This window comes from Perognathus longimembris, chromosome 1, assembly GCF_023159225.1.
Source record: "Perognathus longimembris pacificus isolate PPM17 chromosome 1, ASM2315922v1, whole genome shotgun sequence".
Classification (NCBI taxonomy): Eukaryota; Metazoa; Chordata; class Mammalia; order Rodentia; family Heteromyidae; genus Perognathus; species Perognathus longimembris.
Genome location: NC_063161.1, coordinates 157,429,104 through 157,708,636, shown reverse-complemented (window position 1 = coordinate 157,708,636; position 279,533 = coordinate 157,429,104). Strand labels below are relative to the sequence as shown.

General features: G+C 52.0%; 9 protein-coding genes and 1 long non-coding RNA gene across 21 annotated transcripts in view; 5 read left to right on the top strand and 5 right to left on the bottom strand.

The window, feature by feature from the left end:
• Nucleotides 1-3,545, bottom strand: part of Ncs1 (neuronal calcium sensor 1) — a 34,752-nt gene extending 31,207 nt beyond the window's left edge. Inside the window, exon 1 of one of the 2 annotated variants that reach the window (XM_048344987.1) lies at nt 3,218-3,545. In XM_048344987.1, the coding sequence (XP_048200944.1) occupies nt 3,218-3,281 (64 nt within the window). In that variant the 5' untranslated portion in view covers nt 3,282-3,545. The remainder of the gene's footprint in view (nt 1-3,217) is intronic. The other variant, XM_048344977.1, reaches the window with a different exon arrangement.
• A 13,478-nt stretch (nt 3,546-17,023) lies between these two features.
• Nucleotides 17,024-68,807, bottom strand: Gpr107 (G protein-coupled receptor 107). 2 transcript variants are annotated; one of them, XM_048344959.1, is made up of 18 exons: nt 68,633-68,807; nt 58,723-58,845; nt 58,022-58,075; nt 57,731-57,810; nt 55,261-55,388; nt 53,016-53,053; nt 51,296-51,352; nt 47,332-47,442; nt 46,358-46,491; nt 42,387-42,462; nt 39,918-39,991; nt 39,704-39,821; nt 39,235-39,365; nt 38,208-38,251; nt 23,764-23,813; nt 22,123-22,206; nt 21,016-21,137; nt 17,024-17,181 (listed from the first exon to the last, which is right to left on the bottom strand). In XM_048344959.1, exons 1-18 carry the CDS (start codon nt 68,771-68,773, stop codon nt 17,085-17,087), a joined length of 1,662 nt encoding a protein of 553 aa, XP_048200916.1. In that variant the 5' UTR covers nt 68,774-68,807; the 3' UTR covers nt 17,024-17,084. The 2 variants fall into 2 exon arrangements, with proteins under 2 accessions (XP_048200916.1, XP_048200924.1); XM_048344967.1 differs by lacking the exons at nt 58,022-58,075; nt 58,723-58,845; nt 68,633-68,807 and having other exon boundaries at nt 57,735-57,805.
• Nucleotides 68,808-76,809: 8,002 nt separating this feature from the next.
• Nucleotides 76,810-184,167, top strand: Fnbp1 (formin binding protein 1). 9 transcript variants are annotated; one of them, XM_048344823.1, is made up of 17 exons: nt 76,874-77,031; nt 127,081-127,196; nt 138,086-138,142; nt 139,314-139,461; nt 149,160-149,222; nt 150,212-150,316; nt 161,887-162,015; nt 162,699-162,845; nt 164,814-165,011; nt 165,946-166,128; nt 173,437-173,451; nt 176,959-177,068; nt 178,859-178,991; nt 179,167-179,288; nt 179,968-180,107; nt 180,924-181,082; nt 183,914-184,167. In XM_048344823.1, exons 1-17 carry the CDS (start codon nt 77,008-77,010, stop codon nt 183,919-183,921), a joined length of 1,857 nt encoding a protein of 618 aa, XP_048200780.1. In that variant the 5' UTR covers nt 76,874-77,007; the 3' UTR covers nt 183,922-184,167. The 9 variants fall into 9 exon arrangements, with proteins under 9 accessions (XP_048200851.1, XP_048200841.1, XP_048200780.1 ...); XM_048344894.1 differs by lacking the exon at nt 183,914-184,167 and having other exon boundaries at nt 76,810-77,031; nt 179,971-180,107; nt 180,924-181,128; XM_048344884.1 differs by lacking the exon at nt 183,914-184,167 and having other exon boundaries at nt 76,810-77,031; nt 180,924-181,128.
• Nucleotides 114,589-125,753, bottom strand: LOC125350391. The gene is made up of 3 exons (XR_007210735.1): nt 125,487-125,753; nt 121,135-121,145; nt 114,589-114,600 (listed from the first exon to the last, which is right to left on the bottom strand). It is a non-coding gene; the product is annotated as an uncharacterized LOC125350391 (long non-coding RNA).
• On the top strand, nt 145,965-146,537 carry LOC125350378 (dual specificity protein phosphatase 12-like). The gene has a single exon (XM_048344928.1). It carries the CDS (start codon nt 145,965-145,967, stop codon nt 146,520-146,522), a length of 558 nt encoding a protein of 185 aa, XP_048200885.1. The 3' UTR covers nt 146,523-146,537.
• Nucleotides 184,168-188,764: 4,597 nt separating the features above from the next.
• On the bottom strand, nt 188,765-214,592 carry Usp20 (ubiquitin specific peptidase 20). The gene is given in 28 exon segments (XM_048344941.1): nt 188,765-189,015; nt 189,118-189,294; nt 189,782-189,853; nt 190,469-190,571; nt 190,947-191,055; nt 191,509-191,590; nt 191,678-191,783; nt 191,785-191,848; nt 192,485-192,522; nt 192,524-192,614; nt 192,687-192,871; nt 193,441-193,486; nt 193,619-193,652; nt 194,563-194,657; nt 194,823-194,989; nt 195,102-195,217; nt 195,508-195,648; nt 195,744-196,191; nt 198,495-198,573; nt 200,295-200,408; nt 201,959-202,028; nt 202,398-202,494; nt 203,662-203,811; nt 204,088-204,150; nt 206,983-207,036; nt 208,432-208,565; nt 211,002-211,108; nt 214,201-214,592. Coding segments are annotated over 25 exon segments (2,766 nt in total). The 5' UTR covers nt 208,513-208,565; nt 211,002-211,108; nt 214,201-214,592; the 3' UTR covers nt 188,765-189,015; nt 189,118-189,133.
• A 6,264-nt stretch (nt 214,593-220,856) lies between these two features.
• C1H9orf78 (chromosome 1 C9orf78 homolog) lies at nt 220,857-228,270 on the top strand. 2 transcript variants are annotated; one of them, XM_048344914.1, is made up of 10 exons: nt 220,857-220,995; nt 221,294-221,353; nt 222,825-222,876; nt 222,984-223,054; nt 224,805-224,882; nt 225,707-225,904; nt 226,919-227,055; nt 227,149-227,247; nt 227,622-227,748; nt 227,799-228,270. In XM_048344914.1, exons 1-9 carry the CDS (start codon nt 220,913-220,915, stop codon nt 227,711-227,713), a joined length of 870 nt encoding a protein of 289 aa, XP_048200871.1. In that variant the 5' UTR covers nt 220,857-220,912; the 3' UTR covers nt 227,714-227,748; nt 227,799-228,270. The 2 variants fall into 2 exon arrangements, with proteins under 2 accessions (XP_048200871.1, XP_048200861.1); XM_048344904.1 differs by having other exon boundaries at nt 227,622-228,270.
• Nucleotides 228,271-229,969: 1,699 nt separating this feature from the next.
• Nucleotides 229,970-235,657, top strand: Tor1a (torsin family 1 member A). Its single transcript, XM_048344808.1, has 5 exons — nt 229,970-230,192; nt 230,565-230,830; nt 233,784-233,959; nt 234,084-234,211; nt 235,282-235,657. Exons 1-5 carry the CDS (start codon nt 230,012-230,014, stop codon nt 235,530-235,532), a joined length of 1,002 nt encoding a protein of 333 aa, XP_048200765.1. The 5' UTR covers nt 229,970-230,011; the 3' UTR covers nt 235,533-235,657.
• A 3,935-nt stretch (nt 235,658-239,592) lies between these two features.
• Tor1b (torsin family 1 member B) lies at nt 239,593-248,565 on the bottom strand. The gene is made up of 5 exons (XM_048344795.1): nt 248,313-248,565; nt 247,221-247,486; nt 244,777-244,952; nt 241,449-241,576; nt 239,593-240,993 (listed from the first exon to the last, which is right to left on the bottom strand). Exons 1-5 carry the CDS (start codon nt 248,527-248,529, stop codon nt 240,752-240,754), a joined length of 1,029 nt encoding a protein of 342 aa, XP_048200752.1. The 5' UTR covers nt 248,530-248,565; the 3' UTR covers nt 239,593-240,751.
• Nucleotides 248,566-265,545: 16,980 nt separating this feature from the next.
• Nucleotides 265,546-275,757, top strand: Ptges (prostaglandin E synthase). Its single transcript, XM_048344784.1, has 3 exons — nt 265,546-265,745; nt 267,915-267,997; nt 274,967-275,757. Exons 1-3 carry the CDS (start codon nt 265,635-265,637, stop codon nt 275,214-275,216), a joined length of 444 nt encoding a protein of 147 aa, XP_048200741.1. The 5' UTR covers nt 265,546-265,634; the 3' UTR covers nt 275,217-275,757.
• The last annotated feature ends 3,776 nt before the right edge of the window (nt 275,758-279,533 follow it).

Sequence of the window (279,533 nt, the reverse complement as noted above, 5' to 3'; positions counted from 1 at the left end):
GGCCCTGAGTTCAAGCCCAAGGACTGACACATACGAAAAGACGGACTCAAGTGGAAGGGCTGGGGTGAGGCTCAGCAGCAGAGCGCTTCCCAGGTGCCACGTTCTGTGTGTGTTTGAGTGTATATCTCAAAGCATGGATATCCACGGTGCCCAAGCGGGAGGCGAGGTCCGGCTGGGCGGGGAGCTGGCCTGTCTGCAGCCTGGCCTCGCCCACAAGCGGGAAGAGCCTGAGCCAGAACTCAAAGACCCTGGCGAGGAGCTGGGCGCCTCCTACCTACCAGGGGGCTGAGAGCTGAGGATCATGGTTTGAAGCCAGCCTAGGAAGACCAATTTGAGACACTCTTAATCTCCAATTAACCACCAAACAACAACAACAACAAAAACCACACCCCAAAAACCAAAAAGCTGGAAGTGTGTGTGTATCTCGATGGATAGTTTTTTCACTCAAGGGTGATGCTCTAAGAGACAGGGCATAGGCCCTGAGTTCAAGCCCCAGCACACACACACACACACACACACACACACACACACACACACACACACGCCTGTCCATGTTGAGCACTGCTCTGGAAATCCTGGCTGGCTGGGAGCACGGTTCTTGCTAAGCTGCTGCTGCTGGACGGACTGAAGCACGGGGCAGCTCTGGGCAGCAATCCCTAAACACGCTCATCTGCAGAGGAGGGGAAACGCTCCGGACTACGAAGCCCTGACACGGCAGGGACTGAGCCAGGCTGAGTTCAGGTGTTTCTCGTGTGGCCCACAGCGGTGGCCTGAAGACATGTCCTGTTTACACACATGCGTGTACAAATGCACACGTACACCAACGTGTGCGTACAGACACATGGACACACAGGCAGCAGAATCACCACCAAGAAACAGAGCCTGCCCAGGTGTTGGTGGCTCACTTCTAGAATCCCCTAGCTACTCAGGCGGCTGAGGTCTGAGGATTGCCGTTTGAAGCCAGTCCAGGCAGGAAAATCTGTTAGACTGTTATTCCCAATCACCGCCCCAAAAAGCCAGAAGTGAAGCAGTGGCTCAAGTGGCAGAGAACCCAGACCCTAAATTTAAGCCCCGGGATTGGCACAAAAACAAAAAAGAACCATAGCCAGCCGTGCGGGACCTCCTCTGGGCCTGTCGCTCTTGCGGTCAGCTGACAAGAAGCATGGAACCCCACCATCTGCTACAACCGCAGCCCTTCAACCGGGGCTCCCCAGAACCAAGTTCTGCATGGCCCGTGCTCGTCAAAGACGCAAACCCCTGGGCTCAAGCCCAGACCTAAAGATCAAGAAGCCGAGGGAGGCCCAAGTGCCTTGGGACTTCACAAGATCTCCAGGAAGGACATGGTGACACTTGAGGGTGTTTCTGAGTGTTCTTCTCTTGACCCCTTACACCGAGTTCCTGCAGAACGAAGAGAAGACGACTCCACATCCCAGCAGGGGGAGGGAAGCCCAGCCGGGGCCTGACAGGCTACTATTCTCTTTGCTTTCCCCGGGGGGACATTTTTTTTCATTCAATGAACATCTGTGGGCACTACGGGCCTACAGCAAAAGAGAGAGCTGGTAGCCACACAGACAGACGGGCCCCGCTTCCAGGAGGCTGGCATCGCAGAGCGACAGACCCAAGAGGGGTAAGAGAGCCCTCCTCTCTCCCCACCCCTAAGAAAAGCTGCCACAGAGAAAAGCCCCCAGCCTAACTGTCCGCAGACCAGAACAGTTCTGTGTCCCCAAGGCCTTCAGAAATCGCCCAGCCTCAGCGCCAAGGGCCAGTTCCTAATGGCGCTGGGGGGGGGGGTGCGAGGGCTCAACTTCTCCCAAAGTGCTCAGGTCAGCCCCAGAGAGCCACTGCTGGATCAAAGGACGGGCCACCCCATCCCCACCCTCAGCCCGAGCTAAGGAAAGGACCACAGCTCCCCGTGTGAGCTCCCAGCTCCGTCTCTGTCTTTCTCTCTCTCTCTCTCTGGGCATGGCTTTACAGCAATGGACCTGGGTCCACTCGCAGCAGTTCTGCCTGGAGATCAGCCATGGCACCCTGGGCAAACCACCTCAGTTTCCTCATCTCAAAGTGGGGCTGGTGCCAGGCTGCTAGTGTGGAGCCCGTGTGTTAATGAGGCAAAGCGCATGACCCTCCATTACCAGAGCACCTGGCCTCCCTCAGCCCCACCAGGAGGCTCCCTCCCCTTCCAGGACTCATGGGGTGGGGTGGGGTGGGGGGCCGGGGCAGCCCATGCCCCCCTCCCTGGAGAAGCCCCGGAGGTCCCACCCCGCAGGCAGCTGCTGCGGTCACCCGACCACATCTGGACTGAGCTTCCAAGAGCCCAGCGAATCTCCCGAAATAATGGCCAGATTGGAAAGGGCACCGAGCCGGCAGGCAGCTTCTGGACAATTCCCCAGGACGAGGGCCAGCACCGGGGCGCCGGCAGGGCAGGAAAGCCCCCTCTGCCCCAACCACGCAGGCGGAGAGGGTAATAGAGGCAGATGGACTTGACCAGCCCTGCAAAGGTGCCCCAAAAGATGGAGTGGGGGGTGGCGGACTGCAGAGCCGCCGCGCACAGCGGCTCCGAGCTGCTTTCCCGGCCAGAGTCGACTGAGCCCGCGGGCGCCCGTGTCCAGCCTGGACTTCCAGCCCCAACCCGGGCCCTGGCCCGCCACCAGGCCACGCCACGCGGCCAGGCCGGGGCGCCCCATCCGCTGCCCTTCACCCCGGGGGTGCTGGGGTGGGGGGGACCCCGCCGGGGGAGAGCCGGCCGCAGGGGAGGAGTTGCGAAGTTGGGCCATCATGGAAACCGGAAGTGGTCCTCCTTCCAGGGGGGCCCCCCCAACGCCCGGCCGGTGCGCCCCTGCGGACGGGCGCCTCCCGCTGCGCCCAGAGGCGAGCAGGGGCCACGGAGCCGCGAATCCTGCCCGCCCCGGGGCCCCGGGCCCTGCGGTCCCGGCTGGGCCTCTCCCCCCCCCCCCCCCCGCCGCCCAGCAGGGCCCCCCACGCGCCCCGGGGCTGCGGACCTCGGGCGGGCGGGCGGGGGCGGGGAGGGAGGGGAGAACAATAGGGCCAGGTGTGGGGTCGGGGCGCCGCCCGGAGCCGCCGAGGGCCCGGGGAGGGATGCCGGGGCGCGGGGCGCCGGCGGTGGGGGAGGGGAGGGGCGCCGGGGTCGCGGGGCGCCCGGCCGTGGGGGAGGGGAGGGACCCCGGGGTCGCGGGGTGCCGCCCCGGCGCGCACTCACAGTAGGTTTTCCGGGTCAGCTCCTCCACCACCTCGGGCTTCAGCTTGCTGTTGGATTTCCCCATCCTCGGTGCCCGCGGCCCCCGCCCCGGGCCGGACCCGGCTGGGGCGCCCGGCGGGAGCGGCTGGGCCGGGGCTGGGCCGGGGCGGGGGGCGGAGGCCGGCGGGAGCCGAGCGGGCCGGGCGCGGGGCCCCGGGCCGCGCCTTTGTCTCGTGCGCCCGCACGGGCCCGGGCGCTGCGGGGCTCGGGGGGAGGGGGGGCGGGGGGAACCCGGGGCGCGGCTCCGGCCCGGGGCGCTGCGGGGCCGCCGCCGCCGCCGCTCGGTAGCCGCGGTCGTCCCTGGTTACCGGGCTGCGCGGCACACGCTCGCTGCCGCTGCGCCGCCGCCGCCCTGCGCTCCCCGCCTCCCGCCTCCCGCCCGCACCCGGCGCCAGGGGTGGACCCGGAGCCGCCGCTCAGCGCCACCCCCCCCCGCCCCCCCCCCGCACTCCGCCCGCGCCCCGCGCCCCTCTCCTCCGTGCGCCCCCGGCGGGGACCGCCCGTCCCCTCCAACCCACCCCTGGCCTCGGGGCGGGTCGGACCTGCATCAGGCCAAGGCCCCTCTAGCGAAATTCCTTCCCTCCTTCCCTCACCCATTCACGCATTCATTCATTCATTCATTCGTTCGTTCCCCACGGATTTGCCGGGCACTGTGGTGCCAAGCTGGGGCCGGCCCTGAGTGCTGACCGGCACAGTTGCCCTGGGCGCCAACCCACGGGGGAGGGAGGGGGGGTCAGGCCCCGGACCCCAGGGGGGTGGCCCTCCGTATCCAGGACTCCAGGCGGGGGTGCTCAATGATCTGAGGTCAGAGGCCGGGGGTGACGGCTGTGCAAGGGGCCTGGGGCCCAGGTCCCCTCCCCGGGAGCCAGTCTCGCTCCCCAGGGCACAGGCCAGGCCAGGCGGCTGAGGCCTGCTGTCCCCGTTCCCTGGGCCCGGTGGCAGTGCCTGCCCGGGCTGGAGCTGCAGACCCTGATACCTGTGAGTGGCTGGGGAGGGAAGCCCAAGAAAGGAAGCCCAACCTGGCCTTCCCTGGCCACCCCTGCAGAAATGCCAGCACGTTCTTCCAGCTAGGAACAGGCCACGGGCAGGGCCTTGCTCCCTACCTTTTCATTGTGGGACTTCAGGGGCTAGAGGAAGGCCAAGGGAGGCCCCAGCAGGGTACCAGTGCCCTTTAGCCCTCCAAATGCACGCCCCGGTGCCCGTGCTTCCCCACACCCTGCCCAGGCCAGGCCCAGAGGCTGGCAGGGACAGGAGGAAACAGGGCTGGGCCCTTGGCTGGAGGGAGCCGCTTTACACTTGGCCCAGGAGGTCCCCATGTGAGGACCAGTGCGGAAAGGCATGGCTCAGCGCTGCAGCCTAGCCCAGCATGTAGGACCTGGTGGCATGGTAGACCCCGGGGGCCAGAACCAGAGCCCTGCAGAAAACCAGGTGCTGAGCCCAGCGCTGGCTGGCGGCTACTCAGAAGGCTGGGATCTGAGGATTCAGGTTCAAAGCCAGCCTGGGCAGAAATGTCCGAGTCCCCTATCTCCAATGAGCCACTGTGGTTCAAGGGTCAGAGTTCCAGCCTTGAGCAGAAAAAGCCAAGGGACAGCACCCAGGCCCTGAGTTCAAGCCCCGGTACTGGCACCAAAGACAAGACAGGAATGAAGAAACCCAGGTGCTGACCCACAAGCCTTTGTGTGCCAGGCACTGGGCAGGCCCCCTGGGGGCTCTGGTGAGGACGGGAGAGGTCACAGGCAGGCAGAGGACCCCGTGTCCTCCTCACCCCCCTGGTAACAGACTATGCTGAGGATGGCTGTGTGAGCAACATCCTGAGGCAGGGAGGAAGGGAGGGGAAGGAAGATGGGCCAGGCCGGGTCGCACACAGCCCAGAAGGAACCAGGCCAGGCCACATACTGTGTGTGTGTGTGTGTGTGTGTGTGTGTGTGTGCATGAGTGATAGAGAAGAGGTTTAAGCTGGTGGCTCACGCCTGCGATCCTAGCTACTCAGGAGGCTGAGATCCGAGGATCGCAATTTGAAGCCAGTCAGCCAGACAAATCCATGAACCATCAACCGGCACAAAGCCAGAGGCAGAGGTGTGACGCAAGTGGTAGAGCACAAGCCTTGAGCAAAAAAGCCAAGTGACAGCAGGAGGCTGAGTTCAAGCTCTGTGGTGGCACTAATACTATTACTAATAATATGCTGGGAAGGTGGCTTAGCAGTAGAGCACTTGCCTACCATGTATGAAGCTCTGGGTTCGATTCCTCAGCACCACATACACAGAAAAAGCCAGAAGTGGCGCTGTGGCTCAAGTGGTAGAGTGCTAGCCTTGAGCAAAAGCAGCTCAGGGACAGAGCTTAGGCCCTGAGTTCAAGCCCCAGGACTGGCAAAATAATAATATTTATTCGAAGTCCGGTTTCCTAATCGTGAAGACCTCCCCCAGGCCCTGCCTCTGAACAGCTGGATTAAGTTCCTCCTCTTAACCTCTCCCAGGGGATTAATTTTAATGCAGGAACCCCGGGGACACTGGAGCCACAGGACTGGGGGAGGGAGGCGGAGGCAGGAGGGGAGGGGAGGGGGAGCCCAGGGCTCTGCCCCTTGGCTGCTGAGTGACAGGCCCAGCACCTGTTCCAAGTGGCTGTGGAAAAGGGGGAGGGGGAGGGAGGGACTGGCAGGGCCAGCTCAGCATGGCAGGGATGGGGGACAGGCAGAGCACTGGGTAGACCGCCACATCCCCTGTGGGGTCCCCAGCGCTCCCCAGCTGTCCCTCCCAACATCTCAGTCTATGAACCCCATGCCTTATGGAGGTACCTCAAACTCACCAGGCCCCAAAGGTAATGGGCCACTGTGGCCTCACTCCCACAATATCATCTCCTCTCGACTCTTTCTTCCTCTGGGCAAACGGGCCTTCTCATACCCAAAGCCCCCAGATTGTTCTAGCAATCTAAAACCCTGCTCCTTTAGTTTTACAGTATTTCATGTGATTTTTGGGAAGGCTCACCTATTCTCCAAGCCACTCAGGAAGCAGACATTGGGAGGCTCAAAGTTCGAGGTCAGCCTAGGCAAAAAAGTTTGTGAGACTCCATTCGCACCAACAAGCCCAGTGTGGCCGTGCAACTGTCGCCCTAGATACAGGGGAGGTGGAGGTATGACATCAGCCCTGGGCAAAAACGGAGGTCCAGCCAGGCACCAGCGGCTCACATCTGTAATCCTAGTTGTGCAGGAGGCTGAGATCTGAGGATCACAATCCAAAGCCAGATAGGGCAGAGAAGTCCCCGAGACTCTTTTTTTTTTTTTGCCAGTCCTGGGCCTTGGACTCAGGGCCTGAGCACTGTCCCTGGCTTCTTTTTGCTCAAGGCTAGCACTCTGCCACTTGAGCCACAGCGCCACTTCTGGCCGTTTTCTGTATATGTGGTGCTGGGGAATCGAACCCAGGGCCTCATGTATACGAGGCAAGCACTCTTGCCACTAGGCCATATCCCCAGCCCACTCCCCGAGACTCTTATCACCAGTGAACCACCAGAAAACCAGAAGTGGTGCTGTGGCTCAAGTGGTAGAGCGCTAGGCTTAAGCTGAAGAACTCAGGGACGGTGCCCAGGCCTAGAGTTCAAGCCCCACGACCAACCAAAAAAAAAAAAAAAAAAGCACAAAAAGCTCAGGAACGGAGTTCAAACCCTAGGACCAGCAAAAGAAGGAGGAGGAGGAAAGAAAGAAAAAGTGCTGTCTATACACAATGAACTATTACACAGCCAGAAAGAAAGAAAGAAACCTTACCATTTGCAGCAACATGGCTAGAACTAGAACGAACGTGAAGTGGGGCACAGAAAGGTGTGACACGCACCTATGACAACTAAAAACAGCTGATCTCAGCTGAGTGCTGCAATCTTAACTACTCAGGCATCTGAGAGCCAGAGGATTGAGGTTCAGAGCTTGGCCAGGCAGAAAAGTCCACCAGATTCCATCTCCAATTAACTAGCAAAAAGCCAGGCTTGGAGGTGTGGTTCAGCAATAGAACACCAGCTGGGCATGCTTGAGGCCCCGGGTTCCAACCCAGGTGTTATTTGGCAGAAGAGAGTGCAAATGTGGCCACCAGAAGTCGTGGAGAAGGCTGGATACCGGTATTAGAAGCCAGGAGTGCGGCTCAGGGGTAGAGCACCTGCCTAGCACACTAAGCCCGTGAGCTCCCTCCCAATCGTGTGTGTGGTGGGGGAGGGGATCTGAAGAATTACTTCTACGTAATTTACATTATTTGTGTGCGCGTGCCAGTTTTGGAGCTTGAACTCGGGCCTGGGTGCTGTCCCTGAGCTTTTATCTTTTAACTCAAGGCAAGAGCTCTGCCACGTGAGTCACAGCCTCACTTCTGGCTCTTTGGTGGTTAGCTGAAGATAAGAGCCTCGTGGACTTTCCTTCCCTGGGCTGGCTTCAAACCACGATCCTCAGCTCTCAGCCTCCTGAGTAGCTAGGATGACAGGTGCGAGCCACGGAGCCCCGCTATTCATGTTAATATACCTTCCAAAGAGCTAGAGGGAATGCTCTAAGGTGTCCAAGCACAAGAATCAAATGCTTAACCTTGGGGAGCTGATTAGCACACATTGTAACTCTGCAATGATCACATTGTATCTCACAGATTAACTTCGAAAGTCTGGGGCCCTGACAAAGAGTTACTATCGGGGCAGGGGGGAATGAGGGAGGAGGTAACAAACAGTACAAGAAATGTATCCAATGCCTAACCTATGAAACTGTAACCTCTCTGTACATCAGTTTGACAATAAAAATTAAAAAAAAGTTACTAGCCTTAGTGCTGGGGTGGGGGTGCGGCTCTGTGGGGAGTCTTCCTGGCAAGTGTGTGGCCTGGAAGGGGGTCCCCTCCCTTGTCAGAGGGGCTGTGGTGGGCGTGGCTTGGCTGACCGGCTGAGTCTGCTCCATGTGACCCCACAGTTCCAGGCTAGGAATTTACTGACGGGCACAAATGCAGACCTCAAAGACATCACGGAAGCCTGGGCACCCATGGGCTCAGGCCTGTCATCCTAGCTATTCAGGAGGCTGAGATCTGAGCCTCTTTGTTTGGTAATCCAGTCTGTGAGACTCTTATCTCCAGTTAGTCACCAAAAAGATGCAAGTGGACCTGTGGCTCCAGTGGCAAAGCGCCAGCTAGCCCTGGACACAAAAGCTCAGGGACAGATTCCAGGGACAGTGCTCAGGCCCTGAGTTCAAGCCCCAGTACTGGCACACAGATACACAGGCACACATGGACACACAAAGGCAGGAATCTGTGGGGGACTTGGCTGGCAGGGCTAGGGGGGGGAGGGGTAGGGGGGAGGGGATCCGCAGGTGGTCATTACAGGACAGCAGGCAGGACACAGCTCTGGCTTGCTGCCTCCGGCCCACTCTTCCCCGCTAGGGAGCAAAGGCAGCGGTGGTGAGAACTGGCAGGCAGCTGTGGACGTGTGCAGAGGCTGGAGAGTGGCCGGGGAGGGACAGGGCCCAGAAAGCCTGGGAACATGGGGGGAGTGTCCGCAGGCTGCCTTTGTGGGGCCTGGAGCTGTGTCTTCTGCCCTTCACTTTCTTTTTTTTTTTTTTGCCAGTCCTGGGGCTTGGACTCAGGGCCTGAGCACTGTCCCTGGCTTCTTTTTGCTCAAGGCTAGCACTCTGCCACTTGAGTCACAGCGCCACTTCTGGCCGTTTTCTGTATATGTGGTGCTGGGGAATCGAACCTGGGGCTTTATGCATGCGAGGCGAGCACTCTTCCACTAGGCCATATTCCCAGCAACCCCCCCCCCCCCCCCGGGGCTGGCTTTGAACGACGGTCCTCAGATCTCGGTCTCCTGAGTAGCTACATTCCTCTGTGCAGCTCCTGACAGACGGTGGTGTGAGTTGGCAACTGGAGGTCAGGCCCAGAGAGGAGGCTAAGGACACCTGTCACCAACTTGTCCCCGCCCACCCACCAGCCAGAGGTTGAGCTTTGGCTTCTACCCAGCCGACCGAGGCGGGCAGGATCATGGATGCCCAGAAGGGCCAAGGCCAGGGCAACCAGGACCTCCCCTCCCCGCCCCCCCCATCCCCAGCCTTCTTCACAATTCTAAGTCACCAGGGTGTGGGACGCTCGGAAGTGCCTCCCCAGGGCCGGAGAGAGCCATCACACGGAGGAAAGCATGGCTAGAACTCAGCATGGCCACCGGCCGGTGGGCTTTCTAGGGTCTGGAGGCCGAGGGCAGGCAGAGGACGGCTTTGGCCCCCTTGTGCTCTGTGCTGGGATGGGGGTCAGGGCCCCTTTGGGACAGGCTTTCTAAGTCCCATGGGGCTGCCTACCCAGATTTTTTTTTTTTTTTTCTGTGCTGATGTCACATTTGTACTCAGGGCTTCTCGGCTTGCTTGCTCAGCTGGTGCTCTACCACTTGAGCCATGTCTCCAGCCTGGCTTTTAGCTGGCAAATTTTGGAGATGGCGTCTCTTCTGCCTAGGCTGGCCTCAGATCAAGATCCTCTGGTTCTCATCCCTCTAAGTGGCTAGGAGCTCGAGTTACTAGGCACCGGGCTTTGCTTCAGCATTGTATGGGGAGCCCTCCACGGGTGATGTTAGGCCCTGGGAAAGTCCCTCAGCCTCCCCAGTGCAGTCACATTATCTGCTGAAACACTCCACCGGCACAGAAGCCTGACCCACTGGCTAAAGGGAATGTATTGACTGCCTCTGCCTCCAGGCAAGATTAGATCCAGGACTCACCGACAATCGGCTGGGCTGTTCTCTCTCCGCTTCTGCTTCCGTGGTGTTGAGACCATTCCCATTAAGGTCCTCAACCTGGCTACAAGCAGCTGCTGAGCGTCCTGCTTGGTGTTCAAGTCCTGCTGAGAGTGACCACTGCCTCCTAGCTAAGACCCGAGGGCCAAGCTCATTGGTTCAGATTGGCTTGAATGGAATTGTTCTTGTGCTGGTACCAGAGTTGAACTCAGGGCCTGGACACTGTCCCTGAGCTTTTTTGTTCAAGGTTGGCACTGTACCACTTGAGCCACAGATCCACTTTGGGCTTTTTGGTGGTTCATTGGACATAAGTCTCATACACTTTCCTGTCGGGGCTGGATTTGAACACGATCCTCAACTCTCAGCCCCCTGAGTAGCTAGGATGACAGGCGTGAGTCAGTGGTGTCTGGCCTGTCTCTTATTTTTAAACATATACCGCATACTCCATACCCTTCCACTTCTTGGGGGGTCGGGTGTCCTGGGGACCAAAGCCATGACCTGTACAGGCCAGGCAAACATCCCACCACTGGGCTACACCCAGGTCCGTCCCCCCCCCGTCCTACTCCCGGTTTCAGGATATCCAGAGTGGTGCAATAGTCACAAATTCTGCATTTTAATCACACAACCTAAGATGCTCAAACTCCTGAGCTTTCATCCCTCCCCCAGCCCAGACATCATTGAATCCACTTTCTGTCTCTCTAGAGCTGTCTACTGGGAACTTCCATGCACGCAACAGGGCTGGTGAAGAGTGGGGAACAAGGCTCGGGCCACTGGACGGAGATGGAGGAGGTGGAACTTGACCCTTCTTTCCTCAGTGCAAGGTGCCATGCATGCGGCAGCACTGTCTATTTTATCCCTTCATTGGTGAGTATTATCTCAGGGTATGACACACCCAACTTTACTTATCCGTCTTCAATTAGATGTTATGGTTTGGATAAAAAGAAAACAAAACCCTCAAACTAGGTGCCAGTGGCTCACACCTGTAATACTAAGAGGCTGAGTCTTGAAGATCTCAGTTCAAAACACACCAAGGAACGAAAATCCGTAAGACTTATCTCCAACTAACCAGCCCAAAGCTGCAAGTGGAACAGTGGCTCAGGTGCCAGAGCACTGGCCTTGAACAAAAAAAAAAGTTCAAGGAGCTTGCCTAGGCCCTGAGTTCAAGCTTCAGTTCTGGCACAGACAGACAGACAAAAAAACAAGGGCCTCAGAATTTCACATGTTGAAGGCTTGGTCCCCAGTTGGGGGTGTTAAGGGAGAGGTGACTGTATCCTAAGGGTGCTAACCTAACCCCATCAGTGGATTAATCCACTGAGGAGCTCATAGGTAATGATGGGAGGACTACTGGGTGAGCTTTCAAAGCATATGGTCTCCTCTCTTCTTCCCTCCTTCCTTCTTTCTCTCCATTTGGTTCCTGGTTGCCAGGAGGTGAGCATCTCACCACAGGCCCAGAAACAACAAGAGTCAAAATTAATTCTCCTCGTCCTCTCAGCTGTCTTGCCACAGCAATAAAAAGTGGACTAGAAACCACACATTTGGGCGGTTTCCAGTTTTTATTTTTTGCCAGTCCTGGGGCTTGGACTCGGGGCCTGAGCACTGTCCCTGGCTTCTTCTTGCTCGAGGCGAGCACTCTGCCACTTGAGCCACAGCGCCACTTGTGGCTTTTTCTATGTGTGTGGGGTGCTGAGGAATCGAACCCAGGGCTTCATGTACACACAGCAAGCACTTTACCACTGGGCCATATTCCCAGCCCCCCAGTTTTGTTTTGTTTTTAAATAGGAAAAAGGTCCCTTAAAAAATGCTAAGGCGTGTTAGACTGAGGTTGCGTCGCCGTGGAGGCTGTTAGACCGAGATGTCATGGCCATTTCTGCGTACATGTGCTTGTGTAGTGCTTTCCTTCCCCGAGGCTGCGTGCCAAGAGAGCTCCACTCCCCACAGAAACTGCTAGACCGCATTTCCAACCAGCACTGTTCCAGCCTTCCCATCTCTGCAGGTGCCGCCGCCCTCCCGGTGGGTGTGAAGCGGTCTCTCACTGGGGTCTCGCTTACATTCTCTGCCCACAAGGCTGGTGAGCATCCTGCCTGCACTCGCTGGCCATCTGTATCTAGTAGAGATGCCTACTCAAGTGCACGGGGGGGGGGGGGGGGGGGGGAAAGGGCGGTCTGGGAAATGCAGGCATCTACGTGCAAAAGGATAAAGGTGGGCTTTAATCACATGGTATATCAAGAACAGCTCAAGCTGGGCTCCGGCGGTTCACACCTGTGAGCCAAACTACTCAGGAGGCTGAGGTTTGAGGACCCAAGTTGGAAGCCAGCCTTTTCTCCAATTAACCACACACACACACACACACACACACACACACACACACACACACACAAAGCTGGAAGTGGCGCTGTGGCTGAAGTGGTAGGGTGCTAGCCTTCAGCACAAGGAGCTCAGGGACAGCGCCGAGGCCCTGACTTCCAAGCCCAGAAATGGCCAAAAAACAAACTACAAAAAAAAAAAAGCAAAACAAAACCCCAAACTCAAAGGACTTAAGTGAAACATAAAGACACAAAACTCTTAAAAACAGAAAACAAAGTTGCATAATCTCAGGTTTGACAATCGTCCGGGAGCATGGTGATGTACATCTCTAATCTCAGCGTCCGGAAGGCTGAGAGGCAGGAGGACTGAAGGCTCGTGATGCCAGCCTCCTGGGTAGCTGGGACTACAGAAACCAGAGCCCGGCTCTCGTTCTTGAAATACTTGAATTCTTACCAAATCCAGTTTATTTTCCCTTTGGCTGCTTGTGTTAGGCATCATGTCAAGAGGGCTTCAAGACGATTCTGCTTTCTGCTAAGAGTCTGACATTTGAGCACTTACATTTAGGCAATCATTATTTTCGATCTATATGTTTACACTTAGGCAGGTACCATGCCCTCTCGACTTCTGTAGTTTTGTAATACGTTTGGAAATTGGGAAGCGTTCAACACCCCTCACTCCCCCAGAGGATCTTGCTATGTAGCCCGGGCCAGCCCCAAACTCTTGGTCCTCCTGCCTGTTTCCCTTGGAGCTGAGTACACTTGTCATTTTTCAACAGTTTTTGCTATGTGGGATTCCTTAAATTAATATCTGAATTTTGTTTTTACAAAACCTGCAGGTTTTAGGAAGGAGATGCTTAAATAAAGGCTGGTATTTACAAGAAATGTCACTGCCAACAGTACAAAAGCAGCTCCCACAGGCAAAGGGGAAAGAAGGGAAAGGGACGGCTGCAGAGGGCAGCCAGGCTGGGCAGAAAAGCCCATGAGACGCCATCTCCACCGCAAGGAGCAAAAGGCAGGACTGGAGGCACGGTTGAGATGGTTGGCTTTTTTTTTGGTGCTGTGACAAGGCAACTGAGAAAACCAGAATCTATACTGGCTTCTACCGTGATCCTCCAGGTCTCAGGCTCCTGTGAGCTGGACGAGAGGTGAGCCGCGGGCACACAGCCCTTCTCACTTGCACGGTTCTCTCCAGTGACCAGGTGCTTCGGAAGTCACCCTGGCTGCCGTGACGCCGTGAGCGGGGGATGAGGGAGGGGGAGGGGGGGACTCGAACATCGCGGGCCAGGAGGGGGAGGGGAAAAGGGAAGCATCAAGCACCAGAGCCCATCGTGTGGTGCGGCTTATGTTTCCAGGGTTGGGGAGTCGACTTCGTTTGGTGTGCCTCTGAAACACAACAGCGGGAGGCTGAGCAGCAATCCGGAGGGCTGGGAAGCAGGAGTGGAGGGTCCAGCCTGGGGAGCAGCGCGCGAGGTGGTCGGGGGCCCTCTGGTCCGGCAGCGGTGGCGGGTCCGGGTCCCAGGCCCCGGGGATGGAGGGAAGGGGGTAGCTGTGGGGCTCAGCAGGCACCCCTGCAGCTGGGGGAGTGGTGCGAGCACTAGTAAATTCAAGGACCCAAGTCCCACAGGACTGCGGAGGGAGGGGGAGAGACGGGCGGGAGGCCACAGCCGGGGCTCAATCTCCGGCTCTCGCACGCGCTCCTGGCACAGAATCTTTATTGTACACGTTTGCGGCACAGCAAGAGCTCGCCCACCCATGGCACCCGTGTCCATAAATACTCAATGACCATTTGTGTTAAAAATACTGAGCCCGCTCCCGCCTCCCCCATGGCGAGGCCTACTTCTGCGTTCCAGGCTGGCTTCTAGCAAAGTCATGTGACTCCAAACGGCAATCCTCATCTTCCAGAGCTGCCTGAGGAGGTGGCTGGCTGCTCCCCTCGGCCCTTCGCTTCTTGGCTGACTCCCCGCCCCCACCGGCTCCCAGGCAACTCCAGCAAGGCCTCCCGGCCCTGCTTGCGCTCCGCCGCCCGAGGGCGCGGTCTCTCAAGAGATGTGGAGCCTGCTGTCCAGGAGAACTCCCCTGGGAGACAGGATGTGGAGTCATCCCTCAGAACTTGCAGCGTGTTCTAAATATACACCGTGTCAGAAACCAAGAGGTACCAGTCAACGTCCACGCGTCATGGAAGCATGAGCGTGCTGAACCCTGCGGGGAGAGGCGAGGGCCACGGCTGGATGTCACCCACTGGGGGGATGTCCCGTGCAGAGAGTGCAGGGAGCGGCTGAAACGGGGCTGCAGAAAGCACTGACATCTCCCCTGAAATGCAGCAGCTTGGGGTGTGAAGCTCAACGGCCGGCGGCACGGCCGGGGCTCCACGAGCCTTCAACGCCAGGTGCAAGTGGAAGGGGCGCCTTCCCGCCTTCCCTGGTCTGCACGACTAGCAAGCACTAACGCAAGACAGGATTTAGGGCGAGGGAGGCTCCAGAGGGGCCCTGAGCAGCGGCGGGGCGCACCCTCTCCTCGGGGTCCTGCGCACACAGCCAGGGGCCTGGAGAGCTGCAATGCAGCAAGCCTTCAGGCCGCCGGGAGAGCCGGCGGAGCGGCGTGCAATCAATAGGTGCAGGGGGAGGGGAGGAAGGGAAGGACAGGGGGAGAAGGGGAGGAGGAGTGCAGGGAGGAAGAAGGGGGAAGAGGGAGAGGGGAGAAGGGGAGAAGCGGGAGGAGAAAGGAGAGGAGAAAAAGGAAGGGGAGTGCAGAGGGAGCAGGGGGGAGGGGGGAGGAGGGCTTGTGAAACAGCACAGAGACTTCTGATGGGCTGCGGATCTACTCACACACGTCACCACCCCGAGGGGCAGCGGGCAGGAGGCTGGACACATACGGGGGTGGAGAAAGCACCTGCGGGGCCGGAGTCCTGGTGACCATTAGGAAACGCGCTGCTGCAGAAAGTGGGGCCCTGGGCGCCTGCCGGTCCTCGCGTCTCGCCGTCGTTTCAGCCGGTGCGCAGCGCCCGCAGCGCGGGGAGAGGGAGGACACCGCAGCGGCTCCGGTGCGCACCCCGGCTTTGCCGCCGGCCCCATGCTCGATGAGCCCAGGGCTGAGGCCGGCCAGGAAGGCGCAGGAAGACGCGGCGGTCAGTCGCCTTCGCTCAAGGGCAGAGCCGAGCACGGGTGACCGCTAGCCAGCGATGGCGGGGAGGAAGACGACGCGCAGCAGAATGTCGAGTGGGGGCCGGCTTTCCCATGGGGCTTCCTCACCAGCCTCGTCTCCGCTCTGCTCCGCAAGGCTGGGACTACAAGCGGACCACGCAGCCATCCCGGCAGCGAGGGCGGAGGCATGCGGGCGCGCAGGCGCGGGGGGAAGAGGCTCCCACGCGAGGCCTCAGGCTGAAGCTGTCTGGGGATGGGCCCTTGCTCTGCGCTCCCTAGCTCCCATGCCTCTGCCTCCCGGAAGCGAGGCGTCCCCGCTGGGTGCTCCTGCTGGCTGTCTAGGCCTCGTCAAGAACCCGCTGGCAGGGAGCAGCGCGCGTCGGGGCGACAGAGGTGCCCTCCTCCTGCTGCGGAGCCCCAAGCCAATGTGGACTCGCGTGCATCAGGGCCTCTAGATGTGCCTCACCCACCACACAGGACGTGACGTAGGCCAGCATGGGGTGGGAGAGGGTTCTCAGGGCCACCCATAAACCCTAGGGCTTCTGACTGCACCCCAGGGGGCCCAGCCCTGTCATAGGTGCAGCTCGCTAGCAAGCCAAGCAGGCTGCGTGGAGTTCTGGAAGCTTTACCATCACACTGGAGCCGGGAGCTCCTGCTGTGTCCAGAGGGACAGAGCTCGGCGCTCCCTCGGGGACGCTGCCACCGCGTCCTCGACTCCCTAAGCTGAAGCCCGGATGAGACCCTCTGCTTCCGGTGAGGTCCACACCCCTGATCTGAGAGCCAATAGCTGTGATGCACCTGGCTGCTGGGGCGTGGGGACCGTTCTCTGTGGCGCCCCTCCTCCTGCGTCCTGCCCGGCTGCTCAGCACCGACGGGCCTGTGCTCAGTGTTGAAGCGTGGGCTGGCACTGCCTTTCCTGCCCCCACTGCTCCGGAAGGAGGCTGCCACCTGGTTCGCCGGGCTCTGATCGTAGAAGGACATGGGCTGCGGAGGTGGCGGTGGCCATTGCAGGCCTCCAGGGAAAGCCCGCGGGACACTGTTTGGCTTAGAGATGCATGTATTCCCCGTATCGAGAGGTACTGGTGAGGGGACCCCGGGCTGTGTCCCAGGGTCATGGCGCTGAGCGACCTGCTAGCGTTGGCCCCGCGGCCAGCTCCCTGTCACTGTCACAACCGGGAACAGGGGCTGGGGCAGCTCAGGGTCAGGAGCCTGCCAGGTGCTGCCTGCTACACGGGGTGTGCACTTTGCTTTCTAAAAGGATTGCATTGATGTCCCCCCTCCCCAATTCAATGACACGGTGTCCTCCAGGGACAGCCGATGTCCCCCGGGGGATGCTGGGTGCTGCGCAGACACGCCGCCGCCCCTCCGCCCTGGGCCTCTGTGCTGCCCGCGGCCGCCATGCCCAAGTCAGGCTGCCGACAGAGAAAGGTAAGCTCAAGACAAGCACCCTCCTCCTCGCCCTCCCCTGAAGGACGGTCCTGGCTGTGTGTAACCAGCCGCAGATGGCTCCCCAAACGAGCCCGAGGAGGGGTCCACACGCCGCTTCTGGCCACGAGCTCTGCGGGTCACCGTCCAGAGGAGCCCAGAGTTCACGGTCGGGACCGGCTCTTGCTCACCAACGGGACTAAGAAGGATTAGAAGTTTACTCTGACAGCGCCTGGGCGCCGGCTGTCACGCGGTGCCTTCCCAGTCCCCCGGGGCCTCCACGCTGCCGTTGGTCACCTTCTTGACCTTCTTCACATTCTCCATCGCTCCTGACGAGGTCACCCTGGAACAGGGAAGAAACCAATTAGGGGCCCTGTGGGTCTTCTGGCAAAGGCGGCCTCCACCAGAGTGCCTCGGGGCAGTCGGGCAGGCCGGGCGCCCGTGACTCATGCGGGAAGTCTAGCCACTCAGGAGGCTGAGACCTGACGTTCCGAGCTGGCACGAGCACAAACACCTGCGAGACTCCCTCTCCAATTACTCAGCAAAGCTGAGCTGGGGGTGTGGCTCAAGTGGTAGAGTACCAACCATAAGCAAGCAAGCAGCCCCCAAATCACAGTGCCAGTTTGAGTTTGTTTGTTTTTTTTTAAAGAGAGAAGAAAAAGGTGGGAATGTAGCTTAGCGGTATAGTGCTTGCTTGCCTTGCATGCATGAAGCTCTGGGTTCAATTCCTCAGCACCAAATTAGCAGAAAAAGCCAGAAGTGGCGCTGTGGCTCAAGTGGTAGAGTGCTAGCCTTGAGCAAAAAGAAGCCAGGGACAGTGCTCACGCCCTGAGTTCAAGGCCCAAGACTGGCAAAAAAATAAATAAAACAAATAAAAATAAAAATAAAAAATAAAGAGAGAAGCAATGTCAGAGTTAGCAGACCCGGGTAAGTCTTTCTCCTGGGTGGCCAGGTCACTTGACCTCCTTGGGCTTAATAAGGAACTTTCCAGAATGTTCGTGAGAGAGGAGAAACGAGCCCTGTCGATAGTGGAACCAATAATCCTGGGTTCTATGTAGTGTGTAAACCACATGGAGGCACGGCACCAGACACTAACATGGCCTCCAGTTTGTAAGTGGCACTCATGGCAGACAGGTGGACTGTCACACGCAATTCCCAGTCAGAAAGGACAGCGCCAGCCAGCCACAGTGGCTCACGCCACGTCCTGACCGCTCCCCAGCTCTGGAGGAAGGTGCCAGTACTTTTTGGGCACCTGGGCACTGGCTTCTTTGGGCCAATACCCTGTGAGCTCCAGCGAGGGGCCTCGGGCTGTCAGTGTGGGTGCTGAGGAGTCCCATGGGAACCATGAAGGGGAGGCCTGACGACACAGCGCAGGCCTCCTGTGGCCTGAGGAGCAGCCAGGCCAACAGACAGCGCCCGCCCTGCCTGCGCTCCCCATCAGCAAAACCAGCTCGTGCCATCAAACTGCACACCAGCCACCCCACTGCCATCCCCACTGCACCTGCCGGGGGACCCTATGGCACCTTAATGAGGCCAAGGAAGAAACGTGCCCAGGGTTAGGCCCTCTCCATGCAGGGGACCCAGAGGAGACAGGACCTGGCTGCCCTGCACTCTCCTCCCCCAAGCGGGTTCCTTGTGCCCGCCTGTGCCATGACAGCCCCGGGCTGCTGCTCTAGCGCATTCTCTACTGGGCGATGGCAGCAGCAGGCAGGGATCTGCATGTCACAGGCTCTCTACAGCGCACAGGGGCGTCTGCCAGCTGAGAGAAGGCTGACTGGCTGGACACAGCTCAGAACACAGCCATCGGAGGGGAGGGTGCTGTCCCAGAGTGAAGGGGGGCACGGTGGGGGCTGGGTCGATGCACGGCGCAAGGCAGGAGAGGGAAGCTTGGCAAGATGGAGAAGAGCACAGCTTCAAGAGGACATGGGCAGACAGAGAATGGGTCCTGAAATGGGGCAAGGTGTGGGGACTGCAGCTGGAGACTAGGGGAGGATGGAAATATGGGTTGAGGGAACTCCAGGGGACATGTTAGGTGGGGTACAGTGGGGTTCCAGCAGCCTCACAGGCCCCTCCCTGGGGTGCTGGATTCCATCCAAATCCCGAAGGGGATAGGTGTCAGTACCCAACATAGGACCAGTGGCCTATGCCAAGACCACCATTCGCATGCAGCACAGTGGAGGCCGTGAGCATGGAGTGAGGGTGGGGGGTGGGGGGAGTTAGGCTGGCACCCCACACTGTGGTGGGAAGTGAGCTCTACCCTTCTTGCTCCACAGCTCACTTCCTCGCTGCCTGCCCGGTGCAGACTCCAGCACTGTGCCTACCTGCCGCGCTACCTGGGGCTCACTGTGGGGATGGGGGTGAGCCGACCTCTCGGCCGCCCGTCCTACCAAAGCTGGCTTCCGCCCTAGCTCATGGGAGCGCGTGTGAGGCTTCAGCCCCGTGACTCCTTGAAGGTCGGGGCAGGGACTGGAGTAGCTAGCCCGTTGGGAACAGGACAGTCTGCAAGGCCGGAGGAACACGGAGCAGAGGTGTGGAGGAGAGCCGGGCAGGCCCAGGCTGCCTCCCCGTCCCTCTGCACCCGAGTGGCACCCCTCACGGCACAGCCTGAGCCCCTGCGCCACGTGCGCACAGCTCTCTCGGCCCGTCAGGCTGCAGTCAGATGGCTCGGGCTGAAGCAGCCCTGGGCACGTCGACGTTCAGAGCTGAAATGTGGAAGGACCCGGCTGAGAGACGACCCTCATCTCAGCTCTCCTGCTCCCACCCGCAGAATGCCATGTGGGGCGTAGCGGAGGGCTGATACCCATCCCAAGGGTGACATTCTGGATCGGAGCCCAGGGAGGCAACGTTCTGGCCCTGGGCTCATCCCGACATTTCTCCCCGCACTTCTCCGAGGCACAGAAATAACGAGATCATCGAAGCTGTGTGGAGCACAGGAGGTGCTACCGGATCTGCTCATTACAATCTCATCGAATACTTCTCAGGTTGCTGAATCTTTTACATGCGTCTCAGCCAAATGGGCAGGCCCAAGGAGGGACGAAGCCTGTCCTGCCCCTCTGTGCCCAGTAGCACCCTTGGCTAAAGGGAAACACCAAACCAATATCCCGATTCAATTTCCTCGCTGAGTTAAGGCACTCTGCCTCCCACCATGGGCCAGACTGCAAGCATGGCCCCTGGCCACGCCCCCACCCTGCAGGCAACCTGCTCCATGCGACAACACTGCTCAAGAGGAGTGCTCTTCTCCTTGTCCCAGGAGGGTAAACTGATGGCCCACAAAGGTTCTGAGCCTGAGTCTCTTCCCTCTAGTTCCCAAGTCTGTTGGCCTGGGCACCCTCCCTCCTCCCCGCCCTTAATCTTTCCCCATGACGTCTGGGGTTAGCCACAGAGCCTGATCACCAGCCAGCGGGGGCCAGGCCGATGCTCAGATCTGGCTCCCTGTGGCAAGGGCTCCTGCTGGCCCCACTGTGAGTAGAGACGCGGCTTCTTACTCTGCACGGAGACACGCTCCCAGGGCCCACCCGCGGAACCCACTTCGCTCCCGCGCCACTGGAGAGCCAGCACGAAGAGCTGCCGAACGCCAGCTGCCCTGGCAGCCAGGCAGGACCCGGCGAGTGCTGATCCATGACAAGGCAGAAGGCTGCAGGCCAGAGCAGCGCCGTGGCCCCCCGGGAGCACGAGGGACCTCAGCCTAGAACTGACCATCCAACAGCAATGGCGGGCCACCACACAAAGACACTCCTTGCCACTCATCTTTGGGAAGAGACCACCCTTTCCCGGGACACGGGACCCGAGAGCCCCGCATGGAAGCCAGGAGTCAGAGGTGCCGTGGCGGCTGTGAGCGGCCAGGCCCCCGCCACAGGGTCTTTGGGAGAGTGGCAGACTCACAGGAGCCGAATGACTTCCAGACGGGAGCCACCGACGGTGGGCCTGGCAGCCTGCGGTCAGCGGGCTCCCCGCGCTCTGGCCTCTGCAGCACGGAGCAGAGCAGTGATGACCCCTACAGTGGCGAGTCCCGCCATTCGGTCCTAACAAGGCAGGGCAGGGGCTGGCTAGGGCTCGTGCCCCTGTCGCCTCCCCAGGAGCTGGGGAGTGTGGAAGGGCTGCGTCCACCCCGCCCCGGGGCTGCTTCCCTACATAAAGGGAGCAGGTGAAGGAAGAAAGGGAGGAAGAGGTGTCTTACACAGATTCCATTTCCAAGTCATCTTCCTCCTGAGACAGCTGCAGGTAGGGGTTATCGGAAGCCGGACGGAATTTACACCCAGTCAGGACAAAGAACACCAGTGTGGCAGTTTCATCCAGGAGCTGTGAGTTTAGAAATCACCCCAGGTCATCAGAAAGCAGCAGAAACAATCTGCCATGTCCCCAGCATCTCTGCCTGCCAATTACCAACTCAGCGGTCCCCACTCTAAGTCGACACTGAGGAGGCACTACGTAAACAGTCTCCCCGGGAACCCCACTTTCTTTCTTGAGAAGAAGTCTCAATATATAACCAGGCTGGTCTTGAACTCACAGTCCTCCTGCCTCACCTTTCTGGGTGCCAGGGTTCCAAGTGGGGACCACCATACCCACCTACCCTGGTGCCTTTAGGAGACTGTTTTAACCCTTACTGACCTATAGTGGTTAAAGCTCTGAGTTGAATTCTTCAAGAAAAAAGGATTTGGGGCTGGGGGCACGGCTCAAATGTGAGGCCCTGAGTTCAAACCTCAGCACTACTGCCTCCCCTGAAAAAAAGACAGAAAACAACAACAAGGGCCTCTAAATCATATGGTGAGCCCCGTGGAAGTTAGTCAATTCTACAATTTTGTAAAGAAATACTGTGACACTGTGGCTCAAGTGGTAGAGTGCTAGCCTTGAGCACTGAGAGGCTCAGGGGCAGAGCCCAGGCCTTGCCCTAAGTTCAAGCCCCAGGATGGGCAAAAAAAGAGAAGTCTAGAATAATATTATTGCTATAATAATAATAATAATTGCACAGAAAGGAGCCCTGTATTCTAAGCTACTTTAAGCTTTGCAACTGAAGGAAAAGGCAACATCTCATCTAAGTTCTAATTACACTGGGCAAATCTTACTCTCTCTGCTTGGGGCTTTCTTTTTTCCCCAAAGATTTTTAAAAGCGAAAAGTAGGACCAGGATTGTAATTGTTTCCAGATTTCTCATGCACTCCAGCAGCTTTCCCGGAGGAACAACTAATCTAGAGGAAAAGTGATGGGAGGTCCTCAGGGTTGTTTCCAGAGAGCAGAAGCAAGCCTGCGACTCAGCTCCCGCCCTACCTCAAGAGCACGCGACCTACCTGATAGAGCCACTTCCACTGGAACGGCACAGCGAACTTGAGGAGGAACGCGATGATCCTGGTGAAGTATATGTAACACACAATCTATGGTGACGAAAGCAACGAGGAGAAAAATCAACAGTAACCACAGTACACGTCTTTTCCCCAGCAATTAGCTCTTACAAATGAACTAGGAAACAGAAAACAGAATGACCCAAAGAAAATTGTCTGACATGGGGCCAATTCAAAAATGCCTCAGCCCCAAAGAGCCCCTGTGAGTCACTGTCTGACTACAGTCACCACCAGGGCAGGGCAACCCCTGTATGCGGCTGCCCCACCCCCTCCCCGGCTACCCGCAAGTGCGCCCTCAGCTTCCTATCGGCAGAGGCTGGGAGGAAGCACTGGCAGTCACAATAGAGGAATCAATGCCCCACAGGCCAACACAGCCTTCTGGTGCCATCGCCTACAGGTGCAAACACTGAGGATCTAGGACGGGCTGAAATCACGCACTGCCGGGGGGAGGCCTCCACCTCTCCTCACTGGGATGGGGACTCCATGTCTGTCCTTGAGTGCAGGATATGCAGCGGGCCAGACGCATGCAGGCGGCCGAGGCAGGCCCGTCATCTGGCCAGGCATGGAGGCTGTCACCACATTACTACAAGTGTCAAGAAAGGCTCTGGTGACACCTGGTCTGGAGGATGGCAAAACTCATGGGTGGGGGGGCTGGGAAGGTGGCTTAGCAGTAGAGTGCTTGCTGAGCCTGCATGAAGCCCTGGGTTCGATTCCTCAGCACCACAGACACAGAAAAAGCCAGAAGTGGCGCTGTGGCTCAAGTGGCAGAGTGCTCGCCTTGAGCAAAGTGAAGCCAAGAATAGTGCTCAGACCCTGAGTCCAACACCCAGGACTGACCAAAAAATAAAAAGTAAAACCTGGGGTGGGTGGACTGTCTGCCTCTATTTTCCTACTCAAGTTTCTGGACAGAACTGTTCAGGGATCGTCAGTGCTACAAGCACAGATGGGAGACCTGGAAACTTCTTTTAGGAGCCAGGAAGTGAACACTGAAAGACGCATGTCAGACACACTGCAGAGAGTGACAGCCCTAACACGTGAGAGCACGTCTGGTGTGGTGGAATGCTGCGGAGTCACCACGTCCCTCACTGTCCCATGTCTGATTTTCACAAAATCGGCAGGCTTTGTAAGGGAGACGCTTATTAATTAAAACTACTAGAAATGTTATCCAAACGGCATGGAAGCAGCTTCCTGCTTGGGAATGGGAAGGAAGGGAGAAGAAAGGCTGTGGGGAGCACACGGGGCACCCTGCTTTCCTAAGGGAGTCAGGGGAGCAGGTGGCAGGTGCTGGGTGAGCTGAGCGGGCCAGTGGGGGGCGCCAGCCAGCAGGCAGCGCCTTGGCGGGGGGCGGCAGGCAGCCTCCCCGAGCGAGGGGCTGCCCGGGGTCTTTACTCCTGATGGTTCTGTTTGCACACTGAACACGCAGTGCTCTTTTAAGTAGTTACAGCACCTCACAAATATCCTGGGCTTCTGCTTCCCACGAGAAGACAGGCGAGGAGTGAGCGGAGCCCACCCGGGGGCCAGCGGACTGGGCTCCTCCCACCACATCTCTGCCTGTCTCCTTTATAAACACAGGGTTCTTGGTTTACTCACCAAGACGTAGTAGTGTCTGAAAAGTTTCAGCTTTGCTAAGTTAATAGCAGCTAGAGAGAAAAAAGAAAAGGAGAAGTCCATTAGCTTCTTTTCTCATATACTCCCTCACTCGTTTTGAGGCGGGACCTTACTAAGGGACCCAGGGGTGGTCTTAAACTCCTGGGCCCAAGTGAACCTCCAGCCTCAGTTCTGAGTGGCTGGGACTACAGGCATATACCATGGCACCTGGCTTTTCTCATTTTCAAAACCTTGTCCTGCTCAGACCTCGTCTCAGTCCATAGGCTGAGTCCACACTGAAAAGGAAACCTTGGGTAGTTCTCCCCACAATCAGGAAGGAAAGGGGTACACATCAGCCCCCTGCCACTGGACGTGAGAGCTGCCCCCTGCAGGCTGCCCAGGGCACCATCTGGGCGACCTCCCACCAACCAAGGCGGCAAGTTCAATTGACCCTCAGGTGCATTTGGCAAATTCTACTTCGGCTTTCATTAAGTGCCTCCTAATATGCTGTTTAAATGCAGCCTGCCAGGAGTGCTCAAGGTCAGCCCGGCCAGGATATCCAACTTCCGGACACAGCCACGGCTCTGCAATATTGATGAGCAGAGGGCAGCCGGGCTCCCTCCCCATTAGCCAGCCTCCCATTCATCACACCCTCTTGCAGGAGGCAAATTAATTTTGCTTAACAGCATTCAATTACTGATTCCGTTTAAGAATGGGACTGTGGGTGGCAAAGGTTCGGATTTCCTCCCCCTATCATTGGGGGGGGGGGGGAAGCAATCAAGCTTAGGATTCGGAGAGAAATTCTGGGAATCATAAATTATCTTCCAGGTGATGACCAGCTGTGCAAGGACCACAGCGGGGCCAGGAAGGCTTTCTGGGGAATCAGCCATGTCCACCAGAGCTCGAAGGGGCTGGCAGGTGCACACACACAGCGTGGGAAGAAGGGGGTCCCAGTCAACAGATCACCAAATGGCTCATCTTGAAACTGCTCTGGGAGACTTTTTTTTAGGTCTGAGACCTGAACTCAAAACTCGGTACCTGGGGCTTTTGCTCACTGGCTAGCACTCTACCAACTGAGCCACACCTCCAACCCCACTGGCAGACTTTTTTTGCCAGTCCTGGGGCTTGAACTCAGGGCCTGAGCACTGACCCTGAGCTTTTTTTTGCTCAAGGCTAGAACTCTGCCACTTGAGCCACAGCACCACTTCTGGCCGTTTTCTATATAGGTGGTGCTGGGGAATTGAATCCAGGGCTTCATGCCTGCTAGGCAAGCACTCTACCACTAAGCCACATTCCTAGATCCTTGGGGAGAGGGAGAGGGAGAGGGAGAGAGGGAGAGGGAGAGGGAGAGAGGGAGAGGGAGAGGGGAGGGGGAGAGGGGAGAGGGAGAGGGGGAGAGGGGAGAGAGGGAGAGGGAGAGAGAGAGAGACAGAGAGAGAGAGAGAGAGAGAGAGAGAGAGAGAGAGAGAGAGAGAGAGAGAGAGAGAGAGAGAGAGAGAGGTTGTGGGGCTTGAATACTGGGCCTGGGTTACTGCCCTGGAGCTCTTCAGCTCAAGGTTAGCACTCTACCACTTGAGCCACAGTACCACTTCCCGTTTTCTGGTGGTTAACTGGAGCTAAGAGTCTCATGGACTTTCCTGCCTGGACTGGCCCGGACACGATCTTCCAATCTCAGACTCTGAGTAGTTAGGATTACAGGCGTGAGCCACCAGTACCTGGCTCCCTGGGAGACTTTTTTTTTTTTTTTTTTTTGGCCAGTCCGGGGCCTTGGACTCAGGGCCTGAGCACTGTCCCTGGCTTCTTCCCGCTCAAGGCTAGCACTCCGCCACTTGAGCCACAGCGCTGCTTCTGGCCGTTTTCTGTATATGTGGTGCTGGGGAATCGAACCTAGGGCCTCGTATATCCGAGGCAGGCACTCTTGCCACTAGGCTATATCCCCAGCCCCCCTGGGAGACTTTTTAAAGAAGTAAATCTCTCTGGTTCTCATCTTTCCTTCAGTTAAGTTACTACAAAGTAACTGCTCCTGACTTGTGCCGAGCCTGGGGTATAAGCAGTGTCCTGGCAGTCATGGCTACCATCCTGCCAGTCAGATGCTCAGCAGATGGTGCCGATGGGGAAAGGCTGAAGGATGACTCCTATCTGGGGGTGAGGGAAGTGTCACAGGTAAGAAGCTGAGACACACTGGACAAGTCAGAGCACCGAGGGTCGGAGCACTTCGCCCACTGATAGGAACCATCTGTGTCTTCTGCTCACACTGCATGTTCAATGAGAGGACTGGCTAGGACCACCCTCTGCCATATGGCCAGCTACCAGATGAGAAGTACAGCCTCTGACACAGCAGCCCTGCACTAGTGAGTGGTTCATGCCTGTAATTCTAACACCTCAGGAGGAAGAGATCTAGAGGACTGTAGTTCAAAGTCACCTTGAGCAGGAAAGTCTGAGAAACTATCTCCAAAAGTGCCAGCAGAAACCTGGGGTGGAGATGTGGCAAGTGGAACAGTATCAGCCTGGCAAACCTAAAGCCCCCAGTGCAAACAAACCCCAGTTCTGCAAAATCAAACAAATTTGAACATAAACACCAATTCTTTCCTTTGTGAATGATGCAAATGCTTGTTTTCCTTGACAGTCCTGGGGCTCTAACTCAGGGCCTGGGCAGTCCCTGAGCTTGTTTTGCTCAAGGCTAGCACTCGACCAGTTAAGCCAGAGCACCATTTCCAGCCTTTTCTGTTTATGTGGTGTGGAGGAATCGAATCTAGGGCTTCATGAATGCTAGGCAAGCACTCTCCTACTAAGCCGCATTCCCAGCCCATGATGCAAATGCTTTAAAGGTGACTTCTGAGCTTTGCTTGGTGACAAATCCTGACTAATGAGACTCCCGGTGTGCCTGAGAGCCATCAACCATGCAGAGCAGTGTCGAGGCTCCATTCCCCATCTCAGCACCAGGTTCGGGAGGAGGAAGAGAGGAGCTGAGAGAGGCTCCTTGGGCAGGGACAGTGGCAGGGTGAGTTAGCAGAACAGGGTCTCCCAAACATGTGAAGGCCAGGTGAGTAGAGCCAAGATGAACCTGAACTTGTCCTCCTCATTGGTTTTAGGGGCCCAGTAAGCTTTAACAGAAAGAACCAAGAGCAAGAGCCCAATGGTGCCCAAGGCTTGAGTGCCTAGCAGCCCTCTCAAAGGCGAGCTGTTCCACCAATGCACACCAAGCCGGGTGTGGACAGGGAAGTGCAGTCTCACCAGGCCGGCACGTGGCTGGGAAAAGGCAGGGCAATGGAAAACATCTTAAGGTGGAGTCTGGTGGTCCCTTTCCTTTCCAGGGGAAGGAATCAAGGGTGCTGGCAGGATCTGACAGGAAGGGGGATGGGCAGGCCCTGAGGTCCCAATGGTTGAGTACAGGAATGTACACAGAATGCACCTCTTGATGTCGTGTGCCACTGCCGTACCCCTTGGGCTGAATGCTCTCCGGAGGAGGCAGACTGTGGATCTCCACAGATGAGCTTGCACGCCATGAGATGCCACCATGCTCAGATGCCGTGCCATCTGCAGGGACCTTGACAACAAATAGCCAGTGCTGTCACTACATGCAGGGCTCTGGTGGCTTCCAGCAGGTGTGACACCTGCTTAGGGCTGCTGCTGGCAAGGGTCAGGCCCTGCACCTCAAGCATGGGAGCAGGCACCCACCTACCACAGCGAGCTTCCTGATGGAGCAGACAGGTGGGCAGAGTGGCCGGGAGCGCAGGTCCTGCCCACCTGAGTGTCTGGAGCTCATATTCCAACCCGCCCTCAGGGTGGCTGGGAATTACCCAGCTTGCACCCAGACAGCTCCTGGTCAGCACCGAAGGCTGGATGTGACAGTATTAGAATCATGTCAGGATTATACAGGATTAGTCAACACCAAAGGTGCCATTTACTATGTCATGACAGCTACCACAAATGGCAGGAACCCAGGCTCTAGGAAGCAAAACTGGAACTAGTGGGAAGCGAGAGTGGGGTGAGCCAGGTTCTCTGAAAGCAGCCCCACTGCATGCACCTGGTGGGGCCGGGGCGGGGCCGCCAGCCCAGAGGCCGGCGGCCAACAGGGGGGATGGAGCCCGGAACCCCATGTCTCCCTGGATGGCAGAGGCTGACTGCTTTCTGGCCACAAGGGGAGCTGGCCTCCCTTGAGAGCTGGCCTGGCTATTTCTGACCCTGCCTCGGAGCAGCAGCAAATATGGTAAAAGAATGAACATGGAGAGGAGCTGGAGGCCTGCACTCAGCCCCTGCGCCAGCATGGCCCGCTGCCTCCTCCTCGCGAGGGGAAGGAGCCCAGCTACCTGGAGAGCAGATCTAGGAACAGGCAGTTCCCACTGCTATTAAGACTTAGAAGACCTGGGGCTGGGGATATGGCTTAGCGGCAAGAGTGCCTGCCTCATATACATGAGGCCCTGGGTTCGATTCCCCAGCACCACATATACAGAAAATGGCCAGAAGTGGCACTGTGGCTCAAGTGGTAGAGTGCTAGCCTTGAGCAAAAAGAAGCCAGGAACAGTGCTCAGGCCCTGAGTCCAAGGCCCAGGACTGGCCAAAAAAAAAACAAAACAAAACAAGACTTAGAAGACCTGATGGTGGGGAGGACCAGCACCCAACCCCTGCTCCAGGAGCTTCTGCCAGCTCTTATACCTCTCAACCGAACAGGAAAACAGTCCCGAGGCAGGCAGAGGACAACCTGGGAATGCTCGACACAGGCCTGAAGCAAAGCAGCCAGTGTGCATGGGCCATGGGAGGGCTGGGCCTCTTCAGGTCACCAGATCGTCTGCCCCTGCACCTCCCCCCCTCAGCTGGCTTTCTTAGGTGGTCTTAGGATGACCACAGACACAGCATCTACTGAGCAATCACCATGTGCCTGGCACTGTGTGGGCACCTTGCGGGCCTCTGCAGGGAAGCGGAATTACCGCTGTCTCCCAGACCAATGCCCCAGGCCTGGTGAAAGTTAGTGAATTAATTACTCCAGAGAAGCCAGTATTCAAGCCCAGGGCCACCTCTCTGGGAGATGCAAACTTTTAACACCCACCGTCCACACGGAGAAAGGCAATCAGAGCTCTGAATCCACTGGCAGTTCAGGCAATGCCGTCATGATTCAAAATGCTGGCAGTGCCCAGGAGCTGCAGGCAATCCACTCTTGGGAGCTAAGGCTACATGATTTACGGGGTGTGCAGAAGCAAGGCCCCTGACAGCCTCTTAGCAGGAGAAAAATTCCCCAGCAGTCCTTCCCCAGGCAGGCGTGGAGAATGGCTTAAAAACATCCCAGCATCCCAGCTCGCCTCTCTCTGTCTCGCCCCTGCTGTGCACCAAGGGAACAGGAAGAAGTCAACACAAAAGCTGAGGAAGGAGGAGATGGCAGAGCCTGGCTGGCAATGGGCCTCCCACTCCTCCTGGGACTGCAGTTAAGAGCTGGCTCAGCCGGCCCTGCAGGGGGATGAGGTGCCCTCTGTGCTCTCGCACAGGCTGCTACAAGGCAAGGTGCAGACCACACAAGTCCGGGGCCACACTGACCGGAAAGCCTCCAACAGGAGGAGATCTCCTGACAAATCCACACTGTGCCGGGGGCAGCCATGGAAAAGACTGAGAATAACGAAGTAAAGAACGAAATTCCCTGCTTTCCAAGCAACTGAGGGTCATGTGAAAAATGATTCAAAACAAGTTCCAACATACATATAAATCAAGAGCCCAAGTGACACTGAAATGTACCAAACTGAACAGTTCAGGGTTGTGCAACTTGTTCTAAGCAAAAATCTATCTTAAATGATAAAGGCCAAGTGCTGGCAGCTCATGTCCTAGCTACTCGGGAGGCTGAGATCTGAGGATCACGGTTCAAAGCCAGCCTGGGCAGGAAAGTCCCCATGAGACTATCTTTAATTAACCACTCATAAACTGGAAATGGAGCAGAGACTCAAAGTGGTAGAGCCCTAGCATTGAACAAAAGAGTTCAGGGATAGTACCTAGGCCCTAAGTTTAAGGCAGTATTAGTTTCTGTTTTTTTTTTTTTAAAGGTGAATAAAAAGCATCAGAGAAAGAATCAATAGCTCACAGACGAGAACTAGCCAGGTGTGGTGGTACATTCCTGCAGTCCTAGCTACACTAGGAAGGCCGAGGAGCTGGGGGAGCCTAGGAGTCGGAGGCCAGTCTGAACAACATACTAAGACTCCCATCTTAAAAAAAATGAAAAAGGGGGCTTTATCTCAGTGGAAGAGCACTTGCGTGGCAGATGCAAGGCCCTGAGTTCAGTTTTGAGCTCTGATTACTGAACTCAGTCAAGATTTCCGCTGTGAAGCCCCCTTTTCTCGCGCTTGCTTGGCTTGGCCTCTAGCCCCACAGCGGCAGTGCTGAGCCTGGCGGCGCAGCACCTCAGGCGTACCTTTGGAGCCGGCGCGGCTCTGCACTGCAGTGGCGCTGGCCTTGCGCCGCTGAGGAAGGGCACGCTGGGGCTTGAGGACGCAGGCTGCTTAATGGCAGGCAAAGCTCTCCCCGGAATGCTGCAGTAATCCACTGGCAAGGGCCGGCTTCACAGTCTCAAGAGCCATGGAGACCCCCCAATGCACCAGAATACACACACACACACACACACACACACACACACACACACACACACACACCCCAGGAGACCTGGGCCCAGGCACTCTGGGAGGGCATTGCAGCATAGCGCTCACACTGGGCCACCAATGGTGAAGGGGCACTCAGCACTCAGGCTGCCCATACTTCATCAAAACTGGGCAGCACATCCACGCCAAGGCTCCATGAGAAGCCCCTCTACTTTTGGCTGTGGTGGGAAGTGGCGGTCACATGATGCTGGTTAGAAGCTGTGACACTAGGCTGGTCACACTGCAGGACTCCAGGGTGACAGCTCTGATGGGCAGGGCCATGTACCAAAGGGCCTGAGAGGACAGCAGTGCATGTAACAGCTTTAGATCTTTCTAGGGTCACATTTGAGAGATCCCAAACCCTGTGGTGTGCAGCTGCGATACAGTGAGCCTGGCCACCCACTACCACAGCCAGGGCTGCAACCGAGCGGAGCCCATGTCCCTCGGCCTGCACAAAACCACACCTACAGTCCCCGTGTGCAACACAGGCCCACAGTCAGCAGGCGACGTCCCAAGTGCAAGACAAAATCCCCTGAGGCCTTACAGGCGCCACCTCCAGTCACAGAGATGCTGGTGTGCTCCAGATGCTCCCACCAGTGTCCAGACAGAAAGCGCTCTCTGCCTGTGGCACCACCGGGCTGGGGGTGCAGATTTCCACCTCTTCTCTTCCATCTGAAACACCCCTCCAGAGCATGGGGTCCCCAGACAATGGCACGGCACGCTGTAGTGCAGGGAGGTCACCCCTAGCCAGGCTGCGCCCTGCTCCAGGAGCGTCCCCACATACAAAGGAGGCAAAATACAGCCAGGTGTGCTGGGAGGGGATGCACCCCTCTCTCCTGCTCCTCTTCTCCCCGAACCCTTCCATGCCAGCCTCTCCAGACTCAGCTGGATCGCGAGCCTCTCTCGGCCGGCAGCACTGGGGACTCGGGGCTGACACGGCTGGAAGTGGGGGGAGGCGTGAGAGGCTCGAGAAAAGAGCTGCTGACAAACCTCTGCCGGTGAGCTGAGCTCTCATGTCAAAGGCTGCCTTGTCAGAAGGGCAGGAGCCCAGCAGAGCGACAGCGGGGGCAGCCATGCAGACAAGGCGGGAAGAACACAGCTCGGGACACGCAGTTATACATCAGCAGCTACTGACAGAGCAGTCGGCCTGTATCAGGTGAGCTCCACGGAGGGACAGTCAACAGCCATGAGCTCTGTGTGATGTGCGCGCGCGCGTGTGGTGTGTGCATGTGTGGTGGCACTAGGAACAGCACTTGGGTCTTCATGATTACAAGGCCATTTGCTAACCTGTGGGGGGGGCCTGAGTGTCACCACAGTGGACCTAACAACTAATATGGGGTTCTGCTTCTACCTGTCCCCAAATCACACTGTACTTTCCCTTAGCATAAAAACGTCAGACGCCCTGCTCTCCAGGCAGCCAGCCGTTGCCACAGAACGCAGTCTCCATGCCGTAAGAGCCCCGCAGCCACGACCACCCCCAAACAGGACCCTGCTGCAGCTGTGCTGCCCCAAGACCAGGAACTTCAGAAGGAAAAGGTCTCTCCGGCTCACGGCTCTGGGCTTCCCGGAGCCTGGCGCTGGCACCCGTGTGGCGGCAGGCAGATGGCATCTCAACAGAGGAAGCACTGCCGGCGAGGGGAGCGGTGTGTGGGCATGGGTGCTAGGAGAGCGTCTAACCTGCTTCCGTGAGAGCGAGACGCGCCCCCTTTGGAATAGCACCAACTGCTCTTCCGGCCCGCAGCGCCACTAGGCTCCTCTCCCTAAGCTTCCACCACGCGCAGGCCCGGCGGACACAGGCACCGCCCACCACAGCGCAGTCCAACCAAACCCAGGGCAAAGGACTTGAACCGACAACGTGTGTGTGTGTGTGTGTGTGTGTGTGTGTGTGTGTGTGGCCACTAAGCACCTGACAAGGTCTTGCTCAGGTACAAATCTAAGCCACAATGAAATTCTACTCCATACTTATTAGGATGAAAGTTAGGAGACAAAAAACCAAGGGCCAGGCACTGCTGGTTCACGTCTGTAGTCCCAGCTATTGAGGAGGCTGACTTCTGAGGAGAGAGGTTTCAAGCCAGTGTGAGCAGACAAACCTAAGAGATTCTGTCTCCAAGCAACCAGCAAAAAGGCTGTGCTAGAGGCGTGGGTCTGAGTGAGAGTATGAGGTCCTGAGTTCAAGCCCTAGTACTGCAAAACCAACAAAATGGGCCGGTAGATAGCGTGTGCCTTACACATTTGGAGCCTTAGGTGCGTGCGCGTGCATACATAAACACACACACACGAAGAAAATGAGCACTGGTTGATGACGTGGGTGGGGATATGAGAGTCAGTGGGAAATGATGGAATAGCTATTCACAGTAATGGAAAAGCAAAAGCATCTTGTGTCCACTGACACAGAATGGATAATCAAAACGTGCTCTAGACATATGGTGGAATGTTCTTCAGCTCTGAGAGGTGAAGAAATTCTGACAATGTGCTACAACTCTGTGAAACTCTGGACCACTGCACTAAGTGAACGGGGTTGATGCCGTAGGATTCCCGCAGTTCAGAACCACAAGCAGAGCGTGGCCGTGGAGCCAGGGAGAGCAGAGCGGGGCTTACCGCTCAATGGCACAGCTTTAGTCTGGGGAAGTTACAAAGCCTGGAGATGGGCGGTACTGATGACTATTCAACATGAATGCTTATCACTTAAGTTGATGTATATCTTATCACAATATTAAAAAAAAATGGAGGACGACAAGCAGAGAGAGGAATCATGCGGTTCCCCCCCCCCCCCCCAAGGCTGGTGGTGAACCTGTGTCCTGGGGTCTCCCTGGAATCGGCTCAATGGGGGTCTCCCAACACAACCAGGCTGTTTCTTCCCACATCACTGCAAAATGACTTCAGTTAATCTAAACAAGGCTGTTAAATCTCAAGTCTATGAATCCTTCTTCAGAACGCTTTATTTCCTCTTCAGAAATTCTCAAATCCATCTACCGCCCTAAAAAGAGCTGAGATGCACAAGCCTGAGAAAAGCAAAAGGAAAACCAAGAATGCAAAACAGAAGAAGTTGCAGCCACAAAGCTCTTCTCACCACAGCATTCTTCATCGGTCTGTTTATATAAACACGCCCCAAAGACAGTTTTTCAGGAGGAGTGGCCCTGGCTAGGCCAACAGACATCTCAAAGAGCCCCAAGCACTGGCTAAGTACATGGGAGAGAAGCTCAACAGGAAATGGAAGAGAACCATACCAGCTTTTGCTCATGTGCACCATCACCAGGATTATGAGACTCAGATTCATCTCCAACTCAAGCCTGTACCTAAGCACCTCGTATACTTTTAAATATCATTGAGGCCCGTAGAGGGCTTTTGTTTATGTCCATCGCCATTCACCATATCAGAAAATGAAACAGATGGTGCCAATGTCCTACCATTGGCACCAAATACTGTTGGCCATTTTTCTTAAGGGACATGCTTACTTCATTTTCAAGAAACATCTTGGGGCTGGGGATATGGCCTAGTGGCAAGTGCTTGCCTCGTATTCATGAAGCCCTGGGTTCGATTCCCCAGCATCACATATATAGAAAACGGCCAGAAGTGGCGCTGTGGCTCAAGTGGCAGAGTGCTAGCCTTGAGCAAAAGGAAGCCAGGGACAGTGCTCAGGCCCTGAGTCCAAGGCCCAGGACTGGAAAAAAAAAAAAAAAAAGAAAAGAAACATCTTCCCCAAACCCAAGTATGAATGACCACAGCAGCCACTGATCTTTTGGAAGAAAATGGCGTTGAGGGAGCCAATCGGTGGCAAGCATAAATGATGGCACACACCCATCTCCTGGAGGCCTCGGCACTGGATTTCAGGCCACTGAACGCTGCATGCACACAGCCTGCCTGGCATACACAGAATTAAAAACACACGCTCAGCGTTGAGACTCCATAGCCCACAGTATTTCCCACTGACCGTCAGGGTCATTGTGAAGGAACCAGAGCCCTTTTCACCCCCATAGTCCAGAATCATCCAAAGGTGCGGCTGTTTACACATGAATGTGAACAGCCACAATGAGAAAGCTGGTACTGTACCATTATGAGTGTGACCCCAGAGAGATTGCGGCTCTAACCAATGCCTCTCAAGGGCATGCTCCTTTTGGAACACCGCAGAGGCTCTCACAAAAGGGGAGGCTCTTGAGAATTCCTCTGACTTTTCTTCAGAAGCTCAAGTGCACATCTATCTCCAGGCCATTCCTGTAGGGCAATGACACTGGAGAGAGAGAAGAATCGGAATGCAGGCTGCGGGCAAAATAGACAGTGAATCTGGACAAGCAAGGCCCAAGGTGTCTGGGCAAGACCCAGCTGAAGTCTTCTTGGGGGCTACAGCAGGCAGAGTCACAGTGACAAAAGACCTGAGAGGCCATGCTAGAAGAGTGTGCTGATCAGATGAGCGCCACCCTCCTTCACGTTTTCCTTGACACCACCCAGAAAATGAACGCAGAGACAAGGAAACAAACTCTGAACGCAGCTCTACAAAACCCAAGACTAATGACGGGAGCATTCTTCTTATTTGCAAATACTCAGTCTAGGCTGCATTGAGCCAAAACCAGGTTCCAAAGCCCAAGTCACCATCAAGACGATGCAATGAGTCACATAAAGAGCTGAAAAATCAGCTCGAGAGCCAGTGGCTCATGCCTGGAATCCTAGCTACTCAGGACGCTGAAATGTGAGGATCACGGTTTGAAGCAAACCTGTGAAATTTTGTCTCCAATTAACCAGCAGAAAACTGGAAGTGATGCTGTGGCTAAAAGTGGTAGAACACTACTTGAGCAGAAAAGCTCAGGACTAGTGCCCAGGCTCCAAGTTTAAGCCCCAGGACGGACCACCATAACAACTACAAAAAGAACCAGAACCAGTTTCAGCTCCACACAGCAAACTGTTCCCTAATCCACTGCCTGCGGGCCTCACATGCCAGGGCCTCCCGGACAACCCCAGACAGCAAGGTGGGTAAGTCAGCTGCAATGTCTCGTGCTTCAGGGCGGGTGAACTGAGGCACGCAGAGGGTAATAACTGCATGGGAACCAGCAACTGGCCCTGTGCTTCACCGTCTTTCCTGAGGGAGCACCTCACCCCTCCCCAGCATGGCCACACTGCTGGCACCCTGAAACTGCTGCAGGAGCCCTTCTCCGACGGTGCTTCTACAGGGAGACATGGCCATGACTCTGGAAGTACCATCAACACAACCATTTCAAGGGCAGTGACATGAGCATTTGTGGATCAGCTCAACATCATTCCACTGTAATTCGCTCTTCTTCTCTCAAAGGGCTGGGGCGCCTGCAGAGGAGAAATGGCGCCTTCTTTACAGAAAGGGGAGGTGAGCCCCAACTTGCCTGCCACGCCATCTGTTCTCAGGCGTCCCATACTGCCACCTGCTGGAAAACTTGAGCAACGACCTCACATACTCCCAGGAAGGAACATCTGGGCTTACGGATTTTCACTACACAGGTATTGGAGGACAATGGCAACTATCTGGAGCCGGCTGCGCCTCTACCCCAGGCAGATCTTAAGACTGCCACAGGAATCAAATGAGGAAAGCCCAGAAGAATTCACACACACAGCTTGCCAACTGGGAATTTAAAGCATTTTAAGGGGCTGGGAATGTGGCTTTGCAGTAGAGCGCTTGCCTAGCATGCATGAAGCCCTGGGTTCAATTCCTCAGCACCACATATATAGAAAAGGCCAGAAGTGGCGCTGTGGCTCAAGTGGCAGAGTGCTGGCCTTGAGCAAAAAGCAGCCAGGGACAGTGCTCAGGCCCTGAGTCCAAGCCCCAGGACTGGCAAAAACAAAACAACAACAAAAACTTACTCATTAAGTTACAAAAATGACTGTTTTCTTATATAATGTGCAGACAGGGAAAATAAAAGTTCAAGAATGTCTCCAAGGTCCCTTCTCTAGGTCCCTTCTCTAGGAAGGCTGGGACTCTGGTCCATCTCGGGGAACCATCAGCACACCGCGCAGCTATGGTCACTGCAGACAGTGCAGCTTCTAAAAGGTGGCACCAAGGGGCTGCAGAAGGGGAGAGACCCCCACAGCCCTGGAGTGAAAGAGGAGAAAGCCAACGAGGGAAGGGCTAGAGACAAAGCCCAGAGGCAGAGGACACCAGAGGCGGCTTGTTGGGCATCAGGAGCCTGGACTTGACACACCATTCAGCTCTCAGCCTGGGCAAGGCCCTCACCGGGGAGGCTGCCCAGAAGAGTGGCAGGAGCCTGGGAGATGGAGCGCACAGTAACTGACTGTTCTGACAAACCAGCGAGAGCCTAATAAACACATTTCAGCAAGCGCACTGGATCTGGGGGCGGAGGCTCAGAGTCAGGGGAAATTCAATGTCAAGAAACGGTGCGTTATCCCCAAGAGGCAACAAAGGACCTCAACAGCCATGTTTAAGCAACACTATTCAGTCCAGTTATGGAGACAGCCCAGAGGCCTTACCATGATAAATGGGTGAAGAAAATATGGTATACACACACACACACACACATGAGTCTTATTCATCCCCAAGGAGCAATACATCATTTGCATATGCCTAACATGATAAAGTGCTGGGTTCAATCTTTTTTTTTTTTTGGCCAGTCCTGGGCCTTGGACTCAGGGCCTGAGCACTGTCCCTGGCTTCTTCCCGCTCAAGGCTAGCACTCTGCCACTTGAGCCACAGCGCCGCTTCTGGCCGTTTTCTGTATATGTGGTGCTGGGGAATCGAACCTAAGGCCTCGTGTATCCGAGGCAGGCACTCTTGCCACTAGGCTATCTCCCCAGCCCTGGGTTCAATCTTAATTTGTTTCTAAATAGAAAAAATTTTTAAAAAGGAAATAATATATACCATGGCTGTTGGAAGTAATTGTACAGCCATCCTTTCTTTCCTTTTTTCCTTCTCTGGCTGTAGGGCTTGAATTCAGGGCCTAGGCGCTGTCCTTGAACTCTTTTGCTCAAGGCTAGTGCTCTCCTACTTTGAGCCACAGCTCCACTTCCAGTTTTTGAGCAGTTAATTGGAGAGAAGAGTCTCATGAAGATTTTTTTTGCCCAGGCTGACTTTGACCGTGATCCTTGGATCTCAGTCTCCTGAGTAGTTAGGATTACGGACATGAGCCATCCATTTTTAAAAAAGAACCCACAGTGCTTTTGTAACCAGCAACAAGAGCTTGCTTCTTTTTGAGTGGTGATGAGCAGTATACCTTACAGAACGCTGCCATCAGCAGAGACCTGGAGAGAGCAGACGGCTCCTCCAGCCCTCAAGGCTCAGGTTCCCAGCCTGCCTCACAGCCTGGGCCCAGGGAATGACACAAAGACAGCCCCACAGAGGAAGCTCACAGTGCTGCTTTGTGGCCTGCTTTCCAACTTAGGAGGCAGGCTGAAAACAGAGACGTGCAGGGAGATGACAGGTAGTTCTGAAGGTGGGGTCGGGCCTCAGTCCCACCTCCCTGAACCTGGACACAGCTCTCTGGAAAGCATGTTGGTTAAGTGGGCTGGAAGGCCAGCTTTCTCAGAGCCACCTCATCCGTAGACCTGCTTCCCCAGGGAAGTGTGATGAGCTTTGCTTTTTAACTCTGCTTTGAGAAGGTGAAAATCACAGTCACGAGTGGGAATGAGTCACCAGCTCTACAGTCATCACCCCACCCCCCACCAAGCCTCTTCCTGCAGCTGGTCTTTGGAGCACCCCCCCACCTGCCCTTAACACCTCCCCCACTCCTACAAGATGAGCCCCCAGCTGCCCCGCCCACCTCCTGGGAAGCCGGCCCTGGAGCCAGTGGCCCTGCCAGCTCAGGAGTGCTCTGCACAGAGTCAGAGAGCAGGCAGCACAACGGGCGCGGGAGAACTTGCCTTTTCCATCTGTGGCCGAGGCTTCTTGTAAATGTCTGATGGACCTAAAAATAAGCATTGAGAGAGGTGAGCTGACAAATCTGCATTCTTCTCTAGTTTTGGCTCCAGTAAAATTCCCCAATTATAAACTAAAAGGATTGTACCAGATGACTTCAGAGCAATCTTCCTTAAAAAAAAAAAAAAAAAAAAAAAAAGAATGAAAGAAGCAATCTTTGCTAACCCACATTTGGCCATTTATGGTGCTTAAGTCTGTAAGTCTGGGGGTTGAAGACGCCCTCTGCTGGCAAAATCCAATCATGACAAACCTGGCTAGGCCAGAGTGAGAAGCTTTCATTTAACCCTCCTGATGGCTCCCGCTCAATTGCATGCCCACTCTGGCCAAGCTCAGGACAACAGCACGCCACTGAACTTCGGTGGGAGAACGGACCCTAGAACAAGGTCACTGCCAAATACTTTTTTGTTGCTGTTGTTGGTTGTGGGGCTTGAACTCAGGGATGGGGCGCTGTTCCTGAGCCTCTTTGTGCTCAAGGCTAGTGTTCTATCACTTGAGCCAGAGCCATTTCCAGCTTGTGAGTGGTTGATTGGGGATAAGAGTCTCATGGGGACTTTTCTGCCCGGGGTGGACAGCCTCCCGAGTAGCTAGGGTTACAGGTGTGTGCCACTGGCACCCATCTCACTGCCAACTTCTAAGTCTAGGCCTGGGAGCTGGACACGTACGTGGCTTCACAAACTCCACTGAGATTGCTAAGTGCAGAGAACAGCCTCTAGGGAGTCACTTTCTGGGCTGTAGCATGCTGGTAAATCGCCATCACTACTGCTCAGGAGGGGATAGCAGCATCATGCTCATCTGCTAAGCTCTCATCTCCAGTCTTTGCTACTAAGCACTGCGCTGCACGGCCTCGCAAGCTGACCTGATAGAAGACACAGGTCCCCGGGATTTCCTTGTGGCGTCCTGTGATTCGGTCGGCTGCTGCCCAGGGGGCAGCGAGCCGCAGTGTGCCCCCACACCCTCCTGCAGGCTACGCACCACACCACGGGGAAGAGGATGGCCCCACAGCACAGCAGGTCAACCAGGAACAGAGAGTCCTTCCACAAGCCGTACTCTGTCGTGCCCTCCTCGGTGGACTCGATGATGATGTAGGCCACGTTCGCCAGGACCTAGGGACAGGGGAGGTTGTGGAGGCCCCAAAGCCTGAGGCCACAGCGCTATGTCTAGTCCCACCAGCTCTTCTAGAACTCTGACAGTCTGCTACAAGAAGTGCAGTTTCTACATCTCACAAGCCAGAGCAGCAGGACTGGCATTCGGAAAAGTGACTGTCAAGTGATTCCCAAGAGTGTTCAAGGACCTGGGGTTTTGGAATTCAGAAAGCAAAGCTCACTCTTGCACTCCCAAAGGCAGACACGAGTTTCTGGGTGAGCTGCCGCCTCCTGACTGGACCTGGGGCTCAGCCCTGCTAGAAACAAAGAGGGGAACAGCAGCAGATGGGCTCCCTCACCTGAAGCGGGATGACGATCATGAAGATCTTCTTGTCCTTATCAGACAGGATGTGCTTAATGAAAGCCCAGCCAGTGCCAATGAGCGCGATGGTGATGAACAGCAGGGCGCCTTTCAGGCTGGAAGAGAAGCCAGATCACAGAGCCCAGTGGGTCTCCTCACACTCAGTGACAACACAGCCCCCTGTGCTTTAGCGGCGCACACTGCGTACTTACAGGTGCGTGATGTAGTACACGACAGCCCAGCCCTCAATGGGAAAGCCCTGCGATGAGATGTAGTGGTAGTCGATCTGAAAGCGAACAAGCACAGCTCAGGAAGGTCCACCTGTCAGCCACCCAGGCTGCATGACACACAGGACCCCAGGGGAACTTAGATGGGGGTCCCCCACCCCACCTGCCAATTCACTAGAAACCATTTAGCCCAGGTCCCACTCTTAAGGACGACACTTCACTCTGGCAAATGGCTGCCTATTTTCTTAAAAAAAAAAAAAAAAAAAAAAGAAAAATCCAAATGCTATAAGCATTCTCCATACTCTAGTCAAGAACTTGTCCTTTCATACAGCGGCTGCTGCTACATAGGATGCCAGCAAGCCAGCCAGCCTGTCAGTGGAAACATCTAGGCATAATGAACTTCATTCTTTAAAAAGAAAAAGGAGGGCTGGGAATGTGGCTTAGCGGTACATTGCTTGCCTAGTGTGCATGAATCACTGGGTTCAATTCCTCAGCACCACAGAGACAGAAAAAGCCAAAAGTGGCTCTGTGGCTCAAGAGGTAGAGTGCTAGCCTTGAGCAAAAAGAAGCCAGGGACAGTGACCAGGCCCTGAGTCCCAAGCCCCAGGACTGGCAAAAAAGGAACAAAGAGTTGGGCATCAGTGGCTCATGCCTATAATCCTGAGGATTGTGGTTTCGATAGGATTTTTTTTTTTGGCCAGTCCTGGGCCTTGAACTCAGGGCCTGAGCACTGTCCCTGGCTTCCTTTTGCCCAAGGCTAGCACTCTGCCACTGGTGCTGGGGAATTGAACCCAGGGCCTCAAGTATACAAGGCAAGCTCTCTTGCCACTAGGCCATATCCCCAGCCCAGGATTGTGGTTTCAAGCCAGCCCAGGAAGAAAGTCTTGTGAGACTCTTACCTCCAATTAGCCACTCAAAAACTGGAAGTAGCGATGTGGCTCAAAGTGGTAGAGTTCTATGCTAACCCTTGAGCAAAAGAGCTCAGGGTCAGGGCTCAGGCCCTGAATTCAAGACTCATAACTGACAGAAAAAAGAAAAGTCTGGCCAGGTGCCAGTGGCTCACATACCTGTAATCCTAGCTACTCAGGAGGCTGAGATCTGAGGATTGCAGTTCAAAGCCACCCCAGGCAGGAATGTTATGGGATTCTTATCTCCAATTACCCACCAAAAAGCTGGAAGTAGAGCTGTGGTTCAAGTGGCAGAGCACTAGCCTTGAGCAAAAGAAGCTCAGGGACAGTGCCCAGGCCAAGTTCAAACCCTACGACTGGCAAAATAAAAAAAGTCTATAAATGTAGAGATGCTTAAAGCTACCAATGCACTTTAACTGAAGTGGCAAGATTTAGCAGAGTACCCCCAAATGAATCCCAGAAGACCCCACAAATGGCAGTGACACATGTAACTTTCATTCTAAGTGGTGTCTAGGTACTAACATGATTCCACAAGAATGTCCTAGCTGATGTCACTTCCCGACAGTGTAACTAGATATTTTTTCCCCCTAAGGACAAAGTGTGGCTTGCACACACCTCACTGGCTCACAGCTGGGATCCTGCCCTATAGGCACACACTTAGTTCCATCTGTATCAGTTCTCAATATGTAAAGTTAAAACTCAATCATTATGCCTAAGCCTTTTAAAAATTTTTGGTGGTGGTATTGGAGTTTGAACTTAAGCCCTTGTACTACCTAGGAAAGCGCTCTACTACTAAGCTATGCTTCTAGCCCTTCCCTTTTTTCAAACTAGTTATTTTTACGATTAGAGTCTTGCTTCCTACTTGGGCCACACCTATCTATTTTAGGCTTCCCAAACTATTTACTGAGATGACAGGCATGCAATCATGCCTACCTCTTCTGTAGCAAGTCTCACAGACTTTAATGCCTAGGGCTAACCTGGAACCATGATTCTCCCAATCTCAGCCTCCTGGAGCTTAGGATGACAGACATGTGCCCCTATATTCAGTAATGGGCTCTGAAGGGGCCTCATGAGCTTTCTGCCCAGGTTGACCTTGAACCGTTATCCTTCCATCTCAGCCTCCAAGACGCTGCTGGGATTATGGGCATAAACTACTGGTGCCTGGCTTATGATCCAATCTCTATAACATCAACTTTTCTGTCAAGTATGCTAACACTGACCTTCACATCCAGTAAGAACATGAGAGATTTGGAAAAATATAGGAAGTTGCAGATCCAATCCAGAAGATGGCACTGTCATCTCGAGAGATGACAGAAACACAGGGATGACAACAAGTGCTGCGGGAGCATTCTGCGGCTGTCCCAAGCCTGGTCCTGGGGGAGGGTGCAATCACTGACCCCATGCCAGGTCCCCCAGACAGAACGGGGCCTTATGAACCTCCTCCTCTGCCTCTCACCAACCTGTCCCTTCCTTCTACTTCACTTTTTCTCTGCTCCTACAGGCACACGTATCATTGTGTAAATGATTCCCATGTACAGATACGTACTGCATGGAACACCAGAGAGAGAGACTTAGTGAATGGAAGGGCCGCCATCAGCCAGTGGATTTTAAATACATCATTCCTACAAAAAGCAAAGAGAAAAGAATTAAAAAGAGGTGCTTTCCTTCTCCCAAAGGACAATCATCAGATCTACTGAAAACCAGGCAGTAAATAGTATCTCAGCAAACTACAAATGTAACCTTTTTTTTTTTTTTGCCAGTCCTGGGGCTTGGACTCAGGGTCTGAGCACTGGTTCTGGCTTCTTTTTGCTCAAGGCTAGCACTCTACCACAGCACCACTTCTGGCTTTTTCTGTGTATGTGGTGCTAGGAATCGAACCCAGGACTTCATGCATGCAATGCAAGCATTCCACCTCTAAGCCACATTCCCAGCCCCATGACCTTTTCTTCTTATTTTGTTTTGTTTTTGCTACTCTTGGGGCTTGAACTCAGGGGCCTGGGTACTGTCCTTGAGCTCTTTTTGCTCAAGGCTAGCACTCTGCCACTTGAACCATAGCGCCACTTCTGGCTTTTTCTGTGTATGTGGTGCTGAGGAATAGAACCCAAGGCTTCATGCATGCTAGGCAAGCACTCTACCACTAGGCCAAACTCCTAAGACAGTAGTTTTTGTCACCAGAAAAGGCCTGGGGCTAGGGTCCCAAAGGCCTCTCCAGTATACAATGTAATGCTGTGAATACAGAAACATGCACTGAAGCTCTAGTCCTGACAAGACAGAGATGTTCCTCACGGAATGCGCCCTGGAAGGCCACACAAGCCACATGAGCAAGAGCAAGGTGACTGGTCTACGGAAACAGCAGACTCCAGTCTGCAGGCCAGTGTAGGAGGGCAAAGAGGTGGTATGGGGCCAGGTGGCAGGAAGCCATGGGCTCCTGACCCCCACCCCCAACTTTCTCTGAAGCAACCACCCCCCCTCCCCAGGTACCAGAATCAACTGCTGGGCTATCGGGCAGGGAATTCCTCTTCCCATCCCACCTCCTCCTTGGATGAACCCAAGGGACACACAAGGCCACTGAGAATGTGGATACTTAGAAGACTTGAGGGACAGCCCTAAGCGCCCGGAGCATGTGCTCTCAGATCCTGGGATCCTGGCAAACCACATCAGTGAGACAAACAAATCTATGGAACAGACTCATTCCACCCTCCTAGCTTAATATGAGAGCCAGCAGCTGAATTGGTAGGAAAGGATACACTGTTTAGTATCTGCCCTGAGGAAGTGTCTACTTGAACATTTAAAGCAAATAAAGGGGGTTTCTACTTCCTACACATACAAAGGGGGACTCCAGGGCATCTCCAATCCAGATATGAAGTGCACATTCTGTGATCCTGGAGGAGCAAGGGCGATCAAGAAAGGACTAAATTCAGATAGCTCTGACTCCATTACAATAGAAAACTTTCATTCAGCACATTAACAACTGGGGGTGGGGGGAAGAACTGCAATGCTCAAGACAGACAAGGGATTGAGGCCCAGAATATGAAAGAGACTTGTGCAAAGCAACTAGGAAAAAAGACTGAGAACTCAACAAGAAAATACACAAAGAATATGAAGAAGCCCAAAAGGTTGGCAAGTCCCTGATATGAAACCCACATCACTAACGTGCAGAGGGACAAGGTGCTGGCTTCACCCACCCAACTGGCCGACACTGAGACATCAGTACTGGTGTGTGACACTTCTACACGCTGGGGAGCAGCCACACAGCCCATCAGCAGCACTTCTGAAACAGTGACAGCAGGCCATGAGCAGCGTGCCTCCTCCTGTTCCTCAGAGGACAGAGGCCTCGGGGATCTCAGAGGCAGGAGAGGGGGGTGTGTACGTAGCGTCACCAAAGAATCACAAGTGATGCATGGGGGGGGGCAGACCATGACATGCTGGGGAACAGTTAGAAATGAGTCCGCTGGACTCATTGGTACACAGCCATGTGGCTGGCTGGCAAAAGGAATCCTGCTGTGAATAATGTACAAATCTAGCTAACCAATGTCCTAGAAATGTATGCAACTTACCAACAAATATTCCCCACACCAATACACAAATAACTATACATCACATTTGAGTGGCTGGTAGGAGTAGGAGAGGGACAAGAAGTGAAGTGCTTGCACAGCAGGAACACATAATGAGAGCACACCCCAAACTGACACATGGGGGCTTCCGGGCCACTTCCCCGGCATTTTCTTGTTCTAGCGACCACCCACTTGAGGGTTGAAATGGAAGTGCAAGCCAGGGCAGCCTGTCAAGACTGGATAGGATGAGATTCATGCAGAGTGCAGAACCTTCACTTGTGAGTCCACAATTACAACATCGACAGGGACAGCGCTCGATGGAGGGGCTGGAATACTGCTCCCACAGGAAGACTGCAGTCTGTCTTAACCTCAGGACCCTCTTGTGAAACTGGGAACACCCCGCTCAGCAAACTGCTGGAACACTAGCCAGCCTAACCAGCACGGTGTGCCTGACGGCACAGACTGTCTCCACAATGTATGTTGGCAAAGCTTTTGCCCTTCTTCCTGGTCATGAGCAGCTCTATGTCTGAAATGTGGCCAGCAGCGTGGAGTCGCGTGCTTTTATGTCACTTCCATTTCCAACCTCACAGAACGGGCTATAAGACTAGAAAAGCATAGGGAGGGTGTCAATCTCTGAGGGTGTCTCTCTGTAGGTAAACGATACATTAACAGGGTGAAATCTGACTTACACAAAGCAAGTCAGCCTCGCTTAATCAGAGATGTAAGCCTTCTCGCAATTTTAGACTCGTGAACCAGTGGTGATGACTTCGGCCTCCACGAGTGTGCGCGTGGCTGGGGAGCTATGTGAGAGGCATCTCGGGTTTGCATAGCACCCTCACTCAAAGCCTTTTCCTAAGGGGTCGCATACCTAAGGACTTGAGACACTGGAGGAAAGGAAGGCAGAGCAATGACTGTCCCAGGTGTGAGGCTGAGGAACAAGAGGCACAGGAAGCTGCGAGGAGATGGCAAGTCACAAAATTCACACTTGTGACTTCTCTAATAAAGGCAAAAGGAACATTTTATTTAAAACTTGGCAACCTTCCTGGCCTGCCTTTGGATGACTCTTTCTTGCATGGTAATAGGAGTCTGATGACCCAGCTCAAATGGGGTGATGTGGAGCTTGACCCTTCTTCTGGTGGTGTCAAGGTGACGACCACAGAGTACTGGCTAGATCCAGATTCTAGCCCAAGGCATGTCCTTTAGGCGACAGAGGTCGCCATTCTCCCCACTCCAGAGAGAGATGAATGTGGGTGGGCTTCATTACTGTGTGGCTCCAATTGGTACATACTCTAAAACCACACTCAAACACCATCACTATGCGGCCCGTGGACCTTCCACTACAACAGATATTTGATATGATTTTCATGTTGTCAGTCACTGGGGAGGGGACAGAACTTGAGCCTATACAGCTGCTTTTCTCAAGAACCAAGCACAGGAAGTCAAAGGCTCAAGGGTTTTGGAACAAAGACCCAGAGCCGGGCAGATGGGCTTTGAAGAGGTTTTCTGAAGAGCTAAACATCTGGAGGCCAACAGAGAAAAGACCCAGGCAGGCTGTGAGCCCACGCCTACAGTGCCAGGTGGCTCCCTATGTTTGTACTCAGCCAGTGGGCATCATCACTGAGCTTGTCGGGACACGCAGCCCTGAAAGGTACCAAGAGCTGACTCTGAGACCTGGATGATGGGGGTGTCTGCCATGGAAGCACTTTGCTTATGTATCCGATTGCTCGCAAACAACCGAAGCATTCAGAGTTGCTTCTTAACACAAAACATAGGAATGAACAACATCAAGCAGGCAAAGCCAATCTCCCTGGACCACTCCTGCACTGGACAGCTGCCCTGGTGTCTCAGGAAAGATGCCTTCAAAGACAGCAAAGCCACTTACTGCTACCTCCTCCCAGGGGCAGAGTCCAGCACAAGGTCAGTCACACAAATCTGAATACATGCTCAGAGAAGTCACTGTTACCTTTGTTTCCGAAGGATGTGAATCCAGATGATCCCGGAAAGGAAGAAGAAAAAGGCCATAGAGATGTATAATTTGGGGAGAGGGATTTCCCCTGCTGAGAGGTAGCTGTCAGGATTCTTCTCCGTGATCTCGATCTGAAACCAACACAAAATTAACTTCTACTTTTGAGGAACAGGTCTCTTAGCCACTTCTCCAAAGGTTAGGAGAGTGAGGAGGAGCAGAGAATACCACACTTGATTGCAAGGGTTGACATGGAAACATGCCCCAAATGTCTCCAGTTTCTTATTTATAAATCCTCTGCTTAAGTACCCTGCCCCCATTTTCTCCTAATGAAGTGTAATAAATGAAACACTCCATGGTAAAGTACTCACTTATTTTGTGCAAAGCCCTGGGTTTGAGCCTCAGCAAAAAAACCCCACAAAAAAACAAACAAACAAAAACAACCAACAGGGCTGGGAATATGGCCTAGTGGTAAAGTGCTCGCCTCGTATATATGAAGCCCTGGGTTCAATTCCTCAGCACCACATAAACAGAAAAAGCCAGAACTGGCACTGTGGCTCAAGTGGTAGAGTGCTAGCCTTGAGCAAAAAGAAGCCAGGGGCAGTGCTCAGGCCCTGAGTTCAAGCCCCAGGACTGGCAAAAAAAAAAAAAAAAACAACCCAAAAAACAACCAACAAGGAGAGACAAACAATTACTTCTTGTGTATATGTGCCAGTCCTGGGGCTTGAACTCAGGGCCTGGGCACTGTCCCTGAGCTTTTTTGCTAGCCAGGCTAGCATTCTACCATTTAAGCCATAGCTCCACTGTTTTTTTTTAGTTTATTGGAGATTAGTCATAGACTTTCCTGCTCGTGCTGGCTTTGAACCAGGATCTTCAGATCTCAGCCAGACACTGGTGTCCAGCTCAGAACTACTCTTATAGAGAAAGAGATGTGCTGTATTTTGCAGGGCCTGTCCCCAGGTGAAGGTACTCACATCCAAGCTGAATGAAAACATGTCACTCGCGTGCGAGTCACTGCTTGCGCACTTATGGAAGTAAAGACTGTAGAGGCCTTCTTGCTCATCAGTGCTGATGTTAAAGAAAAACTGAAAGTGAAAAAGAAAACATTATGGACGTCAATGGGTAGCAGAAAATAGACCACTTAGTCAAATTCTCCCAAAGAAGAGCCGAGTGGCGTCTTCTTTCCTGGTACTTTGTAAGGCTGGAGGAGCTCAGTCTACAGTCCCACTTGCACCCCTGCTTTCCCACGTCTGCTGAAGGGGAGGATTTCTGCACCAGTCTTCAAGGGCAACCCAGACACATTTACCTCTTCCTCCCAGCTCACACGGTATTTTGCTTTTTGGGTAAAGAACATTCTTTTAAAAAGAAAAGAGGCTTGTCTTATTTTTGAAAGGAATCGGTATATCCGCATCAAAACCTATGACTTAGGGTTGGGGATATGGCCTAGTGGCAAGAGCGCTTGCCTCGTATACTTGAAGCCCTGGGTTCGATTCCCCAGCACCACATATACAGAAAATGGCCAGAAGTGGAGCTGTGACTCAAGTGGTAGAGTGCTAGCCTTGAGCAAAAAGAAGGGACAGTGCTCAGGCCCTGAGTCCAAGGCCCAGGACTGGCAAAAAAAAAAAAAAAAAAACAAAAAAAACAAAAAACAAAAAACCTATGACTTAGCCAAGTGCCACTGGCTCATCCTAGCTACTCAAGAGGCTGAGATCTGAGGATCACAGTTCGAAGCCAACCTAGACAGAAAAGGCCGTGAGACTCATCTCCAATATACCACTCAGAAAAAGCCTTAAGTGGTGCTGTGGCTCCAGTGGTAGAACGTTATTAGTCTTGAGCACAAAGAGGCTCAGGGACAGAGCCCAGGTCCTGAGTTCAAGGCCCACAACTGGTCAAAAACAAAAACAAAAAAAACTCCACAAAATTTGTAACTTAATAAAAAAAGTTGTATTTTCTATATTTTTTTCTTCTTTGGCCTGGAGTTGGGAGTGGGTATTCATGCTTTCATTTTTTAAAATTTATTTTATTTTATTTTTTGGCCATTCCTGGGCCTCGGACTCAGGGCCTGAGCACTGTCCCTGGCTTCTCTTTGCTCAAGGCTAGCACTCTGCCACTTGAGCCACAGCGCCACTTCTGGCCGTTTTCCATATATGTGGAACTGGGGAATCGAACCCAGGGCCTCATGTATACAAGGCAAGCACTCTTGCCACTAGGCCATATCCCCAGCCCCATGCTTTTATTTTTTTGACAGTAGATATGAATTATATAAAGGGGTTTCACTGTGATGTCTACACACACTTACCTCCCCATTTATATCATCCTGCCCTCAAATGAAATTCAATGCAAGACAAAATGTGCACCCTGGGGCTGGGAATGAGTCCAAGGCCCAGGACTGGCCAAAAACAAACAAACAAACAAATAAATAAATAAATAAGGTCAAAATGTGTACCCTTCCCCAAGAATATGACTCATCCCTTGGTCTTCTGTGTGGGGGTGGGGTTGCCAGTACTGGGACTTGAACTCTGGCCCGGGTGCTGACCCTTAGCTTTTCACTCAAAGCTGGTGCTCTTCCACTTGAGCCAGATCTCTACCTTGGGCTTGGCTGGTTAAGAGATTCATGAACTTTCCTGCCCAGGTAGGCTTCAAACCATAATCCTCAATAGCTAGGATCCTGAGTAGCTATGATGGTAGGAATGAGCTACCGGCACCCAGCTTGCCTTTGGTCAATTCTACAAACGTATTACTATCACAAACAAAAAGCAATCTGCCCTAAGTATACTGCTTGGGGTTACAGGCTTATACTTAATTCACTGGAACAGAAGCAAGGCAACGGTTATAATAGCATTTTTCATGGGAGGGCACTAGAGGACCTATGAGTCTCTGAGCTGCTTAGCCCTGCTGTTTCTTGTACCAGATGATTATAAAGGTGATTATTTACAATTAAATTCAGTATAAGTATTATACATTCTGTTCTCCAAGTTAAGAATGAAAAAAAGAGACTTCAAGGTAAGAAAATTAAAGAAACAAAAAATAAGAAACACCCAGTCAAGACCATTAACCTGTTAGGCCATGTCACAAACTCATGACAGTAAATGTTTGCGCATGCCCTTCGTCCACTCAGGCAGGCAGAAAAAGCAGCTTTCAGAAAACACGAATTTGGGGGCTAAGCCTGTGGACCACACCTGTAAGCAATCCCCCCAGGAGGATCTTGAGTTAAAGGGCAGCCTGCGCTACATGAGACCCTACCCCAAAAAATCAAGAGAAGAAAAAGAACAAGTCTTTCCCACAGCACACTGGGAGGAGAAAGCACTAAGAAGGCACGGAACCGAGAGAAGTGAGCTGAATTTAAAACAGGGCACTCAAGGGAGGAGGCTCTGTTGACAAGATGCCATCTGGCAACGTCTGAAGGATTCTGAGAGACCAGCACAGAGCCAGAGCTGAGCAAGACCCAATCTTTTCAGGAGGCTAAAGTGGTGCTTGTGGCGCTGGAGTGAGCAAGCCGGGGCCAGGCCATGTGGGCCCCGGAGGACAGTGTCTGTGCTGGCTCAGACAGGAAGCCACTCACAAATCAGAAGCAAATATGCGCCCTGCTAGCACTCAGCCGCCATCAGCTGCTCCACCAGCCGAGAGAGGAGTGGTGCTCACTGAACCGGGAGGACACAAAAACAATGTCCAGTGCAAGGAATTAAGACTTGGTTGTGCAAGACATCGTGGGATGTGCAGTGGGGGGAGGTGGGGAGGGCGAAGAGCATCTCAACAAAGTGAGTTCTGTGGGTCATGCATTTATTACAACTGACCAAGTTCCACATACATTAAGATCTGTGCATTCCTCTGTAAGCAAATCATACTTCCAGTAATGAGACTGCTAAGAGGCAGTTGTTCTTATGAGCTGAGAGTAAAATGTAATTTATATGTATTTGTATACATGTTACAAAGCACTTTTACTTAAAAACTGAGTCATAGCACGTGATCAGACAGGGCTCCTCCTTTCATTATTGAGTTTTAGGTCATCAGTGAGGTGCAGAAACTGAAGTGTCCAAAGTCCGGGCTCAGGCTGGAGTGTGGCCTAGTGGTAGAGTGCTTGCTTAGCATGCATGAAGCCCTGGGTTCAATTCCTTAGTACCACATAAACAGAAAAGGCCAGAAGTAGCACTGTGGCTCAAGTTGTTCTAGTCTTGAGCAAAAGAAGCTCAGGGACAGTGCCCAAGTCCTGAGTTCAAGCCCCAGGACTGGCAAAAAAACAAAGTCCCGGCTCCTGAGCATCTCTGAGGCCAGTCCAAAACCCAGCCTGGATACAGCCGTGGCCAGACCGTGGGCACATTAGTGACCATGCCAGCAGGGCCTGGAGGCCACTTCTCAGTCTCAGAGAACTCTCCAACATGTGGCACTGCCCTCAGCCCACCAACTGCCCTTTCCGTGCACAATCCCACGCTTCCATTCACACTAAATGGAGGCTGCATGGACGGGAGAGGCACAAAGAGCCACCGGAGTCTGGAACTCTTCACTTATGCTCACTGTAGTCAGTCCGAGACTTCTGATTGGGTACATGTGTGGTAATAATGTCCACTGCATTCGTTTGTTACAAAGAGCACTACTGTCTTCAAATGAGCAACATGCAATGTGTCTACGCTATTACTCCTATGCTCAAAATGCCTTTAAAAATCCTATTGTAACTGAGTGCTGGTGGCTTACGCCCGTGATCCTAGCTACTCAGAAGGATGAGATCTGAAGACTGCAGTTCATAGCCAGCCCAGAAAGGAAAATTCCCATGTTATCTCCAGTTAACCACTCAAAAACCAGAAGTGGACCTGTGGCTCAAAATGGTAGAGTGCTAGCCTTGAGCAAAAGAGCTCAGGGACCGTGCCCAGGACATGAGTTCAAGCCCTACAATCCACAAAAAAGCAACCACAAAATCCTATGGTACTTTGAGGAAAGACATACCTGAAATGAAACTGCTCCATTGCTGTTATGAATTGGAAAGGATTTCTCTCCTGGTGGCTAAAAAGACACAACAATCAGTTTCAAGACGGTAGTGGCAGAAAAAAGCAAACTTATCAAAATAAGACCATTTCAAAAGGCTTATTTTCCTATTTGAGGATTATTTAATAGCACTGTGTCCAGCCCACTTATCTATGTAATCTACACTGACCACACTCATCCCCGCTGTCACTCTCCCATCCTGCCTTTCCCTGAACTTAAATATTTCAACACATCTCCCTGCTCTGTTTTCACAGATGCACATCAAATGCTGGACCAAATTCACCCTCATTCACTCTCTCCACCAACCCTTCTCCCTGCTTATAGCCCCACACAGAGCCTTTTACTCTTTTTTAAAAAAATTATACCAAGGGATTTATTTCACCACGGTATTTCACATGTGCACATTTTAATCGGAACAGCCTCTCTGTTGTTCTCTTTCCTGCTCCCCCATCCCTTCTTCATTTCAATTTCAGCAAAGCAATGTCTTTTTTATTTTTTTTTGCCAGTCCTGGGCCTTGGACTCAGGGCCTGAGTACTGTCCCTGGCTTCTTTTGGCTCAAGGCCAGCACTCTACCACTTGAGCCACAGCGCCACTTCTGGCCATTTTCTGTATATGTGGGGAATTGAACCCAGGGCCACTAGGCCATATCCCGAGCCCATCTCTATCTTTATATACTTGGGTTTGAACATGTGCTTGCTAAGCAGTGCTTGCTCTACAACTCGAGCCATGCTTCTAGCCTAGCTTTTTGCTAGTTAATTGGAAACAGAATTTCACAGACTTTTCTTTCCAAGCTGGTTCAAACCAGATCCTCAGATCTGTCTCCTGAGTAACTAAGATTGCAAGTGTGAGCCAGCAACACCAGGCCATCTCTGCTATTTCTAGCACCACTTCTCTGTACAAGCTTTTCTCTTCTTTTCCCTTCCACTCCCCCGCATGGCCTCTGCTAGTCCAGATCCTCACACGTCACCCACGGCGGTCTTTCCCAGTCCCTGACATGCTCTTCTCCAAGTTCACCTGCACAAGATGGACACCTTGTTTCCTGCATGTCCATGCCGTTGTCTGACCCTATATCATCTAAGGGCGCCCCCCCCCCCCCAACAGGCCTGCACATCATGCATTTCCCTCATCTAATCTTTATTTAGGCCCATTTTTCTTCTCCTCCCTTGTCTTCCTCGTCCCCAGTCTCCAAGCTTGGCCCTGATGACAGCTCCTCCAGAGGCTCCCCTCGCTGGCATGGCTTCCCTTCCCTCGCTACCTGACCTCTAGCATGTATGGGCTGTGCAATCTAGCACTCTTTATTTGTGTGTGAAAACACGGCCTTTAGTCATCAAAAGTTAACAACAAGTACATATTAAAAAAAGCAAGGCAAGACCTTTTGCAAGCTTCCCAAAAGAATGTCTGTTGCAACAAACTGGAAATAAAAGAAGTATTTCACAGTAACAAATACAAAAGGACTACAAGAAAGCATCAGATTCTCTTAGAACTAGAGTATATGTGTCTGGCATTCAGGATGTCAATGGTGTCTCCTTAGGCAGAGGACAACAACTTGTAGATCAGGCAGGTAAGTACATGCATGCACACACGTACATGCACGTATAAAGACATGTATACACATATGTATATACGTAAATACATGTGCACACACAGAAGAGCTGAACACAGTAGTGACTAAGTTCCTACCTTTGAATCCACTGTACTTCTTTCAGACTTTATACCATCTACAAACAAGAGATTGAAAAAGTATTATTGTAGGGTTTGCTCATATATACAGTATCATTTTATGAGGTTCCCACTCAGCTACCAAATAAATGAATACCAAATAACTGAAACAAGTCTTGTGGACTGCCACCTCCTCAGGTCCAATTGTAATTTTTGAGCTGTAGAAGCCGCAAAGTGATGTGTTAGGTGACAAATGTTATCAAAGCAGTGATAACAGTCAGATGGGGAGCTTGCTGCTGAATAATCCAGTATAAGTTATTACAGGAGATGTCACATGGAACACACTCCTTATTTTCTAAGAAATCATGGTTGAAGACAGTAAGGTTTGCCAGAAAGGAAACCCACCACATGGTTCAGGCAGAAAGGAATTTATTGGGGGGAAAGCAAACTGCCAGCCCACACAAGACGGAGGCATGGGGAGACATAGGGGAAGGAAGAAGGGAAAAAGAGAGCAAAGAGATAGAGAGAGTAAGAGAGAAAAGGAAAGAGAGCAGGGACTCGTGTTGAGCCAGATTATATAGGGAAAGGTGGGAGACACGGCCAGGTGGATTGGATGTGACCTCAGAGAAGGAGATAACTGCCTCCAGGTGTGCCAGTTACCTAAGTAATATGGGTACTGGGCGCAAAAAGGTGGGGGGCATCTGCATGGAGCCCTCCTGGGGGTGGACCTTACAAAGACTTGCTTACACACATGGAAAAATAAACAAGTTATATTAACGTAGTGTGGGGATTTACTTTGGGTGGTACTGGGGTTTAAATTCAAGGCTTCCTGCTTGCTATGCAGGCTCTCTACCACTAAGCCATACCCCAACCCATAATGTACGCTTTTTCCCAGTCAATAACTACTTTTAACTCAGGGCCCCCAACTTGCTAGGCTGATGCTCTTATCACTTCAGTCATCACTAGCCATACTTTTGCTATTTTCTGTTTGTTGTACTAGTATTGGGGCTTGAACTTAGGGCTTCACACTCTTGCTTAGCTTTTTTTTTTTTTGCCCAGGGTCTTGGACTCAGGGCCCGAGCACTGTCCCTGGCTTCACTCTGCCACTTGAGCCACAGCGCCCCTTCTGGCCGTTTTTTCTGTATATGTGGTGCTGGGGAATTGAACCCAGGACCTCATGTATACGAGGCAGGCACTCTTGCCACTAGGCCATATCCCCAGCCTCCTTGCTTAGCTTTTTTTTTTTTTTTTTTTTTTTTGCTCAAGGCTAAAAGTGCTCTACTAATCAAGCCACAGCCCCATTTCAGCTTTTTGGGTGGTTAATTGGAGATCACAGTCTCATGGACTCTTCTGCCTGGGCTGATTTTTTCCAATCTCAGTTCTGAGCCTCCTGAGTAGCTAGGATCAAAGGCCTGAACCATTGGAACTGAGCTTGATGGTTATTTTTGAGATAAATTCTCACAAACTTTCCTGACTGGGATAGCCTTAAATAATTTTTATCGACCTTATATAACTCTATCTATCTATCTATCTATCTATCTATCTATCTATCTATCTGTCTGTCTATCTTGGTGGTACTAAGGTTTGAACTCAGGGCGTTAAGGTTGTTAGGTATGCCCTCTACCACTTGAGGCATATCCCCAGTCATAAAACTTTAAGAAAATACGCAGAATTGGCTAGGCTATAAGAAAATGAATAGCACTTTGTGTTTTTGATAGGAGAAGGGAATTCCAGGAAGGAATTTCAGAATCGGTGTCAATATTTTCAAAAGTATTCATACCCTGTGAACCAGAAATTCCAATTCTGGTGACCCATCCTATGGGAAGTTTCACACACGCAAATATTTCCACACCTCAAGAACAGTGTGGACAGCAAACGTGTTTCCTTAGGGGAAAGAGTGAGCAAGTGACAGAATCTACTTAACAGGACTTTCAATAGGTATGAGGTATAGCAAATCAACAGGCAAGCACAAAAAATTATAGGCCTAATTATGAATCTTAAAAAGCAAATGTTCTAAACGCAAGAAACAAGTTTAGTAAGGAATCATAAATGACCCCATTCTAACAATGGAAATAAGGACAGATGACTGTTCTTTTTCCACGTCTTCAGATTTTCCCCTTTTCCTCTGGTGGCTTTGTATTTATGCTAAGCTCTACAATGAGACAGTGCTAAGACAATACTAGGTCATGTTTGTTCTTGCTGCGAAGCAAACCTTCGACAGAGCGGCTTGGTGAGAATTAAATGCTAGTTTGCCCTTAAGTTTTACCTGGTCCTTTCTGAGTTTGGCCGCCTGCTGTAACAGGTTTGACGTGAGGCTCCTGGACTTTCTTATCATTTCTGAGGATAATCTTTGGAAACTGGGTTCCAGCTTCGGGTGGAGATTTGACTTTTACTCTGTATGCAAACAAAATGGAAGGGTGAGCGTTCAAGCAGGGCTTCTGGTCGTTTGGTAAGTGCAGCAGGCTGGGGATCGTGTGAAGCTCGAACTTGCCCCCTGGGCTGTTCTCCTGACACCCTACAGTAGAGGTTCTGCTAGCCACATTGTATAGATGCTGAGATGGGGCACAGAAGGCTAAGAACTAGCCCGCGTGCTGGCAATGCAGCTCAGTGGTACAGCACTCACCTAGCATGCATGAGACCCTGAGTTCAATCCCCAGTTCTCCATCCTGCTCCCTCAATAAAAGAACTTGCCTGAGGACTTCCAGCTAGGAAGCAGCTGCATGAAGGTGCTGATTTCTTCTAAAGCCTTAGTATCCCTAATGTGCTCAACTGGTGCAAAGGGAAGGGGAACAAGAAGCAGAAACCACGAAGACATTAAAGTTAGGTTAGGAGTTGTGAGGGGCTAATATCCATTCTTTTTTTTTGCCAGTCCTGGGGCTTGAACTCAAGGCCTGAACACTGTCCCTGAGCTTCTTGTGCTCAAGGCTAGCACTCTGCCACTTGAGCCACAGTGCTACTTCTGGCTGTTTTCTATATATGTGGTGCTGGGGAATTGAACACAGGCTTCATGTATACGAGGCAAGCACTCTTGCCACTAGGCCATATGTCCAGCCCACTAATATCCATTCTATCTCCCCTTTTGTTAACTCCTTCCACCCCAGCAGGTCCTGGGGTAGTTTGTATGCCTGAGTACACACACAGTGTCAGTGCCACCTGACTGGGAGACATGTTCCCTCTCATTTCTCCCACAGTGCTGATAGGGGACACCTGTGAGGAAGGAGCAGCTGCTTGAAGACAGTAGAGCAGAGGTGGAAAGCACTGGATTCCTAACCTCAGCAAGCCGGGGCAGGTCTGCCCCTCAGCCAGTCACATCTGGAGTCTTGAGGTGTGAGGACAGCAGAACAGAGGTGAAAGCACTAGACTCCTAATGTCAGCAAGCTGCGGCAGGCCTGCCCCTCACCCCAGAGGTCACATCTGGAATCTCGAGGGGAGGCCTCCTCTGTCCTCACTACTTCAGCCCGGCTAGCTCAAGTCCTAATGGATGGAGGAGCCATCAGACTCATGTTCTTAGATGAGAACACAAGCAATCATGGAGAATGTTTGTCCTATTAGGCCTATGACTTTTGTTGTTTTGTTTTCAAAGAAGCTTCCTCGTTATTTTTCCAATCTCCGATCAGGCTCCTCTTAATTTTGCCTGCTCTGGGCTGTGAGTGATTGACCTTGGAAGCAACTCTGAGCATACTGTTTCTAGCTTGAAACTGTTTGAAGGCATCCTCAGAAACTATATGTGAGGGACCACACGCACTGCTAGTGCCAGGTGGAAATGAGCCGAACTCAAGAACACAAAGTCCCATAATTCATCTCATTTCAAAAGTTTGTGGTTTCTTTTTAGTTCAAAAGTTTAAAAAAGACCAAAATGCCAGAAATCCTTACAATCCTTTTCTTTTTTTTTTGGCTGGGGATCTTACAAAGTGCCCCATGCATGCTAAGCAGGTATCTACCACTGAGCCCCACCCTCAGGCCTCCCCAACATGATAGATACCATGGCTATGAGGTAGGTAAGACAGAGTCCTCAGATCTCATGCAGACATGAAAGGAAGAAATTATTATCTGGATCCAAGCCTGTCTTACCTGTCTCTGTCAACGTTAGAGTTTTACTAGTATTGGGCTTGTATTCAAGGCCTTTTCACTCAAGGCTGACACATTACCACTTAAGCCATAACTCCACTTCTGGCTTTTTGCTGGTTAATTGGAGATAAGAGTTTCTAGAATTTATCTGCCCAAGTGAGCTTTGAACTTCAACCCTCAGATCCCAATCTCCTGAGTAGCCAGGACTACAGGCATGAGTCACTGGTACCCAGCTTCTGTTGATATATTCTCTGTCAATAACGAACATAGCTTCCTGAATGCAGTGTGCTCTTCTACATCACTCTGCCTTTGAACAGACCACGCCCTCTGCTGGCAATGCCCTTTCCTTCTTCCTCCATCTGGTAAAAGCCGAGCCGCCAGAAGCTGCTTGGGCCAACAAGGACCTGGAGTCTTCCCTTCCCCAGCACAGTTATAGGGTCTCTTCCCTTCCATCCCTCTCCTTTGCTGTGACCATTTTCACTGCTCCTCTGTCTCCCACTAACTTGCAAACTCCCAGAGGCCTTGTCTCTCTCCTGGTGTGTCACCACCAGTACTGAGTTCCAGCAGACACAGTAGTGCACTGGCAGACACCCAGAGAATGTGAGTGGGAGACTAAATGCTCCCTAGCTGTACTCTAGGGTGGAAGGAAGGAATTTGGAATTACTTACTCACTTCTGGAGATGTCTAGGATTACAAGGGCAACAGAAACAGATTGTTTCCTTAAAATACAGTAGTCCGCATCTTCATCCTGAGGAGGAAGAGTCAATTGTATTTCACCCTGTTCATTTGTACAAGAACAAGGCAGAAATTTTGGGGAACAAAGCATACAGAGGGACTGGAAAATGCCTGCATCAAAGCAGACACCACCCGGAGGAAGTGGACCTTCAGGCAAGCGAGGGCTCTTCCCAGTGTCCTGGGCTTTCATAAAGTTGGTGGGCAGGCTGCCACTAAACACTTACCAAATAAGAAGAAAAGCCGTCATTCTTTGTCCGGTCAAGGCTGAAGCCAATTCCCTAAGGGAGAGGGTTACAGAGAAGTAAGCACCACACCTGTGCAGCCTTTCTTATTCTTTGGGCCTGGTTTCTTCCCAGTTTCCTTAGCCTTTATTTTGTAAGAATGCAATAGCTATTCAACTTAGGGCTGGGGGAAATGGTTCAGTCTTGGAGCACTAGGTTTGGTCCCTAGTACTGCAAGAAAACAAAGAATTGCAACTGTTAAAACGAACAGATGCTTACTGTGCATTTTGGTCCTCACAAGTTTTAACTCTCCATATTCTGATACTTCACATTTAATCCTGGAGAGGGCGAATGTCGTGGCCCATGCCTATAATCTTTCCTATTCTGGTGGCTGAGACAGCCTAGGCAGGAAAACCCTTGAGACTCTTACCTCCAAATTAACTAAAAATAGCCAGTAATAGAGCTGTGGCTCACACGGTAGAGTGCCAGCCTTGAGAAAAAAAAAAAAAAGCTTAGGGACAGCATCCAGGCTATGAGTTCAAGCCTCTGGACTAGCGCCAAAATAAATAAATAAATAAATAAACAAACAAATAAATAAATAAATAAGATGTAGGGTATACCTTTGCCCTCAACTACAATAGCTACAATAGTAACCACTTCCATCCCACCACCCCAGCCCCCAGATGGGGACTTAGGCTACATACATCAGTATCCTTGTCTGTGGCTTTTTCAGGCTCATTCACGGAGAGGCTGCTGATGTTAACCACCATGTACCCATCTTTGAAGAATCCAAAGGTGTTCAGATGAACTTTATGCCTCACATCGTCCTACAGAGATTTGTTGTGGTAGAATTAGCAACATGGAAAAGTAAATTTTGGATGATTTTAACCTAATCATTCATTTGCCTGGAAAACTAGTCACCAGTTTCCATGCGCTCATGGTATACATATGGCTGCAGCACCTTATCTTTCTTCTTCAGGAAGTCCTAAAACGTAGATATTGTGCAGAAGACAATACCCAGGGGATGCAAAGCCCTCCAGCACAGGTGTATGGGAATGGGGCAGACTGCTGCCCAGCTAGCATGTGAACTACAAGCAGAATGAAGCACATTTTAGTCACCAGTGTGTCCTCCCTCACAGTACAATGCCTACTATGCTCCTGGGTAGGGAGAAAATGAAGAGACCAATGTCACTTCAAGAACACAGATTTCTTCAGTGTGTACATGCCTGCTCCTTCCCCTACAGAAGGAAGGGGAGTCCACTTTCTAACCTATAATTCCATTTTTTTTCTAAAGTTCATTTGTACCTAAAAATGACATGATGTATGATGGGTTACACAGACCAAATCTCATAAAGAAAGAATGACAGGAACTACGGGGGCCAGCTGTTGGGGATTATTATGGCCTTGGGAAGGCTGCCCTTCCACCAGCTTTGGGACAATGGAAGTCCCTCCCACCTTCTGGCCTCCACCTCTTGGGAGGTGAACACGTGCGTGCCACCATGATGGGGTTGTCCCGCCCACAAAGGGAAGTTTCGTGATGTCACTTGATGAACGTGATCCTTAGCCTATGACTGGCCCTTTGGCCAGCCCCCTTTCTTTCCCGCCATTACTTCTATATAAGTGCCCTTCCATATTAAAGTCTTTGAGACGCTTCCCACCACCGCAGCGTGTCCCTGATGCATTCCTTTTCGCCTCCGCCCTTGGTAACATGTGAGGGGACTGGGGGGAGGGGAGGCTTCAGCAACCTTTCCTCAACTTAGCGCTTGCCCATGTGAGCACGCCTTTGGCCTTCCGCTGGCGGAGGGCCAGGCTGAGTGCTCTTTCATAGAGTTTGTGGTTACCATTCTCCCCGTGGGGGGAGAAAGGGGTTGTCCAGACCCCAACACCAGCGGCTCACCAAGGGGGTGAATCTAGGAGAGGAATCTGAGGATTGCAGTTCAAAGCCAGTTTGAGCAAGAAAGTCTGTGAGATTCTTATCTCCAATTAACCACCACCAAAAACAATAACAGTAACAACAACAAACCAGAAGTGGAGCAGTAGCTCAAGTGGTAGAGTAACAACCTTAAGAAAGGTCAGGGAGGGGCTGGGAATATGGCCTAGTGGCAAGAGTGCTTGCCTCGTATACATGAGGCCCTGGGTTCGATTCCTCAGCACCACATATACAGAAAATGGCCAGAAGTGGTGCTGTGGCTCAAGTGGCAGAGTGTTAGCCTTGAGCAAAAAAGAAGCCAGGGACAGTGCACTAGCAAGTCCTAAGTCCTGCTGGAACTGCAGCCGTGGGCACATACCCACCCTGCCTGACTCCTCAGTGCGGGACCAAGTCAACACACTCCAGCCCAGGACAGTGAGGGAACAGCAAACACTTCGAAACCCGCCCTCCTTAGTGTGACAGCACAGGTTGAGGTATCTGCCTAAATTGCGCCACCCTTAATAAGTGTGCAGCCTCACCATGTTAGGAGTAATTATTTCTACATCTGGAATCTGGAATCTCCTGGTGTCAGAGGTCGTCTAACGCAAACGTGAAAGGCCTGTGAAGTGAGGCTGTCCATCATCTTTAGCTGTAAGGACAGCCACATAGCCCACCTCCCAGGCAGAGCTGCAGTGCACTTCATGGCCTCTGGGGTGGCCTTTCCAGCCCCTCCCCCACGCCAGCAGCACAACCTCCCAGGGTGAGCTGGAGCGCCAGGCTCCAATCCCCCTCCCTGCCTGGGTCTGAGTCCTTTGTCCATTTGTCCTCCACAACTGCTGAAAATCCGAGGCTCTGGGCCCAAGTTCCTGCATGGCTTCAGGGAGGCCTTAGCTGGCCCTAGCTTACTTCACTTCAACCCTCATTCCTTGTGCTGACCCCTGGGAGCTTCCCTTCTTTTCTAAGGGATGCTAGATTTGAACTTCTCAGAGGATGAAGGCCCCAGAAGGAAGCCCACACTCCCGCAGAGAACAAGGACATAAGAGTCATCTGCTAGACAGAGATGGAGCAGCAAAATGGAAAAGACTAGAGCAGGAAGGCTCCTACCCTGCCTTTTTTTTCCCCTGACAATTTCCCCAGTGCAAGGAAAGGAATTCAACTACACAGCGCCGGCACGGTTGGCACACTCCAGACCACTCTGGCAGAGCCCCCGGCTGAGCAGAACAGGGTGACGGAGAGGGAAGGAAGGCGACCAGACATGACCCCTGGCGCCTGCGACCACATGCACGAGCCGCAGGCAGGATGCACTCGCCTGCACTGATGCAATGCCGGGCTGGGAGGCAGGATGGCGGGGTCGGGACAAGTCCTTAGACTAAGAGGCTTTGCAGGCTCCGGAAGAAGGCTGAGCTCAGGCTTCTGGAGGCTCTGGATGACCTTCCCAGTGGGGCACGGTGTGTTCACATCGTGGAAAGACATGGAGTTGTACACTCACAATGAATGATTTTCAACCAAATGGAAGTTTTAAGAGTATGCTCCTAACTTGCGGAGCACACAGGTACTTTGTAGTAGAATGGAGACCTGGCAAGCGCTTTTTGGACTCAGTGTGGTGCAATGTGTGTTTTGGAGTGACTCTGCTGTTTGTGGTTTTGCGGTGGTGGATGCCACCGGGTCCCACCACTGAGCCATACCCCATCTCAGTGTTACCTTGCAGTTGCTTTTTCACAGAAACATTCAGCCCTCTATTTCTGATGGCTTCTTAGGGCCTCTATTTCTTATGTCACTTCATCTGATGACACTGTGCTATTAAAAACAAGGTTTTGCTAATTTTAGAGTCTAGTTTTCTGCACTTTCCAAGCATTGTGCTATGTACCATGGGTTTTCCCGGTGGTTTCTAATCCTCACTTAGCCCGGCTGAGATGAGAGTCAGGAGCAGAGGAAATGATGACCCAAGGCCAAAGCATGTAATAGGGAAGTGGGATCCCAACAGTCAGGCAACAGTTCCGTACTGCTATCTCCTAAAGTACCCCCTGAGGCTTACACAGTGACACCTGTTTCAAAAACAAAACCAAGCCAGGTGCTGGAATCCTAGCTACTCAGGAGGTTGAGGTCTGAGAATCACAGTTCAAAGCCATTCTATAGTTTTACAGACTAGGAACCCGGTTCAGGGAGGCAAAATGAGCTTAAAAACCACCACAGGTAGCAGAATTGGTACTCACACTCAGGTGCAAAATCCTGCTTTGAAAAACTTCTCAAGCTTTCTACAACCAAATCAGTAGCATGTCTTGCTTTGAACTTGAAGCGGAAGCCATCAACTCCTGGCATATTTTTTTCTCTCTGTACTTCCCCCTGAACCCACACTCAGCTACCAGACATCCTGTCACTTCCTCTATCAAGGCTTCAGCATATATGTCTGATAAGGGCTTAAAAAATCACAACAGCACAGTAAGCTGCTTATCAAGTAGAATGAGCCCGCCAGCTCACTCAGGAGAAATCAAGGTCAAACAAACAAGAGCTAGAGTACAGGACTGAAAAGAATCAGCCTGAAACTCTCTAATGGCCAGTCTTCACTGGCATGTTTGACTGAGGCCCTGGATTCAATTCTTGGCACTGAAACTCAACAAACAAAACAATTAAATACAGTACAGACCCTAGAAACATATTCACAGGGTTGAAAGTAGAAACATTGGACTGGGAATGTGGCTTAGCAGTAGAGTGCTTGCCTAGCATGCATGAAACCCTGGGTTTGATTCCTCAGCATCACAGTAACAGAAAAAACCAGAAGTGACGCTATGGTTCAAGTGGTACAGTGCTAGCCTTGAGCAAAAGGAAGCTCTGAGTTCAAGTCCCAGGGCTGGCAACAAAAAAAGAAAGAAAGAAGAAACATTGATTTTTCCGGGCTTTCCTTACAGACATGTTATCTGAAAGCAGTGGGAAAACTGTTGGCCCTAACACAATCAAAATCTTGTAAGATTTAACTGAAACAAATGAGCACACATTATTAGTCTGATTATGATGAAGCACTGTCAATTATAATGAGAGAAAATTAACCACCAGGATATTCTGCGCTACTTCAAATTATTCTTAAGTTTGCACTTATTTTCTGTTAGGTCCTCTCCCTGAGGGCTACATGCAGATGCCCCCACCTCATTAAGTCTCCACCCAGTTACCTGGGTAACCAGCAGACCTGGAGGCAGTTACCTCCTCTTTCCCTGAGGTCACCTCCTAATCCACCTGGCCACACCCCTTGCCCCTGCCCTAAATAAAGCAGGGCTGGGTGGGGGTCGCACTCTCTCTCTCTCTCCCTCTTCTCTCCGGCCATGGATCACCTTGGCCACAGGCCAGCAGTTCGGTAATAAACGTTCTCTCCTGCCTGAATACCGCGTGGCGTTCTCCTTTACCGGCTACCTACTTTAAAAACCTAACATATTCAACAAACTATTTTTAAAGTTAGAACACATTTCAAAAGCTAGGCATGAGGGGCTGGGGATATAGCCTAGTGGCAAGAGTGCCTGCCTCGGATACACGAGGCCCTAGGTTCGGTTCCCCAGCACCACATACACAGAAAACGGCCAGAAGCGGCGCTGTGGCTCAAGTGGCGGAGTGCTAGCCTTGAGCAAAAGGAAGCCAGGGACAGTGCTCAGGCCCTGAGTCCAAGGCCCAGGACTGGCCAAAAAAAAAAAAAAAGAAAAAAAAAAAAAAAGCTAGGCATGATATTAACCCTCTTATTGTCCCAGCACTCAGGAGGCTGAGTCTAGGGGAGCATGAATTTAATACCAGCCTGAGCTACATGTCAAGATCTTATTTGAAAAATAAGAACAACAAAAATAAAGCTGAATGTCCTAGCTCATACCTGTGAACTTAGATACTCAGAAGGATCTTGGTCTGAGGCTAGCCTGGACAAAATCTTGAGACCCTATTCAAAAAATAACTAAAGCACAAAAGGGCTTTGGGATGTAGCTGAGGGGGAAGAGCAGCTGCCTAGCAGGCTTGAGGCCATGAATTCAAACCTCAGTACCACCAAAAAAAAAATCATTTTTCAGACTACCAAAATTCTTTTTTTGTTTTGTTTTGCTGGTCCTAGGGCATGAACTCAGGGCGCCTCTTTGTGCTCAAGGCTAGTGCTCTACCACCTGAGCTACAGTGCCACTTCTCCAGCCCAAACTCGTAACAACAATGTATAATATACTTTAAAAAATGCTTAGAAGGTATCCTCTACTGTATCTCAGGTGTCCTATTATCTCCAATAAAATTCCAAACAGTCGGATGTAGAGTTCTTACTCAAGAGGTAGAGCATCAGCCTGGGGAAAAAAAGCCAGCCTGGGCAGGAAATGCCATGAGATTCTTACCTCCAATAAACTACTCAGAAGAAGCCCCAAGTAGTACTATGGCTCAAGTGGTAGAATGCTAACTTTGGGCAAAAAGAAGCTCAGGGACAATGCCCAGGCCCAGAGGTCTAGCACCAGGACTGGCCAAAATAAATAAATAATAAAATAAAATATAGACACGTGTAACTATATGTATATATGTATGCATGTATGTATTTAGTCTATATATATTCTAGGTGTATGTATGTGTATATATATGTGCATATTTGTACACACACACACACACAGATGCATAGATGGCTAGAAATAGGTGGGTAGACTGAACCCAGGACCTCATATATGCTAGACAGGTGCTCTGCCACAAAACTACTTCAACACAAAAGTTTTTTTGTGTGTGTGCCAGTCTTAGGGCTCGAACTCAACACCAGGCACTGTCCCTGAGCTGTGTTACGCTGCGTTTCAGTCATGGGGAGAGAGGAAGGCAAAATGCTGGTGATGAAGTGAACCTAGGTGAGAGGATGGCACATCCAAGGCCAGAGAAAATGAATAAAAGATACTGTTACTACTATACTGTACAAAAACATCACACTGTATCATATGTGCTTCTAAACTTGACAGAATTGTGTCATAGTACACTGACACCTGCCTCCTGCATTTCCAGCAACAGTGTATTCTTTGAAGACTCAGTCTGTATTGATACATCACATGCTCATACAACTATATAGCAAATCACAAATGGAAAGGGGTCATATAACAATAACCCACCTGGGCACGATGGTGCATGCCTGTAATCCCAGTACTCAGGAGGCTGAGACAGGAAGACCAGCCTAGGATTCCTAAGAGGACCTTATCTCAAAGACCCCAAACACTACTGAATCTAACAGCAAAGCTAGAGGGGAAAGGAAAACACGTAGAATGTATCTGAATGTGTAAGAAAATGTGTAAGAAGAAAAAAAAACATTAAAAATCACTCAACTGCTAAAGATGTTTTCTAAAAACTATTACTCAGAAACACAGTCATAACTAGGCATTGGTGGCTCAAGCCTGTAATCCTAGCTACTCAGGAGGCTGAAATTTGAGGACTGAGGTTTAAAGCCAGACCAGACAGGAAAGTCCACAAGACTATTCTCTCCAATAAACTACTCAGAAAACTGGGCACTGTAGCTCAAGTAGCAGTAGAGTGCTAGCCTTGGGCAAAAGAAGCTCAGGGACAGAGTTCAAGCCCAGAGTTCAAGCCCCACAACCAACCAAATTTTACTTAATTACTTACTTATTTATTTTTGCCAGTCCTGATGGACTCAGGGCCTGAGCACTGTCCCTGGCTTCTTTTTGCTCAAGGCTAGCACTCTGCCACTTGAGCCACAGCGCCACTTCTGACCGTTTTCTATATATATGGTGCTGAGGAATCGAACCTAGGACTTCATGTATATGAGGCAAGCACTCATGCCACTAGGCCATATTCCCAGCCCCCCAAACTTTTTTAAAGCAAAAAACAAAAACAAACCACTTAGAGACTGCAATAAGAAATAGCATAATTAGCTGGCTCACACCTGTAATCTAAGCTATTGAGGAGGCTGAGAACTGAAAATCATGGTTTGAAGATAGTCGAGGTAGCAAAGTCCATGAGACTCTTACCTCTAATTAACCACCAGAAAATCAGAAGTTATGCTGTGGCGCAAAGTGGTATAGTGCTAGTCTTGAGTGGAAGAGCTCTGGGACAGCACCCAGGCCCTGAGTTCAAGCCCCATGGCCAACAAAAAAGAAATAACATGATTAGAGCTCAGTATACTTAATGAAAAAAAGTATTCAACAACTGGGCATCAACAGAAGCCAATCAGGGCACCGGTGGCTCATGCCTGTAATCCTAGCTACTAAGGAGGCTGAGATCTGAGAATCGTGGTTCAAAGCCAGCCCAGGCAGGAAAATCTGTGAGACTCTTATCTCTAACCACCAGAAAACAGCAAGTGGCACTGTGGCTCAAGTGGTAGAGTGCTAGCCTTGAGCTGAAGAGCTCAGGGGCAGCGCCCAGGCCCAGAGTTCAAGCCCTAGGACCGACACCCCTTCCCCCCCCCCCAAAAAAAAATCCCGTATCACCAAACAGAAAGACACTAGGCTCATATTGTGGCCTGAATCATGAAGAACCTGCCTAATAGGTGTGCTGTCCAAACCTCAATACCACCAGACCAGAAAAAAAAAGTAATAAAAAGACATATACCACAACCTAGAAATAGCTGTGTTGAAAGAATCAACTATGAACATGATCAATTGGAACTGAGTCCAATTACCAACTTACAGAGTAAGTGAAAGAAATGAACATATTAAATGACAACACTAGATACAGAATGTGTAGCCTGGCAATGGATTAGGATGACATTTAGATCCTAGTTTTCTTTAATTAAATCCATTTATGATTAATGAACATTTGAACCTGATTTGACATTAAAAGATATTCAGGACTTTTTGCTATAATGGTTTTTGACCCTATTTTTAAAAAACGACCTGTGTGTGTGTGTGTGTACACGTGCTCACACATGCACATACATGTGTGCACTGGTATTGGGTCTTAAACTCAAGGCTGGAGCAGAGCACTTTTTGCTCAAGAATGGCACTCTAACACGAGTCACACCTCCACTTCAGGTTTTTTGGTAGTTATTTGGAGATAAGAGTCTCACAGACTTACTTGCCCAGGCTGGCTCCACACAGAAATCCTCAGAACTCAGCCTTTTGAGTAGCTAAGATTACAGATAGGTATGAGCCAGTGGTGGCCAGCATCAGTTCCTGGCATGTACTGAAATATTTACAGATGAAATGATATGATGCCCTTGATTTGCTCTAAAATAATATGGGAAGGCAATGACAAATACTGCCAACACTTTGCGGAATAGTGAACTCTTCTTAGTTGCTAGTGAATATAAAATGGTAAGCACTTCAGGAAATAAGTTAAATTTTCTTTAAAAAGTTATATAGAGGGGCTGGGAACATGGCCTAGTGGTAGAGTGCTCGCCTAGCATGCATGATGCCCTGGGTTCGACTCCTCAGCACCACATACACAGAAAAGGCCAGAAGGGGCACTGTGGCTCAAGTAGTAGAGGACTGGCAAAAAAAAAAAAAAAAAAAAAAGCTGTGCTGGAGGCATGACTCATATGGTAGAGCAAGCAAAAGGTTATATAAAGTTATATAGAGGCCAGGCATGGTACCCACTTGCAATACAAGCTACATGGGAAACAGAAGTACAAGGATTTGTTTCAAGACAGGCCTGGGCAAAAGTGCAAGACTGTGAGAAAGAAATTAAAGCAAAAATGTGGCTTAAGCCTAGCAGAATTGTGGCTCAAACTACCAAAGAAGAAGTTAAATGTAAGTCTACAATATGGCCCAGGAATTCCAAGCCACTCCTAGGTATAATCCAAAAGAAATGAAAACACCTATCTCCTGTAAGATTTGCTTAAAGTGGGTAATGCTGGCTCACCCCTGTAATCCTAGTTACTCAGGAGGTTGAGACCTGAGGATCGACGTTTGATGCCAGCCTAGGCAGAAGTGAATGATTGTTATCTCCAATTAACCACCAAAAAAAACAGACGTGGAGCTGTGCCTCAAGTGGTTGAGTACTATTCTTGAGCAGAAAAAGCTAAGAGGAAGCACTCAGATCCTGAGTTCAAGCCCCAGTCACCGCCACCCCCCCCCCCCCGCCACAAGTTATATGTAAATCTAGATTCTACATTCTTTAAACTCTAACAAAATACAGTGTTTCATGGTTGAAGCAATATGTTTTTACAAGACAAATTTTGCAAAGTCCTACAAACTTCTGGAGAGAAAAAAAGGCATATTATGAATAGGTGTGTTATATGATGCATTTTCTACTTCCTACATACACATTGACCTGTTCTAGTAACCTGAACTAACGACGGTACTTGTCAGCTTTAGAGGACTTTAAAATGAACTATAAAGGTAGACGTATATGATTATTCTAGGCCTAGTAGGCATTTCAGACTTCCAGTGCCAGCGCATGGTGGGGCGGGGAGCAAAGCTGGTAACGGGGGGGGGGGTGGGAGCTGGGAGAGCAGGGGAGGGTCGGCGGCGAGGAACCTAGGGAAGGCGTCGCATCTGCGCGCGGCGCGCCCAGTCCCGGCACCCCACAAGGCTGACCCGACCCCCGGGAGAGCTACGGCGGCCAGGGGCTAGAGACTGTTCCCACGCTGAGCGGCCTCGCGGGACCCAAGCGGCCGTCGACTAGGGGAGGACCAAGTCTCGGTATCCGCCCCTCGGCCGGGCCTCCGCCCCCCCACCCCGCCCCCACCCCGGCCGGGCCTCCGCCCTCCCAGCCTCCGATCCCCGGCCGGGCCCTGCACGGCCTTCACCGCGGGGCCTGGCCCTGCCTGGCCTTACCTTGAGTGCCAGGTGATGGACGCGGCCCAGACCGGGCTCGGTCAGCAACTGGAATAGTCCCAGCATCGGCAGCAGTCGGAAACCTGCGACCAGCCGAAGACAGCGAGAGCCCCAAGGGCCCAGAAGCGCCGGGGCGGCCATGTTTGTTCCAGCATCGCCAGCTGCTTCCTCTCCCGCCCACTTCCGGGGTTACAGGGCAGCATCCGCCGGAAGCGCCCTGTAGGGGCGGGGCCGCCCGCCGGGCAGACGCCGCGCGGTTTTCCTAAGGCGCGTTGTGGTCCTGTGACCGCGGGGTCCGGGCCGGGTACCCCGCCCCCCCGAAGCCTCACCGCCGGGCCTTTCGGCTGCCCGCTCGACTCGAGCGGACTCTGGTTGATCCAGGCGGGGGGGCCGCCCAGTGGAAAGCCCATGTCAGTTTCCGCCACCACGGTGGCCGAGCGGGACCATCCGGAGCCTCAGCCCCAGCGCGCCGAGCCCCGTGAGAGGCCCTGGCCCCGGGGGGGAAGGGGGGAGGAGGGGCAGGGGCCTGGCCGGTTGGCTGGGTGCGCTGTGACTTGTCGTAGGTTCCCTTGGTGTTTTTGTTTTGCTTTGTTTTCATTTTTATCCCCCAGGCCCTTCTCGCTCAAATCTCAGGCGAAAGAGTTACAGTAGTAGGAGTTTTTGAGGCCTTTTGTAGCATTCGGTTCCGGGAACAAACTGGTGTGGGAGGTAGGTGTCACTCTCCCCATTTCGCAGGTAAGCCGACCGAGGCCACGAGAAAGTCAAGCGTGTGTATCCAGGCTTAATGGAAACTTTTAAACCACGGTATTACATTGCCTCCTGCTAATGATCCCACCAGTACAGACCCGAGTCTTAATATTTATTCTATGTTTTGTTTTGTTCTGTTCCAATAATGGGGCTTGAACTCAGGGCCTTACACTCTTGCTTGGCTTTTTCACCCACGGCCGGCACTCTGCTACTTGAGCCACACCTCCACTTTCAGCTTTTTGCTGGTTAATTGGAGATGTGAGTCTCATGGAATTGGTATGCTCAGGGGGCTTTGAACCTCTATCCTCAGAGATCTGAGGTCCTAGGATTACAGTCACGAGCTACTAAATGTTTCTGATTTTTCTTTTTTTTTTTTTTTTTTGGTCTTCATTCACTGTGGAACTTTTCCTACTAGTCATTAGAACTCACTATGACCTCTTGGATGGAAAAATTCAGTAGTAGACACATTCTCTCCCTCCATTCTTTATTAAAGAGTCATAGAAGAACAGGGCTATTAAAATTGCCAAGTAGATCAGCCTGGCTTGTTTAGTTTTTAGACTCCTGGTTTTGGTTTTCCACACAAATAATTTGTATTTTTAAGCAAAAGAAGAGAAAGTAAAAACCACCAGGAATCCCAGTACCAAATGATTACCAGTGTACTAAAATGATTCTTGACCGTCAGACTCAGCTTTTTTTTTTTTTTCATTAGAACCTGGAACTGAAATTAACATGATTTGTTTTAATGGCACAAAACTTTTTGCTCAGGTTAAAAAATTTCATTGGGAAAGTACAGAATGGGATGGGGACCCCCTATGGAGAGTCCTGGGTGTTTTTAGTGGCATGCCACCTTAGTAGTAAGCCACCTTGATAGTGCTGTTAAGTTTATGATAAAAAACCAGTAAGAGTACTCTCACACCCTCTGCAGAGCCAAAGTAGGACACTGAGGTGGGGCCAGGAAGATTGTAGTTTATCTTAAAATATCTTTCATGATCAGCACTGATTACTACTTGGCAACTAACCTCTTTCTTCCCTAACCTCCTATCTTGGGACATCTGTTTTGAATATGTAGTCTTACATGTTTGAACAGAACATTTTCATCTGATACTTCGTACCCCTTTTACAGGTGGAGAAACTGAAAGTGGGCAACTCTAGAATTACTATCCTAGGAAGATAATAGTTTTATTTACTAAGCAATTAAATTTGCCCAGCATCCTGTGAAGTATACATGATCTCATTTAAGTTAACCTTTAGAAATAAGACCTATTTTATACAACATTGTGTGATTATTGTTTTCAAAGACCTTTTTCTGTGTGGGTTCTTGCTGGGGACTGAGCCTACTTCTTCCAGATTTGCTGATCTAGGTGTCTAAACAGTCTCCCAGTGGTATGCCCCTTGGTGATGTCCGCAACAGAAGACCAAGGATGGGTCTTCTTTATTCTAAGCATTGAGTGTCTTATTTTTTCTTTTGACCTCAGCCTTCTGTGTACACACCTACCTTACATTCCTCTTTTTTCTTCCCTTTACCATCTTTACTTTGTGTCTGTATGTGTGTACCAGTACTGAGGCTTGAACTCAGGGCCTTGGCACTGTCCTTTCGCTTTCTCAGGGCTAGTGCTCTACCACTTGAGCTACCATTCTACTTTGGGTGGGTTTTTTGTTTTTGTTTTTGTTGTGTGTGTGTGTGTGTGTGTGTGTGTGGTTATTTGGAGATAAGTGTCTGATGGACTTTCCTGCCTGGGCTGGCTTTGACCATTGATCCTCAGATCTTTGCCTCCTGAGTAGCTAGGATTACAGGTGTGAGCCACGTGCGCCTAGCTAATATGGAATATTTTAAAGCAGTTATTGCTCTTTTGGCAATTGTACTTAGGCTTGTGATCTCAGAATTTAAGAAAAGGCTTTGTATAATCATGATATTGTACAGTAACTGACACAGACGGTTTGATGGCAACCTTTAATTTCAAGGTCTCCCAGGGAAAATGTCCTGCTCCTGCCTTTGAAATTTTTCTCCTGTCAAGGGCATTATATTTTTCTATTTTCTCCATTTGTAGCAGGATGTGGCAATGGAAGATAGCACTATTGATAATTTGAAAAAGTTTTTTAAGCAACAAATAGGTTGGTATTCTCTAGTCCCATCCCCCCCCCCCAGTTTTTGTTGTTGTTACAAAGGTGATCTACAGAGGGATTACAGTTACATAAGTAAGGTAAAGAGTACCTTTTTATTTTTTTATTTTGTCAGTTATGGGGCTTGAACTCAGGGCCTGGCACTGTCCCTTAGCTTTTGCATTCACATTTAGTGCTCTACTACGTTGAGTCACAACACCACTTCTCGTTTTCTGGTGGTTAACTGGAGGTAAGAGTCTGTCACAGACTTTGCTGCCCAGGCTGGCTTCAAACCATAATTCTCAGATCTCAGCCTCCTGAGTAGCTAGGATTCCAGATGTGAGCCACTGGTGCCCTGCAAGAGTACATTTCTTTTTGGATAATGTCATTCCTTTCGTTGCTCTCAATTTTTGCCTCCCATCCCTATCCACAAGTTGTATAGATCATTTTCAACAGTTTGGGTTTATTTTGTTTTTGTTTTTGTTTTCCCTAAGGAAGGCCATTTGGCCTCACACTTGCAGTGTGGGCATTCTACCTCTCTAGCCTTTTTTTTTTTTTTTTTTTTGAGATAGGGACTCACTTCCTGCCAGGGCATACTTAGGCTGGGATTTTTTTTTTTTTCATAGTTAGGATGACAGGATCCTGCCTAACTCTCAGTTGAGAAGGGGTCTCTTGAATTTTTCTGCCTGTGCTGGCCTAGAACCACAATCTTCCCCATTTCAGTCTCCCAAATAGCTAGGAATACAGGCCTGAACCATTGTTGCCTGGCCTGTAACTGACATCTGTTTTTCTTGCCAAGAGAGCAAATCCCTATAAACACAGTAAAGGGAACTAGAGGCAAAGTGGATTATGACAGTACACTCCTAAGTCACTATTATTTTCATTCTTGACTTGAAACACCTCTTCCAGGAGGGTAGGTAGGTTTTTAAGCATATCTTGGGGTCAGGAAGAAGTCTGGGTGTGGGGGGGACCTGTTGCAAAATGCCATCTTCCCAGAAAAGTCCAGTCCAGAATGATGCTAAACCCTTCAATCCCTCCTTGGGCTTCAGAGTCCTCTTCTGCTTGGTGGCACTGTGTGGGAGCTTCTCAGTCACAGGCTGTGCAGATTTTTATGATTTTAAGATATCCTTACAAACCTTCAGGGGAACTGCACAATCAGGTATAAAAATTAGTTACAGCCAGGCCCTGGGGGCCCATGCCTGTAATCCTAGCTACTCAGGAGAGTGAGATCTGAGGATTGAGGTTCAAAACTAGCCTGGGCAGTAAAGTCCATAAGATACTTATCTCCAATTAACCACCAGAAAACTGGAAGTGGCACTGTGGCCCAAGTGGTAGAGTGCTAGCCTTGAGCTAAAGAGCTCAGGACAGCGCCCAGGCCCAGAGTTCAAGCCCCATGACTGACAAAATTAAAATAAAAAAATTAGTTGCAGTAAGCTGGGCACTGGTGGCTCACACCTGTAATCCTCATTACTCAGGAGGCTGAGATCTGAGGATCACAGTTCAAAGCCAGCCAGGGCAGAAAAGTCCCGTGAGACCCTTAATTCCAATTAACCACTCAAAAGCCAGAAGTGGCGCTGTGGCTCAAGTGGTGGAGCACTAGCCTTGAGCACAAAGAGGCTCAGGGACGGTGCTCAGGCCCTGAGTTTAAGTCTCACAACTGACAAAAAAAAAATAGTTGGAGGAGTAAGATGTGTTCACCACCAAGTCCCAGCCTGCATCCCAGCCTGACTTCCTCTTCTTGACTGCCTTCTGTGTCCAGTACCTTGAGACACCAGCTTTTCAGAGTGTATCTGTAGGTTGAGGGCTACAGAAATGGGAAACTTTAAGCTAAAAATAGTTGAAAGCTGTTTTTAAAAATCCAAAGATATGGGCTGGGGATATAGCCTAGTGGCAAGAGTGCCTGCCTCGGATACAGGAGGCCCTAGGTTCGATTCCCCAGCACCACATATACAGAAAACGGCCAGAAGCGGCGCTGTGGCTCAAGTGGCAGAGTGCTAGCCTTGAGCGGGAAGAAGCCAGGGACAGTGCTCAGGCCCTGAGTCCAAGGCCCAGGACTGGCCAAAAAAAAAAAAAAATCCAAAGATATGCCTTACTATAGGCAACCAGTCAAGTGTAATTTAGGCATGGTGGCTCACATCTGTAATTGGAGGATCATCATTTGAGGCTAACCTGGGCAAAAACATTAAAAAGACCCTATGTCATATCTGTAACCCCTGCTATGCAGGATGTGGAGATTGCAGTCCGAGGCGAGCTGCTGGACAAAGTGCAGGCCCCACCTGAAAAATAAATGCAAGCCAGTCAGGCACCAGTGGGTGGCTCACGAGGTTCGAAACCAGCCCAGTGGAAAAGTCCACTGGACTTGGTATAAAAGTAAGTAAATGCAGAAAGAGATGAGAGCATAGCTGGAGTTGGAAAGGATCTACCTAGCCAGCACAAGGCCCTAAACCCAAACCTCCCCTCCCATCAGACATCCCCAAACAACAAAGCTGTTTGCTTTAAAAGTCTATCAAGGGGCTGGGGATATAGCCTAGTGGCAAGAGTGCCTGCCTCGGATACACGAGGCCCTAGGTTCGATTCCCCAGCACCACATATACAGAAAATGGCCAGAAGTGGCGCTGTGGCTCAAGTGGCAGAGTGCTAGCCTTGAGCAAAAAGAAGCCAGGGACAATGCTCAGGCCCTGAGTCCAAGGCCCAGGACTGGCCAAAAAAAAAAAATAAATAAAAGTCTATCAAGCTGGGCGACAGTGGCTCACACCTGTTAATCCTCCCCAGAAGGCTGAGATCTGAGGATCACAGTTCAAAGCAGCCCAGACATGAAAGCCCCAGACTCTTACCTCCAATTAACCACCAGAAAACTGGAAGTAGCACTGTGGTTCAAAGTAATAGAGTGCTAACCTTGAGCTGAAGAGCTCAGGGACAGAGCCCAAGCCCAGAGTTCAAGCCCCACAACCAGCCCCCCCCCCCACAAAAAAGTCTCCTTTTTGCAGCTATAATGTTTATGTTGAGCCCTAGGGCTACATGTTTGCTAATTGCAAGCAAAACAGTTACTTGCTTCTAATTACACAGAAACCTATACAGGGTCTCTGTCCTGTTTGTCCAGATAGCATATTTCAATGCTAATTTTTGCATGTGATCAGATTATTCAGTGGCAATATATGTCAGTCACTCACCTAGATCCTACCTTTGTAAATCAGTATTTCTCAAATATTACTGAGCCGTCAAACGTCCACAACCAAGACCAATCCAGAGTTAAGTCCTCTTCATTTGCACAGGGTAGAGAGTTTGGTAGGGAAACTGATTGCTAAGTACGTCATGCAGTTTACTGGTGGGAATCCCTCTGTTACCATCACACCTTTCTCTAAGGGAAATGGAAATTATTTAGTTCTTCCTAAGATTGTCTGTGTTGAACTTTGTTATTCTTTCTGCAGACTTTGCTCTCTTTATCCCGAACCTTGTTCTGGCCATCATTTCAATAGGTGTGTACTTTTTCCTGGCCATATCTCTTTTTGTCATTTCTAGTACTTGAACTCCGGGGTCTTGTACTTGCTAAGGAGACATTATACTACTGAGCCATGTATCCAGCTCTATTTTGTGAATATCCTGATTCAAAGTATTCCAGTTGTCACCAGAACTTAATTGAGTTACCCATGTTTTCAGTGAGGTATGATTAACTTAGTTCCATAGAGTTCTGGCAAAACTCTTCTAATGGGTTCCTGTAACTAACAATTTCCTGCTTACTCATCTTAAAAGTTTCATCTTCGTGTGGCTTTTTTTTTTTTTTTTTTGGTGTCTCTTCCTCTTCCTCCTCTCTCTTTAAAGCAGCAGGTTCTTTTACCTCCTAATTAGCCAGCCATTCGTTTTTGAGAAGTCTCCAAGAACTCGGTCAAGATTTAATCCTGGTATTTGACTAAAAAACACTTCAAGCTTGGCATGGGGGAAAATTGAAATAAACTGCATTTCACTGACCATTTCCAAATTGTGCAATCTTGTTTAAATTCCCAACCCTCCAACTCAACTCTGGCAATGAATCTGTTGTCAAGGAGGAACCACTCAGATTGTTAAATATCTAGCAATCTGGCCTAAAGAGTCTGGAGACATTGGTAACTGTAAGAACAAAGTATTTTTATTTTTAAATTATTATAAAGATGATACACAGGATTATAGTTACATAGGTCCGGTAAAGAGTAGCTTTTTTTTGGACAGTGTCACCCCTTGCACTATCCCAGTTTTTCCCTCCCAACTTCACCCACAAGTTGTATAGTCCTTTCTAGAGTACCACTGCTGCATTTGTTCACTCTTTGTCCGTCCATTTCTGTGCCTGTCCTTCCCCTCCCAAAGTCAGATAAACTAACAAACACAAAAAGAAAAACAGCAACAAAGAAAAAAAAAACCTCTTGTTTCCATTTCCTGGAGTTTATTTCGACAAATACTTTATATGATCATATGCACATAGACATTGCACCATTGTAAGAACAAAGTATTTAAACACAAAAACAGCTTGGACAGTTTAATGTATTGTCACTGCCCTACAAAGGAAGGAAGTAGATGTGGAGTTTATCTGCAAGGGATTTTAGCCTCACCCCTTCTTGGAGTTGCATGATAAGCAGGTTGAGAGGTGGGGGGTGGGACTGGAGGTTTTGTTTCTTCACCATCTACTCAGGATAAGTTCCAGGACTGGCATTTTATTAACTGAAAGAACGGAAAACTGTGGAGAAATGACTCAGAGCAGAGTCGAACTCCAGAAATTCCCCATGGCTGGTCAGGAATGACATTCTTGTGGACCTCTGGGGCACACACCCCTCTCCTAGCCCCACATCACCCACGGGGAGACCTGCCGTGGTTGCCCCAGTTGGCGGCCGGGTCCCCTCCTCGAGGCGGCGCACCTCCAAGGGCGCCCAGCTGCGGACGCTGGATTTGAACCGAGCCAGTTCTCCATGGTCCCACCAGCTCCCCCGCTTTCTCCCGGGGGTGTAGGAAAGCCCAGGTCTCAGGTGAGAGACTAGGGGCGCGCGCCCTGATTTCCTTCACCGGCCTCGCCGAAGGGTGCCTCGACCTCCCTGTGCGCTCGGGGCGCGCGGGCTGGGCGGAGGGACACGCACGCCCGGGCGAGTGCGGCCGGCGGGAACGCCCTCCTGGGACGGGCCCGCGCGGTCCCAAGGTGCGGGCTGGGCCCGAGCGCCAGAGCGGAGGGCGGGGCAGGGGGCGGAGCCCGGGCGGGGCGTGCGCGTGCGTGCGCGAGCTGTCAGGCCGGCCCCGCCCCCTCGCGGCCCCGCCCCTCCCCTCCCCCGCTCTCCTGTGAGGGGCGGGAGCGCTGCGGCGGCCGCGGCTTCCTCGGGCCATTTTGCTGTGCGGCGACCGGGAGGAAGAACCTCCACCGAGACCCAGGGCCGGGAGTCGGAGGAGGCGGCGGTCGCGCGGGCAGCGGGCTGTCCGCGGTTGCGGGGCCTCGAGCGGCGAAGCGATCGCCGGTGACGGGCACTGGAGAGCTGCGCCCGCTGCGCGGGGCGCCCCTTCCCGCCCCCTGCACCATGAGCTGGGGCACCGAGCTCTGGGTGAGTGAGGGGCCGCGGCGGCCGGGGGGGCGTGCGGGGCGCCGGGCTGCGTCTCGCCGCGGTCCGGGGAGGGGGCGCTGCCCGGGCTCCGGGCGGAGACGAGGGGGCGCGCGGGTCCGGTTTCGGCGGCCTGGGAGCGGGCGCTGCTCCCGGCGCCCCCTCACTGGCCTTGGCGGGGCGGAAGGGGAGAGCCCGGTCAGCCCTGGAGTCTGGGGGATTGGCGTGGGTCCCGCTGGCCGGGGAGGGACTCGAGTCCGGTCTCCGTGCCGCCAGGCACCCCAGGCTGGCTGGCGGGCGGGCGGGCAGAGCCTTAATTCCCCCCCGGCGGTGCCCGGGGCCGCGGCGGGGCCGGGGGCGTGAGGCGGGGGTGGGGGGCGCTGCGCCTCGCTGCGCATTCCCGCGGGCGCGGGCCGGCTTCCCGGCTTCCCGGCTCCGTGCTCTGCGCTCTGCGCTCTGCGCTCTGCGCTCTCCGCCGGGCGCTGGCGCTCCTTCCTGGGGATGGGTGGCCTCGGCGGGCGCCCGGTCCCGGGCCTTGGGATTTGGGGTGCCAAGGTCGGGGAGGTGGATTCTCTCTGGAAGCGTGGACTCGAGACCGGGGGCGATCCGGGGTGCACTTGTTCGTGGCGGTAACTCAGGTCCCGAACTTGAGGGGGCTGCGGCGCCTCCCCAGTGAGGAAACAGAGTTAGGGGGCATCGCGGGGTGCGGGATTCCGTGAGGGCGCCCGGAGGAAACGATCTCCAAAGGAGGAAAGCTGGCAGCGCGGGGTCCTCCGTCCGGGTGCAGGTCAGACAGCAGCCTGGAGTCCAGAAGCTGCCGCTGGCACCGGCGGCGACCTGGGCTGCCGGGCCGCGCACACCCGCCCTCCTCCGGGACGGAGGCTGCCCCCGGCCTCCTCGGGGCTCGGGGCTGGGAAGGTGGGGACGCAGTCTCCATCTCTGCGCCGCCGAAGGGCGCTCACTTGGGCCAAAGGATGAGCCCGATGCGCGCTGACTGCGTTCGTGAAGGGTGTGGAAGGAGACCGTGCGGGGTGGGTGGTGCTGGGGCTGCCCCGGAGGAGGCCGCCGTGCCTCACTCACGTCAAAATAAAACAAGGTTAGGGCGATTTACGGAATTATGCATCCTCTCTGTTTTTTTTTTTTCTCTAATTGTTTTTACATAACCATTTCTTAGGGCTGAAGCAGCTACTGTTATTAATGCTACTAATGCCATACTGTTGTTAATGCTAAAATCCTGAGGGAGGTGGCTTCCTGAAATGAAGGTATTTTATAAACATCTGTGTAATGGGATCCTCATTCATCCAGCTCAGATCTCCCACTGATGTGTACACATAATTATCCTAGAAGTTTGAAATGTTTGCATACACCTCAGTGAGGCAGAAATCTACCCTTGTAAGTGCTGTTTCTTTTCCCTTCTGTTCTACTTCTTTGCATTCTTTTTAGGTTTCCTGAGATGGGAGGACAAAAAGTTTGGCATTTTTCTCCAATTTTTAATTTATTTTTTCTCCACTTGTTAAAATAGGAGGTTGGAATATGGTTTTTTGTTTGTTGTTTTTTTTTTGTGTGTGTGTGTGTACCAGTCTTAGGGCTTCGATTCAGGGCTGGGTCATTGGCCCTGAGCTTAAAACTAGCCCTCTACCTCTTGAACTACAGCCCTACTCTCAGCTTTTTGTCCATTAATTGGAGATAGGAGTCTCCTAGACCTTTCTGCCTGGGCTGGCTTTGAACCACAATCCTCAGATGTCAGTCTCCGGAGTAGTTAGGATTACAGGTGTGAGCCACCGGCAACCAGCTTTGAAGGTTGGAATTATGGGGAGAAAAACATCCCACAATATTTCTCTGACTTACTTAGCTAGGGGCTGAACACGGACTGACATTTCATAATGATGCAGGAGGTTGTGTAGGTAGTCTGGAAGAGGGTGGCCAGGGGAAAGAGTGACAAGATAGCTCCAGTCCCTGACATCGTTCTCTACATACTTCCTTTGGGAGTGGAGGGATGGGAAGGGAGGCAAAGATGAGAGTTGTTGAAAATAAGTAGGAACTGGAATTGATGATATGAAACCATAGCTGTCTCAGAATTATTTGCAGAGGTAGTAGGTAGAGGAAAGTGAAAGGGAGTTGGACCTGAATTGGAAATTATGGAAGCTGGGTGAGTGCTACAAGAGGGTTCATGATGCTAGTCCTTCTACTGTATAGGTGTGAAATTGTCTATAGTAAGAGTAAAGTGGCTGGGTGGTGCTGGTGGCTCACTCCTGTAGTTGCAGCTACTCTGGAGGCTGAGATCTGAGGATCATTGTTCAAAGCCAGCTGGGGCAGGGAAGTCCTTGAGACATATCTCCAATTAACTACCAGAAAACTGGAAGTAGAGTGGTGGCTCAAAGTGGTAGAGTGCTAGCCTTGGGCAAAAAAAGAGCTCAGGGACAGTTCCCAGACCCCTGAGTTCAAGCCCCACAACAAACCAAGAGGAAAAAAAAAAGAGTAAAATAGGGGTTTGGAGGCATGGCTTAGTTGGTAGAGTGAAAAGTCAATGAGCAAGTGTCAAGTCCCAAGTTTGAGGCCTGGTCTCTGACAGAATAATATATAAAAATAAGGAGTAATGGGAAGACATTAGGAGAAAGCTGTAAAGTATTTGAATTTTTTTTCCTTCTTGGTACTCTCTCCCCCCCCCCCCCCCCCCAGCTCCTCTTTGCTCCAGGCTATCCCTCTACCACTTGAGCCCCTGGCCATTTCCTGCTTTTTCTGTGATTAATTGGAGATAAGAATCTCAGGGACTTTCCTGTCTGGGCTGACTTCAAACTGAGATCCTCACATCTCAGCCCTTGGAGTAGCTAGGGTTATAGGTGTGAGCCACCAGTGCCCAGAGCCTGACTTTGAATTTTTTAATTTTTTTTAGTGGGTTTTGTTGCTTAAACTCTGAGCCTGGGCTCTGCCCCTGAGCTCTTCAGCTCAAGGCTAGTACTCTGCCACTTGAGCCACAGCATCACTTCCTGTTTTCTGGTGGTTAATTGGAGATACGAATCTCATGGACTTTCCTGCCCAGGCTGGCTTTGAACTGCTATCCTCAGATCTCATCCTCCTGAGTAGCTCCAATTACAGGCGTGAGGGTCCCCCCCCCAGCTGAATTTTTTTTGTGCTTGGTAAATTTATGAGGATGTATCAGTAGTTGTATATGTGTAAGTGAAGAGGGTTTTTTTTTTTGTTTGTTTGTTTTTGTGGGGTTTTTTGGTGATTATTTTGGAAATGGAGTCTAGTAAACTATTCTACCCTGGATGAATCACAACCTTTCAGGTCTCAGCCTCCTCCTGACTATCTAGGATTACAGGCCATCAGCCACCGGTGCCAGTTTATTTTATGTTTTTAGGCATTCCTCAGAGTGGACTTTTGCTTTTCAGTAGCTTATAGTTTCATAGAAGGAAAGAAGTGAGCACACTATATTCTACTACTAAAGAAAGTGCAGGGCTGGGAATGTGGCTTAGTGGTAGAGTGCTTGCCTAGCATGCATGAGGCCCTGGGTTCGATTCCTTAGTAGCACATAAATAAAATACGTGAAATTAAAAAACAAAAGTGTAAAGCTTGAGATTGAAGGTGAAATGCAAAGCCAGATGTCTGTTTTCAGTTGCCTATTTATCTTATTAGTAGTCTTCAAGACTGTAAAATCGGGGCTGGGGATATGGCCTAGTGGCAAGAGTGCTTGCCTCCTATACATGAAGCCTTGGGTTCGATTCCCCAGCACCACATATACAGAAAACGGCCAGAAGTGGCGCTGTGGCTCAAGTGGCAGAGTGCTAGCCTTGAGCAAAAAGAAGCCAGGGACAGTGCTCAGGCCCTGAGTTCAAGGCCCAGGACTGGCAAAAAAAAAAAAAAAACTGTAAAATCCTCACACATCTAGAGCCATGAAGGATATGAAGCTGAAGAACAAATACCCATTTCTCTCGTGGTCAGAGGCTTGGACGTGTGCAGCACTGGGAAGCCCTGCGGACAGCTGTGATTGAAGGTTTCTGCAGCATGGCTTTGGGATTGGGCACATGTGTAATGAGGTAATGATGGTGCCCTAAACCTCACTTGGCAGCGAGGTGCTTGTAAATGGACAGACTGCTATGGTTTGGGTAGCCGAGAGAGAGCTTTGTGTAACAGGTGGACCTTCACAGATACAATCAGAATTTACACAGTTTCAGACTTGAGTATAACTACCAAGAGTTAACAAAACCGCCGGTTTTAAACTTGTATTAAAGACCTGATGTCCTGCCACATCCTGCTTTGTGGAGGGAGTGAAACCTACTTCCTCCCCCTCGTCCTAGTCCTTCTCCTCCTTTGAAAATCTCCTTTGTAGGAATACCTGTTTAGACTCTAGGACATTTTTGAGAAATTGTAAAATGTCAGGAAGATATCATGAAAGTATAACAAATGAACTCAAGGGCCATAATTTGTATTAACTTGATTGAATCTGTTTATGTTTTCCTTGGAATTGCTATTTTTGTAGCAGAGGATTGTAACTGAATAAATAGCTACTTTTAAGTGATTAGATTATAACATTATATCTCCATGACTGTCCATAACCTTGCCTTTAATCAATTTTAAAAATTTTGCCTGAATGGTAACTATGTATAAGACTCCAGTCTGAGTTGTGTTAAGAAACATTATAAGTACAGAAGAACACCTCCTTATTTCTGAGACAGCATATTAAGTAGGTTTTTGGTTCTTGTTGGACTTTTTGTTTGTTTTATCTTTCTTTTTTGGTAGCCATACTAGGGCTTGAACTCAGGCCCTCAGTGCTGTCCCTTAGCTTTTTCTGCTTAACACTGGTTCTCTACTTGTTGAGCCACACCTCTACTTCTGGACTTTTCATGGTTAATTGGAGAGTCTCACGGACTTCCTGCCTGGGCTGGTTTGGAACCTTGATCCTCAGAGCTCAGCCTCTTGAGTAGCTAGGATTACAGGCCTGTAACTTCAGAGTCAAAGAAACATTTATATTCTATATAAGATTAACCAAAGTAGGGATAGGAGTATAGCCTCACTGGTACAGAATATTTGAGGCCCTGGATTTGATTCCCAACATAGAAACAACAACAGTCACCTAACCAATATGCATTTAGGTAGTGGGTTTCTTGTTTGTTTTGTTTTTTAAAGGTAACGTCAAGCCAGGCACTGCTGGCTCACGCCCGTTCTTCTAGTTACTCAGGAGGCTGAGATCTGAGGATCATGGTTGGAAGCAAAGCCAGCCCAGGCCAGAAAGTTCATGAGACTCTTATCTCCAATAAACTTACTCAGAAAAAAAGCCAGAAGTGGTGCTGTGGCTCAAGTGGTGGAGCACTAGCCTTGAGCACAAAGAGACTCAGGGACAGTGCCCGGGACCAGCAAAAAGTAAAAAATTTTTAAAAAGTAATGTCTTTAAGAGTCAAGGTAGGGCTGGGGATATGGTCCAGTGGCAAGAGTGCTTGCCTTGTATACGTGAGCCCTGGGTTCAATTCCCCAGCACCACATATACAGAAGATGGCCAGAAGTGGCATTGTGGCTCAAGTGGTAGAGTGCTAGCCTTGAGCAAAAGGAAGCCAGGGACAGCGCTCAGGCCCTGAGTCCAAGGCCCAGAACTGGTAAAAAAAAAAAAAAAAAAAGAGTCCAGGTAGTCACAGTTGAAATTTTGACTGACATCTGAAGAAATGACAAATCAAGGGTTTATTCCGTGGATTTTTTTTTTTTTTTTTTTACCGTTGACTTTTTTTTTTTAACCTGCTTGAAGATGAGAGGTGATTAGATGCCATCACCGCTTTTTATTAGCTTGCTTGTTAGTGGGAAGTCTGGATAGCTCCACTGAAGATTTCGCTTTCGTCAGGACTCCAGGCTTTGCCACTCACAGCTCATTCAGTGATAGAACCTGGCTCTGCTGTCCCCCGGAGACCCCTCTGCCATCTTTTATTTCCCTGCTTGGTGCTGATGTGAAATGAAGTAACCCACCCAGCATGAAGAACAGAACAGCCCTGACTCAATCATTCCTTAGCACAGTGAGAGACTGCGGATCCTGTGTGACGCTTTTTGTTTTTAATTGTGCCTTATTTTTTTTTGGTTGGTCCCAGGGCTTGAACGGAGGGCCTGTCCTGTCCCTGAGCTTTCTTGCTCAAGGCCTAGTGCTCTACCACTTGAGCCACAGCTCCTCCTCCAGCTTTTTGACGGTGAAGATAGAAGTGTCTGGGCCGGCCTCAGATCACCCTGCTTAGGTCTCAGGCTGCATCCGGCTTAGCTGTGCTGTGGGGAAAATGGCAGCTGAGGATGCTCAGTGAGCCTTGTGGCACGTGTGACTCTGTGCACTTCAAGGGGCAGCAGAGGCCTAGCCCTGCACCGGCCTTCCGAGAACCACAGTGGCTTCAAGAAACAACACATATTTAAATTAAGGAATATTTATTAAACAAGCCAACAGGTCTTTTTGTTTTCTCCTTTTGTACTAACACTTGCTTTTTTAAAAAAAATGTGATGGTAATAATAACCCCTTTAAAAAGGACAGATTATTTATTTTGGTGCCAGTACTGTGGTTTGAACTCAGGGCCTTTCTCTCTCCCTTGGCTTTTTTTTTGCTCAAGGCTAGGTCTCTAACCACGTGATCCCCCACTTCCTAGACTTTATTTTTTAGTTCAGTTTTAGGCTCACTATAAGATTGAATAGAAGGTATATGGACATCTCATTTCCTTCACACACTGTTGCCCCCAAATACACACTGTCTAGGTGTCTTGCTTTGCTTTATTTTCTGATGCTGGAGATGGAACCCAGGGCCTTACTCATGCTAGGCAAGTGCTCCACCACTGATCTTTATGCCTTTAAAGAAGGGTTTGAAAAAATGATTTCTTCTGTGTCGTTCATGGTACTTACTCCTGGCAGGAATGCCTATATTTAGATGAGCGTACTAGACGGTGTTTAAATTTGAAACTAGGTAACACTGATGCATGTTTGTTTGTTTATTTAACTCAAGGCTGACACTCTACTACTTGAGCCACAGCTCCACTTCTAGCTTTTGGCTGATTAACTGCAGATAAAAATCTCAGATCCTCAGATAATCAGTTTCCAGAGTAGCTATGATTAAAGGCCATAGCCTCTGGTGATGGTTGCACCAAAGCTTTTCTCAGCTTGAAGTAATTGACTATCAATAGTTTCAGGTTATTACTAGGAGAATGATTACCTTTTGTCCCTCTCCATGACCAACAGGTCATAGCTCTCCGACTCTTCTGACTCTTCACCCTTCAGAGATCTCTGCTTATGATAAACACAGCAAGAACAGCAGGAAGCTAGTCCTCCCCACACTGGCTGGCTGGCGGGCAGGGGAGGACCTCCGTAGAGGGCCTGAACTCAACTTCATTTTGCCACTCTGTTTCTGCAAGCTTCACACCCAGTGTCTTTGACTAGCAGCTCTTAAGCAAAACAGAACCTGGGTAGCCCGGTGGTTTTGTGGTTCATGTTTGCATATCAACATTTTGCCTTCACTTCATACATTACCTGTGATGCTGGATATAAATGGTGCTTTGATGGGTAGAAGAGGGTTTTTAAGTACCACACCAGGAGCCCTGTAAGAGCCATTGCTGAATGGAGACCCTGTAGTTCATGATTTACACCGTGACACATGGAAGGTGCCTCTGTGAAGGGCCTTCCGAGCGTCAGCCACTTCCTTACTGAGCTAATGCTGTGTTTCCTGTGAGCCCCCCTTCCACCCCCTTCATTACCACCACCCACATTTCAAAATAAGGCTTTATTTTGACACTTAAAAATTGCATGCTACCAAGAATCCCTGCATCCCTGGGGAATTAATCTAATAAGATTTTAGAAGGTGGGTGTGAATTCTTCTGGAAGTAGTGTTTATAAGGAAATATTTCTTTCCTGTTTCTGTAATATGCACTCTTACTAGCTTGTAGTAGTGTCTAGTCAAAAAAAAAAAAAAGTTACGACTGCTCACCGGTTGGTGGCTCATATCTGTAATCCTAGTTACCCAGGAAACTGAGACGTGAGACTCAAGGTTCAGAGCCAGCCCAGACAGGAAAGTCTGTAGGACTTTTATCTCCAGTTAACCAGCAAAAAACCGGAAGTAGAGGTGTGATTCAAGTGGGAGCCCACCAACTTTGACAACTTTGAGTAAAAAAAAAAAAAAATGCTAAGGGACAGTGCTCAAGCCCTGAGTTCAAGCCCTCATAATAGAACAAGAAAAAGATTAAGCCCAGTGCTGATGGCTCACACCTGTAATCCTAGCTTTGTGGAGCCTGAGATCTGAAGATCATAGTTTGAAGACTCTTACCTCCAGTAAACCACCAGAAAACCGGAAGTGGGGCTGTGGCTCAAGGTAGTGAAGCACTAGCCTTGAGCAGAAAAACTCAGAGATAGCACCCAGGCCCTGAGTTCAGACAAAAGAAAAAAAAATAGATCATAAGAGAACAAATATGTAGATTATGTTAGAGTGTTATTTGGCGTAAATGATGTCTTCAAAATATCATTGTTATTGTTGCCTGAGGTTCTGGTCTTACAATATTGTGCAGGCTGATCTTAAATTATGAAGCTCAAGTGGTCCTCCAACCTCAGCCTTCTTTGTTTTGTTTTGTTTTGTTTTTGGCCAGTCCTGAGGGCTTGGAACTCAGGGCCTGAGCACTGTCCCTGGCTTTTTTTTTTTTTTTTGCTCAAGGCTAGCACTCTACCACTCTACCTCTTGAGCCACAGAGCCTCTTCTGGCCTTTTCTGTTTATGTGGTGCTGAGGAATCAAACCCAGGGCTTCATGCATGCTAGGCAAGCACTCTACCCCTAAGCCACATTCCCAGTCCCATCCTCAGCCTTCTGAATAACTAGGATTATGCGGTTAATTTTTTCTTTTTCAGTATCATGTCTGTCTTTTCTTTTTTTTTGGCCAGTCCTGGGCCTTGGACTCAGGGCCTGAGCACTGTCCCTGGCCTCTTCTTGCTCAAGGCTAGTACTCTGCCATTTGAGCCACAGCGCCACTTCTGGCTATTTTCTGTATATGTGGTGCTGGGGAATCAAACCTAGGGCCTCATGTATACGAGGCAAGCACTCTTGCCACTAGGCCATATCCCCAGCCCCTCATGTCTGTCTTTTCAAAAACAAAATTCAGGGCTGGGAATGTGGCCTGGTGGTAGAGCGCTTGCCTAGCATGTATGAAGCCTGGGTTCAATTCCTCAGCACCACATAAACAGAAAAAGCCGGAAGTGGCGCTGTGGCTCAAGGGGCAGAGTACTAGCCTTGAGCACAAAGAAGCTCAGGGACAGTGCTCAGGCCCTGAGTTCAAGCCCCAGGACTGGCAAAAAAAAGAAAAAAAGTAAAATTCATCTTTTTTTTTTTAATTTAGAAAAACAAACTTGGCTAAGGCTTGGTTCAAATTTGTACCCAGGCTACAAGTAAATAGTGACAAGTATCAAGCTGTGTTAGGAGTCAAGATCACCATTTTATATGTAACTTTTCATTTACCTAAACATTGTCCAAGCAAAGTCGTTTTCCTTTTTTTTGTTGTTGTTGGTTTTGGGGCTTGAACTCATGGCCTGCTTGCCATCTCTGAACTTTTTCCACTCAAGGCTGGTGCTCTACCACCTTGAGCCACAGCACCACTTTCAGTTTTTCTTAGCTCCAACTAAGAGTCTCATGGATTTTTCTGCCCAGGCTGGCTTTGAACCACGATCCTCAGATCTCAGCCTCCTGAGTAGCTTGGATTATAGGCATGAGCCACCAGTACCTAGCTAAGTTGTTTTTCTTTTTAAAAAAATTAATCATAATCTAGGACCAACTATTATCTCGTAAGTTTCATTCTGCTTGAAAAATTATATGGCAAATTTCTATAAAGTGTTAACAACCTCAATTGTTTAATTTAACCCTGCCTCCCCCAATAACAAAAACCTTTTGTTTTCATATTGCAAAAGATATACTTTCACAGTTAAACTGCAGGATCATATAAATCATATGGTGTGTATGTATGTGATGAATTGGATGTGTGTGTGGGTGTTGTAGGTACTGGGGCTTGAACTCAGGGCCTGGTATTCTTAGGGTCTGGCTTTTTCACTCAAGGCTGGCATTCTACCACTGAGGTTACTTCTTCATCTCCAGCTTTCTGCTGGTTAATTGGAGATTAAGAGTCTCAGGGACTTTCCTGCCTGGTTCTCAAATTCATCCTCCTGAGTAGCCAGGGATTACAGGTGTGAGCTACCAGCATCCAGCTTATGTTCTGTTTCATAAGGAATAAGAAAATCTGTCTATAGCAAAAAGAAAACTTGCCAACTTTAGAGGCAGTTCTTCCCCTGGTACAGCCAGTAGTGAGAGTGGATTCCTGAAAGGCATTGGTGGAGAAGTGTGGGTGCATGGCTTGCTTACCTCATCATTCACTAGCGTCAGGCAAGTCCTTGCTCTCCCAACTTGCAAATAAACATGAGGCGCTGATCTTGTCTTCCTCATCACAAGGAGTTTGAGGCGGATGAGAGGTGATGGATAAATACAAACTATTATAATCGTGGGAGGACGATGGGAAAGCCCGGTTCCTTGGGAACACACTGTCCAGATCTTTTGCAAACTGAGTGATTTGCTGTGCTAGCCCTCTCGTTTTCCCACAAAGCTATTGTCCTGGGCTCTCGAGTGCTGTGTGCATGTCCCCAGTAAAGTAAAACAGGCTGCTACTAGGAAAAGGCCTGGTGGGCATCACTTGGTGAAGGATCCTGGATTTCAGGAGACTATCAACGATTGTGTGTGTGTGTGTGTGTGTGTGTGTGTGTGTAAAAAATCCTGTGTTTGGGCAAAGTCAGTGGATCTAGCATGTGTGTATAATGTAAAACCTATTTCTGATCATGATTGAAAATTTCAATTTATTTGGAGTTTCTTTTTTTCTTTTTATGCCAGTCCTGAGGCTTGAAGTCGGGGCCTGGGCACTGTCCCTGAGCTTCCTTTTGCTCAAGGCTGAATTTTTCAATTTAAGTTTTATTTATACTGGGGCTGGGAATATGGCCCAGTGTCAAGAGTGCTTGCCACATATACATGAAGCCCTGGGTTTGATTCCTCAGCACCACATATATAGAAAATGGCCAGAAGTGGCACTGTGGCTCAAGTGGCAGAGTGCTAGCCTTGAGCAAAAGGAAGCCAGAGACAGTGCTCAGGCCCCGAGTTCAAGCCCCAGGACTGGAAAAAAAATTTTTTTTTTTACTTATACTTAAAAATAAGTTACCTATTTATGGTTTTCAAAAGACACTCAGGTATACACAAAAAGTTGCCCTGTCATCCTGAAATAGAGTCAGTGTGTATTTCTTGTGTATGGTTTGTTGTGCTTTGTTTTCTGTGGCCCTGGGGAGTTACCTAAGGTGGTGCATGCTAGGCAAGCGCTCTGCCACTGCGCTGAACCCCAGCCTGAGTTAATTCTTAACTGTCACTACCATTTTAGTGGCAAATAATTATGACTTACTGTGTCAAATAAATCACATGAAATTCTACGAATAACATTATACCTGATAAGAGACACTGACGTGATGAAGTCTTTTGTTGTTGTTTTGCCAGTCCTGGAGCTTGAACTCAGGGCTTGGGCTCTGTCCCTGAGCTTCTTTTGCTCAAGGCTAGCACTCTCCCACTTGAGTCACAGCACCACTTCCGGCTTTTTCTGTTTATGTGGTTCTGAGGAATCGAACCCAGGACTTCATGCATGCTAGGCAAGCTCTCTACCACTGAGCCACATTCCCAGCCCCTGGGGAGAATTCTTTTTTTTTTTTTGGTTTTGTTTTGTTTTTGCCAGTCCTGGGCCTTGGACTCAGGGCCTGCGCACTGTTCCTGGCTTCTTTTTGCTCAAGGCTAGCACTCTGCCACTTGAGCCACAGCGCCACTTCGGACTTTTTCTGTGTATGTGGTGCTGAGGAATCGAACCCAGGGCTTCAAGTATTCGAGGCAAGCACTCTACCAGTAGGCCATATTCCCAGCCCTGGGGAAGATTCTCGATACTCCTTTTTTCCATCCCTTACTGTGTAGTTTGGGACTATCTGTTGAGTACTTGGTTCTGTTTGTCAAGGAGCTTACAGTGTGGCAGAGCTGCATGCAGAAACAAACAAGAAACGCCAGTTCCAGCTGCCAAGGAATAGGGATGGTAACTATGGAGACAGAGTGCACAGGATGGACCGCAGTGGGGGAGCAGGAAGTTACACAGGCGAAGAAGGAGGGTCGAGTGAGGCTGGGGGAGTGGTGGGATCTTGACAGCCTTGCAGGAAGAGGGAGGAGGACACATTGTGTCCAAAGGCTTCACAGAATGGGGTCACAGTTCCCAATGAGCAGGGACTGTGTTAGGGTTGTAAGAGGAAATCTCAACGTGTCAGCTCCAGCTAGGAGCCATCAGTCAGAGGGCTCTGCTTCACCCTGACCGCAAGGCGAGGTCGCTTCAGTGCCAGTCTCCATCCCCATTGTCTTCAGGTCATAACCTGCCCCTTCCCCACCAATCTGACTACATCAGCCTTACATCATTTCTTTCTTGTCCTGTTTCTTCTCCTCTGGCCCCACTTGCTAGAATGTTTTTGTTTTGTGTTGGTACTTGAGCTTGAACTCATGGCCTCATACTTGTTCTGCTGGTGTCCTGCCACCTCACCAGTCCCGTGCTCCTCCACTCTTTTAATATAATAGATTTAGTATTTTCAGTATGCCTCGAGGTGACTCACACTCACTAAATTCCCAAGACTGATGAAGAAACCAGAATGTAGATTTGAAGTGTAAGTGTGAGACGTATATTCATAGGAGACTGAATATCCACGTTTGCTGAGCTGTACATTCCTTCCCTGTAGGCTAAGCTGCAGGGAAAGCTAAGTTCTATATCGAGTTTCTTGGAGAGCATGAAATCCAAATCGGGTTGGATGAATAATGGGTGGTGACAGGAAGCTCTGGGTGCCTCAGGCAATGTCTCTAGAGGGACAGGGGAAGGATAGTCGCTTTTATACATGCTGTACTATGTAGATTTTTATTTTAACCCATTCTTTCTCCACCACAAGTGGGGGACTTCTAGCCTTCGGGTGGCCATAGAAAGCCTGTGAAATCACTTAGTACTTGACAGGGCAGACTATTCTTTTCATTGGCTGGCCCCGGCTACCCGCCTGTATTGATCATTTTATATGGCCTACAATGATTTTTGTAAATATCCACATGGCCCTTGGCAGAAAGAAAGACTCAGACTCTTCCCGCCCTGGTAGGCTAGGCAGATGGCAGCCTATTTGGTTATGTTCAGATAGTCTTCATTTTCATTTCTAATCCTATATCCCTGAGATTACATCTAGTTACTCAGATTGGATGTTGACTACTGTTCATCTGTCATTAGTTTTGCAATTGGTGATTATATCATGAAATGATTTTATTCATTCTACAGCTGCTATTGGGTTTTTTCTTTTGTTGTTGTTGTTCTATAAATTATCCCATTGCTTGTAGGATCCCTCAAATGGTAGAGCTTGTCCTTCAGTCTTCTAATGGCAGACTTGACTGTCACAGCAGAAGTGGCATTGTAGGTCCAGGCGCCACCAGCCACCTTTCTCAATGTGGGAGCCACAGTGCCAGACCCCCACCTCGTGTTCTGCCACAGAAGGAGCAGACATCGTTGGGGATTTCAGTTGTCTTCATCTTGTGGAGGGAGGCACTATAGCAGGTCCCGTATTTACCGACAGGGCTGACCTTGGTGTGTTTTGGCCATAGTTGAAACTTGGGTCCAGGCCCAGAGAAGAAGAGTCATTGTGTACAGGAAACCATCACTTTAAAAGCTCTTCTAAGTAATTCTTTGTCCATACTGGGGTTTGAACTCAGGGCTCACACTCTGCTCAGCCAGCCGACATTCTGGCACTTGAAATACACCTCCAACCTAGCCAGGCTTGGTGCTTGTTATTTGGAGATTGAGACTCTTGGACTTTGAGCCTGGGCTGGCTTCAGGCCTCCATCCTCCAAGATCTCAGACTCCAGAGTAGTTTTACAGGGGTGAGCCCTTGGTACCTGGCTTCTGGATAATTTTGGTGTGACTTAGGTAGCACTGCATAATACTTTGATTTCTGATGACTTTTATGCATCTTCAGATTTTGCTTATTATCGGTTGACTTATTTCCAATCAACCAGCAAAAAGCCAGAAGTGGACTGTGGTTCAAGTGGTAGAGCATCAGCCTCAAGCAAAAAAGCTAAGCGAGAGCACAAGGCCCTAAGTTCAAGCCCCGGTGTTGGCACACAAAACGTTGTACTTCTAGCCGGTGCCAGTGATTCATGCCTGTAATCCTAGCTACTCAGGAGGCTGAGAGCTAAGGATGGTGTGGGCCAAAGCCAACCTGGGCAGAACAGTCCCCATGAGACTCTTGTCTCCAGCTAACCACTCAAAATCCATAAGTGGCTCCGTGGCTCAAGGGGTAGAGCACCGTCCTTGAGCACAAAGAGGCTTCAGGACAGCACCCAGGCCCTGAGTTCAAGCCCTACAACTGACAAAAAAAGTTTCTTTTTGCTTTAGCCAGTAGCTATCTATGTGCTTCTGGAGGTCAGGAAGTAGGTCAGCAATCTTGGATGAAGATGGTGGATTCTAGGCCCTGGTGTGTCGTCCTCCAAGGGGGCTGCCCTGTGTGAGAACCTTGCTGCTGCACACATTTGCGGTTGCCCTTTTGGACAGCAGCTGAAGCCTCTGTTTGCTAACGTGTTTACTTTACTGAGAATCATTAGGTGAAATTTGTTTTAGATGGAGGGGTAGATGATTGAGGTTGATTGGTTTCACAGATTGTTACAAGAGCAGAAGTGGAGCTGGGAGCTTGGATACACTTAGAAGTAACAGTCCTGTGCCAAGGCACAAATGAGAAAAACAAAACAAGTACTCATTGGTGGCAACTCAGTTGTGAGTGGTAACCCAGCCATCGGTTTTGCAGACAGTATACAGGTATAAACTATTCATCTGAAAGCTGCCCATGTGCTTATTCTGACAAGTCACCAAGTAAATCAGATTTGGGAAAAAAGTCTAGATTACATATGTAATTGATTCTGTCTCACAAAGATGTCCACAGCAGTAGCTCATCTCACATGCTCCTCCTACAATTGGTGCTCCAGGATCCTCCCATTGGTTGGTGGGAGGGGTTTATATCCCTCCCCTGGGACAGGTAGTTCAGCTGATTTACAAGGAAGGATTGTGGGTATGCTGTACACTTTTACCTTGCCCTTAGAACCCAGCTTCCAGATTGTTAGGAAGCTAAACACAGATAGAATGCAGGGAGGAAACTACTGCAGAGGTTCCTGTGATGGCCTCCCTGAAGCTTGCTGGGTCCTCATAATCAGCTGAAAGCCATAGGAATGTAGGGCTTCCAGATGATTCTAGCCTAAGGTTTTTGAGCCTTCAAGCCTTCCCATTCCAGGCTCAAGCCATCAGTTCCTGTCCAAATTCTTGACTCATAATAAAGTAATTCTTTCTCACAAAGTTTTGAGTAATTTGTTATACAATAATAGCCCCTGTTGTGTAACAACAATATATCTATTGTTAGTCAACAATTATACAACAGTACTACAATACTAGTACAGAATGGTAACACTATAGCCCCCCTCCCCCCATTTGTGATTCTACTGGAGCTTGAACTCAGGGCCTAGTTCTCTTGCTTGGCTTTTTCACTGAGGGCTGCACTCTTATCACCTGAGCCACAGCTTCATTTCCAGCTTTTTGCTGGTTAATTGGAGATAAGACTTTCTCAGATTTGTCTGTCTGACTGGCTTTGAACTGGGATCCTCAGAGCTCAGCCTCCTGAATTGCTAAGAATACAGGTGTGAGCCACCAGCACACAGACGCCGTCCTTCCTTTTTTATAATCAGTTTTGTTGCTAGGGATAGACCCCAGAGCCGGGGACATGCCACGTATGTGCTGTACCCCTGAGCTCCGCCTCCTCCTGCCTCTCTTCTCTGTTTGTCTAAGGTTATACCATGTTTTCTTTCATTCTGGTTTAAAGACAAAACACAGCTATTGCTTTTGAAGTACTGGAATTTGAACTCAGGACCTTGTGCTTGCTAGGCAGTTGTCTACAATTTTTTTTTTTGCCAGTCCTGGGCCTTGGACTCAGGGCCCGAGCACTGTCCCTGGCTTCTTCTTGCTCAAGGCTAGCACTCTGCCACTTGAGCCACAGCGCCCCTTCTGGCCATTTTCCGTATACGTGGTGCTGGGGAATCGAACCTAGGGCTTCATGTATGGGAGGCAAGCTCTCTTGCCACTAAGCCATATCCCCAGCCCCAGTTGTCTACAACTTAAGCCACATCCCAGCCCTAAGATTATTTTCTTTTTTGAAGTAATTCCCTAACATATGAAATTAGAAACATTTTAGGGGTTTGTGTATTATCTCCGAAGATGACAGATTAAGTGAGGAAGAAGTGATGGCATGAAGACATTGAATCTTAGAGAAAGAACAGGGCACCCGTGGCTCACGCCTGTCATCCTCGCTTATTAGAAGGCTGAGATCTGAGGAGCAGGGTTTAAAGCCAGCCTGGGTAGGAAAATTTGAGAGTTTTTTTTTTTTTGGCCAGTCCTGGGGCTTGAACTCAGGGCCTGAGCACTGTCCCTGGCTTCTTTTTGCTCAAGGCTAACACTCTACCACTTGAGTCACAGCGCCAGTTCCAGTTTTTTCTGTGTATGTGGTGCTGAGGAATTGAACCCAGGGCTTTGTGCATGCTAGGCAAGCACTCTACAGCTAAGCCACATTCCCAGCCCGTGAAATCCTTATATCTAATAAATTACCAGAAAAAAACCAGAAGTGGAGGTGTGGCTCAAGTGGTAGACACTATCCTTGAGCCTAAAAACTAAGGGACAGTGCCTAGTCCCTGAGTTCAAGCCCCAGGACTAGTACATGTATGTATGCACGCACACACGCGCGCACACACACACACAGAGATTTATAGAAAGAAAGCAAACTCCTTGAGCTAAGCAAGGTTCTTGGCACATGACTGTACACTTTGGATACGGGCATTCTGTTTCCTTCTTTGTAAACCCTCAGGCATTTCGTATGCTGTCCTAATTACTGGTGCCTGCCCGGGAAGGGCACTCCACCGCAGTGCCCTTTTGTAGTGAGTGGTTTTGCTGTTTTCCCCACCCCCATGTGTTTCATTTCCTCATTGTTCAGATATAAGCCATGCTGACCTCCTTTAGAAACCTTCTTGAGAAATATCAAATAAAATGCAAAACTCGATTCTTCGGGAAGTACTGGGGCTTGAACTCAGTCAGGGCTTTGAGCCCCAGGCACACCTCCAGTTCTTTGACTGTTTTTAGTTAGCTTTTCAGATAGGGTCTCACACTTTTGCCCAAGCATGGCCTCAGATTTCAGTTCTCTTACATCTACCTCCCAAGTAGTTGGGATTACAGGTATGCACTACTACACCAGGCTCAAATGTAAAACCTCTGACTTTTCACTGTGAAAGACTTACTGTTCTGGAGGCAGTAGATCTGCAGTATTAAAGTCAGGCTAATGGATCTAGTTCTGACTGCTCTTACTCATTCTCCATCCCCTTCACTGAGTGAAAGTCTTGGGCTGTTTAATATCATTTGATTTCATACTTAGAAGACGTCCACAGTTTAATGTGTATCATCTCAGTATAGGTCTGGAGCCATGCACTGATGGCTCACACTGTAATCCTAGCTACTCAGGAGGCTGAGATCTGAGGACTGAGGTTGGAAGACAAATTAACCAGTAAAATGTTGGAAGCAAGCTATGGCTCAAGTGGTAGAGTGCTAGCCTTGAGCAAAATAGCCAAGCAAGAGCACCAAGTCCTGGGTTCAAACCCTACTACTCTCACCCAAAAAAAAAGAATTGTATTTGGAGACAGACTGCTTGGTTCCTATCCAGTTACTCAGTGGCTGAGTAATTCTGGACAGGTCATTGAAGCTCATCTCTCCCTGTGAAATGATAACAGGGTGTGGTTTATTGATAGGGACTAGTAGGTTAATGAATGCTTTGTGTCTGATGTCCTGAGCTGTGTTCATGTGGGCTGACAGTGGTCAGCTATGCCTATTGCTGACTGTGATGTGGGACTCAACTCGAATTCCACATCAGGAAGGACTTGAGATAGCACTTCCAGGTCAGAACTGGAAAAGGAAATGATGGATGAACTTGCCTGTGACTCCAGAGCACATGACCTTCAGCTGTGTAGCCTCATAACGTGGCCCAGGTTCCAGTGACCCTGAGATTGCCCCAAGTGTCCTGATTCTTTATGAATGAAGACATCAATGACAGGTGGGACAGAATAATGCTTCTAAGGCGGGAAGCAGGTATCCCATTTAGAAACTGTATGTTTAGATCCCACAGGGCTGCCCAAAGCAAAGTAGTGCTCATAATGCTAACGGGAGGTTTGGAAATGGCTCAGGGATTTAAAAAGTGACCCAGAAGTAGAGTCATTACACACATTCCTCACGTTGTTGGGGAATCAGTACATAGATTGAATGTCTTGGGTGTGGCTCCATTGGCAAAAATACTCAGGACAGTTTGACTGAACCAAAACTTTTTGGCTAAGGAACCTGAAAGGCTTACGGTTTACTTTGTCACTTTGGTAGATCAGCATGTCAACAAGGCAGGTGAAAAAGATTCTTCTAGAAAAACTCCAGGCAGTCATGTGCTTTCTTTTTAAAAAAAAAAAAAAAAAAGCATCACACCACTGAGGGGAAAGGAAAAGGAGGTGATGGCATTTTTTTCTCTTCTTGGGTTTCTTTGCATGATAAAATGTGAGTATTGACTGAGAAACTGGAAGGAACAGCCAGTTAGAGGATGAGGAAAATCCTAGAGAGAGATTGGAAGCAGTTCGCTAGGACAGAGTCCCATTTTTGGTAAATTTAAGCAGACTGATCATTGATCATTTGGTTATTAAAGTTTAAAAAAAAATCATGTCAGTTGCACCATCAGGCAAAGGGTAGTTTCCATTAACAGTGCTCTGTAGGTCTCACCAATCTATAAAAAGATATGTTTATTTAAAAGTCAATAATATTTATGTGATGTTTGGACCCCACCCAGCTCCCATGTTTAGAGACAGGGGGTTGGCTGTTAGAAGATTGCAGTTGTAAATGCTAAAGGTTATATTAATTTTCAGCCAGGTGTGGAGAGGAGTATCTTGTGATTCCAGCTACTTGGGAAGCTGAAGTAAGAATCATTCGAGCCCAGGAGTTCAGAGCCATTTTGGGCAACATAACAAGACCTATCTCAGAATAAAAGACTAGATGTATTTTTATTCTTCAGTATGACAGATCTTGGTGATTGGTATAGGCAGATTAAAGAATATGGTTTTATTCACTAGATACTTTTAATATCTTAGTAATATTTGCATTATGGGCTCATCCTAAGATATAGACAAAAGTAAAAATGGAGCTGGGTACCAGTGATTCATGCCTATAATCCTAATTGCTCAGGAGGCTTAAGATCTGAGGATCACAGTTCAAAGCCAGCCTGAGCAAACACATTCGTGAAACTCATCTCCAAAAAAAGCCAGAAGTGGAGCTGTGGCTCAAATGATAGAATGCTAGCCTTGAGAAGAAAAAGCTAAGGCACAGCACCCAGGCCCTGAGTTCAAGCCCAACTACACTCTGTCTGTGTCTGTCTGTCTGTCTCTCTCTCTCTCTCACACACACACACATACACACACACACACACACACACACACACAGAGTAAAAATGGGGGGTTAGAGGCATGGATCAGTTGAGTAGAGCTCCAGCCAATGAGTAAAAACATAAGGTACAGATTTCGAATCCTGGTCTCAGACAAAAGAGAAGAGAAAAAAATAAAAATGGTAAAGGATGGAGAAAAGGAATCTAGGATATGTGTGTACACAGGAGGCCGAGGTCAGGGAAAGTAATAAAAGACTAAATGCTTAGAATAAAGAAGACTCACTTATGGCCTCCTATAGCAGCCATGAGCAGAGAGAGCCACGAGAGACCATTTAGACATCTAGGTTACCAGGTGTGGGAGAGGTGGCACAGACCCGAGCAGAAGCCCAGCCAGGATCCGCACTGATGGGAGCGTGTAAGCGATCTCCTTACCGTACTCGTGGTTCTCATAATAATTAAAGGAAGACATTCCTCCGGTGTTATTTTTAGTTTTTGGTAGTATTGGAATTTGGTCTTAAGGTTTTGTTCTTTGTGGGCAGGTACTCTACCACTGGAGCCACACCTACATCTCTTTTTGCTTTAGTTATTTTTGAGATAGGGTCTTGTGTTTTGCCTGAGCTGGCCTCAATCAAGATCCATTTACAATTTTTTTTTTTCTAACCATAGCTGGAATGGCAGGTGTCCATTACCACACCTGCCTTTTCTGTTGAGAGAGGATGTCAAGAGCACTTGTCTGGGATGGTCTCAAAACAGCGGTCCTTCTCATCTCAGCCTCCCGAGTATGCCCAGCTCAGAGTTATTTAGTATCTGCGAACAAGAACCCTACATGGCCTGTTCATGGGTTCTATATCTTAAATTTCACCACTTTTACTCTGTGACTTTTCCAGGCTAATAACTTTGGAACTGACCACGCTCTATAAGTACAAGGATTTTTATTTGCTTCCTTGGATGCTAGGCACTGGTCCCTAAAGTGGCACCTGTGCATGGTGGATGCTAGGAAGGTAGACATTTCTCAAATGTTAAACAGGCTTGGATTTCACTCTTGGACAACACACAGTTCAGACTCTTAGTTAAATTTAATTCATTAAACTTCTAGAAATAGATTTTTTTTTTAAATGGGCACAAGAGGGCCAGGTTACTTTTATTTGTTGTCATGAAAATGAAGAGTAAAAGCATATTGGAGCCTGGTACAGGCGGCTCATGCCTATAGTCCTAGCTATTTGGGAGGTTGAGATCAATAGGATTGTGGTTCGAGGCCAGCCCAGGCATACAGGGGAAACCTTTATCAACCAATACCTGCATATGGTGGTGTGTGCCTGTCATCCTAGCAAGACTCCAAAGGAAGAAAGCCGGTCGTGGCGGCAGATGCCTGTCACCCCAGCTGTCCTGGGAAGCATATAGTAGGCAGATCAGGGTGGGGGCTGAAAGGGAGACCCTATACCCAAGAACTTAAGCAAAAAAAGTGTTGGGAGGTATAGCTGGCCAGTAGTGTACCTACCAGACAAGCTCAAGGCCCTGGTCCTGAGTTCAAAACCTCAGTCCTACACCATTACAACAAAAAAAAAAAGAAGAGAAGTAGATTGGATTTCCAAAGAAGATATACAAATGGCTATCAAACACAAGTAAAGATGCTGAACATCATTTCTCATTTGGGAAATGCAAATGAGAACCACAGGAGACACTGCCTTGCACCCAGTGGAAAGGCTATGAACAGAAAAATGAGACAAACAAGGGCTGGATGTAGCTCATGGCAAAGTGGTAGCCTAGTAAGTGCAACATCTTGGGTTCACGCCACAGTACCAAAAAGGTAAAGACAAAAAACGAAGCCAGGTACCAGTGGCTTATACCTGTAATCCTAGCTCCTCAGGAGGCTGAGATCTGAGGATCGTGGTTCAGAGCCAGCCCTGGCAGGAAAGCCTATGAGATTCTTAGCTCCAGTTAACCACCAGAAAAACGGAAGTAGCTCAAGTAGTGGAGCAGTAGCCTTGAACTGAAAAGCTCCGGGATAGCACCAAGCCTAGAGTTCAAGCACCATGACCACAAAGGAAGGAAGGAAGGGAGGGAGAGAGGGAGGGAGGGAGGGAGGGAGGAAGGGAGGAAGGAAGGGGGAGAAAAGAGAAGAGAAAGAAAGGAAGAAAGAGGTTTGCCAGAAAGGAAACCTGCCACATGGTTCAGGCAGAAAGGAGTTGATTTGGGGGAAAGCAAACTGCCAAACCACACAAAATGGAGACATGGGGAGACAGAGAGGAAGGAAGAAGGGAGAGAGAGAGAAAAGAGCAAGAGCGAGTAAAAGAGAAAAGGAAAGAGCGGGGACTCGTGTGAGCCAGATTATATAGGGAAAGGTGGGAGACATAGCCAGGTAGATTGGATGTGACCTCAGAGAAGGAGGAGGTAACTGTCTCCAGGTGCAACAGTTACCTAGGTAACTCAGGTACTGGGTGCAGACTTAAATAGGCATCTGCATTGAGCCCTCTGGTTGGGCGGGGTGGAAGAGAGAGAGGAGAGGGAGAGAGAGAGAGAGGAGAGAGAGAAACAAGTGTGGAGGATGTGTGAAAAGCAGGACCTGTGTGCACTGCCATGGGCAAGTGGTGAAGAGGCTCAGTTGTGTGGGGGAACTATTCCAGTCATTCTTCAAGGCTTAGATCCAGTGGGCTGGGGAGTGGCTTAAGTGTAAGCACCTGCCAAGCAAGCTTTGAGAGAGCACTTAAAGGCAATACTGCTTTAAAAAAAAAGTGGGGGGAAGGGAAGGGGAATATCAAAATCCAGAGACAAAGGATAGAAGACAAACCAATGCAACAGCAATACATACTTACAAAACTATATGCTATAAACCAACTGTTCAACTCATGGGGGTGGGGAGGGTGGAAGGCGGGGGCGGGGGGGGATGAGGGAAGAGGTAACAAGTTGGATAAGAAATGTACACACTGCCTTACAGATGAAATGTAACCCATCTGTACATCACATTGACAATAAAGAAATGAATACATTTAAATAAAAAGTTAAGTGGCTCTGTAATCCTAAGTACTCAGCAGGCTGAGATCTGAAGATCTTGTTTGGAAGACAGATCTATGAGACTCTCATCTCCAGTTAACCAGTAAGAAGCCAGAGGTGGCGCTGTGGCTCAAGTAGTGTTGTGTAGTCTTAAGTGAAAAAGACAAACAAAAGCCTAAGGCCATGAGTTTAAGCTCTAGGACTGACCCCCCCCCCCACACACCACCAAAAAAAGTCTTGGGTTTGTCTGCTGGATCTGAACAGCAGATCCTCAGATCTCAGCCTCGTAAGCCGCTAGGATTACAGGCGTGAGCCACTAGTTCTTGGCTGAATCAATCATTTTTAAATGGGTTGTTTTATGTTGAGCAGAGGCGAATCAGTACTGGCTTCTTCTTTAGTCAGAGGTGATAAAGGCTAATTGGAGAAACTTCTTGGTCTTGTGAAATCGCAACTGCTGTGTAGGGCTAGTCTTCAGCCTCAGGAGGACTCTAGAAAGTTCCTCCAGAGTACCCATGGCTGCTAGGCTGTCTTTGAAGTCTTTTTAATGACCGACTTCACATTGCTGTTGCTAAACAGGTTAGAAGGGCAAGCCCCATGGCATTTAAAAAATATACTCACAACATTAAACCAGACTCAGAGAATTAGGAATTGTTCTCCCACAGATTTCTACCAAATCAGTTATTAAGCTATCTACTTAAACCAGTGCTTAGTGGCTTTTGCATTTCTCATTACACGTGGACTGACGAAGCAATAGGAGCTGTGTGTTCACCAAGTGTTCAAGGCCGACCTCATACCTTCCTGTAATTACAGTGTGCGGCTGAAAATAACTCTGGTTCCTTTTTTAAAACCACTGTAGTTAGGCTTTAAACATTCAGGTTGCCTGTGTTATAATTCACTTCTGCACATATGTATTGTGCAAGGCAACTGAGTTAGGTGCCAGAAGTAGGTAGGAAACAGTTTGACTCCTGTCCTTTAGATCATTGTGGGAGTTAGATTTCTAGAAAATTGCTCAGATTTTTCATAACCTGAACCTAATTTTTCTGGATAGATTTGTTGTATCAGAAGTTCTTTGGAGGGGGCTGGGAGTATGACCTAGTGGCAAGAGTGCTCGCCTCGTATACATGAAGCCCTGGGTTCGATTCCTCAGCACCACATATATAGAAAAGAGCCAGAAGTGGCGCTGTGGCTCAAGTGGCAGAGTGCTAGCCTTGAGCAAAGAGAAGCCAGGGACAGTGCTCAGGCCCTGAGTCCAAGCCCCAGGACTGGCCAAAAAAAAAAAAAGTTCTTTGGAAAAGTAATTGGTAGTTTGACATGAATTTGCTTGGAAACATTTTCTGTTTGTGCCTATACTGGGTCTTGAACTCAGGGTCTAGACATTCAGTGTTCTTTAGCCTTTTTGCTCACTCTACTACTTGAGCTCAGCTCCACTTCCAGCTTTTTGATTGGTTAATTGGAGATAAGAGTCTCGTGAGGTTTCCTGCCCTGGCTGGCTTCAAACTGAGATCCTTAGATCTCAGCCTGGTGGAGTAGCTAGAACTACAGGCTTAAGCACCAGCACCCAGCTACCAGCACCACTTAGATCATGGCTCCTCTTGTAAGGTTTGCCAGAAAGGAAACCCACCACATGGTTCAGGCAGACAGGAGTTTATTTGTGGGAAGGCAAACTGCCAACCTATACAAGATAGAGACTTGGGGAAGGAAGAAGTGGAAAAGAGCAAGAGCGAGTAAGAGAGAAAAGGAAAGAGCAGGGACTCGTGTTGAGCCAGATTATATAGAGAAAGGTGAGAGACATGGCCAGGTGGATTGGATGTGACCTCAGACAAGGAGGTAACTGCCTCCAGGTGTGCCAGTTACCTAGGTAATATGGGTACTGGGCGCAGACTTAAAGCAGGTGGGGGGCATCTGCATGGAGCCCTCCCGGGGGTGGACCTTCCATTCTGGCCTTTTACTAATTATGAAAAAGGGTGCCAACTCTCTGGCTACTTCCTGCTGGCAAAGGACATCAACATTAGGAGTAAATGGCGGAGATGTGGCCCCTCTGGGAGGAGATAGCAAGCAGTCCCTTGGTGATAGATGCCCGTCCTTGAATGAAGCCTGAAACAAGTCTCGTGAGGCAGAGTTATTTCTCCAAAACTGCCTGCTTTTTCCTTCAGCTTGTGGAGATCAAACCCAGAATGGCTAGCCTTTGAGAGGGAACCTGGTGGTGGGGGGGCGGAGGGGTGGTCCTTGGAACCCAGCCTGCATTGCACTCTCCAGGGCACAAGCCAGAAGGTTGGGCCATTGAGGCTGATTTTGTAGCCTATGGGGCATTTTGACTTTATGGAGTAGTCTGGTGAGGACACACGAGTCCAGTAAGGATGGGGGGAGGGGGAGCGGTCCATAAGGAAGTACACGGGGTCCACAAGGATGTAGAGTCAAATTCTCGATTCAGGCATCCTTGAAACGAGAACAGACTGGCCAAAAAGGCATCCAGGGTCCCTTTGGCATGGTCGAACAAACAGAGGACCTGTAGACGGGGGTCACTCACCAGACATACAGAGAGGAGATGGTGTGGTGGACTCCTAGCCAGCAATGGTAAAGGCGAGAAGTCCGAAGTGAATTTCCTCCAGCTTTCAGCAGTTTGGCCCGAGGTGGGGCGGGGCTGGGGATATGGCCTAGTGGCAAGAGAGCTTGCCTCGTATACATGAGGGTTCGATTCCCCAGCACCACATATACAGATTTGTTGTATCCGAAGTTCTTTGGAGGGGGCTAGGAGTATGGCCTAGTGGCAAGAGTGCTTGCCTCGTATACATGAAGCCCAGGGTTCGATTCCTCAGCACCACATATATAGAAAAGAGCCAGAAGTGGCGCTGTGGCTCAAGTGGCAGAGTGCTAGCCTTGAGCAAAAGGAAGCCAGGGACAGTGCTCAGGCCCTGAGTCCAAGGCCCAGGACTGGCAAAAAAAAAAAAAAAGAAAGAAAGAAAAAGAAACTGGGGCAGTCAAGGAGTCAGGTTAACACTCAGAAGGGCAGAGGTGGGGGAGGGGGTCCAGGGACTCCTGACTGTCCCCTCTAGAGTCATGGCACCAGATGTAAGTTTCGCCAGGAAGGAAACCTGCCACATGGTTCAGGCAGAAAGGAGTTTATTGGGGGGAAAGCAAACTGCCAGCCCACACAAGATGGTGACATGGGGAGGCAGAGGGGAAGGAAGAAGGGAAAAAGAGAGAAAAGAGTAAGAGAGTGGGGACTCGGGTTGAGTCGGATTTTATAGGGAAAGGCAGGAGATATGGCCAGCTGGATTGGATGTGACCTCAGAGAAGGGGGAGATAACTGCCTCCAGGTGCAACAGTTAACCTAGGTAATGCGGGTACTGAGTGCAGACTTAAACAGGTGGGGGGCATCTGCATGGAGCCCTCCCAGGGGGTGGCTCTTACGCCTCTCTCTTTGTTTTGCTTTGAATTTCTTGAGGGCCTGAGAACCTGATTCCACATGTGTGGAGATCAAACCAGCACCGTGCCTTTGAGCATTTGTGTAGAACCTGGAGGCTCCCTCTCTGCCAGGCTGGCTGTCCTTCCCAAGAACAATATAAACAACAGAAGGGGCAGGGTGGGAGCTGTTGTTCTTTCCAGTTGATCATTGCCAAGTTGGAATTTATGAGACAGATTTTGGTTCCAGATGGATCAGCCATGATGATCTGTTTGGGAACTTTTATTCACTGAATTTTGCTAAACATCAGAGCCATTTACAAAATTAATCTTCTAAAATATTTTCTTAACTCATTCCATGAATGTATCTCTCGTTCAGTATCACCATCAAACCCATGAAGACTTGGTATTCAATCAGCCAGCCTGGGCAGAAACACCCATGAGACTCGTGGCTCCAGTTAACCAGCTAAAAGCTGCAAGTGGAGCTGTGGCTCAAGATCATTACTGGCACACCCACACACAAATCATAATCCTCTATGTGTGTAGGGATGTACGTATATGTTGGTCCTGGGCACTGAACCGGGGGCATTGTACTGGGCAAGCACTCTACCTTAAGCCACGTCCCAGCCCCAGATTATTCATAATTCTTAAACAAAAGCTATGCAGCATTCTTGTTTATGAACATTTCTTACAAACGATGAGAAATCCAGCCAGGAAAGTTTTATTTGAGGAAATCCTAAGCTTTTTCAACAGTTTTCAAACAATTGCTTTGTTATCGGACTTCCTTTTTAAAAATAAAGAGTGAGAAGAATCCCAGAAATAATAAAGAATTTTATTTTTTCAAAGTAAAATTCTGGCAAGTGTCCAAATGGAGAGGCAACCAAGTGTGGTACCTCTGGACGGTGGAATATTACTCAGCAGTGAAATGAGTGTGTGGGCCAAGCTGTATGGAGACGTGGAAGAAACTTCATGCTGCTAAGGAAAAGAGCCAGGCATATATATAGCAGATGAGGCTTTAATTGTGCAGCCTTCTGGAAAGAGAGATTCTCACTATTCCATTCATGAGTTGAAGTTCTTTGCATGTTTTCTTCTGTTGTTGTTGAGTGGGGAGTGTAAGATCAGCGGGGGGAGGCGGCACTCTGAGTGGGGGTGTAGGTGGAGTCCAGGGGACTCAGGAGATGATGAGATGATTCCTATGGTACCGGGCCAGCATCACCTGTCAGGACTCAGAACTGATCCTAACTTAGGGAGTGATCATGTATCCACGTGTCTTGTATATATGCATTATATAATAATGTATCTTATGAAATAAGGAATATAACACGACGCAAATTAGTATGTGGGACTCTCACTATTCCATTCATGAGCTTAAGTTCTTTGCATGTTTTCTGTTGTTGTTGCTTTTGAGACAGGGTCTTGCCATCTTTGTATTCCAGACTGACCTCAAGCTTGAGATCTTCCTTCCTTAGCCTCCCGAGTAGCTGAGATTATAGGCATGGACCCACCACAACACTTGATTAAGTTTTTTGTTTTGTGTTGTTTTTACAACAGAAAGTATATTTGTATTTTCAGGAAAAGTAGAAAGTTCAAATTCCATAATGCTGTTAGCTATAATATACTCGTATGCATTTTTAACGTTAAGAAAACAAATCTCACAAGATTCTGTGTGTGTGTGTGTTGTGTCACTGAAGTGAGAGCTAGCTATTTGGCTAATTATTATCTGCTTTAAGCCTTTCCTGAAGGAAACCTTAGACTTGACCCTTGTTTTAGTTGCTGTCCATGTATCATTTACTGGGATCATTATAATGTAATGGGATTTATTTTCTCTACCTGGAATAGCATCAGATAACTATAATGGGCATTTAACATTTCATGTTTTAGTATTTTCACTAAACCTTCATTTTACTTATCCTTATAATTGGGTTATCTTCATTCTCTTTTTTTTTTTTTTTTAAATTCTCCAATATACTCACTCAGCTTCTAGTACACTTTTTTAACTACTCAGAGAAGCTGATACTTGAGGATCACGATTAAAAGCCAGCCTGGGAAGGAAAATCTAAGACTATTATGTCCAGTTAACCAGTAAAAGCCATAAGTGGAGCTGCTACTCAAGTGGCGGAATGCCAGCCTGGAGTGAAAAAAAGGAACAACACCCAGGCCCTGAGTTTCAAGCCCCAGGAATGGCACATACATACATACACACACACACACACACACACACACACACACACACACACCACACACACACACACACACACACACAGGCAAAGCAGATGAATCCTTCCTCTTTCACAAATGTTTTTCTGCCCTTTTTCATTTCTATATAGGCTGAAATGACAGTCTGGGGTTTGAGTTCCAGTTCTACCACTTGTACCTTGCTCTGTGATTTTATGTCCAAAAATAGGCATAGTGCCAATGTTGCCATGGGTTGTTTTGAATGAAAAAGGTAAAAGGTTTCTAAAGAACCCAGCACCGTGTGGGTAACCTATAGTGGACCAAAGTAAGAGCAAGGTCTGCTTAATCACACAGCTTCTGTATCAGCTAAGTAACAGACTAGAGCTCTAAGTTCAGATCTCATCTCTTCCTGTTAATAGCTGTGTGACCTTGAACAAGTCCCTTAACCTTCCTGTGCCTCATATTACCCATGTCAAGTAAGGCGAGATAAACAACACGTGCCTCACAGGGCACTTGGAGCAGAGCCTGGAATGGAATAAGGATGCTCACTGGCCATAGGTGCTGTTTGTATGATTCTCCATGAGTTTTTAGCCTCCACTCAGATACTCAGTTCAAGAATAGATGATTGTTTTGAATAATCTTAACCAAATTCTTCCTTTGATTTGAGAAAAATAAAAGGTCTAACCCAACCTATCTTTTTTTTTTTTTTGTCCAGTCCTGGGGCTTGAACTCAGGGCTTGGGCACTGTCCCTGACTTCTTTTTGCTCAAGATTAGCCCTCTACCACTTGAGCCACAGCACCACTTCTGGCTTTTTCTGTTTCTGTGGTGCTGAGGAATCAAACCCAGAGCTTCATGTATGCTAGGCAAGCACTCTACCACTAGGCCACATTCCCAGCGCCCCCCCCCCCCAATTTATCTTGATGATAAAATATGATGCATTGAAATCAATCCATAAACAACCTTTTCAAAAACTGTAGGCAGTCATATTGGCTGTGCAAATGATCTGAACTTAGAAGCCCCCTCCTGGCCCAATAAAAATCCCTTGAGTTTGCATAGTTCTTTGAGGAATTGCAGAAATAGGGTCATTTCCTTCTCTGGCAGGTCTCTGTGGTGTGGTCAGAAAGCCTTAGCCAAGGCCCTAGGGAACTCTGTCCTCCAGATATAACTACCAGCTGGCACGGACTCTTCAGTGGTGTGCACTAGCTAATGGACAGGCAGAATGTAAATGGAAGTGAGTTAGAAAGATAGCTATTTTGTATTACAAGTACAAATGGTAATCGTTTTGCTTGTGTTAAACTGTTACTGTGTCACTAATAAGAGCTACTTTTGCCAGGCACTGGTGACTCACATCTGTAATCCTACCTACTCAGGAAGCTGAGATCTCAGGATCCTGATTTGAAGCCAGGCCAGGGCAGGGAAGTCCATGAGACTCTTATTGCCTATTGATTAGCAAAAAGGAAACTAGAGCTGTGGCTCCGGCTCCAAGCAACCGTGCCCAGGTCCTGAGTTCAAGCCCTAGTATTGGTGTTCTCTCCCTCTCTCTCTCTCTCTCTCTCTCTGCCTGAGTGCACATGGGGATGTAGTGTGTAGTCCTTCCGGCCTATAATACGGTGGAAACTTGGAAGATGGAACAGCATACCAAGTCCTTAGTGTTGAGGATAGTTTAGTTCCTTTCATGGCCCTGAGTGGTCTGGTCTCATGCTGTCTTTCTGGCCTTCCGTATTGTTCTTTTTTTCCCCCTTGGTGATAATACATGACATCAAACTTGCCTTTTAATCCCCTGAAGCGTCTCTGTGTGCACAGCTCAGTGTGTTAGCCTCCATCCTATTATTATTTTCACTGAAGGACGGGGGGGTCTCAATGGAACTGAAGTGGCTTCCTGTTACTGGCCAGTGGAGGCCGGGGACAAGGGTGCAGGCAATATAACTGCAGTGTGACTTGCTGCAGCACCTACAGTCCTTCCCGACCCTGCAGGCAGAAACTCAGCATGACCAGCAGCACCGCAGGCTGTGCAAGGCTGTTCACTTACTCGTGTCGGTTTGTTTTAAAAATAAAACCATAGCATGTGTGTGAGTTGCATCGACCCTCGCCCCAGAGAAATCTATAACATACAAATAGCAGTGCAGAACGTTGCAATAAGATTAATTCGCTAGAAATCATTTGCAAGCACAGAACACAGCTCAGTGTGGCAGGATTGCTTTGACATATCGGTTAATGTTGATGTTTAAACCCTGAGTAGCTTTCAGTTATTAAGCAGAACTGGCTGTCCATGCATAATGAATGAGAAGAAAGCACTTGTGTGCTGGATTAGAGGCTTATAAACACTTAGATAGTTCACATTCTTTTGGCAAGAGCCTAGGAGGGCAGCCATGTGCTTCAGATTTTTTTTTTTTTAAACAACACTGTATTTGGGGGAGCTTCTAATGGTTTGATAGGCTGGCTCTCTACCACCTGAACCACACCTCTAGCCCTGATTTTGCAAATTTAGCATTTGTTACCATCTAGAAGGAGATGATGATACAGTACAGTGAAAGTAGATACTATTTCCATGACAGATTTTTCCTTGTCATTTTCCCTTGGAGACCTATCAAGTTATGAATCCAATGAGGATTGCTGAATTGGTAATCAGAAGTAAGTTTATTAAAGAATATTTTGGGGATGTAGAAAAGTACAGAGAGTAATTCTAACACCCTGAAGTCACCTTGCACTTACTTCTCTGTGTGTCAAAAATACGATTGTCTTGGAAGGCCACAGAAGGTCTTACAAAGCACAGATATTTATTCCTCGCGGTTCTGAAAGATGGAGGCTGGTCCAAGACCAAAGCCCCAGCAGACTCCGAGTCGGGTTTGTAGACTGTCTTCTCACCTCATGGCAGGTGGTAGGACAAGAAGGGTGCTGTGTCTGGCGTTGGGACCAGGCTTTGAAGGCAGGCAGGCTCCCCCTCTGGAGCTCATTCACCCCTCCCTAAGGCCCATCTCCAGGTTCCTCTGCCTAGGGGAGTAGCTTTGCACTGGTATCCAAGGAGGATAGAAGCATTCTGTCTGCAACAATAGTCGATCAAGCCAGGTGTTGGTGGCTCGCGCCTGTAATCCCAGCTACTCAGGAGGCTGAGATCTGAGGGTCAAGGTTCGAAGCCAGCCCAAGCAGAAAAGTCTATGAAACTCTTATCTCCAGTTAACCACCAGAAAATCGGAAATGGCACTGTGGCTCAAAGTGGTAGAGTGCCAGCCTTGAGCTGAAGAGCTCAGGGACAGCGCCCAGGCCCAGAGCTCAAGCCCCACGACCAACCAAAAAAAAAATTAAATCAGACTAGGAAACACATGTACCCATAATGTGATATTGTATTCCTTTTGGGCCTTTTGGCTAACATCAAGGGCACAGTGCAGCATTGCTAATTACCTTAGAACTTAAGCTTAACTGTGAATACTAAGTTTCTAATAGGAAAGTAAACTGTGACTAAAAACAGAAGGTATAAGATGAAATCCCAAAGATTGATGGACTTGTCTAAAAATTAATTTAATGAACAATCAAAGAAATGCACCGGAATGGTAACTCATATTCTAAATAGCAAAAGCAGCTTTCCTTGTTGGGTTGCTTTCCTGTTTCATAAATGGTAATGTCAGTTTTCTGTTGTGCTCATTATTATTTGTGTGTGTGTGTGCATGTGTGCGCGCGCGCGTGCGTGCGTGCGCGCACTGGTCCCGGTGCTTAAGCTTTCTTGCTCAAGGCCAGCTCTCTTCCACTTGACCTACAGCTGAGATTATAGGCGTGAGCCACCACATCTGGCTTGTACTAGTGTTTGGAAATGTGAGGAGTTCACCTTTTTTAGAAAAGACTTGGGGCAGTAGGCAAGGCTGGGGCTTTCCACGGGGATCCCAGCCCAAGTTCCTCTGTTCTGACTGGACTGGAGAGGCCTTTGCTGCTGGTTGATTCATAATTGTCAGTTACTCCTGCCTATAGCTACCGAAGGGCTTTGCAAATGTCACTGCCTAAGAGAGCTTAGTAATTCTCATGGGACTGTAAATAATTGACATTGAATGAATCTTTCTGATTAAAAAAAATTTTTTTTTTAATTTTTTTGCCAGTCCTGGGGCTTGGACTCAGGGCCTGATCATTGTCCCTGGCTTCTTTTTGCTTTTTGCTCAAGGCTAGCACTCTACCACTTGAGCCACAGCGCCCCTTCTGGCTTTTTCTACATACGTGGTGCTGAGGAATTGAACCCAGGCTTCATGTATATGAAGCAAGCACTCTACCACTAGGCCATATTCCCAGCCCCTCTTTCTGAAAATTTTGATTTTTTTTTTAGTGGTACTGGGATTTGAATCCAGAGCTTCAAACTTGTTAGAAAGCACTCTACCACTTGAGTCATGCTCCCAGCATCGAACATAGCTTTAATTGATTTGTATAATAGATGTCTACCGGCATATAAAACTCTATGAAAATGCAGAAATTGTGTCATCTGTCTACTGCTGTATCCTGAGCTCCTACAGAATTTGTTGGCAGTGTGGGCGGGTGATTGTGGGTTTACTAGAAAGTAGAAAGCAGTGCACATTGCTTATTGTAATTTTTTTTTGTACTCTTCCACAAACATTTTATTCTAGAGGGGAATTATCTACTATATTCTTGTGGCATGTGAAAAATAGTTTTGGCTCTTAGGCATTAGCAGTCTGCAATATGTGTGTGTGTGTATGTGTGTGTGTGTATGCACGCACGTGTGCCTGTGCCAGTACTAGGGCTTTAACTCAGGGCCTGGGTGCTGCCCCTTCGCGTTCTTGCCCAAGGCTGGCACTCTACCACTTGAACCACAGCGCCACTCTCAGCTTTTTGGTGGTTTATTAGAAATAAGGAGTCTCATGGACTTCTCTGCTCAGGCTGGCCTCAAACCATGATTCTCAGATCTCAGCCCCTTTGGAGTAGCTAGGATTACAGGCATGAGCCACCAGCACCTGGTCTGGGTTCCCCCTCCCCCCCCCCAGGGTGCAGCCTTTCTTTTGCAATCAATAGTTATTCTATCCTTGGATAAAAACTGCTGTCTAGTCTCTAAAGAATGTTTTATGTATTTATGAGGATAGAAAAGGAACTATATCAGTCAAAGAAATAGTAGCTCAGTTCTATTTGTGGTAGACTTTTCTATTGATTTGTTCATTTCCTTTCATAAATGTTTGATCTTCATTTCGATCTCTCATTGAAAGAAGCTCAAATGTGTCTCTTATCAACCCAATTACAAACTCAGTAATTGTGACATAGTAGAGAAGACTATATAAAAGTGTGTGTGTAATGCTTGATACAAAAACAGTTGTAGAGGAAGTCCAATGTGGCATGCCACCCAAAGAAACAAAGCATGCCCTACCCAGAATTCCTCTGTAGCCTCTGACCATTTGACCCGCCCACCCACCAGCTGAGGATTTTGCGAGTGTGTGTGTGTGTGTGTGTGTGTTGTGTCCTGGGGCTTGAACTCAGTGTACTGACCCTGAACTTTTGTGCTCAAGGCTGGAACACTACCCCTTAGGCCATGGCTTTACTTTTGGCTTATTTTGGTGCTTAATTGGAGGTAAGAGTCTCATAGACTTTTCCTGCCTGGGTTGGCTTCAAACTATGATCCTGAGATCTCAGCCTCCTGAGTAGCTAGGGTTATAAGACTGAGTTACCAGTGCTCAGCTTATAAATTATTTTTTAAATTTCTTTACTGTCAAAGTGATGTACAGAGGGGTTACAAGTTGCATATGTAAGGCAGTGAATACATTTCTTATCCAACTTGTTACCTCCTCCCTCATTTTCCCCCGCCTCCCCCAGGTTGTAAATTTTATGAGACATACATTCTTTTGTTTTTCTTTATAATAATCCATTACTTCTGAATGTGCTAATCAAAGTTTTATTGTTTTTTGTTTGTTTTTGGACTTTATACAAGTGGATCCAATGGACCACTGGATTGTTTCCAATGTTGTTACGATTAGTGGTGCTGCCGTATACTTGGCCTTAGCCGAAGGTGAAGAAGGATGAATTAAGGGGCAGCAGGGAGACGCTGGTCCCCAGAGGCCCAGGCTCACTGCCCTAGCCCAGGACAGGCTTTCCCAAGATACCAGCAGATGCCTCTCCTCTCCCACCTCATCCTTATCCTCTGACTTCCAATTTTTACCAAAGTATTGGTTACAAAACGGTTACTTTCTTGTGTGTTTTTTTTTCTTTTTTGCCAGTCCTGAGGCTTGAACTCAGGACCTAAACACTAGCCCTAGCTTCTTTCTGCCCAAGGCTAGCACTCGACCACTTGAGCCACAGCGCCACTTCCAGCTCTTTCTGTTTATGTGGTGCTGAGGAATCAAACCCAGGGCTTCATGTATATGAGGTGAGGACTCCACCACTGGGCCACATTCCCAGCCCTTCCTTGTAATTTTTTATCTTTATTTTTTGGCCAGTCCTGGGCCTTGGCCTCAGGGCCTGAGCTCTGTCCCTGACTTCTTCTTGCTCAAGGCTAGCACTCTGCCACTTGAACCACAGCGCCACTTCTGGTGCTTTTCTTTCTTTCTTTTTTTTTTTTTTTTTTTGGCCAGTCCTGGGCCTTGGACTCAGGGCCTGAGCACTGTTCCTGGCTTCTTCCCGCTCAAGGCTAGCACTCTGCCACTTGAGCCACAGCGCCGCTTCTGGCCGTTTTCTGTATATGTGGTGCTGGGGAATCGAACCTAGAGCCTCGTGTATCCGAGGCAGGCACTCTTGCCACTAGGCTATATCCCCAGCCCTGGTGCTTTTCTATATATGTGGTGCTGAGGAATCGAACCCAGGGCTTCATGTACAGGAGGCACTCTTGCCTCTAGGCCATATTCCCAGCCCCCTTCCTTGTGATTTTAATGAGTATTTCTCTGACTAATGAGGCCAAATACATTTTTCTTAAATTGCATGATTCAATCAGAGCTGGTGGTGTGGCTCAGTGGTAAAGGGGTTTCATCCTCGGCACCAAAACAAGACAAAAGCACCCCCCCCCTTTTTTTTTTTTTGCCTTTTTTCCTATTGGGATATATATTTTAAAATAACTGCTTAGAAGGAGTTCTTGTGTTGTACATATCCATCCTTTGTTGATTAGATATGTTACAAATATCGTTTCCCTGTTTGCTTAATCTTTTCACTTTGCTTTCAGTATCTTCTCACGAATACAGGGTTTAATTTTTATCAGTTCTCTTCTCCTCCTTGCCTCCCGAGTCCTGTCCCTTCCTTCCTCCCACCTCCCTTCCTCACTCCTCCTTTCTCAGGGCCTTGCACTCCGTAGACAAAGCATCCCCACCCAGTCCTTCTCCTGAAGACACACACTTTTGGGTGTCTGGTTTAAAAGTCATCTTCAAGAAAAATAAATACATACAATAAAAGAAGGAGAGGAAAGGAAAAAAGAAGTCATTCTCTACCCAAAGACCAGAAAGATACTCTCTCCCATGGTGCCTTTGGAAGTTTTATAATCTTGTCTTTGACATTTAGGTTTTTAAGCTACTTGGACTCAGTGTTTATATACTATAAGAAATAGAGGCTTAGGGCTGGGAAGGTGGCTTAGTGGTAGAGTGCTTGCCTAGCATGCACGAAGCTCTAGGTTCAATTCCTCAGCACCACATACACAGAAAAGGCCAGAAATGACACTGTGGCTCAAGTGGTAGAGTGCTAGCCTTGAACAAAAAGAAGCCAGGGACAGTGCTCAGGCCCTGAGTCCCAAGCCCCAGGACTGGCCAAAAAAGAAAGAAAGAAAGAGAGGCTTGATGTCGTTTTTCTTGCAATTGATAGACAATTATTCCTGTGGTTTTTACTGAGCATCTGTCCTCTCTCCGTTAATCTGTGATGATGGTCATGATGGCGACAGTGGTGCTGGTGGTGATGATAGTGTTGACGGTGGTGATGGTGGTGATGTTGCTAGTGGTGATGGTAGTGGTTATGATGGTGGGTGGTGGTGATTGTGATTGTGGTGAGATGGTGGTGGTGCTGAAGGATGCCAGTGATGATAATGGTAGTACTGGTGATGATGTGGTGATCGTGGTGATGTGATTGTGGTCCTAATGAATGATAGTACTGGTAATGGGTGCACTGCTGGTCGTGGTTGAGATGGTAATGATGGTGATGGTGACAATGAAGGGGGCGGCAGCATTAATGCTTTCTGCAGGTTTACTAATGTGCAGTAGTCTAAGCATGAAATAGCTCACTGAATCCTTATAAGAACTTTGCAAATAGGTTCTACTTCCATATCTATTTTAGAGATCACTAATAGTAACACAGAGTGGTTAAATAACTTGCTTCACAAGGCAGCTTCTCTGTCAAACAGCTAGAAATCAAGACAATTCATCCAGGCCTGCCACCCAGTCCTTACCCAGTAAGCTCTGCTTCCTTTCTTTCTGTCTACATTGGTCCTAAATCAGTGGCTGTGTGTGAACCTTCCCCCACTCTTCCTAGTCTTTGCAGTTGCCCATTTCTGTCCCCAGTTGCTACCACACATCCTCTTAGCTAACTTTATAACAAATCACTCTAATCTCTTGTCTAGCTGGTCCAACAAATCTATGTTCCTGCTGCTGTTTTACATTTTTGCATTAAAACTCTGGTTCTTCACTTTATTTCCTATGTGTTACAGTGCACAGAGCTTGGCTTCAGGTTAGTTGCTAGTAAGTTATAGTTCTTTCTTTTTTTTTTAAACCTCTATTTCTGGCTTTATGCCGTTAACTTGTAGATAAGAATCTCTCGTATTTGTCTGCCTGAGCTGGCTTCAAACCATGTTTTCAGATGTGCAAGGATTTCATATGTGACTCACCCACAGTGCTTGTCTTACTTGTCATATATAGTGTGTGAGTGTGTGTGTGTGTGTTTGTGTGTGATGACTAGGACTTGAACTGAGGGTCTGAGCATTGCCTCTTAGCTTTTGTACTCAAGGCTGGCTCTCTACCACTTGAGTCATAGCTCTACTTCAGGCTTCTTTTGCTGATTAATTGGAAATAAGAGCTGGCTTCAAACCAGAATCTTCAGATCTCAGTCTCCTGGGTAACTAGGGTTATAGGCATGAGCTAGTAGCTCAGTAAGAAGAGCTGAATAATTGCATTTATTGGAGGTGGATTGCGTTGTATACGTTAGACCACAAGTGTCTAGAGAGCCAAAGAAAAGTGACCCGGACGATAAGGACCCATTAGAGCCCTCGCAGCCCAGAGGCAGACAGGTTGCGGGGTTGGCTTCTCACCCATTTCAGTGATGTCATCACTGCAGTCCCTCTTCCTTGTACCAACCCCAAGCATCCTAGGCAGTTACGATCAAGTGGAGGCAGAAGAGGGATTGCCACACGTCCACGTCCTCCCCGCAGGGGACAGAGAGAGAGGGAAGGCCGGATGGGTGAGGGCCCACTGCCTGGAGCTACAGAACCCGGAAGGGAAGAGCAGGGAGCAGGCCCGGCGGGCCTGAGGAAGGTCACACACACACACACACACACACACACACACACACACACACTGTTTTTGGATGCTGTGAGCAATGTTGTCGTCGCCGTCTTTGTGGACTTCTGTTTCCCCCATAATTCGCCATGCACGTGGACAAAAACAAGAAAACCCAACCCACCTCTTAGCTGACCACTATTTCCAGAGTGTGTGTAAACCCTGAGCACTGCTCAGTACTACCACTTGAGTGGGAAATCCTTTTCCTTGGTGCTAATGGGTTCAGCTATCAGCACCTTAAATACATAGTAGCCCTGCGATATTTTTTTGAAATATTTTATATCCTTTCTTCCCTTCTTCTTCCAACCTGGAAATATTTAGAGGACTTGAAAGTTAAGGGCTTGGGGGCATGGCTCAGCAGTAAAGTGCCTGCCTAGAGTTCAAACCCAGGTAAACATCCCTCAACCAAAAAAAAACAAAAGTCAGGAGTTGAGTCTGGCTTTTTCCTCTCATTCAACATTGAGCCTGTCTCCTTGGCTCTTCTTTAGCCTTTGGGTCACCATCTGTGTTCTTCCTGCCATGTGACAGGGAGCTTCCTCTCTCCATCTCTCGTGTTTTTCCTCTCCTGGTTGGTCTCCGAGGGGAAGGAAAGGGAGGAGAGGAGCTGTGGAGAATAGAGCGGGCATTTTCCCAAGATTTCCAGCTTACAGACAGTGAGTGGATGGCAGCTAGGCTTGCTCTACCTTGTCCTCCCTGTGCTCAGAAACCAGGAAATGAGGGCTGGGAATATGGCCTAGTGGTAGAGCGCTTGCCTTGCATACATCAAGCCCTGGGTTCCATTCCTCAGCTCCACATATATAGAAAAAGCCAGTAGTGGTGCTGTGGCTCAAGCGGTAGAGTGCTAGCCTTAAACAAAAAGAAGCCAAGGGCAGTGCTCAGGCCCTAAGTTCAAGCCCCAGGACAAGAAAGAAAGAAAGGAAGGAAGGAACCAGGAAATGAGCAGGTCAGTTTCGTTTCTAAGCCATGCTGGATGCTGGCATCTATGCTATGAATGCTTGTGTTAAATATGGGTATCTTGCAGCCATAACTTGACTAAGCATTCTACCCCAATTAAACAAAAATTTATTTCATCATCATCATCCTGCCTTCTGTGTCCCTTGGGGATCTGACTCAGGACCTGTACATTGCAGGCAATCTCTGGACCACTGGACAGCCCTTGTCTTTTGAGGTAGAGTCTTTCTATGAAGCTTGAAGCTGGCCCTAAACTCACTGTGTAGCCCAGGCTGGCCTCAAACTCTCTATCCTCCTGCCTCTGGCCGTTTAAGTGCTGGAAATTACAGATGTGTACCACATTCAGCTATTTGTTTTCCATCTTTCATTAGCTTCAGCTTACTACAGTTACAAAGACTCACTCTTTCTTTCTTTCCTCCTCTCCTTTTTATTTTTTCTTTTGCCAGTCCCTGAGCTTCTTTTGAACTCAAGGCTAGCACTTTACCACTTGAGCCACAGCACCACTTCCAGATTTTTCTGTATATGTGTTACTGAGGAATCGAACACAGGGCTTCATGTATGCTAGGCAAGCGCTCTACCACTAAGCCATATTCCCAGCCCCGACTCACTCTTAACTTCGCTCCTTTCCTCCCTCCCTAACTCTCTCCCTTCTACTTTATGCTGACATGGGAGCTTGAACTCAGGACTTCTTGCTCTCAGTTGGCCTTTTTGCTTACTGCTCTACCACTTGAGCCATGGATTCCACTTTCATCTTTTTTGCTGGTTAGTTGGAGATAAGAATCTCTAGGATTTGTCTGCCCTCGCTGGCTTCAAACAGCAATCCTCAGATGTCAGCCTCCTGAGTAGCTAGGATTAGAGGCATTAGCCACTACCACCCAGCTTTCTTTCTTATTTTTGTTTCTCATTTTCGAAACAAGACCTTTCAGGGTGGTCTGTAAATCTTCCTGCTTCAGCATCTTGATTGTTGAGATTACAGGTATGTGCTACCACACCCAGGTAGAACTCTCTTTCTGAGACTAATTTTTTTTTTTTGTCAGTCATGGGGATTGAACTCTGAGCCTGGGCGCTGTCCCAGAGCTCTTCAGCTCAAGGTTAGCCCTCTGCCACTTGAGCCACAGCGCCACTTCTGGCCTTTTCTATATATATATATATATGGTGCCGAGGAATAGAACTAGCACTCTACCATTTGAGCCACAGCACCCCTTCTGGCTTTTTCTGTATATGTGGTGCTAAGGAATCGAACCCAGGGCTTCATGTATGCAGGGCAAGCACTCTACCACTAAACCATATTCCCAGCTCTCAAGTTTGTTTTTAAGATAGAGACTCACTCACTAACTTTGTCCCAGCCAGCCAGGCCAGCCTGCAGCCCAAATCTTTCTACCTCCTCCTCCCGAGCAGCCGGGATCACAGGCCAACCCCTGTGAAATTCTAATTCTGTTCCACCTTTCATTCAGCATGTCTCACAACTGCAGAAGTTTGGTTTTGTTTGTTGTTTTTGCTCTGTCCAAAAGAACACAGTTGAGCTGAATGGAACCTAACCCAGGTGCTCTAAGGACATCGAAACAGCTGTGCTGCTTCCCAAGAGACTGCATGAGGGTTTATTTCCAAATCTCATTTGCTCACACTAAGCACTCAGAACTCTGATGCTTTTTGTATAGGTCTGACTTTCCTTCTATGCCATTTCAGAATATTAGTAAAGTTTGCATTAATCATATTCTACTATTTATGTCCTTCCATTTATTTTGTTTCTATTCTATTTCTTCCATCCAGCATCAGTCCCCATTGCCATTTTTAAAGTTTTTTTTCCTTTATTGTCAAAGTGAAGTACAGAGGAGTTACAGTTTCATATATAAGGCAGTGAGTGCCTTTCTTGCTCAACTTGTTACCTCCTCCCTCATTTTTCTCCCGCCTCCCCACTTCCCCTTTCCCTCTCCCCCCCCCCCCCATGAGTTGTACAGTTGGTTTACACCAAATGGTTTTGTAAGTATTGCTTTTGGAATGGTTTGTCTTTTTATCCTTTGTCTCGATTTTGGTATTTGCTTTCCCTTCCCTAGTTCTAATACACGTATGTACAGTATCCAGGGTACTAAGATCAGATACAGTGATAGTAGAGGCAACACCATGGGAAGGGAATACAAGAGAAAAAAAAGGGTACGGTTTCACATGGCATCTTGAAAATAAATACAACAATGACTTATCACTTGTTTCCATAACGTGGAGTTCTTTACGCTTAGCATCATCTTATGTGTTCATACGGGCGTCGCTATTGGGCTATTGGGGTCTTCTGCTATGTCTAACTTAAACTTTGGAAAGCGGTATGGAGGTTCTTCAGAAGGCTAAACATAGAGCTCCCCTACGACCCAGAAGCCCCACTTTTGGGCCTCTACCCAAAAGATTACAAGCAAGACCACACTAAAGGGGGCTGGGACATGGCCTAGTGGCAAGAGCACTTGCCTCGTATACATGAAGCCCTGGGTTCAATTCCCCAGCACCACATATATAGAAAACAGCCACAAGTGGCGCTGTGGCTCAAGTGGCAGAGTGCTAGCCTTGAGCAAAAAGAAGCCAGGGACAGTGCTCAGGCCGAGTCCAAGGCCCAGGACTGGCAAAAAAAAAAAAAAAAAAAAAGACCACACTAAAGCCACCAGCACAACTGTGTTCATCGCAGCACAATTTGTCCTTGCTAAAATATGGAACCAACCCAGATGCCCCTCAGTAGACAAGTGGATCAGGAAAATGTGGTACATATACACAATGGAATTCTATGCCTCTATCAGAAAGAATGATACTGCCCCATTCATAAGGAAATGGAAGAACTCAGAAAAAATCATACTAAGTGAGCCAGACCCAAAGAAACATGGACTCTATGGTTTCCCTATTGCCATTTGCACACTGTAATTATTGATATAAAATGCAAAATGAGCCTGGCACTGGTCACACCTGTAGTCCTAGCAACTCAGGAGGCTGAGATCTGAGAATTAAGATCCAAAGCCAGCCTGGGCAGGAAAGTGCAGGAGACTCTTTATCACCAATTAACCACCAGAAAGGATGGAAATGGAGCTATAGCTCAGGTGGTAGAGCACTAGCCTTAAACAGAAAAGTCTAAAAGATAGCACCCAGGCCATGGGTTCATGCCCCATTATGTGAAGACAGGAGTTTCAGAGACCTTGCACAGTGCAGTCAGGTCACGGGCAGCTATTTGAAGACACCATCTGTAGATCCTGGCTAGTTTAGAATTAATGGATGAGAGCAAGCATTTATATAGTGTGCACTTATAAATTAAACATTCCCATTATGTTTCACATCTTGGTCTTTGCAAAAGTTCAATGTTGAAGCAGCAGTTTGAGAGTCTCTTTTGTGTTGAAAGGATTGCTGTGTGGCTTCTGGGCCTCCGGAGCTTTCACAAGCCAGTCCTTGGAGCCCACAGGTGAAAACTGTTTCCATAGTGATTGATGGTGGTGGGACTGTGAGTTCCTGTCAGGACCTTGCAGCAGGCAAGCTCTTCTGCCTCGGAAGCAGAGGGCTTGGTTTGTTCAAGAACCAGCCTCAGACCTTGATCGTACCATTTATGCTTCCCAGAAAGCTGGGATTACAGACATACACCATCATACTCAACGGGATGGTCTTGACACTAGACTGATGGTCCAAAAGCAGTGGTGGATATTGCTACTGGAGCCTCTGCTTAGAGTGTGCCCCAACTTGTACCCCGGTACTAACCGTGTTCTTCACCAGTGAGGGGAAAGGGGAAAGATGAGGCAGATAGGTGGACTTCCTGGGGACTCTGGGAAACTGAGAGAAGCCCTGACAGAAGCAATGCCCCTGATGACCTGGAGCAGACAGGGGGGACAGGCACCCCTTCTCATGGGGTGAGGTGGGCAGTGACCCAGATAGATGCCAGAGACACCCAAAGGGCTAAAAAGAACCCCCACCAGCCTGCATCAGGCTACTGATTTCTGCGCCTCCTTCTCACTCCATTACACGGAGAAGTCTTTGCTTTCCTCCTCCCCTCTTCCTCTTTATCCTCTTCCTTCCCCACCTTCTTCCTTCTCCTCCTCTTCTTTCTCTTCTTCCTTCTTGTACAGGAAGCAGGTGGATATGGCCTTATATGGCCTAAGGCAGCCTTGGAGTCCTAGAAGGGCTTCTACCAACCCACCAATAGCTAAGAGGCTTTGTGGTCCTTTCCCTGGTGTCTTACTCTTGCTTTCAAATAAACTGCCTTGGCTCCCCTTTCTCTTCTCTCATTCTTTATTTGGAGGAAGGGAAAGTACCCAAGACTCAGAGTATCACCAGTCAGCTAGTGAATTTTTTATTTACTTATTTATTTTTTGCCAGTCCTGGGGCTTGAACTCAGGGCCTGTGCACTGTTCTTGAGCTTCTTTTGCTCAAGACTAGGGCTCCACCACTTGAGCCACAGCGCCACTTCCAGCTTATTTTTGTGATTGGAGGAGATAAGAATCTCATGGACTTTCCTGCCACAGCTGGCTTTGAACTATGATCCTCAGCTCTCAGCCTCTGAGAAGCTAGGATTACAAGCTTGAGCCACCAGCACTCAGCTCCTTTCATTGTTTTGTTTGTTTTTGACATGAACTAGTTCTGGGTTTGAACTCACCTGAGTGCTGTCCCTTAGCTTTTTTCTCCCAAGTCTGGTGCTCTACCACTTGAGCCCTACTCCACCTCCAGCTTTTTACTGGTTAACTGGAGCTAAGAGTCTCACAGATAGATAAATCTGGCAAATGTGCCAGGGACTGGTCTGGAGCTGCGATCTCCTGAGTAGGTAGGATTGCAAGTGTGAGCTGTCTTTGCTGAGCTTTACCTCCAAGACTAGAGCGGTTTAGAAACTCTTGAGTATCAGCAAACAGCCACTTCGAGGAAACAACCGAGGCACTTGTTGCCAATGATAATAGGCTGGCGTCTAAGTGAAGTCAGAATTTTGAGGGTTTGCATTTCCAATACAAGCATGACAGTGTCCAAATATTTATAGACTCAGGAAAGATGAAAGAGGCAATGATAGAAGCATATGGGGGCTTGTTGCTGTTTTATGAGATGTGTTGCTGTGTGGATGATCTGCATGTACTGACGGTGTACTATCTTCTAAATGACCAGGGAGGAAGGTCAGGCTACCACACATAGGTAAAAGTACCAGCCTGGCTAGTGGATTTGATTGTAATCAATAGGAAAAGCTCATTTCATACTGGAATAAGCCTTTTAGACACTCCCTCCCCTCTCCCTCCCTCCCTTTCTTCCTTTCTGCCCTCCTGCCTTCCTGCCTTCATGGGACTTGAACTCAAGGACCCTAGTACTTGAGTATGGTTGCTCATGGCTTGTGTTCTACTACTTGCTTTTTGTTGGTGAAATGGAGATGCGCTGTCAGACCTTTCTGCCTGGGCTGGCTTTGAATCTCAGCCCTCTGGATCATAGTTTCTTAAGTAGCTGGGATTACAGGCATGAACCACTGGTACCTGGCTCAAAGAAGAGTATCTTCAGAGATGTTAAGGGGACTTGAAGAACTCCTCTGTTCTAACTATGTATCTGTATAAAATATGTTTTCACATACACCAAAGTAAAGAGCAACAGTAGATTGAATGTTGAAGCATCTGTGACAACCCAGCTGCCTTCCGCTAAGCCAGACATTCAACAGATTTGCAAAATTGGAAAACAGTGCTATTCTGACCAGGATTTTGTACTGGAAAGTCGAGTTCTTAAAAATTAAAATGAGTGTAATTTACAGGAATATGTACTTATTATTTTCTAATTAAATAAGTTTAAGAGAGTTTTTACAAATCTTTTCCATTTCTGACAGACTTAATAATTCTAATCCACTTATCCAAAAATCTCTTTGAGGCCTTCTGTGATTTTTTTTTTCCTTCTCCCAGTTCTGGGGCTTGAACTCAGGCCCTGAGCACTGTCCCTGGCTTCTTTTTGCTCAAGGCTAATGTTCTACCACTTGAGCCATAGCACCACTTCTGGCCTTTTCTATACATGTGGTGCGGAGGAATCGAACCCAGGGCTTCATGTATAAGAGGCAAGCCCTCTACCACTAAGCCACATTCCCAGCCCCCGCCTTATGTGATTTTTTTTTTTTTTTTTTTTTTGGCCAGTCCTGGGCCTTGGACTCAGGGCCTGAGCACTGTCCCTGGCTTCTTCCTGCTCAAGGCTAGCACTCTGCCACTTGAGCCACAGCGCCGCTTCTGGCCGTTTTCTGTGTATGTGGTGCTGGGGAATCGAACCTAGGGCCTCGTGTATCCGAGGCAGGCACTCTTGCCACTAGGCTATATCCCCAGCCCCCAACCTTATGTGATTTTTAAGGAGCCGTGGGGTCTTCAGGGTCATACACAGGCAGGGTCAATAATGACCCCATTTCCCAAGTAAAGATTTTTTTTTTTAAGGTTCCTATACGATATTTGCTCAAAAACTGAGCCTTTTTAAGATTTGGAGGTTCCCCCTCCCCCATTGATGTTTCCACATTTTAGTCAAGAATGTAAGTGGGCTGATTAGTTTTTCATCTGTTTGGAATTTTCTTTGAGCTATTGTCAATAAAAACCCAGTCTGTGGTGCCCCCTCCAAATAAAGTTACATAGAAGCGCGGGGTAGGGCAGGGTGGGGCTTTAGTGTGATGTCTTAATATTGCAGAAAAAGAATGAAGCCATAGTTGCCAGCAAGTTTCATTTGTTTGCTACTATTTAAGGCTTTTTTTTTTGAATCAGGATCTTCTGTCTTCTTTGGACTGTTTTGGTCGGAACCTTGGTGTAGCTTGTGGAACGGTCTTGAATACACATCACTTTATTGAAAACACATTGTTGGCCTGGGGCCCAAAATCCTTAAAGTGGACTCAGTTCAAATGGAGAAGCATTTTGTTTTCCTTGTGGTGATCTTTTTAAGGACTTGGGTATGAGTGGTTGTTGCTCCGCATTATTTACACTGAGGTTAAAGAGCATTGGAAGGTAAGAAATGGGGAAAGTGCAAGTGAAATCAGGAGCTGAGTGAGGCAGCGGGCTTTCCAAGCTTTCCAAGCTTTCCGGACACACCTGTAAGCACTGAAAATAACCCCCGGGCTCCAGGGGCACGGGAACATTCTGCGGAGAAATAGAAAAATGAGAAAAATGCCTTTTCCACTTTGGAACAAACACGATTGATAAGAAAGCCCATCACGGCCGGTGGCTCAGGCCTGTCACCCTAGCTACTCAGGAGGCTGCAATGTGAGGATCACCAAAGTCCGTGAGACTCTTATCTCCAGTTAACTACCAGAAAACTCAAAGTGGCACTATGGCTCAAAGTGGTAGAGCGCTAGCCTTGAGCTGAAGAGCTCAGGGACAGCGCCCAGGCCCAGAGTTCAAGCCTCATGACCAACCCCCCAAAAAAGCAACAAAACAACACATCAGTGAAACAGGGCATGGTGGCTCACACCTGTCATCCAAGCTACTAAGAAGAAGGAGATCTGAGACTCGTGGTTCAAAGCCAGCCCAAGTGAGAAAGTCTCTGAGACTCTTTGCCTCCAGTTAACCAGCAAAAAGTTGGATGTGGAGCTGTGGTGTGGCTTAAGTGGTAGAGCTGCAGCCCTGAATGGAAAAAGCCAAGGGAGAGCAGAGAGCCAGGCCCTGAGTTCACGCCCCATAAAGGGGGCGGGGCGGGGGGGGGGGGAGACAATCTAGGAAGATTTGTACCCATCCCTGGAATTGTGTTTTTGTTCTCTCAAGTACTCTAAGGAGACCTGCAACTTGTTTACACCCTTAATTTGTTCAACAGCCCTTGTTGCAGATAACATAAACAAATCATCTTCCTGAGCAGCTGTTTCTGGAAATGGAATCTAGGTCTTCGTGGAAGCTGTTATTGAGGACCAAGAATCAAGGAGAACTTTAAATATATCTCCCTCATTTTTTTCTTTCTTTCTTTTTCCAGTCCTGAGGCTTGAACTCAGGGCCTGGGCACTGTCCCTGACTTCTTTTTGCTCAAGGTTAGCCCTCTACCACTTGAGCCACAGCGCCCTTCTAGCTTTTTCTCTGTTTATGTGGTACTGAGGCATCGAACCCAGGCTTCATGCATGCTAGGCAATCACTGTTCCATTAAGCCACATTCCCAGCCTTCTCCCTCATTTTTTAAAGATAATCTTCAAAAATGGTTATAAAGATATTTTTTACAGGGATTATCTTCAGTAAGAGAAACATTTTTGCACACAGGAAAACTGGAGTTCCTAAGTTGATGTTTCTCTGGCTGTTCTGGGTGGAGCAATGTTGAAGTTGTTGTTGTTATTATTATTATTACTATTACTACTATATCTGTAAGATCTGGGCACTGTTCTTCAGCTTTTTCACCCAAGGCTAATATTCTACCACTGAACCACAGCTCCATTTCTCACTTCTTGGTAGTTAATTGTAGATAAGAGTCTCACAGAGCTGAGCGCTGGTTGCTCACGCCTGTAATCCTATCTATTTAGGGTGCTGAGATCTGAGGATCCTGGTTCAAGGCCAGTCTGGACAGGAAGGTCCATGAGACTATCACGACCAATTAACCACCAGAAAACTGGAAGTGGCACCATGACTCAAAGTGGTAGAGCACCAGCTTTGAGCAAAAAAGAGCTCAGGGACAGCACCTAGGCCCCAAGTTCAAGCCCCATGACCACCAACAACAAAAATAGTCTCATGAAATATTCTACCTGCGCTGATTTTGAACCACTATCTTCAGATCAAAGCCTCTTGAACTAGGATTTCAGGTGTGAGTCATCAGTGCCTAGCAGAATTTTTTATTTTTCAAAAGCCTCCTGAGATTTGAGAAGCAGCGATTTTTCCCCTTTACCACTCAAATTTGACTTGTGTAGACTGTGTATTTGTGTGACACTTTACTCTGGAAAATCAGTCCTCAGCACAAAGATCGGACTTCAGTTGTGTGCTGAATTTACAACGCGAAGGAATGAGCAGCATGCTACCCCCAGTCGACAATGCTGTACAACACCGCATAGTGTGAAGAGGACTGGTTGTGTATTAAGTGTTGGTGTGCACACGTAGCCACAGGGCGAGAGGGGAAGCGGTGGGTGTGTTTATGGGGTGGACTGTAGTGATGGCCTGCACCTCAGAGTCACGTTGTGTACATTACATAGGTAGAGATGTGCTTTGTTCTGTTCTGAAACTGAGGTCTTGCAATGTTGTCCAGGCTGGCGTCAAACTCTTGAGTCGAAGCCATCTTCCTGCCTGGGCCTACTGAGTGCTGGGACTATAGGAATTCACCACCAAGCCTTGCTAAGTCCAATTTCAGCATGGTGCCAGTGGCTCACACCATGTAATCCACCTGCTCAGCAGGCTGAGATCTGAGGTTTGAAGCCAGCCCAGATAAACAAATCCATGAGACTCTTAGAAAATAGGTCGTTTCAGTCCTACCAATTATTGCCCACTGTGGATGTTAACCACATCTCAATCAAGTAGCTCAGAAAAGATCCTCAAGTTTGGCAAGGACAGGTGCACGACACACACAGGTGAGCCACACATTTGTGTTGTACACTCGCTTTGTCGTTGGAGCAGGCCCTTCCTGGTCCTGCGCCTTCTCGCATGGCTGCTCTGTGATGCTTAGGCAGAAGAGGTTCTGAACCTCTGGTTGATGTGGTTGGCCTCTCTGCAGCTGGGCCGGGCAGCAGGGCTGGGCCCTCAGCTCAGGAGGCCGCTCTGCATCTTCCTCCCACTGGAGGCTCGCCCCCGTGAGGTGCTAATGCTCTCTCTGGCTCAGGTCCATGTCTTCCTGGGTTCTGCCTCAGGGCTGGCCTTCTCGGCAGTCACCGGGCTCTCTGTCCTTCTCATCCTTGGCGGTGCTTCAGAACCACAGCCCTCCTGGCCTCCCTGCTCCAGCGAGAGCTCTGTGTCACGCTCCATGCTTCCAGCTCTCCTCCAGACCCTCCAGATCCTCACACCAGTGGTCAAAGTACATTTAATTTGACACACACACTCAAAATCAAAACCCCCAGCGACGACTCCTCCTTATCTACACTGTGTATCTAGTCAAGGGATGCAAGAACCTGAGTTGTTCTGGAACCCTCCTCCCTCTCTCACGTCATTAGTCATCCTGGCTAGTTGATTCTACCCCGGTGTGGCCAAACGCCTCCCCTCCCCCTCCCGTCCCCATTTCCTGCCCTGGAGGGCCATGTCCCCAGCTGACAGCGCTGCTCCTCCCCAGCCCTGCTTGTGCGCTGGCTCTGCGCTCCTTGGCTGTGCAGTCCCGGTCCTGGGTGATGAACACCTTCAGTCTTTCTAGTCCCCTCCCCCTCCCCTTCCCCTATGGACACCTGCACTCTCTAGTCTCCTCCCCCTCCCCCGTGGTCACCTGCATTCTCTCTAGTCCTCTCCCCCTCCCCCCTGGACACCTGCACTCTCTCTAGTCCCCCCTCCCCCCTTCACCTGCACTCTCCCTAATCCCCTCCTCCTTCCCTCCTGGTCACCTGCGCTCTTCCTAGTCTCCTTCTCCCCCCCCCCCCCCCCCCCCCCCCCGCAGTCTGCTCACTGACCCCTGGTGTTCAGGGCAGGTCCACCCTTGCCCTCACAGCTCCATGCCTTGGCAGTAGCAGAGAGGCTGGCATGCTGGCCCCTCTCCTTCCTCCAGATGGAAGCTTCCAGGCCTCCTTGCATTCTGGTTCCTTGGCTCCAAATGCTGTTTCTGGCTAATTGTGTCTGCTCCGTGTATGTCTGAGGGAATGAAGTCCACATGAGTTATTTTCTTCGTTTAATGAAATAATTTTATAATTCTGTGTGTGTTTGCACGTGTATGTGTGCTTGTTGCCTGTACAGGGGCTTGAAGTCAGAGCCTTACACTCTCACTTGGCTTTTTTTTTACTCAAGGCTAGTGCTCTACCATTTGAGCCACAGCTTTACTTCTCACTTTTTGCTGGCTAATTGGAGATAGGAGTCTCACTTTCTTGCCTGGGCTGGCTTTGAACCCCGATCCTCAGCTCTCAGCCTCCTGAATAGCTCAGATTACATGGGAGAGCCAAGGGCATCCAGCCTCTCCCTCTTCCTTAACTCCAAATTCAGTCAGCTGTGGTGTGTGTGTCTCTGTGCTGTGTGTGTCTCTGTGTGGTGTGTGTGTCTGTGTGGTGTGTGTGTCTCTGTGCTGTGTGTGTCTCTGTATGGTGAATGTGTCTCTGTGGTGTGTGTGTCTCTGTGTGGTATGTGTGTCTCTGTGCTGTGTGTGTCTCTGTATGGTGTGTGTGTTTCTGTGGTGTGTGTGTCTGTGTGGTGTGTGTGTCTGTGCATGCACACATTCCACCTGCCAGCGTTTGGCATTCAGGAAAGTCATTTTCTGCACTGAAATGTTAGTTATACCTCCAAAACCATGCTTCAAAAAGCATAGGAAATGTGAAGGACTGGGTCAGAGTTCAACACTTTGGGTAGTCTTTAATCCAAATTTGGTAATGTTGATTTAAGTTCTCCATAAAAAGGCATCTGAATATAATCATGGAAAATATTAGCAGTGCTTTCTACATAGAGATGCTTGGTGAAGAGAATTGTTCGTTGAAATTACATTTATCACAAAGAAAGTCTGTAAACCATCTCTCTCCCTCTTTTTAAACAGGATCAGTTTGACAACCTAGAAAAACACACGCAGTGGGGGATTGATATTCTTGAAAAATACATCAAATTTGTAAAGGAAAGGACTGAGATTGAACTCAGCTATGCAAAGCAACTCAGGTAAGTTGGTACTGAAAAGGGTGGTATGTGTTATAACTACACTGGATGTCAGGTTCATTTATACTCTCCTTTTTGTTTGTAAAAATGCCTAATCTTAAATATCTCCTATTTTATGTAAGGTCATATTATAATAGGAACAGCTGGTTTTAACGCAGAAAACAAAATTTCCAGAAGCAGTGCAAACAAAATACCAAGTCATTGCATTGAAGGTTTGGTTTGGGTTTTTTTGTTTTGAAATGCTGAGATTGAAATCAGGGCCTTGTATATAGAAAGCAAATGTTCTACCATTGAGCCACATACCAGGCCTTATACTCAGGGTTGGTTTTTTTTGTTTTTGTTTTTGTGCTGGTCCTGGGGCGTTCACACAGGGTCTGGGTACTGTCTCTCAGCTTTTTTTTGCACAAAGCCAGCGTTCTACCACTTGACCTATGGCCTCCACTGCCAGCTTTGCGGTGGTTAATTGGAGACAAGAGTCTCGTGGACATTCTTACCTGGGCTTGTTCTGAACCTCGATTCGCAAATCTCACCTCCTGAGTAGCAAGGATTACAGGTGTAGCCACTGTGCGTGTGGAACACTTGGTTTTCATCCAAGGACATGCACCGTGTCATTGAGAAAAATGTAGGTTCACTTGTTTAAGTGGTACCTAGGGAAAATATGTATAGATAATAAGTAACTAAATGAGAAACTCAGTGAAATGATTTTTCTAATTAAGTGGATCCGGATCAATTTCTAGTGTCCTGAGGCCATGGTCTCCCAGTATTTTAAGGCTTGTAGTGTTGAAAGTAGAAAGCAAAAATGCTATGTTGATTACTAAAATATTGTACTGGGGCTGGGAATAGGGCCTAGTGGCAAGAGTGCTTGCCTTGTGTACATGAAGTCCTGGGTTCAATTCCCCAGCACCACATAGATAGAAAACGGCCAGAAGTGGCGCTGTGGCTCAAGTGGCAGAGTGCTGGCCTTGAGCAAAGAGAAGCCAGGGACAGTGCTCAGGCCCTGAGTTCAAGGCCCAGGACTGGCCAAAAAAAAAAAAAAAAGCACTTAGAATAAGCTGTTGTTCATATGGGTTATAGCATAGCTCAGCCAAGCAACATAAGAACTGTTTTCCTCAGTCTCCGTATAGGGACCTACTTATTTTCCTTGTCTATTTTCCTGGTGCCTCAGACTGTCGTGTCTTTGCTGTGGAGGTCTGTTGTAAGATGTCATTAGTCAGGGGTTGCTGCTGGGGGAGGTGGGGAACCATGGGCTTCCAAGCCCTGTACCACTGAGCCATTCCCCTAGCCCTACTTCTCTCCTAATATTTCTTTATTTATTGGTTCCAGTACTGAGACTTGAACTCAGGACCTGGGCCCTGTCCCTTACCTTTTTTTTTTTTTTTTGCTTGAGGCTGGCATTCTAACCCTCGAGTCACAGCTCTACTTCTGGTGTTTTTGGTGGTTAAATGGAGCCAAGAGCCTCATGGTCTTTCCTTCCTGGGCTGGCCTCGAACTGCAATCCTCAGTGGTCGGTCTTCTGAGTAGCTAGGATTACAGGCGTGAGCCCTGAGGGGCAGGCCTGTGCATCTCACCAGTTCTCTCCCTGAATTCTAGAAGCAGCTTGCTCAGAATCTCCGCTGTGGGAGAGGCTCCTGAGATGTGCTCACAGAGGAACCCTTGCCAAGCTGCATGAGGCCCCGGGGTACGAGTCCCAACTCCTGATCCCTGGGTTTCCACCACCCCTTGGCCTCCCTTTCTGGGGCAGTTGTACCTTCCCAGATGGGATGGTGCCATCCTTAGTACCCCTGCTCTTCTCACTCCTCATGAAAGCCGCCGGGAGAGGCCAGCAGGTCCACTCTCCAGACTGACCTGGAGTCCCACTGCTTCGTGCCCTCCCCTGCCCTCATTAGCTCCTACCTGGATTACTCACGAGTGTCCTAGCCGGCTGCCCTACCTTTGCCTTCTACTGGTCTGCCTGTTTTCTACAAAGATCAGTTGCCCTCGGTTCCAGATCTCAGCCACTCCCTTTTTTGTTTGTTTGTTTGTTTTTGTGCCAGTCCTGGGCTTTGAACTCAGGGCCTGAGCACTGTCCCTGGCTTCTTTTTGTTCAAGGCTAGCACTCTGCCACCTGGGCCACAGCGCCACTTCTGTGGCCTTTTCTATCTATGTGGTGCTGAGGAATTGAACCCAGGGCTTCATGTGTAAGAAGCAAGCACTCTTGCCACTAGGCCATATTCCCAGCCCCCCCCCCCACTCCCTGTCTTATTCTAAGGAAGTCGGAAGCCCTCATGATGAGTGTCCTTCAAGTCCTGCAAGGCCTGAGTTCCCCCATCTCCCCATCCCCGACCTCCCCTCCCCCACCTCTGCTCCCATAGAGATCACCAGCGTCCTCTCCACTGTCCTGCCACCCACTCCTCTTCTGGAATCCTCTTCCCAACATTCTATCCCGATTTTTAATTACCCTTAAGTCGTTGTACAAAGGAGTTGCCATTTAACAAAGCAGTTTATGAATGCAGTATGTCTTGATTAATGTCCCTCTTTTCAACGTTCTCACACATCCCTCTCCTCCCTACTCCTTCTCTCACTCTTCTTCATTTTGTAGGATATAGATTAGATGTGGGAATGAGGTTTGAACTCAGGGCTTTGTGCTTAGTAAGCTTAGACCATGCCTCATCCCTCTTCCTGCCCTTCATTTTTTACATGTATAACATGCAACATGGCTTCACATGTGTACTGTGTCCAGTGGCTAAGTCCAGTCCATGAATGCAGTACTCCACATCCTTTACTTTGTGTGTGTGTGTGTGTGTGTGTGCGCGCGCGCGTGTCTGGTGGGAACCCTTAATCTACTCTCAGCAGTTTTCAGGTCTATGCCACATTGTTATTAGCTGCAATCACCATGTGATACAATAGACTTCTTGAAGAATTCCTGCTATCTGAAAGTTTGTATCCAACTAGTCAACACCCCTCTCATCTCCTACTAGAATTCAGTGTGCATTGTTTCAGCTTCCTCCTGGGAGAATAAGCAAAAACAAAATTACAACAATCAAAATAAATAAATACCACCTAGCCATGGCTCACACCTCCACCTTGAATCCTAGCTACTCAGGACGGAGATCTGAGACTCTAATCTTCCGTTAGCCAGCAAAAAAGCCAGAAGTGGAGCTGTGGCTTTAAGTAGCAGAGTGCTAGCCTTGAGTACAAAAGCTCAGGGACAGTACCCAGGTCCTGAGCTCAAGTCCCAATCCATACTATGACCAAGAAGGAAAAGAAAAGAAAAGAAGAAAGAAAGAATTTGTGTGACTATATAATGTCATGATATAAAAAATCCAAGCTGGGTATGGTGGCACTGGCCCGTTTTCTCAGTACTCAGCTGACTGTGAGGAGGACGGAGAGTTCTAGGCCAGCCTGGTGGCTCACCCCTGTAATCCTAGCTACTCTGGAGGCTGAGATCTGAGGATCATGGTTCAAAGCCAACCTGGGCAGGAAAGTCTGTGAGACTCTTATCTCCAATGAACCACCAGAAAACTGGAAGTGGTGCTGTGGCTCAGAGTGGTAGAGCGCTAGACTTGAGTGATAAAGCTCAGGGACTGTGCCCAAGCCCTGAGTTCAAGCCCCTTGATTGACAAAAGGGGGGGGGCAGAGGGAGAGGGAGTTCTAGGCCAGCCTGGGCTACATAGTGAGATCTTTCTCTCAAGAGGAAAGAAAACTTTTTTTGCAAAGAGACAGATGTGTAGTGCAGCGGCGCTGGGGACAAATGCCATTGGTAGTTTGGTGTGTGCCCTCGGGAGAGGTTTGGCACACCCAGGCGGATGGGCATGTCTTATTTCCTTGCTCTGGGGAGTTCCGCGTGCCCTTGCTTTTCTGCATCCGGGAGATTTCCTTTGCTCAGCTTTGCAGTACTGCTTGGACGGACGGATGTTCTTCCGATTGTTTCCAATTGTTTGCAACAGTGACCCAAGTTGTGCTGAGTTAACCTCGCGTAAAACTCTTTGGCAGGCCCATCGGGGATCAAGCTCTGGCTGGCGCCTGGACTTGCTGTTGCTGGAGCCCTGACCCTGAGCAACTCCTTCCCGCTCCCCAACCGGGCGGTCCCCGCCCCCGACCTCACCGGGCCCCGCCCCTGCCCCATACGCGGCTCCGCCCACCCAAGCCCCGCCCATCGGCTCGGCCCCGCCCCAAACTCTGACCTTTGTCCATCTTGTCCATATAAATTGGTCAGTCAGTCTGGGTTTCTGTTTGCATTTCTGTTAGTTTGGATGAATTGAAGCATCCTTTTGTATTTTTTCCTTTTTTTTAATGAGCCCTTCAGGTCCTGGTCTGGTTTTGGTTTGGTTTTTATTGAAGCTCATTGTATATCGGTAGCAACGAGATAGAAGTGTGTGTGTGTGTGTGTGTGTGTTAATAAATTTACAGGTATTTCAACTGTATGAGACGTTAAAGTGAAACTTCACACACTAACCTCTTATAATTCTTATCAAAAAGGTTATGAGGGGCTGGGAATGGAATGTGGCATAGTGGTAGAGTGTTTGCCTAGCCATGCATGAAGCCCTGAGTTGGATTCCTCAGCACCACATACACAGAAAAAGGTTGGAAGGGGCGCTGTGGCTCAAGTGGTGGAGGGCTGGTCTTGAGCAAAAGAAGCTCAAGGACAGTGCCCAGGCCCTGAGTTCAAGCCCCAGGACTGGCAAAACTTTTTTTTTAAAGTTATGAAAAACTTCTATATTTTTCTAAAGGTAGGCATGAGAGGAAATGGGGGAGAGCCATGGAAGGATGATTAAGAGATACACTATATTCATAACTTAACATATGGAAATGTAACCTCTTCATACAACCCAATAATAATAATAAATGATGTTCCTGCCTAGCAAGAGTGAGGCCCTGAGTTCAAACCCAGTACTGGAAAAAAAAGAAAACACATCCATGTTGCACAGCCTCAGTAGATTCACTGCTGATAATATGACAAAAATAATACCTGTTTTGTTCTGTCTTGTAGTTGGTTTTTGTGGTTTGGCTCTGTAACTCTGTGACTTACCTGACCTGTGTTCTGTATGTGAATATGTCTCATGCTGGACTCCCTTTCTGCTCTCCTCTGCGGGGGGCTTGGGATGCTATTTGAAGAAGGCTAGTTCTGTGCTCCTTCTTTTTTCATTTCATTTAATTTTTTTTTGTGTGTGTGGTGTCACCCAGTACTGGGGCTTGAACTCATATTCTTGCTTACCTTTTTCACTCAAAGCTAGTGAGTGCTTCACCATTTGAGCCACTGCTCTGTTTCTTCATTGGTTAATTTTAGAGAAGAGTCTCACACACTTTGCTTCCTGGGAAGACTAGCTTTGAACTGTGATCCTTAGATCTCAGCCTCCAGAGTTGCTAGGATTACAGGCGTGAGCCACTGATGCCCAGTGCCTGGCTCAGTTTATGCTCTTTCTTATCATTGCCCCTGTGTGGGATCTGCATGAGTCTGGGCTGTATCTGGGCACACTTTTTTCTCTCCAAACCCCATCACTGCTTTGATACGTAGGGCCACCCAGATTTTTTTCTTTGTGGGCGACTTCGTTTTTGTGGAGTAAATATGCCAAGAATTTTTGTTGTTGTTGTTCAACTCTGCAATCTGCTATTTTGTCCAGTCTCTGCCAGGGGGTGGGTCCTTCGCTCAGTTTTTCTTAGGGCTCTTTCATCTGCAGATTCCAGTGTGGGGAAGCGGTGTTAAGGATGGGGGACTCTCCCCACACGGCTGACTTTCCTCTTCCATCTGTGGGTTGCCAGCTTCTGAGACCAGACTTCTCATAGCTCATCCTGTAGTTTGTAGAATTTTCTTTTCACATAGCGGCATCCCCAGTCTTTCCCCCATCACATTTGTTAAAGCCAGATTTATTCATCAGTTCTATAGTAACAGTGGCTTAGTCCTGAATACATTTCCTTAGCTTCCTTGTCCCTTTTCATCCCATTCTACTTTGTTCTATGGTCTTACAGTTATTTATTTGTTTGTTTGTTTGTTTATTGCCAGTCCTGGGCTTGAACTCAGGGCCTGAGCACTGTCCCTGGGCTTCTTTTGCTCAAGGGTAGCACTCTACCACTTGAACCACAGTGCCGCTTCCAGCTTTTTCTGTATATGTGGCACTGAGGAATCAAACCCAGGGCTTCATGCATGCTATGCAAGCACTCCGCCACTAAGCCAGATTCTCAGCCCTCACAGTTCTTGATTTATCGGGTTCTTGTGTTTTTATTAAATTTGTCTAGAACAAAACATGTGAGTTTGATTTGCTTGTTTTTCTTGTCTTGCTGTTTCCTTTCGGGTTGAGTTTCTGATCTCCTTTCCTCCCTCCCCACCTTCTCTTCTTCCTTCCTTCTTTTCTGTTGTGTTGCGCTCCAGATCTTTTCACCTTGCTTATATTTTATTTGGGCAGTTTGGTGATGTGGCTGAGTTCAGATGCTAGAGTCCTATGCTTGGGATGTAATCCTACCTCTTTTTTTCCTTAAATGGTAATATTAGAATTTGAATTCAGGTCCTTAAGTTTCTTAGGCAGGCACTCTACCACTTGAACCACACCCCCTACTCCCCGTCCTTGTTTAGTTTCATTTCCACCAGCCTCAGATCGAGATCCTCCTATCAGTGGCCTCCTATGTGGTACAACACCCAGTTTATTGATGGAGATGGGCCCAACTGGTCTCCAACCTCTATCCTTCCAGTGTCTGCTTCCCAAGTATCTGTGACACCTGGCAGGATGACTGGGGGACAGGATCACTCTCTGTACTTCATCCTTTTTATCTGCAAGTGTGAAGAATAACCCTAGCTTCTAAGATCGTTGAGGGGTCCTCATGAGGTAGGGGTGTGAGGTTCTGGGGCATGGCCCCTGCCCCTGTTTGTGCTGAAGGCTTGTAGATGCTTGTCCCTTGCTGGCTTCCGTCCCCCTCTTCTGGGGTCTGGCCTTTGAGGTTGGAGTTGTCTGTGTTCCAGGGTATGGAAGTGGGGACAGAGGCAGCCGGGGCCCAGCTGCATTGTGTCTTGTGAGATGGTCCAAGGGTCTGCTCCGGTTGACTCCATCTGAGGAAGAGGCATTGAGCGCCTGTGGAATCCCTGGTTGGGGGTGACGCCTAGGTGAGCTTAGGTGGGGCTGGAGAGCGCAAGTCCAGGGTGAGCCCCGCCCCTGCCCTCGTCCCAGGTCTTCCTCTCTGTTTTCCTGGGTGGCCGCCTGCTCAGCCTGATGCTGACTTGATTCAGGCCTTGAGGGCGTCCTCGCCTTGCTGTGGTCACCAGGGTGGGGTCAGCGTCCATTCTGTTCTCCCACCACCCTTTCCAGAGTATGGAAACTCCTGGATTTGTCTATGGAAATTCTTGTTATGAAAATTTCACCCAGGTTTTTGTTTTTCACCTCTTGTTGTTGGGGAAGCGCTAGTTTCCTCTTGAATTTTAGTATGCCATCTTTCTCCAGAAATCTGTAGTAAGCTTTGGGGGGGGGGGGAAATAAGAAGGAAAACCCTCAAATATTCCTAGGCTCCACCCTAGACTTTGCCTCCACAGAGGGTCTGGAACAAGGCCCACGCATCTCATTGTTGAGAGAGCCTCCTGGTGGTTTTAGGACCAGCCAGGTCTCGATCCTGTGTCCTATTCAAGGATGTATACTTTCCTCTTCCTATTCATTAGTCTACCTGAAGAGCAAGCTGAGTACAGATCACATTCCCAGTTCTCCATAAAGTATGATGATGGTGATGATGGGGTGTGTGTGTGTGTGTGTGTGTGTCTTATTTCCCTGGGTGTTTTGAAAATATTAAGGCAAATAGAACCAGGAAGCCTGTCCCCAGGCACTGGAATAGAAAAGTGGTCTTTTTTGGAGTGGTCGTGGAGAGAAGAGTACTTGCATATGAAGTTAATCTCCAGATCTCTTTAGCTTTTGAGTTTCTGCTGCTATTTATGCAGTAAATTATTTATCAGTGCTTTTAAGAATACCATTTAAATGTTACCTGCCCGAGCAGTATCCAAGTGGCCTCATTCATCAGAACTTGATGGTCTCAACAGAGTATCACTCCTGAGAGATCTCAATCCTGTTTAGGATTTGACTAGTAAAAGGCAACGCTAAAGAGTTTGGGGGAATGGTGGTACATGCTTATAGTCTCAGCTGCTCAGGAAGTCGAGGTAGGAAGACTGGAGCCCCAAAGCCTGCCTAGGCTTTTGCACAAGAGCCTGTCTGAAAGACAGACTGAAAGCAGAAAGCCTGGGCTGTCGCTCAGTGGTGGAGTATTTGAGTAGTGAGCAGGAGTCAAGGAGTTTAGTTCCCAGTACTGCCAGGCAAAGAGTCCCTGTTTTACCTAAGTTTGTTTAAGCTTGGTTTCCTTCAATTCCGTGTAACATTTAAATGATTTTTTTGAATGACTGCTGAAGTAAGGAATAGAAGCTACAAGGAAATGTGGACTTAAATAAATCTTTCAAATAGTAGTTTTGAAAGCCTTTTTATGGTGAGGTGTGAATTTAGAAGTGGTATTTTCAATTTGTAAGGTATAATTAACAAAAGGAATGCCTAGTATTTAAAACCGTACACTCAAATACCTCAGACCTGGCCACTGGGCTTTTCCAGAACTCCAGTCTCCCTTATGTTATAAACACATTGAGAAAAGAATCTATCAGCCAGGAGCTAGTGGTTCTTGTTCGTTATGCAAGCTACTCTGGGCTGAGATTTGAAGACTGAGGTTCAAACCCAGGCCCGGCAGTCAAATTCAAGCGAAAAGCTGGAAGTTCAGCTGTGGCAAAACTGGCAGAGCAGCAGCCTTGAGTGAAAAGCTAAAAAAAAAAAAAAAAAAAAAAAAAAAAAAACAGTGCCCAGGCCTTCAGTTCAAGCCCCAGGACCAAAACACACACATAAAAGAATCCATCAGTTACATTGTCATCTGCTTTGAAGATGCTCCCTTATTCCTGATACTTGGATTACTTCTTTTACTTATTTTTGCTTGGGATACTTCTTTTCATTTTACTTTTTCCCTCTAAGGCACATACTTTATGAAAACATTGCTTCTTTACATTCCTTTGCATCTAGATGTATTGGGTAAACTCTACCAGGACCCACAAGGCCTTTGCTTAAATATTTCAGCGCCTGCTCACAGGACACATAACTACTATGTCCACTGTGGTCTGATCTCTCTGTCTCTTTCTCTCTGTCTCTCTGTCTCTGTCTCTCTGTCTCTGTCTCTCTCTCTCTCTCTCTTTCTCTCTCTCTCTCTGCCAGTCCTGGAGCTTGAACTCTGGGTCTGGGCACTGTCCCTGAGAGCTTCTTTGTGTTCAAGACTAGTGTTCTACCACTTGAGCCACAGTGCCACATCTGGCCTTTTCCTGAATAGTTTATAGGAGGTAAGTCTTACAGACTTTCCTGCCCAGCTGGCTTCCAACCACAATCCTCAGACCTCAGCCTCCTGAGTAGCTAGGCTTACCAGGCTTGAGCCACCAGTGCCCCACTGGTCTGATCATTTCTAAGCTACCACGTCCACATCCTCATTTTCGGCATAGAATATCAGCAGTGGCCCTCTAACAGGTATCCTGTGTTCCCTTGGAATTTGGAAAGCAGAGGGGGACAATAGAGGTTGTGTCCTCCAGCCGAGGAACCGGATGAACAGGCTTCCCCACTGACAGCGCTGACATCACGCCGTCCAAGCACGTGGCCGCTCCATTCTCCGGCGAGTCTCATGCAGTAACATCTCCTTTCACTTGTTCTGTCAAATGTGCCCTGATGTAAATGGCAAATGGGTGACCATATCGTTTTCTAGGCAAATCTGTGGGAGTGGGGGGGAATGGAAGATGTGAAAGGAAGGTGTGACGCCGTCGTGGTACCCACTGAGGAAGAGGAATAGCAGTAGGGAAGGAAGAAGGAAGGTGGGAGCTGACAAGTGAGGCCGGAGAAGTGGGTGAGGAGGGAGAGGGGGTGAGGAAGGAGAGGAATAAGAAAGGGGAGAGAGGAGGGTAAGCTTATTACTCAGCTTCCTGTGACACGAACTGACTCCAGCTGAAGGTCAGGACCCATGAGAAACAGTATGAAGAGATTGTTTTTGTTGGGTTTTTCCCAGGCTTAGCTCTAAGTTTTTGGTGCATACTTACGGGTGCCAGGGTAGACCCCAAGTGTGGATTTCTAGCCGGTAGCTGAGCTGAATTGAGCAAGGGCAGTCCGTTCACACCAGCAAAGTGCTTATAGGCAGTCCCAGTGGGCTTGGTAGAGTGGCTCAGCATGAGCGAGTAGAGAGCACGCACCATGGCCATCTTTGCTGTCACTGGAGAAAGCCAGCCACGGGCCTTCAGATACAGGCCTCTTGGCCCTGGTCCTGGGGCTTGAACTCCAGACCTGGGCGCTCTCCCTAACCTTCTTCAAGGCTAGGGCTCTCGCTCTTGAACCGCAGCTCCACTTCTGGCTTCTTTGGTAGTTCCTTGGAGATAAAAGTCTCACAGACTTTCCTGACTGGGCTGGCTTTGAACTTGATCCTCAGATGTTGGCTTCCTGAGTAAAGGATTACAGGCATGAGCTACTGGTGCCCAACTGGTACTTTGGTTTTTAACATTAACATTTGGATGCAGTGTTCTTTGCCTTTGGGGCAATGAGGGCTCTAGGGGTGACCACCAGGATATGGTGGCCTGAGATTACAGAGCCAGGGGTACAAATGATTCACATGTGGTCTGTGTCCTAGGAAATGGTCTCTGCCCTCTTTTGCTCTCACTTGGAAATAGGACAGGAGGAGCAGGGCTCGTCCTCCTTCATAACAGAAGCTCCTTCCTGCATGCTGAAAGAATGGGGGAAATGGTGGGTTTCAGCTGTGGACACCGTGGTGTATATGTTTGTAATTGTTTTGTGTGTGTGTGCATTTTAATTTGTAAATCACAGCACTAATGTCATCTTACATTCTTGATTTCTAAATAAAACGATCTCTCTGCATTTTTATTTTAGGAATCTTTCAAAGAAATACCAACCCAAAAAGAACTCGAAGGAGGAGGAAGAATACAAGTATGTTTATCGTTCAGAACTGTGTGATAACATATAGCCTTGGTGGTGACTGTGAGGATTCAGGAGAAATATGTACCTGATGACAGGAAATGGTTATCTATAACATTAGGTTATAATCCTAGCTATTCAGGAGGCTGAGATCAGAGGATCCGAGTTTGAAGCCAGCCTAGGCAGAAGAGCACAAGAGCACAAGAGCTCAAGAGAGAGACTCCATGTCTAAAAGAATCAGCAAAAACCCAGAGTACAGGCATCGCTTTAGTGATAGAGGGCCAGCCAAGTAAGCGTGCAGCGTAAGCAATCAGAAGGCCTTCAGTTCAGGTTCCTGTGTCAGCACGCACGCACACGCACATGCACACACATATATAACATATATACACACACATATTGCATTCTCCTGTTCCTTTTTATGCCAATTTCTAAATCAGAGGAGGAGAGCTATAAAAAGCATGTTTGATTAACTTATGCTAAGCCAGTAGATGGATTCCAGATTGTTCCTGTTAAAGTATTCAGGAAAAAGTTTTAGAATGTGACCTAAACACATGCATGCAGAAAGTATGCGGTACACATTCTAGGTTGTTCTGGTTCTCCGACTTGAACTCGGGGCCTAGGTACTGTACCTTAGCATTTTTGTTCAACGCTAGCACTCTGTTACTCGAGCCACAGCTCCACGTCTGGCTTTTTGGTAATTAATTGGAGACGGGGGTCTCACAGACTTTCCTGCCCAGGCTGACTTGGGACAACACTCCTGTAATCCCGGCTCCCAGGCGGGAGTTGCCAGCTCCAGCCTGGGTCTCACTGTCGAGTTGTGCTGTGGTTTTGGAGCATCGGGAGTTCCTGTCATACTGCTCTCTCACCCAGGATCTCTGTCAGCAATGAAGTCATCTTCACATGAGAGCCTGGAAGCGTTGTGGTCTGACTTTGACTGCAGCGGTCTTCGTGTCTGTGCACACGGCAGGCTTGTAGTAGCGGCTGAGTAGCAGCAAAGCTGACTTGCAGTCCTGGAGCCATTCAGTTTCACAGAAAGGAAAATGTTTCCATTGTGATTAACTGAGCCACCGTGAATCAAGGCCCTCTTGGGAGCAGCACTGATTAACCTGGTGTTAATTAAGATTTCCCCGGTGAGGAGGCGTGTGAGGCGGGAGGCTGAGGGTGCTTTGTGCTATGTCCACAGATACACGGCATGCAAGGCCTTCCTTTCCACCCTGAACGAGATGAGCGACTATGCTGGACAGCATGAGGTCATCTCTGAGAACATGACATCCCAGATCACTGTGGACCTGGCCCGCTACGTTCAGGAGCTGAAGCAGGAGAGGAAATCGGTAACCCACATCGTATCGTCCTCTTCTGAGACACGGCCCAGATGCATGTTAGATAGTGGGTTCCACTTTGAGACTCAAGCCAATGACTCAGGCCCTGAATTGAATAGTGTTTCTAGATCTCTACATATCATTCGAGGTGCCCAGCCGGGTGTCCTTGGCTCGCGCCTGTAATCCTAGCTACTCAGGAGGCTGAGATCTGAGTGAGGATCATAGTTTGAGGCCAGCCCAGGAAAAAGAAGTCCGCGAGACACTTACCTCCAATTAACCACTAGAAAATCGGAAGTGGCGCTATAGATCAAAGTGGTAGAGCACTAGCCTTGAGCACAAAAGCTCAGGGACAACACTGAGTTCAGATTCCACAATGGAAGGGGGAAAAAAAGATAGCATGATTAGAATTCAGTCTAAAGAACTAAAGGGTGCAACCACTGGGCCACTGGGTATCAACCGGAGCAAGAAAGAAAGAGTCCAGTGACAATTTTTTTTTGGTGTGGAGGGATGCTTGTTCTGGGGCTTGAACTCAGGGCCTGGGTGCTGTCCCTTTTTCATTACAAGGCTAGCCTCTACCACTTAGGTCATGCCTTCACATCTGGCTTTTTGGTGGTTAATTGGAGATAAGAACCTCACAGGTTTTTCTGCCTGAACTGGCTTCAAACTGCAACCCTCAGGTCTCAGTCTCCTGGGTAGCTAGGATTACAGGCTTGAGCCACCAGCACCCGCCTCGTGGTGGCGAGTTTTTACTCAGTCACACTGTAGCTGTGGTTCTCATCAAGGGAGTCAGCCTCTCATCATAAGCCACGTTTGTTCATAGCGAGGATATTTTTGGTTGTCTGAGCAACCGCAGCGGGGAGCCCCCTGTTACCTGTGAGTAGAGGGGCCAGGGATGCTGTTAAACTTCCCACAATGCACTGGCTGGTCCCCCACAGCAGGGAATTACCTGGCTCAACACATCCCTAAGCTGGGCACCAGTGGCTCACGCCTGTAATCTTAACTACTCAGGAGGCTGAGATCTTAAGGATCGCAGTTCAAAGCCAGCCCTGGTAGAAAAGTCCCTGAGACTCTTAACACCAATTAACCACAAAAAGCCTGAAGTGGAGCTCTGGCTCAAGTGGTAGAGCCTTATCCTTGAGCTCAAAAGTTCAGGGACCATGCCCAGGCCCGGAGTTCAAGCCACAGATCGAGGGGGAAAAAATCCCTAGTGCCTAAATTGAGAAACCTGGCACTGGGGCCCAAAATTGGCTAGGCCATTCCTTAACGGAGCTTTATTTTAGTGTATGAGACAAAAAGGAAGCAGTGGGTGGCTTCAAATGAAGCACAAAGACCTAGTATAATAGTACAGTAAACCCAAACTCAGTATTGGACAGCTTCTCTGGTTCTGAACTTCCCTCACTTTGCAGGAGGTTTCTATCTACTTCCTGTTTTTACTCTGATTGATGTGTTGTCTCCCCACCGAGCTTCTCCACCCGTCTACCCATGTAGCCATGTATCGGAGCATTCTAGCCAACTCCCTAAACAAAACCTGCATTTGCCTTAGTAGAAGGCCAGACTCTGCTTCTGGAGTGAGTCACAGGATAGGGACGCTCTCATAACGTGCTTTCCCCTTTTCCTCCAAATTCCTCTCCTGTACCTACGTGGCCAGGCCCAGGCCTGCTTGTGCTCAGGCCTCAGGGCCTTTGCACTGACTTTACTCTCCTTGGAAAGCCTTCTGCATATGTCAGCAGCAGGGCTTGCTCCTCACTCCTGTTTTAGGAATGTTGCTTTGTCGACCACATTGTCACCTCCACCCCGTTAAAACCCACCCCTCTGCGGTCTGTCTCCCTTCACTCTTTACTTGCTTTATTTCTTCCCTTTTTTTTTTCTTTGTGGTGGTGGTTGTTGTTGGTACTAGGGCTTAAACTCAGTACCTGGACACTATCCCTTACCTTGTTTGCTAAGCTGGCTCTCTACCGCTTGGCATTCCACTCTTCCACTCTGGCTTTTTGCTGGCTAATTAAAGAATCTCACGGACTCAGCCTGGCCTGGCTTTGAATCTCAGTCCTCAGATCTCTGTCTGCTGAGTAGCTAGGGTTACAGGCTTGAGCCACTAGTGCCTGGCAGAAACATTTTTTATTTCCTTTTTTTGTTGTTGTTGTTTTTTTGGTGCTGGGAATTGAACCTAGATCCTTTAACATGCAGAGCATATCCCCTACCCCTGAGCTCCACCCTACACCCTGTCTGGTTAGTTTAGATGGATGTTTAAAAAAAAGGTTGAGTTGGTAGGTAGATAGCACAGAAAACAAAGGGCTTTAAAAATTTTCAGAGCTAGCTATGATTTCTCATGGCTAAAGTACTGGTTTTTGTTCTTTTTGTGGTTCTGGGGTTGCTAGACCTGTGCTCTGAACACACAATTAGTGACAAACAAAAGGCTTTCTATTTTCAAAGTTTCCCCCCTGATGTTATTTGCTCATCTATAGTTTTATTTCTGAGTTGTTGTTGTTGTTTTGTTTTTTTTAATTATTAATTTACTTCATTGCTATTATAGAGGTAATGTACAGAGGGATTACAATTACATGAGTCAGGTAATGAATGCGTTTTCTTTCGTACAGTGTCTTCTGCTCCCTCCCTCCCTCCCTCCCTGCCCCTCCTTCCTGTCTCCACCCACAAGTTGTGGGGTTCACTTTCATCAGTGTCCAGAGAGCTCCACTGCTGCATTTTCTCACCGCTTTTCTGCATCGTTTTTGAGTATTAGTCCTAGTATAGATAGGGTAACTCATAAGAACTTGCAATGTCTTTACCTGTTTTAATAATTAAACCTTTAGCCACTGTACATTATCTTAACTTTTGTAATTTACCTAATTCTTTACTCTTTAGTCCATTTTTGGTTAATTGATTTAGTTACATAAACAATTCCGAGTGGACTTTTCTCTAGCTCCCCTAGCCTAATTCCCAGAAGTAAGACGGTGAGGTCAAAGCAAATACCTACATAAAACATGTAGTTTACAGTCTCTGGTAAAATGCAGACCTTTTATGAGATGAATGGTCTTTAACCCGAATTACAGATAAGATTTGCCAGTATCACTGTAATGACCTACTTGCATATGAATTGGCTTATCTGAGATAAGGGTAATTCAGAGTTGACAGCAGATTCATCATGCATTCTTGCATAAGAACTACTGTAAATACCTTTTCTTTTCTTTTTTTTTTTTACTAGGGATTGAGTTCCAGGCCTTGTACCTGCTCCTCAAGCGAGCTACCATTCCAGCCACACACACGCCTAGCACTTCTTGCTTGCTTGTTTTTTCAAGCCAGGCCTTCCTTTAGGCTGGGACTAGAGTCTTGCTAATCATGCTTCCTTCCTAGTTGGGATGACAGGCAACAGTCTCCCAGCCCAACTTAAATTGATAGAGATGGAGTCTTGTGCACCTCTTGCCCAGAATGGCCTCAAACCATGCTCCTTTTGATATCTGCCTCCCAATTAAACAACTTATTAGTGACTTTGGATGTTGAGCCAAGCTGCTCAAGAATTTGTTTTGTTTTGTTTTTTGCCAGTCCTGGGGCTTGAACTCAGGGCTTGAGCATTGTCCCTTAGCTTCTTTTGCTCAAGGCTAGCACTCTACCACTTGAGCCCCAGCGCCACTTCTGGCTTTTTCTATATATGTGGTGCTTGAGGAATCGAACCCAGGGCTTCATGTATGTGAGGTGAGCACTTTACCACTAAGCCGTATTCCCAGCCCTGCTGAAGAATTCGAGAGGTGGATTCACTAAGTCCCTAATCCTGTGTGAGGAATTGGCGGAGATTTTGAGGTCCAGAAGAAGAGCCCTGAAAGCATCACTTCTCCCTAGAGTGGAAAAGGTGGCTCGTTATTCATAAAATATAGTTTAAAAAGCAAACTACAGTACTGATGTGAGAGCAGTCTTCAAAAAAAAGTATAGGGCTGGGAGTGTGGCTTAGCGGTAGAGTGCTTGCCCAGCATGCATGAAACCCTGGGTCCGATTCCTACGTACCACATACACAGAAAAAGCCGGAAGTGGTGCTGTGGCTCAAGTGGTAGAGCGCTAGCCTTGAGCACAGAGGGGTTCAGGGACAGTGCCCAGGCCCTGAGTTCAAGCCCTAGGGCTGGCAAAAAAATAAAAAAGAGAAAGATAAAAACAACAACACTAGACATGTATACATTGCAGAGGCAAAACCAAGAGTAAAATGACCAGAAGTTATCTGAAGAGTTGCAGAGGACACATTTGTACCTTTAGTGTCTCACTGAGATCTGAGGATCACAGTTTGAAACCAGCCCAGGCAGGAAAGTCTATAAGACTCTTATCTCCAGTAGTAGTTAACACCAGAAAACCCAGAAATGGGTCTGTGCCTCAAGGTGGTAGAACGCCAACCTTGCCAGGCTCTGAGTTCAAGTCCCAGGACTGGAGACACACACACACACACACACACACACACACACACGTCCCAAGTCAGACCTGGAGACTATCTGTGCCCACGCCCCCATGCTGTGGATATGCCGGAGGAAATGACAATCGTTGTCGTGGACTTGCTTTCTGGAAGCTTCTTTCTTGGCCCTTTTAAAGTCCTCTGTGCCTTTGTTTTCCTCTGTGGGATCTGAGTTGTATTTAAAATCCCAGATGGCCGGCTGCTGCCTCTGCAATGTTTACACGCCTGGTTTTTTTTTTTTTTATATATATATATACTTTTTTTGAATACTGCTCTCCCATCAGAACGCTAGTTTGCTCTTGGAACTGTGGCGGGCGTAGCGTGGATTGTGTGGAGTCCGACACAGCCCTGTGAGGCTTTTCCATACCTGCTCAGCCTCGGGATACTTGCCTGCAGGCCAGGAAAATCGGTCATTTTCTTTGAGCTCCTGTTTTCTTCTTTGAGATCTTCTGTGACTTTTTTTCCCCTTAATCTCAGCTACCCCAGGGTCACTGGGAAATGTCCACCAAAGTTTTGGAAAGATAGCTTTTTTTTTTTTTTCCTGGATAGGCTCAACACTAAAAATTAGAAATGAAGTCACGGTAACTTGCATCCCTGAAAGGCTGTATTTTTGAAGTCTACTGTTGTGTGTCTTTAAAGAAACCCGAAGCATCTTCTTACTGCAGAAAGTAAAGAGCGGGGTCTGAGTCCCGAGGGATGGCATTTCCTGTCTCCTTTCTGATAGGGGGAGAGAGAGCTGTGTGACCTCATTCCAGGCTCGGAAAGAAGCGTTGTATTAGCTCAGCCCAGGAACAATTGCTCTTTATTGACGGCTTGGGGCTCGCGTGTACTTAGACACACTCGCTCACTGTCCCAGAAGTGCCTGCCATTGTCTGTTCGCAAACTGCAAGCGCATCTGGCGGGCTGTTCCATCTGGTCAGCTTGGTAACTGTTGACATGGCTTTTCTCTAGAAGGAGGCTGGAGAGAGCTGGTTGGGTCAGGTGTGGCCGAAGCATCCAGGGGGCCCTCGGTCCGTCCCAGTGTTCCTTGCCAGCCACTCAGCACAAAATACGTTATATATCCCAAGAAGCCCCGAGGGCCACACAGCGTGGACGGAAATCTCCGCCACCTCCATCGTTTCTTTCTCTTTTTCTTTTGGTGCCAGCTGTGGGGCTTGAACTCAGGGCCCCGGGCTCTCACCCAGCCTTTTCTGCCTAAGGCTGGTGCTCTGCTACTTGAGCCACACCTCCACTTCTGGAGATCAAAGGCTCTTGGATTTGTCTGTCTGCCCTGGCTTTGAACTGCGAGTCTCAGGTCTCAGCCTCCTGTGTAGCCTGGATTGTGCAAGTGGCCTGCTGGCCCAGCACCCAGCTTCTAGATCTTTTCTTAAGCTTTGCAAAAGTGACAGCTGGGTTTCTATGGCAGTTTCTAGGTACCTGTTCAGTTAAAAAGGGTGAGGGGTGGCTGGGGAATCCTCCCGGGTGAGAGTCCACTAAGAAAGTGAGGTACACACTGTTCTGTAGAGACAAGCGCATGGGCTAGGCACAGTGGCTCACACCTATAATCCTAGCTACTTTGGAGGCCAAGACTATGAGGATCACACAGTTTGAGGTCAGCCTGAGTAAAGGATTGGGGGACCCTGGCTCAGCCAGTAAAAAAGCAGGGCATGGTGGCATTCCCCTGACACCCTAGCTTGGACAGGAAGTGCCACTTGACAAGTAAAAGCAAAGAGGGAAGCTCGCAGCCTCCTGGTCTCCCGCGCTGCCATGTTGGAGGCTCCCGGCCGGCTGCGCTGGGCCAGTGCTACAGGTGCAGCCCGGGCTGTATCTGGGCGGGGCAGCGGCCATCGCAGAGCCCGGTTGCCTGAGGGAGGCCCGCATCACCGCCGTGCTGTTGGTGCACGCAGAGCCCGGTTTCCAGGCGGGGGCCGGGCTCGAGGGTCTCCGCAGCCTCTTCGTACCTGCGCTTGGACAAGCCCAAGACCGACCTGCCCGCCACCTGGACAGTGCGTGGCCCTCATCGGCCAGGCTCGCGCCCAGGGCCTTGCGGGGTCGGTGCACCGGTCTGTTTTTCAGTCATGCAGGAATCAGTTGAAGTGTAGCTGTCGTGATGGCGTTTATGATGAAGACTGACCAACTTACCTTTGAAAAAGCCTTTGAATTCCTCCGGATCATTAAACGAGAAGCTAAGATGAATGAGGGGTTTGAGTGGCAGCTGAAATTATACCAGGCTATGGGCTATGAAGTGGATACCTCTAGTGCAATTTATAAGCAATATCCTTTACAAAAGGTTACTACAGAGAAGTATCCAGAATTGCAGGATTTACCTCAGGAACCTTTTGCTGTTGACCCAGCCACCATTTCACAAGGATTAAAAGATGAAGTTCTCTGTCCATGTAGAAAGTGCAGGCGATCTTTATTTCGAAGTTCAAGTATTTTGGATCATCATGAAGGAAGTGGACCTATAGCTTTTGCCCATAAGAGAATGACACTGCCTTTCGTGCTTACCACAGGGGGTCCGGCTCAGTGTACATCTTATTTCATTGAACCTGTACAGTGGATGGAATCTACTTTGTTGGGAGCGATAGGTGGACAGCTTCTTTGCCCAAAATGCAGTGCCAAATTGGGTTCCTTCAACTGGTATGGTGAACAGTGGGCAGATGGATAACTCCTGCGTTCCAAATACACAAGAACAGAGTGGATGAAATGAAAACGCTGCCAGTTTGGGGAATCACAAATAAGAAAAGTTTGAACTGTGACATTTGGTGACTTGGAAAGACACTTGTTGGTTTGTTTGTTATTCATGGCAGACAATCTAGTTTTTAGGCCAGCATTTCATTTGGAATGTGAGAAGACAAAAATCTCTTCATGTGGAGTGGAATGGAACCCATGCTTTATTTAGCTTATTACAATGTTGGTAGAACACTTCACATGGCAGTCAAAGCTTTTGGATCATGTTTTGTTTGATTCGATATTAAAGTCTTTTATAATCCAGAAAAAAAAAAAAAAAGCAAAGAGGGCTGAGGACATGGATCCCACAGCACAGGATCTGCTTGGCAAGCTTGAGGCCAAGTTCAAATTCCAGAATAGGAGGGGAGAGTGGGGGGAGAAAAAAATCCTGTGTGAAAAACAAATGTATGGGACTAGAAAGTGCCTTGAATTCTAGAGCAGTTGCAAGCTCCAGGCTGGAGTCTGATACCCAGTTCTGGGGAGGGGAAAAAGAAAAGAAAAAAAAAACCACATGCTTATTAAACATGTAAATTTAAAATGGGAAGAAAAGTTACCATATGGTCTTCAGTCTACATCATCTCCATGCTCCCAAAATACTACTTTTTGTTATTTAAACCCCAGTGGGTTCAGAGAAAATTCCTCTTAAAATTAAGCTACACTGGGAGGTTTAGTTGAGTGGTTTAGTTGAGAGCACTTGTCTAAAATGCACGAGGCCCTGGGTTCCATCCTCAGCACCCCAACACAAAATAAAAGGCGGGGGGAAGCAAAGCAAGGCATCCTTTCTTGAGCAGTGGTCTTCTGTTTATATTTCCTCTCCCCCATGTCCTGCCTGGCTGTGGGGAGCTATCGTTTATGAACATGTTTGTTTCCTAAAGCTGGTGCCTCATATCTGTGATCCTAGCTGCTTGGGAGTCTGATATCTGAGAACCAATTCAATTAACTAGCAAAGAATTAGAAGTGGTGGTATGGCTCCAGTGGTAGGTAGAGTACCAGCCTTGGATAAAAGAAGCCAAGCTAAAGCCCAAGGCCCCGAGTTCAAGCACCGTACTTCCCCCCTCTCCCCCCATGCGTGCATTCCTTTGAAAACTGCTGTAGAGGTGGAACATTAGCCAAAGCTCCTGAGATTTTCTTTTCCTGGGGCTTGAAGTCCAGGCCTGGGCACTGCCCCTGAGCCTCTTTGTGCTCAAGGCTTGTGCTCTACCACTTAAGCCACAGCGCTACTTCCAGCTTTTTCTGTGTATGTGATACTGAGGAATTGAACCCACGGCTTCATGCATGCTAGGCAAGCACTCTACCGCTAAGCTACATTCCCAGCCTGAGATTTCCTTTTTTCTTGTTCCCTATTTTTGAATATGAACTCAAGACTTCAGGTCTCAGCCTGCCAAGTGCTGAGATTACAGACATGATTTTCTTTTCCTTTCTAGTAAACCATTTGGGGGAGATAATTCCTCTCCAGCAAACTGCAGAACACTGTGGTCTTGTTGCAAATGTGGGTAATTCTTTTGCAGAGAGAATACCAGCAGAGGAGAGGGTGGGGATGGAGAAGGCACAGTTAGGCTGCATGGTTGAAACGGACCCTCTTGATCTTGATCTCTCTGGGGCTCCCCTCCAGTCGGTTCCTTGCCTCCCTCTCTCCCCCTGAGGACTTCCCTTCTTCCTCCCTGTATTCCTTTTGAAAGGCCTGCCTTGGTCCCTCCTCCTTCTCCCCCCTCCTCTTCCTCCCCCCTCCTCCTCCCTCTCCCTTTCCTCCTCCTCCTCCTCTTCTCATTATTATTTTTCTTTGCTTTAGGATCTGTTTCTTTTCTGTTTTATCTCTGTGTCCATTATGAGAGTTGAAAAATGAAGCCTCAAAAAGCTCCTCTTGAGTTGCTAGAGACCAAAGAATATGCCAGATGGATAAAACTCACTGCAGACTGGCACTGGTGGCTCACACCTCTAATCCCAGCTACTCGGGAGGCTGAGATCTGAGGATGAAGTTGGAAGCCAGCCCAGGCAGACAAACCCAAGAGACTCTGATCTCCACCGAACCAGCAAGAAAACAGAAGCGGAGAAGGGGCTCGGGCAGAGCGCCAGCCTTGAGCAAACAAGTGCAGCGAGGAAAGTTCCAGCATCCACTGGTAGTTAACTGGAGATAAGAATCTCAAAGATTTTCCTGCCTAGGCTGGCTTTGAACCTTTATCCTCAGATTTCAGCCTCCTGATTGGCTAGGATTATGGACATGAGCCACAGGTGCCTGGTATGTCTACATTTTCATTATTATGTCTAAAGTTTTAAAGGGAACTTTATTAACATTACTGTTTTCATTTCCTCTTTATTCATATATGGGTTTTTTTTTTAACTCAGATTGTTTCCAGGTGCACATGCTAGATGTGCAGTGTTGGTTGGTTGGTTTTTGGGGGGCTAGAGATTAAACCCTAGGGCCTCACGTCTGCTAGGCAAGTGCTCTACCACTGAGCCACATGCTCAGCCCGGCCAGTCAGTATATGAGTATTATTCCAGTGAATGAAAATGTTCTATCTCCCGTGTCTCATGAGAAGGAAGGAGGTCTGACCGCTAGTGTGTTTCTCCCTTCCAGAACTTTCACGAGGGAAGGAAGGCACAGCAGCACATCGAGACTTGCTGGAAGCAGCTTGAATCAGTAAGTGGAGACACGCCCTTGTAGAGAACTCCCTTCCAGACTTGCGCATGTGAATCCAACTTAGCATGAATCTCCCTGTAAGTGAAAAAAAAAAAAAAAAAAAAAAAACACCAAGGAGCCTGTAGTGTTTCTTTTTCATTATTTGAATTTCATGTAATTTGTTTCTAGAGGGATTATCTCAAGCAAAATGTTGAACCAGAAGATGTCCAAATGGTTTTTCTAGAAGTCCAAGGAAGAGAACAAATCAGTCTTATTGTCAGTTATGGGACTTGAACTCAGGACCCGGGTACTGTCCCTAAGTGCTTTGGCTCAAGGCTAGCACGCTACCACTTTGAGCCACAGCACCACTTCCAGTTTTCTGGTGGTTAATTGGAGATAAGAGTCTCACAGGTACTTTTCTGCTCGGGCTGGCTTTGAACTGTGATCCTCAGACCTCAGCCTTCTGAGTAGCTAGGCTTACGAGTGTGAGCCACCGGCGCCTGGCTTCACAGACAGTCTTGATGGAAATAAGTGGAGATTTTAGAATAAACTTCTGGGGGTTGGGGATTTAGATCATTCTGTAGAAGAACACTTGCCTGGGTTTGGTCCTCCACTCTGCGAAAGATTAAAAAAAAAAATCTTCCGAGCCGGGTGCCAGTGGCTCAAGCCTAGGCTCATCTCTAGAGAGGATCAAGGTTCATAACCAGCCTGAGCCCAAAAGTCCAGGGGATTTTTATCTCCAGTTAACCAGCAAAAGGTCAGAGGTGGAGCTGTGGCTCAAGTGGTAGAGTCCCAGCCTTGCGCAGAAGAACTAAGAAACAACATCCACACCTTGAGTCCCAGCACCAGGGCCAGCGCACAGAAGAAACTTCTGGAAATTACGATATACAAACCATGCTCAGAGAACAACTCCCAGTGGGGTTTTTTTGTTTTTTTTTTTTGATAAGGGTCCGTCTCCCCGGAATCGTTCTTTGGTTGTCCACACCCACACCCACCTCTTCTGCTTGCAGAGTAAGAGGCGCTTCGAGCGGGACTGTAAGGAGGCCGACCGGGCGCAGCAGTACTTTGAGAAGATGGACGCCGACATCAACGTGACCAAGGCAGACGTCGAGAAGGTGAGGGGACCGCCGCCTTCCCCTGCGCGGGCGTCACACGCAAGCCCTCGCCAGCTTGCACCCACCCCAGGGCCCTGAGAGCCTTGTCGCTCTATGTCATCATCGTGGGGCGGGGTGGGGGGGTGGGGTCTTAGGACGTTTTAAGGGACTCTTCAGTGTTCGTGTGTGCAAAGTCCACCAGCATGGCCGTGGGGTGATTGAAGATGAAAACATCTCAGCCAGGGGACTCAAAAAGGCTCCCCGTTTTCCACAGTGGCTTTGGGAAGATCAAGTCAGTATCTAGTGTGTCCGAGCGGACGGTGGAGCCCGAATGGAAGGGGCTGGCCAGAGCTCACGGAGCCAGTGCTCCCTCAGAAAGACAGCGCCACACGGGGCCTGCCGCCTTCCCGTCGGTGCGCTCAGGTTGTTCTTCCCAGAAGCTGGATTTGTATAAACCGAATGCGGCTGGTAAATAGCGGTATTCATCCCTCGGTGCCCAGGGCTGTCTGGGCAGCCACAGCCCCTGCTCTCCATGCAGAAAGCTGCACACGTTCTTCCAGTTCCCGTTGCTCCTGCCAGAGGCGGCAGAGATGTCTTCAGCTGGGAACGAGTGCGATTTGTATTTGCCTAATTCTGGCACATTCCTCACTTACAGAGAGGTATATGTTAATGTGCCTTTTGAGAACATAGAGTTGCTCAGCACCAACGCGTCATGCCTTGTAGTTCTGGCTACTTGAGAGGCTGAGATTGGGAGGATCCTGGCTCAAGGCCAGCCCCTTCTCAACCAATAGCTGGAGGGAATCCGTGTACACCTGTCACCCCTAGGGAGCCAACACAGCCAGATGGTGCAGATTGTGTCCCAGAGGCAGGAAGTGAGACTCTCAAAAACAGCCAGTGCCACTGGGCACCAAGTGGCTCACACCTGTGACCCTAGCTACTCAGGAGGCTGAGATCTGAGGCTCACGGTTCAAAACCAGCCTAGGTAGAAAAGCCTGTAAGACTCTTTCCTCCAGTGAACCATCATAAAACTGGAAATGGAGGTGTGGCTCAAGTGGTAGAGCTAAGTAAGGTACACCACGGAGGTGCAATCTAAAAAATAGAACAAGGACGTGGGTTACTACAGGGTGACTGAAGTCACAGCCCCCAGCCCCCGGGGGGACTCCGCCATTCACGGTGCTTCACACACTCCCCACAGAGCCTTTCTATAAACACAGTCCTACTTCCCATCGTTTCCTTCTAACTTTTTTTTAAAAGTATTATTCAACATGTGTTTTGTTTTGTTTTGTTTTTTGGGGTTTTTTTGGTGTGTGTTTTTTCTTTTTTTTTTGCCAGTCCTGGTGCTTGAACTCAGGGCCTGAGCACTGTCCCTGGCTTCTTTTTGCTCAAGGCTAGCACTCTGCCACTTGAGCCATAGCGCCACTTCTGGCGTTTTCTGTATATGTGGTACTGAGGAATCGAACCCAGGGCTTCATGTATAGGAGACGAGCATTCTTCCACTAGGTCATATTCCCAGCCCATCCAACATGTTTTATAGGCACCGTTCTGGTAGCTTATGGAGGGAGCGTTGTGGAGTTTTAGGTATTCATCCTGAAACCAGGGGCCTTCCGAAAGCGATCTCTGTGTTTCTACTCTGGTTTTTCTATGGATAAAGTCCTATCTCCAGCAAGCACCGATACTTTTATTTGTCTTCTGATTTTTATGACTTATTTATCTTTCTTATCTTTGTGCCTGGCACTATGGACACATTATCTTGTTCTTAAGAGTGCTTCAAATGTTTTCCCATTGAGAAGGATTTAGAGCTGGCGGCGTGGCTCGCGTGCCTGCCTTAGCAGGCCGAGGCCCAGGTTCAAGCTGCAATACCTGAACAAGACTTTATACGCTTTTTATTAGACTAAAGAATTTTTTTCTCTTCGATTTTAGTCTAGAAGTTACCCCTTTTTAAAAAAAAAAAGATTGGCTTGATACTAAGTATCATTAAATTATTTTTGCTTCTTTTAAGCCATTAATGTGATATACATTAATCCATCTTCCTACACTGAAAAAAATTAGCTTTTTTAAATTGTGTGTGTGTTAGCTCTTGTGTGTGTGTGTGTGTGTGTGTGTGTGTGTGTGTGTGTGTGTGTGTGTAACTCAGGGCCTGGCCACTGTCTCAGCTTTTCTGCTCAAGGCTGGTGTTCTACCACTTGAGCCACTTCTGGGTTTTTGATGGCACATTGAAGTTAAGAATTTCACAGACTTTTTCTGCCCATACTGGCTTAAGTCTCCACCTTCAGATCTCGGCCTCCTGAGTAGCTAGGATTGGCTATTGGCACCCACACCAGCATGAGCTCTGCAGGTGACTCAGAGCCCCGTCACCTCCCAAATCCCATGGCAAATGGTGTTCGTTAGGGTTTTGCTGAGCAGCCCGTGTGAGCCATGAATTCCAGGGGAGGCAGCACTTCAAGTCCAGTCACCCAGGAGGATCCCCATCTTCCCCCACAGATTAACTTACCTGCTTTATTTCCACATAACTTTCTCTAGCCATCAGCCAACAGTGAGTCTGTGCTTCCGAGACGTCCACACCTCGCCCAGGCGCTGGTGGCTCGTGCCTGTAATCCTAGCTACTCAGGAGGCTGAGATGTGGAGACTGCAGTTGGAAGTTAACCTGGGCAGCGAAGTGTGTGAGGCTTTTATGGAGAGTTGATCAGTTTAAAGCTAGAAATGGGGCGGTTGCTCAAGTAGTAGAGCACCAGGCTCGAGTGAAAAAGCTAAGTACCTACAACCTGAGTTCAAGCCAACATGTCTGAATGCACTTGGTGCTGTAGGGGAAAGACAAGGAGGGAGGGATGGTGGTGGGCGTGCCTGCTTTGTGTGGGGAGATGCGGAGCTAGGACCTGAGGTGAGGACCTTGAGCGGACGGGCGGGTGTGTTCTGCCGCTCCAGCCACGCCCCTGGCCCTTTTTGCTTTCATTTGTGTTTCTTATAGGATCTCACACTTTTACCCAAGCAAACTTGGAACCACCAGCATCTTGTCCCTGCCTCGTGAGTAGCTGGGATTGGAAGCACGCACTCCGTGCCTAACTCCTGTTGTCTTTGGTCAGTACGGAAGCCTTCGCTGGGGCCGTGCGCGCTAATGGAGCTTCCTCCCTCGCGGCTGGCACTCTGCCACTCCAGCCCCTGCCCCGCTGCTAACTTTTTACTGGTCAATTGGAAATGAGAGTTTCTTGGATTTATCTTGCCATAGCTAGCTTTATCCTCAGATCTTAGCCCCTTGAGTGGTTAGGATTACAGGCATCAATCACTGGCACCTAACCTAATTCTTATTTTGATGGACTTCCTAAGTTGCCCTCCATCCGTCCATCCATCCATCCATCCATCCATCCATCCATCCATCCATTCATCCTCTTGCCCGTTATCCATGGCCGCGTGCCTGGACGCGGGGGCGGCAGAGAGAGCTACCGAGAATCACAGAGCCGCTGCCCCTCAGGATCTGGCCTCTTCATGTCTCCCTGGTTCTTCCATTGCTGTCCAGCTCCCGAGCGCCACTCTTGAATGGCGTTCTGTGAGAGACGTGGACGCCAGTCACACCGGCCTCCACCACGGCTCTGCGAGACCGGCCTGGGAGGTGGCCGGCTCTCGGCTCTGCTCTGAAAGGATGAGGTTATCAACATGACTGGAACGTGGAACACTATTAGCAGACAGAGAAAACAGTGGGTTCCAAATGCATGCGCCACAGAGCGCGTCCACACCGGGCAGTGCAGAATCCCTCTCTCCACGTCTCCCTGGCCCCGTGACCATCGCCTCTTACATAATTCCTTACTGCAAAGTAGGACACGGTCACCCCGAAACTGCCATGAGGGCGTCCACACAGCCATGGGAATTGTTGGTTTGAGTTCAGGTTCTGTTTTGAAAACTCTGGTACTTGTTTCTTCCTTTCCCAGCAGCTCCAGTTTCACTTAATGTCTGGGGCTTGTCTTCACTAGAGGCGGATGACCACAAAGCATTAGTTAACGTGGCTGTTTCTTGGAACCTCTCTTCTAGGTGCTAACTCTGTCTGTGGTCTAATAGGTTGTCTTCTTTCTGGCTTAACCGTGAGATTTTTACATAACCTAGCTGGAGGAAATGTTTTCAGTGTTCATTCATTTTGGCCATCAGTGCTGAAAAGAGGGTCAGTTTTCTTGAGATTTTGTGTTCCACTTTTGTATGATATTATGGCTTCTAAACAAATCTAGTGTTGAGTGTTAGTAATTATTTTCTTTTCCTTTTCTTTTTTTTTGCCAGTCCTGGGGCTTGAACTCAGAGCCTGGGCACTGGCCCTGAGCTTCCTTGGCTCAAAGCTAGCACTGTACCACTTGAGCCATAGCGCCACTTCTGGCTTTTTCTGTGTATGTGGAACTGAGGAATCAAACCCAGGGCTTCATGCATGCTAGGCAAACACTCTACTGCTAAGCCACATTCCCAGCCTGAGTGTTAGTAATTTTAAAGGTCTCCATCCATGTCCCTGTTTTGAAGAACAGGAAATCTTGAACCATTTATGAGCAAAGGCAAAACTCAAAGACTTGTTTGTTTTATTGGGGATACTGGGGATAAATCCAGGGTCTCTACAGTCTACCACTTGGCTGTGCCCTGTACCCCTAATTTTAGGTGGGGTTTTTTGTTGTTGTTGTTGTTGTTGGTTTTTGCCAGTCCTGGCCTGAGTACTGTTCCTGGCTTCCTTTTTTGCTCAAGGCTAGCACTCTGCCTCTTGAGCCACAGCACCACTTCCGGCTTTTCCTATATATGTGGTACTGAAGAATCGAACCCAGAGCTTCATGTATGTGAGGCAAGCACTCTACCACTGGTCCATATTCCCAGCCCCTAAATTTAGGTTGTTAACTATAGTTAAAAAAAAAAAAGAAAAAAAGAGCTGGGAGCCAGTGGCTCATGCCTGTAATCCTAAATACTCAGGAGGCTGAGATATGAGAATTGCAATTTGAAGCCAGCCCTGGCAGGAAAGTCTATGAGACTCTTATCTCCACTAAAACCTAAAAGAAAAGCTACTAGTAGAATTGTGGCTCAAGTGGTAGAGCCCCTAGCCTTGAGCACAAACGCTCAGGGACAGTGCCCAGTCCCAGAGTTCAAGCCTCAAGGCCAGTCAAAAAAAAGTACAGGTTCCAGGTGCCAGTGGCTCACACCTGTAATCCTATCTACTCCAGAGGCTGCGATCTGAAGGCCAACGTTCAAAGCCAACCCAGTCAGGAAAGGCCATGAGACTCTTATCTCCAATTAACTACCAAAGGCCTCAAAGTAGAGCTGTGGCTCAGGTGGCAGAGTGCTAGCCTTGAGGAAAAAAAAACAACTAAGGGACAGTGCCCAGACCCTGAGATCAAGGCCCCCCACAATTGGTTAAGAAGATGTTTTCAAGAGAAGAATGCAGCCGTAGTAGGAACCTGCGCCACTGCTTAGCAAGGAGACGTTTGGTCCTTAGCAGGCTGGGGATGGTGGCACTGAGAAGCAGAGGTGACAGATGGGAGCCATTTTCCTCCCCAGGGACAGTGTCCTCATCCCACCCCGTCCCTCGCAACAGGCAGGAAGTACTCCCTCAAGGCTCACTGGAGCAGCGAAGCAGCAGAGTGCTACATTCTTTTACCATTTGGGGAAAACAATGTCTAGCAAGATATCTGCTCTCGTTCTTCTGTGTATATGGAATGGGCCGGCGAGGGCTTTGGTTTGCGGCTGGAACGGCCGGGTTGACATCTTTATTGAATGAGCGAGTCTCTCGAGTGCTTGCTTTCCTCACTTTGTTTGATAGACTAGTTTGTCTTTGTTTGTCTGACTAGTTCTCTGAAGTGTTCCCTTCAGAACAGCTGAGCACACAGAATCTTTTTTTTTGAAAGAGGAAGTGGTTAGTTTGAATGCAGGAAATAAATTTTCTAACTGCAGCTTAATGGTTAAAAAGTTCAAAATGCAATTGTGTTGTTATCATTAAGTGTTGTACAAGGAGTTACCATTTCACAAGTCAGGTCGTGAGCATATTCCTTTTTTTGGACACTGTCATATCTTTCTTTGCTTTCTCCCCTGTTTCTTCCTCCCATCCCTGCCCACAAGTTGCAAATTCATTTTCCACATACTGTAGTGTCTACTGAATAGGATGATTGCATTTGCTCTGACTCTTGCAGGAGTGGATCAGTATTGAAGTCAAATAGTCTAGGGAAGATGGTTTGGTTGTTTGTCTCTCTCATGTAAACAGCCATATCTGTCATGAGTTTGTATTTCCTCCATAAAACATAATCGTTAGCAAGCTTGGAAGTTAATGTGCAAAAATACCAACCAATGCCTGGTGCCCGTGGCCAGTGGCTATCATTCTAGCTACTCAGAAGGCTGAGATTTGGGGAGTCTCTATTCAACGCTAGCCCGGGGAAGACAAGTTCAAGAGAATCTTTTCTTCACTTAGCATCAAGAAGCTGGAAGTAAAGGTATGGGTCAAGTAGTAGAGTGCCAGCCTTGAGCAAAAGTGCCAAGCAAGAGCGAAAGGCCGTAAGTTCAAATCCCCATGCTGACACACAAAGGAATCTATTTTACCAAGCATTGATGGCTCGTGTCTGTAATCCTAGTTACTCAGGAGAGGAGGCTGAGATCTGAGGATCTGGGTTCAAAGCCATGAGGCTCTTACCTCTAGTTAACCACCAGAAAAGCTGGAAGTGGAGCTGTGGCTCAAACGGTAGAGCATTGGCCTTGATGGGAAAAAAAAAAAAAAAGAGCTGAGGAACAGTGCCCAGGCACTGAATTCAAGCCCAGGACCAGCAAAAATTTAAAATATAAGCAACATGGGTTAGGGGTGTGGCTCAAGTGGTAGGATGCCTGCCTAGCAAGTGCAGAGCAGCACCACAAAGAACAAAACAACAACTCTGTTTTGACTTGGAAACTAAGGATGAGTAGCTACTTTCCTTGCACCAAACAGGCTGCATTTATTCCACAAGGGAAGTGTGGCGCCTCTGTTTCCCCTGCTTGTGGGACGTGAGTCATTATCGAGTCGCTGAGGAATGTACATCTTCCAGAGCTGAACTTGCAGTGTGGTTTAAGGGTCTCTGTTCTTCATGATACCTCTAGACCCTGGCAGTGGAGAGTGGGGGGTCCTCACCAGGCATACCTTGTCTGCCTTCCAGAAGAGTCCGGACTCTCAGATCAGTATGAGCCTGGTGAGCCAGGATCGTCATGAACAGAGAGAGAGGGCTGGGGATATGGCCTAGTGGCAAGAGAGCTCGCCTCGTATACATGAGGCCCTGGGTTCGATTCCCCAGCACCACATATATGGAAAATGGCCAGAAGTGGCGCTGTGGTTCAAGTGGCAGAGTGCTAGCCTTGAGCAAAGAGAAGCCAGGGACAGTGCTCAGGCCCTGAGTTCAAGCCCCAGGACTGGCAAAAGAAAAAAAAAAAAAAAGAACAGAGAGAGAGAGAGGCACCAGGGGCTCACGCCTGTCTACTCGGCTACTCAGGAGGCTGAGAGCTGAGGATTGAGGTTCAAAGCCACCCGGGGCAGGGAAATCCATGCGACTCTTATCTCTAGTTAATCACCCAAAAGCCAGAACTACAGTTGTAGCTCAAGTGTAGAGTACAAAAGCTAAGGGATAACATCTAGGCCCCAAGTTCCCAACCCCGGCAGAAAGGGAGAGGGAGAGAAACAGGGTGGGGAAGGGGAAAGAAAGAGAAAGGTAGGAAGGGAGAGAGAGAGAGAGAGAGATTAATGTACTGTAAGGGAAGTCTCATGTCTCCAGGGGCTCTGGGCTGCCCTGGGAGGCATGATGCTGTCTTTTCTCGAGCTCACACGTTGCTTTGGCCTGCCTGGGCACTGTGCCAGGCTGGAGTGGGCAGGTCAGCCCATCTCCTCCAGCTGCTCACCTGAGTGAATTGCCCCCCCCCCCTTGTAGTTTTCAAAGTGGGTAACTGAGGTACTGGGGAACAGAAGGCCTTTTCTTCACGCTGCTTAGCAAGTGAATGGAGCAGGAGAATTGGGATTCTGGGCTCCTAGGCTATGTTCCTCTCCCAGCCCTCCCTCGGAGGACCCAGAACTACAGTCCAGGGCAAAGAAAAGCTCAGGAAATGGCTGGCATAGCTCAAGCAGATTTCTTTGGTTAACTTATTTGGAAGCTTTTCTCTGTTTTGTGTTTTAACTGCTCGTAATTTATCAAAGACAGACTCATTGTTTTGGCAAGCCCTTAGCCTGGGGGTCTCTGACAGAACCCCCTGCGCTCTGATAGGAATTTTTTTTTTTTTAATGCATTCTTAGTTTGGAACTTGAAAACGTATTCTTAGTTGCAACAGCTTCCTGGAAAATTTAAATAGGCCATTTTATTTGTACTACAGCAACTCTGGGCAAAGAGTGGCTTCATCTCTCTCTCTCTCTGTTTCTCCCTTTCTCTGTCTCTGTTTCTCTTTCCCCCTCTCCCTTCCCTCCTCCCTCTCTCCCTCTCTCCTTTTCTCTCTCTTTTCCCACCCTCCACAGACAAGCCGCTCTCTCCTGGAACTCAGCATTAAAATTGATCACTTTTCCTCCTCTTTTTGGCAAAATAAAATAACCTTAAAGTTTTTGTTTTGTTTTAATTTTTTTTTGCCAGTCCTGGGGCTTGGACTCAGGGTCTGAGCACTGTCCCTGGCTTCTTTTTGTTCAAGGCTAGCACTCTGCCACTTGAGCCGCAGCGCCACTTCCGGCTTTTTCTATGTATGTGGTGCTCAGGAATGGAACCCAGGGCTTTCATGTATATGAGGCGAGCACTCTACCACTAGGCCATATCCCCAGCCCTAAAGCTTTACATATAGAAAGCTAGGCAGGACTTTCTGAGGAAGGTGTGTGAATAAAACAGAGAATGTAGTGGACATTTGACGTCTATGGGGAGTTCCTTTGCTCATTTTTTAAAAATACATATTCAAAATAAAATACTCAGTTCCGGGAGGTCATTGAAATGGTTGTTTTGGAGGGGTGGGGGCTGGGGGACAGATGGAAGGCGTGGGGGGTGTCAGGCTGTCATTCCGGGAGGAGAGGCGCTTTGAGAGAGGCTGCAGTTAGCATTTGGGGACGCACCGTGATATCTACCGGTGGGCACAACGGGAAGCGGAACCCAGCATATGGTCAGGAAGGGACACAGGCCAGCGGCAAAGGGGAGGAACTGGCGGCTCAAAGAAACCAGGCTTCAGCGAGCTGCCTCAACTGCTACTGAGGTAAGGCAGAGTCGTAAGGAACCGAGAAGCCCTCGGGGTCAGAAGGCCGCCCCTGTGGACGTGACCATCCCCTTTCATTTGGGAAGCGTCGGCAGGTGACGGGGAAGTACATACTCCAGCCCCAAGCGAGCGGAGGAAGCAAGAGTGGACTGTGCCTTCAACTCACAGGCAGGACATCGGCCTCTGACTTGAGATGGGAGAAAACCAGAAAAGGCCAGAGACAGGGCTGGGGGTGTGACTCAAGTGGTAGAGCACCTGCCTAGCAAGCGCCAGACTCAGTTCAAATCCCAGTACTGCCAAAAGAAAAGAAAAAAAAAAAGATGGGACAAAGGCTTCAGAATTTCTTTGCGTTTGCATTTGGGCATCCTTCCTACCTGCTTCCTTTGACGATAGCTCATACTCTTCCAGAACACTCAATTAGTAAAGTAAAAGGACGGGCAGCCCCCAAGCTGCACGTTTATGTTGGAACGCAGCCTCCTCCCTGGCGTGTTTTTGGCACCATATAGTGAGATGGCCACGTCACCTGAGAACCAGGCCATGTCTTCACCTGGCAGGGGGTGGGATTACGCCACGTGAACCTCAGATTGTATTAGCGTCATGAGATAACCTGCTGCCAGTCACGCGTAGAGGGTGTGTGTGTGTGTGTGTGTGTGTATACATACCAGGGCCTAGGTACTGTCCATTAGCTTTTTACACTCAAGGCTAGTACTCTTGTCACTTGAGCCACAGTTTCACTTCCAGCGTTTGGAAGTTCATTGGAGATAGTCTGTCTAACTGGCTTTTCTTCCCGGGTTGGCTTTGAAACGTGATCCTCAGATCTCAGCCTCCTAATAAGTAGCTGGGATTGCAGATGCGAGCCTTGGGACCCCAGCCTGAGAGAATATATATATTTTAAACGCAGAGCTTCGCTCTTGCTGAGCCTCATCCCCAGCCCCGTTTTGTGCAGGTTATATTGAGGTAGCATCTGATTTTTTGCCTGGGCCTGGACCACAGTTTGCCTATTTTATGCTTCCTGTCATAGCTGGGGTGACAGGCACGAGGATGGGGTCTTATGGACTTCTGTTTTGCCTGGCTTCACCTCACACTGCAGTCTTCCAGATCTCAGCTTCCTGATCCCCGTCCAAGTTGCTAGAGTAACAGGCACCAGCAGCCAGCGTCCGGCTGAAGGCTTTCTTGTTTGAGCTTTGACATGGATTCTGGGCCTGGGGATCGGGCTTGGTGGTAGAATGCGTGCTTAGTATGCCGGAGCCGTGGGATTGATCCCCTGCACCCCTCGCCCTGCCAGAAATGGAACCCGCCACTTGTCAGAAATCACTCTAGTTCTTTTTAGGTGTGTGATTAACCAACACAGGAAGGAAAAGAGGAAAGCATATTTATTGTTTTGTTTGGGGGCGGGGGCAGTGAGGTCCCACTGTGCTGCCCGACTGACCTTGAACTTCTAGGTTGAAGTGATTCTCCCATCTCCGTCTCCCGAGGAGCTGAGATTACAGATGTGTACTACCACACCTGGCTCAAATTTATAAATTTTTATTACTTTTTTTTTTTTTTTGGCCAATCCTGGGGCTAGAACCCAGGGCCTGGGCATTGTGTCAAGGCTAGCACTCTACCACTTGAGCCACAGTGCTACTTCTGACTTTTTTTGAGTAGTTTATTGGAGGTAGGAATCTCATAGGGACTTTTCAGCCCAGACTGACTTCAAGCCATAATCCTCAGACCTCAGCCTCCTGAGTAGCTAGGACTATAGGTGTGAGCCTTATGGTCGATTTTTTTTAAGGAGAAAAACCAAACAGAGTACTCTAAACACAACCAATACCAAGAAAGAAGGAAAAAAAGAAAGACATAAAAAGCACAAATAGTATACTAAATGACTTTCTTTAAAACTTACACTCAAGGTAAGTATAGGTGAAGGGTTGTAGCCAGGCTCACTTTGAGCAGTGTGGGATAGGCCTTTTTAGCTCATGAACTCCGCGACCGATTCGATTTTTAAATACATACCCAGGACCTGAGATCTGAAGGTTATGGCTTAAAGTCAGTCCAGGTGGAAGGAAAAGCCCATGAGACTCTTATCCCCAACTAACCAGCAAAAAGCCAGAAGTGGAGCTGTGGCTCGAGCGGTAGAGCGCCAGACTTGAGCGGAGAAGCCAAGTGAGCACTGGAGACCCTCGGTTCAAGTCGCAGCACTGGCACTCGCACACACAAAATGTCTAGGTTCCCGCCAGGATCACTGGGAAGGACATTGTGTGAGCTGGCCCCAAGGGAGAGCAGCCGGGAAGGGGGGGGTGCTTGTGTCCGCGCGGACGGCCCACGCCCTGCCCCGTCGCCTCCCCCCTCCAGACTTCACCGTGGCCCCAGTGGCAGCTCTAGGCTTTTATCGAGCGCGTGTAAACAGGAGGCCTCTCTCTGGCTCTTGCTCTAAGGCACGGCAGCAAGCTCAAATCCGGCACCAAATGGCAGAGGACAGCAAGGCAGATTACTCCTCCATCCTGCAGAAATTCAACCGTGAACAGCACGAGTACTACCACACCCACATCCCCAATATCTTCCAGGTGAGTGCTCCCCGCCCTCGTCCCCAGCGTCTCCAGGGGAGTCCTCCCCACCACGCCTTCATCCCCAGCATCTTCAGGGGTCCTCCCACTTGCAGGTCCCATTCCACTTTGGAAAGGCCTGAGTCGCTCCTGGACTAGGCAGGATGACAGGGCCTGTTTACCTCGGTGCGCGTGCGTGCGTGCATGCGCGCATGTGTGAGTGTGTGTGTACGTGTGTGTGTACGTGTACGCACGTGCGCATTTCTGTGCTCACACCTGCACTGAGGCTTGAACCTCAGGGCTTATGCGCTGTCCCTGAGTTTTTTCACTCAAGGCTATCGCCCTACCACTTGAGCCGCAGCTCCACTTCTGGCCTTTTGGTGATTCATTGGAGATAAATGTCTCACATGACAGCACTAATGGCTCATTGCCTGTCATCTGAGGAGTGCTGTCCACAGCCAGCCTGGGCAGGAAAGTCTATGAGACTCTTCTTTCCAGTGGAACCATTAGAAAACTGGAAGTGGCATTCTGGCTCAGAGTGGTGGAGTGCTAGCCTTAGGCAAAAATGCCCAGAGATAACGCCCAGACCCCCAAGTTCAAGACTGACAGAACCAAAACAAAACAAATCCAAAAACCTCTCATGGACATGACTTCCATGGCAAACAATGGGCTGTGTTTATGTTACACAAAATCTGGCATTGCAGAAAATCCAGGAGATGGAGGAGCGGAGGATCGTGCGGATGGGGCAGTCCATGAAGACATACGCAGAGGTCGACCGGCAGGTGATCCCGATCATTGGCAAGTGCTTGGACGAAATTGTGAAGGCGGCGGAGTCCATTGATCAGAACAGGGTAAGCATCCATCCGGCCGGGCTCCGGCCGCCTTCCCGGAAGGCCTCGGTCAGATACTTCAAGGTGGTGGGGGGCTACTTTCTGTGGTCTTTGTGGTCTTGGTGCTTTTCAGAAGCACTGAGGAAAGTACAAAGTATTTTTATAATCTCCTGAGAACGCTTACAAAGCTCCCTGGATCATTGTATCAGCCTTTCCTACTGTCTTGGTTTTTTAGGGTTTTGGGGTTGTTGTTTTTTTGTCAACTTTGGAGCTTCAACTGTCCCTGAACTCCTTTGCTGCCCAGTCCTGTTTTCTTTTTCTTTTTCTTTTTTTTTTTTTTTTCAGTACTAGAGTTTGAACTCAAGGCCTTGTACTTGCCAGGCAGGTGCTCTGCCATTTAAGCCATGCCTCCAGAGGGGTGTGTGTGTGTCCTTGTGTGTCTGTCCATCCCGGGGCTTGAACTCAAAGCCTGGGCGCTCAAGGCTAGCACTCTACCACTTGAGCCACAGCTCTATCTTCACCTTTTTGGTAGTGAATTGGAAATAAGAGTCTCACAAATTTTCCTGCCTGGGTTGGCTTTGAACTGTGATTCTCCAGCGCAACTAAGATGGCAGCCGCGAACCACTAGCCACCCCGCTACATAGTGCGTTCGCTTTAGTTACCTCTGCATGTGGGTCTTCATTTGTCCACGTTGAGCCTGGGCCCTACACTATGAATTTATGAATTCAACTGTCCATGGCTTCACCCCTTATTGTACCTGAAATGGACTACCCCCAGCCCTCCTCACCCACCTACTCATCCAGTGTTCATGGCCTCTGCCATGGAGGCCCTGCCAGGGCTGAGGGCCTCCCCCAGCACCCTCCCCCACCTGCCTGGCCAGCGCGTGCAGCTCCTCCGAGGGGCGGGGGGGGGCGGGGGTCTCCATCCTTCCACACTGCAGGTTTGGGAACTGCTCCTGACCCCCCTCCTCCTCACACCAAGTGACCACCTGTTGCCTCCGAATACACTCAGAGCCCTGCCAGCCTTCACCACTGGAGCCAGAATGGAAGGCGTGTGTCTGTGACCCCTCTGGCTTGGTGGTTGAGATGAGGGCCCTCAGATGTTTTCCCCAGACTGGACTTAAGCTATCACCCTCCCAGTCTCCGCCTCCTGAGAGGCGGGGATTAACTGGAGGGGTAGCTCCAGTGGTGAAGTGCCTTCCTAGCAAGACCAGGCCTTGAATTCCAATCCCAGTACCACCTCAGAAGAAAAAAAAAGGAAAACTGCCAGTGGAAACCAGATTGCTACTCTCATGTTTTCTAAGAAAACTATTATCATGGCCCACTGATTTTTCTGTTTTCATACTGAGGTATTTTGTTTCTGTGCAGGACCTGGGTTTGAGCTCAGGACCTGGGCACTGGTCCCTAAGTTCTTTTGCTCAAGGCTAGTGCTCTACCACTTTGAGCCACAGCGCCACTTTGGTTTCCTAGTGTTAATTGGAGCTAAACGTCTCACAGACTTTCCTGCCTGGGCTGGCTTTGAACTGTTATCCTCAGATCTCAGCCTCCTGAGTAGCTAGGATTATAGGCATGAGCCACCAGCACCCGGCTCACTTTTGCCTTTTTGGTAGTTAATTGGGGATGAGAATCTCATGGACTTTCTTGCCCTGGCTGGTTTTAAACTGCAATTTTCAGATCTCAGCCTCCTGAGTACCTAGGAGTACTGGTGTGAGCCACTGGCACCTGGTTTAGCATTGTATTTTAGCTGATACTTGTTTTTCCAAATGTAGAAACAAGGTTGTTGAAAGTCACTAGGATCTCAAGTAAAGACAGAGCCTTTCTATTGAATGGGACATAACCTTTCCTGGTGACAAACATGTCACCAGCAAAACCTCCATTACGAATCTCCGTCATTTTCTTAGCACCTGTGTCTAGGAGGTTGTAGTGACGGGTCAGATAAGAAGCCTCTGTCTGCATGCATCTCACACTTCCATGGCGGGTCTCATTTCAGGATTCCCAGCTGGTCATAGAGGCTTATAAATCAGGATTTGAGCCCCCTGGTGACATTGAATTTGAGGATTACACCCAGCCCATGAAACGCACCGTGTCCGACAACAGCCTTTCCAATTCCAGAGGGGAAGGCAAACCTGAGCTCAGACTGGCCGGCAAAGCCAAAGGAAAGCTATGGCCATTCATCAAGAAAAACAAGGTACTGAAGGTTGGCGCTCGGTGCGAAAGTGAGTTTGATACAGTGCACAGATTTTGAGTTTATCTTGTATAGTCTCAGTAAAACATTAAGACCTTGGCTCGGAAGTTTTCGAAGGAAACGAACGAGACGAAAGCTAGCGTGCTGTTGTAGCTTAGAACAGCGTTTCCTTGCGGTGGTGGTATCTTTGCCATGGCCCTGGTCTCACTTCAGATGTGTTGTCACCCTGCCGTGTCACCCACACTAACCACTGACTGACCGTGTGGTTCCCCCCCCCACGCCCCCGTCCCTGCCCTCGTTCTCCTGTACTGCTGGCCGCCTCAGCTGGGACAGAGGGGTCCATAACCATTTATCCGCACACCTAATTGACCGCCTGCCCGGGGCCTCGAGCATAACTGGGTTTTGAGTTCATGTTAACCTGTGTTTCCGTGAGCATTTCCATTTATCTCTTCCGTGGTGTGGTCCGTAGGTGCATGACGCGTTAACCTGAAAGAATATTACTTGCTTTAACCTTAGAACGGTCGGACGTTTAATTCCAAAAGACTGGTGCTGTTTTCACAATCCTTGTAGCCTTTTCCTCTCCCTCCATCGAGCTCTGTTAGTTTAGGCGATGTAGAGACATTTCCCCGCCCCCCCCCTCCCGCTTCCCCTGGTGTTGGAAACGCGATGAGCGCTGTAGCCTGCACGTGAATGTCGCATGAGCTGCTTGTGTCGGGTACTTCTTGTTCCTCTGTCGCTTTACTTACCGAATCTCTCACTACTTTCACCCCGTCATCTTACACTTCCCACGTGCTTCCTTTCGGACCATGGCCTAAATATTTAATGGTTTGTGTGTGTTTTACTTGCTTTGGATTTCAAATATGATTTGATCCTTATTTTTGTTTATGTCTTCTTGTTTCTGATTTTATTCTGTCGCTGCTCCATCTCTCACATGTAGCTTATGTCCCTTTTAACATCCCCCCATCAGCCTCCCCCTCCCCCCCCTGCCTCTGCCTCACCTTCTGCTGTTCCCAACGGCCCCCAGTCTCCCAAGCAGCCAAAGGAACCCCTCTCCCATCGCTTCAACGAGTTCATGATCTCCAAACCCAAAATCCACTGCTTCAGGAGCCTAAAGCGCGGGGTAAGTTCTGCTGTGGAATCCGGCATTTCTTCGCGCACTTGCGTTGCACGTGTTGTTCTGCATAACTGATTTTATTTGTGAATGAATGCCTTCGTTGTGTTCTCCCTCATGACACTAAAGAAAAATGGAGCTTAGGATTGGTTGCTGTGTAGCTGGGGAAGAAGACAGACATAAAGAGGAGGGAAAAAAAGAAGGGGACAGGACGGATGGATCAATGGGTGATGGGTAAATGAATAGATAAATGACGGACGGATAAAGAATAGATGGATCGAATGGTGATGGATAGGTGGATGGTTGGATGGATGAATGGATGGATGGATGGATGGGTTGATGGTAGGTGATGGGTAATGGGTTATTAATGGATACATAGATGATGGATGGATAGGTGGAAAGAGGAAGCCAGCCAGTCCTCAGTTCTCTTTGGCTCCTAGTACTTTCTAGAAGGAAGGACTTGTGCTCCCTTCCCCTTTAAAGCATCTGTTGTTAATTTTTCACCTTTGGTTTCACCAATAACAAGGAAACTTTAGATTTGGTTTCTAAAACTAACGGAGTAGGAGATGGGGAATTGGAAGTGACTGCGTGTACAGAAAACGCTTGCTTACTAATCACGGAAGCCGTGTGTCACATAGATTTTCCCCCCCGAGCTGGGCCTCAGCTCAAAGGGGAAGCGGGGAAGACACTGTGGTTTTGCTATTTTAGTGAAATTATAGGATGTTGATACAATGTCCCTTGACACCGGGGTGTGGGGAAGCCCACAGGCACAAGCACCCCTGGAAGTGCCCCCAAACCTGAACCCTTCTGAGGGGTGATGTGACAGATACCCCCCGTGGAAAATTCAGCCCCTCAGCTCACTGGTAGAGCTCTCCCTTACCCAGCATGCCCGAGCCTCCAACGGGCGCACTCCAAATATTATGTAATGTGACCCCCCAGGCTGCATGTTTGAAATGTATAGGAAAGAGAAATGAGTTTTGTGTTAAGAACTGGATCCTCTTTCTCTCCTCCCCCAAGAAATCTCATTATGTATGTGCAGATATTCCAAAAGCCAAAGTCTCTCCAGCACTCCTGGCCCCAGGCATGTCTGGTAGAGACCAGAAACCCGCATTTCTCTTCGGAGGGTCAAGTGACAACAGCGCGAGCTCCTTCCTGGGTTAGCGTCTGTTTCCGAGCTCCCAGCTGCCCCTTCCCAGCCCGCTGAGAAGCCTAGCGACCAGCATTTCCCACACGTGGAGGCGTGAAAAGAAGCAGGCGGAGGGGTTAGGGTCTGCTCCTAAAGTTGGTCACGGCCGCATCTTAAGTCCTGTGCCCGGGAAGGCGCCACGCACTGTGGGCAGAGCCTCTAAGGACGGACATCCTCTTCAGGCCAGGGGCGTGCTCACGGGGCAAGGGAAGCCAGCGTCTGCTGCAAACTGCAGTCCCAAGTTCTGGTCTTCCTTCTGGAAGGCCAGCTGCTTGTCCAAGAATAACTAGATAAGAGGAGCCCCCATAATCCCAGTCCGTGGTTGCCGCTAAGGGAATCACCTGACCTCTGTAGTCCTTTGAGTGTACAAAAATTAACACTTTGTGAGAAAGAATGTAGATTTCACAATTGCTAGCAAGGCCATTACCTATGATTAAATTCAAGGTCAAAAATTAAAGTTCATACTGGGTGCCAGTGGCTCATGCCTTATAACCCTAGCTACTCAGGAGGCTGAGATCTAAGGATCACAGTTCACAGCCAGACCCGGCAGCAAAGTCTGTGAGACGCTTCTCTCCATTAACCAGCCAGAAGCCAGGAAAGAGCTGTGGTTCAAGTGGTTGGTTGAGTGCTAGTCTTGAGTGAAAAAGCTGAGCGGAGTAGCAAGTCCTGAGTTCAAGTCCCAGTACCAGCGCAAACAGAAAATAAATAAATAGATAAATACAACTTTCCTACGTGGATTTATATGAGAGGGCTCAAGGTTTCACACAAAGTTGGGGAGCTATCTTGTTTCAAGACTTCCCAGCATAGCCGAGAAAGAATTAGAAACTTGATTTCCCAATAATGTCAAGAGAGCCATTGTTAGAACGAGTGTAGCTTGAGATGTGGATGATGGATTGTGTTGAGCTCTATTATTAGGCCTGGCTGAAGAGTCTGCAGCTTCCTGGCTCGATTATGGTGACTTTTAAAACTCCATTCATGATTCATCAAAGACCGTCCCCAAAAAAAGACCAGGGCGAGCAAGGCTATAAAGTATTCCATTAACCGTAAGTCACTTGGCTCGGCACCTGGAAAGCCTTTCCAAGTATGCATTCAAGTTATTTACAAGCAACCCCTCTGTACATCCATCCTCCGGTCTGTCATGATGCACCATGTGAACGGTCATGGATGTCTACCATTTGTGTCTCTTGTCCCTGTTTCTCTCCATGTCCTGTGCTCATGGAATCTTCCGGAGTGTTTAACAAGAGACCAAAGAATGTCAGTATTCAACCAGGTGCTGGTGGCTCACTCCTGTAGTTCTAGCTGCTTAGGAGGCTGAGATCCGAGGATTGCGCTTTAAAGCCAGCCTTGGCACAAAAGTCCTTGAGACTTTTTAATCTGTGGTTTACCCCCCAAAAGCTGGAAGTAGAGCTGTGGCTCAAGTAGTAGAGCACCAGCCTTGAGCAGAAAGTGCAAGCAAGAGTGCAAGGCCTTAAGTTCAAGCCCCAGAACCGACACCAAAAGTAAATAAATAAAACAAGAAGAAGAGAAAAATAGCTAGAAAGAATATATCGCTTGCAAATAAAAAAAAAAAAATGGGGGCTGGGGATATAGCCTAGTGGCAAGAGTGCCTGCCTCGGATACACGAGGCCCTAGGTTCGATTCCCCAGCACCACATATACAGAAAACGGCCAGAAGTGGCGCTGTGGCTCAAGTGGCAGAGTGCTAGCCTTGAGCGGGAAGAAGCCAGAGACAGTGCTCAGGCCCTGAGTCCAAGGCCCAGGACTGGCCAAAAAAAAAAAAAAAAATGGAACAGGAAGCCCATGGTTTGATTCAAGAAAATCCTTTTATTTTTTTTTCTATAATCAGCAAAATGAGTTTCATTTCTGGATCCTCACATCTTTGCTCAGCAAACTGCTTTTGAAAAACAAAAGGTCCTGAATGGTAGGAGTTTCCCTGAGGGCAAAGCCCAGCCCTGGGCAAGACTTGGAGAGAAGGACTTGCACTTCCCCCAGCTCCTGGCAGTCTGTGCTTAGAGCCAGGTTTGACACCCTTCCCTCTAAGAAGAACATGTAAGGGAAAGAATGGAATGGGAGGGAGGGAAATGCTAAACAATTTTTTTTTTCCTTCAGAAACCCCACACTCTTAGAGCTAAAGTTTGGGGTAAGGGCCTCTGCCTGGAATGTGACTATCTTAAGGCCCCCTGCTGAAAATGACCCATTTCTGCCACCATTTCGCTTATTCATTGTCCTCTTTAACTTGAGGCTGTGAAGCCAAAGATGATTTAGTTAGAAAGCCTATATCCTAGGAGAATAACACACGTGTGATTTTAGTCTTTCAATCATCTGTTTCAGTCATTAGCCTGCGAATTTCCTGTGCAAACCTTCCTTAGCCTATCTGATTTCGCTTCTAAACAGCTAGACAGATAAAATACTTCTTGGTGTGGTTGTAAGCCATCGACATTTGTAAAACGTTTTTGTTTCTGAACATCTGTAAAGGCTGGTATGACACTAGACCTTTATTATTTTGTCTTGAAGTTCAGAAGAAAGCTAGGGGGCGTGGCTCGAGAGGGAGGCGCTTGCCTAACCCAAAGCTAGGGGGCGTGGCTCGAGAGGGAGGTGCTTGCCTAACCCAAAGCTAGGGGGCGTGGCTCGAGAGGGAGGTGCTTGCCTAACCCAAAGCTAGGGGGCGTGGCTCGAGAGGGCGGCGCTTGCCTAACCCAAAGCTAGGGGGCGTGGCTCGGGAGGGGGCGTGGCTCGGGAGGGAGGCGCTTGCCTAACCCGCGCACCACCAAGCAAGGGGAAACACTGAGATAGTGTGTTCTCAAGTTGCAATCTACAAGGTATAATTGGATTGCTTGAACTGAAGACTTCTTTGGCTGGCCTATCTAAGGGGCATCAGCGCCTAAAATGTGGACGTGTGTTTCCTTGCACATCCTAGAGTGAATGGTATAGGGAAAGGATGCCATCAGAGTTGATGAGAGAGGCGATTGGGAAGCTGAGCTAGTCACGTATGAGATGTCACTGTCTCCTGGTTGCTTGCATTTTTGTACTTACTTTGTCTTGTTCTCTCGCTGGTTGTTGGCAGACTCAGTCTTTGTATTGTCACAAAGACCTCATGAAGAAGACGCTAGGGAAGCCCACGTATGCCTTTGAGGCTAGGGACTATGTTGTAAGTTCCCCTGTGATGCGCTTCACACAATCACAGCAGGGCCACTAACCACATCGACAGCACCAAGACTGGGGACTTGTGCAGCGGGAAACAAACAAACCGGACCCTGGGGAGGGGGAGCCAAAACCAGAAAGAAAAAAAAAGGGCGGGGGCTTAATTGTGTAAATTCAATGCCTGCTTCATTCCGAGAAGCTTGCGTGGCCAAAGACACCGAGCCTCCTCCTAATGACCGAATGGTCTTAATCCCATCCTCCCCCCCCCAAGCTCATGGTGGATTTCTCTCTCCCGTTGTTTTCCAATTCTGGTTCTGGGGGAAAACGTGGGAAGGGATTCCCACTGCCATCCCGAGATGCCGCGCTACGGTTCGATGGCAGAGTGTTTACCCAGAAAACCCCAGCTAGCGGGGCGCAGCCACAGGAAAAGGCGCTCTGGCAGATGGCGGAGGAGCCACATCCACGCTTGTAACGAAAGGAACCAAACACTCACGCCGTAGAGGCTGGAGATCCAGCGAGCGGTCCGGGTGGAATGAGCGAGTAGAGTAGGACTCGATCTCACGTCGAGATCCACGCCTGTGGCCTCTCCTTCTCACTGTCCCCTTTCTTTGCCCGTGAGGTTAGTACCTGCGACGACTGTCCAATAACACGCGGCCTCCTCGGGCCCGGCCCCGCCCGTGTTATTGGCGCTTGTGGCTCGCGAAGCTCTCTCATTGTCGCCTCAGCCTCAAGAGCTCCTTGCTGTGTGTAGCCGTGCCCGAAGCTTAGTGGAGCCTTGACATTATTCTCCTAGCCGATGATTTGCTTTCTGATGTTAAAGCGATCCCAAAGCTGCCTGGCTGGTAACTTCAGATGGAAAACCGGCTTAGAAACAACTCCGCATTCCACGGCAGCTCTCCTCTTAACAGCCTGGGACGTCAGTACTCCTGTGTTGCTGTTAGGATTTGGGTGTGGTCTTCACCATTTTGGGGTGTTTTTTTGTTTTGTTTTTTAATTTTGGAGCAATCCTCTTTCCTGGGTGACAGAGTCTTGATGTTAGAAATCGGGTGTTAGAACGCCGAGCAGGGAACCTTTTCGTTCCAAGTAACAGAAGTAGCCGAGTAGAGAGCAAAGTGGTGTGTCTTAGTTCCAGCGCTCGTTCTCGGCGATGTTGCATCCATCCCGGATGAGCGAACATTTAGGATTCGCTAGTGTGCTTTGTGGGGAAGGGGGACCGGGGACGTTCTCTGTTGCGCATCATGAATGTCATCTGTCTGTACAACGAACTCAACTTGTGCCAGGCAGATCTGTGCTGAAGCTCACCGGAGGCCGGGCTCCTGCCCACCGCCCCCAGTCGTGCACTCCCCAGGTCACCTTGGAGGAGAGCTTAAGAACTAAACATTTGGAGGATCTGCTTGAGGCACTTTAGTCCCCACCCGTCCACCCGATATATGTATTTGGAGCCTTATTTGTTGTCTGAAACTTTTTGGACTGGCAGCAGCTAAGTGAAGATCACACGCTGAATTTTCAAAATGATGATTTGTAGTTAGAGAGAGAGCAGGTATTGACTTGCCTACAGAACCCCATTTCGTTTCTGGTGATACTGGGGTTTGGACTAAGGGCCTTGTGCTTGCTAGGCCTGTGCTCTACCATTGGAGCCACGCCCTACCTTCTTTGCTCTATTTTTTAAATAGCATACCTGGGCCAGCTAGGCCACAGTCCTTTTGTTTATGCTTCCCACGCAGCTGAGGTGGCAGGCATACACCGCCACGCCCAGCGTATAATGGGCTGAGATGAGGTCTTCCCTAGTACCCGCTAGCTAGATGCTTGACCTGCTCATCTGTGCCTCCAGCCCAGCTTTTTACTGGATGATGGAGTCTCAAGAACTTTTCAGACCCTGCTGGTCTCAGACTGTGATCCTTCTGGTCTCAGCCTCCTGAGTAGCTAGAATAACCTGTCATCCTAATGACTCAGGAGGCTGAGGTCTGAGGATTGCAGCTCAAAGCCAGCCTGGGCAGGAAAGTCCCTGAGACTCTGATGTCCAACTACTATCAAAAAAGCTGGAAGTAGAGCTGTGGCTCAAGTGGTAGAGCACTAGCATTAAGCCAAAAACAAAAAAACAAAAAACCAACAAGCTCAGGGACAATGCCTAGACCCTGAGTTCAAGTCCCAGGACTGGCTCAAAATAAGCAAAGAAGGAGAGGGAAGGAAGGACCAAAGTTTGACCAGTGAGCTCTGAGCATTGATGTTTGAAGCCAGCCTAGGGAAACAAGTCCAAGAGATCTAGCTCTAATTAACCAGCAAAAAGCCAGCTGGAGTCATGGCTCAAGTGGTAGAGCACTAGCACAAGGCCCTGAGTTCAAGTCTTGGTACCAACATGAGAGAAACAGAGAGAAGAAAGAGGAACAAAGGAAAGACCAAGACTCCTTTGGCCTTGTCTTACGCTCCTGTAATGCAAGCAATTGGGAGACTGAGGCAGGAGGATTACGAGTTGCAACTAAGCGCTGGTGGCTCATGCCTAGGATCCCAGCTACTCAGGAGGATAAGACTTACACAATCACGCTCTGAAGCTTAGTTTTGGGCAGTAAAGTCCGAGAGACTCCATCTCCAGTTAACCAGCAAAAAGCCAGGCTGGAGGCATGGCTCAAGTGGTAGAGCACCAGCCATGAGCAAAACAGCTGAAGGAGGGCCTGAGGTTCAGAATTAAAGGCCCCGTGTGGTTCCTTTTCTCCCTTCCCTTCGCATCCAGGCCGAGGTGACAAATTCACAGTGGTAGTGGGACCTTCCCGTCAGTCAGCCGCTCCCCGCCACTGAGGCAGGGGAGGGGCGCGTCGGGGGTCCGCCCCTCCCTCCCGTGAGCTTCCGCACAGATCTGCTGCCCGCTCACAGACCCACGCCCACGGGTGAATCGTGCGTTGTGTTAGAGGTGGGGGGCCGACCTGTTTCTCCTCTTCTGATGCGTGTTTTTTTCTCTCTCTCTTTCCCCCCTCCGTTACTCCTTCCGTCGGGAAGCTTTCTCTCAAGCTGGTAAGCACCCTGACCTGCATGCCCCGAGCTCGCGGGCTTCCGTGGCGTGTGCTCTGTGGATGCGTGCTGCGTGCGCCCGGCCTCCCGTGTGACAATAGTGAACCGTGTCTGTTATGTCTCCGCTGGCACATTAGCCCTTCTGGATACAAACGTTGAAAACCTAATACTGATAGTCTTAATCTTCTCAAGTGGCTAAGAGTATTAATGCTTAACCCATGATTTGGTTTTCTTTATTACTAGAGGCTTACGAGGTTGACAGACATTGACAAACTGCCCAGATAAATAAGAGCATAGACATGAAAAATTGGAGGTGGGGATCAAAGTATACAAGCAAAAAACCGTTTAGTGGGAAAATGCTTTTCTCTGAGAGCCCGAGACACAGGTGGAGTTGGCTGGATGCTCAGAAGTGAGCCGGCCCGAAAGAGTGGGAACCTGCGTGGAACCTTCCAGATGCTATGTGGATGTGCATAGCTGGTTGGAGGGACCACAGCTGATCCGGTGGATAGTGGAAAGACCCTCCTAAGCCTTTATTTATAGAGTTACCTACTTCGCATTCCATCTTGTCTCTAGTTCATTGTATAGCTGTAGAAAGTAGACTAATGACTAAACGTATTAAAAGAAACTCCTAACCGACATAACCCGTAATGATACTTCAGCGACGGGAAAGAGTTATACAATCTTCTTGGATGCTGTGACTAAGGAAATTGTAAGCTCTACTGCACAGTGACAGACTGTCACAATTCAGCCAAGAGTAGAAGCAGCACCGTGCCCGGCACCAGCGGCTCACGCCTATAATCCCAGCGATTTAGGAGATTGAGAGCTGAGCATTGCGGTTCCAAGTCAGCCCGAGCAGGAAAGCCATAAGACTCCTATCTCCAATGAACTACCTCCACAAAAGCCAGAGGGTGCTCTGGCTCAAGTCGGAGAGTGCTGCTGGCCTTGAGCACAAAAGCTCAAGGAGGGTGCACAGGTCCTGAGTTCAAGCCCCAAGACACACGCTCTCACTCTCTCTCACACATATACACACACGCACACACACACAAATTGAGCTGTTACATGGGGCAATAAACAGAGTGACACACTGGATAAGAGGGCCAGAAAATATTAATGGAATGAATGAATGTTGGTCACCAGGTAGAATTGTTGCTGTGAGCCGGTGTCTTTTATTGTGTTTCATTTGGGCCAGGCACCAGTGGCTCACGCCTGTAATCCTAACTACTCAGGAGGCTGATCTGAAGATCACTGTTCAAAGTCAGCCCTGGCAAAAAGTCCTATCTTCCAGTTAACCAATAGAAAACCGGAAGTAACACTGTGGCTCAAAGTGGTAGAGTGCTAGCCTTAGGCAAAATTGCTCAGGGACAGCACCTAGGCCCTGAGTTCAGGCCCCACAACCAATCAAAACAAACAAAAAACCAGAAAGCTGAGCAAGAGCCTGAGGTCCTGGGTTCAAAACCCAGGTACCTGAAGACAAAGAAAGAAAATCTCAGTTCTCGAAAACATAGTCCCACTTACATACATGGAGCCCAGAGCGCGCGGGTGAGCTGAACGGTTAGAAGGGCAGATGGTGTGGCCGCCTTCCGCTGCCCAGGCCGGGCTTGTCTTTGGGGGACTCCTGCCTCGGCCCTGCACTCTTATCATCTCCCTTCCCACTCGAGCCCACACAGGCCAGTGCCACTCGCCTAGCTCCCCGGCGGGTCTTTGAGCTCATTCAGCAAAGGTCTTGGAGTGGCCTTCATGGCCAGCTATTTGCTGACTCACACGGTCCTCAGACAGCCGCCAGTGCTGTCCCCTCGGCTCTGGTCACAAGCCCCCCATAAGCGGCTTGGCAGGCCGGCTGGGGTGACATCTGAGCCCTCCCTCCTCCCACCCCCGAGCCCGGCTTGCCCTTGTTCCAGAAGAATGGAGGGTTTTCAAGTCAAATCTCTTTTCCTAAATTCCCCGGCTTATTCTTGGTGAGTTGAATACATTTTTTCATTCTTTATGAAAACAGCCTCATTTCAGAAAGAAACACTGGATGCCACAATTTAGCTCTGCTTTCTAACAAGGACGCGTGTGTCTCAGGCCGGAAACCCTGAGTTGGTTTTTTTGTTTGTTTCTGGGATTGAACCCAGAGTTTTGCTCTCTGATTTGACTTTCTTGCTCAGGCCTGGTGCTTTAACCCTTGAGCCATGCCTCCAGCCTGTTGTTTTTTTTTTGCTGGTTATTTTGGAAACGGAGTCACTAGGACTTTTCAGTCCAGGCTGGCTTTGAATCACAGTCCTCCGGATTCCAGCCTCGTGAGTAGCTGGGATTACAGATGTGAGCCACCAGAGCCCAGCGGAGATTTTTGCTTCCTAAAGCTTGCGAATAAGACACAGTGTAAGCCAGTGACTCACATCAGGAAATCATGAGCCATAGGCATGCAGCAAATGTAGTAACTTTTTTTTTCCTTTTACCAGCGCTTGTCCTTGAACTCAGGGCTTTGGCAGTTTGCTCAGCTTGCCTGTTCAAGACTAGCGCTCGGCCACTTGAGCCACAGCGCCACTTCTGATGTTTTGGTGGTTCATTGGCGATAAGAGTCTCACAGACTTTGCTGCCAGGGCTGACTTCAAATTGTGATCCTCAGATCTTAGCCTCCTAAGTAGTTAGGGTTACAGGCATGAGCCACCAGCACCTGGCTGGAAAATGGATTTTTTTGTTGTTGTTGTTGTTGTTTTCTTTTTGCTCAAGGCTAGCACTCTACCACTTGAGCCACAGCACCACTTGGAGCATTTTGGTGGTTCATTGGAGAGAAAAGTCTCATAGACTTCCATGCCCAGGCTGTCTCCAAGCCTCCATCTTCAGATCTCAGCCTCATAAACAGCTAGGATTACAGGCGTGAGCCACTGGCGCCCTGGGCAAAAACATCCTTCATTCATCAGCGGCGGATTTTACCGGACTCTGGGAGTCCAGGAGTGTGTTCTATCTGGTTGTCCAGAGACACCCCCCCCCCCCCTTAAAGGGGCCAAAGAGAAACAAGCAGACTTTGAGAGGTGGCGGCGGGACAGATGCACAGGACTCGCGTGCCAGACAATCGTGCTTTCCCCGCGCACGCAGTCTGAGCCGAGCCGCGCCCCGCTGTCGTTGGCAGGCAGGGGAGCCACGCACAGGCCGAGGGAGAGACGGGGTGATTGCTGGTTTGTTTAAGCCAACATAAACTTCCTTCTGGGCCCAGTGTTGCTGCGGGAAGAGGGGACACGGGGCCCGCAGGCAGATCTGGCTCTCAGTGTGCTGTTAGTGGATTCTGGCTGGAGTCCGATCTTTATCTCCTCCTCCTCCTGCCCCTGCTGCAGCGTGCGGTGCGGTGCTGCCCGCGGGGGACGCGCACCGCGCTTGCGTCCCGGCCGGTGGACGGGGGAAGCCTAGTTTGCATCGGGGAGCCATCTGCAGACATGGCCTCCCCTGTCTGCGGGCTTGGCTCAGGACCCGCAGAGGAGGCCGCGGGCTGCGTGGATCTCATTTCTGTTTGCGCCCCCCCCCCCCCCCCAGGGCTCCACTCCTGAGGACTTCAGCAACCTCCCGCCCGAGCAGCGGAGGAAAAAACTCCAACAGAAAGTCGATGATCTCAACCGAGAAATCCAGAAGGAGATGGACCAGAGGTAGAGCGGACGCCCGGGGACGCCGGGGGGGGGGGGGGGCACGGGGATTCCGTGGCGGTGTGTCTCGTCACGCTGCTGGCCTCCCTGGGAGGGGCGGCGGGAGGCGCTGGAGCTTGAGCTCAGCACCTCGTGCTGGCCCTGCGCTCATTCGCCCGGGGCAGGTGTCACGACCTCCCCGCGTGGAACACACGCGTGTGTATGTTCTCCACGAGGGTGACGCTCGAGATAGCACCGCGTCGCCTCTAGAGCCACGCAGGAAGCTGAGGCAGGAGGATGGGGAGTTCAAGGCCAGCCTGAGCTACCTACCAACCACCTACACACACACACACACACACACACACACACACACACACACACACACACACGAGGAAAGTCTGCCTGAATAACAAGCAGTCTCCTAGCTGGGCGCCAGTGGCATCAGTTAACAAAACACTCACCTGCTTTCCAGAGCCTCCATTCCAAACGTGACGGCAGATAAGTTCTGTAATGTTGGGGAGCAATGCACGCTGTGGGGAGGGGGGAGAGCAAAGCTGGTCACCGTAGCTCATGCCTATAATCCCAGCTCCTCAGAGGCTGAGAACATCAACAGAGACCTCATCGCCTTTTTGTTTTGGTCTCTGTGGCATGATCGATTTGGGTTGCTCTATTTGTTCATTTTTATTAAACCTGGTTCGTTTCTTAAGGCAGGACTCCCGTTATATAGTTCGGGTAGGGCCTGAACCCACGAGCCGCCTGCCGTAGCCTCCCAGGTACGGGAGTGGGCAGTCACGCACTACTGTGCACAGTCCACAATCCGCTCTTAGCCTCCAGCAAAGAGTGATTTGCTCAGAACTCTTTAACAACTAGCCGGGCACTGGTCACCCACGCCTGCGATCCCAGCTCCTCAGGAGGCGGAGATCCGAGGATCGTGGTTTGAAGCCAGCCCGGGCAGGAAAGTCTGTGAGACTCTCCTCTCCACTAAATTACAAAAAGGAAAAGAGGAAGCCGAAGTGGCGCCGTGGCTCAAGTGGTAGAGCGCTGGGCTTGAGCAAAGGAAGCCGAGAGACGGCGCCCAGCCCCGGAGCCCCAGCCCCGCGACCGGCTCCAGACGCAAAGGGAAGCAACCCTTTCAACTCCACGAGCTGAGGTTTTGAGGCTCTGTTAGTAAGTGGGGCACCGTCAGGCTCCTCCAGGGCGCCATACTCAGGCTCCTGCGGGCAGCTGTAAAAGGCCATTTCTAGAAGGACACAGGCTCTGTGCCTCTCTGTCCATCTGAGGACTCCCTTTCCTTTTCCTTTTCTTTTCTTTTCGTGTCAGTGTCGGAGCTTGCACTCGGGCAGGGTGCTCTCACTTCGTTTTTTCGCTCAAAACTAGTGCTTTTTATCACTTGGACCACATCTCCGCCTCTGGCTTTTTTGCTGGTTAATTGGAGTTAAGAGTCTCATGGGCTTTTCCGCCTGAGTTAGCTTTGAACCGGGATCCTCAGATGTCAGCCTTCTTGAGTAGCAGGATTGCAGGTGTGCGTTTCCCAGCCGACCCGGCCTGCGACCGTGGCTGCTTGGTCCGGAGGGGCTGAGCCGGGGCCGCGCCCCGCCCAGGCGGCGGCTCTCCAGGTGTCTGTGGGGCGGGACAGCGGCACGATGAGGTGTCTCCTCTGCGTTACTGGAGGTGGCAACCAATACAGGTTGTCACCGAACTCACATGGGGAGTTCTAGAATGAAAGCCGGTGCTGTCACTCCCCCCCTCCCGTGCCCTGGCTCCCCGTGGGGACCCTGGCCGCCACGCCACGCCCGGCCCTCTGCCGTTCCCAGAGACGCCATCACCAAGATGAAGGACGTGTACCTGAAGAACCCGCAGATGGGGGACCCCGCCAGCCTGGACCACAAGCTCACAGAAGTCACCCAGAACATCGAGAAGCTGCGATTTGAGGCCCAGAAGTTTGAGGTATGGACCAGCAGGCATGGGGGGGCGCTCTGGGGGGGGCTGGGGAGTTGAGGTCAAGCTGGGGCCTCTTACTGGCGTTTCCTGCCACCTCCCCAGCGTGGGGGGGCGGGTGTCTGGGAGCACCCCCTGTGGGCCTCCCCCACCAGGCCTGGCTGAGTGTTCTGGCTCTTTCCAGGCCTGGCTGGCGGAGGTGGAAGGCAGGCTCCAGGCCCGCAGCGAGCAGGTGCGGAGGCAGAGCGGGATGTATGACGGCCAGCCGCCCCCCGCCGGCCACACCTGCGCCCAGGACCGGGAGAGGTAGAGTATCCGTGTTTCTGTGTGGCGCCCGCCCCAGCCTACCCTACCACACTCCAGCCCAGCCCCAAACCCAACCCAGTCCCAACACCAGCCCAGCCCCAGCCCCAGCCCAGCCCCAACCCCAGCCCCAACCCCAGCCCCAGCCCAGCCCAGCCCCAACCCCAGCCCACCCTACCACACTCCAGCCCAGCCCCAAACCCAACCCCAGCCCCAACCCAGCCCCAGCCCAGCCCCAGCCCAACCCCAACCCCAGCCCCAACCCCAGCCCCAACCCAGCCCCAGCCCAACCCCAGCCCCAACCCCAGGCCCAGCCCCAGCCCAGCCCCAACCCCAGCCCAGCCCCAACCCCAGCCCAGCCCCAGCCCAGCCCCAACCCCAGCCCCAACCCAACCCCAGCCCAACCCCAGCCCCAGGCCCAGGCCCAGCCCCGGCCCAGGCCCAGGCCCAGCCCCAACCCCAGCCCAGCCCCAGCCCTGGCCCAGGCCCAGGCCCAGCCCCAGCCCCAGCCCCAACCCCAGCCCCAGCCCAGCCCCAGCCCCGGCCTCCAGGGGAGGAGTGAGTTCATTTCTAAATTCTGCGACCTGACAGTGAGCATCAGGTGCCCTTCCCATCGCAGCACGTTCTGGGGCCGGGCAGGCCGGGCGGTCGCTATAGTTGCGGCGTGGCTTTCTCTCTTGAGCAGCCCAGATGGCAGTTACACGGAGGAGCAAAGCCAGGAGAGCCAGGTCAAGGTGCTGGCCACGGACTTCGACGACGAGTTCGACGACGAGGAGCCGCTCCCCGCCATCGGGACCTGCAAGGCCCTGTACACGTTTGAAGGTAGCCTGCGCCTGCCCCCCCCACCCCCCTCCCCACCCCCCACCCCCCCGACCCCGCGGCCGCTCGCTCACCCGCAGCCACACTTCTCTTTTTTTCCTGTTGTGGGACTTGAACCCCCTGAGCTCCTTCACTCGAGGCTAGCCCTCCGTCGACCCCCGTGAGCCACAGCGCCATTGCTCCTTCTCTGGTGGTTTCATTGGAGATCAGAGTCTCACGGACTCTCCTGCCTGGGCTGGCTTTGAACCGCGCGACCCTCGGGCCTCAGCCTCCTAAGTAGCTAGGATGACAGGCGGGAGTTGAATTTGCAGGGTTTTTTTTCCTGACATCTTGAGCTGGACCCTGGTGCTCGCACATTCCCTTCACGCCTCTCACAGGCTTGGTGGAGGTGGGAGGGGCAGGTGGAGGGGCGTGGCCCCGCTGTATGTAAATCCAGATGCAGATGAGGCTTGGCCCAGCTGCCCCGCCCAGAGGCACCTTCCTTCATCCCTAGGGGAGGGGGGAGAGGAGGCCCAAACGACCTGCCTTGCTGGGGGGTCCGGGGGGGGGGTGATTGGTAGAGCTAGAGCGCGGATTCATTGTGCCACGTTTTGGGGTCGCTTGGAAATGTGGGAGCAGGCTGGGCGCCGTGGCTCACGCCCGTAGTCCCGGCTGTGCAGGAGGCTGAGGCCTGGGGTTTGCGGCTGGACGCCGGCCCTGGCGGGAGGCCGGGAGACTCGCTCTCTCCGGAAGTCTCCACCGGGGAGCGGGGAGCGTGGGGGCCTCGGGGGGGGGCCGGGCGGTCCCAGCCTTTGCGCCGCGGCTCTGGTGTCCCCGCAGGTCAGAATGAAGGCACCATCTCGGTGGCGGAGGGCGAGACGCTGTACGTCATCGAGGAGGACAAGGGCGACGGCTGGACCCGCATCCGGAGGAGCGAGGACGAGGAGGGCTACGTCCCCACGTCCTACGTGGAAGTCTGTCTGGACAGAAATGCCAAAGGTGCTAAGACCTATATCTAATACCACTCACAAGCACAGCGGCGCCGTGTGGCTCTGGCGGGGAGGCGGCCCGGCCAGCGCCCTGGGCCGCGGGGGCCCCGGGAACGACGCCCCGCACCCCCGGGCCCCCGGCCCCCGGCCCTTAGCGTCCGGCCGTCATCAAAACTGTCTGTTGATTTCACGTGGAAGCTTCCAGCTGCCGGTGTCGTGCGTGTGTCACTCGAGACGTGCGCGGTGTGCGTCTCCTCTGAGCGCCATCCAGGCGTTTCACACGACAGCAAGAAACACGTTGCGTTCGAGTGTCGCGCGAGCCGCGTCTGCCCGACCCGGCGCCGCAGGGCCTCACGTGTTGTAACGTCGTGAATTCGCCTGCGCTAGCGAGCCGGGCGTTGACGCGCCTTCGCTCCGCCCCCCGGAAGGAGCCTGCTGGCCCCTGGCGTGTCTCCCCCCCCCCCCCCCCCCCCCGCTCCGTGTCTGTCGAGAGCGGGGGGGGGGGGGGGGTGGGGGGGTGGGGGGGGACGTCAGGACACCGGCGGCTCCCGCCTGGCTCCTCGGGAGGCTGCGGTCTGAGCATCGCGGTTCAAAGCCAGCCCGGGCAGGAAAGGCCAATGAACCAGCCAAGAGCCAGGAGTGGCGCTGTGGCTCAAGTAGTACAGCGCTAGTCTTGAGCAAAAAAGCTCAGGGACAGCGCTCGGGCCCTGAGTTCAAGCCCAGGACTGGCTCAGAGAGAGAGACAGACAGACAGACAGAGAACCCAGGCCCAGCCAGGGCGCTTCGGCAAGCCCTCTGCAAGGAAGAATTCTCCTGTTGTTTTGTAATCATTGACATTTATAAGACCAAACATTTGAACTTACTGAGAATTGTTTTGGAATTTCTGGCTCATTTTATCTGATTAGCCGTAGACCGAATCAAATAAAAGTTCATCTGGGCCCATGTGGAAATTCGCTTATTTTTTTTTTAATTTTTTAACCTGTACAGGAGTTTGAACTCAGGGGCTTGAGCTCACTTGCTTGGCTGGCCACAGCCCCACTTCTGGCATTCTGGTGGTTAGCTGGAGATAAAAGTCTCCAGCTTGGATTTGTCTGCCCAGGACGGCTTCGAACCACGATCCTCAGACCTCAGCCTCCCAAGCAGCTGGGGCCGGTGGGAGCCACCAGCGCCTGGCTTGGTCTTGTTTTTGAGACAGGGTCTTGCTGTGTAGCAGGTCTTTCACTTGGAAGCCTGCCAAGTTTTGGAGTACAGATAGTTAGGAGGGATCCCTGTACCCCTCCACCCCTTGGTCTGAGTGTGTGTGTGTGTGTGTGTGTGTGTGTGTGTGTGTGTATGGGGGAGAGGCTGTCTTTTCCATCTAATCAGTGACAGAACTATGGCCAAGGAATCAGGAGTTTGCCTTCCCACAGGAGCGTACCTTGTCTCCGATGGTTCCCTGATAAGAAAAGCAGAATCCCCGCTGCTACGGTCTTCTCCGTTTGGTTAGAAGACACCCCTGGAGGTGGGCAGCCGAGATGGGGGAGCCCCGCTGTGTGTGCCCCCATGCGGCCCCTGTCCAGGCTTCCCTTTCCCCAGATGGCTCCAAGTAAAGCCAGCGTAATAAGGAAGCTCTGTCTCTTTCTCTCTGTGTGTGTGTGTGTGTGTGTGTGTGTGTGTGTGTGTGTGTGTCTATAATATGCTTAGTAATTGCCAAAATATTTAGAGGAATGTCCAAGTGGATTTGGACTTTGTGTGTGTGTGTGTGTGTGTGTAAGTCACCTTCTGGTGAACATGTTCAGAATTCTCTCCCCAGAACGTTAAATTTGTATGTACCGCAATTTAAAGCCTAGACGAGACGCTTTGGATTCGTTGTTTTAATGTTTTTACTCTTCTTTATCTGTTTGTTTTATTGGTTTATTCTGCTGCCTAACGACCTTTTTGTTTTCGTAACTGCCGGGGTGGCCCCAGGACTGTTGCACTGTAGCTAGGTCCCCAGCTGGCCGCCGCACTTGAGTTTATTATAGACACGTGGGTTCTGAGTAAGTGTTGTTTGAATCCGGTCCACGTTGTTTTTCTTCTCTTCTTATCCTTTTTTTAAAAAAAAAAAGACTGTCTGGATTTTTCTAGCTGTATCCCGCACTGCCTCTCTAATAAACGTCCTGTTTACCTCCGTGTCGTGTAGTTTAAGTGATTCTCCTCCTCTCCAAGACAATGATTCTGTGTGACGGACACTCCATGCTTCCCTCTCTAGTCGTGGGGAATTCTTCTGGCTACACGCTTTTTATTTTTTTTTACAAATTCTGCCTCCTCCTTCCACGGCGTCCTCCCTGTCCCTTCCCCGCGTGTCCCCTGGGGCTGGCAGAGGGCTCTGTCCTTTCTCCCGTGGGGAACTTTCACTGTGCCCTGCCGTCGGGGCGGACAGTGAGGCCGCCGCGCCATCCCGTGGCCCGGAGAAGCTGGCCCTCGGCTGCTCCTGACACCCGTCCCTGCCTCCTCTCCGGAGGACGCTGGGGCCTGCGCGCCGGTCGTCCCGGCTCTCGGGAGGCCGAGGCAGGAGGACTGGGAGTTGGAGGCCGAGCCTGAGCTGTGGACTCCATCTTAAAAGAAGCGTTGAGTCCAGGGCTGGAGGGGCTGCCACCCATGCGTCCACTCCCTGAACCCGGGGACTGGACTCTGAGCTCCCAAGCGAAGCCACCGGGGACGGCAGGAAACAGTGAAAGCTCCCCATGGCGGCGCCCCCCCCCACCCCGGCTGAACCCCGCCGCGTCTGTCCCCGCCCGGGGCGCCTCGCAACCCGTTGCCAGACGCCCGCCTCTCCGCACCCCCTCTAACCGGCCTCTCCCCCTCTCTCCTGTGCTGTAGATTCCTAAGGTGGCCTCGCCGGACCCCGCAAGCCTGCCAGGAGCCACCACGTCCATCCGTCCATCGCTTCTGCACCCGTCCGTCCGTCTGTCCGTCCGCTTGTCCCCACAGGCCGCCCGGGCTCCCCGCGCATTCCACACTGTGCCTTCTGAGAACAACGGCGCCCGTGGGGCCTGGGTGGCCCCATCTGTCACCCACCTGCCCCCCAGGGCCTACTTAACCAATGCATCCTGGGGGGGGGCTTCCCGGGTTGGGGGGTCTGCGCCCCCCCCCCCGCCCAGCTCGTTCACCGCCCTGTCGTCCGTGATCCCCAAAGAAGCGTGGCGGCTCCGGCATGGTCCTCACGTTCCAAGGCCCGGCTCCTCCCTGCAGCCCTGCGGCCACCGCCCGTCCCCGGGGGGAAACTGAGGTCACGCGGCGGCAGAGGCAGCCGGCAGCCGTCCCTCTCCCCGGTGCAGACACCATCGGGGAAGATGGCCGCGGCCACGACTGTGTCCACGGCCCCACCAGGAGCTAGGGAGAGGGCGTGCGTTCACCTTCATCCTCTCGCGAGACCCTCCGTTACCAGGCAACCACCTCCAGCATCCCCAGAGGGCCCGGGATGGAGAGGATGCTGCTCCCAGGCCCCGGGGCCGGAGTTGGGGCCTCGGGTGCTGGTGGTCTGTGGACCCCTCGGGCACCAGGGCTGACCCCGCCCCGCCCCGCCCCACCCCGCCCCGCGGAGGGGCAGGTGGAGAGGAAGCCGCGCCACAGGGGGTGGGCAGGGCCTCGGGCCTCATCCCCGCCGGCGCCCACCTGCCGGGCCCCCCGGGGCTGCCCTGGGGCCCCCCACTCACCCCGGGGGATCGTCATCGTGAGGACTGCGTCAGCCCAAGGGCGCAGCTTGGATGCCCCAGGCCCAGGCGTGGGGCCCCGCCCAGCCCCCCGGGCACACCCCGCGCCTGCCGGACGTGGGCAGTGTGACTTCCCGTCGCAGCCCCAGGCAGGGTGTTCCTGAGTGTCGGGGCCCCCGTCGGTGTGCCTGCGTGACTCCATGCTGCCTGTGTCCAGAGGGGGAGGGCGGCGCTTCCCGGCTGGGCGGCAGGGCTGGGGGAGTCCGGCCGTGGACGCCGTGGGCTCCAGTGCGGTGGTCACGGGCTGCCCATCCACGGAGGGCAGGAGGGGCGCCCATGTCCTCACGTCGCCCGTGCGGACCCGGAGCTCACACGGCAGCCCGGTCCCCTCGGTGCCAGCGTCTCCAGTCCGCTCTGCCTCTGTGCTTGTAACTTCGCCAGTAACGCAACCCAACTGTTGTAACCCGACATGGAGCGCCCGTCAGTGTGTGTGTGTGTGTGTGTGTGTGTGTGTGCGTGTGTGTGTTGCACTAATCCTCATCCTCGGGCACCGCCGCGCTCAAGGCCCAGCACCACAGCTGTCAACTTCCTGGAATTGCTTGTCTGTCTCTGGAGATGAAATTAAACCAAATAAAGTGCGTCCACGGGAGGCCTCTGTTGACCTTGTAACTAGACGTGTTAATCCTCTAAACGGTAAATAAAATGTAACTTCTGCTGTAGTCACGTGGCTGCTTGTGTGAACAGAAGACCCCCGGCACGGAAGTCCCGACGCCGCCCGGCCGGCTCTGGGTCCCCACCATGCGGAGACCACGAACAGGGCCAGGAAGCTGGGCCCCGGGGGGCAGGCTGGACGGCTTGGTGGAGCCGAGGATGGGTCCGTGACACACACACACACACACACACACACCCCCGCCCAGCTGCTCCTCACCGGTGCTCAGGCCGCTCCCCACTCAGGGCCCCGCCAGGCTCCCCGCGGCTGCCACCCTAAGCTCTCTTGGGACACAAGAGACCAGAACACGAGTGTTTCACACTGTAACCGTAGCTACTAAGATCTTAGGATCCTGGTTCCAAGCCAGCCCAGGCTGCAAGGCCTGTGAGACCCATCGCCAGTTACCCAGCAAAAAGCCAGAAGCGGAGCTGTGACTCAAGAAATAGAACTCAGCCCCGAGTTCAAGTTCCAGTACTGGCACGCGTGTGCGCACACACGCACACACAGGGCCAGGACTTTGAACCCGGCTCCCCCTGGCACTAGCAAGAGACCTGGCTCCACCAGCGGCTCTGAGCTGGCTTTCACCCTCGCTTCCGCTGCCACTGCCGGGGCCTCCGCCCCCAAGTGCCCCCCACGGTGACACCCCAGCAGCGGCTGGCGGCTGTGATCCCCGTGATCCCCGCGCGGGGGCCGGCGGAGGGGAGGGGCCCCCAAGGGGACAGCAGACCCGGTGACACACCGACCATGGACGGCTTGGGGCTCCGCGGCACAGGCAGCGAAAGGGAATCAATGCTGGGCACCGGTGGCTCCCGCCTGTAATCCAAGCTGCTCAGAAGGCTGAGGTCTGTGGACCAGGGTTCAAAGCCAGCCAGGGCGGGAGAAGCCCACTGACTGCTATCCAAGTCACCACAGAACATCTGCAGGTGTAGTGGTAGCGTCGGCCTTGAGTAACAACGCTCAGGACAGCACTCAGCCCGAGTTCAAACTCTGCCTCTCTCACACACACACACGCACGCACGCACGCACAGCAGTCACAATCTGTTACACCACTGAAAATCTTCCTGCGGTGCTTGGGAGATGTGCGGCAGGAGACATGGCGGCGTGCTCTCCGGGGCTCCCTGCCGGCCTAAGGGACGGGTGACCCCCCCTCCCCCCCCCCACCGGCCCCTCAGAGCCTTCCTTCCCGAGGCCAGCCCAGCGGGTTCGCTGGGTGTCCCCTCTGGGCCTCTGGGCCTGGCTTCTACCGCACGGGGTGGGGTGGTAACCCGGGAGCCGCCTGGCAGTTGGGGTGCATGGGGACCAGTGCCACAGGCTCCTCCAGTAGGTCCGGAAATACCAGCTAGGGCCGGGCACCCCGCCACCGCTCCCCTCCGCCCGCGCCGAGGGAGCAGGGCCGGGGCGACCCCTAGTGGACGTGGGGAGGCCCCGAGCCAAGGAACCCGGGATGGATGGCGCAGGGTTGGATGTCGAGGGGCGTGTGTGTGTGCGTGTGTGTGTGCACATGCACACGCGTGTGGCTTTTGAAACGGGTTCTCACTATGGAGCCCAAGCTACTCCTTGAATTTGGGATCCACTGGCCTCTGACTCCCTAAATGTTGGGATTGTAAGCAGCACTATGCTGAGCCCATTAGTGGTTTGGGTTTTTTTTTCTCCAGTCCTGGGGCTTGGACTCAGGGCGTGAGCACTGTCCCTGGCTTCTTTTTGCTCAAGGCTAGCACTCTGCCACCTGAGCCACAGCGCCCCTTCTGGCCGTTTTCTGTATATGTGGTGCTGGGGAATCGAACCCCGGGCTTCGTGCGTGCTAGGCGAGCGCTCTACCGCTAGGCCACACTCGCAGCCCCCCAGCGAGCTTTCGACACCTGTCGGGTGTGAGCAGGCAGGACCGTGTCGTGCACACATAGGACGTGCCCGTGCCCGCCCCCGGGGTAGCTTCCCACCTGCATCTCCCTCCCCCACCCCCTCCCCACGGTGGCCACGGATCTTCCCTCGTGGCCGGGCCGGCCTCAGCCCGCTGGCCCCGTGATGGCGCTCGGCCTCCCGAGCGGAGCGGGTGCCCGCGGACGCGTCCTGCCCGGCGCAGGGGCCGCGCCCGCCGCCCTGGGGGCCGGGCCGCTGTGGAGAAGGGCAGCGCGCACCCCGGCCTCGCCCCGGGCCCCACACCAGCGCCGGGCCGGCGGGGCCGCGGGGCCGCGGGTCGCATGTCCTGGGTGTTGGTGCCCCAGCAGGGGCCTGGGAGCCCGCGAGACCCCTCCCCTGCCCGGCTTCTCCCCGAGGACGAATCCCGCGTGTCCCTCCTGCCCCGGTCTTGACCCTGTGGACTCAGACACGCGGGAGTCTTCCACTTGCCCAGTCCCTCCTGGCCTCCCTCGCTGACGCCACTCAACGTCACCTGCACAGAGGCACAAGTGTGGACGTCACGGCCGCGTGGGACCTCAGTGGGGCGGGACGCACGGGGCTGGCCCGGCCTGCGCCCCAGGTTTTGACAACTGTCCAGCGGCTGCTGCTGCTTCCACCCGCCCCCCTTCCCCCTCCCACTTTAAGAAAGAAATAATGGGGGCTGAGAATATGGCCTAGTGGTAGAGTGCTTGCCTCACACACATGAAGCCCTGGGTTTGATTCCCAGCACCACATATACAGAAAACGGCCAGAAGGGGCGCTGTGGCTCAGGTGGCAGAGTGCTAGCCTTGAGCAAAAAGAAGCCAGGGACAGTGCTCAGGCCCTGAGTTCAAGGCCCAGGACTGGCAAAGGAAAACCCCAAACCACAGCACGTGGGTTTGGCTGGATGGCGGCGGCAGGGCCGGGCGGGCGCGGTGTGTGTGGAGGCGCACACACAGCTCACGCTCCGCTTCCCCAAAGAAGGCAAGGCGAGCGCCCCTCTGCCAGGCGTGGCGGGCGTGGCGGCGGAGGGGGAGGACAGACGCGGCGGCCAGGCCCTCCCCTGCCCCCTCCCTCCCCCCCCTCCCGTGGGCCCCGGCGCCCCTCCCCCGGCAGCCAAGGCAGAGGCGAGAGGGCGGGCGGAGGGGCGCAAGGTGTTTATTAGGAACACGGGAGGCGGGCGGCTCCCCGAAGCTGTGGCTCGCGGGGTCCCCCACCCTGCCCTGCGGCCGGGCTCCGGCTGCGCGCCGCCCCTACGTCGTCATGCCTTCGTCATGCAGGCCGGGGGCCAGGCGGGGACCTCTGCCCGCACCCCACAGCCCGGGCAGCGCGGGGCTTGCTGCCGGATCCCTGCCTGCCCCCCCCTGCTGCGCCCAATGCGGTGGACGCGGCCCCCCAGGCCCCCCAGGCCCCCCAGCCCCCCCCCCCGGGCCCCAGACGGCCGCCAGGGGCCGCCAATGACGACACGTGAGGTATTTCTGCGTCAGCAGCCTGTTTGCCGGGGCGGCGGCTCCCCGCGACGGGAGCTGCAGGAATTGCGGGGCACGCGTGGGGGCCGCGCCTCGTCGGTTGGACGGAGAGGGGGTGCTTCCGTGGGCGGACACGCGGCGGGGGGGGGGCCCTCCGTCCACAGCTTCCTGGCCGGGCGGGTGCACAGGGCTCCAGGGGCACAAGCTGGGCCTGAGCTGGGGAGAAGGCGGGAGTGAGGCGGGGGGGGGGGGGGTGGCCGGGGAGGGGGGGGGAGCGCGGGCGGCCCTCACCAGGGGCCCCTCGGGCACGGGACTCACGGCCTGGCCCACCGCGTCACAGCGCCCGCGTCTCGGCCTCGATCTTGTGCTCCCCCTGCAGGCCGTCGGGGTCCGGGGGCGGGGCCACGCTCTGGCGGATGGCCGTCTCGGGGCCGCCCCCGTACAGGCCGCTCAGGTAGACCCAGGTCTCCTCGGAGATCTGCCCGTAGTCCGCCCCTGCAGGGGGCACACGGGGCGGCGCTGGTGCTCGGGGCCTGCGGGAAGCCGCGGGGCCAGGCAGCGAGCCCGCCACGCCCACGAGCGGGGAACCGCGGGCCCAGGGCTCAAGACGGCACGAGCCCGCCCGCAGCCCCGCGCTCCCGGAGCTGGAGGACAGGGGGGGGGCGGGCCGGGCCGGGGACGGGGGAGGCCGGGCAGCCCCGACAGCCTGCCGCCCCGCGCCTGGGTGTGCCAACCTAGCCTGAGTCCCGCGCTGGTGGCGGGAGGCTCCGGGGAGCACCGGGAAGGCCGGGGCGGGGGGCTCACCCCCACAGCTGGAGGTGGGGGGGGGGTGGGACTCACCCCCACAGCTGGAGGTGCGGCGGGGCGGGGGGCTCACCCCCACAGCTGGAGGTGCGGCGGGGCGGGGGGCTCACCCCCACAGCTGGAGGTGCGGCGGGGCGGGGGGCTCACCCCCACAGCTGGAGGCGGGGGACAGACTCACCCTGTCGCAGCTGGAGGTGGCCGCTGCCTTTCACCTGCACGATCCTGCTGTTGTCGATGGGCCCGGGCGGCTCTGCAGCAGAGCGGGGTTCAGTGCTCCAGTCCTGGGGCTCAGGGCTCTTCTCCCGAGTCCCGGCCAGGGCCCCCGGCACAGGGCGCTGGCAGGGCCCGGCAGCTCGGCCGCAGGGGGGATCTGGGGGCGGCTGCCGCGCGCCCCACCGCCCCATCTAGCCGTCAGCCACCGCGGGACGTGGCGGCGGGGCAGGCAGGCACGGGAACCCCGGGGCCCAGCAAGTGCCCTCGGCCACAGCCAGCCGGGGCGGGTCAGCGGGTGTCCCCGACGCTCTCGCGGATCCCCAGCACCGTCCGCCCCAGGTCTGGCTGTGCCCGCGCTCAGCCCGGTGCCCGGTGCGTGGCACCCCATGGCCCTGCCACCCCTGCCAGGCCTCCAGCTGGGGGGCGAGTGCAGACGTGCGGGTGGCCAAGGCCTGGCTCTCAGATCTTTGCTGGTGACCCCAGGGAACCCTACTGGGTGGAGAACCGGGGGAGCTGCTCTAGAACTATCTCCCATGGAGGGGGCGGGGCCCAGCGCCGGGGCCTGGGAGGGAGTTGAGTGGCGGCCCCGGGTGTGGGGCAGGGCGGGGGCACGGCTCAGGGGCGGGGCCGGGGGGCCGGGGGCCGCGCTCACCGTTGTCCTTCCCCTTGACGAAGGCCTCCCACTCCCGGAACCACTGCATGCTGATGCAGTAAATCACGCTGGGCGACTCCTCGGCCTGGAACGCTTTGTTCAGCTGCGGGGAGCAGGGGGGGGGGGTGTCGGCCTGCTCCCCAGCCCGGAGGACTTGGGGGACAACGTCAGAGCAAACCCCACTGGAGATGGTCGAGGAGGAACTAACCGCTCCGCCACTGAGGCCCTGTGAGGCCGCCATTACTCCCACCACCCCAGACTTGCCCACCCAGAAGCCCCGCCCACCAAGAAGCCCCGCCCACCCAGACGCCACGCCCCCTGCGAGCCCCACCCACCATGGCCGCAGCACTGTGGGAAGCAAAGCTGCCCAGCCCTTGGGCGGCTGCCATGACACATAGGCTGGCGGGGCGGGGCAGGGGGGGTTGCGGGGGGCGAGGGGGTGCCCCCCAGCCACCACCCCGGCACGCCGCCCCCTCACCTTGATGAAGGTGTCGATCTCCACCCTCCGGCGCTTGGCCAGCGCCTCAATCTCCACCTGGCAGACGGAGCACACGTACAGGTGGTTCACAGCGGGGCCACCCCCAAACCTGCACAGGGCCCGAGAGAGAGAGAGAAAGGGGGGGGCACAAGGCCTGAGAGGCCGCGGGGGAAGCAGCCTCGGTGCCCACTCGGCTGGGTGGGGACCACGAGGCGGGCACAGCCCAGCAGCAGGACCCCGCCCCCGGGGGCTGGGGCGGCCTGGCCACGGGGCGGGCAAGGTGTGGCAGAGGGCTGAGGATGCCCAGGGGGGCTGGGGGCAGGAGAGGGGGTGTTCCTGGCCCCAGGGCCTGGCCCCGCCTGGACTGGATCTGGTCACACTCAGGGCGGGGAGGGCTGTGTGCCCGCCCCTCCCAACCAGCCTGAGCCCCCCCAGGGCTGTTCCTGGGCCCTAGGCCCAGGCCCTGTGGGGTGGCCGGGACCTGGGTGCGGGATGGCAGCACGCACGGCCCCGCTGGGCTCCGCACGGCGAGGGGGGGGGGCGGGCCGGGTCGGCGGCTCACCTGTTGTAGAGGTGCTCCCACACGTTCTGGGGCAGGATCACCACCAGGTCGTCGATGTAGTGGTATTTGTTGGGAGGGATGCCTGTGGAACAAGGCGCCGCGGGGAGTGCAGGGCCGGCCCTCCGCCTCCCGCCCCGCCCGGCCCCGCCCCGCCCGGGGGGCGCCCCACCTCCGTGGGAGCACAGGAAGGTGTGGTTGGTGATGGGCCCCGGCTCGGCGAAGGTGTTGAACTTGTTGAGCCATTCTCGGGACACGTAGAACCGGAGCAGGCTGGGCCTCCCGCATGGCGGCCAGGGACACCACCTGCTGCCGCTCCCGCACCGCCTCCTCGCTGCTCTTCCTGGGGGGGGGGGACGAGTGTGAGCAGTGGACAGAGCTGCGCACCACTGCGCATGCCCGGTGTGAGTCCCCCAGGCCCGCAGGGGCGCGCATGCCCGGTGTGAGTCCCCCAGGCCCGCAGGGGGCGCGCATGCCCGGTGTGAGTCCCCCAGGCTCGCAGGGGCGCGCAGGCCCGGTGTGAATTCCCCCAGGCCCGCAGGGGCGCACGTGGCCGGTGTGAATTCCCCAGGCCCACAGGGTGCACATGTCCAGTGTGAGTCCCGTAGGGGCGCACATGCCCGGTGTGAGTCCCCCAGGCCCGCGGGGGGCGCGCACTGCCCGGTGTGAGTCCCCCAGGCCCTCAGGGGCGCACGTGTCCAGTGTGAGTCCCCCAGGCCCACGGGGGCGCGCATGCCCGGTGTGAGTCCCCCAGGCCCACAGGGGCGCACGTGTCCGGTGTGAATCCCCAGGCCCACAGGGTGCACGTGTCCAATGTGAGTCCCGCAGGGGCGCACATGCTCGGTGTGAGTCCCCCCCAGGCCCGCAGGGGTGCACATGGCCAGTGTGAGGCCCCTACCCCCGCAGGGGCGCGCACGCCCGGTGTGAGTCCCCCAGGCCCGCCCCCGGGGCGCGGGGACTCGGTGTGCGTCGGGCCCACCTGTAGAAGAGCACGTAGGCCTCGGCGTTCTGCACCACCCGTCTCGTGGACCTCGGTGACGTACTGGTCATCGAACTCGTACCACTGCCCGTTGATGACGTTCTGGCAGTAGGCGATGTAAGTGGCCCGCCTGGGTGGGGAGGGGCGGTCAGGGCGTGGGCGGCGGGAGGCCGGGCGGCGGCGGGCGGGGCGGGCGCGGGACTCACTGCCGGCCGTGCCGTGGTGGCAGATGACCGAGAGCAGGTCGTAGGTGGTGATCTGGGACGTGCACTCCTTGGCCAGGAAGGGGCGCAGGTCGAGGCCCTCGAGCGGGAAGGACACGTGGCTGCTGATCTTGAAGGAGTACATCACCTCGTGCCGGAAGCGCTTCAGGTGGACGCACAGGATCTGGGGGGGAGCAGGCCTGTCACCGGGGCGGGACGGGGGGGGGGGGGGGAGCACGGGCCCCTGCCTGGGGCAGACGGGCTCTCCTGCCCACCGGCCCGGCCAGGAGGCTCGAGGTCCCTGTGGGAAGTTGGCTGTCACTGTCCAGGCGTTCTGACGAGCAGTTCTGTGGGCGCTCACTCCAGAAGCTTCTCCGCAAAGGCTCTAACCACAGGTAACCCTCCCCCAGCCACCCGAGATCCCTCTCCTCTTCCTCCTGACTGTCCCGGTGACAGGGGCTTGGCCAGCCTCCCCTGCGGGCCGGCCCACCTCTGGCTCTCCCTCCCCCCCCCCACACCCTCCACTCAGCCCTGAAGGGCGTACCCCGCCTTCGGCGAGAGGGGGAGGCCCCGGAAGGCAAGCACGAGCTAGACTCGCCCTCTGCCAGCCCTGTCCAGGGGCAGCGCCGTCTCCGCAGCCCCCGAGTACAGGAGCTCCTGGGCAGGGGCAGGGTGGCCTTTGCAGGGCCAAGTGTTGCGAGACTGCGGGGACCCCGGGACCCCCCCCTCCCCCCCCACCGCGCACACACTCACCTCCGGTAGCCGCAGGACCTTGCAGTACTTCACGCCGTTTCGCAGCCTGGGAGGAGGCGAGAGGCAGCAGTGAGCACGGAGTCGGGGGCCAGTCGAGCAGTCCCCCCCCCCCACAATGCGGCTTTCCAGAGGATGCCGGGCACCGAGAGCGAGGGACGAACCCTGAACACACACTTACTTCTTACACCGCTCGCAGCTGTACATGTTGTCACCTAGGAAGGAGAAAAAAGGACAATGAATTATGTTTAAGAACAAACTTAAGGCAGGGCGCTGGTGGCCCACACCTGTTATCCTGGCTACTCAGGAGGCCGAGATCTGAGGACTGAGGTTCAAAGCCAGCCCAGGCAGGAAAGTCCGGGAGACTCATCTCCAGTTAATCACCCGAGTACTGGAAGTGGCACTGTGGCTCCAAGTGGTAGAGCGCTAGCCTTGTGCAAGAAAGCTCAGGGACAGCGCCCAGGCCCTGAGTTCAAGCCCCACAACTGACAAAAAAAAAAAAACAAAAAACACAAAAACGGTGGCAACTTCTGTGGTGCTTATATTTTATCATAATTTAAATTTTTTAATTCAAGGGGGAGTGAGGGAACGAGCAGGATAGGAAAGGGGGAAGGAATGGGAAATTTCAGAGATGCAAGCTCATCAGTAATCAAGGAAATGCAAAATCAAGGGGGAATACATTGTGTGTGTGTGTGCGTGTGTGTGTGTGTGTATGTGCATCAGGCCTGAGACTTGAACTCAGAGCCTGGGCGCTGTCCCTGAACTTCAAGAGGTGCTCTACAACTTGAGTCACAGCTTCGCTTCCATCTTTTTGGGTGGTTCATTGGAGATGAGTCTCATAGACTTCCCTGCCTGGGCTGGCTTTGGGGGGAGCCCTGGCACCCGGCTGGACTAGGCTTTCTCCACCATGTTGGTGAGAGGTGGGGTCTGTGGAGCGGTAAGGTCCATGCCCAGCCCGGCAGGGGGGGTGTTGGGCCGGGTCCGGGTGGAGGCCCTGTGCGGCATGCATTTCCCGCCCTGGGAGCGTCACGCTGCTGCACGGTGGTGGAAGAGGGCCGCACACAGCCCCTGGCCACAGCCTGCCCCCACCTGCCCCCCCCCGCCCGGCCCAGCGGCGCCACCCACCCTTCAGCTCATCGGCAGCAAAGAATGCAGCGAGGCAGTCTTCCAGTGTGACAACGGGACCCCAGAACCAGCTGGGGGTGCAGGACACCACGAACCTAGAGACGGAAAGGGGGCAGTTAGGTGCTGTTCAGGCTTGAATCCCCAGAAAGCCCCGCACGGCATCCCTGGTCCCTGCGCCCTGTCTTTCTCCTCATGCGAGGGGCCAGGGCGGTGGTGAGCCCCCCCCCCCCCCCCGTGGGTGGCAGCCCCGGGGGGCGTACCTTCGGATGTACTCCACAATGAAGGCCAGCCAGCCCTGGGGGGCGTAGCTGTCCCCGCAGGCCCCTGGCTTGGCCGGCACGTTCTGGTAAATGTGGAGCTTGGCCAGGTCCTCCTTGCCGGGGATGGGCAGCGACAGGTCCTGGAACGTCTCCACCGTGGTGGACACCTGCGGGGGGGGGGGGGGCGGGGAAGGTCAGCCTGGCCCCACCTCTGGTGGCGGGCACCGGGGTGAGTCCACCCTGTCCCGGGCGGTGGGTGACGAGAGCCCAGGCACCCACCCGGTCGCAGGTGAGACACTGCACGAGGCTGAGGACGGAGCCGTCGAAGATGTCGGAGATGACGCTGCGGTAGCGCTGCTCCTTCCGCCTCCGGCCGCCCGAGCTCAGCACCTGGGCTGGAGACGCAGGACAGGGCTGGCTCGGCGGCCCCCGCACGGCCCGGCGGGGCCTCCCTGGCCGGGACGCGGGGTCACGTTCCAGGACCGTGCGAGCAGGTGAGTACCTGACCTAGAACCACGGCATCGTCCGTGAAACGGGGCTCCCCGACTCCCACCCTAGGGGCTTCGGGGGCCACGGGGGCCGTGCGCGGCCTGGGCCTGGCGGCGAGTGTTGGAAACCAGCCACGTGGCACCGTGGCCGCCTCCCCCCCCCCCCCCCGTGCTCCCCGCCGCGCCCCCCCCCCAACCTTTCTTGAGCACGTAGGGCGGCCCCACCCGCACGGGGCTGGCGCGCGGCGGGCTGCTGGGCAGCTTGGCGTGGCCCTCCTGGGGGTGGCCGGGGCTGCAGGGGCGCGGCGAGCCGCGGATGTGGGCATCGTTGTCTGGCTCTGGGGGTGCAGAGGGGGACAGCGCTGCCGCAAGACCGCCGAGCCGGGCCTCGCCTGAGGCGGCCGCTCCCCTCCCCCCGGGGCCCCGCGGGTACCTGGGGTCCGGCAGGGGCTGGGGGACCGCGGCGATGGCGACCGGGCCTCGGGGGGCCTGTGGTCCAGGGCCGCCATGGCCGTGTCCACGTCCGCGTCCTCGTCCACTTGCTCCGAGTTGGTGCGCTGCTGGCCCCAGGACAGCTTGCGGTCCTTCATGCGCTCCTTCTCGGAGATGGCCCGGCCCGCCTCGTCCGCCATCAGCAGCTCCGCCTCCCCCTGCGGGCCGCCCCCGTGGACGGGCTGCCCGTCCCCCTCGCCCCGGTCGCTGCTCGAGTCGCAGGACAGGAACTCGTCCTCTGACGGGCTCCGGTCCCCCTCCCGCTTCTCGTCCGTGTCACTCGAGTCCGAGTCCCTGGGCTCCGCGAGCGCGGCCACGGCCGCCACGGCCGGCTCCTTGAGCTCCTCGTGCAGCTGGTCCATGAGGCAGCGCAGGAACTCCTGGGTGTCCTAGAACCGGGCACCGCGTCACCGGCTCTCCCGGCGCCGCCTCTGCCTCGGGGGCCCTGGCACCTCTCAACCCCCACCGCGGCCCGCAGGAGAGGAGGCCCAACACGGCAGGCAGCCGGCACGGGCGGGGCTCGGAACGGGACACCAAAGGCAGCGGCCACCTCAGTCCGTGCCAAGCAGTGCCAGCCAGCCGGGTGGCACCTGTGCTGGCCCCTGCCCCTGCCCCATCTTCCTGCCGGTCCCACCTGCTATCACCCAGCGTGACCCCCTGGCAGGACCTACAGGGGCCCGCCTTCCTGCAGACCTGGGCGCGACGTGGCAGGCTTGATCCTGAGCACCCCCTGGGCGCCGTGGACTCTCAGAGGCGCCCTGAAACTCGTGAGCGGGCCGTGGTGGACAACCGCCACAGACGGGCACTGGGGGCGGACCTGGGTTCGCCCCCGCCCCGACCGGAGCAGGCAGCGGGCTGCCCGGAGGGACTTCCCCAGGGAGGGGCAGCGGACCGGCCACACCGTGGGCCGGGGCTCCACACGTCCTGTGGCCCCCAAGAGAGGCCGCGTCTGCATTTCGCACCGAGCAACGCCCCCCACGTCCCCGGAGCAGAGGAAGGCGGGCTTCCCCCGTGGACGTCGCCGGTGGCCACGCCGAGGTGACCTGTGCGGGGGGGGGGGGGGGAGGCTGCCTCTGAGCTCCCCGACATGGGAGCACCCATCCCCGTGAGAGGCATCCACCCCAGAAAGGGGGGCGGCGTGGCGCCCTCTCCAGGGCCGTGAGTTGAGCGCCCGGTGGCCCCCAGCCGAGGTGGGTGCAGGCAGGCCGATGGGGCAGAAGGGCAAAGGCGGCCCCAGTACCTGGCGCGTGACAGAGAGGGTGACCCGGACAGGCCCAGCTCTGGCCTCGCCCCAGCTAGGAATCACCCAGCCATAAAAAGGGGTCCAGAACCCAGGGGGGCACCGGGGGAGCTGAGGGACACACGTGGGCGAGTTCCTTTTTTTTTTTTTTTTGTCTCATTTTATAAACTAGATTTCAAAGGTGCTGTCTGAATTTTTAAAAATGTGTTTATCCTACGGCAGACAGTGAGGTGTGGCCTGTAACCCCGGAATCTACAAGATGCCCCAAACAGGTGGGGCTGTCTGTGGTCCAAACGCGTGCACAGGCAGGAAGTGAGCCCTATCATAAAACTAACCAGCAAAGCCTCTAATCCTAGTTGTCCTGGACACTGAGATCTGAGGACTATGGTTCGAAGCCAGCCTGGGTAGATAAAGCAGTGAGTTTCTTATCTCCACTTCACCTGCAAAAAGTCACAAGTGAATGTGTGGTTCGAGTCGTAGGGTGCCAGCCTTGAACAGAAGGGAGAGTGCCCAGGCACCAAGTTCAAGCCCTAGTACTAACACACACATACACACACACAATAACGAGCCAAGTTGGGTGCTGATAGCTTGTGCCTGAAATCCTAGCTATCCAGTAGCTGAGATTAGAAGATCGTCTTTTCAAAGCCAGCCTGTGCAGAAAAGTCCATGAGAGTCCATTTCCAATTAACCAGCAAAAAGCCAGGCTGGAGGCCTGGCTCAAATGGTAGAGCACCAGCTGTGAGCAACACAGCCAAGCCAGGGTACGAAGTCCTAAACTCAATCCTCAGAACTGCCTCAGCTCCTACAGGGCAAGAAGCAAGGCCTGCGGCATGGCTCATCTTTACACGCAACTTCCTAGCTTGCAAGCATGAGGGCTTGAATTCAAACCCCAGAACTACAACAACAAATTTCTTAGGCAAAAATTTGAGGGTAGCCGGGCCCCAATGGCTCACACCTGTCATGCTGAGATCTGAGGACCGCAGTTCAAAACCAACCTGGGCAGGAAAGTCTGAGAGACTGTAATCTCCAGTGAACCACCAGAAAACTGGAAATGAAGCTGTGGCTCAAAGTGGTAGAGCGCTAACCTTGAGCGAAGAGAGCTCAGAGACAGCGCCCTGGCCCTGAGTTCAAACTCCAGCGCGCGCGCACGCACGCACACACACACACACACACACAATAGTTTAATGAAAGTTCTGCCCCGAGTTGGGTGCTGTCCTGAGCACAGATGGGGGCAGGGCCACTGCTGGGGTGCTCTCCACGACTGCTCATTGGCAGCGCGGCTGGGACACTGGCCCGGCTCCTGAGCCTCTCAGGGTTCCTATCTGAAAGTGGGGTTACCCACGACCTGAGGCAGGCAAAGCGCTGTGGCGGTGGGCGCCTGCCCGGAGCCCTGTCCCGGGACCTGCTCTAGCCCCGGCTCAGAGCCAGGCTGTGGGCAGTGTCACGGCTTACCTGCTGGGCATAGCCCCGGAACATCGGGTTGACCAACTTGATCCCGTGAGACAGGCTGGTGGGGACCACATAGCTTGGCCTGTGTGGAGCGCAAATCCGTTAGTCTGGGTGGCCGGCCTGGTGCAGGCAGCCGCGGGGTGGGGGAGGCGCTGAGGCAGGAGGGAGGGGCCCGCAGGGCTGCGGGGCGGCGGTCCTACTGCGCAGAGCTCTCCGTGGCTGGCGGCACGCACGTCCTGCTAGGCCAGGACAAGGCCCACTTACAACATTCGTTTTCACTACAAATACTTACTGTGGTTTGCTCATTAAAAAGCAACACGGGCTCGTAACTAAAAGAAAAATCTGAAATTTCCAAAGAATACCACAAAGCAACGTCCTTCATGGTATCTCCCAGAGATAATTCCATCAAGACTCTGGAGTGTGCTGCGAAAATGCATATGGAAGAGCACAGACAGGGACGTTGATCTCCATACGGTGTGTCTATAAACTGATCTGTTGAACTAAAACTTTCGTACAACTACTCAAATATAAAATCACACACAGATACTTCCATAAGCTTGACTTTTTTTCTTCTTAGTCATGGGGTTTGAACTCAGGGCCAAGGCGCCGTCCCTGAGCTCTTTTGCTCAAGGCTGGTGCGCTACCACCTTGAGCCACAGCGCCACTTCTGGTTTTCTGGTGGTTCACTGGTGACCAGAGTCTCACGGGGACTTTCCAGCCTCAGCTGGCTTCGGACCATGACGCTCAGCCTCCTGAGGCGTTAGATTACAAGTGTGAGCCACTGGCACCTGGCAAGCCTGACTTCTTACGCAACTGGAAAATCACCTCACACTTTTTAATCTACTTCTTCATTTAAAAACCTGTCTCCGTGAGCCAGGCACTGGTGCCTCCTGCCTGTAATCTTAGCTAACCAGGAGGCTGAGATCTGAGGAGCATGACTTGAAGCCAGTCAGCCAGTCAGGAAAGTCCCTGAGACTCATCTCCAGTTAACAACAACATCAACAGCAAAAACAAAGTCAGCAGTGGCGCTGTGGCTCAAGCATTAGAGCACTAGGCTTGAGCAAAAAAAAGCTCAGGGACAACACCTAGGCCCAGAGTTCTAGCTTCAAGACCAGTGTACACACACACACACACACACACACACACACACACACACACACACATCTGTACGCTCATTTTTCCTAATTTTGCTTTACCTGGAGAAAGATTTAGATCTTTATATTCATTTCTTTTTTTTTTTTTTTGCCAGTCCTGGGGCCTTGAACTCAGGGCCTGAGCACTGTCCCTGGCTTCTTTTTGCTCAAGGCTAGCACTCAACCACGTGAGCCACAGCGCCACTTCCGGCCTTTTCTATATATGTGGTGCTGGGGAACCGAACCCAGGGCTTCACGTATACGAGGCGAGCACTTTTGCGTCCAGGCCATATCTCCGGCCCTTTACACTCATTTCGTACCGTGCCAAAGCCCTGGATTCCCCAGAGCCTACCGCCTTGTTACCAACGCCTTGCCACACATGCAGCTGTGACCGAGGCCTGGCGCTGGCACACCCGGCTCTGTGCCTCAGCACAGGACAGCCCAAGTGGCTGTCGGCGGGGCTCGATGCCAGCCAGAATCCTAGCTCCGTCTTCCGTGCGCTGTGCAACTGTGAGCAAGATACTCTACGCTCTCCGTTCCTCAGTTTCGCCATTTGTAAACAGCATGGGCTCACGCACGGCATCCCGGGGGGGTCAGGAGAGGCTGGACCTAGTGGGAGGGGACACAGTCCTGGCCCCCCACACCTGCCCAAGGTCGGGGGCTTGCTCACCGCCTCTTGTGCCAGACCTCCGAGACCAGCTTCTGGTAGCTCTTGCACAGAGCCGGCTTCTTGTCTGTGCGTACCAGGCCTCCACACTCCAGGAAGAACTGGGTCAGTGGCGGGCTGGGGAGAGGCGTGAGGTCAAGGTGGGGAAGCAAACCCCCTAGTGCTCCCGTGGGACGCCCCAAAGTGCTCCTGTGCAGACATGCCTGCAGCTGACTAGAAGGACCCCGCCCAAATTCATATGCTGAGGCCCAGACCCAACCCCGTCCAGAGGGATTGGGGCGAAAATGGGTGTTAGGGCAGGCCCCAAGCCAGTCTGCCCGGTGGCCTTAGGTGAGTGGACACGGCGAGAGACGGCCTTCGGTGAGCCAGGCCTGCCGCCACCCGGGGCTGGAACCTCTGACTTTCAGGATTGAGACAAGTCGCTGGTGAAGCCTGCGGTGCACCCCTCTACCCCGGTGCTGGAGGCCCGGGGGCCAGGGCACTGTCGCCTGCCCCCCCCTGAGGAGCCACCGTGACCCTGACTCATGCACCCCTCCACCCCAGCGCTGGAGGCCCGGGGGCCAGGGCACTGTCGCCTGCCCCCCCTGAGGAGCCACCGTGACCCTGACTCATGCACCCCTCCACCCCGGTGCTGGAGGCCCGGGGGCCAGGGCACTGTCGCCTGCCCCCCCTGAGGAGCCACCGTGACCCTGAGGTACTCGTGCACCCCTCCACCCTGCTGCTGGAGGCCCGGGGGCCAGGGCACTGTCGCCTGCCCCCCTGAGGAGCCATCGTGACCCTGAGATACTCGTGCACCCCTCCACCCCAGCGCTGGAGGCCCGGGGGCCAGGGCACTGTCGCCTGCCCCCCCTGAGGAGCCACCGTGACCCTGAGATACTCGTGCACCCCTCCACCCCGCTGCTGGAGGCCCCGGGGGGCCAGGCCCAGGGGAGCCCGCTCTTGCTCCTCAGTCCCTCGGTCTGCAGAGCGTGCCCGGGGTGGAGGCGCCGCCCCATCCCCCTCTCCCCAGGCTTTTCAGTTCCCCTGTGGCAGAGCTGGAGGCATGGCTCGAGTGGCAGAGCACTGGCCTAGCAAGGCGAGGCCCTGAGCACCACCACCAAAAACAAAAGAAAAATACTAACTTAATGCATAATATTATCTACTTAAATAAGAAAGCCAACGATAACTGACTATCCTGACACACAGGACAACTCGCATGCATATTCAGGACTTATTCTTCCAGATGTTTCTATGCTAATAGATCTGTTCCCTTCCTCCCTGCTAGGTGGGTGGCCTTGTGTCAGGCAGAGGAGACAGCTGAGCCTTGTGGAGTTGACACCCCATCCTCTAGGGAAATTATACCACCACCACCACCCCCGCAGGCCCGCACCTACAATGCTGGGTCACCCCCGTTCCCTGCTTCTCCTGTTCTGCACCTGTCCCCGTCCCGGTAAGCACTGTCCTGGGCCTCCACAGGTGACAGTGGGTGCAGAGGGACTGCCGGTGTCGGGCGGGGGGGGGACACCGAGGGGAGCCCGTGGCCTCACTCATGCTAGGCAAGTGCTCTGCCACTGAGCCCGCCCCAGGCCCAAGATGGGCCTTCAGGTGCTCTCTCGGCCTCTCTGGTCAAGCTCTAGGGGTGTGTCCCCACCCACAGAGCCCGCCCCTCAGAGGAGGACACAACCTACCAGTTGGACAGCGCCTGCAGGGCGGCGTTCATGTAGCAGGAGTTGCCGAGGTTCTTCATGCCCGTGAGGCCTGGAGGGAGGGGGGCGCCGGGGGTGAGGGTCCCTGAGTGCCCCCCGCTCAGGGCCGGCTCTCCCGGGGCAGGGCGTGGGGCTGACTGCGTCCAGTCACGCTGCGCTTCCCTGCCCGCCATGGCACCTGCTCAAGCCACACAGGGGAGGAGACGGCCCGCACCGGGCCACCTCCCCAGGGGGACAGTGGCCAGGTCCCGAGGACCTCAGCTTGGCCAGCGGGCCTGAGGAGAGAAGCCGTAGCTCTGCAGGCTGCGTGCCACCCTGCCCTGCTGTGCCCATGGCAGCCCGGAGCGAGGGGAGACAAAGACCGACATCTGCTAGGGCGACCCCGGGGCTGACCTGGAATGCCCTCTCCTGGGGCCCTTACCTCGGGGCTTCAGGTCATCATCCTCTGACTCGGACTCTCCTTCATCCGCCACAGCAATAGGGACGGCTCTCAGAGGATGGGACGGTGGCGGGGAGTCCTGCAGGAAAATCCCAGTGAGGAAAGAGGGGGACAGGAGGGGATGGGGGGGGGGAGGCTGGGGCCCACGTGGTCCCTGGGGAAGGAATGTCCAGCTCTTCAGCCCCCTGGGGCCCTGGTGACACCATGGGAAGAGGAGAGGTAGCTGCCTCACCCTGGGAACTCTCTGACTTATATTCTTTTATTCATAATGATGAATGCTATTGGTGTTTTGTTTTTTTAATGTCGGCATTCTTTTTTGCTTTCTTTTTGCCAGTCCTGGAGCTTGGACTCAAGGCCTGAGCACTGTCCCTGGCTTCTTTTTGCTCAAGGCTAGCACTCTATCACTTGAGCCACAGCGCCACTTCTGGCTGTTTTCTATATACATGGTGCTGAGGAATCGAACCCAGGACTTCATGTATACGAGTCAAGCACTCTACCACTAGGCCATATTCCCAGCCCCTGAATAGTATTGTTTTAATATGTTTGGGGGAAAATCGTGTCATGAAAAAAACTATGCTACTCTATTTTCCTAACAGAACCTGGAAACTATATAGATATGTAACTTTTAACTACCAACACACACAACAAAAAAGTAGATACTGTATACATCATTTAAAAAATTGCAAACCTTGAGCATGTTCACTTCTGTGTTCACTAAACACCTGTCCAGCTGCCATTACACTGCCTAACACGGAGACACAGCAATGTGCAGGAACACACTGACATGCACCCACTCACACACACCTATGCACAAGCGCACAGGCCTCTGGGGCTTCTGCTCCTGCAGGCTGCTCCGGCAGCGAGGTGCTAGGTCTACGGCGGAAGCCAGGCTGACGCGAAGCGGGCAGCCCGAAGGCCCTACTAGCACCTGCTGCTCGGAGGGTGGTTCCAGATCTCCCAGGGGCCCTCCAGGTTCCCCCAGATCTGGGGCTGCCAGGGGCCATCTGGGGCTGGTTTCTGCCTCCCCATAAGGCCTGGAGGGTCCCTGCTGTACTTCACACGGCCACTCCAGGGTCACCTCACATCCCCACGCTGGCTCTGACGTGAGTACTTAAGTCACCGAGAACTCCCGGCCCGGGAGCACAGCCTGGGACCCCCTCGCCGGCGCTCCGCGGAGCCTGGGAGGCATTTTGCCTCCATGCTGAGCAGTGCCACGAGCACCCCCGGGGCCCCGGCGGCTCTGTACCTGCTCCGAGAGCTTGGGCGAGGGGCCAGGAGCATGGGGAGGGTGGGTGGGGTGGGTCGCCAGCCGCTGCTCCAGGAACACCTCCCGCTCGCAGGCGTAGCACCACACCCTGAAAGTGGTCAGGTTCACAGTCAGGTGGTGCTTTGTAGCCTGCAGGATGAGACACAAAATGAGGTCAAGGACAAGGGACTGAGCACACCCCAAGAGCCCGCCAGGTCAGAGGCAGGAAGCCCAGGCTGGCTTGTCCTCCAGCCAGGAACCCCCAGGGCCAAAACCTCCCAGGCAAGTTTTGGGGCCCAGGCCGTTCAGCTGCATTTGCAACTTGGAGGTGACCGTCCCTACAACCCACCCCAGATACTGAGCCTGGACAGGGGGGAGGAGCTGGGAGGCCCCTGCCCACCGCCCATGTCCGGCTACCACACCTACCTGCGCGTGGATGGTGCTGTGGTCGGCAAACGACTCTCCGCAGCCAACATAGGGGCAGGTGACCTGGGGAGAGAGGAGGTGAGGTAGCCGGGAGCAAACCGAGAGAGCAGCGTGGCCAGGCGCTGGTGGTCCCTCCTTCCATCCTAGCAACGCACGAGGCTGCGATCTGAGGACTGTGGTTAGAAGCCAGCCTGGATAAGACGAACCTATGCGAGACTTACTGCCAATCAGCAAAAAGCTGGAAGTGGAAATGTGGCTCGAGTGATAGAGTACCAGCCCTTGAGTGAAAAAGCCCAGTGAGAGTTTGAGGGGCCTGTGTTCAAGCCCCAGTACCAGCACACACACACACACACACACACACACACACACACACACACGAATGTAGGGAGTGCTCTAAGCCATCCGGGCCCATCTCTGCCCACAAGTGTCTGAAGCTGTCACTCGGGGAACACGGGTCTGTACACCAAAGGTCACGTGCAGCCGAGATGGACGCCATAAGCAGCCCCCCAGAAGTGGCTGCTCTCCGACAAGGAGTCTTGGCAGCATTGGACCTAGACCTTGAACCCCCACCAGCACCTCACTTCCTGATGGGCCAGTTACTGAAGTCCTAGGCCTCGGGGACCCGGGATGGGCAGGATATTTCCTCCCGGAGGCCGCAGGAACCCAATGCCAACCCAGCTTCCCGGATGGGCCCTGCCGTTCCCCAGGCCCTGCCTTGGGCTCTGCTCTCCGGGCCCTGGCTCCAGTGGCTCTCCTCAGGGGGCGGCCACCACCATTGCTGCCTCGCCCTGGGAGCACCGGGTGCTCTGGAAATGGCTTTTCCATGGAGACCGCGAAGTCCGGATTGAAGTGGGCCATTTCCTACACCAGGTTCCCACGCGTGTTCTCAGAGGGCCCGGGGAGAGGGTAACAGTGTCCAACAAGAAAGGTACTCGTTACCTTATGAGCGGAACTGTAATCCCTCTGTGTACACCACCTTGACAATAAAACTGAATTGAAAACAAAAACAAAAACAAAAACAGGGCCTGGGGGGCTGGGAATGTGGCCTAGTGGTAGAGTGCTCGCCTCGTATACATGAAGCCCTGGGTTCGATTCCCCAGCACCTCATATATAGAAAAGGCCAGAGATGACGCTGTGGCTCAAGTGGTACAGTGCTAGCCTCAAGCAACAATAAGCCAGGGACAGTGCTCAGGCCCTGAGTCCAAGCCCCAGGACTGGAAAAACAAACAAACAAACAGGACCTGGGCTCCCAGCCTCACCAGGTGGCTGCGTCCTGAAGCCCAGCGCATGCCGAATGGCAGACCTCACAGAAGAGGCCAGCGCCCCGCGGGGCGCCCTGGGTTGTCTACAAAGCCAGAGTGAGGTGGTGATCTCTACTGGTAGGTTTCTCCTTTAGAAGGAAAAAATCTACTATGATTTGGAAACATAATAGATTCAAACAGAAAATGTGGAAAAGACAAGACAGTACAGAGAAAAATCACCTGCAACTCCACCATTCAAAGAAAACCGGCATGTTTCCTTTCTTCCTCCACCCCTAGGCAGTACTGCGAACTGAACTCAAAGTCTTACGCTTGCTAGAAAGGCACTCTACCACTTGAACCACACCTTTATCACTTTTTGTGTCTTTTTTTTTTGGTCAGTCCCGGGACTTGAACTCAGGGCCCAGGAGCTGTGTCTGAACTTTGTCACTCAAGGCTAGCACTCTACCACTTTAAAGTCACCGCCCTACTTCCAGTTTTGGAGTGGTTAATTGATTATAAGAGTCTCGGGGACTTTCTTGCCCAGGCTGGCTTTGAACCATGATCCTCAGATCTCAGCCTCCCGAGTAGGTAGGATAACAGGCGTGAGTCAGTTATTCTACAGGTGTGCCTGAACAGCGATCCTCCTATTTGTGCTTCCCACATCATTGCAATGAAAAACCACAGAATACCGCTACGCCCAGACACTGAAATGGAGTCTCATGAACTTTTTGCCCAGGCTGGCATTGAGCCACAATCCCCGTGTCTCTGCCTCCCAGTAACTAGGAATACACGCTTGAGCCACTGGGCCTGGCTGGCGTGTTCTGATTCATCCATTTTCATTCTTTTCTTGGTTGCTTTCTGTTGAGACAGGGTCCTGACATGTAGCCTAGCTGATCTGCAGTTCTCATTCTCTGGCCTCGGTTCCCCAAGTACTACACCACCTTGCCCAGCTTCTGCTTTTACTGGCAGTAAAGAGCAGTAACCAGGGGTTTGAACTCAGGGCTTTGCACTTGTCAGGCAAGCAGGATACCACAGAGCAAAACCTCCAGCGCTGCCCTTCACTGGTTCTCTCAGGGTACGGGCTCATTTCCCGACACTACTGAGTCCAGCTCTCTTCCATGGAAACACAATCTTGCGGACTTTTCTTCCCTGTGTGGCCTTGACCAGTAGGCCTTTGGTTCTCACCATTCCCAAGTAGCTGGGATTACAGGCTTCGCCACTGGCACCGGGGTTGCTTTCATTCTTCTTAATCAGCACAATACCACGCTCCCAGATTTCCCACATACTGACTAGGATCCGCGCATCGTGCTAAGCATGGCACTGTCCTCTGTCTTATCCTCACGAGTGGGGCTAGCCTTGAGCGTGACCCCCCCCCCCCCCCGCATTACAGATAGGGAGAGGGAGGCCCAGGAGACGCTGCCACTAAAAGCCAACACACCCATATGGACTCGGAAGCGCGAGAGTGGTTTCGTCTTTTACGGAGATGAGATCAGCTAGCCTGGCATGCTCCGCAGCCTGCTTTCTCTGTCACTCCCCATGGCTGCCAGGCCAGCCAGCCGGCCTGCGCCCAACCCTGGCATCCCGGCTCTCAGCAGTGCCAAGCCAGACGCTAGTCACAGCCCACACCCCAGGGGGCCATGAAGATCCATTTTACCTGCAGACAGGCCCACAGGTTGGGTCCAGCCACACCACACGACTGGCAGGTGCCCTGCAGGAGCAGAGGGGGAGGGGGGGGTATGAGCGGCGTGGGGCTGAGCAGGGCACACTGGCTTGGTTCACCTGCCCTCATTCACCCTCAGACGGGCCTTCACCATCCTGTCCATCTAAACAGGGACCACGGGCCCTAGAGTAGCCCTAGTTAGTCACGAGGCTGAGGTAAGAGGATCACGGTTGAAAACTAGCCCAGGTGGAACAAACTGACAGACTCCTATCCCTAATTGACCAGAAAAAGGCTGTAAGTGGAGATGTGGCTCACTGGGGTTTACTTGTGGCCTTGCACTTGAGCCTCAACCTCAGCAAACAGGGGTGGTTTTTATTTATTTATTTATTTAGCATCTTGACATTTACCCTATCACATTCCTTTTATTTTATTTTTTTTAATGTACCGGGGTTTTCAACTCAGGGCCTTGGACTCCATGGGTGCTATACCTCTTGAGCCACATCCTCAGCTCATACCATTTCCTATATATATTGGTCAGTTGTGGGCCTTGAAGGCAGGGCCGGGGCCCTGTCCCTAACTCTTGCCCAAGACTAGAGCTCCACCACTTTGTTTGTTTTGGCCAGTCCTGGGCCTTGGACTCAGGGCCTGAGCACTGTCCCTGAGCTTCTTTTGCTCAAGGCTAGCACTCTGCCACTTGAGCCACAGCGCCACTTCTGGCCGTTTTCTGTATATGTGGTGCTGGGGAATTGAACCCAGGGCTTCATGTATACGAGGCGAGCACTCTTGCCACTAGGCCATATCCCCAGCCCAAGCTCCACCACTTTGAGCCATAGCTCCACTTCCGGTTTTCTGGTGGACTTTCTCATGGACTTTCCTTCCAGGGCAGGCTTTGAACCATGATCCTCAGATCTCAGCCTCCTGAGTAAGCCAGGAGGACAGGTTTGAGCCACTGATGACTGGGTGCTCATTTTCTTTTTATGGTGCTGGGGAATGAACCCAGGGACCTGCATTCGCTGGGTAAGTGCTCTGCCACGGAGCCGCTCCCAGCCTGTGTTAGCACAGGGTCACTACATCCTCACCAGAGGAGGCCCCCTCCCGCTTCAGGCCTCCTGGAGAATACCTGTGGAGGCCTAGGGGTGTCGGGGTAGCCCAGGGATGCCCTGTCTACTCCAATGCCTGGTTCTATCCCCAGAATGGAAATGGAAAAAAAAAACAAAGTGAAACTGTCCCCACATACTGCGGGAAACGGCGTGGCTGGGCTGGACAGCACAGGAGGCTCTCACTATAATGAAGGGTAGCAGGACCCAGCCCTGGGAAGAGGGTCCTTCACGGACATCCAGCAGTACTACTGACGGGAGGGCTGAGCAGGGATGGGTGGGGACTGCTTTGGAAACATCCATGCCCCAGGAGCACAGCGGCCTGCCCCTAAGGTCTGCCTGTCACCTGGGATTTCAGCAGCAGGTCCTCCTTGGTGACTTCTCCTACAGAGTCCAGGTGCGGGCACAGGTCCCGGGAGTCCCCCATGCTGGCGTGGGCTCACCTGTGAGAACACACAGCAGTGCTGGGTCCCCGCGGCCCCTGCGAGGGGGAGCAGGACAAAGTTAGAGGTCCGGTCAGTCATGCCTGTAACGTTCTGGCTGGAATATTCCAGCTGTGACTCAGGGAGGCTACTCTGAGCCTCCTCTCCTTGCGTGAGAGGAGAACGGCTGCCCCAGGGGGTTGCTCTGAGAATTCATGGAGACAGAGTGCATCGAAGCCTGGCACAGGGCCCATCAGAGAGCAGCCCTGGGTTTGGTGCCTGATATTGCTGGCCTGCCTGCATCAGGAACGGCACCCACAGAACGGAAGCCAGGCCATGGAGACCAGACTGACAAGGGGGCAGAGGACAGGCTGGGCTTCCAAATGGCCAGGGGTAGCGGTCGACTCTGGCTTTCTCTGAACAGGCAAGCTCTCTTCTCAAGAGCCAGAGAGAGGTCAGGGAAAACAGAGTGCCAGAGACACCCACCCAGGAAATGGCTGGAAGGGCATTTGCCAAATCATTGCTAGCAGCGTATCTGGATCATAGATTTCAAGTAAGGGAAAAACCCAGCCCTGCTGCTTTTGTTCCAGTGCTGCCTGCACAGGACAAAACAAACCTGGTGGTTCAGGAAAGTACATGTGTGACGCAGAAGAAGTCATGTGACGTAGAGGCCAACAACCCTCCCTGGGCCTTCTCTTTAAACCAGAAGAGGGTTGGGTGAAATTTGGATTCTAGAGAATAAAGACTTCATGGGAGGGAGCCTGGAGGGTCGGTGAGTCTCCAGCTCTGGAACTGAGAAGGGCAGTGGTTTCCCGGCCCTCCAGGAAGCAAATGCACAGAACAGCACACTGCCCAGCTCACAACCACGACAGCAGGGAGAGGGCAAGACTCAGCAAGTCCGGCTGCCCTGCCGGCACCCACCCAGCGGTCCTTCGGACACATCCAGGAAGGACACATCCACGAAGAGTGACTGCTTAGGAAGGGCACTCAGGGTGCTTTGTAGGTGTTTTCATTTTTTTTGTAAATTCCTAAGAATGTGCGATTTCAAAGCAAAACACTTCAAAATAAATAACAACAACAAAAAAAAGTACAAGCGCTGGTGGTTCACGCCTGTCATCCTAGCTCCTTAGGAGGCTGCGAGCTGAGGATCCCAGTTGAAAGCCAGCTCAGGCAGGAAAGTCTGTGAGACTCATCTCCAAAAGTGGAGCTGGGCTGGCCGGGCACCAGCGGCTCACGCCTGTAATCCTAGCTTCTCAGGAGGCAGAGATCTGAGGACTGTGGTTCGAAGACAGCCCGGGCAGGAAAGGCTGTGAGAGTCTTATCTCCAATGAACCACCAGAAAACCAGAAGTGATGCTGTGGCTCAAGTGGTAGAGAGCTAGCTTTGAGCTGAAGAGCATAGGGACAACACCCAGGCCCAGAGTTCAAGCCCCACAACTGACACCCCCCCCCAAAAAAAAAGTAAAGCTGTGGCTCAAGTGGTAGAGCACTGCCCAGAGTTCAAACTCCAGGATAGGCACCAAAACAACAACAAAAAACAAAACACTAAAAAACAAATGCTTCAGGGCGGGGAATATGGCCTACTGGAAGAATGCTTGTCTCCTATACATGAAGCCCTGGGTTTGATTCCTCAAGTACCACATATATAGAAAAAAGCCAGAAGTGGCGCTGTGGCTCAAGTGGCGGAGTGCTAGCCTTGAGCAAAAAGAAGCCAAGGACAGTGCTCAGACCCTGAGTCCAAGCACCAGGACTGGCAAAAACAACAACAACAACTACAAAACAAAACAAATGCTTCAGCTACCTGATAATATTTCAGCTCAGAATCCAAAAGCTGATTCTAGCTCCAGACTACTGCTAAGAAAGGTTCAAACACAGTAAGGATGTTAGTGGAGCCAAGAATGGCTTCATCCCCCAAACTGGAGACAGACCCCAGGCTCCTCCTGTAGTCCCCCTCCCCCACTCCAGGTGCCACCCAGGGGCAGCCTGGCCCACCCACCCAGCTGCAACAGGAGTTGCTGGAGAAGACAGCTACCAGGCTCCGAGCTGCCCTGCGAGGCTCTACGAAAGGCCCTCCAGCGCTCCTGGAGCGGCTGTGACCTTCCCCATCTGAGAAACAAGTGGGTCCCTTCTTGTCTGGATCTCACAGATGGACCGCTTAGAGCTAAAAGCTGAGACCAGGCTGGCGGGCAGCTCCAGGCCACACCCCCTAGCTTACTCCATAGCTTAGAGGAAACGGAAGTGGGCAAAAGTAGGCAGAGCTCTGCCACACCCTACTGTGTATCTCAAGCCAGCAGTTAACATCCATCTCCCTGCGTGCAGCCAATGCCAGGCACGCGTGAAACCACATCTCACCCACACAGGTGGTTCTAAGAGATAAGGACTGGGCAGAAAATAGCTCATAGCCATAATTCCATCACTCCAGCTACCCAGGAAAGCCCGGCATGCACCGCAGTCCCCCAAGTAAGCCACTCCTGAAGGAAGGAGGTAGGACCTACCTGGTGAGAAGGTGGCTCCCGGGAAGGGCCAGCTCACATTCTCTGCGGGCCGCTGTGGGGCGGGCTGCGAGGGTGGTCGGCAGCTATCAGAGCCTCTGGTCAGAAACCTGGGGGGTGGGGGGAACGGGGTGAACCAGCGCATTCTTACACTTCTAAAAATACCCTACAACCCCTCCTAGAAGGACAAGTGCACAGGCTAAACACTGCTTAGGAAAAACACCCCATTCCCCCACAGCTACTGAAGGTTTGGCAGAGCTGACACACAGGGCCAGCACCTAGGCGGGCATGGAGGGGGGTGCTGCCAGGGCCATTACCTTCATGATCCCCCAGAGGGGGGATTCGCAAAGGTCTTCTGCCAGAGAGGACCCCGGGCCTGCTCATCTCCTGCCTCCTCAGGCTGCCATCGCTGCTGGCTCCCGGTCTAGACAGGAAGGCTGGGCCCCTTCCACCTGGGCCTCGGGGCCCCTCGGATCATCCCGTAAGCCTCTCCAGGACACAGCGCTACCCCGAATCCCCGAGCCCCAAGTCTTCACAAGCCTAGGCTACAGCACAATCGGGTTCATCCGCATGTCCCCTGCCCTCCTCCTTGGCACACCACAGTCTCTCAGGTGGAGACAGTTCATAGAGGGAGGGGCAGTTAGAAGGCCACACTTAAAAATAGTCCATGACAATGACAGGAGTCAAGGTTCTAAATTCTAAACCTCACTAAGCCAGTTGGGTTTTCTAAGACTTCTGCTAAGGCCAAGTGCTTTGGGCTGGTCTTACCTAACCTATTTTAAGCAGGATGTTTTCTTTTCTTTTTTATAGGACTCGTTATCTATCTATCTACCTATCTATCTACCTATCTATCTAGTGGGCACTGGGGCTTGAATTTGGCCTGGGCACTGTCGCTCAGCTTTTTGCTCAAGGCTGGTACTCTACCGTTTGAGCCACACCTCTACTTCTGGCTTTTTGTTGGATAATTAGAAATAAGAGCCTCCTCACGCCTGTAATCCTAGCTACTCAGGAGGCTGAGATCTGAGGACTGAGGTTCAAAGTCAGCTCCGGTAGGAAAAGCAGTGAGATTTTTATCTCCAATTAATGGCCAGAAAACCAGAGGTAAATCAAGTGGTAGAGCACTAGCCTTGAGCAGAATAGCTCAGGGACACAGTGCCCAGGCCCAGAGTTCAAGCCCTACAGCCAACAAAAAAAGCAAGGGAGGGAGGGAGAGAAAGAGAGAGAGAGAGAGAGAAAGGAAGGAAGGAAAAGAAAAGAGAAGAGAAGAAAAAGTCGTATGGCCTTTCCTATCCTGTCTGGCTTTGAACCTTGCTCCTCAGGTCTCAACTTGCTGAATAGCTAGGATTGTAGGTATGAGCCACAGGTGCCCAGGGTGTAGTACATGTTCCACCTCTCCACCTGGAGGAATGGGGAGGGTAGGTGCTTGATCATAACCTTGGTACCAGAGCAGCAAGCGGTGACAGACCCACTCCCAATCCACAAGGGAGATAAATCCATACTAAAGTTCCTGCAGCTTCAGAGAGGAAAGAACACCCGGTAGCTAACAACCCTCAATGTGTTCTCACTACCCCGTTTCATGCCTGAGAAAGCAGGGTGGGAGCCATAGTGATTAATGATTAAGGTTTTTAGCCAAGCCAATCAGCTGGCTGGGCCTGCCCAGCATAGATTCTCGTTCTAAATAAAGGGCTGGTAAACATTCACAAAGACTAGATAGCAAATGTCTTAGGCTTTATGGACTATATCAACCTTTGTTGTATAGTGGTGTGTTTATTTTCTTCTTCTTCCCAATCCCTTAGAAAACATTCTCAGTTTAAGTGCCACACCAGACAACCTGCTGATACCCGCTGTACGTGACCATACTGCTGGGCCTCCTGAAGGCAGGTCTACACCCGACTGCACATGGTCTCCAGCAGTTCAAATGAGGCAAGCAGAATGGAAGTGTCAGGAAGGTTACCTTGTCTCTAAGTAAACGATCAGTGGGTATTTACTGTAGCGCTATCCAAGTGAGAGAAACTAGATGTAATCTGTGAACAACTGTAAACTGAACAAGCACCTGAATAAACAATGCGCAGTAAGCTGCTGTAATACATAGCCATCTAAAAGGATGGACAAAGCCAGGCACCAGTGGCTCACGTCTGTAATCCTAGCTACTCAGGAGGCTGAGATCTGAGGATTGTGATTTGAAGCCAGCCCAGGCGGGAAAGTCTGTGAGACTTTCACCTCTAATTACAAAAGGCTGGAAGTAGAGCTGTGGCTCAAGTGGTAGAGTACCAGCTTTGAGCAAAAGATCTAAGTAAGGGACAGCAAGTGCCGAGGCCCTGAGTTCAATCCCCCAAACTGGGGGAAACAATTAAAACAAACAAAAAATTATTAGAAATGGATCAGAGACTGTAAAAGAATTCAAAAACTTCTAGGAAAAAAAATATAGGAAACAAATCTTTGCAACTTTGAAATAGGCAAAGGCATAAAAAGGGCAAAGGCATTTATTATAGAAGAAAATCCTGATTAATGGGACTTTGTATAAGTTAAAACATTTTACAAAAGATGTTGCTAATGAAACAAAAGGGCAAGGCGCAGACTGGGAGAGCATGCCTACAACACGACCACATATATCTAAAATATACGAAGAACAACTCGAGCCGGCACGGTCACTCTTGGGTCACATCCACAGAAAGGAGGGAGATTCCCATGTTGACGGCAGCACTGTTCCCCACAGACAAGACGGGGAGTCGGCCAGGGATTCAGCAGCAGATGAACAGATCAAGAAAGCATGGAGATTAGTCAGCGTAAGCACCACAGAAGAGGTTAAGTGAAATGAGTCAGGCACAGAAAGACAAGTACTTCGCATTCTCATTTTGCTCATGTGAGCAGAGAGAACAGTGCTTCCCAGAGCCTGCGGAGGTGGGGGTGAGTGCCATTGGGCAAGGAAGAATGATTTCTCATCTTATAAGCATAAGGGACAGGATGTAACTGTATGTTTTTCAAAATGGCCAGAAGGCAGGGTTTTGAATATTCACAACATAAAGAAATGATCAGTGTCTGAGAAAGAAACAGGGCCACCCTGGGTAGGAAAGTTCTTGAGACTCTTACCCCCAATAACCAACAACAAGCTGGAAGTGAAGGAGTTATGGCTTAAGTGGTAAGGTGCCAGCATTGAGTGAAAAAAACTAAGGGATCTTACCCTTTGGCCCTGCCAAAGTACCTGATCAGGGCCAGCAGCCAGGAGCCCTAGGAAACAAGCTAGGCCTAGGTCTGTCCTCAGCAGACACGGGGTCCCCTACTCCAACTCCAGGGTGCTCCCAATGGCAGCCGCCTTTCACTGTGCTCTTCCCACGGGCCAGCTGCTTCACACACGATCCTGCACAGTGTCCATCATGATGGAAGGGAGCAGCAGCGACGGCTAGCTCCGGGTTCAGTACTCAACCGCGGCCTGCAAGCACTCCGTTGCTTCCTCCCTAAACGGGGACAACAGCAACCCTAGGTTACTGAGAGGATGGCTACAGCCAGCACACAGGAAGCATTTGCCACAATGACTTGTGGTCACATGATCTCCCTGGTAGCTCAGAGTTTTCTCTTGGTTGGCATGGCCTTTAGCCAAGCTTAAAAAAAAAAAAATTGTTGTCAGGCGCTGGTGGCTCATGCCCGTAATCGTAGCTACTCAGGAGGCTGAAATCTGAAGATCGTGGTTGGGAGCCAGTCCAGGCAGGGATGTCTGTGAGACTCTGATCCCCAATTAACCATAAAAAGCAAGAAGTAGAGCTGTGGCTCAGTGGTATAGTCAGCCTTGAGCAAAAAAAGCTCAGAGACAGTGCCCAGGCCTTGAGTTCAAGCCCTACAACTGGAAACAAATAAACAAACAAAACAACTGAGTTCAAACCTCAGTACCAGTTCAGAAACAAAGAAGAGAGAAAACATGGCCTGAGTTGTACCTCCCCCAAGTCACACACCCCGAAGTCATATGCTGAACTTGTAACCACTACTACCCTAGACTGCAATGGCATTTGGAGATGAGGCCTCTGGGGAGGCCCTGGGCCTGCCCCAGGCAGGCCCACACTGAGGCCAGGTGAGAACACGGTAAGAAGAGGCCCATCTGTGCCATCAATGCTGCCCAGCAGCTCTGGGACACAGTCATGGGAGTGCACCAGCACTGACATCCCCACCCCCAACCATCCATGTCTGCTGCTCCCTCCTGTGCCAGTCAGCAGTAATGCATGTGATACAGAATGCAGACACACAGACACACACACACACACACACACACACACAATGCAGACCAAGAGTGAATAAAACTAAAACTTAGTAGTGAGGTCAAGGGTAAGGTATTAAGGGGTGTGACTTTTCTATCAGTTTCACTTTTTTCAAAATAGAAAATTTTGTTGTTGTTTTTCTTGCCAGTCCTGGGGCTTGAACTCAGGGCCTGAGCACTGTCCCTGGCTTCTTTTTGCTCAAGGCTAGCACTCTGCCACTTGAGCCACAGCGCCACCTCTGGCTTTTTCTATATATGTGGTGCTGAGGAATTGAATCCAGGGCTTCATGCATGCTAGGCAAGCACTCTACCACTAGGCCACATTCCCAGCCCAAGCTTTTTTTAAAAAACAAACAAACAAACCAGATTCTCTTTCAATGGGTGCTGGTGGCTTATGCTTGTACTCCTAGTTACTCAACAGTTTAGATCTGAGGATCATGGTTCAAAGCCAGCCCAAGCAGGAAAGTCTGTGAGACTCTTATCTTCAATAAAACTACCCTCCCTGCAAAAAAGGCAAGAAGTAGAGCTGTGGTTCAAGTGGTAGTACATTAACTTTGGGCAAAAAAGCTCAGGCACAGTGTCCAGGACCTGAGTTCAAGGTTGCGCAAAAAAAAAAAAAAGAGATTGCAAAGACTTCCCCATGACAGAAGCTGGGATACAGGGCAGTACCCAACCTTACAGCGCCCTCTGGGGCTCCTGAACTCCTCCAATGGGGCCCTATCGTCTGACAGAGGAAGAGCAGAGCCACTTGCCCGAGGTCACACGGACAGGCTGTGACTCAGCTGGAAGCTAGCAGCTACACTTGACTTCACCACCCTTCCCACCCATGCCTCAGTACAAGAAGCCAGTGTACACAGCAGGTGGTTAATAAAGGTGAAAGGACAAGTTGTTCTGGGCCCCTGAGAGCAGCTGGCCCCACTGGGCAGTCCTGGGAAACACTAAACCCCCTCATCTCTAGGCACAGGAGGCCAGAGGAAGAGGAGGGGAGCCAGGGCTGGCACACCTGGCAGTCTACCTCTCCTAGCCCTAGAGGAGACTTTCAAGTTGCTTCAGCTGCTGAAGGGCAGCCAGGGAGGACACAGGAGGGCGCCTGCACTGGGAGGGCAGCCCTCTCTCAAGACAGGGCCTCCCCCCCCACACACACACACACAGGGTGCCCACCATCCCTCTGTCATTGACGATGCTGGCATTCGCCATCCACCCACAGTCCCTGCCCTGCACCCAGGGGTGTGACCACACTGCCCTATGTTCACCTCTGTCCCCCAGAACAGGTACCCCCCTTCCTCCCCTCCTCCACCCAGCAGCATCCTCGGAAGGGTCTGCTGCTCCTCTGGTCTCAAGTAGAAGCCTCTGGCATGGCCCTGCCTCACCAGCTCTGAGCCCCCCCCCCACCCCGTCACCCCCAGCCTCAGCCACCTTGGCCTGGGACTGAGCTCACAGCTCCATGTCTCAAGCTCTCCCATACAGAGGCAGTCAAGATCCATGCCCATCACCAGAGGAGGCTCAGGAGGCAGAGCCCCAGACAACCTGCCCGGCAGCCGGGGCTCTGATCTGTCACAGTATCTCAGTGATGGGCAAGCCAGCCTCGGGGACACCATCACCTCCTCAGATCCAGCCTCTCCTCTTCAAGCCCCCGACGCCATCTTTCTGGAGCATTTTTCTAACCACTTCGACCCCCCACCCCGGCAACCCCCCCCCCATCCCCATCCCCAGCCGCCCGTCATGGGCTTGAACTCTGGACCTGGACACTGTCCCTGAGCTCTTCAGCTCAAGGCTAGCGCTCTACCACTTGAGCCACAGCGCCACTTCTGGCCATTTTCTATATATGTGGTGCTGAGGAATTGAACCCAGGGCTTCATGTATACGAGGCAAGCACTCTTGCCACTAGGCCATATTCCCACTCACCTCAGAGCCTGGGGCTTCTCATGACCTGGGGCAGTTGGCGCCCCAGCCCAGTAACCTCCAGGATCTGTTGGGGGGGGAGGGGCGAGCAAAAAGAAGCCAGGGACAGTGCTCAGGCCCTGAGTTCAAGCTCCAGAACTGATAAAAAAAAAAAAAAAAAGTATCAGCAGAAACTCAGATACAGCCCTGGGCATGGTGTCGCACGCCTGTAGTCACAGCACTGGGAAGGCTAGAAAGGAAGGTTCCCTAGAGCTCAGGAATTCACAACCCGCCTCGGCCACAGAGCAAGACCCTGATGCAAAATAAGTAAATAAACAAAATAAATGCAGTGATTCAAGACAGAAATCTTAGGAATGACTCAGCTGGAACTTGTAGTATACACGATGGAAACTAAGGAGTTGAAATCAGACCCTCTTTGATTCAGGCTGTGATCTGCAGGCTGCACGCTGCTCATCCTCACAATCTTGGAATTCGAAGGAACTTAGGAATCCTTCCTGTGCCACCCCCACTTTAACAAGCACTCTACCACTGCGCTAGGTCCCCAGGGTCGTCATCTTAAGATGGGGCTTCCATCCACAAAATCCCAGTGGACTGGTGAACCCAGCCCACTCCGAGCACAGTCACGGATGATGGCGTCACCCTTCCCCACAGAAAAGCACTGGCTGTTTCTGTGTCCATAATAAATGAAGGCAGGCTTTCCTGAAATTTCTGCATATTGATCTCTTCAAATATTGATCGTCGACTCTCGTATTTCTCCATGTGTTCTCCTTCTAGGCTGCTGTCTTGCTAGCTTGTAAAGTGGAGAAAAATCCTAGCTACTTATGAGGCTGAGATCTGAGAAGAGCAGTTCAAAACAAGCCCGGGCAGCAAGTCCAGGAGACTCTTACCCCCAATTAACCAGCGAAAAACCAGAACTGGAGCTGTGGTTCAAATGGTAGAGCACTGGCCTTGAACAAAAAAAAAAAGCTCAGAGATAGCACCTAGGCCCTGAGTTCAAGCCCCAGGGCATCTCCCCCCTACCCCCACCTCAAAGTTCCAATGCAAAGACCTCTAAAATCACCAAACAGCTAAAGGTCAGAGAGGTTCATGCCAAAGATCACAGAGCTACTAGATGTCAGAGCAGTGACTCCAGCATAGGCAAGGCTTCTAGCCAGATGCACCTGGCAAGCTGGCAGAACGGGGACTTGAACCCAGGGCCTGTAAGTCAATGCACTGTGTCCTCTGTAACAGCACCAAGTAGATCACAACCTAGAATGCACTAAGTGAAACTTGCAACTCACCTCTCTTTTCCCAGCCAACTCCCTGAAGTACTCTACTTTCTCTTTTCCAAAGCACTTGTCAATTGCGAACTTTAAGTTATTATAATATAAACACTACAATAGGGATCACTTAAATTAGAATAGGAATTTTAAACACAGTGCCTAACTTACATAGTAAATGCCAGCAAGCATCTCTTGAACGGTAAGTTAGTCCAATGAGCATTTATTGAATGCTTTTTTTTTTTTTGACAATTCTGGGGCTTGAACTCAGGGCCTGGGCACTGTCCTTGAGCTTCTTTTTGCTCGAGGTTAGCATTCTACCACTTGAGCCACAGCACCACTTCCAGCTTTTTCTGTGTATGTGGTACTGAGGAATTGAACCCAGGGCTTCATGCATGCTAGGCAAGCCCTCTACCACTAAGCAACATTCCCAGTCCTATATCAGGTATTTCTCTCTGGAGATCACACATGAGGGTAGTCTAGAATACCCCTGGCTCTCTGACCTTTTTCTTAAAGGTGGCCCAGTACCACCATGTGGGAGTGTTGCTGCCCTGGCAAATTCAAAGTCACTTTGGAGAGACTGAAAGCTGTGGACACAAGTCCCTGGGACCACACAGAAATTCTCAAGGAACCTCTCCTCTGTGCAGAGGCACATGAAGTCCAGTGAATGTCATGTGTATTTGGGTTTGGCTGAAACAATCTGCAGACAAAACTTTGACACTTTTCATATCTGGATTTTTTTTAGGGGGGGGCTGGGGGTAGCGGTGCCAGTACCAAAGCTTGAAATCAGGGCTGGGAATATGGCCTAGTGGTAAAGTGCTTGCCTCGTATACATGAAGCCCTGGGTTTGATTCCTCAGCACCACATATACAGAAAAAAGCCGGAAGTGGCGCTGTGGCTCAAGTGGGAGAGTGCTAGCCTTGAGCAAAAAAAGAAGCCAGGGACAGTGCTCAGGCCCTGAGTCCACGCCCCAGGACTGGCAACAAAAAAACAAAAAACAAAGCTTGAAATCAGCACCTACAGCTCTCACTTGGCCTTTCTGCCCAAGGCTGATGCTCTACCACTTGAATAACATCTCTACTTCCATATCTGGCTTTTTGACCAAAGACAAAAGGCAGTTGTAAAAAGTCCTGTGTTTACTATCTGTCCCTGTCCAAGAAATAGAATGAGGCTCATTCCTGTACTCCTAGCTTCCCAGAAGTCTGAGGTCTCAAGATCAAAGCCAGCCCAAGGAAGAAAATCTGTATCTCATCTCCAATTAACTACTAGAATAAAGAAAAAGGAAAAAGAAAAAAAAGCAAACAAACACAAAAAAGCAAGTCACTCCAGAAATGCTGCCCTGCTTTAGCAGTCTTCCAGAAAATTCTCCATTCCCCCACCCTCCCTCCCCCACCGGCAAGCTACAAGAACAGCGGCAGCCAGCACTGACTGAAGCCTACAGTACCACTGACTTGAGACAGGCCTGTCATCGACACCCCCCCCCCCACCTCACAGCTGGGTAGCTTGGAGTACACACTGTTTCTATGAGCCTCCGTAAGCCTCATCTGTAAAAATAAAAAACAATCGATAAGCGATACTTTTTTTTTTAGGACAAGCCCCCATAGAGAAAAGGAAACTATTGCTTCGGGGGTGGCCATTGTTTATGCACTTATTCTGTATCCTAGCAGTGTGCTGATACCGATTTTCAAGTACACCGCATCCTGGCAACATTTTAGGGGCGAAAGGTGCCGAGGGCAGGGTGACAGACGTGTCGTTCTTCGCAAAAGGGAAGGCAACAAGGCCCGAGGAGGGGCAGGGAGGCGGCCGGCTGGCATCCCGGTGGGAGCCCGGGCTCTCAAACCCGGCCCAGGAGCCCTCGATCCAGGGCAGAAGAGGCCGCCGAGCCGGGCGGGGGCCTTGGGGACTGAAATTCACCCCCGCTGAGAAGCGATCCCCTTTTGTCCCTCCGTTAAGGAAAATGCCGGTCAGGGCCCCAGAGGCCCGCGCCCGCCTTCGGCGCGGGTTGAGCCTCGGGCAGAGGTGAGGGTGAGGGCCGCGGGCGTGAGCCGCCCCGAAGGCGCCCGCCCCGGATGCCACCCGAGGAGAGGAGGGCGGCCAGGGCGGCCGGGACTCCGCTCACCCGGCCAGGCCTTCGGCGCACCTGGCCGGGCCAGGCCTCAGCGGCCAGCGGCGGGACGGGGCCGTCCCCGCTGGGAGAAGCCTGGGTCCCCTAAAGCAGCCGGCGGCGGCCCGGAACTCACCTGCCGTCGCCACCGCGCCGCCGCCGCCTGTCAGTCAAGCGCGCTCTCCGCGGCGCCGCGCTGGGTCGCGGGGCTCGGCTGGGCCGCGCCCCTCCCCGTCCCCCTCACTCGTCCAATCGGAAGAGGCCGACGCCAGGTGGGGGGCGTGTCCCGGGGGCGGGGTCTGACGTGGGCGGGGCCGGCGCTCTGACAGCATTGCTGTGCGCCGGAAGAGGCGCGGGCCCCGGCGCAGCGGCTCGGCGGCCGGACCGCGGGGCCGTGGCTGCTATGCCGATCACCGGGAAGATCTTCCGCCGCCGGCGGGCCGACTCGGAGTCCGAAGAAGATGAGCAGGATTCAGAGGAGGTCCGGTGCGTGTGGGGAGGGGCTGCCGTGGGCCGTGACTGGCCGAGGGTGTCGCCGACACCATTAACTGGGAGCCGGCGTTGTGGATTGGGGGCTCACGGGACGACGCCGCACTGGGGCCCGGCGTCCCGGGACGCGCGCGGACCTGACGGCCGGTGCTGCCCGGCGCCGGGCGGCGCTCTGGACCGCGGCGCTGGCAGCTGCGCAAGGGGGACACCTTCGAAATTGTACACTGATCCTGGGCTCGGCGGAGGATTTCTCAACCCGCGTGCATTGCCTTCTCTCCCCCCCCACCCTTTTCAGGTTGAAGCTGGAAGAGACCCGAGAGGTGCAGAACTTGAGGAGGAGGCCCAATGGGGTGAGGTGGGTACAGCTGCGGGAGGAGAAGGAAGGGTGGGGGCGGCGACAGAGCTACTCCCCACCGTGGGCCTCGGCCATGGATTTCTCGTTAGACGCACAGCCTTGCCTCCTGATACACTACTGCCCGAAGAGGGAACCCCATGCCTGCCCACTTTTAACCACCACATACGCTGAGCCTGGCGATCTTGGAGTGTGCCCCGGACATGCAGAAACCATCACTCGCGTTTTTTATTGGATGGGATTCATTATGAAATACACATTGACTGCTATGAGTTGGAAAAATTCAGAAGAGTACAATCAAAAAGAGAAATAGCACCAGGTTTTTTTTTTTCATCCAGAGGCAACCAGTGTTAACACTTAATATTTACAGTCTCTTCTCTATATCTCTTTTTTTTAAAGATTATGAGCAATGTTATAAGCACTTTTAGCCTCTGCTTTTTCTCAGTTCATGATATCCTAGGCATTTGTTCACATTGTGACATATTTTTTAGTGGCTGCATAATATTCCACCGGGTATATGTACCATAATTTGGTAATGCATTTTCTATGTATGTCATTTTGTGAGATTTCACCATCAAGTAAGGTTATGATGCATATTCTCTTGCATTTTTGTTGTATTTTTTTTGTTGTTGGTCATGGGGCTTGAACTATGGGCCTGAGCACTGTCCCTGAGCTCTTCAGCTCAAGGCTAGTGCTCTACCACTTGAGCCACAGCGCCACTTCCTTTTGTTGTATTTTCTTATGACTGTCAAAAATCTTAGAAATGGGATTCCTAGGCCAAGATAATGTCAAATGGCTTTGCAGAGAAGTGGACCACTTCACCGACTACCACCACTCACCATCAGCATCCATAGTGCTTGTTAAGCAGTGTTTTGTTTTTTTAATTAATTTATTTTTGCCAGTTCTAAGGCTTGAACTCAGGGCTTGGGCACTGTCCCTGAGCCTCTTTTGTGCTCCAAGCTAGCACTCTACCACTTGAGCCACAGCACCACTTCTGGCTTTTCTGTTTATGTGGTGCTGAGGAATTGAACCCAAGGCTTCGTGCATGCTAAGTAAGCACTCTACCACCAAGCCAACTTCCCAGCCCAAGCACTGTTTTGTTTTTGTTTGTTTTTCTGCCAGTACTAGGGCTTGAACTCAGGGCCTCATGCTCATGCCTGGCTTCTGAGGCTCTACCACTTATGTCACAGCTCTACTTCTGGCATTTGCTGGTTAGTTGTAGTTAAGAATCTCTCAAACTTGTCTTCACAAGATGACTTGGAACCTTGATCCTCAGACTTTAGCCTCCTGAGTAGCTAGGATTATAGGCATGAGTTGCCAGCACCCAGCTTATTTTATTCTTGTGGCTTTTGCAGCTGGCTTTTCTGCCTGCCCCTCAAACCTAGCCCTGGCATTAGAATTGCAGCCTTCAAACCTCCTGTGCGCTCTTCTTCCTCAGCTTTAAATTTGGTCATTTCTATTTTGTTTTGCTCAGCGCTGCCGCCCTACTGGTGGGAGAGAAGGTACAAGAAGAGACTACTCTGGTGGTGAGTATGGGACCATCCTGGTGCCTGCGATTGTGTGGTCAGTTGTGCTTTCTTGAGTAATAATAGTGGCAATCCTACTGCCTAAGCTGTGCGTCTGCTTCCTGCAGGACGACCCCTTCCAGATGAAGACGGGTGGCATGGTGGACATGAAGAAACTGAAGGAAAGGGGCAAAGATAAGTAAGCGCCCGGCAGGCAGAGATACAGGCTCCCCAGAGCCTCTGTGTTTGTGTGCCCTGCGAGCGGGGCAGGCAAGCACGTGTCTGATGCCGTGCTCACAGTCCTGGTTGTGCTTTGCAAAGGGTGTGTGGTTAAAACAACAGGTATTATAATTAGATAGAAAACACTTTGATTTTATTATCAAAGAAAGTTGGTGCGGGAGTAATAGGGGTATACATATATATATATATATATATATATATATATATGTTCCTGTTTTCCTTTAAAGATTGATTTCCAACTTAGTACTTTGGAATGGTACTAATGCTAGTGGGAATGCTGCAAACTGTTCTAATGTTTCCATTTTTTTATTTTATCTGTCTATTTATTGTGCCAGTACTAGGCCATGAACTCAGGACCTGTGTGCAGTCCTTGAGGTGGTGTGTGTGTGTGTGTGTGTGTGTGTGTGTGTGTGTGTTTGCTCAAGGTTAGCACTCTACCACTTGAACCACTACTCCACTTCCAGCTTTTTGGTAGCTAACTGGACATAAAAGGCTCATAGATTTTTCTGCCTAGGCTGGCTTTGAACTGTGATCCTCAGATCTCAGCCTTCCGAGTAGCTAGGATTATAGGCATGAGCCACTGATGCCCAACTTAAAGGCTTCAACTTTATTTTTGCTCGTTTTGTTTTTTTGCCAGTCCTGGGGATTGAACTCAGAACCTGAGCACTGTCCCTGGCTTCTTTTTGCTCGAGGCAAGCAAGCACTCTACCTCTTGAGCCACAGCGCCACTTCTGGCTTTTTCTATATATGTGGTGCTGAGGAATCGAACCCAGGGCTTCATGTATACAAGGCAAGCACTCTTGCCACTAGGCCATATTCCCAGCCCCAAAGGCTTCAACCTTTATTCTCAGAAACAGATTGTTTCGGGGTTGGGAATATGGCCTAGTGGCAAGAGTGCTGAGTCCAAGCCCCAGGACTGGCCGCCCCCCCCCAAAAAAAAAACAACCCAAAAAACAGATTGTTTGGGCTGGGAATGTGGCTTAGTGGTAGAGTGCTTATCTAGCATGCATGAAGCCTTGGATTCTATTCTTTAGCACCACATAAACAGAAAAGGCCACGGAAGTGGTGCTGTGACTCAAGTGGTAGAGTGCTAACCTTGAGCAAAAGTACCTCAGGGACAGCACCCAGGCACTGAGTTCAAGCCTCAGGACTGGCAAAACAAACAAAAATACGGATTGTTTAAGCGAAGTGTTGGTGGATCACATCTGTAATCCTAGCTGCTCAGGAGGCTGAGATCTGAGGATCGAGATTCCAAGCCAGCCCAAATAGACAGATCTGAGCGACTCTACCTCCAATTAACCCGCAAAAACGCTAGAGTTGTGGCTCAACTGGTAGAGTGTCAGTCTAGAGCAAAAATGGTAAGAAACAGTGCCCAGGCCCTAAGTTCAAGCCCCAGTATGGGCACAAAAACAAAACAAAGACTATTTTATAAAAGAAAAGAAATAGGCAAGAACTGGCAGCTCACTCAGCGGAGCGAGAGATGCCTGTCATGCTCTTTACTGTCTTTCAGGCCAGCGGGGACATTTCTTATAATAAAATCAGTGACAAAATAATTCAGCCGAACACTGCAACGTTTACCCAAGAACCGCAGCTCCTCATTCGCCAGCGGTGCTGCCAGAGGCCACCAGCTTAGACGAATCTGTTCCTAGCATTTGTCTGTCCGCCATCATAAGCGGGAAGTGCCCTGCCTCACTGCCTTCTCCTTGCAGGGTGAGTGAAGAGGAGGACCTGCACCTGGGGACATCGTTCTCTGCCGAGACCAACCGGAGGGACGAGGACGCAGACATGTAAGTGCCCGCCCGAGGGGCTGCGCTCCAGTCCACGGGTGAGGAGGCCTCGTCCCCTAGCGCTCCTGGGGTCTCCCGGGGCCTCCTGGGAGATACACGGTCTGGTCTTCCTCTCGCCCCCTCTCAGGCCTGAGAAATTTGAAAATCCTCTCAGAAGCCCTTTAAAATGGTGGTTAAGGGGGTTGAACTTCTTTTGTGTGTTTGGGAATATTGAAGGCAAGACCTTGCACCTTGCCTAGGCACATTGCCCCACTCTGGCTCTCAAGATAAGTGACATTCCCCCAAATCACTGCAGGGATAAACACAGACTTGCCCACTCTCAGAAAACACGTGTGGTTGTGCATACCTGTAGCCCCTGCACTCAAGAGGCTGAGGCAAGAGCACTAGGAATTTGAGGCCAGCCAGGGCTGTGCAGTGACGCCCTGGGAAGGCCTCAGGAGAAGGAGGAGGCAGGAGGGAACCATCATCTTTTTGACCTCAAAGAACTTCCCATTTCATGATGCCAGTAGGGTAGTAGGACAGAATCTCCTATGGTGGGCGTTCTAAGTTGAAAATTTGTAACTTGACTAAACTTGAGTCCGGCAAATCGCAGCAGTCAGGAGGCTGAGGCACGAGGGTCAAGTTCAATACTAGCACAGGCTACATCCCAAGACCCCCATCTGAAAAGCCAAAACCACAGCGAGCTGCACTGTTAGTTTTCTTTCCTCACTCTCCGTGGACTAATGAAAACTCCCTCGCGAGCCAGTGGGCCGGTGCTGGGCGCTGACCCCAAGGGGCCTGCGGGGCTTCCCGCCCCTCTCTGAGCCTGGGCTTCCTCTTGTCAGGATGAAGTACATCGAGACAGAGCTCAAGAAGAGGAAAGGGATCGTGGAGCACGAGGAACAGAAAGTGAAGCCAAAGAACGCCGAGGACTGCCTTTACGAGCTTCCGGAGAGCATCCGCGTCTCCTCGGCCAAGAAGACGGAGGAGATGCTCTCCAACCAGATGCTCAGCGGTATCCCCGAGGTGGACCTGGGCATCGAGTACGCACGCCGCCCCTGCCCCCGGCCTCCCAGTCACAAGCTGTGGGGCCAGGCGCGGGCAACTAGCGCCCGTCACCCTAACTTCTCAGGAGGCTGACACCTGAGGATTGTGGTTTGAAGCCAGCCTAGGCAGACAAATACAAGAGGCTGCTATCTCCAGTTAACGAGCAGAAAGCTAGTAGAGGTGTGGCTCAAATGGTATAGCACCAGCACCAAAAAAAAAGAAAAAGGCACCGGTGTCTCACGCCTGTAATCCTTCTCAGGAGGCTGAGGTCTGAGGATCATGGTTCAAAGCCAGCCCGGGCAGGAAAGTCCAGACTCTTATCTCCAGTGAACCGCCAGAAAACAGGAAGTGGCGCTGTGGCTCAAAGTGGTAGAGGGCTAGCCTTGAGTGAAAAAGCTCAGGGACAGCGCCCACACCCTGAGTTCCAGCCCCATGACCAGAAAAAAATAAAGTGGGGAACTGGGCTAGGCTGTGGCGCCGTGGTACAGCATTGAAAAGTCCTGGGTGCCCCCCGCCCCAACACACACACCATGGGGGCTAGCTCTTGCCACCCCCACCTCCCATGGCCCCCTTTCACCTTAACTACTCCTGCTTTCGAGGGCCTCTGCCATGGCTGTGTCCAGACACATCCAGACATTTCTGAGTTCTTACCTCCTCTTTGGCCGAACTAGCCTGGAGCCTTAGGCAGGCTGCTCTCTGGGGATTGAACTCAGAGCCTACCACATTCTAGTCAAGTCCTGTCATCACAGCTATGAGTTATCCGCAAGAATGTCACCCTGGGGCCTGGCCTGGTGGCACACACCTGGCATCTCAGCCCTTAGGAGGCTGTGGCTGGAGGACCACAGGTTCAAGGGAAAAAGAGGGGGGGCATAAAGAAGCTCAGTAATGAGCGGTGCCCCAGGATAGATGAGCGTTTCCTTAAGTGGCAGTGGGCAGCGAGGCTCCCTGGTCAGTCCATCTGCATAGCCAAGCTGCAGTGAGCTAACCTGGGTTGTGGTTCCTTCTGGCAGTGCTAAAATTAAAAATATAATTTCCACGGAGGATGCCAAGGCCCGCCTGCTGGCCGAGCAGCAGAACAAGAAGAAGGACAGCGAGACGTCCTTCGTGCCCACCAACATGGCTGTGAATTATGTGCAGCACAACCGATGTAAGCACCCTGGGGGTGGCTGCCACGCCCCTGCGTGTGGGGGGGTCTGCGGTCCCCCAGTTCTGTCTCATGTGTCTCCTGCTCTCTGTCCAGTTTATCACGAGGAGCTCAACGCTCCCATAAGGAGAAACAAAGAAGAACCCAAAGCCCGGCCCTTGCGCGTGGGGGACACGGAGAAGCCGGAGCCTGAGCGTAAGAGTGGCTGAGCTCCACAGCCTTGGGGGGCCATTGAGGCGGGGAGGCGCCCCGATGGCGGGGGGGGGGAAGGGGAAGGGTGGCTGGCAGGGGTGGAGATCGGATATTGTGGCTGGGCATCTGGGTTCTGGTTGATGATGTGGGCCAGCCTCCCCTATCTTCTTTCCAAACCTTGGTTTCCCCACCTCTGAGGTGGGGTGCTAACGGAGCCTCTTTCTGCACTGGCTCTGTTGAGCACGGTAGAGACTCAGCACAGGTCGGCTGAAAGGTGCTCAGACGTGGAGTTCCTTCCCGCGGCCTTCCTGTGCTTCGTGCTGGGGCTCTCCTGGCTGGGTCCAGCGCAGCAGCGGCCCCTCCGCTCCCCTTCTCAGGGTCCCCTCCGAACCGGAAGCGCCCTGCCAACGAGAAGGCCACAGATGACTACCACTACGAGAAGTTCAAGAAGATGAACAGGAGGTACTGAGACCGCAAAGCCAGGCTGCGCAGCACCGCACCGTGCGCACACGCCCAAAGCATAAAGGAGGTGTACGTGTGCGTGTCCCCATGCACACACGCCCAAAGCGTAAAGGAGGTGTACGTGTGCGTGTCCCCATGCGCACACACCCAAAGCGTAAAGGAGGTGTATGTGTGCATACCCAAAGCATAAAGGGCCTCTACGTACGCGCGCAACTGTGTGCATAATCCCCACAACAAGACCTGGCCAGCAGCTGCCCAGTAGCTGTGGACAATCCCAGATAGACTCAGAGCACTGCTGCTTACCTGCTGGACTTTTTGTTTGTTTTCATTTATGTTTTGGTTTGTTTTGGAGAGACAGAATTTCCCTATGTAGCCCAGGCTGGCCTAGAACTTGCAATCCTTCTACCTCTGCCTGTCTAGTGGTTGAATTACAGACCTGACCCACCGCTCCCAGTTTCTCACTGGATTTCTCAAGAACTAAATGCTTGTGAAAGGAAACCATGTGTTGTTTGCATATTTGCAGGCAAACTCTTCTTCGCATTATTAAATTTTGTTTGTAAATACGCTGACTTTCTCTTACTGTTTGTTCTGGAGCAGGACTAGCAGGTGTTTGTGGTTGACGGCGGGCATCAGATGATGATTTTTATGACTACATAGGATCCCTGTGCTCTGCTTTCACACATCAGAATGAGCCCTTCACGGTTGGGGGGGCCGGGGTTGGGGGAGGGGGTGGACAGGAAGTCATCAAGGATGGAACGAAGGTGATCTTCATCATACTGACTTTCACATTTGGCCTGGTTCTTTTGATTAAAAAACAAAAGTAAAAACAGCATTTCTCACCACTTTGACAATGTAATTAGTAAATACAAACCAAGTCCAACCTTGCTGTTCGACCTGACGTTCCTTACGCCCACACCTGGTGATATTTTCAAGTCCCCCTGGAGTTGGGTAACCCGTCGGTAACTGAATTACTGCCATGGATTTTTCATTTAGTTAAGGATTGGGACACCCTGACCAGTTAGCTATGAAATGCCTTCCCACCTGGGCTGCCTTTTGCTCTGGGGTTGGGCTGAGGAAAGGCAGCCAGTGTCTTCTGGCTGGTTGAGCGGGTAAATAAGTTCGGGGTAAGTAAGCTTGGTTGTAGCAATTTGGCTAAAGTCAGATCTGACCCCTGCTCTCCACCCAGTAACGGTGTCCTTCGGCAAATTTCCTCCCCTCTGCGTCTATACAGTGAATGACCTTTAGAAGGCAAGGTCTGGGAAGGCAAGAATCATTTCCCTTGGAGTCCTTGGGCCTGAAAGGGTGGCTAAGGGCTAGGAGGGGAGCTGGGGCGTAGAGCCCTTGGCCTAACAGGCCTGACATATACTACATGGTCATTTACTAGATGTCCATTCTTAGTAATGCGACATGAAAAGCAGAGCCTTCCAAATGTTTCCAGAGTATTTGAAAAGAAATACCTATCCGATCTTCAGGCTGTACAGGGAACAAAATCAAGAAAAGGAGAGAAGCCAGGAGCTGGTGGCTTACACCCGTAATCCCAGCCACTCAGAAAGCTGAAGTCTCCAGATGGTGGTAGGAAGCCAGTCCACAGAGACTCTCCAAAATAACCAGCAAAACGCTGGGCTGGAGGCGTGGCGCCGGTGGTGCAAGCAAACAGCAACCATGAGGCTCTGAGTTTGCTAGACTCCATCTTCAAAAGAGCAAAGAGCAGGAGTGGGAGAGCATGGCTCACAGTAGTAGAACACCAGCCAAGCAGGCAGGAGGTCCTGAGTTCAAGAGAGCCTGAGAGAGAGATGACAAGTAACACAGAGGATGCTAGATGCCGTCCTTACCAGAAACAAAGACGCTCGCGAGCTAAACGCGGGATCTGGATGGACTGGGGTGCGGTAACATTGTTCCAGTCATTGTAGCAAATGGCCCGGGTCTAACCTGTTCTATGGGAAGTGACAGGAGGGGTGCACCAGAACCCGTTATTTCCCCAAGTTTCCTTTAAACCTAAAAGTGTTCTTAGAAAAGTAAGGGCTGCGTGTGTGTGTGTGTGTGTGTGTGTGTGTGCGTGTGCGCGTGTGTGTGTGCACGCGCTCACAGCCTTTTGGGTGAGCGCATGCGCTCTGTGCGGCACTGGGGTCTGAATTCGTGGGCTTCGCTCTTGCCCTTCACAAAGATGGCCGCCGCCGGCGTCGGGATGGGGCCCGCCCGGAACCAAGAGGGCGGCCGCCCCGGGAGGAAGCGGAAGCGCGCGTCAGCCGGTAGTCGTGCAGGTCGGCGGTGGGCGCCAGGCCGCGCAGGGCGCCGCGGTCCGGGCATGAAGCTGGGCCGGGCCGTGCTGGCGCTGCTGCTGCTGGCGCCGCTCGGGGTGCGGGCGGTGGAGCCCATCAGCCTGGGCCTGGCCCTGGCCGGCGTGCTCACGGGCTACATCTCCTACCCGCGCCTCTACTGCCTCTTCGCCGAGTGCTGCGGGCAGAGGCGCGGCCTCAGCCGGGAGGGTAGGGCCCGGGGACGGGGCTGCGCGGCCGTGGGCGGGGGGGGGACCCGCCGGAGACTCGCCGCCGCCCGCCCGCCCGCCGCGCAGCCGGGATCCCGCGCCTCGCCCGCGGGCCCGGCCCGGCTGGACTTCGCTCGGAGGCCCGGGCGTCGGGCAGCCCCGCGATCGGGACCGGCTGTCAGCCGGGTCCCCCCCGCCCCCCTCGCCGCGGAGGCAGTCAGGGCACCGCGGAGGGGGGCGGCCGGGCCGGGCCGGGCGCAGCGCCCGCCGCCCTGGGCACGCCTTCGCCCCGGGGGGCGGGGGGGGGCGGTAAGCTGAACCCCACTCTCCAGCTGCTGCTCCGCCCCCCTGACTCGCCTCTGTCTTTCCCCAGCGCTGCAGAAGGATCTGGACAGCAAGCTCTTTGGCCAGCATCTTGCCAAGAAAGTCATCTTAAACGCCGTGTCCGGCTTCCTGAGCAACCCGAAGCCCAAGAAACCCCTCACCCTCTCCCTGCATGGGTGGACCGGCACCGGTAAAAACTTCGTGAGCAAGATCATCGCGGAGAACATTTACGAGGGCGGTCTCAACAGTGACTACGTCCACCTGTTTGTGGCCACGCTGCACTTCCCCCACGCCTCCAACATCACCCTGTACAAGGCAAGGGCCATGGCGCCGGGGCTGGGGTTTCTTTGTGGCGGGATGGTATCTGGGAACTCCACGGGTAAAGGAGTGTTTGCTCCCCCATTGAAAGCGGGGAAGCCGCCCGTGATGAGGTACACCTGTAATCGCAGCGCACAGGAGCAAAGATTGAGGCCAGGCCTGTGCTACAGACTTAAGGCCCTGCCTAGAAATACAAAGGCCTGGGGGTGTCACTCAGTGGAGTGCTTGCCTAGCAGATGTTGGGTTCAGTCCCAGTACCAGCTAGAGATGTAGCAAGGTTACACCATCAGAAGTTGTAATGATTTCTCAAACTGCGTTTCTCAAACTAGGCCCAGCTATACTCGGTTTAGTACAGGTGGAGTCATGGAATTTTGTTAAAGATGGATATTATCAAATCCAACTTGAAGGATGGATCTTCAGATCTCCTATTCCTTGGAAGAGAAGACATTTCTAGAGAGACCTCTAAGTTTGCTTTTCTTTTGTGCCAGCACTCGGGACCTCACAGTCATTTCGCTTGCTTGCTCAGCTGGCGCTCTACCATTTGAACCACGCCTCCAGCCCGGCTTTTTGCTGTTTTTTTGTTGCTGGATCTGAAGTACTGGCCTCCAGCTGTGGTCCTCCAGGTCTCAGTCTCTTAATTACAAGCGGTAGCCATAGCACCCAGCACTATGTTTGCTCTAACTTCAGTGTTGCAGGCTGCTTTCAGTTTAACTTGGGGATTGGTAGCCCCAGCTAGAGCCAAAGATGCACCTGGATTTGTGTCCCAATGTTCCCTCCCCCTAGCTGTGTAGCCTTGGGAACACGTTCTTCATTACGAAATGAACAGCTGAGATACTTAGCCCTGCTAGCTACTCAGGAGGCTGAGATCTGAGGATCACAGTTCCGCCCAGGCTGAAAAGTCCTAGTGAGACTCCTATCTCTAATTAACCACTCAAAAGGGGAACTGTGGCTCTAAGTGGTAAGAGTACTAGCCTTGAGCAAAAAAAGCTCTTGGAAAGGGCCTAGGCCCCCAGTTCAAGCCCTACAACCAACAAAAACAAAAAAGATACTTATCCCTGACTGTGTGCGCATATATCCCCCTCTCCATTCTGCTTGGTGAAGATGAGGGCCGCCCACCATCCAGGAACTCCTAGGATGCTGTCAAGTGATGAAAGTTCTAGGCAGATCAAGATGAGTTGGTCATCTTAGGACTGAGGCTCCGTCAAGTTCATGACTGTGTGACTTTGGACAGACGACTTAACCTCTCTGTGCCTGAATTTTCTCCTGTGTGGAAAAGGGAACCCAACAGAGCTTGGTGGTGCATTTCTGTAATTCTAGCACCTATGCAGCTGAGGCAGGAGAAACACAAGTTTGAGGCTTGCCAGGGCTATATATCATAAACCCTGTTTCAACAAACAAAAACAACAGAAAAGGAAAAGAAGATGTAAAAGGGAAACAACAGCCCTCAGTGGCTTGGAGGAAGTGTGGTAAAGTGTTAGGCCATCAGTTCTGAGTGGTGACCCACAGCGAACACCCAGCACCTTTGGTTATTCCTCGTTGGTCAAGGCTGCAGGGTGAGGAGACCTCAGCGTTGGGGTCTCACGGCCTGAGTGGATCCCTGGTGACTCCCCTTCTCTCCCCAGTTAGCCGCCTGAGGTCTCTGTGCACCCAGGCCCTGCCATTCCTGCAGAGGGGGGCTTGCTAAAGTCAGGGACTCGGCAGGGGACCCCAGGGCAGGCCGCACGCCGCAGCTTCTTTGGAAGCAAGCCTGTGCATGGGACAGAGTATGGCTCAGTTCCCTCCAAGAGCTCGACAGCGTAGGTAAATCCCGGGGCTGGGGTGTAGCTCAGTGGCGGAAGGCTGGCCTGCGTGCCTGAGGCCCTGGCTTTGCTCCCTGGTATGAAAGGAAGGAGGAGCAGCCCACCTCGGCAAGTCCTTATGGCATGTTTCTGAGTAGGCAGAGTTATTTCAGAAAGTCCCAGTCTTTATTCCAGAAACGATGTGCCTCTCTTCTGTGTGTGTGTGTGTGTGTGCGTGCACGCGCGCATGTGCGTGCATGCCACTCTTGAACTGAGGGCCTTGTGCTCTTGCTTGTGCATTTTCACAAATCTAGCGCTCTACCACTTGAAGCTACAGCTCCCCTTTCAGCCTTTTAGGGGTTAATCGGAGATCAGAGTCGTACAGACTTTCCTGCTCAGGCTAGTTTTTTTTTTTTTGGCCAGTCCTGGGCCTTGGACTCAGGGCCTGAGCACTGTCCCTGGCTTCTTCCTGCTCAAGGCTAGCACTCTGCCGCTTGAGCCACAGCGCCGCTTCTGGCCGTTTTCTGTATATGTGGTGCTGGGGAATTGAACCTAGGGCCTCGTGTATCCGAGGCAGGCATTCTTGCCACTAGGCTATATTCCCAGCCCCCCAGGCTAGTTTTGAACTGCAGTCCTCAGATCTCCACCTCCTGAGTAGCTAGGATTACAGTCTTGAGCCCACAGCATCCAGCCACGCCGCCTCTTTCTTCTCGAGTGCTGAGAGCCAGAGCACCGGCGCCCTGCCTTCTCCAGGGCGGCTGAGTGGGCGGAGGCCCTGTGCCTCCCACCTTCCGCCACCGGGTCTGGTGTGCGGGCCTTGTGTGCCCAAGTGAAGCCATTGCTCTCGTGTATGTATGTGTCCGGACTGGAGCTTGAACTCACGGCCTGGGCAATGTTTTTGCTCCAGGCTGTCACTCTACCTCTTGAGCCACAGTTCTACCTCTGGTTTTTTGCTGGTTAAGATAAACCAGCCTCACAGGCTTCCTTACCCAGGCTGTCTTTAAACTGTTAACCTCAGATCTCAGCCTCCTGAGCGGGTAGGATGAAGCCATTGTTCTCAGCAGAAGCTGTTTGCAGGGGCTGGGACAGAACGTCCCAGAATGCTCCAGGTCTTGGTCCCCTGGGTTGTGCGTGCCAGGAACGCTGCCCTGACTCCGCCCCCTCATCCTCAGGACCAGCTGCAGCAGTGGATCCGCGGCAACGTGAGCGCCTGCGCGCGGTCCATCTTCATCTTTGATGAGATGGACAAGATGCATGCGGGCCTCATCGACGCCATCAAACCTTTCCTTGACTATTACGATGTGGTGGACGAAGTCTCCTACCAGAAAGCCATCTTCATCTTCCTCAGGTGAGCCTGGGAACGGCCGAGACGCCATTGAAGACCTGTGGGCCTGAGCCAACCGGGATTCCTGGCAAAGAGCGAGCCCTCCCCTCCCTCCCTCCCTCCTCCCCTCATTGCCGTTGCTTTGCAGCAATGCTGGAGCAGAGAGGATCACCGATGTGGCCTTGGACTTCTGGCGGAGTGGGAGGCAGAGGGAAGAAATCAAGCTCAAAGACATGGAGCCAGCCTTGTCCGTGTCTGTCTTCAACAACAAGAATAGTAAGTTAGGGCCTGGTCCCTAGCTGCACCCTACGTGTGGCCTGGGGTGGGGGAAATGCAGATTCTCTTCCAGATGCTGGTCACGCCTGTCATCCCAGCTCCTCAGGAGGCTGAGAACTGAGGATCCGCATGCCCCCGAGTAGGCCTTGAGCTGTCCCGCTTGTCTGCGGTGGCCAGTGGTATTTACTGAGCACCCGCTGTGTGCAAGACACTGTTGGGAAGGAAGAGCTTTGGGAGCTGAGTCCCAAGGATCATGGCCAAACAGGGCGTGACGTCATGGCCGGCCCCGGCTCTGAGATGTAGACACTGGGCAGGACAGAGCCGGGTCCGGGGACAAGCGCCTGGTGAGGCCCCGGGTCGCTCCTCGCCCCACCCCTGGGCGGAGTCCAGGTCTGCGCTCCGCCCCGCCTGGACACCGGGCAGCAGAGCTGTCCACCATGTTGCTGGTCCATCCGCTGCCCCTGAGAAGCCAAAGTTTCTGAGATAAATGGGGGGGCGGGGCAGAGTCCACCTGAGGAAGTGTGGCCACCTTCCCGTTCCTCTGCCGCTCTGCCAGCTGTGCATGTCCTCCTGGCCCGGCCCCCTGAGCGTGGGACCCTTCCACCCCATCCGCCCCTCTCCATCTCTCAGGCAGACTTGAGGGGCCTCCCGCAGCCCGCCAAGCCAGTCCTGTAGCCGTCCTGGGGCCCGGACTCGGGCCCTCAGCACGAGTGCTGGACCGCTCCCTCTGGCTTTGTGGTGGTTAATGGCAATTGGAGATAAGTCTTCTGGATTTGTCTTTCCATACTGGCTTTGAACCTCGATTCTCAGATCACAGTCCCGCGAGTAGCTAGGATTATGGGCATGAGCCACAGTACCCGGACTTTTGTTAGCCACCTCTGCCGGCACAAAAGCATCGTGACCCGCAGGTGTTTGTAAGCAGCTCCCGGGTTCCCTGTGTGCCTTCATGCTGGAATGGCCTCCCGGGGGGCAGGTGCCCAGCTCTTGGGGGCGCCCACAGTGTGTGTTGGGTGGGTGGGTGGTGGTAGAAGGACAAATGGAAGTCGCTCGGCCTTTCTTCTTTCCTCCAGGCGGCTTCTGGCACAGCAGCCTCATTGACCGAAACCTCATCGATTATTTCGTGCCCTTCCTGCCCCTGGAATACAAACACCTGAAGATGTGTATCCGGGTGGAGATGCAGGCCCGGGGCTATGAGGTGGACGAGGACATTATTAGCAGAGTGGCGGAGGAGATGACATTTTTCCCCAAGGAGGAGCGAGTCTTCTCTGACAAGGGCTGCAAAACTGTGTTCACCAAGCTAGATTATTACCTCGATGACTGAGAGACAGTCCCAGACTTCGCCCCGGTGCCGAGAGCCCGTGCCTAGCTGCCAACGCCTCTCCTGGGAGGGAAATCGGTGAACACATCCCACTGGCCATGCGCATGCCCCTGGGAGCGGGAGCCGGAGCCGGAGCCGGAGCCGGAGCCGGAGCCAGAGCCGGAGCCGGAGCCGAAGCCGAGCAGGACCATGGACAGGGACGCACCGCTTCCGGAGCCTTCAGCCAGGGAGGGGCCGCCCAGCTCCCAGCCCACCTATTCCAGGGCCCATGATTTTTTAAAAAATTATGTTTTAATTTCAAGTGTTTCTGTTTCAAGGAAGGATGAATACATTTTACTGAAAATGTGATAACTGTATTTAACATGCTTTTTAACACTGTGAGGAGCTTTCAGAGTCTTAAGTGGTTGCCGTGGTGTGTTTAAGTTCCCGTTATTGTAACACATAGGTTGTGGGCACAGGGCCTTGGCATTTGTCCCGTGGCATGGCACAGAACATTCTAGGCTGTCCCAGGATGACCACAGCCAGCCCCCCAGGCCAGGGAGGGCCTCCCTAGGGGGGCTGCCGTCCCCCAGGGCCTCCCAGGTCTTTAATCTCTGTAGTGGTGGAGGACAGAAAGAGCTTAGTAATTCTGTGGACCTTGTGGACATCTCAGAGCAGCAGCTGGGGGCCCGGATTTGCTACAGAGGCTCCTCTGCCAACACTCGGCTCTCCGCTGGAGTCTAACTTGTGGGAGTGTTATCCAGTTCTTTAAGCTTCTTCCTCATTTGCCACTAGGTTCTGTTCAGTCGGGGCTCCCCGAGCCTATGGAAGCTTAGTCTCCCTTCCCATGACGCCCAGAAGGGCGACACTGATGACTGAATGCAAGGAGCTGCCGCTTTCTAATCGCACTTCATGCAGAATCTGTGCAACAGTGTGTACACGTGCATGCCTGGCACTTTGCACACACTAGGCAAGTGCCCTCCCAGAGCCACAGCCCAGCCCTTTGAAAGCATCTTTTTGTGTGGGTTTGTGATGGCATGGGGGCTTGAACTTAGGGCCTGGGCACTCACCCTGAGCTTTTTTTTTTTTTTTTTGCCAGTCCTGGGGCTTGAACTCAGGGCCTGAGCGCTGTCCCTGGCTTCTTTTTGCTCAAGGCTAGCACTCTGCCACTTGAGCCACAGCACCACTTCTGGCCATTTTCTGTATATGTGGTGCTGGGGAATCGAACCCAGGGCCTCACGTATATGAGGCAAGCACTCTTGCCACTCCCAGCCCCCACCCTGAGCTTTTTTACTCAAGGCTCTACTGCTAGAACCCTAGCTCCACTTCTGGCTTTTTGGTGATTAATTGGACTTTCCTGCTCAGGCTGGCTTCAAACCTCAATCCTCAGAGCTCAGCCTCATGTAATCCTCGGATTTCAAGTGTGCATCGCTGGCACCCAGCAGCTGGCACCCCTCCTAAAGGGATTTAGGACTTTGTGTCCGCTCCTCAAGCTTGGGCTGAGGGAAGACTAGCAGATGCCGTGCAGGTTAGAATGCCACGAGGCCTAACAGGACCTCTAGGCCCCCATCACGGGGACTTGGGGAGCAGCTGACGGACCCCGCCTGGTGTTCCAGTTCAGCAGAGGCCTCCAGCAGGAGCAGGGGCTTGTTCTGTGCGGCACGAGCGGGCGCAGGTAGCTACTGCCAGCATGCTTGCAGGACATTCCTAGCAGAGGAGGGGCGGAAGGGCCGAGGCAGCTTGGGTCCAGTGTGTACTATTCACAAGGCCTTCAACTCAATCTCTGGCACACACACATACACACACACACACAGGCAGCTTAGTTGCCCGACTAAGGTAGGACCTGTGTGCCGCAGTTACCCAACCTTAAGTCAACTCCTTTTCAGGAAGGCCCAGGCCCCAGGTCAGATCCCAGTGGGCCCAGAAGCGACAGGTTGGGCCTAACCTGAGGACAGCATACCTTACACCTGGGAGCACAAGAAGGGAACCTGGGGCCCTCAAACTTAGTCCTATGTCTTGGAAGGTTCGAGAAGTATGGGGTGGAGTGGAAGCTGTACCAGGCTCAACGCCGGACCTGGAGTTAAAGCACTTTCCACTGAGATGGGAATTGAGTGGGGACAGTGGCCATGATTTGTGTGCGAGTCAGTACTGGGACTTGAACTTGGCTTGGATGCTGCCCCTATTTTTTTATTTCTTGCCAGTCCTGGGGCTTGAATGCAGGGCCTGGGCGCTGTCCCTGAGCTTCTTTTTGCTCAAGGGTAACACTCTACCACTTGAGCCACAGCACCACTTCCGGCCTTTTCTGTTTATGTGGTGCTGGGGAATCGAACCCAGGGCTTCATGCATGCTGGGCACTCTACCGCTAAGCTGCATTCCCAGCCCCAGTTCCTTAGTTTTTTTTTTTTTTTCTTTCCCGTCCTGGGGCTTGAACTCTGGACCTGGGCGCTGTCCCTGAGCTCTTTAGCTCAAGGCTAGTCCTCCACCACTTGAGCCAGTGCCACTCCCAGTTTTCTAGTTGTTAATTGAAGAGTCTCAGGGACTTTCCTGCTGGGGCTGGCTTTGAACCAGCTCTCAGCTTCCTGAGCAGCTCGGATTGCGGCTTGCCCCTTAACTTTTTTGCTCAAAGGTAGGGCTCTGCCACTGGAGCCATAGTTCCACTTCTGTCATTCTATTCTGGCGGTTAATTGGTGATATGACTGCTAGATTTTTGCTGCCCAGACTGGCTTTGAACTTCAATCCTCAGGTCTCCGCCTCCTGAATAGTTAGGCTTTGTGATGTCTGCACTGAAATCAGACAGTTCGCATCCCGGGTAAGTCAGTTACCTGCTCCCTGAGGCGGGGCAAAGTGCGGCTTAAGCTGAGGCCCACGAAGAACCATGTCTTCCTATGGGCCAGCTGGAGGAAAGGCCACAGCTCGGTTCCCTTGCTGGAGCTGGGGTTGGGATGGCATCGGTGAGCCACAGCCACGCATGCAGTGGCTTTAGGGGGGCATGTGTGGTAGAAGCTCACCTCTTAACTCACGAAACTGACCACCACCTGACATATCACTTCACCTTTTGTTTGGGGTAACAACCTTTGAGACAAACAGATTTGGTGTGAGCCAAAGACAGCCTGTACATCCAGCGAGAGCGCCGAGCTGCTGAAGCACCGTGACTTACCACTGAGAAAGAAGGACATTTCACAATATAACACACAGGCTTTATTACTTCAGTTAGCGGGTCAGTTTGAGCTCTTGTGCACACGAGGGCGGGGCTGAGGCCTTTCCCAGCTCCACACGCGTTCAGTCCAAAGGGCTCAACACGTAGGGTACATTGCATCAGTGTAAACAGAGGAATCCATTGCTCATCTCCTCTTGACCAGCTGCCCAGAGGGTGTAACGGTAACTTAGCTCCAATGTGGAATATGTCCTAAAACATGGAAGACTCATCTTCCTGCCTTTTGTTGTTGTCAGTCCTGGGGCTTGAACTCAGGCGCCATCCCTGAGCTCTTTTGCTCAAGGCTAGCACTCTACCACCAACCGGAGCTCCAGCTCCACCTCGGCTTTTTCTGAGAGGCTTATTGAAGGTAAAAGTCTCCGATTTTCCTGCCTGGGCTGGCTTTGAACACTCCTCAGATCTCAGCCTCCTGAGTAGCTGGGATTATAGGCCTGAGCCACCAGGGCCTGGCTTATCTTGGCACTTTTACTCTGTGTCAACAAAATAGTCATTTTACCATTTTTACACACAGAAAAATGGTGCACACGGTTCCAACCATGTCCGCAGTGGCACTGCAGCTAGGGCTGAACCGTCCACGCTGGTGGGAGCCCTAGTCCGGCCTTGCGCTGCTCTATGGGGCGCCAAGGTGGGCAGCCATGGCTTCCACCCACCTTGCTGACCTACATCTGTGACCGTATTGTACCACACATGATAGTCTGTAATACAGAGAACCTGAGAATAATAATTAGGGGATTTTTGTGCGTATATGCATGTGTGCACTGGTCCTGGGGCTTGAACTCAGGCCCTGGGTGCTATCCCTGACCTTTTGTTCTTAAGGCTAGTGCTCTACCATTTGAACTACAGCTCCACTTCCAGTTGTGTTTTTTTTGTTTCTGCTGGTTAATTGGAAACAAGAGTCTCATGGACTTTCCTGCTGAGGCTGGTTTCCAACCATGATCCTCAGATCTCAGCCTCCTGAGTAGCTAGGATTACAAGTGTGAGTAACTGGTGCCCAGCTTTCCCTAGGTTTTAAAGTATACAATATCTCATACTTTATCATAAAAATGCAGAAGAACACTATTAAAACCACACATGTGCTTGTAAACGCCAGGCACCTGTGGCAGGACAGCCCACCCTTGTCAGTCAGCGCGGTGTGCTGGTCGGGGCGTGAATCGGTTTTGGGGAACAGACCTGTCCTCTTGGCTCCAAACACTGCTGCCTGGAGTTGAGCTTGACAACAGTATCGAGTGTAACAGACAAGCATGTCACTGTGTGAGTGTGAGTGTGTATGTACGCGCGTGGTGTGTGCTGAGCCGCCAGCGATGCTGGGTTTGGGGGAGTCTGGAGGTCACTGTGCCCAGCAGACGGGCTTCCAGGAAGGCTGGGGCCCATACAAAGCGGGAGACAGACAGGACCCTGAACAGCAGGCAGCAGGCCCAGACCCAAGGGAACTGTGTCCTGAGCTGCAGAACCAGGGTCAGCCCTCCCTGACTCCTCAGCCCACGTCAGGAGCATGGGGGTGCAAGACCACATCGTCCCCGCACACAGGGATGCAGGACCACATCATCCCCATAGACATTGGGGTGCAGGACCACGCCCTTCCCATAGATGCTGAGTGTGGGCACTGGGGTGCAGGACGCCGTCCCTGTAGACACTGGGTGCAGGCGCTGGGGTGCAGGACCATGTCCTCCTTGCAGACACCCCATCTGCCGGTGCCCCTGACCTCAAGTGCAGACGCGGAGGCCCGCGGGCGCCCTGCCCCTTCTCCTGCCCCACAGTGGCTTCCGAGGCCACAGAGGATGAGGACGCGTCGCAGGGCCTCCTCCAGGCGCGCGCCTTCGACAGCAGGAAAGAGCTGCGCGGCGGTCCGGCTCCATCGACGGCCAGTGGGCCAGTGTCTGCAAAACTAACTTAGCCACTTCCGGCCCTGCCCGCTGACAGGCGGAAAGGTGGAAAATGCCGCGGGGTCTCCAAAGGGGTTCTGCATGCACGGCGGGGCTCGGGGGGCCTTGCTGCGCCCAGGTGCCTCGCTGCCCGCACACAGAGGCCCTCAGTAGAAGTCCAGCCGTGACTGTACAGTCTTGCAGCCTTTGTCTGAGTAGATCTTCTCATCTCTGGGGAAAAACGTCATTTCGTCAGCCACCTTGGTGACAATGTCTTCGTCGACGGCGCTGCCGCGGGCCTGCATCTCGGCCCGCACGCACATCTTCACGTGTCTGTACTCCAGGGGCAGGAAGGGGATAAAGTAGTCGATGAGGTTCCTGTCTATCAGCACGCTGTGCCACAGGCCACCTGCAGAGCAAGACGGGGGCCCCGTCACTGCCACCGGGCCACACCCACTCAACGCGGCCCTCTCAAGACCGTCATCCATCCGGCTGTCTATCCATGGAGCAGGGACTGGGACTTGAACTCAGAGCCTCATGCTCTTGCTTGGCTTCCGTGCTAGAGGCTGGCCCTCTACCACCGGAGCCACGCCTATATTTCCAGCTTTACGCTGGCTCCATGGAGATAAGTCTCCTGAACTTTTCTGACCAGGCTGGCTTTGAACCGGGATCCTCAGCTCTCAAGCTCTTGAGTAGCAAGGATGACAGGCGTGAGGCACTGGGGCCTGGCTCAAGTTTGGCTTTTTTGTTAGTTAAGTCTTGGCTGGAGCGGCTGATGCCTTGAGGAACCTCAGCAAGGCCACAGCACGAGGTGTAGGGCTCATGTGGTGGTGTGGCAGGGCACCCCCCCCCCCCAGGACTCACTGTGCTTGTTGTTGAAGACCCCAACCGACAGCACGGGCTCCAGGTCCTTCAGCTGGATCTCCTCCCTCTTCCTTCCTGCCCGCCAGAAGTCCAGGGCCGTCTTAGTTATAAGGTCCCCTCCCGCATTGCTGAGAAACAAAGATTCAAGTCACACTGAGACTGCTGTGTCTCCAATCCACAATGGCCAAACCATGGAAACAACCCAGATGCCCCACGACAGATGAGTGGACCCAAAAAAATGTGGTAGCTGTGCACAATGGAGTACTACATAGCGACTAGGAATGCTAAAACGATGGCGTTCACAGGGAAATGGTCAGATCTTGAACACAAAATGTTGACCGAGACAAGCCTAGAACACAGAGAAGGAAGGCGCATGGTCTCCATGATATGTGGTTGTTGGGGGGGTGGGGAGAACAGTAGAGATCTGGTCTATAAAATGACAAACTTCTTTTCAAATGGTATTTCCACATGTTTTAGTCAGCGACTTTACAGTATGTCTCTAAAACCAAACAATAAACTAAATAAACATAAAAAGGTCCAGGATAGACCTATCAGAGGATCACAATAGCTCAACAGCTATGTACACATGGTTACATAAGATGAGGCTAAGCAAAATGAACTCCAAGAGAAGGAAACAAGAGGATTTTATTCTTGTCATTATGTTTAATGTACTAGGTGAATTTCCTTTGGCATACCCTCTGTGGTCACTGTATATGATTTTGATACACTGGATATCGTATATATACTTATCTGAACTAGGGAAGGGACAAGAAATGTACTCACTACCTTATTATGTAGCTGTATCCCCTCTGTACATCACCTTGTCAATAAAATTTAATTAAAAAAATAAAGTGATGGGAGGTTGCAGGGGAAAAAAAAAGACTTTGGTGACTCATCAAGAAAAGTACTATTGGTTTTCTTTTCCTAATGTATCTGTTGTTGGGAGTTGCTAAATCAGATGCTACTATTGTATAACACGTTTCCGTTTTCTTGCATCATTCTTACATAGTTTAGGCAGTATGTTTTAATTATAAAGACTATCTTTTTATAATTGTGTGTCGCAATAATAAAGTGGTTATTTTCCTTGAAAAAAAAAGAAAAGTGCTAACTCTAAGCTTCCCCACCCCCTGTACTGAGAATCCAACCAGAGCTCGGTGTGTGCTAAACATGCACTATACTACTGAACTGGGCCCCAGCCCTAAGCTTTATTCCTTCTTTTCTTTTCCTCCCATGCTGGGAAGCAAACCCAGGTCCTTGTGTTCACTGTACAAGTGTGCTACCACTGAGCTATACCTCGACCCCTGCTCCCGAGCTGTAGATAAGTGTATATGTATGCATGCATACATGTATGTATTGTAATGCTGGTACTTACTGGGGCTTGAACTTAGGGCCTTATGCCCTTGCCGAACTTTTCACTTAAGTCTAGCACTCTGCCACTTGAGCCACAGCTCCACTTCTAGCTTTTTGCTGGTTAAGTGGATATAAGAATCTTGGGGAGGGCTGGGGATATAGCCTAGTGGCAAGCGTGCCTGCCTCGGATACACGAGGCCCTAGGTTCGATTCCCCAGCACCACATATACAGAAAACGGCCAGAAGCGGCGCTGTGGCTCAAGTGGCAGAGTGCTAGCCTTGAGCGGGAAGAAGCCAGGGACAGTGCTCAGGCCCTGAGTCCAAGGCCCAGGACTGGCCAAAAAAAAAAAAAAAGAATCTTGGGGATTTGTATGCCACTGCACTAGCTGCTTTATTCTTTTTTTTTTTTTTCTGGCAGTGGTGGTCATGGGGCCTGGGTGCTGTCTCTGAGCTTTTTTTTGCTCAAGACTAGTGTTCTACCAGTTTGAGCCACAGCTCCACTTCCAGTTTTCTGGTGGTAAACTGGTTTGTTTTTTGGCCAGTCCTGGGCCTTGGACTCAGGGCCTGAGCACTGTCCCTGGCTTCTTTTTGCTCAAGGCTAGCACTCTGCCACTTGAGCCACAGCGCCACTTCTGGCCATTTTCTGTATATGTGGTGCTGGGGAATCGAACCCAGGGCCTCATGTATATGAGGCAGGCACTCTTGCCACTAGGCCATATCCCCAGCCCTCTGGTGGTAAACTGGAGATAGGTCTTACAGACTTTTCTGCCTGGGCTGACTTCAAACCTCAATCCTTAGATGTCTCCAGAGTAGCTAGGAGCCACCAATGCCCAGATTTTTATTTGCTGCCAGTCCTGGGTCTTGAACTCACAGCCTGGGCACTGTCCCTGAGCTCCTGAGCTTCTTTTGCTCAAGGCTAGCACTCTACCACCTAAGCCACAGCACCACTTCTGGCTTTTTCTGTGTATGTGGTGCTGAGGAATCAAACCCAGGGCTTCATACACACTGGCAAGCACTCCACCACTAAGCCACCTTCCCAGCCTCAGCTTTCTTCTTCTTTTTTTTCCCCCCAGCTTTATTCTTTTTTCTTTTTTTGGCCAGTCCTGGGGCTTGGACTCAGGGCCTGAGCACTGTCCCTGGCTTATTTTTGCTCAAGGCTAGCACCCTGCCACTTGAGCCACAGCGCCACTTCTGGCCATTTCCTGTATATGTGGTGCTGGGGAATTAAACCCAGGGCCTCATGTATACGAGGCAAGCACTCTTGCCACTAGGCCATATCCCCAGCCCCCCAGCTTTATTCTTAACCAAGGAATAGTTACTAAGTGCTACTGAGACCCCAAAAGAAAAATAGGCCATGTGTGTGCCCCAAGACACTGAACTCTGGGTCTCTAGAACTTGCTAAGAAGATGCTGTGGCTCTCTATGTGCCTCAGAAGCACCTGCAAGTTACAGCTGTCCATTCCCAGAGATTACTTCAGCTCACTCACCCTGTCCACACCTGACAACCAGATAGTAAAAGGCATAAACAAATCATTCTGAAGGCCTGGTAAACAACATGCACGTAGTGTATGAGCTGATAGCTGATAACGTACACCTGTAATCCTAGCTACTCAGGAGGCTGGTATCTGAGGATCGCAGTTCAAAGGCAGCTTGGGCAGGAAAGTCCATGAGATGTTTATCTTCAATTAACCACCAGGAAAAAAAAAAGTGGCTGTGTGGCTCAAAGTGGTAGAGCACTAGCCTTGGGTCAAAGAGCTCAGGGACAGCGCCCCAGCCCTGAGTTCAAGCCGCACAACTGACGGAAAAAAAAAAAAGCTGGAAGTAGAGGTGTGACTCAAGTGGTAGAGTGCCTTGAGCCAAGAAGGCTAAGAAACAATAACCAGGTCTTGAGTTCAAGCCTCAGAGTAGCACATATACATAAAAACAAAACAAAAAAACCCAAGATGTCATGAGGGGAAAGGGAGGGGCCGGTAGCTCACCTGAGGAAGATGAAGATGGCTCTGCGGTAGGAGATCCCATCAATCTGCTCGTAGTAGTCTAGAAAGGGCTTGATGGCGTCAATGATCCCAGGGTGCAATTTGTCCATTTCGTCAAAAATGAACACAGAGCTGGAACAGGCGCTCACGTTCCCCCGGATCCACTTCTGGAGCTGGTCCTGCACAAACCATAAAGGAAGATGCACCCTGGCTCAGGCCGTGTGCTCGGGAGACAGAGCAGGGCGCTCCCTCCCACGTCCCCATCCACTGGCGAACAGCTTCGCCAGACGTGGAGACTGCCAAAGGTGAGTGCAGAAACGCAGCCCTTCCTAGCTCAAATGTACACTAACTTCCTCTTGCTAATGAAAGATGCAGGGGCACATAAATATTTATCATTCATATTAATCACACCCTAATTTTCATCTCAATGTGGACTGAAATCTCCAGACAATACTGAGGAATAAGGGAGAACAGTAACTTCTCACTACTGTGGGAGTTACGCCCCAGAGCCTGTGTGACAGTGAGGCCACAGCACAGCACATGGGGTGGCTGTGGATGGAGGTGCAGTGCCCAGCCAGGGCCCTGGCTGCTACAATGTGCTAACGGGCTGCCCGAGAAGCGTATCATGAAAAGCATCCGTTCCAAGCTTCCTGCAGCTAGCTGCCTTTTCTCTGAGAGGCCGGAGCAAGCACTCAGCCACTAAGATCCGTCTCCAGCACCTGCAGTGGGGCCCGGACTCAGGGTTTCACCCTTGCTTGATCTGCTTGCTCACGGCTAGTGGGCAGTCTGTCACTTGAGCCATGCCACCGGACTGGCTTTTTGCTGGTTTACTGGAGCTGGGAATCTCAGCTTTGAACCATGATTCTCATATCTCAGCCTCCCGAGTAGCTGGGATTACAGGCTGAGCCACCAAGCACCCAACTCCAGTGCTCTCTTGAAACAAAGACACCTAAAAAGCAATCTCTCAACTCTAGAACACAAAAAGCCACAAATATGCTCTCAAGAGACTTACAACAAAATCTACAAAGCAAGATTCTTTCGGCCGGGCGCCAGTGGCTCACACCTTTAATCCTAGCTACTCAGAAGGCTGAGATCTGAGATGACTGGAGCCAGTTGGGCAGGGAATGTCCATGAGACTCTTATCTGTGGCTCAAGTGGTAGAGTACCAGCCTTAAGTGAAGAAGCTAAGGGACAGGGCTGGGAATGTGGCCTAGTGCTTGCCTAGCATGCATGAAGTCCTGAGTTCAATTCCTCAGCACCACATATACAGAAAAAAAGCTCAAAGTGGCACTCAAGTGGTAGAGCGCTAGCCTTGAGCAAAGAGAAGCCAGGGCCAGTGCTGAGGCCCTGAGTTCAAGCCCCAGGACTGGCAAAAATAGATAAATAAATAAAAGCTAAGGGACAGCCCTTAGGCCGAGTCCACGCCCCAGTAGCAGCATGCACACACACTACCCACACCCACACCCAAATAAAGATGACTGCTTCCTCTTAGATATCTTCCCCAGCTTAATCCAAGAGCCACTTTCACTTCCTTGTTCATGTAAGTTTCCATTTCTCATTTGTCTCCATTTAGCAGGAAGAACATGAGTGATGACAAGGAAGACATTGAGTGAAAGGGGAGTGAGCCCATTAGTTGTGGTCTAAGCACCTTAGAGGGAACAAGTGTGGAGATCCAATTCTTTGAGACTTTCTTTGAAGAAAGCAATGGCAAGGACTTGAAGGACAAGAGGAGCAAAGGGAATGAAAGCCAGTCAGGAAAACTTCTCCAGTTGAGGCTGCAGCATGGGTAGAGATCAGTAAATAGAGTTATGACCAAGTAAAGCATTTAAGACACCCCACCTTAGCCAGGCACTGGGAGATCACACCTGTAATCCTAGCTACTCAGGAGGCTGAGACCTGAGCATCTCAGTTCAAAGCCAGCCCAGGCAGGAAAGTCTGTGAGACTCTTACCGCCAGTAAACTCCTCAAAAAGAGCTGGAAGTGAGTCTGTGGCTCACGTGGTAGAGCACTTTCCCTGAGCAAAAGAAACTCAGAGATAGCACCTAAGCCCTGAGTTCAAGTCTCAGGATTGGCCAAAAGGCCGAGAAGCGATTCAAGTCCCAGGGTTGGCAAAACAAAAGAAAAAAGTTTATAGGGCAGCCCTATAAGCCATCAACTGGCATCTAAAAGTGCCTTAAACTGGGTATAGTTGTGTCCACCTGTGCTGCCAGCCCTCAGGAGGCGGAGGCAGGAGGACTCAGAAGCTCAAGGCCAGACTGGGACACATAGTGAGACTCGTGTTCATAAACAAAACCGAGTGCCTTAACTCAGTAGAGCCTGAGGCTCCCGCAGTGCAGAAACAGAGAGAAGCTGAGGCCAGGCGGGTGCATTACTGCAATGTCAAGAAGCAGAAGCTGGTCAGCAGGTGGGTCCCCAGGCAGGCAGGGAGCCCCTGGGAATTCTCTTGCCTGGTACACTTTTGTCTTCTGCTCATGAGGAAAGTGCAAAGTTGATACAAACAGGTGGACAAATTTACTCTTCAGACCTCGAGGATGAAGGTTTTCAGCCACAATCTGGCTGACAAAATTCTTGCCTGTCCCAGCCCAGCCATGTAAGGACAGCGTCAGTGGTTTCTTGGTGTGTTTGTTGTTCCTGAAGCCGGTTAGGGCCTTGAGGATCACTTCTGTGGCCAGGTGCTGTCCAAACAGCTTCGTCTCCAAATCCAGCTTGAGGGCTGCACAGCCAGCCCCAGGAACAGAGAAAAAAATACACGTTAAAAAGGCAACAGAAGCTGGAAGCCGGTGGCTCAGGCCTGTAATCCTAGCTACTCAGGGGACTGAGATTTGAGGATCACGGTTCAAAGCCAGCCCGAGATATCCGAGAGACTGATCACCAATTTACCAGCAAGAAGTTGGCAACAGAGGAGTGGTTCAAGTGGAATAGCTCCAGCCTTGGGTGAAAAAGCTAAAGGGCAGTGCCCAGGCCCTGAGCTCAGGCCCCAGGATGAGCACAAAAATGGGGGGTGGGGGCATGAAAGCAGCACGTCCCCAGCTGGGCAGGGTGGGAGGCTCGGCGTGGCGGGGTCCCGGCAGGGCCTCTGGAAAATCCCTACGGCAGCATGGAGGCGGAACCACAGCGTTTGGCCGGTGTTAAGTTCCTTGGCACTTAAGAACTACAAAATGGGTTCAGGCCTTCCAGGAGGAACTTTCTCTTGGCTTCGCTGCAGGGTATTTCCTCCCCGCCCTGCGCCTCTCCACCCCAGGCAGCCCTGCTGGCTTGTAAGACAACCGAGGGTCTAAGGCCCGCACCCGGGGGGGGGGGGGGGAGGGGGCTGCCATGGCGGCTTCTGCTTGGGATCCCAGGGCCTGCGGCCGGGAGGAGGGTCCTGGGGCAGAGCCCGAGCCACAGGCTGCTTCCGAAGGTGCGGCGGCCAGGGCCAGAGAGTCCTGGAGCCGGCCGCGGCCACCTGGTGCCTCCGGCCCCGGGCCGGCCGCCCGCGCCCGCCCGCCCGCCCGCCCGCCCGCCCGCCAGGCCCCCGCCGGGGCGGCTCGGGAACGCACCCGCGGCGTCGAGCGGCCGCTCCTCCACGCAGCACTCGGCGAAGCGGCAGTACAGGTCGGTGTAGGAGAAGAAGCCGGTGAGCGCCGACGCAGCGCCGACCGCGAGGCCCACGCTCACGGGCTCCAGCGCCGCCGCCAGGTGGGCAGCCAGCAGCGGCCACAGGGCCGCGGGCCCCGCGAGCCGCCCGGGACCCCGCATCGACCTCCCGAGCCGCATTCGCGCCAAACAGTGGCCGGCCCGGCCCCGGGAAAGCCGAACGTCCGGCTCTCTGCGTCACTTCCGGTACAGGCCCCGCCCGTTCCGGGGGCGGCCATGTTGGGGACGGGCAGCGAGGTCCGCGCGCCGCCATCTTTGTAAGTGGCACGAAGTCATGCAAGTTCTTCATGATCAAATGAGCCCTCTCCGTGACTTCTTTCTTCCTTCCTTCCTTTCTCTTTCTTTCCTTATTTCTTTCCCTTCTTTCTTCCTTTCCTTTTCTCTCCTATTTTTCCTTTCCTTTGTTCTCCCTTCCCTTCCTGTCTCCTCCCCACCCTTCCCATCTCCTCCTCTACCTCCCTTCTCTTTTCATCTCTTTCCTTTTCTTCTCTGCTGTGCTGAGGATGGAAACCCAGGGCCTTGCACACAATAGACGGGCAGTGTGTGTGTGTGTGTGTGTGTGTGTGTGTGTGTGCGTGTGTGCGTGTGCTGTTACTGGGGCTCCAACTCAGGGTCTCATGCTCTTCCTTGGCATTTCCACTTGAACCCCACCTCCTCTTCCACCTCTTTGCTGGTCAGTTGCAGATCTGTCTCCCTGCGCAGGCCTTGACCCACAATCCTCAGAGCTTAGCTTTCTGAGTAGATGAGGATGATAGGTTGTGAGCCACCCACACCCAGCTGGAAAAACAGTTTCTAGAAGTCTGAATTCATCCATCCATCGGCCTACCAGTAGTTCACCGACACTTGCTCCAGGCCAGACTCAGTGCTGCACACGTGCCTGGAGCTTAGCCTGGCTAGGACAGACACAGTTCTGCCTTCACACAGTTCTGTCCAGGTGAGACAGATAGACTCATGCCCAGCATGGCTGGAGCTAAGATACAGAACGTACAGAATAAACATATACAAAAAAATGACTATGGAGACTATGTGTGTAATCCTAACTACTGAGGAAGTGAGATCAGATGATCATGGTTCAAACCCAGCCCTGACAGGAAAGTCTATGAGATTTTATATCCAGTTAATCACTAAAAAAAAAGCCAGAAGTGGAGCTGTGGCTCAAGGGGTAGAGTGCTAGCCTTGAGCAAGAAAGCTCAGGAATAGCACCCAGGCCCTGAGTTCAAGCCCCAGGACCAGCACAAGAAGAAAAAAATATACCAGTTTGAAAACAATTCTCAAAAGATTTAAATATTTCATATATTAATGAAATGGTATGTCATAATAGTAGCACCCCATTTGGGAATAGTCCTTTGCAAATTGAATTAAGCATCTTTCCTTTTGCCCAGAATTCCAAGGATAAACCACACCTAAATGACTAAGATGTAGACTTTTGTACTTAGAATTTTCACTAATCTCCTTTTAAGAAAGTATAAGCCCCATCACACCCTTTTCCTTTAGATGTTAAGTGACTTAGAATCTTCTTCGGTGAGTAATAGGCTATTGAATAGGTGCCTAGTGAATTCTTAATTCCCACTAATATAAAAAAAAGGATGTATAAATTACCAATCCATCCTCTTCACATTTGGACACTAGTGGAGGCATCCTAAAACCATTGTCATTGTTCAGATTCCACTAGGAAAGTTTTTTGGGGTTTTGTTTTATTTCTGGTCATGGGGCTTGAACTCCAGGCCTGGGCGCTGTCCCTGAGCTCTTCTGCTCAAGGCTAGTGCTCTACCACTTGAGCCACAGCTCCATTTCCAGTTTTCTGATGGTTAATTGGAGATAAGGGTCCCATGGACCTTTGGGTCTGGGCTGGCTTTGAACCTCAGTCCTCAGATCTCAGCCTTCTGAGTAACTAGGATGACAGGCTTGAGCCACCGGTGCCCAGCTTCCTCTAGGAAAGTTTTAATCCAGCTATGTCTGCAAGAAACAGACACTTTTGAGTCTTTTGGTCTCCCTCTACCGCAGGGTGATGGGGATCCTTGTGTTTGCTAAATTTCCACTTCTTGCCAGGCGCTGCTGGTAGCTCACACCTGTAATCCTAACAACCCCCAAAGACTGAGATCTGAGGGCTGAAGTCGGAAGCCAGCCCAAACAGAAGAGTTGTTCTGTGTTCCTGGAAATCGGGCCTGGCCACTGCCCCTTTTTCGCTCCACTTTTGACTTTTTTGGCGATTGATTGAAGATAAGTCTCGCAGACTTTTCCTGCCCAGGTTGGCTTCAAATCACAATCCTCAGGTCTCAGCGTCTTGAGTCGCTGTGGGTGTCCCAGCCCATCGGGTTCCTTGAGACCCTCATGGTTTGAAAGAGGGGAATAAAAAGGTCTAGAAGGACAACTCTGCTGTGGGTAGGGCTCTGTCCTTCCGTTTTGAGGCTGGCTGGGATTTTCAGGACCAGAGACAGCGTCCCCCTGGGCGCTTGTTTCCCTCGGGAGTAGTAAATTGCCTACTCCTTCTGCAGGGCCCAGCGCCTGGAGGAGCTGGTCAGCTGCCCGCCAGGGACACCAAGCTGAGGTCCAAGGCCTCGCTGTCACTATCTGCAGACTCTAGCTGACCACAGAAAGAAACCAGAGGCATCGCAGAAGACATTCAGAAACCACACTTCCTTTGGCTGAGTGTGGACGTACACAGCTGTAATCTCTACCCCCCCCCCTTTTTTTTGTCAGTCCTGGGGCTTGAACCCAGGGCCTGAGCACTGTCCCTGGCTTCTTTTTTTTTAAATTAAATTTTACTGACAAGGTGTTGTGCAAAGGGGGTACAGTTACATAATAAGGCAGCGAATACATTTCTTGTGATATCTTACACCCTCATTTTTCTTTCCCTTCCCTAGATCAGGTAGGCATATATACAATATCCAGTGTACCAAAATCATATACAGTAACCACGTAGGGTACGCCACAGGAAATTCACCTAGAACTTTAAAGATAATGCCAACAGTAGAATCCTCCTGTGTCCTTCTCTTGGAGTTGTTTTTGCTTATCCTCGTCTTATATGATCATGTGTACACCATACCTGAGCTTCTTTTTGCTCAAGGCTAGCACTCTACCTCTTGAGCCAAAGTGCCACTTCTGGCTTTTTCTATATATGTAGTGCTGAGGAATTGAACCCAGGGCTTCGTGTATGCAAGGCAAGCGCTCTACCACTAGGCCATATTCCCAGCCCCCTCACCCATTTTTATTACTCTTCCTTCCTTCTTTCCTTTCTTCCTTTCTTCATTCCCTCCCTCCCTCCCTCTCTTCCTTTTCTCCTTCCCTCCCTCCCTCCCTTCCTTCCTTCTTTTTCTTTTTGCTGGTCCTGGGGCTCAAACTCAAAGCTTAAATTCTGTCCCTGAGCTTCTTTAGCTCAAGACTAGTGCTGTATCACTTAAGTTGCAACTCAACTTCCAGCTTTTTGATAATTTATAGAAGACAAGAGTCTCGTGGACTTTCTGGGCCGGCTTTGGGTTGAAGTCCTCAGCTCTCAGCCTCCTGAGCAGTTAGGATGACAGCGTGAGCCGCCTAAGTCCCGCCTGGCTGACATTTCAGGGGGAGGTGGGAGGGCTGTCTCAGGTCCCAGCCTAGCAGCCAGGTGGGGGATGGGAAGAAAAGCCACAGGACCAAAGGGCATCTCTTTCTCTCTCTCTCTCTTTTTTTTTTTTTTTTTTTGCTAGTTCTGGGGGCCTCAGGGCCTGAGCACTGTCCCTGGCTTCTTTTCGCTCAAGGCTAGCACTCTGCCACAGCACCACTTCTGGCTTTTTCTGTGTATGTGGTGCTGAGGAATCGAACCCAGGGCTTCATGCATGCTAGGCAAGCACTCTGCCATATTCTCAGCCCCTCTTTCTCCTCCATTATCCCTGGACAACCTCTGCTTCTGCCAGGAAATTGAGCAAGAAAAACTGCCTTTATCTCCCAGACACCTGCAGAGAGACCTCTATCTTCCTCCTCCTCCTCTTCTTCTTCCTCTTCCTCCTTCTCCTCTTCATTCTCTCTTCTGTCCTCTCTCTCTTCCTTCCCTCCCTCCCTTCTCTTCCTCCTCCTCCTCCTCCTCCTCCTCCTCCTCCTCCTCCTCCTCCTCCTCCTCCTCCTCTTCACTCCTCTGCTTCTCTGTGGCAGGAGGCAAGAACTTATACAAAAATAACCACTGAAACTACATACCAGTGGCTCATGCTTGTAATCCTTGCTACCCAGGAAGCTGAGACCTGAGGATCACAGCTCAAAACCAGCCTGGGCAGGAAAGGCTATGAAAGTCTTATTTCCAATTAGCTGCCAAAATGTTAGACGTGGAGTTGTGGCTCAAGTGGTAGAGTGCAAGCTTTGAATAAAAAAGCTCAAAGACAGTGCCCAGGCCTTGATTTCGAGCCGAGGGCCGGCACAACAAGAGAACAAATGAATAAACAAATAGCCAGAAAGGGGACTGGATGTATATAGCTCAGCAGAAGGGGGCCCAGAAAATGTGAGGCTCTGAGTTCAAACCCCAGTAGTGCCAAAACGAAAGTAACACACACACACACGGTGCAAGGTAAGGCAGTGCACACCTGAAATCCCAGCACTCAGGACACCAAGGACAAGAAGAACAAAACCATGGGATTACAGCCCACGCCATCCACAAGAGGGAGTCTTTGACTGAGCACAGCCAGTGGTGACATCTGGGAAGGAAAGGAAAAGTGATGGGGGCCAGACGCTTTTGATTGGATCTAATCAAATGCAACCAAATGTCGCCAATAAATGTCAAATCTGAGTGGCAGGTGTTATTTCCCCTGTCTTTGATGAAGTAGTTGATAATTAAATGAATAGTTAGGACTCCACAAAAAATCTCTTAAAGACATCTGAAGACTTTGGTTCCAGAAACCTGAAAACTGTTGCTGTTTTTGTCATTGGGAGAAAAGCTAGAAAAGCATCCATTCATGGTCTGTGCTTGCCAGAGGAAGGTGGGTGTACTTCCCAGGTAAAACCACTAGATGGCGCCAGTTCCTAGGGTTGGAAAAGCAGCTCCTGGAACCTCCTGGAAGGATCCAGGAAGGGCCAATTGCTGAACAGAGAAGCAGAGGCAGAGAACAAAACAACAACCAGGTAACTGAAAGAGGCTCCCGGCTGGGAGTTCAATTCCTCAGTACCACGTAAACAGGAAAAGCTGAAGTGGCACTGTGGCTCAAGTGGCAAGAGCACCAGCCTTAACCTAAAAAGCTAAGAAATAGTGCCCAGGCCCTGAGTTCAAGCCCCAGGACTGGCAAACACAAACAAGAACAGCAACAATAAAACCTCCAATTGAAATAGAAATAACATTCACAGCTGTTAATAGAGAACCACTTTTTTGTTTGTTTGTTTGTTTGTTTGTTTTGCTAGTCCTGGGGCTTGAACTCAGGGCCTGAGCACTGTCCCTGGCTTCTTTTAGCTGAAGGCTAGCACTCTGCCACTTGAGCCACAGCGCTACTTTTGGCCGTTTTCTATATATGTGGTGTTGAGGAATCGAACCCAGGGCTTCATGTACCCATGGCAAGCACTCTACCACTAGGCCATATTCCCAGCCTGAGAACCATTTTTATTTTTCTTGTCCTTCAAAAAAAAAATCACCTAAGAGCAGGGCCCCTGTGGCTCAGGCCTACAATCCTAGCTACTCGGCAGGCTGATATCTGAGGATCAAGGTTTGAAGCCAGCCTGGGCAGCAAAGTCTGTGAGACTCTTATCTCCAAATAGCTGGCAAAGCAAATGAATAAAATCCAGAAATGGAGCTGTAGCTCAAGTGGTAGAGCTCTAACCTTGAGCAAAAAATGTTCAGGGAGGGGCTGGGGATATGGCCTAGTGGCAAGAGTGCTTGCCTTGTATACATGAGGCCCTGGGTTTGATTCCCCAGCACCACATATACAGAAAATGGCCAGAAGTGGTGCTGTGGCTCAAGTGGTAGAGTGCTAGCCTTGAGCAAAAAGAAGCCAGGGACAGTGCTCAGGCCCTGAGTCCAAGCCCCAGGACTGGCCAAAAAATAAATAAAAATAAAAATGTTCAGGGACAGCACCCAGGCCCCAGTTCAAGCCCCAAGACTAGCACAAAAAAGAAAAAAAAGGGGGGGGGAGAGAGATCACAAGTCTCTGAGAGAGAAGGGTATAATTAACCTTTTTCGCCAATCTACTTGGCTCACCAAAGTCATGGAATGTCAGAACAGTGTGTGTGTTTGTGTGTGGGGGGGTGTGAGAATCTAAGGGCTATGGACAGGCTTCATTCATTCCAGCCTAAAGTGGGTCAAGGAAGAATTCCTAAAACAATACATCTTCAATTTAGCCACCAGGGCCAGTAATCCTAAATTGACCTAGAGGTCAAAAGTAATTCAGTAAACAGCCCTGGTCCCTGGGCTGGAGAGACTGGCGGCTCATACCTGTAATCCTAGCAAAAAAAAAAAAAAAAAAGCTCCCTCCGGGTAGCACACAGGTCCAGCACAAAAGAGAAAGAAGGAAAGCCAGTTCAGACCTGTGGTCCTAACGACTTGAAAGGCTGAGATCTGGAGGACTGAGGGTTTGTTTTGTTTTTGTGCCCATTTGGGGGCTTGAACTCGGGGCCTGGGCATTGTCCCTGAACTTTCATAGTCAAGGCTACCATTTGAGCCACAGCTCCACTTCTGCCTTTTTGACGATTAATAAGAGGAAGAGGAGGGGAGGGGAGGAGGGGGAGGAAGGGGAGGGGAATAGGGATTTCTCAGTGTAAGAGAGTAAGGAGTGGGGACTGATGTAGCACTCTTGGAGTCTCCCTTTTATATCCCTTTTGGGGTGTGGCTGGGTCACTGTCCTCTCAAGCAAGGGGACGCTGCCTGCCCCCGTCCTCTGTCCCCTCCCCAGTCAGAGCGGTCTTCAGGAAAGGGGGGGGGCTGCCCGGCCTTGCCCTCTGCCTCTGCCTCTGTCATCATTGCAGTGGTCAGGTCCCGTCCAGCCTGGGTCCCCGCAGGATGAGGTTTGGTGGCTGCCGTCATTCTGAGGTTCAGGGTTCTGGGGTGCCGGCTCTGTGGTGAGACTGGTCTGAGTGTGGAGGACACGCAGACCGTCACCTTGGCGGCTTCTCCTTGCATCATCAGCACGCGGGGCCGGGGAGTGGGGGCGGGGGGGGCTAGGCGGTGAGCCTCCTCCGGGGCGTCCTTGGCCTCCTGAGTGTGGTGGTGGATCGTGGCTGGCGTTGGCAGCTGTCCCCCCACTGTCCCCCCACGCAGCCCCGGGCCCCGAAAAGCCACTTCCGCTGGGCCTGTAAATGAACTAATCCCCAGCGCCCGGCCGCCCGGCTCCCCTACATTCCCCCCACTTTGCATCTGCATCCTTGAAGCTGAGCCTTTCCCTCCTGTAGTCTCCGACGGTCACCTTGGCCTCCAGGAAAGGTGGGGTTCACCGACAAGCACCCCGTGGCAGAGGCAAAGACCTGCCAGGCCCCGGACGAGCTATGCAAACCTCCCTCAGCCCAACCCCCATCCCGCCCTCTTTGTCTGCACCCCTGGAGATGGAGATGGCTTGAAGTTGTACCGAGGCGCGCCCTGAGACCCTCGGCCCCTCTCTGCTCTTGGGGTGGCATCAGGAGGAGGAGCCCGACCTTCCAGGGCCTCCGCTTCTGGCTTTTTGGGGTTAACTGGAAATAAGAGTCTGGTGGACTCTGCCACCTGGGCCGGATTTTCTGCCCCCAGCCTCCCGGGTAGCTAGGATGACAGGGCGAGCGGCTGGCACCGGCTGGGCCCTTCCTGAGCACGACCAAGCCCAGCGGAGGGCCCCCCTCCCCCCCGCCCCCCGCCCCCCCCCCTGCCCCCGGCAGCTGAGAGGTGACGAGGGACTTGCGGTTGGAGGTTAGGATGAGGACAGAGATTGTGTAAATACAGCGGAGGCTCGCCACGGCCCGGCTGGCTGGCCTTAGTCATGTTCCCCAGGAGAGAGAGAGAGCAGCAAGAGCCGGCACCCCTGCACCCCAGGCTGGCTAGGGGCCTCCAGGGGGGTCAGTGAAGCCATCGCCCCATGAACTGAGGCGGAGGCGCCTGGGGACAGGGTAAGAGGCAAGGCGGGTGGCAGAGGCTACTCGGGCACCCCAGGCCTAGGCTGGAGAGAGGCCCGGAGCACCCCAGAATCCCTGATGGCTGGTGTGGTCATTCGTCTGGGTTCACAATCCGCTGGCTCCCCCCACCCACCCCCAGGACTGGCCCCGGGTTTCTGGTTGCTTCTGTGCTGCCCCCCAGGGCTGGGCATCCCCACGGTGACCCAGCAGGCCGGTCCCTCCTTGTCTCTCTTGAGCCTGGAGCGGGGTGTGGACCACAGGGGGCGGACGTGGTCTAGGCGCTGTGACCGCAGGTCTTTTGGAAGCCACGCACAGCTCCATGAGTCGCGGAGGTCCGGGAACGGAGGGACTTTTCCTTAATGCACCTTCTCCTTTGCAAGGAAAGCTTCTGGTGTGCCAGTCCTGAGTCTTGAACCCAGGGCCTGGGTGCTGGCCCGGAGCATTTCGCTGTAGTCTGGCACTTGGCACTCTACCACTTGAGCCACAGCTCCACTTCTGGCTTTTTTTGGGGGGGTGGTTAGTTGGAGATAAGAGTCTAGTGGATGTTTCTGCCCAAGCTGGCTTCAAGCCTCTATCCTCAGGTCTCAGCCACCAGCCCCAGTGCCACTGCGGCTTTCTGGCTGGTGGGGGGGGGGGGCGGGTCTGTGCAGAAGGTGTCACGTGGAGAGACAGGCAAGCTTGCTACCCTGGGTCTCTGACTCCGAAGCTCAGCTCACAGCTGGGCATGGCGGCTCACACCTGTAATCCCAGCTATTTGGGAAGCTGAGGAGGAGAGGAGGAGGGTTTGAGACCAGTTAGGTCCCCTGACCTTTTCTCAGCCCATAGCCGGGCACAGGGGGCCATGAGGGGGCCTCTGGACCAAGTGTGAGGCTCAGACTGAGAGGATGGAGATTCCAGGCCAGCGTGGAACTTTATTTCCGTGTCATGTGACAAGAGATACTTTGATTTTCTATCAGAGGAATTAAACTCTGGGGGCTGTTTTGTCTCTGGGGAGGGTGTCGGGTCTTGCTATAGAGCCCAGACCGGCCTGGAGCTTGAGGTCCTCCTGCTTCAGCCTCGTGCTGGGATTACAGGTGTGCTCACCACGCCCAGCTAAGCAGAGGAAAATCGGGAAAGTCAGCTTGGCTCACGACTCCGTGTCCTCTTCTGGGAAGGGGTGGCTGTGCTTTTGGCTGTAACGGAAGGTTGTATTATGTTCTTTAGAATTGTGACTCCGACACTGACTTCCGCTGGAGATGAAGTGTGATGGCGGGGGCGGGGGGGGGCGCTGTTTCTGGCTTCCGAGTTGATAAGAGGTGGATTTGTGATAGCCGCTGTTGTGTGTCAGTTCGACTGGTCACAGCACGCCCAGATTAAGTATTTCTGGGTGTGTTTGTGTATGAGGGGGTGGGGGTGTTCCCAGATAAAATTAGCTTTCCAATCCACTATGCAGGCCCCAACCAATCCATCCAGGGCCGGGCTGGAGGCATGGCTCAAGGGGCAGAGTGCCAGCCTAGCGAGCCAGCCCAGTGAGCTGGAGGCCTGAGTTCAAGTCCTGTATTCTTGCTTTCCAGGAGCCCAGCTCGCCTTCACCCCCGTGGGCGTGCAAACCGATTAGACCTCCTCATAAACCTGCTTAGCTGTGCACAATGACACCTATTAGATAATATGATGCATATTAGAATAGATAATTTGATACATTAGATAATATGATACATATCATGTATGTATGGTCTTTTCTCTGGGGAATCCTGTCTTCTTTCCAGATAATTCCTCATTCGCCTGTACTGGGGCTAGGATCTGAACATGTCATTTTGAAGGACATTCTTTTGTTGTTGTTGTTGTTGTTTTTGTCGGTCTTGGGGCTTGAACTCTGGGCCTGCACACTGTCCCTGAGCTCTTCAGCTCAAGGCTAGCGCTCTAGCATTCGAGCCACAGCTCCACTTCCACTGTTTGGTGGTTACTTAGAGATAAAAGTCTCACTTGACTTTCTTGCCCGGGCTGGCTTTGAACCGTGATCCTCCCATCTCGGCCTCCTGGGTATCCAGGATTGCAGGCGTGAGCCCCCGGTGCGCAGCTGGGGCCGTGCTTTTTGATCTAGCCCTGGGAGGAGAGGGAGGGGGAGGGGGGAGTCCCCGCCCCGGGCTGGGTCAGCGGCACGCAGGTGCTGCCCTCTGGGGCCGACTTGGTACAGCCGGGTGGATCTGCTGGGAAGGTGGCAATGGATTAGCGGTCATCTGGCCTTCTAGAGAAAACAAGGGTGGACCCGGTGGGGTCTCCCCATTCTGAAGCGCCTTGGGGACAGGAAGGTGGTGTGTTCTTCACAGTCAGAATAGGCAGATCCACTCAGCACAAGGAGGAAATCTAGAACGGGAGGAGTGGTGCAAGGAGGAAAGGCTGGGCTCGCATCTCCGCGTCAGCTCTGCCCGGAGGCCAGGGGCACCTGCCCCGGGTAAAGACAGAGGGCATCTGAGTCCCCACGTGAGGCCTGTGGGAGGGTCACCCGGAGCCCAGGTGGGTTTCTCCATCTACACGCTGGGTCAGAGACCAAGCTGGGATTGGGGCGTCTGGAGGAGGCTCCCCCACCACCCCCCTGCCCCAGGATGAATCCCATGCCCGTGCCAGGCATGAGCTCTGGCTGGGAGCCGCGTGGACACCCACGCTCGCGTGGCACCCGGTGTGTTGGGATAATTGGCCATCAGATGCTCTGAGGGACAGAGAGGGCGGGGCTTTTCGGAACAAGCCAAGGATGTTTTGGATTGTGGAGTTGGGAGCGCAAGAAGTCCTGGGGGCTCGAAATCTCAGCCAGCTGTCCCCAGAGCCCAGGCCCCGCCAAAGGGCGTCGGAGGAATGCGCAGCCCGGCAGGCCTTCCCGCGGAACGGAGCCAAGCGGGCTGGCCCAGGAGGCTGATCAAGCCGATTGTGAAGAGACACCCGCAGCCCGAGGCTCAGGCCTGGGATCCTAGCCACTTGGGAGGCTGAGGTCTGAGGAAGCCGGGCTGGAAAGCAGGCTAGGCGTTCATCTCAGCCTGGGGCTTTCCCGAGGGGGTCCGGACCCGCTGTTTTGTGCTGAGATGAAGGCTTCTCCCATCCCTCCTCCTCCTCTGCCCCCCCAGCCCCCTCCCCCCCCCCCCGCCAGGAGCCCCTCCCGGAAAGTGCTCCCTCCTTCCCCAGTCCCGGGGCGCAGCAGGCAGATGGCATCCATCAGCAGCTGCGGTCCAGGGGTTTGTGTCTAGAGGCGGGAGAAGAGGCTTGCCTGCCGGAGCTCAGTGACACAGCGCGAGGAGGAATCCCGCAGCCCGGCTGGCTGGCCGGGCGACGCCCGGACAATGCAGCCACGAAGCCAGACCCAGGCTCTTCTCTCTTCACGGATCACAAAGCCGCTTCGCTACGGACAGCGCAGCCAGGTGCTGCGGCTCAAGCCTTACAGCTTGGGAAGGCAGCGTCAAGGCCCAAGGCCAGCCCAAGCAGGAAAGTTTCAAGAGACACCGCCTCCGCCCATGGCTGTTTTGTGCTTCACAGATCTCATCCCAGCAACAAAGGGAAGCATAAGTAGGAGGATCACTAGCCCAGCCTGGCCCGGGGCATAAAGGGACCTGAAAAATAACCCACAAGAAAACAATTCCCAAACCCTGCCAAGGTGGGGGAGGGGGAGGGGGAGGGGGAGGGGGAGGGGGAGGAGGAGCCGGCAATTCTGAGGGTATGGCTCAGTGGCAGAGTGCTTGCTTGAGTCCCACCCCAGCACCCCTAAATAAATAAAATGTACAAGTCATCGTCCTCAACACTGTCACAATGCTGTACACTCCTCGCTGACCCTCAGGAATTTCTCAACATCTCAGAAGAAAACTCAGCATTCTTGAAGCAGTCAGTGTCATGCCGCCACTACCCTGGAAAACCCCAGTTTCTTCTCTATGGCTGTGTGTTTCCATACGCACGGAATTGTTTTTCCCTGGATGTATCCTTAAAATGGAAGTATGCGATGCGGGTGGCCTTTGGGGTCTGGCTTTTTCCCTCAGCTCATTGTGTCACCGTGGGATCAAGACGTCCTTTTTGAGAGTTGAGTAATATTCCATTCAGTACGTCCCTCTTCTTGATGGCTGAGTAACAGTCAATTGCACCGATAGTCAGCCTTCATTCCCACACCTACGCAACCCTGCTTTCCTTCACCCCGAGACAATGAGGGCGCCCAGAAGGCTAGAGGGTGGGGGAGCGATGAGAGTCTGCATGCCATCTCTCCAGTGCTACCATGGACCGGGTGAGATGCCCTTGGCAGAAGCCCACAGCCCCACAGCTAGAGCAGTGCGCTCTGGGACAGGAGCGTCGTCCGTGCCAAAGGTCAGCTGCGGAAGCCAGCCTTGAATACAAAAGCCAAACAAGAGCACAGGGCCCTGAGTTCAAGCCCCAGCACTGGCCCGCATGCGTGCGTGCGTGCGTGCGCACACACACACGAGAGGTGACATCACCTAGGAAGGCCACTTGGGAGCGTGCGCTGGGGACCAGGCCGGGCTGGGGAGGGGAGCAATGGCACGCACCCCGAGTCTGGCTCAGGACTGGCAGCTTCTGGCCCGAACCAAGGGTATTCGTCGATAAATGTCAGCGTCGTGCCTGTCTTCGTTGCTCCGTGTGCACGTGCGTCTTGTCCGCAAGGACACTCGATTCCACGTGCGCCATCTTTGCCATCCTAACTCCACGGCTGCCAGGGGCCGGGTGTGCGGGGCACAGGCCGTGTTATCTGCCTCTGGCCTCAGCCCGCCCCACTTAGGGACCCCCGGACCTCTTCCGTGGCTCTGTCCAGTGACAGAGCTCCCTGGGCGTTCCCGAGAGGAGGCGGAGGGAATCGGGACCATCAGATTTTTGGGGGGTTAGAACAGACCATCGTCCAAGCGTAGCTTAATTTAATTTAATTTAATTCAGCCAATTGTGGCGGTGGCTGTATGCTAGGCACCGTCAGGGCTGGGAGACCCTTGACCTGGGCAGGGGAGCCAGCGAGGGGACCGGGAGGTCACGCGGAATGTCCCTGGGAGATGGGGCGATGGATAAAAGCCGAGGCGGGGCCAGGGCCCCCGGAGTACCGTCCAACCACCGAACCGATAAGGGTGCAGCATGCCTCCTTGAAGTCAGACCTGAGCAGAGATTTGAAGGAGATGAAGCCGGTCCTCGATGGGGAGCGGGGAGGGAATTCCAGGCCAGGGGAACCGCTGCAGGGCAGGTCCCAGCAGCGCAGATGCCGGGCCGGGCTTGAGAAGAAAGACAGAAGCACACAGGGCGGGAATGGGGGACCGGTGGGCTGGGGCTGAGGGCCCCTGCGGAGGCCTGGGGCAAAGGGAGGATGTGATTGGACTGATGTTCTGTTTGAGGAAAAGGAAACTTCTAGACATCGAGGACTGGGTGAACCAGAGGCTAGGCCTGCTCCTCTTCTGGATACCGGCTCCGGCTCCCTGTTAATATCAGCGTAGTGCTGAAGAGCCAGACTTTGAAGTCAGGCCCCACTTTACCACGCGAACCTGAGATAAGCAGGCCCTGTGAGCAGACCCAGGACAAGCTTATTAGGGCCCAGCCGGTCGAGAACTCTAACCACTGGGAATGCTTAACTCTAACTGCCCCCAGAGTGCCTCGAGCCCTGGGCCTCGAGCCCTGAGCCAATCAGATTTGTACCCGTGTCCTAATCTTGCTTGCTTGAACACCTGATGGCTGTAACTTTGTTTTTTGTCTTGCTTGAACACCTGGTTGCTGTAACTTTGTTTTTTGTCTTGCTTGAACACCTGATGGCTGTAACTTTGTTTTTTGTCTTGCTTGAACACCTGATGGCTGTAACTTTGTTTTTTTGTCTTTATAAGCCCTGTGCAATCGCAGCTCGGGGCTTCCTCCTAACCTCCGCTGTGTCGGTGGGTAGGACTAGGCCCGAGTTGCAGCTCACTTGAGTAAAGCCTTGCCTTGCTTTTGCATTTCGCGATGTCTGAGTCTCAGTGGCCTTCTTGGTGGTCTCCTCGCCACTTAGCATAACAGTGCGTCCCAAGGAAGTCTCTGATTGGTCCAAACCTCTTGATCGACCTTGCTTGGACCAATCGCCATAGCCAAATGCCAGGAACTTGGTAATTGGTTGCCCTGAGTGACATGATCAAAGGATGGAGGGGTCTTGTTTTGTTTTCTTCAACCTCACTCGAGTGACTGGGGCACACACAGCTCCTGGAAGAGGGTACAGTGCTCCAGGAGGGAGGAGGGAGAGGTGAGCGGGCAGGCAGAAGTCGCCATCTTTCTGTCCTTCCATTCACTGTTCATCCTGGGGGCTGATCCCGGGGCTTCCTCCCTCTGTGGGCCTCCGCCCAGGGGGGCTGCACAGCCAGGAAGTCCCTGACTTAGCTATGACTGTTCAGGGCCTCCAGACGGCTCACCCCACTCCACAAAGGCTGCTTCTGACGCAGCGGTAGTTGGCACAGCCTGATCAGCCTGTCAGCCGACTCCCCGGCACCGTCTCCTAAATCAGAGATCAGAGAAACCCTTTGCCCCGGAAGGGCCAGCCGTTCCCTGCCCGCCTGAAGCAGCTACAGAAGATGGACCATCTACAGTGTGTGTGTGTGTGTGTGTGTGTGTGTGTGTGTGTGTGTGTGTGTGTGTACTGGGGCATGAACTTAGGGCCTTGGATATTGACCCCTAGCTTTTTTGCTCAATGCTAGCACTCTATCACTTGAGTCATACCTCCACTTCTGGCTTTTTGCTGGTAATTGAAACTGCAGCTCTCAGACTTTCCTACCCAGCCCGTCTTGGAATCTCGATCCTCAGATCTCAGCCTCCTGAGTAGCAAGGATTAAAGGCATGCATCACCAGCACCTGGCCAAGATGGAGCTCAGGCTGGTCCCAAACTCATGATCCTTCTACCTCATCCTCCCTTGTGATTACCAGCAAGTGCCAAAATGCCACCAGGGCCGACTCTTCTTCTTCTTCTTCTTCTTCTTCTTCTTCTTCTTCTTCTTCTTCTTCTTCTTCTTCTTCTTCTTCTTCTTCTTCTTCTTCTTCTTCTTCTTCTTCCTCCCCCTCCCCTCCTCCTCCTCCTCCTCCTCCTCCTCCTCCTCCTCCTCCTCCTCTTCTTCTTCTTCTTCATCTTCCTCTTTCTTCTCTTCCTCCTCCCTCCTCCTCCTCTTCCTCCTCCTCCTCCTCCTCTTCCTCCTCCTCCTCCTCCTCTCCCTCCTCCTCCTCCTCCTCCTCCTCTTCCTCCTCCTCCCCCTCTTTCTCTTCCTCCTCCTCCTCCTCCTCCTCCTCCTCCTCCTCCTCCTCCTCCTCCTCCTCTTCTTCTTCTTCTTCTTCTTCTTCTTCTTCTTCTTCTTCTTCTTCTTCTTCTTCTTCTTCTTCTTCCTCTTCATCTTCCTCTTTCTTCTCTTCCTCCTCCCTCCTCCTCCTCCCTCCTCTTCCTCCTCCTTTCCTCCTCCTCCTCCTCTTCTTCTTCTTCTCAAATATCAGAAGGACCAGACTCAAAAGTTAAAACTAGGAAGTAGACTGGAAAAAGTAGATAAGCTCCCTTCGCATCGTGCCATTTTTTTTTTTTTGAATGGCAAAAATCTGGAACTCCATAAATAGGTAGAGACAGAAAGAACGAAAGGACATGCAGCGGGCAAAAGCACACCCTGAGGGCCCCTGGGTTTTGGGGCGTCGCCATCGTACCTACACAAAACCATTGTCTAAAAATCCGGAGTTGCCAGACTGACATGCCACCTGTATTCACCTGCTCCAACAGGGGCCTTCCTCCCGAGGAGTTCACTCCCATGTCCCGCGTGGGCAGCGGAGGAGCTGTCTCTTTCTTTTTCTAAGTCTCCCTGCTTGACTTCCATGTAAGACTGTTTAAATCCTTGCTGAAGAACATCATAAAGTCAATACAGAAATAACAAGCAACCCCCGCCCCGCAAAGCTGGGAGAAGTAACAATCTCACCACCACCAACGCCCAAACCTCTGGGCAGCTGTCACCCGCTGAAACTCAAGATCAAGGCGTTATCTTGGCCAGGCCCTGGCTTCTTGGCGTGTCAGCAGGGCCAAGGAGAAGGTGGCACTGGCCACACAGCCCCTCTGGCGTTTGGCTCCCGAGAACAGATGTAAGATTTTGCCCCTTGTGCACAGGTTCTCCAGCCTCTGTGGAGGGCTTTCCCTGTCACTGCTTGCTAACCCTCACCCCGCCCCAGTCCAAAGAGGATTCCTTTGGGCTTCCTCTGCGCCTCAGCTATAGAGAGTGATACAGCCTTCCGACCCCAACTTTATAGCCATGTCTACCTGTTTCTTTGTTTATTTCTTTATACTGGTCCTGGAGCTCAAGGCTGGAGCTCTACTACTTGAGCCACAGCTCTACTTTGGGCCTTGTGCTGGTTCATTGGAAAGAAGAATTGCAATGGCTTCTCTGCCCGGGTTGGCTTTGAAGCGTGGTTCCCCAGATCTCAGCCTCCTGAGTAGCTAGGATGACAGGTGTAAGACACCATGCGCCCCGATTATTTACTTACTTCTTTGGCAGTGCCGGAGGTGAAGCCAGAGCCTTTCTCAGGCTGGGCAAACACTCCTCCGGTGAACGCCCCCCCCCCCCAAGCCTATGACCCAGAGGCCTAGGTCCTGAGTTCAAGCCCCAGCCAGCTGCCCAGCCTTGTGACACCCCAGAAGTGAGGCGCTGCGATGAACAACACCCCAGCCCCGTAACAGAGGAGGAAACGGGTCTGAAACAGTCTGACCCCAGGAATGAAACGTCCAGCCTTTGTAGAAATCCTGTGAGACATGACAGGACAGACACGTGTGGTTCTGGAAAGCTCTGGTAGATTCTGGAAGGTTCTAGTAGGTTCTCGTTGGTTGCCCTCAGCTTGTTTGCCTGCACTGATAATTTTGTGTGGCCCTGATGATGTCCTGGGCAGTGGAAAAGGCCCCTCACCCCTGGAGGATTTGAGAGGGAGCCGATGTTCAGGGTCAGATTGTTTCTTCCCAAAGCACCTGGGGGCAGAAGTTGATAGGTTCCAGTTGTTCCAGGATGGGGGGGGGGGGGGCTGCCAGGCCACGGTGGGCGGGGAGGAGGCGGTGCCGACTGCAATCAGCCTGCTGGAGGCTGGGCCGCCCCACCTCCTCCTCCCCCTCCTCCTCCACCTCCTCCTCCTCCTTCTTCTTCTCTCCAGCCCAGTCACACCCACAGTCTCGCCGTGCCGAGCTGGGGTTCACACCAGCTGCCTGGGACGCCTTCCCAAGCCCGGCCACGGTGACGACGATGGAGGACGCTGACCCCGTGCTCCCCGCCTTCCTGCTGTGCAGCACGCTGCTGGTCATCAAGATGTACATCGTGGCGGTCATCACGGGCCAAGTGAGGCTGCGGAAGAAGGTGGGTGGTGCTCCCCCCCGGGAGCAGGGCCAGCACCCTGGCAGAAAGTCAGGGTCCTGGGACACACGAGGCCCAGGTGAGCGAGCAGGGACCAGGGTGGAAGCCGCCCCGAGCTTCCTCACTGGCTTGGGATCAAGCTCCAAGCACCTTGGCTTTAGGAGCCGGGCCCAGCACTCAGCGCCCGTGCCACCCACCGGGGGAAGTCTCCGATGCCTGCCGCCCTGGCAGGCGGGTCCCGCAGGGCTTCCGGGAGCACAGGGCTGGAGATCTGCTGGGTCCCGGCCGGGAGATTCAAGATCTGGCTGGAGAGGGAAGCGGAGGAAATCTCCCAGTGGAAATTCCCAGCTCCCCGCAGATGCAGAAGCCGCTCAGAAAGCCTGCCAGCCTCGGGGGGCCGGGGGGTGGGGGTGGGGGGCAGCTCCGGGTCAAGGCCCCTTTGGGGTGTTGCATGGGTATGGGGGGGGGGGAGAGCCCCTCCCCACCCCAGGCTCTGAACCCAAACAACAATAAAGAGCCCAAGACTGAGCCAGGGTGGATGCACCCACCAGGTGGCTGTCTGCAGACCACGCTCCAGGCAGAGGCCCCGGGGGGCCTGGACACGGCCCTCCCCGTGATTTTGAGAGAGGAGTCCCGTCCCTAAACGGCACATGGAACCCCGGGGTGGGGCTCTCGCTTGCAAGCCCGGCTCGGCCCCTGGGCAGGGATAGGCAAGATTTGGGGCTGGGCAGTGCCCAGGACAGCACGCCTGGAGGCCACTTCCGAAACTCCCGCTTGGCCTGACCTGGCATGTGGGTACAGAGCAGGGGTCCCTAGCTCAGCCCTGGGGGCGGGGGGCGGGGGGAAAAGAAAGGAGCTGGGCTCCTGTGGATTTACAGAGGAATTTATGCAAATCCCACAGTGTGTTTTAAACCCAGATTGTCCGGTTTCTGAGCCCACAACCTGTGTGTGGGGCTGAGGTGGTGTGTGCGTGCGTGCATGTGTGTGTGTGTGTGTGAGAGAGAGAGAGAGAGAGAGTGTGTGCTGGTACTGGGACTTGAACTCAGAGCCTGAGTGTGCTATCCCTTAGCTTTTTTTCTGCTCAAGGCTGGTGGTGTTCTACCACTTGAGCCACAGCTCCACTTTTCGGGGTGTTTTTTTTTTTGGCGGGTAATTGGAGATAAGAGTCTCATGGCCGTTTCTGCGGCTGCTGGCCTTGCACTGAGTGATCCCCACTCAGATCTCAGCCTCCTTAGTAGCCAGGATTACAGGTCTCATCCCCAGCACCGGACTTTGTTCTTGGTTAGCTTAGCTGGGAGAGGGCAGAGGAAGCCTCTGCATTTGGGGGCTCCTGGCATCAGCCACGCCCTCTCTTGCTCCTGCTCCCCCACTGAGTGGCAGGGGGAAGGGGCTGGAGACCCGCGGGGGGGCAGAGCTCTGGCTTCCCCCCCCCCACCATGCTTGGGTGCGACCTTGGGTAAGCGGGAGTTCGCATCCTCCTCCGTCAGCCCCTTCAGCAGTACCAGAGCTCAATGCTCAGCCCACTGGAAGCTCCCCGCAAACAGTCACCGAAACTGACAAACAGGTGCCTCTCCCAGTCCCTTCCGGGTCGTGCCTCCTGAGGCCTGGCCCCTGGCCCCTGCGAGGGATGGTGCCTAGACGTGAACCCTGGGGCAGGCCGCCGGCCACCCAAGCCTGGTCGACTGGACCAGCAGCCCTCCCCCATGGACTCCAAATGCTGAAGGCAGCAGCCAGGGTGCTTGTCGGGAGGAATTCTAGCCCCGGGGGTTCTCCTCCTTTTGATGGGGAGGCCTGCCTTGACCTCTGGAGTAGGGCAGAGGCAGGCCCCCAGGCAGGACCTAGGAAGGAATCAGACTAGAAAAGTGGTTGCTGCTGGAGCAGGTTCCACAGGGGCCTTCGGGACTGGCTGTGCCTGGGGCCAGCAGGGAGCATTGGAGCCCAGCCCCGGGCAGGCACTGGACCACTGAGCTGCCAATCACAGCAGTTCCCGCCCCAGACCAGGCACTCCGCTCAGAGCCCAGGCAACTGAGCCCCGCTGGGGAGGCTCTTGATGCGGGCTAAACTGGGGAGGGGCTGCCCTGTGGCCTGGCCACTGTGAACTCTAATCTTCAAACACAGCCGGTACCCCAGGGCCTCTCTCACAAACAGTAACCCTTGGCTGATGTGTTTCAGGCTTTTGCCAACCCCGAGGACGCCCTGAGACATGGAGGCCCCCAGTTCTGCCGCAGTGACCCGGATGTAGAACGGTGTCTCAGGCAAGTACCGCCAGTTTGCTCTTGGCTGGAGACTGGCCTTGTCCTCTGAACACGGGGTGCCGGGGGTTACGGGCAGAGAAAGAGCTGAGGGTCTCGGTGCCCTATTCCTCAGACTGTTTCAATTTACTCATTAGATCGGCCTTGGGAAAGGCGCTACGTGCTCGTGACTCAGAATCACAAAGGGGACTGGGGGAAAAGCCGGCCCCCCTCCTGCCTCTGACGCCAAGTTCTGGCCAGGACAAGGGTGCAGGTCGTCTTGGGCCTCCTGCCCCAGAGGCCCTGGGCATTCAGACAGAGAGAGTTCACTGCATCCATTGCTGTTGGAGCACAGAGATGGTGTCCCACCTCCATGCACTGGAGCTGTTGAATTTACCCTGCTCCTCTGACGAGCAGTTGGGCCCCTGGCTGGGCTCCAGACTACAGCCGCACGACTTCCACCCACCGCGTACGTGTGCACAGCATGCGGAAATAGTGGCCCAACCCCCATGCACAAGTCTATCCCCACAAGGAGTCTCTGTTTCCCCACATCTTGCCAGCTCAGTGTGTGGTCATATTTTTAGTGCATCATTGCCAATAGCGCTTTCTTCTTTCTCCCCTCCCCTGCTTTTCTGTGCCAGTACTGGGACTTGAACTCAGGGCCTGGGGGATGTCCCTGAGCTTTTTCACTTAAGGCTAGGGCTCTACCACTTTAGCCACAGCTCCTCTTCAAGCTTTTTACTGATCAGGTAGGGATTAGGATCTGAGGGGCTTTCCTGAATGATCCTCAGATCTCAGCCTCCCAAGTAGTTTGGGTTACAGACTCGAGGCACCGGTGCTCAGATTTGTGTGTGTATGAGCATTGTGGATTGAGAGACTATGTAGCCCAAACTGGTGGCCTGAAATTGATTACAGATGGAGCCCAAGCTGGCCTTGAACTCCACTACCCTCCTGCCTCGCCCTCCGGAGTGCATCGCTGTACCCAGCTTGCATTTCTTTTATTCTGGGGGAAGTTTTTCTTAGCCGGCTGCTGGTGGCTCTCACCTGTCATCCTAGCTACTCAGAAGGCTGAAATCTGAGGATCCAGGTTTGAAAACAGCCTGGACAGGAAAGTCTGTGGGACTCTTATCTCCAATGAACCACCAAAAAGTTGGAAGTGGAGCTATGGCTTAAGAGGTAAAACGCTAGCCTCGAACACAATAGCACCCGGGCCGCCCAGAATTCAAGCCCTAGGACTGGAACACACACACACACACACACACACACACACACAGTCTTTTTAAAAATAGCTAAGAACTGGTTGTGTGACTCTGTCGCAGACATTTTTCTAGCACGTACAACGCCCCAAGTTCCATCTCCAACACGCACATCAAGTGTGTGTGAAGTTCTTCAGAGATTAAACGCTAATGTGATTGGTGGGGCAGTCCTGGGATTTGAACCCAGGGCCTCACTCTTGCTATGTTGAGGCACGCCCCCAACCCCTACTTGTTCTTTTTCCATAACTGGGCGCAGTCTTCAAGTCTTAGCTGTTTGTGCTCTGGTTTTCCAGCTGGCAGTAGGAGGCAGGAGCACTCTCGGGGGACAGTTGTCAGGGTTGGGGGGCAGGGGGGCGGGATCTGTGCAGGGGTGAGGCAGGAGACAAACCACCACACAGTTCTCAACACGTCCCATGCGTCACTGGCAGACAAGGGTGGGACGCTGTCTCTTTAATAACAGAAACTCTCTCCTGAAAAGGAAGGCTGTGGGGTTTCCTTCTGTTTGTCTTAGCCATCCACAATAATACACAAACTTGCGGGTTTAACAAGGAACAGCGATGTGTCACGGGAAGTGAAGCTCCGCGGTGTCCAGCCTTTTCTCTCTCTCTGTGTGTGTATATGCACGCGCACACGCACGTGTGTGTGTGTGTGTGTGTGTGTGTGTGTGTGTGTGCGCTCCAGGCTAGCACTCTACCCTGTGAGCCGCAGCTCCGTTTCTGGCTTTTTAGCTAGGTAATTGGAGATAAGAGTCTCTCAGATTCGCCTGCCCAGGCTGGCTTTGAACGACGATCCTCAGATCTTAGCCTTGTCAGTAGCTAGGACAATAGGCAGCTACCACTGGCCCCTGGCTTCCGGCCCCTTCTAACCGCGCCCCCCCCCCCCCCCCGTACTCAGTAGATGGGGCTTAGCTTGCGTTCCACTTCTCCACCATCCACGTCCCCCGTTGGTACGTTTAACGAGCACCTACTGGGCACAGCGCACTTACTAAGCGCCTTGCGTGCGTGTGAGAAGCTCGCTCACTGTGCTTTTCCCAACTCCCTCCCCAGAGATAACCCTTGGGGCTCCCTGGGCCCTGGCCCTGGTACTCTTGAGAGGAAGGGGGTGGGTGGGTGGGAGACGCAGCTGCCCGGCCTGCCCACCTGTCTCCTCAGCTGCCACTGTGGGTTCTCGCTCCTTCCAAGCCCACGGCGGGGGGACGGCAGACCTGTGGGGGGGGGGGGGGGGTTGATGTTTCTTCTTACCCCAGTAACCCACCTCCTCTTGAGTGCTGCATTGTTTTTTGGTCTTTTTTTTTTTTTGTACTGGGGATCGAACCCAGGACGCTCTGCCACTGAGCTACATCCTAGCCCGAGTGCTGCATTTTAGGAAGATCCACGGGGGGGAGGGCTCACTGGGCACTGAATGGGCACACGGGGCAAGGTGGGGGGGGGCGGGATGCCTGGCCCCATGGGAAGTCGAGGGCGCAGAGCTGAGACAAGGCTGGGAGTTGGTGTCACCTCTGTAATCCCAGCCGCTCAGGAGGCAGAGATCTGACGATTGTAGTTCAACACTTGCCTGTACACGAGACATCCCTGAGGCTCTTCTCTCCAATTAACCAAAAAAAATAAAAATAAAAATAAAAATAAAAATCTGGAAGTAGGGCGTCCTCCGTGGTAGAACTCCAGCCGTAAGCAAAAAACACTAAGGGACAGCACCCATGCCCTGAGATCAAGCCTCAGTGCCGGCACGCACACACGCACGCACACACACACACACACACACACACGAGGGAGCCTAGCTACCTTCTTCGTGTGCATTGGGTGTTGCCACCATAACCTGTTGGGAAGTTTTACGAGGGGCTGCCCACGCTGCCCAGGGAAGGAATCCTCACCCCTACTTTGAACAATTTCTGTTTGGAGCCCAGATGGATTTGGGTGCCCAAATGCCAGTCCCAGAAGTCCCTGTGGCATCATCTGGTCACTCCACATGATCATTTTGTAGGTGGTGAACCCCCAACCCCGAGATGGAGAGAGACCCCAACCCTGAGATAGAGAGGGACTTTTCGGGGGCCTCAGGGCTCGTGAGTGGTGCAGCAGAGCTGGGGGGCCACCGTGGCCCAGCCCCCAAACCTCTGTGGATTTGCTTTTGGTCTGGGCTGCCGTGGTCCAACAACTCTGAGTGAATCTGGCATCCACGGCCGGGCCCGGCTGGACCCTTTAAATGGCAGCGCCACTTCCGGCTTTTCTCGCAGGTTAACTGGAGAGAAGAGTGTCACAGATTTGACTGCCTGGGCTGGCTTCAAACCGGGATCCTCAGATCCCAGCCTTGTGGGTAGCTAGGATGGCAGGCAGGAAGGGAACTGAAGAACTCTCCTGGTGCCGTACCCACACTGCCCTGAGGGGGGCGCTGCGGTCCACAGAGGAAGACGGCGGTGGGTCAGAATCACACAGCTCAGGCCAGGTCACAGCGAGAGGCCCGAGTCTCAGGGCTAGCTCCTCGAGGGTCCGTGGGGCAGCTGACCTTCCCTGACCTTGGGGGCTAGAGGGCAGCGGGACTGCAGGAGGGAGCCGGGTGGCTGGCACGGCCCGGGGCCTGGGATGGCACAGGCGGCGTTTCCTCCACTGTGGCTTGATGCGGGGAAACCCACCGTCACAATGGCTCTGGAAGGCCTGGGGCGGCTCGGGGCGGCAGGAAGCCATGCAAGTCCGGTCTAGTGGGAGCCGGCTCTGAGTGGCTTCTCACTGACACACGCTTTTCATTGGAATGACACATTTCGCCCAAGCGTCTCCCAAGTACGTGACTCTGTCCAGGTCTGTGATTTTTTTGTTGTTGTTGTTAAATTCTGGAAGTGGGGTCAGAGAGAGGGGAAGGTGTTTTGTGTTTGCAACATCCTGATCTCCCCAGGGCTCCCCAGTGCCTAGCACTAGGGTGGCTTTGTGGGGCCCCACTGCGGTTGGAGACAGGCCGGGCCAGGGGCAGGAAGTCCAGATCAGAGCCCTGGCCTGGGGCTGGCCAGCCTCCCATGGCATCTGCTAGGAAGCTGCCGGAGCTGGGAAGCGGCTCCTCTCCTCCTTAGCTCCTTTCCCTTCCCTGCTCTGCAGCTGGCCATGTTGCACTGCGATTCTCTTAGTGTTATCGTGGGCGTGTGCCTGTGTGCTAGTACCGCGGCTCGAGTCAGGGCCTCACGCGCTCAGCGTTTTTCCATTCTCGGCTGGCGGCATGCCGCGTGAGTCACGCCTCCCGTCCAGCCTTTTGCCGGTTCGTTTGGAGGTAGGGTCTTGGAGACTTTTCTGCCAGGGCCAGCTTTCAGACTTCAACCCTCTACGTCTCAACCCCCTAGAGAGGTGTTCGGATCACAGCTGGGCGCCACCACGTAGGGCTGTGACGACAGATTGGCTTTCTGTCGTCTGTCACGGGCCTTGAACTTGCGGCCTGGGTGCTGTCCCTGAGCAGTTTTGCTCTAGGGCTAAGGCTCTGCCACTTTGAGCCACAGCTCCACGCCGGTTTTTCTGGAGGTTCATTGGAGATCTGAGTCTCACAGACTTTCCTGCCCAGGCTGGCTTTGAACCGTGATCCTCAGATCGCAGCCTCCTGAGTAGCTAGGATGACAGGCGCGAGCCACCGGTGCCTGGCTGCTGCTGCTGCTGCTGCTGCTGCTTTTTTTTTCCGGGCAGAAGAGAGAACTTTACTCAGCCACACTGCTGACCTGCTGCTAAATCCGAGGCACGTGTGGCAGGCTCTTCTTCTTTTTATTCATGTGGTTAATTGGAGCTAAGAACCTCATGGGCTTTGCTGCCCAGGCTGCCTTTGAACTGTGGTCCTCTTTTTTTTTTTTTTTTCTTAGTGACTCCAGAGGAGTCATGAAAAGAAATACTTATTTGAGGAATCACCTTGGATTCCCCTTTGCCTTCCTGGAGTTCTGTAGCCCAGGGCCCACGCGGGCCTGGATCTGGAGGAGCCTCAGGCTTCCCTACAGCCAGCGGAGGAGGACTGGCCTCTCCCAGTTGCAGGCTTGCTAACCCTGGGACGAGGCCGTGGGGTCCAAGTTCAGGACTGAAGGAGAAGCATGGTCCTTTCTATTAGTCTTAGAGAAAGAAGCGCTGCCCAGCTGCAGACCTGGAGAGAGACCTGGGCCCTGCTGGGGGGGGCGATTTCCTGTCTCCTTCACCTGCATCACAAGGTCCCGCACCCTGGAGCGCACGGCTCACCTTTCTGGGCCTCCAACACATGGTGCTTACTTCTCCCCCAGGACCTTTGCACGGGGAAGCCGCTCTCTGTGGAAAGCCCTTCCTCTGTTTGTGTGGCTTCTCACCATTCAGAGTCTAGCGCTCATGTGTCCTTCCTTGATCACCGTCACCCCAATCATGCTTCAGAGACTCGCAGAACTGGGGTTCCGAGCGCTTCCCGCCCTACCCTGCCGCCCCCCCTGCTCTTTCAGCCTGGTTGCACATTGAGACCCTTGCTTAAGACTTGTCTTGCCAGCTGGGCACCAGTGGCTCACGCCTTTAATCCTACTTACTCAGGAGACCCAGATCTGAGGATCGTGGTTCAAATCAAAGCCAGCCCAGGCAGGAAAGTCCGTGAGATTCTTTATCTCCGATGAACCAGCGGAAAGCCAGGAGTGGAGCTGTGGCTCAAGTGGTAGAACACTAGCTTTGACCCTAAAAGCCAAGGGGTAGTGGTCTGGCTCTGAGTTCAAGTCCCACACACAGAGACTCCCCTTGCCCATGGCGGGAAGATGAGGTCCCCCCGGGGGCCCACGTTGCTAGGGAGCTGTCCTCACCCCGGCCCGGGCAGTGTGAGAGGCCTGTCTTTGGGGGGAGGCCGTGGCTGGCGCACTGAGTTTCTGTTTATTTTGCCATCAAAGGCAGCCATCTGTGGCTTAGGCAATGGCTTGGTTTCTGGGCTAAACCAGCCCATCCTCCGCAGAGAGCAGGACCGTCCCCAGGGTCATAGAAATGGCGGAGGGAGCTTGCTTTCTTGGTCATTTATTTACAACAGGTTTGCACTCAGTCCCCCTCCGGCACGCGCACGCACACACACACACACACACACACACACGGTGTCTTTAAATAAAACAAGAAGCAGAGGGAAAGGCTTGGCGGCTGGGCACAGGCCAGCCCCAGTGGGTGGAGGCCGGTCTGTCGCTAGCATTCCTGCACAGCTGTTGCTTAGACTTCGAGGCAGAGGGGCACAGAGAGGCACTGGGGTGAGCCTGCACCCAGAAGTGGGGCAACCTCAGGGCCCTGGGGAGCATGAATCAGTTAGATCTCTGCAAAGCCACCCCCAGAAGCCCTTCCACCATGGTAGGAAAACCTGAAGCCAGCCAGGCATTGGTGGCTCACACCTGTAATCCCAGCCACTCAGGAGGCGGAGATCGGAGAATTGCAATTCAAAGACAGGAAAGTCTGTGAGTTTCTTAACACCAACGAACCACCAAAAAGTCAGATGTGGATGGAGGTGTGGCTCAAGTGGTAGAGCACCAGCCTTGAGCAAAAAAAGCCAAACGAAAGTTCTGAATTCAAGCCCCAATCCTGGCACAAATGCAAAGCCTGTTAATGGCGTTCCGTGATCACAGACGCCTGCTGGCAGAAGCTAGAGTTCACCATTCTCCGTTCCCAAGCACCTCCTTTTCCTGGACATGCATGGGGGGGGTCTATAAAGATTCCCCCCCCACAGGCCAGAGCCCTAGCTCTCCTTGGGTGGTCCTGGAGCTGTATGGGGAGCTTCCAACTGACTGCCCCTCTTTGTCCCCCAGAGCTCACCGGAACGACATGGAGACCATCTATCCCTTCCTCTTTCTGGGCCTGATCTACTGCTTCCTGGAGCCCTCGCCCCTTGCTGCCTGGCTGCACTTCCTGGGCTTCCTCACGGGCCGCGTGGTGCACACCGTCGCCTACCTGGGCAAGCTGCGGGCCCCCATCCGCTCCGTGGCCTACACGCTGGCCCAGCTGCCCTGCGTGTCCATGGCCCTGCAGATCCTCTGGGAGGCAGCGCGCCACCTGTGACCCCAGCGGCCCCGCCGGGCCAGCGGGCCGGCTGCACCTGGGGGCTCAGCGTGGCTTCAGACGCCAAGGAGCTCTTGGGATGGCTCAGGTCCTGCCCGGTCTACTGGCCATCCACTGAGTGTGTGGGTCTGGGCCCAGTGTGTTTGTGTGTGCACGCGTGTGTACACGTGTGTGTGCACACACGTGTTCAAACAGCATGTAAATGTATTTCTGAGCCCTCTGAATACTTAAGGTGAAGTAGCTGATTGGAAGTATGTGAGAGGCCACTTTTCAAGAGGAATGGAAAATCCTTCTGCCAAACGGGCACGGGAGGCTCGCCCCCGCGGTGCCAGCCGCTCGAGAGGCTGAGATCTGAGGATCATCCTCAGGCAGGCACGGCCGTGAAACTCATTTCTAATTAACCAGCAAAAAGCTGGAAGTGGAACTATGGATCAAACCACAGGGCACCAGCCTTGCACAGAATAAAACAACCGAAGGACAGCACCTAGGGCCTGGGTCTAAGCCTCAGTACCGGCACACACAAAATAAAATCCTTCCGCTCAGATAACTGCGTTGAACACACCATTTCCTGCCTGGGCTTAACAGAAAAGCAAGAGTGAGAAGACTCTGTGTGTGGGGTTCTTTAACGCAGCTCGCAGCTAATCCACAACCTCTCAGGCCCACCGGAGATTCTGGCCCCGTTGGTCAAGAGGCCACATGGCTCTGGATTTTTATTTGTGTGGTTTGTCCTTGTGAGACAGGATCTATCTGTGCAGCCCAGGCTGGATTCGAACTCCTCCCCCGGCCTCAGCCTCCCGAGTGCTGGGATGTCCGGTGTGCACCGCCATGTCCAGTCCTTGTGTTAGTCCCACCTCTGGGTCAGCTAGGGAGCTTGTGGGCTCTTTTCTGGAGGGAGGCTCCTGAGATGGGCAGGAGTGTAGTTTGTGCTCCCCGTGGGTCCTTCGGGTCCTTTGGTCCACATCCCTCCTCCGAGTCCTCTTCTTGGGCTCCATGTGGGAGGGAAAGGCTGGTGCAGGCCAGAATACTGCGAGCCAGGGACACAGGGCCGTGAGTAACCCACAGAGGTGGGAAATGGCATGTCTGCCCTCACGGGGGCATCCTGAGACTCCATGGTGCTGAATCACTAAGTCGCCGCCTCTGCCTGACTCCGCCTCCTGCGCCCTTCCTGCCCCAGCTCTGCTGGCCTGGGGCCGGCTGGGCCTTTGAGGGTCACTGGCTGACACGGCTTCTAAGTTTGCACCTGCAGGGGGCGCTCTGGGCAGGGGTCGATGGCTGGGGTCACCCTGCAATGCCTGGTCCTGCCCCACCCAGGTCTCCCTCCTCGCCGGACACCCCGCCAACCTCCCATGTCTGTCTCTGTGTGTGTGTGCACTCGTGCCAGTCCTGGGGCTTGAACTCGGGGCCTGCAGTTCTCACTTGGCTTTTTTTGCCCAAGGCTGGCTCCGTACCACTTGAGCCACAGCTCCACTGCTGATAAGCCTTTTCCACCCAAGCTGGCTTTGAACCAGTGATCTTCAGAGCTTAGCCTCCTGAGTAGCTAGGATTACCATTTTTATAGTTAGGAGTGTAGCCGGGAGCCCGGGGACCAGAGGTCCAACTCTGGGGGTGCATGTGTGTCCACACGTCACCGGAAGAAGCAAAGCGAGCCTCTCATCCGGGCCTAGGCTCAGGCTTCCCGTCTGAACTGAGGCAGATTTGGGGGGGAGGAAGGGGAGGGGCTTTGCAGTGTGATCCAGCAGATCCCTGGCTCGGTTTTGGGGGTTCAGAGGTGATTACAGTCTGGATCCCCTGAGGAAGCTTCAAGGTGGCCTTCTCCTCTTCCTCCTCCTCCTCTTCCTCCTCTTCCTCCTCTTCCTCCTCTTCCTCCTTGGGGCTGCTGCTCCCTCCCTTGGGGACAGTTTCTGTCCCTGGTCATAAAGATGTTAACAGTGCTGTCCTTCCTGGGCAGGGGCTGCAACAGAGAGACCCCAGGAGACAGATCCAAAATGGAGGCAGGGAGGCCAGGCTCTCCTGCTTTGAGGCAATTTGTGGGGACAACTAAGGAGTGGATGCTTTTAGCAAGAGCACTTTGGGGTTGTTTTTGCCCCCAGCACTAGGTTTTGAGCTTTGGGCCTCAGCCTTGCTAGGCGGATGCTCAACCCCATAAGCCACGCGCTTCAGCCTTTTCTTGCTTTAAAATAAAGATTCCACACCTGCGACGGGGGCTGACGGACTGCGATCCTCCTGTCCACAGCTTCCGGCACAGCTGGGCGGACAGGCATGGACTAGCATGCCCAGGGGCACAGCTGGGCGGACAGGCATGGACTAGCATGCCCAGTTATCTGTTATGACGGGAACCTCACGGGCTTTTTGCCTGAGTGCCCTTGGAACTGTCACCTCCAGAGTTCTATTTTTTTTTTTTGTCAGTCCTGGGCCTTGAACTCAGGGCCTGAGCACTGTCCCTGGCTTCCTTTTGCTCAAGGCTAGCACTCTGCCACTGGAGCCACAGCGCCACTTCTGGCCATTTTCTGTATATGTGGTGCTGGGGAATCGAACCCAGGGCTTCATGTGTACGAGGCGAGCACTTTACCACCAGGCCATATCCCCAGCCCCCAGAGCTCTACTTTTGAGAGTAGCTAGGATTACAGGCATGAGCCACCATACTTGGCCCCAAGAGCAGTTTCTTTTTGTTTTTCGAGGTGTTGAACAATGTGGAGCTAGGCGCGTTTCATGCGTTGAAGTTTTCAGAACAGCTATTTCAGACTTCTTTGAAGTCAGTGGGCCTGTAAAACATGTTCCCCCTTGTTAGGGGTCGCAGTTCACAAGAGCAGTTTCTAAGAGCCTGTTACAGGGACACGGAGGCTCTTGAAGTGCAGAGTCGGTGCTATGACCTGGCACTCGGAGCTCCAAATCCTCTCTCAATGCCTCTTTGATCCTAAGGACACTGCCAGGGCCCTGTGGCCCGTGGCCCTCTGCTGACTAGAGAGTGGAGTGGGCTGGGAAGGTGGCTTAGCAGTAGAGTGCTTGCCTCGTATACATGAAGCCCTGGGTTCGATTCCCCAGCACCACATACACAGAAAAAGTCGGAAGTGGCGCTGTGGCTCAAGTGGTAGAGTGCTAGCCTTGAGCAAAAAGAAGCCAGGGACAGTGCCGACCCGCTGAGTTCAGAGTCCCTAGGAGTGGCGAAAACAAACGAACAAAAACAAATAAAATGCATCTAACCGGGTGCTGGTGGATCCTGCCTGTCATCCTAGCTACTCAGGAGGCTGAGGTCTGAGGATCACAGTTCAAAGCCAACCGGGGCAGAAAAGTCTGAGAGACTCTTATCTCCAATGAACCACCAGAAAACAGAAAGTGGTGCTGTGGCTGAAGTGGTAGAGCGCTAGCTTTGAGCTGAAGAGCTTAGGAACAGCGCCCAGGCCCAGAGTTCAAGCTCCAGGACCTACAGAGAAAACAAAGTCTGGCTGGGCTGTGCAGAGCTGCGGGTAGAGCTGGCAGTGGGCAGCACTGCCCCCTGGTGGCGCTGGATGTGTGCGGAAGCCAGTGGAGGTGGGCGGGGAATCCCACAACAACAACAAAACCCAGGAGACGTAGTTCCAAGTGCTTTTTGCAGAGCACTGGATTGGACATAGTATTTACATATTTTCCACTTAATCCCTTTGAAAATTCATAAGGGGAAAGCAATTGTGCTTTTTGCACAAGAAATGTCAGACCTGAGAGGAAGTGGAGGGGACTTGTCTTTATCCCTGATCTAAGCCAGGCTAATAATGCAGCTTAGAGCTGGAACCACCCAGTGGCGAACCCAGTCCGCATTTGTGTGTTTTTGAATCTTCCCTCCTGGAGAAGGTGAGGCAGTGGGGGGCGGGGGGAGCAAAGCTCCCTGCTCAGGGCATCTGTTGCCATAGCAACCAAGCAAGCAATCTGGGCTGATGGAGGCCCCTCCCTCACCGCTCACTTGTCCACTCGAGTCTGGGGAGGTAACGTCAGCCCTTGGAGGTCCTGCTGGGGAGTCTCGGGTGTCCAGCAGGAGCAGGCTTAGTGTTCTTGATGGGGCCTGGAGCTGAGTCCAGGGCCGGGCACTGTGATGTCCCAGGTCCCCAGGCAGCTTGGCACTGGCTCTGAGAAATGGGAGGTGCCCTGGAAAGTTTTGCTCAAGACTGGTGCTCTACTACTTGAACCACAGCTTCTACTTCCAGTTTTTTTTTGGTGGTTAACTGGACATAGGAGTCTCACAGACTTTTCTCCCTGGGCTGGCTTCAAACCCAGATCCTCAGATCTCAGCCTTCTATGTAGCTAGGAATACTGGTGTGAGCCACTGGTGCCTGGCTTGTTTGTCTA

Coding starts and splice junctions, on each gene's coding strand:
- Gpr107 (XM_048344959.1), bottom strand. CDS start 68,773: ATGGCCGCCCCGGCGCTTCTGGGCCCTTGGGGCTCTCGCTGTCTTCGG. Junction 47,443..51,295: donor ATGGAGCAGTTTCATTTCAG/GTATGTCTTTCC, acceptor TTTCACTTTCAG/TTTTTCTTTAACATCAGCAC. Junction 23,814..38,207: donor CTCGGCCACAGATGGAAAAG/GCAAGTTCTCCC, acceptor TTTTCTCTCTAG/CTGCTATTAACTTAGCAAAG.
- Fnbp1 (XM_048344884.1), top strand. CDS start 77,008: ATGAGCTGGGGCACCGAGCTCTGG. Junction 162,846..164,813: donor AGTCCATTGATCAGAACAGG/GTAAGCATCCAT, acceptor GTCTCATTTCAG/GATTCCCAGCTGGTCATAGA. Junction 165,012..165,945: donor CATTCATCAAGAAAAACAAG/GTACTGAAGGTT, acceptor TCTCACATGTAG/CTTATGTCCCTTTTAACATC.
- LOC125350378 (XM_048344928.1), top strand. CDS start 145,965: ATGGCGTTTATGATGAAGACTGACCAACTTACCTTTGAAAAAGCCTTT.
- C1H9orf78 (XM_048344914.1), top strand. CDS start 220,913: ATGCCGATCACCGGGAAGATCTTCCGCCGCCGGCGGGCCGACTCGGAG. Junction 225,905..226,918: donor GAGGTGGACCTGGGCATCGA/GTACGCACGCCG, acceptor TCCTTCTGGCAG/TGCTAAAATTAAAAATATAA. Junction 227,248..227,621: donor GGAGAAGCCGGAGCCTGAGC/GTAAGAGTGGCT, acceptor TCCCCTTCTCAG/GGTCCCCTCCGAACCGGAAG.
- Tor1a (XM_048344808.1), top strand. CDS start 230,012: ATGAAGCTGGGCCGGGCCGTGCTGGCGCTGCTGCTGCTGGCGCCGCTC. Junction 230,831..233,783: donor CCAACATCACCCTGTACAAG/GCAAGGGCCATG, acceptor CCTCATCCTCAG/GACCAGCTGCAGCAGTGGAT. Junction 234,212..235,281: donor TGTCTTCAACAACAAGAATA/GTAAGTTAGGGC, acceptor TCTTTCCTCCAG/GCGGCTTCTGGCACAGCAGC.
- Tor1b (XM_048344795.1), bottom strand. CDS start 248,529: ATGCGGCTCGGGAGGTCGATGCGGGGTCCCGGGCGGCTCGCGGGGCCC. Junction 241,577..244,776: donor GCCATCTTCATCTTCCTCAG/GTGAGCTACCGG, acceptor TTTGTTTCTCAG/CAATGCGGGAGGGGACCTTA. Junction 240,994..241,448: donor GGTCTTCAACAACAAGCACA/GTGAGTCCTGGG, acceptor CTTGCTCTGCAG/GTGGCCTGTGGCACAGCGTG.
- Ptges (XM_048344784.1), top strand. CDS start 265,635: ATGGAGGACGCTGACCCCGTGCTCCCCGCCTTCCTGCTGTGCAGCACG. Junction 265,746..267,914: donor AAGTGAGGCTGCGGAAGAAG/GTGGGTGGTGCT, acceptor GATGTGTTTCAG/GCTTTTGCCAACCCCGAGGA. Junction 267,998..274,966: donor GATGTAGAACGGTGTCTCAG/GCAAGTACCGCC, acceptor TTTGTCCCCCAG/AGCTCACCGGAACGACATGG.